Here is a 288358-nt window from a genome sequence, read left to right as displayed (position 1 = left end):
TTTGTTAAGTCTCCTCAGACAAGTGACACTGACACTACTGGGCTAAGAATGGTCCAACAACCAAAAATATCCAGTCAACAGCGTGAGCAGCAATATACCCACCTCGACTGCAATCAGAGATCCCCCAGCAGCGAAAGACAAATTGACTACGCTAAATTGGGAGAAAATGGGAGAAAATGCATAAATAAAATAGAAAAAAAAAAGAAGTGAATAAATGATCTACAGGGGTGGCACGGTGGCTAAGTGGATAGCACTGTCGCCTCACAGCAAGAAGGTCCTGGGTTCGATCCCCAGCTGGGGCGCTCCGGGTCCTTTTCTGTGTGGAGTTTGCATGTTCTCCCCGTGTCTGTGTGGGTTTCCTGCGGTTTCCTCCCACGGTCCAAGGACATGCAAGTGAGGTAAATTGGAGACACTAAATTGTCCACGACTCTGTTCTATATAACCTTGTGAACTGATAAACCTTGTCTGATGGGTGACTGCCGTTCCTGTCATGAATGTAACCAAAGTGTAAAACATGACGTTAAAATCCTAATAAACAAACAAACAAAAGGATCTACAGGTATATTAATTAACAGGAATAGGGTTTAAATGTAGCTTATGTCTTTTTGTTGATAATGACAGAATTCTCATGCTGATGAGTAACAGAGAGGATCACAGAAGTAAAGCTGTGTTCAGTATTATTCAGTCCCACCAAGCCTTCTTAAAGCAGCCATGACCTGGAATGTGTATCACTTAATAAACGTAAGGGTTGGAAATCGCAAACAATGCTTCATTTCGAAAAAAGTGAATCTGTAATGTAATAATTTGTAGGCAGTTGCTAGACACTTGTGAACTGCAGGATATGTATTTAACTTGTGTGGGCCAGCAGACCAAAATAAAAGGCAACCAGGTTTGTAATTTCTTATATCCTCAAGGTCCTACTGTGTGCTGGCATGTTTCCCAGCCTGCAACCACAAAGGATTCAGCTGCTATGGCTCAAAAACTCTCAGTACATCATCTGAAACCAATTTCACTGTCCGAATAAGCTAACATAAATATTGTAATCTTCATTTTGCAGTCCAAAATCCAAACATTAGTGAGTTACTGATGTTAGAATTTAATTTTGAAGGTAAATAGTAAGTAATAAATTAAACACTGAATGATTGTGAACACAGATGGGCAAATGTTTGGCCCACCTTATGAAGTTTTACCTATTTTGCATATTTGTCACACTTAATGAGTTTGAGGGATTTTAACAACCAAATACACTAATCAGTCATAACATTAAAACCACCTCCTTGTTTCTACACTAACTGTCCATTTTATCAGCTCCACTTGCCATATATAAGCAATTTGTAGTCCATCTGTTTCTCTGCATGCTTTGTTAGCCCCCTTTCATGCTGTTCTTCAATGGTCAGGACCCCCACAGGACCCCCACAGGACCACTACAGAGCAGGTATTACTTGGATGGTGGATCATTCTCAGCACTGCAGTGACAATGACATGGTGGTGGTGTGTTAGTGTGTGTTGTGCTGGTATGAGTGGATCAGACACAGCAATGCTGATGGAGTTTTTAAACACCTCACTGTGACTGCGGAACTGAGAATAGTCCACCAACCAAAAATATCCAGCCAACAGCGCAAACAGCAGCAATAGATGAGCGATCGTCTCTGACTTTACATCTACAAGGTAGATCAACTAGGTAGGAGTGTCTGATCCACTCATACCAGCACAACACACACTAACACACCACCACCATGTCAGTGTCACTGCAATGCTGAGAATCATCTAGCACCTAAATAATACCTGCTCTGTGGTGGTCCTGACCATTAAATAACAGAGTAAAATCAAGCTAAAAAGGATGTAATTGTAAAACTGCAAAGTGCTTCTATATGGACAGTGAGTGTAGAAACAAGGAGGTGGTTTTAATGTTATGGCTGATCAGTGTATGACAATAAATATGACATTCTACTGGTGAAATCATCAACACTGACCAATAGGCTGAGACGACAAAAATTATAACAATATTTTTCGAATGCACTTTTATTAATACAACCTTTTACAATATAGACTGAGCTCCAACATTATCACAGAAGTTACACTAGTAACACATATTTTTAGTCTTTTTTTATTAATGGAGATCTTTTATAGACTAGACTTTGTTTAAACCATGTAAATCACTATGTTAATGTTCTGTTGAAAGTTATGAACTGTTTGAAAGTGGCCCAGCTGCTCTATTCCCCCTTTGCCCTTGGCATAAGGAAATTCGAAATGGGTCCATCTTTCATTTTACATTATAGGGCAATAATACATCAATAAATATTAATGACGCTGGGAAATCGTTTGTCAGCCAATCCTGTACAAAACTGCCAGAAGCCAATCATTAGCAGTGATGTAATATCCTCTATCTTCTTATAATCATTTATTCACATAAAAAAAATGATCTGGATGAATAATTTGCACCATTGATAAGATACCTAAACTGGGCTGGTGAAGATATAATACAGCAGTAGAAAATACACCGATCAGCCATAACATTATGACCACCTCCTTGTTTCTACACTCACTGTCCATTTTATCAGCTCCACTTACCACATAAAAACACTTTGTAGTTCTACAATTACTGACTGTAATCCATCTGTTTCTCTACATGCTTTTTTAACCTGCTTTCACCCTGTTTTTCAATGGTCAGGACCCCCACAGTGCCAACACAGAGTAGGTATTATTTAGGTGGTGGATCATTCTCAGCGCTGCAGTGACGATGACATGGAGGTGGTGTGTTAGTGTGTGTTGTGCTGGTGTGAGTAGATCAGACACAGCACCGCTGCTGGAGTTTGTAAATACCGTGTCCACTCCTACCTGGTTGGTCTACCTTGTAGATGTAAAGTCAGAGACGATCGCTCATCTATTGCTGCTGTTTGAGTTGGTCATCTTCTAGACCTTCATCAGTGGTCACAGGACGCTGCCCACGGGGCGCTGTTGGCTGCATATATTTTTGGTTGGTGGACTATTCTCAGTCCAGCAGTGACAGTGAAGAGTTTAAAAACTCCATCAGCATTGCTGTGTCTTAAAATCAGACACAGCAGCGCTGCTGGAGTTTTTAAAAACATTGTCCACTCACTGTCCACTCTATTAGACACTCCTACCTAGTTGTTCCACCTTGTAGACGTAAAGTCAGAGACAATCGCTCATCTATTGCTGCTGTTTGAGTTGGTCATCTTCTAGACCTTCATCAGTGGTCACAGGACGCTGCCCACGGGGTGCTGTTGGCTGGATATTTTTGGTTGGTGGACTATTCTTAGTCCAGCAGTGACAGTGAGGTGTTTAAAAACTACATCAGCGCTGCTGTGTCTTATCCACTCATACCAGCACAACACACACTAACACACCACCACCATGTCAGTGTCACTGCAGTGCTGAGAATGATCCACCACCCAAATAATATCTACTCTGTAGTGGTCCTGGGAGAGTCCTGACCATTGAAGAACAGCATGAAAGGGGGCTAACAAAGTATGCAGAGAAACAGATGGACTACAGTCAGTAATTGTAGAACTACAAAGTGGAGCTGATAAAATGGACAGTGAGTGTAGAAATAAGTCATGTAGTGTGAAAGCCACACCGACTTGAAAGACTCCGAACTACAAGAGATTCAGTTGTGTAGTGTGAACTGTACAGCAACCTGACGACTTGGAGGTCTAGAGTCGTGTAGTGTGAACTTGGCATTAGGCAGCAAGGCAGCTCACTAGGTTTGCAAACAGACCCATAGTCTAACCAGTTTGGTGTCGTGAAACTCCAGTGGCCTTCAATGAGCTCAGACCTCAACTCAACTGAAAATCTTTGGCATAAATTAAATGTCATTAAAAGTCAGCCCTAAGCAACCGCTATGTTATGACATCACACACCTAACTCAGGGTTGAGGTAACAGTCCTGGCTTTCCTTTTACCAAGTTACCAGTTTACCAGGGGTTATTTTCTTTGGTTTCCTACTATAAAGTTGAAATTCCAAGTTACAAGCTGTAGTTGATTGTAACATAGTCATGGACCAAAATAATGGCTTCCCTGCACTACTTTCAGAAAATGTGCCAGTAGCCTGGAGACTGTAAGTAGTGATAACACCCATCACCCATCATGAAATCTGGTTCACTGCATATGAAAGTAAGCTGTTCTAAGCTGTCCCCATCGTTTCCCCTTAGTGAGATAATGTCTCTCCATAGATTTCTTTATTTTATTCATATAAAGTGACCTATCTATCTAAACGTGACTGTCTCTCTGGGATTAATAAAGTAATCCATCTAAAATCAGAAGGGCAGGTTCGCTCATTAAAGCTTCTTCTCCATCCTGAGGAAATCTAATAGAATCAAACATGCACACTGTAGTTCACTGAGACTCTTCTGTGGACTGGGTTTCAAAGCTGTTGACATTTGCATTCGTGTGCTGTACTCATCTATTCTTCAGAGTAATGGAAATTCTCATAGACAATGGCAAGATCAAAAGAAAGGCATGCGGTTGCGGAAAATATATAGCAGCCTAGTGTAGTTAGAATTCAACGATAAGTGATCTATAATGTGATCGCTAACAGGAAAGCGTACATACACTGCAAGTAGCAACAATGGTGGGGAAAAAGAATGAAGAGTGATAACGCCTAGTACAATACACAGTATATAAACAATAGAGGGGAACACTCCTCCAAATTGGTGTTTAAGCCACACCTATTGATAACAAGTAAATATCAATTATATACTTCATATACACCGATTAGGCATAACATTATGACCACCTTCCTAATATTGTGTTGGTCCCCTTTTGCAGCCAAAACAGCCCTGACTGGTCTGCGGCTATGCAGCCCCATATGCAACAAACTGCGATGCACTATGTATTCTGCTCGTCTCCCCACGTGCATCAATGAGCCTTGGTCGCCCATGACCCTGTCGCCGGTTTACCCCTCTTCCTTCCTTGGACCACTTTTGATAGATACTAAACACTGCAGACCGGGAACACCCCACAAGAGGTGTTCTGACCCAGTCGTCTAGCCAAACTCACTCAAATCCTTATGCTTGCCCATTTGTCCTGCTTCTAACACGTCAGCATTGAGGATAACATTTTCACTTACTGCCCAATATATCCCACCCACTAACAGATGCCGTGATGAAGAGATAATCAGTGTTATTCACTTCACCTGTAAGTGGTCATAATGTTATGCCTGATCGGTGTATGCTTTGTGGGATTTTCCTGTTTCTACATGGCTGTCACCCTGTGCACATAAAAGAAAAAACTCTACTGGCCTACCCAGAGCCCTGACCTCAACCCCACTGAAACACTTGAATGAACTGGAATTTCGATTTACAGCACAGCAAAACCAGGAGTACAGCAGACCTGGTAACACTGATTACTAGGCAGTTGGATGCACAAACATTAAACATAAGATACAATGTGGCTGTAGGCATGACATGACCCTCTTTTAATGTGGTTTGAGTGACCGTATCTCTGACACACATTTGACTTACTTGTACTTGTAATTGGCATGGGAAATGTGTAACTGGATTGCCTGAAATACTGTAGGTCTTAAACCAGGTGTAAACCAGGAGGCAAGAAAAAAACAGTTCCATAATTAGCAATAATTATAATAATAATGAACCCAGATTCTGAACTTATCCAGTAGAAGATGGGTCTTATTAAACCAACACAAACCACAAATTAGTGGCTCTCAGCTCTGGACACACAAAGCAAGAAAAACTTTTAATTAGTAACTAAACCAACATGGCCAGTTCAAACCAGTTAAATAAACTGGAATGGTTTTTCTTAACACCTTATTGTAGGTACAGTATATGTACGAGTAATACCACCAGAACAACATCCTTACTGACCTTTTGCCTATCTATATTCCTAAACATTATCATTAACTTAAAAAAATCATTGCATGTGTACTGTGTATACCTACACACATATATTAACCAAAGGCAAGAGTCAAACTTTAATTCCCATGAAATACCAGTAAACTTTCCTTTTTTTGTTTAGTTATTATTATAGTTTCAGTTGAGCTTATTCAAGAATGTCACAGATCTAATCACATACAAATGAATACATTTCAAACAAAAAGGGGGTAAATGTATATAAACAAAGAAGCTGCTCCAATCAGTAATACATATTAAGTTAATATGATGTAGCTATATAAGTATACTGTACATACACTGATCAGCCATAACATTACAACCACCTCTTCTCCTTGTTTCCACACTCACTGTCCATTTTATCAGCTCCACTTACCATATAGAAGCACTTTGTAGTTCTACAATTACTGACTGTAGTCCATCTGTTTCTCTACATATCTTTTTAGCCTGCGTTCACTCTGTTCCTCAATGGTCAGGACCCCCACAGGACCACCACAGAGCAGGTATCATTTAGGTGGTGGATGATTCTCAGCACTGCAGTGACACTGACATGGTGGTGGTGTGTTAGTGTGTGTTGTGCTGGTATGAGTGGATCAGACACAGCAGCGCTGCTGGAGTTTTTAAATACTGTGCCCAGCAGTGACAGTGAGGTGTTTAAAAACTCCAGCAGTGCTACTCTGTGATGGTCCTATGGTGGTCCTGACCATTGAAGAACAGGGTGAAAGCAGGCTAAATAGTATGTAGAGAAACAGATGGACTACAGTCAGTAATTGTAGAACTACAAAGTTATTCTACATGGTAAGTGGAGCAAATAAAATGGACAGTGAGTGTAGAAACAAGGAGGTGGTTTTAATGTTATGGCTGATCGGTGTATATAACTACATATACTATACTATGTACTATATATACTATAATTTCCTTGTTAATTGTATGCATGCAAGTATATACAGTTTGTTGCAAAATAATATTACCACTCAGGAGGAGCAGCCATTAGCTGTTAGCCTACCACTGCAGAGACCTAAGTCAGGAGTTTGAGCCTCTGTGGTGCCACCAGCCTGACCATATTCTTAAGAGACACACAGCTGCTGTGTTTGAGTGATTGGACCGCCGGTTGGTGTGGCAGGTGGCAATAATAGCTTAATGTTGAACATACTACACTAGTAAACACCAGTCACTGGTTTTTGCTCCACCACTTCCAGGTTGCCACTTCTGAACCCTTAAACATGACCCTTTAAGCCCAGTTGCTCAGATTGTAGTGGATCACAATTGTAAGCTGTTTGGGTATTACATTTCTGATATATGTCAAAATGTAAGATGTAGGATGCCAAGGAGCAGGGCTGCAGACCTCTTTGGCCAGTGCGAGTGCTGTGCAGCCAGCATAGAAAATCGAGTAAATTTAAATTGGGGCAATGTAAAAATGGGTAAAAATGTATAATTGCTTTTCCGTTCTATTCTAATGATTCATAGTTATACCAATACTGAAACAAATAGGGGTGTGCTGACTCAGTAGCTCATTTTACACTCTGTTACATGTGAAACGAATTTTAACTGTGATAATGAGAGCGATGTAACCATCTGCTCCACCTGTCCCTGTCCAGCCACTTTAGCCCTTGCTGATACAGAATCTGCACAGTGATTTTAGGGTGTGGATCTTTTAAAGATGTAAAGGGAATTAGAGACTTTTAATATTTAATAAAATGGATTTGCATTAGTGCATAACAGTTGGGTGCTATTAATAATGTTTTGCTAGATTTCTACCTCTGGCACTTTTAGTTATTTAGAACATTGACTTCCCAGGATACCACTTAGGTGTTGTTGATACCATTATATTTTTACATAAACATGGATTTAGTATTAGAAACACGTTCAGGTACAATTTAAGGCAATGAGGTGTGGCAGTTCTTCTTCATGCATACTTAATATTAATCTTGGGTGGAACAGTAGAGCAGCTGGTAGAGTGGTTGCCTCACAACAACCAGACTTGATGGAACTTGAGGACCTGGATTTGCTCGTCATCTCCAGTCACTGTGAGTCGTCTTGTGTGTACGTGCTTCACATCCATGTTTTTTCCCATCCTTAAGTGTTCTCCAGGTATTCTGCTTTCCTTTTCATTCATGTATTTATTTATTCATTCACTGTAGTCACACGATTCATCCTGGTCAGTATTACACTGGGTCCAGTGTCACCTAGAAACAGAGTGGAAGGCAAGACTACTCACTGGATAGGGCATCAAGGAAACTAGGACTGGCTTGATACCACCTTTTCATGTCCGATATCAATACCGATACTGCAAATTGATACCAATCTGATACCGTCATTTCTCCTCTCAAACAACTAAGCAGTAATAATACATGTTTCAATGCACCATGGTCACACTAGCTATCTAAATAACAATGCTCAGACTGTGTAACAAATATTCTAAAATAATAAATACAGAACCTACAACATCACACTTATGCAAAACTGCTGTTTTTATTTTACCTTTTACACACAGAACATTTAGCAGTGTTTTTGGTTTCACTTACGTTTAAGCTGTTGTTTACGTGATCTCGCTTTATGGCGTGTTGTCCAAAGTGGCTACAATTGGGAGATGTGGATGTCAATGGACCAATTAGAATTGATGCAGAGTTGAGATTTTCCGTTAAAGTTCTGTCACATTCTGTCAGATTATTAAACCCTGCTGGATTTTGAAGAGGACATCTGTGGCTAAATGGGAAACGGTGTAGTTTGTTTTATTTCATAACACTAATAATGGGTTAATCGTTGAGGATGTGAGAGATCTCCAGAAAAGATAGGTTTTCTCTTTATCTCAGATGAGTAATTTATCATTTATAAAGTGATTTTTATTGTGTTTAAACAGTGTTTTTAGATGTGGTAGTAGTAGATAATTTTTATTGTGTTTAAACAGTGTTTTTAGATGTGGCAGTAGTAGATTATTTTATTGTGTTTAAACAGTGTTTTTAGATGTGGCAGTAGTAGATGATTTTATTGTGTTTAAACTGCTTTTAGATGTGGCAGTAGTAGATAATTTTTATTGTGTTTAAACTGTTTTTAGATGTGGCAGTAGTAGATAATTTTTATTGTGTTTAAACTGTTTTTAGATGTGGCAGTAGTAGATCATTTTTATTGTGTTTAAACTGTTTTTAGATGTGGCAGTAGTAGATAATTTCTATTGTGTTTAAACTGTTTTTAGATGTGGCAGTAGTAGATACTTTTTATTGTGTTTAAACAGTGTTTTTAGATGTGGCAGTAGTAGATGATTTTATTGTGTTTAAACAGTGTTTTTAGATGTGGCAGTAGTAGATGAATTTTTAAAATGCTTAAAGTTTAAGAAGATCAGTGTGATTTAATTTCTGAATGGCTGTTGCAGATGAGTTGTAAATCAGTGGCACATGTTAATGATGTCATCAAGATGCACCTTGTTACGGCTGTTGTCGAGTGAGCTGGAAATAAATGATTCTCTGTTGGAACGTATCTTTGTGTTATTTGCTTTACACACAAACAATGGCCTTATTTACATTAAGTGTTATTTACATTAAGTGTGCATGTTATTTACATTAAGTGTTATTTACATTAAGTGTAAGTGTTATTTACATTAAGTGTTATTTACGTCGTTATTTACATTAAGTGTAAGTGTTATTTACATTAAGTGTTATTAACATTGTTATTTACATTAAGTGTAAGTGTTATTTACATTAAGTGTTATTTACATTAATTGTAAGTGTTTTTTACATTAAGTGTTATTTACATCAAGTGTAAGTGTTATTTACATTGTTATTTACATTAAGTGTTATTTACATTAAGTGTAAGTGTTATTTACATTGTTATTTACATTAAGTGTTATTTACATTAAGTGTAAGTGTTATTTACATTGTTATTTACATTAAGTGTTATTTACATTAAGTGTAAGTGTTATTTACATTAAGTGTAAGTGTTATTTACATTGTGTTATTTACATTGTTATTTACATTAAGTGTGTTATTTACATTAAGTGTGTTATTAACATTAAGTGTTATTTACATTAAGTGTAAGTGTTATTTACATTGTTATTTACATTAAGTGTTATTTACATTAAGTGTAAGTGTTATTTACATTGTTATTTACATTAAGTGTTATTTACATTAAGTGTAAGTGTTATTTACATTAAGTGTTATTTACATTAAGTGTAAGTGTTATTTACATTAAGTGTTATTTACATTGTGTAAGTGTTATTTACATTAAGTGTAAGTGTTATTTACATTGTGTAAGTGTTATTTACATTAAGTGTAAGTGTTATTTACATTAAGTGTTATTTACATTAAGTGTAAGTGTTATTTACATTAAGTGTAAGTGTTATTTACATTAAGTGTTATTTACATTAAGTGTAAGTGTTATTTACATTAAGTGTAAGTGTTATTTACATTAAGTGTTATTTACATTAAGTGTAAGTGTTATTTACATTAAGTGTAAGTGTTATTTACATTGTTATTTACATTAAGTGTTATTTACATTAAGTGTAAGTGTTATTTACATTGTTATTTACATTAAGTGTTATTTACATTACGTGTAAGTGTTATTTACATTGTTATTTACATTAAGTGTTATTTACATTAAGTGTAAGTGTTATTTACATTAAGTGTAAGTGTTATTTACATTGTGTTATTTACATTGTTATTTACATTAAGTGTGTTATTTACATTAAGTGTTATTTACATTAAGTGTAAGTGTTATTTACATTAAGTGTAAGTGTTATTTACATTGTTATTTACATTAAGTGTAAGTGTTATTTACATTAAGTGTAATTTACATTAAGTGTTATTTACATTAAGTGTAAGTGTTATTTACATTAAGTGGGAGTGTTATTTACATTAAGTGTTTTTTACATTAAGTGTAAGTGTTATTTACATTAAGTGTAAGTGTTATTTACATTAAGTGTAAGTGTTATTTACATTAAGTGTTATTTACATTAAGTGTAAGTGTTATTTACATTAAGTGTAAGTGTTATTTACATTAAGTGTAAGTGTTATTTACATTAAGTGTTATTTACATTAAGTGTAAGTGTTATTTACATTAAGTGTTATTTACATTAAGTGTAAGTGTTATTTACATTAAGTGTAAGTGTTTTTTACATTAAGTGTTATTTACATTAAGTGTAAGTGTTATTTACATTAAGTGTAAGTGTTATTTACATTAAGTGTTATTTACATTAAGTGTAAGTGTTATTTACATTAAGTGTAAGTGTTATTTACATTAAGTGTTATTTACATTAAGTGTAAGTGTTATTTACATTAAGTGTGTTATTTACATTAAGTGTTATTTACATTAAGCAACATTATCTGATCGGATTAAACGTTTTTTTTCCTTCCGATATCTGATCCAGTGATTTGCGCCAATATCGGACTGATACCGATAGAGTATGGGATCGGTGCCAGCCTAAAGAAAACCTATACAGACATGGAAAGAACTTACAAACCTCCACACAGACAGTGACCAGGGCAAAGACTGACCCACTTTCCACTGTTAGTTTTCTCCCCAAAAACATGCTTAAGGTAGATTGGATGATCTAAATTGCTTCTACAAGTAAATACATAGGTGACTATCTGGTGCCGTTAGTGTATTTATGCCTTGCGTTCACGTTTGCAACTACTGATTTCTAATAATTATTCATTCTTTCCTTCATTCAACTAGACTGATACTTCACTGTGATCAGGGCCTGTTCTAACAACACTGGTCATGAGGCAGGAATTAATCTCACTAGTGAGTACTGCTCAATCACCAGGCATCACATTCCACTTATTCACTTACTCGTACAACTGCCCTATACCACGTTAGCCAACCTACTCTTATGCCAAAAATAAATCAGCCAATCCCATTTATTCCAGCTATCTAAATTTCCAAAACTGAATTACTATTTTTCAACATCACACTTATGCAAAACTGCTGTTTTTATTTTACCTTTTACACACAGAACATTTAGCAGTGTTTTTGGTTTCACTTACGTTTAAGCTGTTGTTTACGTGATCTCGCTTTATGGCGTGTTGTCCAAAGTGGCTACAATTGGGAGATGTGGATGTCAATGGACCAATTAGAATTGATGCAGAGTTGAGATTTTCCGTTAAAGTTCTGTCACATTCTGTCAGATTATTAAACCCTGCTGGATTTTGAAGAGGACATCTGTGGCTAAATGGGAAACGGTGTAGTTTGTTTTATTTCATAACACTAATAATGGGTTAATCGTTGAGGATGTGAGAGATCTCCAGAAAAGATAGGTTTTCTCTTTATCTCAGATGAGTAATTTATCATTTATAAAGTGATTTTTATTGTGTTTAAACAGTGTTTTTAGATGTGGTAGTAGTAGATAATTTTTATTGTGTTTAAACAGTGTTTTTAGATGTGGCAGTAGTAGATTATTTTATTGTGTTTAAACAGTGTTTTTAGATGTGGCAGTAGTAGATGATTTTATTGTGTTTAAACTGCTTTTAGATGTGGCAGTAGTAGATAATTTTTATTGTGTTTAAACTGTTTTTAGATGTGGCAGTAGTAGATAATTTTTATTGTGTTTAAACTGTTTTTAGATGTGGCAGTAGTAGATCATTTTTATTGTGTTTAAACTGTTTTTAGATGTGGCAGTAGTAGATAATTTCTATTGTGTTTAAACTGTTTTTAGATGTGGCAGTAGTAGATACTTTTTATTGTGTTTAAACAGTGTTTTTAGATGTGGCAGTAGTAGATGATTTTATTGTGTTTAAACAGTGTTTTTAGATGTGGCAGTAGTAGATGAATTTTTAAAATGCTTAAAGTTTAAGAAGATCAGTGTGATTTAATTTCTGAATGGCTGTTGCAGATGAGTTGTAAATCAGTGGCACATGTTAATGATGTCATCAAGATGCACCTTGTTACGGCTGTTGTCGAGTGAGCTGGAAATAAATGATTCTCTGTTGGAACGTATCTTTGTGTTATTTGCTTTACACACAAACAATGGCCTTATTTACATTAAGTGTTATTTACATTAAGTGTGCATGTTATTTACATTAAGTGTTATTTACATTAAGTGTAAGTGTTATTTACATTAAGTGTTATTTACGTCGTTATTTACATTAAGTGTAAGTGTTATTTACATTAAGTGTTATTAACATTGTTATTTACATTAAGTGTAAGTGTTATTTACATTAAGTGTTATTTACATTAATTGTAAGTGTTTTTTACATTAAGTGTTATTTACATCAAGTGTAAGTGTTATTTACATTGTTATTTACATTAAGTGTTATTTACATTAAGTGTAAGTGTTATTTACATTGTTATTTACATTAAGTGTTATTTACATTAAGTGTAAGTGTTATTTACATTGTTATTTACATTAAGTGTTATTTACATTAAGTGTAAGTGTTATTTACATTAAGTGTAAGTGTTATTTACATTGTGTTATTTACATTGTTATTTACATTAAGTGTGTTATTTACATTAAGTGTGTTATTAACATTAAGTGTTATTTACATTAAGTGTAAGTGTTATTTACATTGTTATTTACATTAAGTGTTATTTACATTAAGTGTAAGTGTTATTTACATTGTTATTTACATTAAGTGTTATTTACATTAAGTGTAAGTGTTATTTACATTAAGTGTTATTTACATTAAGTGTAAGTGTTATTTACATTAAGTGTTATTTACATTGTGTAAGTGTTATTTACATTAAGTGTAAGTGTTATTTACATTGTGTAAGTGTTATTTACATTAAGTGTAAGTGTTATTTACATTAAGTGTTATTTACATTAAGTGTAAGTGTTATTTACATTAAGTGTAAGTGTTATTTACATTAAGTGTTATTTACATTAAGTGTAAGTGTTATTTACATTAAGTGTAAGTGTTATTTACATTAAGTGTTATTTACATTAAGTGTAAGTGTTATTTACATTAAGTGTAAGTGTTATTTACATTGTTATTTACATTAAGTGTTATTTACATTAAGTGTAAGTGTTATTTACATTGTTATTTACATTAAGTGTTATTTACATTACGTGTAAGTGTTATTTACATTGTTATTTACATTAAGTGTTATTTACATTAAGTGTAAGTGTTATTTACATTAAGTGTAAGTGTTATTTACATTGTGTTATTTACATTGTTATTTACATTAAGTGTGTTATTTACATTAAGTGTTATTTACATTAAGTGTAAGTGTTATTTACATTAAGTGTAAGTGTTATTTACATTGTTATTTACATTAAGTGTAAGTGTTATTTACATTAAGTGTAATTTACATTAAGTGTTATTTACATTAAGTGTAAGTGTTATTTACATTAAGTGGGAGTGTTATTTACATTAAGTGTTTTTTACATTAAGTGTAAGTGTTATTTACATTAAGTGTAAGTGTTATTTACATTAAGTGTTATTTACATTAAGTGTAAGTGTTATTTACATTAAGTGTAAGTGTTATTTACATTAAGTGTAAGTGTTATTTACATTAAGTGTTATTTACATTAAGTGTAAGTGTTATTTACATTAAGTGTTATTTACATTAAGTGTAAGTGTTATTTACATTAAGTGTAAGTGTTTTTTACATTAAGTGTTATTTACATTAAGTGTAAGTGTTATTTACATTAAGTGTAAGTGTTATTTACATTAAGTGTTATTTACATTAAGTGTAAGTGTTATTTACATTAAGTGTAAGTGTTATTTACATTAAGTGTTATTTACATTAAGTGTAAGTGTTATTTACATTAAGTGTGTTATTTACATTAAGTGTTATTTACATTAAGCAACATTATCTGATCGGATTAAACGTTTTTTTTCCTTCCGATATCTGATCCAGTGATTTGCGCCAATATCGGACTGATACCGATAGAGTATGGGATCGGTGCCAGCCTAAAGAAAACCTATACAGACATGGAAAGAACTTACAAACCTCCACACAGACAGTGACCAGGGCAAAGACTGACCCACTTTCCACTGTTAGTTTTCTCCCCAAAAACATGCTTAAGGTAGATTGGATGATCTAAATTGCTTCTACAAGTAAATACATAGGTGACTATCTGGTGCCGTTAGTGTATTTATGCCTTGCGTTCACGTTTGCAACTACTGATTTCTAATAATTATTCATTCTTTCCTTCATTCAACTAGACTGATACTTCACTGTGATCAGGGCCTGTTCTAACAACACTGGTCATGAGGCAGGAATTAATCTCACTAGTGAGTACTGCTCAATCACCAGGCATCACATTCCACTTATTCACTTACTCGTACAACTGCCCTATACCACGTTAGCCAACCTACTCTTATGCCAAAAATAAATCAGCCAATCCCATTTATTCCAGCTATCTAAATTTCCAAAACTGAATTACTATTTTTCCTCTGAATAGTTTCTCTCTCAATCTAAAAAGCATTTAAATGCCAAACCTGGAACAGCACAGGGTGCTAGAAGAGAGCTAAATCTGCCTGCAGACCTGCTCAACTTCTCTTTAGGATGTAGTCTGACAAAATGAGATGCATAAATTATGACATTGTGAGACAACGATTAATAGGGTCCTAAATTGTGTTGCTGAATTGCTATTGATCAGAGGTGATGCAGCAAGCCACCACTATTTCCTAGCTGCTGCTAGCATCAAACACTTTTTTTTTTAAATATACTTACTTAATCCAAGTGCAGATGAAGCAAACCAATGCACTCCTAATGGCTAAAATTTTATTCATGCAAAGAGAAACGAAAGTAACTTCAGAATGTAAAAATCATACAAATTGGCCCTATTTGTTGCCCTGCAACAAATTGCCTTGGTGTGCAGGGGGTGAAGCTTAGCAATTTGTTTTGTAAGTTACTGCTGGACCCACTGTGACTCAAACCACAATTAAGTCATTAGTAAAATAGAATAATTAGCAATGGAGGAAGCCTGGAGAAAATGCACATGGACCTGGGGAGTATCATCACAAACTCTTTACAGAAAGTAACTAGAGGCAGTGATCTAACATGGGTTTGTGGAGCTGTGTGGCATCAAAAGTATATTGAGTCTGGTTTTCTTATACTTATAGACTGATCAGGCATAACATTAAAACCACCTCCTTTATACACTCACTGTACATTTTATCAGCTCCACTTACCATATAGGAGAACTTTGTAGTTCTACAATTACTGACTGTAGTCCATTTGTTTCTCTGCATTCTTTGTTAGCCCCCTTTCATGCTGTTCTTTAATGGTCAGGACTCTCCCAGGACCACCACAGAGCAGGTATTATACAGGTGATGAATCATTCTCAGAACTGCAGTGACACTGACATGGTGGTGGTGGTGTTAGTGTGTGTTGTGCTGGTATGAGTGGATAAGATACAGCAGCGCTGCTGGAGTTTTCAAACACCTCACTGTCACTGCTGGACAGAGAATAGTCCACCAGCCAAAAAAATATCCAGCCAACTCAGACAGCAGCAATAGATGAGCGATCGTCTCTGACTTTACATCTACAAGGTGGACCAACTATGTAGGAGTGTCTAATAGAGTGGACAGTGAGTGGACACTGCTGTGTCTGATCCACTCATACCAGCACAACACACACTATCACACCACCACCATGTCAGTGTCACTGCAGTGCTGAGAATGATCCACCACCTAAATAACACCTACTCTGTGGGGGTCTTGATCATTAAAGAACAGAGTGAAAGCATGTTAAAAAGGTATGTAGAGAAACAGATGGACTACAGTCAGTAATTGTAGAACTACAAAGTACTTCTATATGGTCAGTGGAGCTGATAAAATGGCGAGTGACTGTAGAAACAAGGGGTGGTTTTAATGTTATGGCTGATCGGTGTATAAGACACAAGTCATGGTTAATGCCCACAAAAGCAGCCCTGCTGTTAGATTTGGAGTCGTTTTTCTATTACCATTTGTATGACCACTGCTTGCCAAATGAAAATCCTGGCAGGCCGCGTCCAGTGTTGATTATTATGATCTAGTGCATATGAAAAATACAGCATGCACTCTGTCTGTCATCCCTTATTTAGGGGTAAGCTGTTCGAGGAGATCAGTCTACCCTATGAGGGAAGTGTTTCAAGCCTAGATCCAGCCCAGAATGCAATTTTCAATCCAATTCACCAGCTGCTCAATATTCCAATCATGAAATCTGCTGCCTCTTGCTGTATTAGAATGCAGCATGGGACCTTACTTAATCTACAATGGGATTAAGTGCTCTCTTTGCATAGCTAAACAGCAGGAACTCTTGAAGCAGATACTTGTTAAAGACTGCTGGCTTGACAGATCAATAGCGGTATGAAAAGCAACCACTGTGCATTCAGTGAAGGGAAGAGAAAGAGAAAGTTCAGCAGTGATCTCTATAGTCAATGGCTAGGACCATGCTTCTTCTGCTTTGTGCATGCCACCACTTCAGATTTAATCAGCAGGTATCGAATATCGCTTTTGTTGTTGTGCCATAATCATTTGTTCATAATCGCCAGCCGGTAAAAAAAATGTACATTGTGCACAGGGTGCAAGTCCATCGTAGGGCAAAACATAACACATTCACTCTTTTCCTCACACCTTGGGGCAATTTAGCTTGTTTTGAGAGGTAGGATGAAACTGCAGTACCCAGAGGAAACCTAAAGAGATATGGACTCCCAACCATGAGCATTTTAAAACCGTGCACATTAGTATGGAGGTGACCCCCTCATTAGTGCCACTCTTCAGGGAGGGGTTTTCACAAAAAATTCAGAACATGCACATGGGATGCTGGAATAAAAATAACAACAAGCCCGGTTTGAATCTCGGCTCTGCTACCGGTCAGCTGGGCGCCATCTAGCGGGCACAGTTGGCAGCGCCTGCAGCAGACACAATCTTGCCACCGTGTCTGCTGGGTGGGGAAATGATCGGACTAAGTGGGTGGGGTCTTTGAACGTTGTGCAAGGACCCTGGTTAGCGAATAGAGGCACCTGTGCAGAAGCACGGGCATGTAGAAGGGGCCTGCTAGGACTTCGCACTCGTCGGAGGGCACGTGAGCAGCGATATACCCTCCTCGAACGCAATCAGGGATCCACAGCAGCGGAAGACTACGCTAAATCGGGAGAAAATGCATAAACAAATAGAAAAAATACATAATTAAATAACAAAAGGCCTGGCTCACAGTCGGCATTCCAATTCCTTTAAATGTTCTCATTGTGGTTGAGGTCAGGGACTTTCTCCACACCAAACAGTGGAAATCTTAGGGTCACAGTCATGCTGGAACAGAAAAAGGCTTTCCCCAAACTGTTTGCCACAAAGTTGAAAGCACATCATTACAGGCAAAACTATCTGAAAGCAATAATGAGAAGTGGTGTCCACATACTTTCGGCCTTGGCATGATGGTGCAGCAAAAAAGACTGATTACCACACAGCCCCAGGGTGCTGTGAAACTGGATTTGCATTGCCTCTGGTTACTGACTGTGAGGAGATTAACTTGTTCTTACTGTCTCTATGTGAGTTCAGGTTCTCTGCTTTTTATTTTACCTCCCTGTTCTGTACTCGGTGTCCTGTGCTGAATGTGTTTGTCTATTTTATTTGTTCATACTATAATATAATAAATAAATTTATTAATTAATTATTTAATTATTTATTTATTATGAATTATTAATAAATAATTGTTTGAATTACATACTAGCGTTCTTCAAAAAGTTTTATATTAGGAATAAAATAAAATAAAAAACTGTCCATTTTTTCAGCTTCACTTACCATATAGAAGCACAATTACTGACTGTAGTCCAGCTGTTTCTCTGCATGCTTTGTTAGCCGCCTTTCATGCTGTTCTTCAATTGTCAGGACCACTACAGAGCAGGTATTATTTAGGTGGTGGATCATTCTCAGCACTGCAGTGACACTGACATGGTGGTGGTGTGTTAGTGTGTGTTGTGCTGGTATGAGTGGATCCGACACAGCAGCGCTACTGGAGTTTTTAAATACCGTGTCCACTCACTGTCCACTCTAGTAGACACTCCCACCTAGTTGGTCCACCTTGTAGATGTAAAGTCAGAGACGATCGCTCATCTATTGCTGCTGTTTGAGTTGGTCATCTTCTAGACCTTCATCAGTGATCACAGGACGCTGCCCACGGGGCGCTGTTGGCTGGACATTTTGGTTGGTGGACTATTTTCAGTACAGCAGTGACAGTGAGGTGTTTAAAAACTCCATCAGCGCTGCTGTGTCTTATCCACTCATACCAGCACAACACACACTAACACACCACCACCATGTCAGTGTCACTGCAGTGCTGAGAATGATCCATCACCCAAATAATTCCTGCTCCGTGGTGATCCTGACCATTGAAGAACAGAGTGAAAGCAGGCTAAAAAGGTATGTAGAGAAATAGATGGACTACAGTCAGTAATTGTAGAACTACGAAGTGCTTATATATGGTAAGTGGAGCTGATAAAATGGACAGTGAGTGTAGAAACAAAGATTTTAATATGGTTTTAATATTATGGCTGAATATATAGATGGACAGATAGATGTATAGATAGATAGATAGATAGATAGATAGATAGATAGATTAGAGATGTACCGATCGGGGTTTTTGGCACCGATTCCGATAAACCGGAGCAGCGCGCGCGTGTGTGTGTGTGTGTGTGTGTTTGTGCCTTTAGAAGATACGCTTTGTTCACAGTATCGTTATAAGTGATTCATTGATTCACGAGTCGATTCATTTTTCGCGAAGCGTAAGTTTCTCTTCTCAGTTATCTCTCCGTGTTTACTGTTATAAATTAAATGTCGTGGTTTTAAATAAACACCAGCTACTACAGAACATTGTGTGACACTCTTACATTAAAAAGCTTAATTAAAAAGCTTAATTAAACTGCTATTACCACAGATCTGTAACCGACCGTCAGACTCGTTCCGTCTAAGGAGCTAAAAGTTTTCTAAAAGTTCAGCAGATGATCCTGAACTAACGAATTTGGTAATGAATAAACTTTTGCCTCTGATTGGCTCTGTAACGTTTTCTGTTCTCATCTAGTACATCACAAGTAAGAACCGCTTACGATTTACCAAAGTGAACCAGGAGTTTATATAACGTGCTGATAGAATCGACTCAGATGTGACCGGGTTGAATTATCTTTTTAAAGTAAATATTACAATCAGCAAAATTACATCGTATGTATGATGCACAACGTTAACGATGTTATTTTAGGTCATGAAGAGCTTTCACTGTGGTTTCTGTACGATGGTTGATGAAGGTGATGTGATGGTTGGTGCTTCGTAGCTCAAAGTCTGGATCAATCCACTGAGCTGTTAACTTAACATGGTCTTTATATATCACACGATCGGATCGGCTACTTTTAGGAAATATCGGCCGATCACCGATAGCATATTTTGATTAAAAATCGGCCGATACCGATTCATAGCCGATCGATCGTCCCATCTCTAGTATAGATAGATAGATAGATGAGATAGATGAGATAGATAGATAGATAGATAGATAGATAGATAGATAGATAGATAGATAGATAGATAGATAGATAGATAGATAGATAGATAGATAGATAGATAGATAGATAGGAAACACAAATACAAGGATTAAGTCCAATTCAGCCACAGCACTACTAATAAGTCACAAGTGAGTGCCTACAAAGTAACTCAATTTGGCAGGATAAACAGGAGCCCTGCAACTGATTTTAATGACATAGGTGCTGCTCATTTGCACATGGTTGTTTAAGGCAAAAACATTCGGAGTAAAACTGGCCAATGCTAATAGCCCACACCTTAATATGGTCATTAATAATCTCTACCTACTGTATATTTGCATTCATGTCCCACTTTATAAATATGTTTATAAAAATAAATGAATGATTAAAAGCAAGAGCCCTCAATGCATGACCTTTCTGGTATTAAATGTGCATTCTCTTAACTGAACACAACTCTGCTCATTAACATGCCTCTCTGTTGGCTCAGGGCAACTGTGTAATTATCATCTACAGAGAAACCATCACAGCTAATAGAGGTATTACAGTTAGAGTGATTACATCTATTACTATGCACAGTTTGTCAGCTATTCCCCATCTGTATGTTACTGAAATAGAACCACAATGAAACCACAGCTGACCACATATTACTTGGTAACTTCTTCTTTTTTGACACATTTCATATCAAACATCATGATTCTTGTTAAATACATTCACACAGACACAACAACTGTGTTACACAAAATTGCCAGGAGTAATTTAGTTTAATATAAGTCGGCAGTCTGGGGCAACACTGTCAGAACTTTAAATTAGTTCGCTAAACTCCAACATCTTGGGACAGTAGTTGGAGGGGATTTTATTGCTGAACTGCACAGAGCTCCCAGAATGCCTTTCACCTTATGGTGCAAAAGCTAGTTGTTTTTTGTATGTAAAAGTCTAGCTTAAAGAGAAACAAACATGTACATATTTAAACATTTTAATTGATATACAGACATAAAAATGTAGTGGTTGTAGTTTACATTATAGATTGGTAATAAGTGGGTAATGATATGGTGGTATTTTGAGTAACAAGTCATATTTAGCCATAAATTAATGCCAGTTTATTAGTTGTTACTGTTACTATGAATTCAGTAATTGTAGCTATAACAAGTCAGTAATAAATGATAAAATAATAGTTAATAGTAGTAATAGGTAATGATAGTTAAAAGGTGTATTTACCTAAACATAGATGCACAATTAGATGCAAGTTTTTAATCAATAATAAGTAGGTGACTTGCGTATGAGTGAAGGTACAATTGACACAAAGGTGTATACTGGGATTTTAAAGAGACTCATGCTGCCATCAAAATAGTTAATCAGTGAAAACATCACTCAAGAGAATAAAAAAAAAAAATCACATATTCTTTTTTTATTGCATTTTACAAAACGTGCCAACTTTTTTGGAAATGGGATTTGTACTAAGTACAGTAAGTATATTAGCAAGTAAGACTTTGTAAAGGTTTAAACCCTTGTCTTATATTTTAATTATAAATGATTATGAATTATTTTATACCTACAGTAAAATTAATGTTTAAGTTCTGTAGTTATGGAATAAGAAACTTAAGAGTTTACTTTTGTAAGTTAAATAAATAAAGGTTCAAGAGATTTAACTTATTTAATTTATTTTATAGCATTGGATAAGTTTAATAAGAGCAAACCAAAGTACCTATAGGACACCTAAACATGCTGGTGTTTGAATAACATTCAAACAACTAAAATAAATAACAAATAAAAATCGTGGGGTGGCTCAGTGGGTAGAACTGTTGCCTCACAGCAAGAAGGTCCTGGGTTCGATTCCCAGGTGGAGCGGTCCGGGTCTTTTCTGTGTAGAGTTTGCACAGTCTCCTTGTGTATGTGTGGGTTTCTTCCAGGTGCTCCGGTTTCCTCCCGGTGCTCCGGTTTCCTCCCACAGTCTAAAGACATGCAGTCATGTTAATTGGAGATTAAAAAATGCCCAGTGTGTGTTTGCCCTGTGATGGACTGGCAACTTGTCTAGGGTGTTTTCTACCCCTTGCCCAGTGAATTAGACCCATTGTGACTTGAATAGGATAAAGCAATGGTAAAACTGCCAATGAATGAATGAATCAATTGAATAGGATAAAGCAATGGTAAAACTGCCAATGAATGAATGAATCAATATACTTACTTAGTCAAGATTCACTGTTTGTGAAAAGTTTGGCTAGTCAGGCTCCTGTTACTTCACTTGTTTCTTACCCGAAAACCTGCAGAAGGTGGCTGAGCTGCTCTAAGATGCCCCAGAACTGAATAAATGAAGTCATTTGTGACTGTGTGTTACCCTGCAGTGTATTGGGGCCTTTTTAAAAATGAGTTCCTGCCTTGTGCCGAGTGTTTTTCGTGACACTGGACCCACCATGTACCTGGGAGATGGAGGCTGAATGAAATTAAATGAAAACAATTGATCCTTAGTCTGGTAAACAGAGTTTTATGTAACAGACTATGAAAGTCTATATCTGAGCAATTTCACATTATGTAACATTTATCATAGTCTACATTCTAAATCCACAAAGAAAGCTCACTCCATAATGAGCATTTGCACTTTCTCCCATGACTGGGTTTTGTTATCTACTCATTTCCATTTAATTGCTTTTTTTTTGCTTGGATGCAGATGAGAAATCTCAAACTGCATAATTAAGCAAGGAAACATTGTCCCACTCTGGGGGTCTGGGGTTTTGTTCTCCTTAAGTTCATCATTTTCAGACCTAGGTTTATTAGCTTAAATGTAATACTTCAAAGTGAAAAAAAACAATGTTGTTCGTTTTTAAAGCCGTTTACTCTTTTATATCCAATATACAGATAAAAAGGCAACAAAAGATCTTAATGAATGGCGATTGTTTTGTAGATTTCAATCAGCTGTATTGCCTAATATAATTAATCCATTACCACTCTACCATGCTATATTAATAAATGTAGCATGTATAATTGATGAACAAGCCTCATTGATCTTTGTTTTGAATCAAGATATCAACAACCAAATGTTTGTGAGTCTACTGGTGAAGTCTAGGGTAAATAAAGAAAAGAACAGCACTTGGTTGGGTCAGGTAAACTTCTTTTACAATATTCCCCAACAGATAAGTAGGATACACTAGGATGTATCCTACTAGGATAACTGTGTAGCATACACTAAGAGAACAGTCCAGGTGTGAATGCTGGACTGACACAGTGTGATGTTAATGATCGTATCAACATTAGAATGAGAAAAAATGTAATCTGCTATCTTAATTAAAAAAAAACATTTAGTAAGAGGCAGAAGGCAGAAATCACTTGTTGATTAAAGAGATCAGATAAGAATAGCCAGACTTGTCATGGATGGATAAAAATAAGGTCCTTTAAACGTACAACACCAAATCAGAAAAAGTTGGGACAGTATGGAAAATGCAAATTAAATAAGAATGTAGTGTTCCCTACATTTATTTTGACTTTTATTTAATTGCAGGCCTGCAACACATTCCAAAAAAAGTTGGGACGGGGGCAATTTAGGGCTAGTAATGAGGTGAAAAAACTAAATAATGATGTGATTCCAAACAGGTGATGTCAACAGGTGATTGTAATGAACCTCAAAAAAAGATTGGAAGAGATTTGCATATTTCTCCCTCTACAGTGCATAATATCATTAAACAATTTAAGGAACCAGGAAGAATTTCAGTGCATAAAGGCCAAGGGTGCAAGCTTAAGCTGAATGCCTGTAATCTTCGATCCCTCAGACGGCACTGCATCAAGAACCGCCACTCAACAGTAGCTGATATAACCACATGGGTGAGGAATTACTTTGGCAAACCTTTGTCAAGCACTACAATACAGAGTTACATGCACAAATGCCACTTAAAACTTTACTGTGCAAAAAAGCCTTATGTTAACCATGTCCAAAAGCGACGTCTACTTCTCTGGGCTCTGAGGCATCTAGGATAGACCATCAAACAGTGGAAACGTGTATTGTGGTCAGATAAATCAACATTCCAGGTTTTTTTTGTTTTTTTAAATTGATGCTGTGTGCTCCGGACCAAAGATGAAAAGGACCATCCAGACTGTTATCAGCAACAAATCCAAAAGCCAGGGACTGTCATGGTATGGTGCCCTTAGCAAAGGCAATGCGACAACGACAACCCCGTACTGTTGCACATCTTAAGACGTGTTTGCAGGAAGAATGAGACAAAATAAAAGCTGAAACACTAAATCACTTGGTCTCCTCGGTGCCAAAACGTCTTTTAAGTGTGATGAAAAGGAATGGCAACATTACAAGGTGGTAAATGCTTTACTGTCCCAACTTTTTTGGAATGTGTTGCAGACGTGAAATACAGGAATGGATGTTTATTAATAAATGAAATGAAGTCGAGCAGACAAAACATGAAACATCTCAGGTTCATCCTGTCTGCAATCAAATAAAAGTCAAAGTATATGTAAAAAAAAACCTGTGTATTTTTATTATTTGCTTTTTCCATGCCGACCCAACTTTTTCTGATTTGGGGTTGTATTTATTGACCAAAAAGCTCTCATTTAGTTTAATCTGTCCAAAACATTCGTCCATAAGGGCTGTGGTTTGTCAACCAGGTTCAATTTGGCCTGTTTGTGGCTTGTTTGATCCTCCTGGGTCTCCTACAGTAAAGCTAATTTTCATTTAGACACCAACAAATGGTGCAACTTAAACTGTCATACCTTGAGGCTTTGTTATTTCTTTACCATTTGAACAATTTATCCAATATTGGGATATTTTTTTCACAACCACTTTCTGAAATGCTGACTGCACTCCAATGGGTCTTATAGTTCTTAATAATATTGGCAGCTGTGGTCAAAGGGGCATGAAGCTCTGTAGTGGTGGTCTTGTAAGCTTAGAATTAAGCATGCTTGACTTACTACTTATTTTCTTATCACCTCAGACCACTCTCTGCTTTTTCTGCTGTTTGTCATATTCAGTGTGATTCTTACAGTGGCAGCAGGATGAGTAATTCCTTCCTCTTAAACTGGCTGCATGACTGATTATAAGGTTGAAAACACCTGACTAATTAAATCAGAACAGTCTGCTTGAGCTATCACCACACTGCAATTACCTCCTAAAATTTGAAGAGGATACCAATAATTTTGTCTAAGCTGTGTCAGAAATTCTGTCTTTGTTTCTTTGTTTCAGTGCAATACAAATACAACCCCGCCGCCGCTCAGGTGGTGCAGCGGTAAAAGTATGCTAGCGCACCAGAGTTGGGGTTTCGAATACATCGTATCGAATCTCAGCTCTGCCTTCCGACTAGGCTGGGCGGCAGCGTGAACAACGATTGGCTGTTGTTCAGGGTTAAGGGTAAAAAGTCGGATCATAGGTCGACTGGTTGACTGATGGCGCCTGCACAGGGCTGAGGAATAATGCTGATGGGGGTGTGGCCCTCCGTACACAGTGCCTGTCGGTGTATGAACTCGACTCGTGCAGGTAAAAAATGCAGTCTGTACTGACTGTGCGTACCGGAGGGGGCATATGTCAGTTGAGAGGCGTCCTCAGTCAGCGGTGAAGGGTCGAATCAGTATAGAGGATGCAATCAGGGTAATTGAACACGACTAGATTAGGGGAGAAAATTGGGGGGAAAAAGTGGGAAAAATTATTTAAAAACAAATAAATAAATACAACCCCAAATCAGAAAAAGTTTGGACAGTATGGAAAATGCACATACAATAAAAATGCAGTGTTCCTTACATTTACTTTGAATTTTATTTGATTGCAGACAGTTTGAACTAGGGATGCACCGATCCGATATTAAGATCGGATATCGGTGCCGATATTACCAAAATGAGATAGATCGGGTATCGGATAATTAGGCCGATCCATGGGGCCGATACGCTGCCTCAGTAGAGAGGATTCTAATAAGTCAATATTATTCGAACACGCTACTTAGACAGCGCTTCCATCGGGTTTTGCGTTTAGCATCTTGCCATTAAAACCAATGCATTGAGGTAGCACAGCACGCTAACGTCAATATAACACCTCCCTTCAGGTACCGATAACGGTTACATTTCCTGACAAGCCCGAACTTGCAAATAAAAACACTCGGTACAAGTTTATACAGGTTAAAAATCAGTAATATTTTATTTACGTTTGATAATGACTCCATTCGTTTGTCCGAATGTCAGCCATGTTTATTTTTCTGTGAAAGAGAGAAGATTTCGAACAGCCTCCTTCTCGGGAGCGCGCACAGGATGACGTAAAATGCGTCTATGTAGAGAGAGAGCTAGCTTTTCGAACACACCCTTTATGTTGAATTGCACTAGATGTTTGCTTGTTTACATTGTTTGATTACTGATTGTATTGTACCAAGGTATTCGTTTATTCTCAGGTTCTTCTTCCGCTGCTAGATTTTGAATTACTGTTTACACTACATATTTAAAAAATAAGATTGATTACTGTTTGTGTAACTACTTCAGTTTCAGCTGATACATTTAATTTATTTTAAAATATTTTAAGAAGTTTGCCTTTTTTATTTGGAATTGGAATGCTGTGCCAAGGTCCTGCACAATTGTTTATTATTTTATTGACAAATAAATAGCAGTTCAGTACATTTATATCTGTGTTAATTATATTTTGTTTTGCAAACTTAGTAATGTTTTAATCAATCCTGATGCCTTAAGTCTTTCCCACATGATAAAGTATACGGTTTATTAATTCAACAATGGTATCGGCCGATATGCAAAGTATATGTATCGGATCGGTATCGGAACTGAAAAAGCTGGATCGGTGCATCCCTAATTTGAACCCAAAATATTTCAATATATTGGGTTATCTGCAATATATCTGCTCAACTTCATTTCATTTATTAATAAACCTCCATTCCTGCATTTCAGGCCTGCAACACATTCCAAAAAAAGTTGTGACGAGGGCATTTTAGGGCTAGTATTAAGGTTAAAAAACTAAATAATGATGTGATTCCAAACAGGTGATGTCAACAGGTGTTTGTAATCATGGTTTGGTACAAAAGCAGCATCCAGGAACGGTTGAGTCTTTGATGAGCAAAGATGATCAGAGGATCACATTTTGTCAAATGTATGAGAAAATTATTGGAATGTTTAAAAACAATGTACCTCAAAGAAAGATTGGAAGGGATTTGCATATTTCTCCCTCTACAGTGGTGTCGAGTTCTCTGGGCTCAGAGGCATCTAGGATGGACCATCACATAGTAGAAATGTGTATTGTGGTCAGATCTCAGATTTATCCATTTTTAGAAGAAATGGACTCTGTATACTACAGACCAAAGATGAAAAAGACCATCCTAACTGTTATCAGAAACAAGTTTAAACACCAGGGTCTGTCATGGTATGGGGCTGTGTCAGTGCCTCTGGTAAAGGTCAATTACACTTCTGTGATGGCAGCATTAATGCAGAAAAGTACATTGAGATCTTAGAGCAACATGTGCTGCCTTCAAGACGTCATCTTTTCCAGGGACGTCCAGCATTTTTCAACAAACCACATGCTGCACACGTTACAAAGACATGGCTGGTTAAGAAGAGAGTACGGGTACTGGACTGGCCTCTCGCAGTCCTGACCTGTTCTCAATAGAAAATGTGTGGAAAATTTTGAAATGAGAAATGCAACGACGACCCCATACTGTTGCACATCTTAAGACGTGTGTATAGGAAGAATGGGACAAAATAAAACACTAAATCACTTGGTATCCTCGGTGCTAAAACACCTTTTGAATGTTGCGAAAAGGAAGGCAACATTACAAAGCGGTAAATGCTTTACTGTCCCAACTTTTTCTGGAATGTGTTGAAGGCCTGAAGGAATGCAAGAATGGAGGTATATTAATAAACTAAATGAAGTTAAAGAGGAAACAAAAAGACCAAGAGTGTTTTGAACTATATATAAAACCTTTCTCTCTTTTTAGCCATTGACTTAGTGGACAGATTGGAGTGTCCGAGCTCAAAAGGTGAATCTAAACCCTGATGGTGTGGTGAGACAGTGATTGACAGATGGGAATGAAATTCTAAAAGCAGTCTAAAGCCTTTGTTCTCCCACTTCACTCTCAACTCTTCTAAAAGCGAAGGAAACAGATGAGAATCTGTTTCCACTGTCAGAAACTCAGCTGTCATATTGTACGACATGGGTTGAAAATAAAGAGTACGCCTTCTTTTGAAAGGCCTATTGAAGAGGAAATTAACAGTTTTTAACAGGAACTGGCTCAGTATTTACATTCAAAGCACTGCAGTGACACTGACATGGTGATGGTGTGTTAGTGTGTGTTGTGCTGGTATGAGTGGAACCTGCATAGTTGGTCCACCTTGTAGATGTAAAGTCAGAGACGATCACTCATCTATTGCTGCTGTTTGAGTTGATCATCTTCTAGACCTTCATCAGTGGTCACAGGATGCTGCCCACAGGGCGCTGTTTGCTGGATATTTTAGGTTGGTGGACTATTCTCAGTCTAGCAGTGACAGTGAGGTGTTTAAAAACTCATCCACTCATACCAGCACAACACACACTAACACACCACCACCATGTCAGTGTCACTGCAGTGCTGAGAATCATCCACCACCCAAATAGTACCCTAATCTGTAGTGGTCCTGGGAGAGTCCTGACCATTGAAGAACAGCATGAAAGGGGGCCAACAATGCATGCAGAGAAACAGATGGACTACAGTCAGTAATTGTAGAACTACAAAGTGCTTCTATATGGTAAGTGGAGCTGATAAAATGGACAGTGAGTGTAGAAATAAGGGATGGTTTTAATGTTATGGCTGATCGGTGTAATCAAATACTATTTAGAATGTGTAGATATGCTTAGAGCATGATTGCCAGTAGTCATATTCCAATATTCCAAGAATACTGCTACAATGATGTGCTACTAGAAAGTGTCCTACGTGACAAGAAGTGTGTCAGTTGCATTGTATGACATCCAAAACCCAGTTCCAGCTGGTTTAGACTATGTTCTAGCTAAGAAATCTCTGTTAACAATGGAATCTTCCACTGTCCTACATGGTCACTGATGGGACTATAAAGGGTGATTATTTTCTTTCCTTCTTATTGTGTTCTCAGAGTTTCTATGTAAGACTTGTGTGATCCTTCTCTGCAGACAAGAAAAAACTGTTTTCTACTCATAATCCAGTCTCTGAGGTATTTCATAAAGGGTGTTTCCACCCCAGTATTTAGACCCGGTGACTTTTTACGCACTTTAATGTGTTATGGGTTTGATTTGATCCAGGGTTTGAATCCTTGGCGGTGCTGTCAGGCATTTCCATACATAATAGGGAAACTGGGAATGGAAGTATGGAATCAATGAGCCTTCGCCGGCAGTTTGTGGCTTGTTACTTTTGACACCCTTGGGTGGGTTCAATCCATACCTGCCTGGGAGCACCACTTGCTCTTTCTGAGTCTTCTAACCATATTAACATGGTCCTTATTAAAGCCACTCAGGTCTTAATGCCTGATTATGTCATTCAAAACGTGTGGTACAAGTATTTATAATCAACCCAACACTCAAAATATTTCTGACAGTGACATGCATGATTGTTATGAAATAGGCATTGCTTCCTCATGCTTTAGCTCATCAAAGAACTGTTTATCAGAACCATCACAAGGTTCATCATCACAAGTAACTAAGCAACAGTAGGAGTTGTGTAAAGCACATAAACACTTGACTCTCGAGCATAGGCAACATTCCCTAAAATGAATATTACACCTCTGTAGAGTTCTAAACTTATTTTCTATTTACCAAATGGTGGATTTCCCCCAGTCTAGTCGTGTCCAATTACCCTGAATGCGTCCTCTATACTGATTCGACCCTTCACCGCTGACTGAGGACGCCTCTCAGCTGACATGCACCCCCTCCGGTACGCACAGTCAGTACAGACTGCATTTTTCACCTGCACGAGTCGAGTTCATATACTTGACAGGCACTGTGTACGGAGGGCCACACCCCCATCAGCATTATTCCTCAGCCCTGTGCAGGCGCCATCAGTCAGCCAGTAGGGGCCGCAGTAGCACCAGTTATGAGGACCTATGATCCGACTTTCTTACCCCTAAACCCGGAACAACAGTCACTCGTTGTTCATACTGAAGCCCAGCCTAGTCGGAGAGGCAGAGCTGAGGTTCGATACGATGTATTCGAAACCCCAACTCTGGTGAGCTAGCGTACTTTACCGCTGCGCCACCTGAGCTTTGTCACGTGTACTTTTAACATGGCCCACCACAATGCTGGTCAAGAAGAATAACAGACTAGGCACTCTCTTCCCTATGACAGGTGTGAACTTGCTGGTCCAATCATACACCCAGTAGCAGTCAGTTCTCACAAGGAGCCATGGAGTCATGCTGGGCCCTATGTGTACCACAGTTACTCATGCCAGAACCAATAGGGAGCCAGGCTAGTAGCAGTGCTAAAACAAGACCTTGTGAGCTTGAACTTGCCAGGAAGTTGGGCGGTTAGAATTCTACACCTGGGTGCCAAATAATCCCATTTTCTGAATTAAAATAAAATAAAGAACAGGTCAGAGTTGGCCAAATAATCCTTTTGTGGCTGGTGGGCAAGCATGGATTAAAGTAAAGTTCCTTTTTTAAAATAAATAAAATTATCTATGTGATTTTATTCTGCTTGCAAATTAAAAACATTAATGCAAAGTAATCCCACCATGACATTTGCACAGAGCTAAAACAGCACCAGATATTATTGCCATTCCTGGCCAGGGAGTTTGACATTTACAGATACAAAGAATGCACAAGCAGCCCAAAATATTTCAGCTGTTACACTGCCTGCATACAACATACAGTATCACGTTTAACATTCAGTAGCACTACACAGCATGGTAAATACCACCACCTCTTCTAGAGCAATACTCACCTGGATGTACAGGACATGTACACCAATCAACCATAACATTAAAATCACCTCCTTATTTCTACACTCACTGTCCATTTTATCAGCTCCACTTACCATATTGAAGCACTTTGTAGTTCTACAATTACTGACTGTAGTCCACCTGTTTCTCTACATGCATTGTTAGCCCCCTTTCATGCTGTTCTTCAATGGTCAGGACTCTCCCTACTACTGCAGAGTAGGTATTATTTAGGTGGTGGATCATTCTCAGCACTGCAGTGACACTGACATGGTGGTGGTGTGTTAGTGTGTGTTGTGCTGGTATGAGTGAATAAGATACAGCAGCGCTGATGTAGTTTTTAAACACCTCACTGTCACTGCTGGACTGAGAATAGTCCACCAACCACAAATATATCCAGCCAACAGCGCCCCGTGGGCAGCGTCCTGTGAGCACTGATGAAGGTCTAGAAGATGACCAACTCAAACAGCAGCAATAGATGAGCGATCGTCTCTGACTTTACATCTACAAGGTGCACCAACTAGGTAGGAGTGTCTAATAGAGTGGACAGTGAGTGGACACAGTATGTAAAAACTCCAGCAGCATTGCTGGGGTGTGTGTCAGTTCGCTCTCCCTAATCAGGGGCGGGGGTAAGCACCAGTAGAGAGGAAGAATAACGCAATAGGGTAAAAATTGGACGTGCAAAAAATGGGGAGAAAAAGGGAGAAAACATGAAACAATATTTAAGCAATGAGTATTCATAAGTCAACTGTGCTCACATTGAAAAACTTGAAATGTTGGAAGTTTGGCAACCATGAACCTTCTTAGAGTTAGCCATCAAGTTAAACTAGGCACATGAGCAAGCTCTTGCCCTCTTGCCTGTTTTCGGCTTGGCGGCTAAAGTCCTGTGAGCCCGGCCAACCTCCAGTGGAGAAGGAAAAATATTGTTACAGAGAATTTCTGCCAACAACTCTGGGAAAAAGGTAGTGGGACTGGGACCTTAGATTGACTCTGGTAAGCCAAGAATTCTTATATTATTCTTTCGGCTCGCGACTCGCGATAGGTAACTTTAGCTGTCAGTCCAAGGTTAGCATCTGTAAGTTTACCGCAGGTCGCTTCAAGAGCACGTATACGTTCATCGACCAGGTTCACGTTGGCTTCTGGTAAGGAGATTTTTTGGTTATGTTCAGAAACCATGGACTGCATATGGTCTAGTTTGGCTTCCACCGAGGATATCCCAGCTTTGAACTCATCTGAGAGAGCTTTGTGATGTTCGTTGAGGAGATTCGTAAGAGTCGCCATATTGATCTCGTTACCGGACCCCACGACTGGATCGGTTCCAGCACTGTGTTCTTTTTTACCGAGTTTGGTCGATTTGGAAGTCATAATTCGATGTCGAGTGATCACTTAAGGTAAAATAATTGAGTTCGGGACAGAATAGAAAAACTAAGGGTTAAAAAAAGTAAAATTCTAAAAACGGTGCTGGAGCGAGTCATAAGCACGTCTACTCCATTCTCTAGCTTAACCGTGATGTCTCATTCTTAATCCATAAAGTTTAATATGATGTCGTCCCACCCTTTGCAGCTATAACAGCTTCAACTCCTCTGGGAAGGCTTTCCACAAGGTTTAGGAGTGTGTTTATGGGAATTTTTGACCATTCTTCCAGAAACGCGTTCGTGAGGTCAAACACTGATGTTGGACGAGAAGGCCCGGCTCGCAGTCTTCGCTCTAATTCAACCCAAAGGTGTTCTATCAGGTTGAGGTCAGGACTCTGCGCAGGCCAGTCAAGTTCTTCCACACCAAACTGGCTCATCCATGTGTTTATGGACATTGTGCTTTGTGCACTGGTGCGCAGTCATGTTGTAACAGGAAGGGGCCATCCCCAAACTGTTCCCACAAAGTTGGGAGCATGAAATTGTCCAAAATCTCTTGGTATGCTGAAGCATTAAGAGTTCCTTTCACTGGAACTAAGGAGCCGAGCCCAACTCCTGAAGACCAACCCCAGTTCCCCGAGTACCGTTCTCCTGGAAACCGCCAAACCCGTCCATCGGATTTCCAGACGGAGAAGCGTGATTCGTCACTCCAGAGAACACGTCTCCACTGCTCTAGAGTCCAGTGGCGGCGTGCTTTACACCACTGCATCCGACGCTTTGCATTGCGCTTGGTGATGTAAGGCTGCTCGGCCATGAGAGCGACCCATTCTTTCACAAATGTTTGTAGAAGCAGTCTGCATGTCTAGGTGCTTGGTTTTATACACCTGTGGCCATGGAAGTGATTGGAACATCTGCATTTAATTATTTGGATGGGTGAGTGAATACTTTTGGCGATGTAGTGTACAAGACATAAACAGTGAAAGTGCATGTAGGTTTTTACGTTTACTGTAGATATGGTTAAAATAGTAATTCTCTATTATTACCATGACCAATTCCCCACGGTAAACGCCTTTATCTTGGGAGGTCGGCAAAGCTCCCACTGCTGTCATAGCAGTTTATGGAAATGTGCTATCACTCTTGCAGAAACCACTCCACAGTCCCAGAGCAGAAAACGGGTCTCCTCATCATCATTCAACTGCCACCCTGTGTAAATGAGTTGCCCTTGGCAGCTAGCAAAGCAGCCAGAGTTAATATTTCAACTTGTTGACAGACTTGGACTATTAAATGGTGGAATGTAAAAATCGTCCTAGGCAATAAAATACAATTCTAAGCTGCAGTTCACATTCCTAAACTTTTGCCCATGAGGTTGCTGGTTTAACCCTTGAGTTCTGTTGGCACTGACTTTACTGCCTTGTTTTTGAGGGTCCTAGAGACCCCAGTGTTGTGTGGGTAACATAAAATTACATTGAGTTCAGGGAGAAAGAGAGAACCATTTTGTAAAGAGTAATATACACTGATCAGCCATAACATTAAAACCACCTCCTTGTTTCTACACTCACTGTCCATGTGATCTGCTCCACTTACCATATAGAAGCACTTTGTAGTTCTACAATTACTGACTGTAGTCCATCTGTTTCTCTGCATGCATTGTTGGCCCCCTTTCATGCTGTTCTTCAATGATCTCCCAGGACCACTACAGAGCAGGTATTATTATGGTGGTGGGTCATTCTCAGCACTGCAGTGACACTGACATGGTGGTGGTGTGTTAGTGTGTGTTGTGCTGGTATGAGTGGATAAGACACAGCAGCACTGCTGGAGTTTTTAAACACCTCACTGTCACTGCTGGACACTGCTTCCATCTGCCTTATCCGCCTTATCATTATTATTTTTGTGAGAAAAGTGGAGCAGCACTGAATGCTGGGATTGCCTTCGCAGATAGGCTAGATATTCGGATAGAATATCAGTCAGAATAAGGCATCTCGGGAGGCAGCATTTTAAGGGATTTAAGAATTTAGACAGTCTTTTTCTCAGGAGTGTGCGTGGTATGATATAAAATGCTGTCTATGTACAGAGCTCGCTAGGTTTTCGGACAGACCCACATTCTTTTAATTTCCTGAGAGGTAGGTTTTTGGTGGTTTCATCCCATGTGAGACCTTTTAGCTAGCCTACCAGTTTTCTTACGTTGCTGCCAGTAAAAAGAAATCTCACAACATGATGCCTACAATGCCATGCTTTCATTTGTGGGCAACATTCTCAGGATTATTGTTCCTAAGGAATACATGGAAAACTATTGGCAAGAAAGTCAACAGTCAGAGAAGCAACCAAGAGCCCAACAATCACCAAGGCACTGCGATGACCTGAACAGTCAACAAAGCTAAAAATTAAACACCAATCAGCCCTAACATTAAAACCACCTCCTTGTTTCTACACTGACTGTCCATTTTATCAGCTCAACTTACCATATAGAAGCACTTTAAAGTTTTACAATTACTGACTGTAGTCCATCTGTTTTCACTGCATGCTTTGTTAGCCCCCTTTTATGCTGTTCTTCAATGGTCAGGACTCTCCCAGGACCACTACAGAGTAGGTATTATTTGGGTGATGGGTGATTCTCAGCACTGCAGTGACACTGACATTGTGGTGGTGTGTTGTGCTGGTATGAGTGAATAAAACACAGCAATGCTGCTGGAGTGTTTAAACATCTCACTGTCACTACTGGACTGAGAATAGTCCACCAACCAAAAATATCCAACCAACAACAACCCGTGGGCAGCGTCCTGTGACCACTGATGAAGGTCTAGAACAGCGGTGTCAAACTAATTTTCACCGAGGGCCACATCAGCATTATGGTGGCCCTCAAAGGGCCGATTGTAACGTATCCTGCTGTGATTGCAGTCACATTGCTGTTTTTCTTGGAGGCTGAATTCTGCATTTATGTTGTTCTACTTTACCACAGACACAGCCTCATAACACAAGAGACGCACCGGTTTTTCTTCCTGAAGCACAAACTTGTTTTCACTTTCATTAAATTTCCTCCTTCTGCTTAATTTTCTAAATTATCTTCTTGTACATTTTAGGATCATGTGTAAATATGTGTAACATCATCTACTGGCGGGATGTGTCACTTTGCAGGTCACAAAATCAGCATGCATTTTAAAAGATGCAGTTTGTTTAGGATTTTACAGTGTGTTTTTAAGACAATTGTTCTGCCCTCACTAATAGTTTATCCCCCTTTCTCAGCTAGACAGACAGACACAGACAGACAGACAGACAGCTCCCTTCAAAATACAGTCGGTTTATTTGCTTCCCAGCTGTGTGATACACTGTGTGCACCAGAATGAAGTAAAAATACAAACAATAAAAACAATAAAGAACTTAAAACAGTAAAAGCACACAGCTGTAGTCAAGTGTTACATCTGGTACAATATGAGATTTAACCAAACGTAAAATAACGAGTTAAAATTGTGTGTGAAGATACTAATTGCTATAGTAACGGTAACAACAGTATTTAATTACAGTAAATTTGTAACTAAAGCGCTGTGATATACTCACTAAACATTTACTAACAACTGAGAATATAAACGCCACCACTTACAGACAATGCCTGGGTATTATACTGCAATATAATTATTTGTATTTATTTATTATTGTTTACATTACTGACTACGCTACCCCGCGTTCTTTTGCCGTAAAAGTCACATGGCTTCTTAGCCATGACTACGATGTCACGTTGTCTCTTAAAGGCGCAGGAGCGCATTAAATTATAAGCGCATCTCTGTAACGGCTCGAACCATCACAACAATCATACAGTCGTTTAAGCTCTCGCGGGCCGGATCAAATGACGCGGCGGGCCGGATCTGGCCCGCGGGCCGTGAGTTTGACACCCCTGGTCTAGAAGATGACCAACTCAAACAGCAGCAATAGATGAGCGATCGTCTCTGACTTTACATCTACAAGGTGGACCAACTAGGTAGGAGTGTCTAATAGTGTGGACAGTGAGTGGACATGGTATTAAAACACCTCAGCAGCTGTGTTTGATCCACTCATACCAGCACAACACACACTAACACACCACCACCATGTCAGTGTCACTGCAGTGCTGAGAATGATCCATCACCCAAATAATACCTACTCTGTGGTGGTCCTGTGGGTGTCCTGGCCATTGAAGAACAAGGTGAAAGCAGGCTAAAAAAGTATGCAGAGAAATAGATGGACTACAGTCAGTAATTGTAGATTGTAGAATATGGTAAGTGGAGCTGATGAAATGGACAGTGATTGTAGAAAGGTGGTTTTAATGTTATATACATAAAGATATGGGAAAAGCTTGTCAGATGAAATGGCCAGACATGCTGTATGGTACATTTAGGCAGTTAATATTTTGGCTCAATATGTCTGGAAAAAACTTTGTGGACACCCTTTTTAATGATTAGGTTCTGTCAATTCTATATTAATGACCATAGTATTGGAATGGATTTGGAATTGGAATCTATTATTTACAAACAACTTGTTTGTGAACGTTCATCAACATTCAGAATGTATAATAATTAAGAAAACTGCTGTTATGCAGGTTGTCAGAGTCAAGAATGATCTATGCCCCACAGAACCAGCATTGCTTAAGCAAGTGCCTGGAGACACATGATTACTCGCCATAAGCCATGACCAACAAAAGCTGTAAACACACACACCAAAGTGCAAATTCACAAAATAAACACCAAATTGTCTGAGAAGAGCTATTACCCTGATGCTGCCTACATAATAAAAGGAGCTTAAGGCGTCATTAATTTGTAGGAGAGGCAAGCTCCAAGGATAAAAGTGCAGCCCTTTGAGGTTGTGGTGTAATCGATCCGGCTGGATTTCCCACATTACAAATGCTTCGAAAAGAATGGTGCTGGATATTTGATTAGGTGAATGACTAATAAGGGCCTACCAAGTTGGCAATAAAGCAGTGTGATTAGCAAGACTTTGGAAAGTACTGTATGTTCTGTTGGTCGAACTAGGTGCTAAATAAAGTCTTTCAGCAGAGCTTAGCCATTCTGGGCAAACAAATAATAATATCAAGGAAAGCAGAGTTTATTGGACAATGCTGCCCACCCCTTCATTCTACAGCGAAGGTACAGAAACCGTTGCGCTGTGCCAAAAAGCGGCATGTTATTGTTGTGTGTATATATATACAGTATATATATATATATATATATATATATATATATATATATATATATATATATATATATGTATATATATATACATATATATACTGTATATATATGTATATATATATATATATATATATATATATATATATATATATATATATATATATATATATATACAGTGTATCACAAAAGTGAGTACACCCCTCACATTTCTGCAAATATTTCATTATATCTTTTCATGGGACAACACTATAGACATGAAACTTGGATATAACTTAGAGTAGTCAGTGTACAACTTGTATAGCAGTGTAGATTTACTGTCTTCTGAAAATAACTCAACACACAGCCATTAATGTCTAAATGGCTGGCAACATAAGTGAGTACACCCCACAGTGAACATGTCCAAATTGTGCCCAAATGTGTCGTTGTCCCTCCCTGGTGTCATGTGTCAAGGTCCCAGGTGTAAATGGGGAGCAGGGCTGTTAAATTTGGTGTTTTGGGTACAATTCTCTCATACTGGCCACTGGATATACAACATGGCACCTCATGGCAAAGAACTCTCTGAGGATGTGAGAAATAGAATTGTTGCTCTCCACAAAGATGGCCTGGGCTATAAGAAGATTGCTAACACCCTGAAACTGAGCTACAGCATGGTGGCCAAGGTCATACAGCGGTTTTCCAGGACAGGTTCCACTCGGAACAGGCTTCGCCAGGGTCGACCAAAGAAGTTGAGTCCACGTGTTCGGCGTCATATCCAGAGGTTGGCTTTAAAAGATAGACACATGAGTGCTGCCAGCATTACTGCAGAGGTTGAAGACGTGGGAGGTCAGCCTGTCAGTGCTCAGACCATACGCCGCACACTGCATCAACTCGGTCTGCATGGTCGTCATCCCAGAAGGAAGCTGACGCACAAGAAAGCCCGCAAACAGTTTGCTGAAGACAAGCAGTCCAAGAACATGGATTACTGGAATGCCCTGTGGTCTGACGAGACCAAGATAAACTTGTTTGGCTCAGATGGTGTCCAGCATGTGTGGCGGCGCCCTGGTGAGAAGTACCAAGACAACTGTATCTTGCCTACAGTCAAGCATGGTGGTGGTAGCATCATAGTCTTGGGCTGCATGAGTGTTGCTGGCACTGGGGAGCTGCAGTTCATTGAGGGAAACATGAATTCCAACATGTACTGTGACATTCTGAAACAGAGCATGATCCCCTCCCTTCGAAAACTGGGCCTCATGGCAGTTTTCCAACACGATAACGACCCCAAACACAACCTCTAAGATGACAACTGCCTTGCTGAGGAAGCTGAAGGTAAAGGTGATGGACTAAACCCAATTGAGCACCTGTGGCGCATCCTCAAGTGGAAGGTGGAGGAGTTCAAGGTGTCTAACATCCACCAGCTCCGTGATGTCATCATGGAGGAGTGGAAGAGGATTCCAGTAGCAACCTGTGCAGCTCTGGTGAATTCCATGCCCAGGAGGGTTAAGGCAGTGCTGGATAATAATGGTGGTCACACAAAATATTGACACTTTGGGCACAATTTGGACATGTTCACTGTGGGGTGTACTCACTTACGTTGCCAGCCATTTAGACATTAATGGCTGTGTGTTGAGTTATTTTCAGAAGACAGTAAATCTACACTGCTATACAAGCTGTACACTGACTACTCTAAGTTATATCCAAGTTTCATTTCTATAGTGTTGTCCCATGAAAAGATATAATAAAATATTTGCAGAAATGTGAGGGGTGTACTCACTTTTGTGATACACTGTATATATATATACAGTGTATATAGCTGAGTGTAGTGCTGACTGCAGTGCTGAGAATGATTCACCACCCAAATAATACCTGCTCTGTAGTGGGCCTGTGGGGGTCCTGACCATTAAAGAACAGCATGAAAGGGGGCTAACAAAGCATGCAGAGAAACAGATGGACTACAGTCAACAACACAAGGACCTTTCTTGTTTCAGCTTGACTGTGCACAAAGTAAGGTCCATAAAGACATGGTTTCACAAGTTTGGCACTAAGGTCCTGACCTCAACCTCGTTGGTTAAAAACCCTTAAAAAGTTGATTGTAGGCCAGTATCAGGTTGATGAGTCACTGAACATCTTCATGATCATGATTTTGGTGTTAAAATGAAACATCAAAGGAAGGTGTGAGAAAGACTGTAACGTGGCAGCTGCTGAGGTACTTTGGCAGCTGACCCACGTTGAGTCGTGTCATTCTTTGTTGCTATTTTGGCTGGCAAAGTGGGCATAGAAGATTGATGTGTCTGTCTCCCTTGATTGACAATCACCTGCAGCTTGTGAGCATAAAGTCATTTTAGGTTAAATTTTCTCCATTTCACCTTTGTCAGCTCCTTTGTTGGCACAAGTTTTTTTTCGGAAGTAATACTAGGCCACTCTTTACCTGGTCTCGGACTGCTGGTGTTTGATGCCAGCATTCTTAGCTTACTGGGAAACTCACCCCAGTGTCACAGTGTTTTGGGCTTCATAACAGAATCAGGCTGGGAGAGCGGACTGGCCCAATAGTGGCGTGATTTCCCTTTTTTGGAGCAGGGTTTCCCTGTCTGTAAATCCTTGATATGCTAGTTGGGAGTTGGCGCGTCGCTTGTGCATTGCCAGCCTGGCTAATTCTGAAAGATCCATACATTTCCTTTTTTCTAAAAGCTGGCTTGTCATATTGTGACATCCAGTTGTGAGTTCTGCGCTATCCCTGTTCTAGTCACTTTCTCCATTTCAGGCTACAGATGTTTTGTGTCTTCAATTTATAAGTTTGTTTCTGTTATTTTACTTATTTTATTTATTTACCTTTAATCTCCTAATTGTTAGGAGCTTTTAGCCTTAGTATTGTTCTCTCTTTGTTCAAACAATTTGCACTTGGGTTCAATTTCTATTCGTGCAGGTGTGAGGATTTGTCATGGGCTTCAATAGTAGGGCACATCCAGCCCTGTTACAGAGACAAAATGAAGGTATGACTTAAGAGGGCAATTTAAGATAAGCAATGTCATCTAGTGTGAATAAAGTAATAAACATTTAATTAACAAGCGTGTTTTAAAATGTTTGATTTTGGTAAAAAAAAATTACAATTAACATTTAATTTACCTTAAAATATTATTTCACAGTTTTTGTTTGTGTTTTTTTTCTACTAAAATTACTTTCATAGCAAAATATTCAAAATATCACATTATTGGCAGCGGTGCTAGACTTAAAATAGCTTTTTATTAGAGGGAGTACTTTTTCATTTTCATTGAAAAAATAATAATCGCTAGATAAAAAAAATCGTTAAATCAAGAAAAAAATAAAATCGTTACATTAATCGGAACCCCCCCCCCAAAAGCGTTAGATTAATTGCAAAAAAAAAAAAAAAAAAAAAAAAAAAAAAATCCACTAGATTAAGAAAAAAAAAATCGTTGAACTAATCCCTAAAAATAATCGATAAATTAAACAAACAAACAAAAAAAATCCTTACATTAAGCGCTAAAAATAATCACTAGATTAACCGATACAAATAATAATCGTTAGATAATTTTTTTATTGAAAACAGATTAATCAATAAAAAAATTAATCAATAGATTTAAAAAAGTAGATTAAGAAAAAAAATAATTAGATCAAACAATAAAAATAATTGTCCAATCAAGCAAAAAAAATCAGATCAATCAAAAAAAGTAAAAAAAAAAAAAAACAAAAAAAGAGTTAGATTAAGAAAAAAAATCTATAGATTAAGCACTAAAAAATCACTAGATTAAACTATAAAAATAATTGTAAGATCAATCGATAAAAAAACCAGATTATTAAAAAAATTAATAAAAAAAAATCACTAGATTTTAAAAATTAGATTAAGATAAAAAAAATCGGTAGATTAATCAATAAAAATAATCGTTAGATCAATTAAAAAAAAAATCTGATTATTCAAAAAAATAAAATAAAATCAGTAGATAAAAAAACAACAAAAAAGATAGATCAAGCGATAACAATAATCGCTAGATTAATCGAGAAAAAAAACCTTTAAAAACTGTTAGATTAATCAATAAATAAATAATCACTAGATCAAAAAATATTCCTTAGATTAAGCAATAAAAATAACTGGTAGATTAAGCAAAATAAATAAATAAATAAGCTCTGGACAACCCCAGACACATTCAGTTATGTAGAGCTTAAAAAAAACCCTGTGCAAGGAAAAACGTTTAAGCATATAGAGATTTTTTGTATTTTAAATACCTTAGAACACATGTACATCCGTTGCATAACCATCCAGCCAGAACTTAAGTTCAAAGTTATGTGTGCGGCACAAATGCCATGTTTACACTTTAGTTATTACATCCCTGGCATGCACACGCTACTCTACTCTGAGTAGCACAATTCATTTTTAAAACAACCTATAAAGGGTCCAAGCACTTTATGGGAGGACAATATTGTTTTACTGTGTTTAATGACAAGGTAATGCGAGTATATAGCACATCATTGCCAGCATTTTGCCAGTCTGGAAGGTCCTGCCATTTGGGATTTACTCCATTCAAAACATGATTTTTTTTACACAGGACTAAGTGCCCATTTTCTTATCTGCCAAGCCTGCACAGACTCATTTTCGGTAGGATTTTAAAATCTAATGGACATCTGTGGTTTCTTCACGGCCAGTATAAAGAGTCGAAGCCTGCTAATAATTGAGGTTTAAGCACAGGGAGCTAAAAGCATATTGTTTTTCTGGGTTTATTTGCTGGGCTCATGGCACATTTTAGTCCAGTCTAAATTCTAGCATTTTGTAAATCATTGGTTGTAAATCATTGGTCTGGCTAATTATATATATATATATATACAGTGTATCACAAAAGTGAGTACACCCCTCACATTTCTGCAGATATTTAAGTATATCTTTTCATGGGACAACACTGACAAAATGACACTTTGACACAATGAAAAGTAGTCTGTGTGCAGCTTATATAACAGTGTAAATTTATTCTTCCCTCAAAATAACTCAATATACAGCCATTAATGTCTAAACCACCGGCAACAAAAGTGAGTACACCCCTAAGAGACTACACCCCTAAATGTCCAAATTGAGCACTGCTTGTCATTTTCCCTCCAAAATGTCATGTGATTTGTTAGTGTTACTAGGTCTCAGGTGTGCATAGGGAGCAGGTGTGTTCAATTTAGTAGTACAGCTCTCACACTCTCTCATACTGGTCACTGAAAGTTCCAACATGGCACCTCATGGCAAAGAACTCTCTGAGGATCTTAAAAGACGAATTGTTGCGCTACATGAAGATGGCCAAGGCTACAAGAAGATTGCCAACACCCTGAAACTGAGCTGCAGCACAGTGGCCAAGATCATCCAGCGTTTTTAAAGAGCAGGTTCCACTCAGAAAAGACCTCGCGTTGGTCGTCCAAAGAAGCTGAGTGCATGTGCTCAGCGTCACATCCAACTGCTGTCTTTGAAAGATAGGCGCAGGAGTGCTGTCAGCATTGCTGCAGAGATTGAAAAGGTGGGGGGTCAGCCTGTCAGTGCTCAGACCATACGCCGCACACTACATCAAATTGGTCTGCATGGCTGTCACCCCAGAAGGAAGCCTCTTCTGAAGTCTCTACACAAGAAAGCCCGCAAACAGTTTGCTGAAGACATGTCAACAAAGGACATGGATTACTGGAACCATGTCCTATGGTCTGATGAGACCAAGATTAATTTGTTTGGTTCAGATGGTCTCAAGCATGTGTGGCGGCAATCAGGTGAGGAGTACAAAGATAAGTGTGTCATGCCTACAGTCAAGCATGGTGGTGGGAATGCCATGGTCTGGGGCTGCATGAGTGCAGCAGGTGTTGGGGAGTTACATTTCATTGAGGGACACATGAACTCCAATATGTACTGTGAAATACTGAAGCAGAACATGATCCCCTCCCTGGGTGAACTGGGTCGCAGGGCAGTGTTCCAGCATGATAATGACCCCAAACACACCTCTAAGACGACCACTGCTTTATTGAAGAGGCTGAGGGTAAAGGTGATGGACTGGCCAAGCATGTCTCCAGACCTAAACCCAATAGAACATCTTTGGGGCATCCTCAAGCGGAAGGTGGAGGAGCGCAAAGTCTCGAATATCCGCCAGCTCCGTGATGTCGTCATGGAAGAGTGGAAAAGCATTCCAGTGGCAACCTGTGAAGCTCTGGTAAACTCCATGCCCAGGAGAGTTAAGGCAGTTCTGGGAAATAATGGTGGCCACACAAAATATTGACACTTCAGGAACTTTCACTAAGGGGTGTACTCACTTTTGTTGCCGGTGGTTTAGACATTAATGGCTGTATATTGAGTTATTTTGAGGGAAGAATAAATTTACACTGTTATATAAGCTGCACACAGACTACTTTTCATTGTGTCAAAGTGTCATTTTGTCAGTGTTGTCCCATGAAAAGATATACTTAAATATCTGCAGAAATGTGAGGGGTGTACTCACTTTTGTGATACACTGTATACACACATACACACATCGATACACCGATCAACCATAACATTAAAACCACCTCCTTGTTTCTACACTCACTGTCCATTTTATCAGCTCCACTTTCCATATAGAAGCACTTTGTAGTTCTACAATTACTGACTGTAGTCCATCTGTTTCTCTACATGCTTTGTTAGCCCCCTTTTCATGCTGTTCTTCAATTGTCAGGACCCCCACAGGACCACTACAGAGCAGGTGTTATTTAGGTGGTGAATCATTCTCAGCACTGCAGTGACACTGACATGGTGGTGGTGTGTTAGTGTGTGTTGTGCTGGCATGATTGGATAAGACACAGAAATGCTGATGGAGTTTTTAAACACCTCACTGTCACTGCTGGACTGAGAATAGTCCACAGACAAAAAAATATCCAGCCAACAGCACCCCGTGGGCAGCATCCTGTGACCACTGATGAAGGTCTAGATTCTAAAATATGACCAACTCAAACAGCAGCAATAGATGAGCGATCGTCTCTGACTTTACATCTACAAGGTGGACCAACTAGGTAGGAGTGTCTAATAGAGTGGACAGTGAGTGGACACGGTATTTAAAAACTCCAGCAGCACTGCTGTGGCTGATCTACTCATACCAGCACAACACACACTAACACACCACCACCATCTCAGTGTCACTGCAGTGCTGAGAATGATCCACCATCCAAATAATATCTACTCTGTGGTGGTCCTGGGAGAGTCCTGACCATTGAAGAACAGCAGGGAAGCAGGATAACAAAGCATGTAGAGAAATAGATGGACTACAGTCAGTAAATGTAGAACTACAAAGTGCTTCTATATGGTAAGTGGAGCTGATAAAATGGACAGTGAGTGTAGAAAAAGGAGGTGGTTTTAATGTTATGGCTGATCAGTGTATATATTCATTGTTTAGAAATTATTTAGAAATACTGGAAGAACATGTTTAAAAAATCTAAAATATCACAGTGGTCAAACCTCCAATTTCTCAGTTTTATTGGTAGAGGATGTTCTAATGGGTCCAATAAGGAAGAGAAATGCAGGGGGCAAGTAAGGTTTAAAAGGTCTGATGGAAAAGAACAGTTCAATGGACATTTAAAATAAAAGACAGCCCAAATCCAGACCAATGGTCAATTAAATGAGCACAATAAGCAATATAAGGACCCAGTGGTATTGTGAGTGGCATTAGTGTTTATTAGATTAAACGTTCTTGGTTTAAACAAAGAAAAAAAATACTAATTTTGTTTTATTTAACGCATTGACTTTTAAACAATAAAGCATAGCCAAAAAAAATAAATATAATTATAATAAGTTTTTTTATATAGCGCCTTTCACAGTCTCAAGGTCGCTTTACAGAAAAGAGGGAACAAAAATACTGTTCGAAGAGATAAGCCTTCAGTAGGGACTTAAAAGAAGAGATAGAAGAGCAGTCTCGCAGGGATTGAGGCAGGAAGTTCCAGAGCTTTGGAGCAACAGCACTAAAAGATCTGCCGCCCATTGAGGACAGTTTAGTCAGAGGCATAGAGAGAAACCTACAACCGAAGGACCTCAAAGAGCAAAACGTGTAAGGGTGTAAGAGCTCTTGCAGATAAGGCCAAGTTCACACTACACGACTTTCCAAGTCGTCAGGTCGCTGTACAGTTTACACTACACGACTGGATCTCTTGTAATCGGGAGTCTTCAAGTCGGTGTGGCTTTCACACTACACGACTGATCGGCGATAGGGGGTTTCACACTACACGATCTATCACCAACTGGAATCGCAGGCGAGCTTCTCTGCTCTCCCAAACTACATTTTGTCCCAAAAACAAACTCAAAAAGTGACGAAAGGTTTAATGATACCACGGTTACAAATGCACATCAACAAGTAGTAAGCGATTCAAGTTTGTGCGCTGATGTGCAGCGTAAAATCAAAGAGGAAAAATAAATGAATCTGAGTGGATTTGGCTACACGAACAGCATGGATTGTTCTATAGTGAGTTGGAGGTTAATGAATATTTTTTGCAATGCAGCGTGGGTATTATGTTTTGTAGAGAACGACAAGGTCAGAAATACTGTAAAACTTGTGTGTGTGCCTATGTATTCTGATATAAACTATATTATACCCCTGTCCCACCTTTTTACAACTCCTCCCCTGCGTTTCCACTCACACCGTATCTTGCGTTCTCATTGGCTGTTCGACACAGCACTCATTGCCAGTTGGGCGACTCAGATCCAGATATTTGACATGCTAGATATCTCTCTTCGGATCAAGTTGTTGAACAGTTGACGCATAGCGATTGAGAGCCGAGTTTCAAACGCCTGCGCAAAGTTTTAAAAAATCGTGTAATGTGATCTAGGCATAAGCTGAGGCAAGACCATGAAGAGCTTTTAAAGTAAACAGCAGAATTTTGAATTTTATGTGTAATGTGATCAAAAGCAGTGCAGTTCATTTAGAACGGGGGTGATGTGGGCAGATTTTTTGTTCTGGGTGAGAACTCTCGCCGCTGAGTTTTGAATGTATTGCAGCTTATTGATGATTTTAGTTGGAAGACCAGTGTATAAATAATTACAATAATCAATGCGTGAAAAAATGAAGGCATGAACCAGGGTTTTAGCATCAGAAATGAAGAGTATGGGTCGCAGCCGTGTAATGTTGCGGAGATGAAAAAATGCAGATTTGGTTAGGGAGCTGATGTGGCATTCAAAGGAGAAAGGTGTTTCCGTGTGGTACCAAAGCCACTACAACCCTGCTCCGAATTAAACAGTTAATAATGTGAATAGGACAAACAAACAAATAAATAATAATAAAAACTTTAGACTGTAGGACTGTACACACTGATCAGCCATAACATTAAAACCACCTCCTTGTTTCTACACTCACTGTCCATTTTATCAGCTCCACTTACCATATAGAAGCACTTTGTAGTTCTACAATTACTGACTGTAGTACATCTATTTCTCTGCATGCTTTGTTAGCCCCCTTTCATGCTGTTCTTCAATGGTCAGGACCCCCACAGGACCACTACAGAGTAGGTATTATTTGAGTTGTGGGTCATTCTCAGCATTGCAGTGACACTGACATGGTGGTGGTGTGTTAGTGTGGGTTGTGCTGGTATGAGTGGATAAGACACAGCAATGCTGACGGAGTTTTTAAACACCTCAGTGTCACTGCTGGGCTGAGAATAGTCCACCAACCAAAAATATCCAGCCAACAGCACCCCGTGGGCAGCGTCCTATGACTGATCCACTGATGAAAGTCTAGAAGATGACCAAATCAAACAGCACCAACAGATGAGCGATCGCCTCTGACTTTACATCTACAAGGTGGACCAACTAGGTAGGAGTGTTTAATAGAGTGGACAGTGAGTGGACACGGTATTTTAAAACTCCAGCAGCACTGCTGTGTCTAATCCACTCATGCCAGCACAACACACACTAACACACCACCACCATGTCAGTGTCACTGCAGTGATGAGAATGATCCACCACCCAAATAATACCTGCTCTGTTGGGGGTCCTGACCATTGAAGAAGGTTAAAAAGGTATGTAGAGAAACAGATGGACTACAAAGTGCTTTTATATGGTAAGTGGAGCTGATAAAATGTACAGTGAGTGTAGAAACAAGGAGGTGGTTTTAATGTTATGGCTGTTTGGTGTATATTCTTACTATGTTGTTAAGGAATTACAGTAAAAATTAGTAATCTTTGAAAAATGTGGCACCTAAAGTACTTCCTATAACATTCTCTTTTATTTAAAACATTTTAAAAACGTACACCTTTCATTCCTTTATTACTTGGGAAAATATTATCTCGCTATGATTTAAGAATCCTCAAGCATAATGAACAATGTGTGCCCTTCCTTTTTTCTCTTGTCTGGCCTGATCTAAACACACTGACATCCTTGAAGGAATGCTGATTCAAATTGGGGATAATGTGCAGTAGCTCTGTCCATTTTAAATAAAACATAACAGTGAGATTCCCACAATGCCATATTATCATGTGACCAGACTTAAAGCTGTATGAAAAGTATGTGCCTTCTTACTAATTGCCTTTTTAATTTCATGTGTCAGACAGAACGTATTGGTTCATTAAACAAATCATATTACTGCACAAACAGAACACAACACATTAAAAATAAGCAATTATTTACCAACCTTTCTCACCCATGTTAAAAATTAATAACTGCTTTTACAACAGCAGCAATGAATGCATCTATACATTTAATGTAAATATATACTGTATACTGTCAGTCAAAAGAGACACCTTCGTAACCTTGCCCATGACTTTGGCTAATCAGTTTTTAGAATTTTACTGTTGCAGCACCAGATGACGATGAATAATTCAGACTGACGATTGGCTAAAGTCCAGTTTCCCCAGAAATTTGACATGTTGACCGATGGGTTATGAGGTTTGTTTTCTTGGCTGAGCACCAGTTCTCGTACAGTTTATAAGCTTTAAACAGACACAAGTTCTGTCCCTAGTGTTAATATATATATATATATATATATATATATATATACACACAGATCAGTCATAACATTAAAACCACCTCCTTCTTTCTACACACACTGTCCATTTTATCAGCTTCACTTACCATATAGAAGCACTTTGTGGTTCTACAATTACTGACTGTAGTCCATCTGTTTCTCTACATACTTTTTTAACCTGCTTTCACCCTGTTCTTCAATGGTCAGGACCCCCACAGGGCCACTACAGAGCAGGTATTATTTAGGTGGTGGGTCATTCTCAGCACTGCAGTGACAATCACATGGTGGTGGTGTGTTAGTGTGTGTTCTGCTGGTGTGAGTGGATCAGACACAGCAGTGCTGCTGGAGTTTTTAAATACCGTGTCCACTCATTGTCCACTCTATTAGACACTACCATCTAGTTGGTCCACCTTGTAGATGTAAAGTCAGAGACGATCGCTCATCTATTGTTGCTGTTTGAGTTGGTCATCTTCTAGACCTTCATCAGTGGTCACAGGACGCTGCCCAAGGGGCACTGTTGGCTGGATATTTTTGGTTGGTGGACTATTCTCAGTCCAGCAGTGACAGTGAGGTGTTTAAAAACTCCAGCAGTGCTGCTGTGTCTTATCCACTCATACCAGCACAACACACACTAACAAACCACCACCATGTCAGTGTCACTGCAGGGCTGAGAATGATCCACCACCTAAATAATACCTACTCTGTGGTGGTTCTGTGGGGGTCCTGACCATTGAAGAACAGCATGAAAGGAGGCTAACAAAGCATGCAGAGAAACATATGGACTACAGTCAGTAATTGTAGAACTACAAAGTGCTTCTATATGGTAAGTGGAGCCAATAAAATGGACAATGTGTGTAGAAACAAGGAGGTGGTTTTAATGTTATGGATGGTAAGCGGTTCACAGATGTTTTTTTTTTTACTAAATGGGCACAAATTCCCATAGAAACACTCCAACATTTTGTGGAAAACCTTTCTAGAAACCTGTGACCTGTACTATGATTCAGCAAACAGCCACATACTGTATCTAGTCCATCAAAATATATGTTTGCTCTTGGACATTTATCGAAACTGGGAAAGCCTTGTGTAACCATGCCAGGAGGAAATCCTAATAAAATGTTCCAACCCAGAGCAGTTTGCCAGTACTGCTGAGGGCATAAGGGTACAAATGTCACCAGAAAATAATTCTTCAAAAGCACATAGTGTATGGCTAGATTTTGTTCTGTCCTTGGACGTCTAAAACTGACATTTCAATGTCATCTCTTTATGAGTGTGTTAGGTGTGTAGTAAAGAATTGATTGTTCCTGTTTGACTACCTCATGGACAGAGATTATTTATGGCTGGCACACATGCAGTTTGATGTTTTTCTTATGTCTGTGTCCAAGATATATAGACAGAATAAAAAACACATTGTTCTTATTATACACACCATAAATTGCTATTATTATTACAATTGAGCTTATATAGAATTTTAATATTTCATATTTATTTGCGAAGTGGCATAGCAAAATGTCATTATGTGTTGGTAATGACAATTTTTACTTTTTTTAAGAAAAAAACTAGATAGGCTATGGATTTGCTAAAGCTAGTCAACAGCTAGTACAAGATGCACTTTAAATAAATATAAATAATGTGTAAATTTCTTTTTTTTTTTAGTAAAGTACTGCCATACTGATGTAAATAGTAATGACGCTGAATAAATATACTCTATGATCAGGAGGAATATATGATTAAATTACTCACATTTCCAAACATTAAAATGCTAATCTTCTCTCATGGCGGGCATGTGCTTCCTTGCAAGTCTTTGTTTCCATGGTTACAACATAAACAAGTGTTATCTTCAAATGATTCCCTACAGAAACCATACACTGTTGCGGTAATGATGATAATGCTGGGGACAGTAATATATTGCTCAAAAATATGCATAGGTTGTACAAATATGAAAAAAAAAAATTACATTTTGTTTCTTTTTAAGTTAATATAAAACTCATATTGTGATTTTTATAATGAATTGATCACTTTTTAGCATTTTATTAGAGCAGAGAAGTTTTAAAGTCTGGGTTGGGGACAAGGCCAAAGTAGCAAAATATTGATGTTTAAATCATCATAAAAAATGAAAATCATAATTATTTTGGTATGTAAATTTTTTGAGTGATGCAATGAATGATCTTTTTAATACCTAAAATATTTGTTTTGCAATAAAGTATTTTTAACACAAATTTATAACTTAGAGACGTAAAAGTTACCCCAATTGAAGAATCACCCTCCTACAGGGTGGGAAGCCAGATAAGGACTCTCAAGGAACATGACTGATGCGATTACGAACCTTTGCTGGCTAAATGATGGCGCCTGCACAGAGACGGGAAATAAGTCTGTTGATCAGGGTGAGGCTCTCCATACACAAAGCTGAAAGCGTAATGCAATCGGGTAATTGGACGTGCTAAAAGTCGTGAGAAAAAAGGGAGAAAATGCATAAACAAAAAAATTGACTTAAAAAAAAATTAATTTAAGAAACATCACCAAACAATGTTTTCCCAGCCTGTTTGTATTTAATAGGTCAAAGAAACCGAAAAGCAGCATGGTTGAACAAGCTTTTAAACTGTGTCCTTGGGAATTTGTCCCCATTTAGCCAAAACAGCATTTGTGATGTCAAGAACTTACACTAATCAGCCATAACATTAAAACCACCTCCTTGTTTCTACACTCACTGTTTATTTTATCAGCTCCACTTACCATATACAACCCCTGGCAAAAATTATAGAATCACCACTCTTAAAAGATGTTCTGTCAATTGTTTAATTTTGTAGAAAAAAAATAAATCACAGACATGCCACAAAACTATCATTTTTCAAAATGTCAACCTTCTGGCATTAAGAAACAATAAAAAAAAGAAACAAATATAATAGTTGTGGTCAGTCACAATTGCTTTTTTTAGATCAAGTAGAGGAAAAAAATATGGAATCACTCAAATCTGAGGAAAAAATTATGGAATCACTCTGTAATTTGCAGTTTAAAAACAAAACATCTGCAGCAGATTAGATTTGCTAATTATTCTTCAGTTTAAAAAGAGTGCTCACACCTCGGAGAGCTGTTGCACAAAGCAGATTGTCATGAATCATGGTTCCAACACAAGATATGTCAGTTGAAACAAATGAGAGGATTATAAAACTCCTTCAAGAAGATAAATCATTGTGGAATGTCGCAAAAGATGTTGGTTGTTCCCAGTAAGCTGTGTTTAAAATCTGGACCAAGTACAAACAAAATGGGAAGGTTGTAAAAGGGAAGCATACTGGTAGACCAAGTAAGACATCAAAGCATCAAGATAGAAAACTTAAAGCAATATGTCTTGAAAACAGAAAATGCACAACAAAACAAATGAGAAACAAGTGGCCGGAAAGTGGAGTCAATGTCTGTGACTGAACTGTAAGAAATCACCTAAAAGAAATGGGATTTACATACAGAAAAGCCAAACAAAAGCCATCATTAACACCTAAAAAGAAAAGAACAAGGTTAAAGTAGGCTAAAGAAAAGCAATCGTGGAATGTGGGTGACTGGATAAAAGTGATCTTCAGTGATGAATCGCGAATCTGCACTGGGCAAGGTGATGATGCTGGAACTTTTGTTTGGTGTCTGTCCAATGAAATTGATGAAGATAACTGCCTAAAGAAAACATGTTAATTTCCACAGTTGTTGATGATATGGGCCTGCATGTCGGGTAAAGGCACAGGGGAGATGGTCTTCAATAAATGCCAAAGTCCACATTGAAATTTTGGACGCTTTTCTTATTCCATCAGTTGAAAGGATGTTTGGTGATGATGACTTCATTTTTCAAGATGATAATGCATCTTGCCATAGGGCAAAGGACGTGAAAACTTTCCTTCAAGAAAACATATAATGTCAATGGCATGGCCTGCAAATAGTCCGGATCTCAATCCATTTGAAAATCTCTGGTGGAAATTGAAGAAAATGGTCAATGACAAGGTTCCAACCTGCAAAGCTGATCTGGCAACAGCAAGAGACAGTTGAAGGCAGATTGATGAAGAATACTGTTTGTCATTAGTTAACTCCATGCCTCAGAGAGTTTAAACCATTATAAAAGCCAGAGGTGGTGCAACAAAGTAATAATGGTGCAGTGTTTTCTAATGATTCCATAATTTTTTCCTCAGATTTGAGTGATTCCATATTTTTTTCCTCTACTTGATCTAAAAAAAAGCAATTGTGACTGACCACAACTATTATATTTGTTTCTTTTTGTATTGTTTCTTAATGCCAGAGGGTTGACAGTTTGAGAAATGATAGTTTTGTGGCATGTCTGTGATTTCTTTTTTTTCTACAAAATTAAACAATTGAAAGAACATCTTCCAAGAGTGGTGATTCCATAATTTTTGCCAGGGGTTGTAGAAGCACTTTGTAGTTCTACAATTACTGACTGTAGTCCATCTATTTCTCTTCATACTTTTTAGCCTGCTTTCACCCTGTTCTTCAATGGTCAGGACCCCCACAGGACCACCACAGACATGGTGGTGGTGTGTTAGTGTGTGTTGTGCTGGTATGAGTGGATCAGACAAAGCAGCGATGCTGGAGTTTTTAAATACCGTATCCACTCACTGTCCACTCTATTAGACACTCCTAGCTAGTTGATCCACCCAGTAGATGTAAAGTCAGAGACGATCGCTCATCTATTGCTTCTGTTTGAGTTGGTCATCTTCTAGACCTTCATCAGTGGTCACAGGATGCTGCCCACGAGGCGCTGTTTGCTGGATATTTTTGATTGGTGGACTATTCTCAGTCCAGCAGTGACAGTGAGGTGTTAAAAACTCCAGCAGCATTGCTGTGTCTGATCCACTCATACCAGCACAACACACACTAACACAGTGCTAAGAATGACCCACCACCTAAATAATACCTACTCTGTGGTGGTCCAGTGGGGGTCCTGACCATTGAAGAACAGCATGAAAGGGGGCTAACAAAGCATGCAGAGAAACAGATGGACTACAGTCAGTAATTATAGAACTACAAAGTGGTTTTATATGGTAAGTGGAGCTGATAAAATGGACAGTGAGTGTAGAAACAAGGAGGTGGTTTTAATGTTATGGCTGATCGGTGTATATTAGACACAAAGGAAAGTGAAAACCTAAGACACCTGAGCTCAGTAATTAGAATTGGCCTCTTTTTTTGTTACAGTTTGCAGGTCATGCAGATTTGAGTTCAGGCTGAAGTGTTTGTTAGATGGTGGTTTTAAGTGCTTTGTCAATATTGCTACAATAGTATTTTTTTTTTCTCTGAATCTTACAATTGTACTATATTTAACTTTCTACGAATGGCTGTTTTTAAAGCTTTGGCCTTGAATTGAAAACTTTCACTACAAGGTGATTACTAGTTGTTTTTGTTGTCTTGAAATGGCTATTATCTATCATTTTAGGCTTTCATGTTGCCCACTTCATCTCTATTGCCCTTCAGCTCAGATGTTTCTGTGCTATCAATTCTCCTTACGTTTTTCCATTCTATTATCTTTCGATCTCGTTCTGTTCAGAAAGTAGTTGCTCTTGTGTTGTAGCCGTGTTGCCAAAGCAGACATGATCTTTCTTTTATGAAAAGTGTATTTAAGCCTTTAAAAAAGTAAAACCAATTACATTTTTAAAAATGATTCTTTTAATATGGGAATATTGATTAATACAGTTCTCTAAGAGGTGTTTGATGTCCTTTCTGCTCATTTACCTTTAATGATAGCATACCGACCAGCCAATAACAAAGATGCAAGACTGTGGGAGGAAACTGGAGCGTTATAGAAGTAAACTACTGTATGTCGGTTATAGTTATAGCAATGGGGAACGGGCAAAAAAGTCTCTGAATTTCATTACTAATACAACATAACATTTAGTGACCAAACCAATATAATAGAATTCTTGAAATGTGCTAGTAATTACCTTACTACTTGAAATACATAGAAGTTTATTAGTTTACTGTTATATTTCCATTGCACTTTTTTTTTACTTATGGTTTGTTAATGTATTGTCTCTTTATGTCTCTATTGTATGCTAATTCTATTTATATATATATTATACGTTTTTCTATATTATTTTACTAGATATAAAATATGTTGACACCTGCACCAATAGAAATTCCTTGTATACCTGGTACTTGGTAAATAATAGGGCTGGCTCAATACCACTTCTTTATGTCCGATACCAATACCAATACTGCAATTTGAGTATCTGCCGATACCGATACCATCATTTCTCCTCTCAAACAACTAAGCAGTAATAATACATGTCTCAATGCACCATGGTTAAACTACCTATCTAAACAACAATGCTCAGACTGTGAAACAAATAAATAAATAAAGGAATAAATACAGAACCTACAACATCACACTTATGCAAAACTGCTGTTTTTATTTTAACTTTTACACACAGAACATTTAGCAGCATTTTACGTTCAAGCTGTTGTTCACGTGAGACATCTCGTTTTACAGCGTGACGTCCAAAGTGTCTACAATTGGAAGATGTGGATGTCAATTAAACGCAATGGACCAATTAGAATTGATGCAGATGTGAGATTTTCTGTTAAAGTTCTGTCCCGTTTTTAGATTATTAAAAACCAAAGCGTGCTTATTAAAAAACCCTGATGGATTTTCAAGAGGACGTCTGTGGCTAAACGGGAAACGGTGTAGTTTGTTTTATTTCATAACACTAATGGATTAATCGTTGAGGATGTGAGAGATCTCCAAGCTGGGACAAGATGTTCTTTATCTCAGGTGAGCGATTTATCATTTATAAAGCGTTTTTAGATGTGGCAGTAGTAGATGATTTTTTAAAATGATAAAATTTTAAGTAGATCAGTGTGTTTTAATTTCTGAATGGCTGTTGCGGATGAGTTGTAGATCAGTGGCACATGTTAATCATGTCATCAAGTTACGGCAGTTGCCGAGTGAGCTGGCAATAAACGGCGCTCTGTTGGAACGTATCTTCGTGTGCTATTTGCTTTACACACAAACAATGGCCTTATTTACATTGAGTGTTATTTACATTAAGCAACAGTATCGGATCGGATTATATGGTTTTTTTTTTCTTTCCGATATTCGATCCAGTAATGTGGGCTAAAATCGGACCAATACCGATATAGAGTATCGGATCGGTGCCAGCCCTAGTAAATAAATAAAGATTCTGATTCAGCCAAGACCCTAAGTTGTTGTTTTTTTTGTTCTAACTACAACTATAGATCTAACTACAACTGTAATCACATGTGTGTATAATTTAGGTCTGTATTAATTAATCATCAGACAGTTTAAGTTCTTTTTTTAGCTTCTGAATTTGAGAAGCAATACACATGATATTTACTAGAACAGTGTGACCTGAATACACAATTCAGCTAAAAATGCAGTCCAGTCATAAACATTTTGGTCCTAGCGGCAATGACAGGATTTATCGAGTGAAGGTCATGAAGACTTGTTTCCATGGAGACAATCAAGTTTGGAGTGCTTGACTTTCTAAGTTAGTGCAATATCTAGGTGTTAAAGGGTTGAGATTTAGGGTCCTTCAGGATTAGCGGATGGCGTTATCCATTCTTCACTGTGCTTCCTGAGCTTATGTCAGTTTGTGCAGAGCTCCTGATCATAGCACTGCAGTTTTATATTTGTGTTTTTTTGTTTAACAGTCAGACTGTTCTTTATTACTGAATCTACTAACACTACTGACAGAACTCAATACAATAAATGAGAAATCTGACTACTGAGCAAAAAAAAAGCTTTACTCAGCTGACATGGTTAATGTTTGTTGAATATCTAATTTCCCCCATTGGTTCCCCTTTGTTGGTATATCTGCTTGCACTCCTTTCTGGGAGATTTTGAAACATGTTTACTGAGATTAACCTTTATTCTACTGTTTTCCACTTTAAATTTGAGACTTTAAGGTAAGGCACCAGTGTTGGATAACCAAATCTGGCTTGCAGTCAGTGTTTCAGTTCATACCAAATGTCCTGATTGACATTCAGCATACCATTTATTATAGTGCAAAGGGAATTGTCATGCTGAAAGAAAGAAATTGTGACCCACTTTGCAGCAGTAACAGTCTTTCTTTGTCTGCACTGTGTATATTGTATTGTTTGCACCTGTGTTGTTGTTTTTTTTTTTTATATTTCAATATGCACGTACATATCTAGCTGAATGACAATAAAACCCTCTTGAAGTTCAACTCTTCATCGTTCCACAAGATTTTGTTGTGTGTCTGGGAATTTGTGCCTATTCTGTAAAAAGAGCACATGAGGTGAGGCATTGACTTTGTATAAGAAGGCTTGGGTTGCAAGTAACAGTCCTCAGAAAGTTTAAATGGGTTAAGGTTAGTGCTCTGAGCAGGACATTAAAGTTCCTCACCAAACCACTGAATGAAACACCTACTAAATACCTTAGGCCATATAGTATAGACAAAGGCAAATAAGGTGGCCAAAATAACAGAAATAATGTAACAAATGAAAAACATAAAAACATTCACAGCCCGCAGTGGAGAAAGTGAATAGAACAGTGATAGCACAGAACTGAAAGTGTATGTCACAATATGACATGAAGCTCTGGTCATCTTTAACAAGCCAGCTCACAGAAAAAAAGGACAAATAGAAAAATTTAAGAACCAGCCAGACCAACCATGCACAAGTGGCACCCCAACCACACCAAATAACAAAAAGGGCTCACACGGCACCCGTGGGTCAATCAGCTCTCCCAGCGTGGCCTGTCATAATAGTAACAATCCACCTTCTGTTGGAATTTTGCCCCCCTTAGTTTTTAAACAAACATTTATATAATGTAATGTTGGTTCTATTATGGCTGAGCCAGGATTTTGTCACTTTAAAACTTAAATTCTATTGTTATTTTGGCCAATGAGTTGTGTACTTTTTTCTAACTATTCTTCTATTAAGTAATTATGTGAATGATTATCTGTACCTAAGTTTCTAAAGCTATTCCATTTAAATAAGTTTTACCTACTTAAAGTATGACTATAAACATGGTGATACTGGAGATCTATTTTTCCAACCTCTTCCAGAAAGTGCATTTTAATAACTACATGTCAAAAGTTCAATTCTGGAAATTCCAAAAGTCATATTACTTATAACATGCAAATGGATTTCACATGACCCTTTATCTCTTGCGTTTTCTCATATTTGTAACCCATTTCCATCCAGCAAAATTATGTTCCTGCTCACTCACCAAATGAAAAGTTACATTACCTATGTCAAAACCGAGAGGAGACACATTTTATTCTTCAGTACTTTATATAGCTTTGCATTACTGGGATATAAATGATTCAGTGTGATGGTGCTCTTTAGTGCTTATTAAATTGACCCAGCTGGATATAACAGGACCAGAAGCTCTGGCACCATTTTTCTTGGATTAAATTCCCTTTCACCATATTTAATACAGCATGTTCCAAGCACTAGAAGAGAATTCTCCCTCCAAAAAACACTGCAAGTAGATGATATTAATTAAAACAATTTGTTATGGGAAAATGCTCGGCACGTGGCAGCAGTGATGGTGTCAAATATTGTGCAGTAGGGGATATGACAGGGGAAGATGTTTACAGAACGGCATTTAATCAGAACAGGAAAATTAGGTTTAATCAACCCAGTGGAACAAAACTCAAGCAGAATTTAATAAGCAGGAGCAGTTCAGTTAAATTTTATATTAATAATAATTTATGAAAAGCTGCCACGTGCAATTTTTGACATTTTAAAAAAGTGCAGTTGGAATTATTTTATGTTTTTAAAATGTCTAACTGTAGGCATTAAATCCTAGTAGTATAGTACTATTGACATTTTTCTTTTATGAAATATTTTATTTATTTTATTTGGGGGTGGGTAAAATTCATTAAAATATTAACATTTGTTCTACTTGATTTTTCATCCTTATCATTCCAACATTTTATCAGCTCCACTTACCATATAGAAGCACTTTGTAGTTCTACAATTACTGACTGTAGTCCATCTGTTTCTCTACATACTTTTTTTAGCCTGCTTTCACCCTGTTCTTCAATGGTCAGGACCATTCCAGGACAACTACAGAGAAGGTATTATTTGTGTGGTGGACCATTCTCAGCACTGCAGTGACACTGACATGGTGGTGGTGGTGGAGTTTTCCAAAAAACATCCAGCCAACAGCACCCCGTGGGCAGCGTCCTGTGACCACTGATGAAGGTCTAGAAGATGACCAACTTAAACAGCAACAATAGATGAGCGATCGTCTCTGACTTTACATCTACAAGGTGGACCAACTAGGTAGGAGTGTCTAATAGAGTGGACAGCGAGTGGACAGAGTATTTAAAAACTCCAGCAGCACTGCTGTGTGTGATCCACTCATACCAGCACAATACTCACTAACACACCACCACCATGTCATTGTAACTGCAGTGCTTAGAATGACCCACCACCCAAATAATACCTGCTCTGTGGGGGTCCTGACCATTGAAGAACAGGGTGAAAGCAGGTTAAAAAAGTATGTAGAGAAACAGATGGACTACAGTCAGTAATTGGAGAACTACAAAGTGCTTATATATAGTAAGTGGAGCTGATAAAATGGACAGTGAGTGTAGAAACAAGGAGGTGGTTTTAATGTTATGGCTGATCAGTGTATAATGAATTAGTGTTCATCCCAACCTATTAATCTTTATCTGGTTAAAATGATTAATATAATTCTAAATACATTGATGATGTATTTTTTTAATAGTTTAAAATGTTAACAGAGAATTTAAAAATATGCTATTATTTATTTAAAGTTCTATTAATTTGGCATAAGACTGGGTCAGCACAGCAGAGCACAGCACTTCCTGGCTGTTTTTAATGCTGATTACCCCATTATTCACCACAGCTGAAAGTGGATCAATTTGCCTCATAGATCAACTGAAATGTGTTTGATTACCATTAAAAGCAGCCAATATTTGGTTCCTGTTTACATTTACCACATCAAATGCCTAGCTTTCCTCATAACAGGAAAGAAATTGCTTAGCAAATGAGCATTTCTTGAAACAACCTCATCCTACAAAATGTTTGTGGAGCATGATTGGCAGAGGTAGCATTGCTGGCACACAGTGAATGAACTAAAATGTGAAATCTTTGAAACTCGACGCCCTTTTGCACCTTTTGTACCTTTAAACTCGACTTTTACCTTAAACTCGAAGTATGTTCAGCTGTCGCTTTGTTCACATTCATGCTGTACGTTTTACTTCAAATAAATGAGCATAAAAAATGCAGAAGTTAAATAATTGATAAAGCTTTGCTATCATTGCAAAATGTAAGCGCACGATAAACAGCAGCACCGCGACCCAGATCAACCACACAGCAGCATATAATCATAACCGCAACTTACCTGAGACTCTTCTTCAAATCTATATTCGTGTGTAGTTCTTTTAGGGATATAATCCACTTGTTTTTCTTCTTGGTGGCCATCTTGTATGTTTCCGGAATATTTCCAGAATATATAAATCCGTATCAAACTGTGTTTGTCCACCTAACTAATTGAGACCGTCATCATTTATTCTCTCTGCTTTCGCAGTAAAAACCTGAAACTGGTAAGTTTTTAAAAACATTTTTAAAGCATTGCTTTGGATTAGAGGCACAACTAAAACTCCACCCAAAATTTGAATTCAGAAGCTCTGATTGGTTTATAGAGCTGTTTCTCAAGGCCTGAACCAGGACTGAATCAGTGAATCATGGAGCACTGATTCATTGAATTGTTTACGCACGACACCATAATGAAGTAGAGTGAGCAAAACGAATGAATCTTTACAATAGAAAAGATTCCTATGAATAATTCATTTAAAAAGAGTCAATTCTGATTCGTTATTACTCAGTGACTCAGTTTGCTTTTTCACAGAATGATGAGGAGAAATTGGGGAGAGGTGAATTTCATGTGTATGGACAGAGTCTGACAGAGATTTAGAGCCAAAAAGGCACAAATGTATTAAATAATGACACAATAAAGTACAAATAATTCATCTTACATATTTTTTTCTGCAAAATAATCTGGGGTTTTTTTTGTGTTGGAATGCTTTGGAGACCAACATGGACTCTTTTTACTCCAACTTCAATAACTCCAGATCAGAATTACTTGGATGCCAAATTGTTGGTAATGGAATGTAATATTATAATATAATCTTTTATGTATAAAATTCATATAATTAAATATGTATAGTTCCAAGGGACCATGGAACGCATTAACAGGTTTCCCATACATCCTGGAAACTTGATGCATTTTAAACTCAACGCCACTCCCAGAACCAATTGAAGTTGAGTTTCAAGGTATATATATAACCACCTTCTTGTTTCTACACTCACTGTCCATTTTATCAGCTCCACTTACTATATAGAAGCACTTTGTAGCTCTGTAATTACTGACTGTAGTCCCTTTGTTTCTCTACATGCTTTGTTAGCCCCCTTTCATGCTGTTCTTCAATGGTCAGGACTCTCCCAGGACCACTACAGAGTAGGTATTATTTGGGTGGTGGATCATTCTCAGCACCTCAGTGACACTGACATGGTGGTGGTGTGTTAGTGTGTGTTGTGCTGGTATTTTTGGTTGGTGGACTATTCTCAGTCCAGCAGTGACAGTGAGGTGTTTAAAAACTCCAGCAGCATTGCTGTGTCTTATCCACTCACACCACCACCATGTCAGTGTCACTGCAGTGCTGAGAATGACCCACCACCTAAATAATACCTACTCTGTGGTGGTCCTGGGAGAGTCCTGACCACTGAAAAACAGCATGAAAGGGGGCTAACAAAGCATACAGAGGAACAGATGGACTACAGTCAGTAATTGTAGAACAACAAATTGCTTCTATATGGTAAGTGGAGCTGCTAAAATGGACAGTGAGTGTAGAAACAAGGAGGTGGTTTTAATGTTATGGCTAATCAGTGTATATATAAATACATTTACTTTAATTTAAATAATAAATGTGTGTCTTTACATCTGTAAGCATTGTAAATAAGTAGGCAGGGGAAGAAAAAAGATAAATGTTGGTTATTTAGAGTGAATCTCTGATTAGCTGGTTGGCTCAGAATGTGTTTTTCGCAAAAAATACACTGTTGACCTTTATTATAATGGTTTATCTAGTAAAATGAAATTAGCCGTTACAAGCAATCTCATCTCATTAAAAACAAATAATTCATACATGTTGAATACAGAACATTTCTGTCATGGTGTATTTTAAAACACTTGGGTCTATTATGCTAACCCACCAGCACTGAGATCAAGGTTTAAATCTCAGCAGTGTTATTGGCCAGCCATGCATTTACACAGACATGATTGCCAATGTCTGTGTCTCCCTGTACAGGGTATTCCTGCTTTGCACCCACTGTTTCCTGGTGGAAGCAAACATGTTGAGCTCTTATGCAGGAAAAATATTAGTTTTTACTTAGATTATAAGTAAGTAAATAATGTAAATAATTTCCATTCAGAAAGCTATTTTATCATAATTTGATTACTTAAAAAGTCACATTTATTTGGAGATTATGCCTCATGGATGTGGTGGCATGGCTGTGGGTTTGCAGTCTACTGTTTGCAGATCTGCGTGTTGTTGAATGTTCTTAGGAGTCGTGTCCTTCTGCATTGCCTATTTTGGCCAGCAGATGGGGCATGGAGGTGCAGCAGAGTGTGATCTGTCAATCCCTCTTGATTAACCTGTCTCATTGATTCGCTCCAGGTGGAAGTTCCTCTATACATTATTGTTCCCCTCTTTCATTCTCGCCAGCACCTTTATTTCCACACTTGCGTTTCTCTGAACATGTAATGCTGGTTTGCTCAGTTCTGTCTGGTTTTCCGCTGATTTGAAATGTCAACATTCTTTTGGTCTCTGGGAACTCACCCATATTGGTAGAGTGGATTGCCCCACTAATGGTGTGACATCCCTTTTTCAGAGCAGAACCACCTGTAAAATCACTTTATGTATGGTAAGTGCCAGTCGGTAGGGTAGGGATTCTATTCATGCATAGCCAAGACATGAGGACCTCAGAGTTCCCTGTCTGTTCTATTTCCAAGGGCTGGTTTGTCACAGACGGCTGAAGCAGCCTGTCATATTGTGACGTCCAGTTTTCACTTTTGCGCTATCCCTGTTCTATCCACTTTTTCCATTGTGGGCAACAAATTGTGGATGTTTTTTGCGTATTTAATTTGTTACTTCTTTCTTATTAATTTGAATAACTTGTTATTTGCAATAATCCTAGTGGCTTTTTACCCACAGTATTGTTTAAACATTTGAATTATGGGTTCTATTTTTATTTTTGGTGTGTGTCTGAATTCTGGCATCTAGCCTCTGTTACTAGAAGTCTAGAGTAAAAATAAGGGCTAATGTGCCTAAAGTAAATCCTGCAGATTTTGCAGAGACAACTCTGCAACTATCTCTGATGTGTCAACCGTGGCCTGTTATCGTCTGCACGTGTGGCTGTGGAGGCAATTTCTCAGAAAAGTAGATAAAGTGAAGAAGTAAACAATGACACATACACTGCGATAATGAGATAGTATTTACATTATAATGTTGTCTGAAGACACATAGACAGTAGATGCAGTAGATGTGGGGTGTAACTTCATTCTTCCTGGGTATTTAATATTTCAAAATGTTATTGTGCTGGAAGCAAATTTTTGCTGCTCGCCACTGGAACAGCCAGATGAGCAGTCATATTTTCTGGGTTCATGATGTTCTTCTTCAGTTCACAGAGATTTATTAATGATGTCTGGAACACCCTAATACTATGTCTTTATTTAGTATAGAAGATCTCTTTCTCGCTCTCTCGCTCTCTCTCTCTCTCTCTCTCTCTCTCTCTCTCTCTCTCTCTCTCTCTCTCTCTCTCTCTCCACAAGTTCATACAGTTTTTGTTAAATGTAAAGATAAAAAGAACTCCAAAATAAATAACTGCTATTGAAGTGACACTTAAATCTTTGAAGTGAGATGCTTAAATCACAGTATGTAACACTTTCTGTTATTATAATGATCTGTTTTGATAAAATATTTCAGTAATTAGAACAGTGACTGCTTGCAGCCATATTTTGTCAGAATCCTGATTTTGCTAATTGGTGTTGGTGAGTCCCAGAAGCCGAGCATTAACATGCAAAATTCTGAAGTAGAGACTCTGCTTGTGTACTAAACAGTTCAGTACTTTCTAAATAGCATGTTTAGATAAAAATGGTATAGATAGATGGATTGATGGATGGATGGAGGGAGAGAGGGAGGGTGGGTGAGTGGGTATATGGATGGATGGATGGAAGGAAGGGAGGATGGATGGATGGATAGATGGATGGAAGGATGGATGGATGGACGGACGGATAGAGGGAGGAAGGGAGGGAGAGATTAATGGAGGCTGGGTAAATGGGTATATGGATGGATGGATGGAAGGAAGGAAGAAAGGAAGGAGGGATGGATGGACGGATGGATGGATAAATGGATGGATGAAAGGAAGGAAGGAAGGAAGGTAATAGTCGAATATCCCAAATGGACCGCTCGTATATCTTGGAATGAATCACGCGACAAGTTCAAGAATGCACATGGACATCGAGGGATGTGTATAGAAGTGACACCTACTGTGTGGTGGATGTGGTTTATCAGGTCCACAAAGAGTCATTTAAACACAGTCTGTTAAAAAGGTGGTGTCAAACAGGAATGGAGCTTAGACAGAACAATACATTTTGTTTCAAATTGGGAAAAACAGCGATGGAGACGCATCTGCTGACATTTTTTGTTTCCTCGCCTTGAGAAGGTCATGAAGGAATCAAGGTCTGCGGATGTCTCAGAGATTCAGACTTGTGTGACGGCAACTCTGAAGGCAATTCCAAAAAGTTCTCAGAAGCTGTGTTGTGTCTGATGGACATTACTTTGAAGGTCATCAAAGGTACTGTATTTTATGAATGACACAACCTTAGTAAATGTTTTTTGTTTGTCTTCAGAAGTCTGTTACTCTGTGAAATTTTGATGGATTTCAGTATGACTTTGTTTGTTAGTGTCACGATCGGAGTATATTAATTACAATATACAGTATAATAAAGATTTTCCCACCCAGTATTTTATCTTTAATCAAATTCAATAATTACTGTTAATAATGTTCATGTTCAAAAGACATTAATAATCTTAAACGATTTTATCTACAAGAATGTTCAACAAAATAGGTTAATTTAATTATTTAAATAAAACATTGAACTACAGTGGACCCTTGACTTACGAATTTAATTGGTTCCAAAGAGCTGTTAAGTCAAAATGTTCGTTAGTTAAACCTATTTTTACCATAAGAAATAATGTAAACAGAATTAATCAGTGCCAGACCTCCCAAACCACCCCCTTACCTAACCTCTCTAATGTCTTAAATGGTCTTTTTTGTTATAAATACAATATATTTTCCCTTAAATCTTAAATTATAGAATAGACATTCCTGTAATAAACAATAATAAACAATAATACACAGTAGTACTGTACTGTACATAAACACACATCTCAGTACAGTACGTGTGCTGTACCATACACAATAATACGTACATTTCCGTCTTTTTTTATAAAATGTATCTACCAGAAACATGATAACTCTCATATTTCTTTATTCTTTCCTTCTTTATTTCAGTAGTGTTGTATTTTGAAAGAATACTTTACTCATTGATTTCCTTCTTCTCTCTCACTCACTGTCCCCTCTGTCTGATACACAGTGACAGCTACTGGCAGGAGTAATTACTGTATACAACAACAAATGTAATAGATTTTTACATTTTCTCAGCGCTTCCTCTGCACATTCTTTGGGGACCTTTTAATATTGAATTTTACAAAATATAAAGAAAACACCGGAAAAACACTGCTCTCTGCTAACTGTATAAATATATATAGAGAGAGAGACGGTTGAAGTGAACTTGTTCGTGACGTCACGTGTTTTGCGAATTTTTGTTCGTAATCCGAAATTTGTCCGTACGTTAAGTTGAAAAAGATCGTTCATAACCCGAAATGTTCGTATGATAAACCGTTCGTAACTCAAGGGTCTACTGTATCATGCTTTTGTGCTATCTACAGGTCAAATCAAATAGAATTTTAATTAAATGTATTTTAAATTTATGATACTACTGTTTAATTTAGTTAGAGCTACACTCCAACCTATGATGTAACCGAGATGAATCTCTGAATTCTCTTTTGAATCACAGTGGGTGCTCATGATTGAAATCTGAAACAGCTTCACCTCTGTTCACTCTTCACACAAAGAGCTTTGATTCGGCACACACTCCAAACATGCCTTTTTTCCATTTCTGAAGAAACAGACATATAAAAGACGACAGTGCCCAGGCCAGCAGAAATCATTACTGAACACACATTACTGTGTGTCTTTAGGAAAGTCAGTAGATCAATAAGATCAGAATTTAACAGCATATAGAAGCCTCTCAGAACATTCTGATCTGAATCTAAAAATAATTTGAACATCCACAATTAAAAAATGTAAAAAATACAAATATGAACATGGAAATTAGGGGCAGTCATTCATTCATGCATTCATTTATCATCACTTCATCCTATTCAGTGTCGCAGTGTGTAAAATTGGGCAAAATTTAGCAAACACCCAGGACAGGTCGGCAGTCCATTATAGGGCAAACACACACGCAATTTTTTTTTCTATTTTATTTATTCGTTTTTCTCCCATTTTCTCCCCAGTTTAGCGTAGTCAATTTGTCTTCCGCTGCTGGGGGATCCCAGATTGCAGTCGAGGTGGGTATATTGCTGCTCAAGCCTCCTCCGACCCGCACACAGCCCTTAGCGAAACCCTTTTTTTTAATCTGCTAATCAGGGTCCTTACACAGCGTTTGAAGTCTCCACCCACATAGTCCGGTCATCCCGCCCTAGCAGAAACGTGTTTGATGCAGGCACTGCCAAATTATGCCCGCTAGATGCCGCCCAGCCAACCGGTGGCAACGCAGAGTTTCAAACCGAGGAGTTCAGAATCTCGGTGCTGGTGTGCTAGCGGAATTTCTGGCTGTGCCACCTGGGCGCCTACTCATGCAATTTTGTACTAACCTGACTGCATGTCTTTGGACAGTGGAAGGAAGCCAGAGCACCCAGAGGAAACCCACCCAGACACAGTAAGAACAACTCCAAACAACAAAAACACGGATCGCTCCACCTGAAAATCGAATCAGACATTCGTACTGTGAGGCGACAGTGCTACCCACCAAGCTAGCCGCGAGGCAGTCATAACTCTTTTTATTTTGTTTGTCTCACATTCCTTATGTATTTCTTACTGTTTTCCCTCCGTTTCAATTTCTTTCAAGCATTTACTCTCCACACATTTAGTGAAAATCACGGTTTATTGAAAGGACACAGGAAGGTAGAGAAACTGAGACATGTAGCAGTAGATTAAGTCCTCAGTGCATGGCACATCATTCTCAGGGAGACGACTCACTGTGAGTCTGGTTTTTCTCTTGAAATTCTGGCACCGAAAGCTTCCAAGTGATCAGTGGTGAAAAGTTGGCCAGCCAACTCGATTTGCTGAGATTTCACAATATGGAAACAGGAAATCAAATGAACTGCAATATTCCGAAATGAGCCAGATCTTTATATTTAGCTGGTCACATGTTCTTGCTTAAATTTTGAAATATTATTCATTTTGAATACAAGGCAATTTGAATCAGGATCAATGTTTACATTTTTTCTTCACATTCCTGCTTCTTCTATGGACTTTCGGTGCTGTGTGGCGACGAGCTAGAAGCTCCTGTACTGAGTCTTTGTAAATGTCTCGGGTCTTACGGTGCCAGTCCCCAAATGGTTCTAAACTACAAACATCAAAAATCAAAGGAATGCATGTCCACAATATCAGAGAAATCCAACAGATAACAAGGAAAAGAACAGGTATTATTAAAGAAAAGACAAGTACTATTAAAAAAGATTCCAAATAAAACCCTAAGAGTCTATAATGCATGCCATCACACTATGCTGTTGAATTTCAGTTTAAAAAACTTGGACAGGGAATTCCTTTTCTACAATAGCAGTGATACTTACAGTGTGTGTGTGTGTGTGTGTGAAGGGGCTGAAAAACTCATGTAATGTTCTACCACTAGGAAAATTGAGCAAGTCTTTTAGTTGTGTATCACAGCTGTTTTGTGTAGTTCCAGCTGTACTGTGTCATTGTGTCTTAGTTGTGTTTGTCCAGTTGTGTATTTTCTCCTCCCTCTGTCTTCTTGCTGACCACTGCTGATGTCTGGTTGGTGTGTTCCGCAACTACCGGCTGCAAAAAGTGAAAAGCAATAAAATAATTAAAAAAATATATATAAATACTTAGCATTCTTCAGAGGTGTCTATATACGAGAATTCTTCAAAAAAGTTTCTGCACTTTTTAAAACTCTATTTATTAAGAATTTTAAAAACAGATTACATTACTTTTCTACATAGTCACCTTCCGATGCATTTTTCCAGCGTCATACCAGCTTTTTAATGCCATTAGCAAAAACTGTTTTTGGTTGAGCGTATATACACTTCTATATATCTATATATACCTATACAGTATATACACTGATCAGCCATAACATTAAAACCACCTCCTTGTTTCTACACTCACTGTCCATTTTATCAGCTCCAGTTACCATATAGAAGCACTTTGTAGTTCTACAATTACTGACTGTAGTCCTTCTGTTTCTCTACATACTTTTTTAGCCTGATTTCACCCTGTTCTTCAATGGTCAGGACTCTCCCAGGACCCCCACAGAGTAGGTATTATTTAGGTGGTGGATCATTCTCAGCACTGCAGTGACACTGACATGGTGGTGGTGTGTTAGTGTGTGTTGTGCTGGTATGAGTGGATCAGACACAGCAGCGCTGCTGGAGTTTTTAAATACCGTGTCCACTCACTGTCCACTCTATTAGACACTCCCAACTAGTTGGTCCACCTTGTAGATGTAAAGTCAGAGACCTATTGCTGCTGTTGAGTTGGTCATCTTCTAGACCTTCATCAGTGGTCACAGGACGCTGCCCACGGGGCGCTGTTGGCTGGATATTTTTGGTTGGTGGACTATTCTCAGTCCAGCAGTGACAGTGAGGTGTTTAGAAACTCCATCAGTGCTGCCGTGTCTGATCCACTCATACCAGCACAACACACACTAACACACCACCACCATGTCAGTGTCATTGCAGTGCTGAGAATGATCCATCACCCAAATAACACCTACTCTGTGGTGGTCCTGTGAGAGTCCTGACCATTGAAGAACAGCATGAAAGGGAGCTAACAAAGCATGCAGAGAAACAGATGGACTACAGTCAGTAATTGTAGAACTACAAAGTGATTCTATATGGTAAGTGAAGCTGATAAAATGGAAACCTTCAAACTGCATCAATTCCCAATTCCTCTACGTACACTTGCATAAAGTCAGGGATTCTGTAGGATTATAGTCAGGTGTATGATTAACCATTTATACCAAACAGGTGATAATGATCATCATTTTAATATGTAGGTTGAAACAGTAATTAACTGAAACAGAAGCTTTTGTGTGGGAGGCTTAAAACTCTGCTACAAACTCTGCTACTCTGTATATGCACGACAGTAGCATTTAGACAGTATTATGAAATAGGGGCTAAATGATATGTAAGACTTTACGTCTACATGTGAAATGACAACAGTAAGATTGTGGCCCCATTCTGATTTTGATGCAATAATGTTTATGTCGTGAGTAAATCATTTTTATTTTGGCTGGTTTGTGGTGCTCACCTGATCATGACCAGATTTTTCTGATTCCTTGACTGATGTTCTCTCAGTTTGATTTGGAAAACAGTCTGCACCATCCTGGAAAAAAGAATAAATGCTTTACTTTCATCTCTAAATTCTGCTGGGAGAAACTCAACCCTGTTAACAGAAGTTTCTAAAGTAAAATGCGATATAGCAAATGCACTTTAATAATAAAAAAAGTGCATGTCAATACATTTATGTACATACATGTAAGAAATTGTGTGATTATTAAATTGTCTTTTTTATTTCGTATCTAATTAGAAATCCAGAACTGTTCATTTGGATTGAGATTTTTAAGAAGTTTAAGAGGTTAAAAAAAGTAATTCCTTCGTAATCTGCACTGTACGACAACAGTATATAATGTTTTTTAAGTACTTTATCCACTGATCTCCCTTTGCTCTAACCTGGCAACCTCAGCCTGGCACATTACCCACATAACGACAGAGGAGGGCTTCGGGCCAATGCACACCTACCCTGACAAATGTGAAACCGATGCATCATTTACAACAGCCAGCCAGCAACAGATTCTCACAGAGAGACTCAGCACGTATGGAGGACCACGCTACTCCCTCGATGATCTTCTGCTGGCACCTCAACCAGACAGTACCAGTTGCTGGTTTTTTTTCTTCTCATTTTTCTCCCAATTTTCTCTCCTTATCTAGTCATATGCAATTACCCTGATTGCGTTATGCTTTACCTCTACCGATACAACCCTCCACTTCTGACTGAGGAGCTTCGCAACGGACACACGCCCCCTCCGACACATTATTTTTGCTATTACAGGCTTCACTCTTCTGAGAAGTTCACACAAGTTTACACAACATTTCAAAGTGTGTTAAAGTATAGTTTCTCACAATTTGTCAAAAATGCATTTGAGAGGTCAGGTGATGATAGAAGAGAAGACCTGGCTTTCAAAATTGTCCAGCAATAGGTGCCAAATTCACTAGTTTAAAGTGTAAAGTGTTTACATCTAGCGGTGTAGTGATTCTTCATCTCTTTCTATGCTCAGACAAAGAATAAGCCTGTCTTTTTTTTCTTTTTTTTTTCGTACACACCCACACACAGACCCAGTCCTGTCACTATGGTTGATAACCACATGTCAGTATTCAGTGAGATTAATCTCTTCTCGGGCTCCAGTCCTCATCTGTGCTCTTCACTCATTTCTAAGGCTCTTTGTAATCTTTTTATTTTTTGTACTCTGACACCGGTTCAGGGGTCTCATACATACATTTTGCCACCTCCTTGTTTCTACACACACTGTCCATTTTATCAGCTCCACTTACCATATAGAAGCACTTTCTAGTTCTACAATTACTGACTGTAGTCCATCTGTTTCTCTACATGCTTTGTTAACCTCCTTTCATGCTGTTCTTCAATAGTCAGGACTCTCCCAGGACAACCATAGATCAGGTATTATTTGGGTGGTGGATCATTCTCAGCACTGCAGTGATGACAGCAATGCTGATGGAGTTTTTAAACACCTCACTGTCACTGCTGGACTGAGAATAGTCCACCAACCAAAAATATCCAGCCAAAAGCTCCCCTTGGGCAGCATCCTGTGACCACTGATGAAGGTCTAGAAGATGACCAACTCAAACAGCAGCAATAGATGAGTGATCGTCTCTGACTTTACATCTACAAGGTGGACCAACTGGGTAGGAGTGTCTAATAGAGTGGACAGTGAGTGGACATGGTATTTAAAACTCCAGAAGTGCTGCTGTGTCTGATCCACTTATACCAGCACAACACACACTAACACACTAACACCATGTCAGTGTCACTGCAGTGCTGAGAATGATCCACCACCTAAATAATACCTGCTCTGTGGGGGTCCTGACCATTAAAGAACAGGGTGAAAGCAGGTTAAAAAAGTATGTAAAGAAACAGATGGACTACAGTCAGTAATTGTAGAACTACAAAGTGCTTTTATATGGTAAGTGGAGATGATAAAATGGACAGTGAGTGTAGAAACAAGGAGGTGGTTTTAATGTTATGGCTGATCAGTGTATAAAAAAAACTGCATGATTATAGATCAGGAATGACAAGGGAGATTTGTGTTGATTTGGGCACCTGGTTTATTATTGGTGCAACATACAGGAAAGTTGGGACAGGGGCATTTTAGAGCTAGTAATGAGAAAAACTAGCTCTAATGATGTGATTTCAAACGTGATGAAATTAGATAATTGAAATCATGATTTGGTACAAAAGCAGTATCCACAAAAGGCTGAGTCTTTAAGGAGCAAAGATGGTCAGAGGATCTATAATCTGTAATTTAAAAAAAAATCTCAAACCCTTGAGATCTCAGCCCTGGTGGGATAGCGTGTTTTAAAAATGCATGACCTGAGTCTTTATTTCACATTAAATTATACGTATTCCTATAAATCGAAAGGTAAATATTTCTAAAAAAAACAAAAAACATGTTTGATACACAGACAAAATTCTAAAATTTTAAGATGTAAAATCAATAATCTCATACATTTGTATTTTCACTATTTAGCACCAGCTCCAGTATTGCATTTGGCAGCTACTGTATAAAAAACAGACTGATATAAAATAAACTACAGTAAAACATCGTGGTAACAGTTTAGCACCTGCTTTAAAAAGAAATGACATTTAGAGCCAAATTACAAATGTCAAAGGCTGTGCAAAGATTTACTGAGCGTATTAGCTGTGTAACAGGGTCAGCCAGTGGCCACGAGAGTATAATAGTGGTAAATATTTACCTTTACCAACTGGCAGGCCTTGACTCCAACACCGTCTCTCCTCATTACCTCTGTGTTTGGCTGCAATTTACTTGTCGTGATTCTGGGAGCTTTTGGAATGTCCTTAAAAAAGGAGAAAAATAGAAAATAGAAAAAATGCTTATAACTATTTATTGACAGTAATACACATTCTGTTTTTCCAACAAGATTATTGTGGGTTTTTCAGGAGATATGACAATTTGCTGAGCCAAAAATATACGAGTCATCTTCAAAAAGTTTCCACACTTTTATATTTTGGTTGGAAACGGTGAGGGTGGGAGGAGGAGTAGTAATTGGTCGTGTCTAAGAGACTGAGAGAGAGCTTATAGTTCGGATTTAGTGCCATATTATTTCCTTTTTGGACGCTCAAAGAAGCTTTAAGGGAAAGAAGAGTTTCATGTGATGATGTGAAAGCAGCGGTGCATCAATGCATCACACAGAAAAAATGCATCACAAGGTGACTATGTGCAACCCCAGATCAGAAAAAGTTGGGACAGCATGGGAAATACAAATAATAAAAAAACACACATTTCACATTTAGTTTGACTTCTATTTGATTACAGACAGGATGAACCTGATATATTTCATGTTTTGTCTGCTTAACTTCATTTCATTTATTAATAAACATCCATTCCTGCATTTCAGTCCTGCAACACATTCCAAAAAAAGTTGGGACAGTAAAGCATTTACCACTTTGTAATGTTGACATTCCTTTTCACCACACTTAAAAGACGTTTTGGCACCGAGGAGACCAAGTGATTTAGTGTTTCAGCTTTTATTTTGTCCTATTCTTCCTGCAAACACGTCTTACGATGTGCAACAGTACGCCCTTGGCCTTTACACACTGAAATTCCTCCTGATTCCTTAAATTGTTTAATGATATTATGCACTGTAGAGGGATAAATATGCAAATCCATTCTAATCTTTCTTTGAGGTATATTGTTTATAAACATTTAAATTATTTTCTCACGCAAACTGGAGATCCTCTGATCATCTTTGCTTATCAAAGACTCAGCCTTTCCTGGATGCTGCTTTTAAACCAAACCATGATTACAATCACCTGTTGACATCACCTGTTTAGAATCACATCATTTTTTAGTTTTTTCACCTCATTACTAGCCCTAAATTCCCCTGTCCTAACTTTTTTTGGAATGTGTTGCAGACCTGAAATGCAGGAATGGAGGTATATTAACAAATGAAATGAAGTTGAGCAGATAAAACATGAAATATCTCAGGTTCAAACTGTCTGCAATCAAATAAAAGTAAATGTTAGAAACACTGTGTTTTTTATTTTATTTGCATTTTCCATACTGTCCCATTTTTTTCTGATTTGGGGTTGTAGTAAAGTAATGTCATTTATTTTTGAAATACTAAATAAATAAAGTTTAAAAAGTGCTTAAACTTTTTGAACATAAATACATTGTACAGCACACAAGATGTTTGGTCATACGTCCCATAGCTCTTTTAATTTTGATAAGCTGCTTGTGATAGTGTTAAGCTTCTGGGACATGTGGGACAGACTTGACTTTTTAAGTCTATCTTATATAAAAGGGTTAAGGTCAGAATTTTTGGAAGGTTGTTTGAAAAGCTTTACTTTACTAGCCTATTACAGTCATTTCAGAATGCAGCATTACATTTCAGAGCTCAGGACCATATATGTAAATCAGGCTTTCTTCTAGATTTTGGAATATCACAGCAAGGATTCACTTCTGTCTTAAACCATTGGTGTAGTTTGGTGTACCAAAGGTGCTCAGCTGGTTTTAGTTTTGGGCTTGTGTTAGTTAGCAAGATTACTGTAATATGTACTTTAGATCAGGGGTGTCAAACTCATTTTCACTAAGGGCCACATCAGCATTATGGTGGCCCTCAAAGGGCCGATTGTAACGTATCCTGCTGTGATTGCAGTCTGCCTTTTAAGTCTTGGAAATTTGTTGTTTTTCTTGGAGGCTAAATTCTGTGTTTGGTGTCAAAATGTCAAATTTATTCTGTATATTTCTAATGTATATCTACATTTCTATTGTACTCCTTTACCACAGACACGGCCTCATAACACAAGAGACATACTGATTTTACTTTCCCATCTTATATTAAATTACCTTCCTTCTGCTTCAGTTTTCTCTTCTTGTACATTTTGGGATTATTTGTAAATATTTCTCAACACCATCTAGTGGCAGGATGCGATCAATTTGCAGGTCATAAAATCGGCATGCATTGTGGGAGATGCAGTTTATGTACGATTTTACAGTGTATTTTAAGACAATTATTCTGCCCTCGCTAAGAGTTTTTCCCCCTTTCTCAGCTAGACAGACAGAAAGACAGACAGCTCCCTCCAAAAGTACAGTTATGTCGCTTTTATTTGCTTTCCAACTGTACACTGTGTGCATCAGAATGGAGTAAAACTACAAAATACAAACCATAAAAAACTTAATACAGTACATGCACATAGCTGTAGTTAAGTTTACATCTAGTACAATATGAAATTTAACCCAACGTAAAATAGCGCTAACGAGTTATTACGAGTTAACGAGTAATTATGGAATTACGGTAAATTTGTAACTTGAAGCGCTGTAACATACTCGCTGAACATTTACAAACAACTGAGAATATAAATGTCTAAGACTAACAGACGATGCTTCTGTACTGGATTGCAAGAGAATTAACTTCTATTTATTATTTTTTACACTACTGACTATGCTACCCCGCTTTCTTTTGCTGCTAAAACATAAAAGTGACATGGCTTCTTAGCGAAGGTCAAAGTTAGTTGCCATGACTACGATGTCAACGGCTGCCACTTAAAGGCGCAGGTGTTCCATTAAATTATAAGTGCGTCTCTGTAACTACTTCAACCATCACAACAATCATACGTCTTTTAAGCTTTTGCGTGCCACATAAAATGACGTGTGTATTTCACACCCCTGCTCTAGATCAATCAACATACACATACAGTTGTTGTTTACATAGACTATAAATTTAAGCTGCACTTTTATCGAAACATTTTTGCAAAGCTTGTGAATGACATCAATCAAAGTTTCCGTCATATCATTTCTAAAGCTGAATGTGACACCAATATCTAATATTTACATAAAAATCAGAACTGCATTATCTGACTGGCAAGACGAATCAAGGCATCATCTGTTTTCTGTAATTAAATAAATAAATAAAATAAAACCAATTAATTTTTAAGCTACAAATAAACCTCTTCATTCTCAGCATGTCATTTTAAAGAGATAAATCCTGTCTGTTATACTGTCTGATGTTGCACTGATGCGTAGATTAATGGTAGATTAATGTAGCTCTGCTATTTTCTGAATCTTCATCTCTGCTTTGTGTGAATGGAATAAAGCATTACCCTCATTTTCTGTCATTTTAATCACTCTGCCATTCTGACTTCAGCTTATTCTGAACTTTTATGCATCAGTAATTGCTTGCCTAATTATAGCATCCATTAAACCAGATTTCCCAAATGTCCAAAAATCTGTTTGAATTTCATTTCATGGATGTGTATTTACTGAAAAGCAGGGATTATCTTACCTTTACGTGAGGCTCCCTGAAGGTGACTCGTGAGTTATTGATGAAGGGCGAGTATCTCATCAAGTGGGTGGGTGTGGCTGGCAGTCTGTGTAAATCTACCGCGGGGCTGTGTAGGACAGATGAGAAGCAGATATGGACAGTGTCCTTCAATGCCCTCAGCTGGGACTCCTAAATCAAATTGAAATGGGAAGAATGGATGAGGTACACTGATAATTAACAGGACTAAAAGTCTAATAAATATAACAGTGCTCTTTGTGTTTCCCCTTATTTATTTATCTCTCCATCCATTCACCTCTAAGCAGTAAAATCACTAAGCTACAAAGATAATAGAATTCTCCTCTTGTAGGTTTAATATTGTACTCAGCTAAAAGATAGCTGCTGGGCTGTCTGGGGACAAGCTGACCGCAAAGTACATTTTGGCTTAAGTAAAAAAAAAAAGGATGATTTCATCAGGTTCTATTTCACCTTGTCAAGAGCTGCTTTCTCTAGTTCCTCCTTGGCAACTCTCAGCTTGTTCTCCAGGTCCATGAGCTGCTGACCCTAGAAAAGTAGACAGGTAATTTTAGTGAGACTTCAGTAAACAGTATACATTGTATTGCACAACTGACTATGAGCTTGTTGAATCCCAAATTACAAAACCATAGCATTGCCTTCACACTGAACACATTTGGGATAAATTGGAACATTGATTGAAGGCCAGGACTTCTCTTCAAATGCCTTGGAAATGCCCTTTTGACTGACTGTGGCTTAGGTTAGGTGGTAGGGTCTTTCGTAATAATGCCAAAGGTTTTGGAACAGGATACCCAGCAAGCACATGGTCACAAATTTTTTTTCTTATCCAATCGCTTGTAATCTCATAGATGGACTACTGCAACTCCCTCCTGACAGGTGCTCCCATGTCCATTATTAAACCCTTGCAACTCATTCAAAATGCAGCTGCTTGCCTGGTTTTCAACCAACCCAGATACCGCCACATCACCCCACTGCTGCGTTCTCTTCACTGGCTTCCTGTAGCTGCCCGCATTCAGTTTAAAACAATGATGCTCGCCTATAAAGCCACAGATAGACCAGCCTCAAGCTACCTTAGCAAACTCATAAAAAGCCTGATTTGTACCATGCAACCTCCGAGCCACTAGTCTGGCTCACCTTGATTTTCTACGCAGAACTCATGAAGACATGAATCAAGACTCTTCTTTGTTATAGCACCCAAGTGGTGGGACAAAATTTCCCCTGTCTGTTTGAACATCTAGGTCTCTCACTGTCTTTAAAAGATGATTAGAAGCCACCTCATTACTCAGCACTTAAGCTGAGAACTAACATGTACTTACTAACATTCTTATTTATTTCTATAAAACAGGGTTTCAGCAGATTTGTATCCTTGGACTGTTGTCTGCTTAAGTTAGAGTAGGGAAATATTTACTGTGAAAGCACTTAGATTGTTTTAGACCGACTGTGTCACAAACCTTACCCTCAAACCTTAATCTCACCATCTGTGGAGAACTAATGTAGCACTTTACAGTGGTACCTTGAAACTCAACGTCAATTGGTTCTGGGAGTGGAGTGGAGTTTAAAAGGCATTGAGTTTTAAGGTATTTTTTCCCATAAGGATATATGGGAAACCTGTTAATGCGTTCCATTGTCCTGTGGAACTGCATATATTTTAGGCTTATGTAAAATAATGGGGTTTGTTTTTGACACTTATACACTGAAAATAACACAAATATAATATAAAAACACTGAAATACAATTAAAAACAGTGAAAAATCTATAAAATAAAATACAATACAATAAAACCTGCTTTACTTCTTTATTGTTTCCTTATGCTTCTTAATTAGTGAAAAGAACTTATGGGCAGTAATAATTAAGACATTCTTTTAATACATTAATTCACAATAAGCTTCTTATTTTTTTTAACGATAAGTGTTTTAGACTCTCGGAAAAGCTGATTCTCACAATTTCTCAGAACCTCGAGCTGTAACGTTTAAAAGTGAAACAGTGAGGAAAATCCAGATAAACACAGATACATGTGGAGCTTTCAGAATGAATTTGACGGTTATTCCACACAAATGCAGATTCGTCTTGTATTCGCACTTTGATGACGTTTTACAGCACCGCTCAAGCCAAGTGCTGAACAAAGCAGAGTTGAGTTTAAGGGTACAAATTTTGTGACGAAGGGTGTTGAGTTTTCAAGATTTTGAGTTTAGGGGACATTGAGTTACAAGGTACCACTGTGTTTATTATAGTTTTAGTACAAATTCAGAAAAATGTCAAGAAGTACAAATTACACGCACTCTTCTCATTGTTGTAAACCTAAAGGGTATGCTACAGTAAGAAGAAACCACTTTTTAGTCTCAGCATGGCATTTTACAGAAGGAGATAGGATTTCCCATGATGCACCTAAAAGCCTATCTCTGATAGAATCTCACATGACATTGATGCACAAAATCATGTGGCGCTGCCCTTCTGAATCTACATCACTGCTGTGCATAAATAAATACGTATAGCATTACACTAATTATGCTAATACTCTTGACATTCTGACTGCAGCTGATTCTAAACTTTCAGTAGTTGCTAATTATACAAACCCCAAAATGCATTAAATAATTATAATATGCAATAAAAAGGATCTATGATTTGATAATTCTCTTAAATCTTTATTCAACTGACCATCCATTCCACAATGAGCAAGTGAATAGGTAACTTGTGAGGGAATCATGATTGGGTATAAAAGGAGGATCCAAGCAATAATTGTTGTGATTTTATAACAGTACAGTGGTACCTTGAATATATTTTAGGCTTATGTAAGATAATGGGGTTGTTTTTGACACTTATGCACTGAAAATAACACAAATCTAATATAAAAACACATAATATATACAGTATATAACAATAACAATGGATATAACAATGCACCACAAGACAGTTAAAAATCGGTGCACATGTGCCACGATTCAAATTGGTTATTCATTTAAGATGAATTGATATTCACTTTAAACAGCAGAGGGCACTGGTGCTATTCACCTCACCTGGTTGACGGCACTTCACAAAGTTGCCAGGTAGGGGATTTTCCAGCCACATTTATTTATGTGAGGATACTTAGATTTGTTTTAAAATTTAATTTAAGTTTTTTTACACAATAAGCATTATTTGGCATAGTTTGTACCTACCTTAGAAATAAAAGGGCATTAATTATTTAGATTAATAAAATTATAAGCACAAACACAGTATTTTATTTATTTATTTTTTAAAGAAAAATAATAAAAGGAAACTTTGTCATAATTTGTCTTTAATTTCATTTTGTATAAAAAAAATCTGGAAAAAATCGTATCGTAAACCCAGTATCGTGAATCGCATCGCATTGTGGGTAGAGTGTACAGTTACATCCCTAAAAAACACAGAAATATAAAGCTGATTCTTACAATTTCTCAGAACCCTGAGCTGTAACACAAGTTTAAAAGTGAAACAGTGAGGAAAATCCAGCTAAACACAGATACATGTGGAGCTTTCAGAGTGAATCTGACGGTCATTCCACACAAATGTAGATTTGTCTCATATTAACACTTCGATGACGTATTACTGCACCGCTCAAGCCGAGCGCTGAACAAAGAGACTGTTCATTTTTTATTTAAAATGAAATAGATACAATTTTAAAAAACTAACTGAACACGTTGAGTTTAAGGATAAAAATTTCTCAACAAAGGGCGTTGAGTTTCAAAGATTTTGAGTTTAATGGAATGTTGAGTGTGCATGACCTCCAGCAGCAGTTCATGAGAAACCATCAGGCTACTGTGATAAATATAGTTAGCCACATAGGCTCTGAGGTACTTATCATTGTCACTAAACACAATCCGCCGCTGCATCAAGGAAAGCAAACTGAAACTGTGTTACGCAAGAAGAAAGTCATACATCAATTCTACACAGAAATGCCACTGAGCTCTCTGAGGAAATGTCTGCTTTGGTCAGATGAGTTCATGTTTCAGCTTGTTATCGAGGAAAACAGACATCGAGTTCTCCATGCTAAAGATAAAAAGAACCGTCCAGACTGTCGGTCAGTGAAAATATTAGAAGTATACACTGATCAGCCATAACATTAAAACCACCTCCTTGTTTCTACACTCACTGTCCATTTTATCAGCTCCACTTACCATACAGAATCACTTTGTAGTTCTACAATTACTGACTGTAGTCCATCTGTCTTTGTTAGCCCCCTTTCATGCTGTTCTTCAATGGTCAGGACTCTCCCAGGACCACTACAGAGTAGGTATTATTTAGGTGGTGGATCATTCTCAGCACTGTAGTGACCCTGACATTGCGGTAGTGTGTTAGTGTGTGTTGTGCTGGTATGAGTGGATACAGCAGTGCTGCTGGAGTTTTTAAACACCTCACTGTCACTGCTGGACTGAGAATAGTCCACCAACCAAAAATATCCAGCCAACAGTGTCCTGTGACCACTGATGAAGGTCTAGAAGATGACCAACTCAAACAGCAGCAATAGATAAGCGATCGTCTCTGACTTTACATCTACAAGGTGGACCAACTAGGTAGGAGTGTCTAAAAGAGTGGACAGTGAGTGGACACAGTATTTAAAAACTCCAGCTGCTGTGTCTGATCCACTCATACCAGTGTCAGTGTCACTGCAGTGCTGAGAATCATCCACCACCTAAATAATACCTACTCTGTGGGGGTCCTGACCACTAAAGAACAGCATTAAAGGGGGCTAACAAAGCATGCAAAGAAACAGATGGTCAGTAATTGTAGAACAACAAAGTGCTTCTATATGGTAAGTGGAGCTGATAAAATAGACAGTGAGTGTAGAAACAAGGAGGTGGTTTTAATGTTGTGGCTGATCAGTGTATTTTGTCAGTGATATAAAGGTTATATGTAGAGAATTAAGTTAAAGATGCTAGTATTTACTAAAGTTTATACAAGGTTCAAACTTTTACTGAAATTATGTTTAATAAATTGCTTTATTTGCTGCTTTTAATTGTCTGCAACTAGTCGTTAGGGAGTAAACACTACAAATATAAAAGGCTTAATGACAAATAAGGGGCTTGATCTTTGCTCAAATAATTGTCATATCTTCAGACAAAAACATATTGTTTTTTAGCATTGGCTGTATTAGTGAATCAAGGGCAAAATCACCTATTCTGTTTCACACCTTTTAGAAGACACATATAATTATTTTCCACCAGTAAAGTGCTGGTGCTGGTTCCTGTGAACTAGCAAAAACAGGCCAGTGGTTCCACTAGTTTAAGAGCCCAATGATTACGTACGTGGATGTAAAAGTTCCAATATCCGGAAACAGAAGATGGAAGACACTGTATTAACAACATGGTGGCATGTGCTCTTCTTTTACAAATGTAGCTTCTTTCTTTAAGGATAAGTCAAACTGTCCAAAATCAACCTTTTCAGCATTCATGTGCAGCACACTTATTATGCACCTTGATGTATCCTTGTGAGGACCATCCTGCAACTAATGGGTTTGTTTCCACCTCTGACCACTGATGATTTATTACTGCTGTTTTTTCTGCGATTCTCTTGCTTTTAGTTGTAAATGGCTGAAAGGTGGGAATACAACCCCCCAGTACAGCTCCCCTCTCCCTTCCCCAGCCATTTCAGCCACTTGCATCACAGGTTCGCTGGTTCCAGACCAGCATGAATATGGGGCCAGAAGAGCACCATTTTTTCTGGCTGAAAACCTGTGATTTTGCAGTGGAAAAGCACCAAACCATTCAGGATATAGGCACCACCATGAGCACCAATGCCAATGGAAAAGTGTTAACAGTAACTGATAGCGGCAAGATTCTGAACACCCCGGGTTCGAATCTCAGCTATGTTACTGGTCGGCTGCATGCCATCTAGCTGGCACAATTGGAAGTGATTGCAGCTGTAACCTGTGATTTTGCAGTGGAAAAGCACCAAACCATTCAGGATTTAGGCACCAGCACCAATGCCAATGGAAAAGTGTTATTAGTAACTGATAGCAAGCGAGATTCTGAACACCCCTAGTTCAAATCTCAGCTGTGTTACTGGTCGGCTGCATGCCATCTAGCTGGCACAATTGGCAGCGATTGCAGCTGAAAACCTGTGATTTTGCAGTGGAAAAGCACCAAACCATTTAGGATGTAGGCACTAGCACCAGCACCAGCACCAATGCCAATGTAAAAGTGTTATTAGTAACTGATAGCAGCGAGTTTCTAAACACCCCGGGTTCAAATCTCAGCTATGTTACCGGTCGGCATCATGCCATCTAGCTGGCACAACTGGCAGCGATTGCAGCTGAAAACCTGTGATTTTGCAGTGGAAAAGCACCAAACCATTCAGGATTTAGGCACCAATGCCAATGTAAAAGTGTTATTAGTAACTGATAGCAGCGAGATTCTGAACACCCCGGGTTCGAATCTCAGCTATGCTACTGGTCGGCTGCATGCCATCTAGCTGGGACAATTGGCAGTAATTGCAGCAGACACAAATTGGCCACCGTGTCTGCTGGGTGGGGAAATGACCGGACCAACTGGGTCAAACGCTGTGCAAAGACCCTGGTTAGCAGACCGAGGTGCCTGTGCAGAAGCACGAGCGTAAAGAAGGGGTCTGCTAGGACTGCGCACGCGATGGAGGGCACACGAGCAGCAATATACCCTCCTTGAACGCAATCAGGGATCCATACCAGCGGAAGACAAATTGATTATGCTAAATCTGGAGAAAAGGGGAAAAATGCATTTAAAAATAGTACCCGATAACACAGCTAAGATTCAAACAAGGATCTCTGAGGTGGTGGGTTAGCGTAATAGACTGCTGCACCACCTGAGCTCAATCAAAAATAGCCACACACAATTCAGTTGCTGTAAATACTTGTTCAATGATTAACCATTAATTTACACAAAAAGGGTTAGAATAATGTAAAACATTATAAAGTCTTTGAGCAAAGTTGATGTCCTAATATTAACCCCTCAAAAACACCATCAATGAGTCAAATGAGTTAATAATCACCAAATATGGTTCATTTGCATTGTTTATATGTTGTGACTCATATTAATTGACATCAGTCTGCTAAAAAATGAATTAAAAGAATTAAAAAATAATTAATATAATGTATCCCAACACAATAGCAATGAATAAAGCAAAACAGCGCTCAGACAGACCAACTTTAATAGCTTAATCAGTAATACATTACCACAATTACAAGAGAATATAAAACTTCACTAATTGCTAATCAGAAGCATAATTTTACAAGAACGATGTCGTTAAACAGTAATTATTAGTTCGTACATCATGTTCCACCTGACATTTAACAACTGTGACGCCTGTGTCAGTGCTATTAAACTAATCTAATTTATTAAGGGTTGTATCTCAGTCGCATTTTAAAATGCTGAGATGCTTGTGAAAGAACGCTGCAGTGATTCACTACTTTGAGTTAAGTATGTGACCTTGCACCACATGGGTAAAAAAAATATATAAAAAATAAATAATTGACTGTACAGTGACTTATCATGGTTGCAGTACAAAAATAAGACAATTAATGAAATTCAAAAAGGGTTTTTAGTGAGTGTCCAGATTACAGGTGTGTCAGTCGTAAAATGAATGTATTAAATAAACAAACTAAATAAATAAAAAGAAAATGAGTTTCACTGGGAACAGCCTTAAAACATGGCAGAGTATTGTAAACTGGACAAACAGCATTAATGGAACAGTGGTGGTCAGAGCTCACAGAATGTGTAACAGAACACAAAATTGAATTAGCCTATAGACTATAACCATACACCGATCAAACATAACATTAAAACCACCTCCTTGTTTCTACACTCACTGTCCATTTTATCAGCTCCACTTACCATATAGAAGCACTTTGTAGTTCTACAATTACTGACTGTAGTCCATCTGTTTCTCTGCATGCTTTGTTAGCCCTCTTTAATGCTGTTCTTCAATGGTCAGGACTCTCCCAGGACCACTACAGAGTAGGTATTGTTTGGGTGGTGGATCATTCTCAGCACTGCAGTGACACTGACATGGTGGTGTTGTGTTAGTGTGTATTGTGCTGGTATGAGTGGATAAGACACAGCAATACTGATGGAGTTTTTAAACACCTCACTGTCACTGCTGAACTGAGAATAGTCCACCAAACAAAAAATATATCCAGCCAACAGTGCCCCGTGGGCAGAGTCCTGTGACCACTGATGCAGATCTCAATGTAGGCAAGCCGTAGCCTAGTGGTTAAGGTACTGGACTAGTAATGGTTCAAGCCCCACTACTGCCAGATTGTTGCTGTTGGGCCCTTGAGCTAGGCCCTTAACCCTCAGTTGCTCAGACTGTATATTGTAACTGCAATGTAAGTCGCTTTGGATAAAAGCGTCTGCTAAGTGCCGAAAATGTAAATTAAATGAATTAATGCTGTAGTGGAGGTTTTACTTCTTGAAAAGTCTTTGATATTAATATATTGTTGCAGGTATCCATTATATTGTCCTCCCCCTATATTTTTATTACTCAAAACTGAATTGTAAAATACCTCAGACTGGCTCCCAAGTGTCTTCTTAACAGAACTCACTAGAGTCCTTAACTGGAAATCCCTGGAGAGTTGGCGTACGTTGTCAGAACATAAAGAGATGGTGAAAACCTGTTCTACCCTCTATTACGCCATGAAATTGGAGCTCTCTGGCCAAAAATATTGTGTATTCAGTGTTGACAAGGAGCCAGTGGGAATACTGTGACAGAGGCATTATGTGTTGACAGAGAATTTGCTGAACGAAATGATTCCCAAAGCTAAAATAGCACAGATTCTTTATGTGGTTCACAAGGGTGGTGAAATTATGGAAGGGCTGTTTAACAATGTTTCCAGCTACATTACCCTAATCAAGCAGATCATTTACTGTAGCACTCACCTCATATCCTTTTTATTACCTAGCCTTAATGCTCCTTTTCAATTCAGTTGGATATTAGTGAGGGCACAGGGCACGGCTCGAGATCTAATTAACTATTTTAACATTCCATCTGAGAAAAGGTAAAATAGTTCTTCCTCCAAACTTAGTTTATCAGTGTATTAAGTTCCAAGAAAACTAAATCCTGGTAGGGGAGGTTTCATAAAGTATAATAAACATTTACTGTGTTGTTAATGACTTTACATTTATTGAAATACTATTAGGTAGTTGGTCAAAGAGACAACAAAGGAATATTAAATATTTAAGCTTGTTGCTGTATTATTGGCTTACAGTTATAAATAAGGTGGCTAGCAAAGAATGGTGTTTGTTAGTTATGTTAATGGCATTTTAATTAAGTAACATTAATTTAAAAGTTACTGGCCATGTTATTAAACATAGAATGCCTTTATATGTCATATATACACCAATCAGCCATAACATTAAAACCACCTCCTTGTTTTTACACTCACTGTCCATTTTATCAGCTCACTTACCACATAGAAGCACTTTGTAGTTCTACAATTACTGACTGTAGTCCATCTGTTTCTCTACATACTTTTAAAGCCTGCTTTCGCCCTGTTCTTCAATGGTCAGGACTCCCACAGGACCACTACAGAGTAGATATTATTTGGGTGGTGGGTCATTCTCAGCACTGCAGTGACACTGACATGGTGGTGGTGTGTTAGTGTGTGTTGTGCTGGTATGAGTGGATAAGACACAGCAATGCATATGGAGTTTTTAAACACCTCACTGTCACTGCTTGGACTGAGAACAGTCCACCAACCAAAAATATTCAGCCAACGCCTCCTCCGACCCGTGCGCAGTCCTAGCGAACCCCTTCTTTACGACTGTGCTTCTGCACAGATGCCTCTATCTGCTAACCAGGGTCCTTGCACAGCGTTTGAAGACCCCACCCACTTTAGTCCGGTCATTTCCCCAACCAAGCAGAAATGTTGATGTTGCTAGATGTTGCCCAGCCAACTGGTAGCAGAGCAGACAATATCTAGCAGAATGCTAGTGGAATATCCCGCTGCACCAACTGGGCGACTCGGTAACTGTATTTTTTTTTTACTGTTTCATTTTTACTAATAAAAAAACATTTAAGGAAAAAAAAAACAATTAGTGATTATTAGACTAGTTAAAATAAAATTCTATTCGACACGTGCAACCAACTGCATGCTAATAAACCAGCTAAGTCTAAAATGTAACTATTTTGCTAGCAATTGTACGTAGTTAATAATTGGCTACGTACCTTCAAACCTACAATTATTCTTCATGTAGAATTTTAGCATTTCTCAACCAGATTGACCTAGAAGTCTTAGGAAAAATATGGTTTAACATCATGTCGTGTGCTTAAAACACATGTGCATCTATTGGTTTTAATTGTTTTACTGCAGTAAAAAACTACACAGTCACAGTCCACCAACACTGGTCTACTTGTGAGCCAAAATCCATCAGAGGTGAAGTAAACAGTAAACAGTAAACCGTGCAGCAGCCCTTATTAACTGGTCTTACACAAACCAGAACTCACGAGATCAGAGACTCAATTACGAGCACAGTTAATGTCAAATGAACTTTCAAGGTCACTGGAAAAACATGTGCAAGCTGCTCAGGTACAAGGATGAAGTGTTATTTTTGGCACTTACCTTGAAAATTAAATCCTTTTTGCCGTACCTCAGCTCTTTCAGCTGCGCCTGGATTCTTTTAGACTGTTAAAGATAAGAAATATGAGCATGTAGTTATAAAGAGTAAGCATGGGTTTTAATTTACAGAGCAAGTGAAAAGATAAACCTTCAGCAAATATATACACCGATCAGCCATAACATTAAAACCACCTCCTTGTTTCTACACTCACTGTCCATTTTATCAGCTCCACTTACCATATAGAAGCACTTTGTAGTTCTACAATTACTGACTGTAGTCCATCTATTTCTCTGCATGCTTTGTTAGCCCCCTTTTATGCTGTTCTTCAATGGTTAGGACCCCCACAGAGCAGGTATTATTTAGGTGGTGGATCATTCTCAGCACTGCAGTGACACTGACATGGTGGTGGTGTGTTGGTGTGTGTTGTGCTGGTATGAGTGGATCAGACACAGCAGTGCTGCTGGAGTTTTTAAATACTGTGTCCACTCACTGTCCACTCTATTAGACACTCCTACCTAGTTGGTCCACCTTGTAGATGTAAAGTCAGAGACGATTACTCATGTATTGTTGCTGTTTGAGTTGGTCATCTTCCAGACCTTCATCAGTGGTCACAGCACACTGCCCACAGGACGCTGTTGGCTGGATGTTTTTGGTTGGTGGACTATTCAGCAGTAACAGTGAGGTGTTTAAAAACTCCATCAGCGCTGCTGTGTCTTATCCACTCATACCAGCACAACACACATTAACACACCACCACCATGTCAGTGTCACTGCAGTGCTGACAATGACCCACCACCCAAATAATACCTACTCATCTCATATTTGCACTCTGAACATGTCAAATTTAAGGAAAATGTCGAGTTTAAGGGTACAAATGTCTCCACGAAGGGTGTCAGGTTTCAAATATTTTGAGTTTAGGGGACGTCGAGTTACAAGGTGAAACCTAAAACCTTTTTTCACAAAACATCTGTAGCACCTTTATTTAGTATTTTGTAGAAGCCCCTTTGCAGCACTAACATCTGTGTTATTGGATATATCTCTACAAGCATTGCACACCTGAATTTGGGCAGTTTATCTCATTCTTCATGGCAGATCTTTTTAAATGGTAAGTATCTTTAAAGTACCACCTTAAAGTCTCTCCACAGATGTTTAATGGGGTTTATGTCTGGGTTTTAGCTGGTTTGATTTTCATTTAATCAGGTCAGAACATTTTTTTTTCCTCATAAGTCTTTTCCATGCTATTTAGCAAACTCCAAGTAGACAGTCATAATGCTCTTTACTTAAAAGTGGCTTTTATCTTGCTACTCTGCTATAAATGCTTGAATTACTGAGTGCTCCGGGAAGGTTCAAGTTGTGCCTTGCATCATGCAATACAAAATGATGGAGCACACTGTGGCCCTGGTAACACTTATAATAAAATATATAAATATATAAAATTGTATATAGTGTGTTATATCCTGATCTATGACTTGCCACAAGAGCTGGAGAGTTGGGTTCAAGTAGATCTTTCCACTTGATTACAGGATTCAGTTCCATTCAGCCTCAACAGCATTTGTAAGGTCAAGTCATATTTATACATTTAGTTTGGCTAACCCAAACACAACACAATCAAGCTTCTCCCATGGCCATTTCAATCCCCTGATCGAGACTGCCCAAAGTTCTAGGTCCTGTCTTGTTCTTTATGGGGTTAATTTGGGCCATGAAAACTGTTGAGTGAGATGAGGGGAGTGAACAAGACAGGACCTAGAGCTTTGGGAGAGAATCTGTAAAGAATGATATAGACGAAAACTGCTGTGCTGATTTATTGGCGAAGAGAGATCTACAAAGTATTAAATGCAGGGGTGTCAATAAATGTTGGTATTGATTATTTATTGATATGAGGTTTAAATACCACTGTATTAACTCTTACCTCTTCAGCATGTATATCACAAAGTTTATTCCCAGAGAGGAGTTTATTCTTTAAGCTTTTATTCTGTAAAGAAAATAAATGACAGATTATTAAAAAGGTCCTTTATATCAGTGCTTAAGGTTCTCATGCAGGATGTTTATACTTTAGAAGCTCTACCTCCTGCTGTAGGTCTTTGATGATTTTGGTCTTTTTCTCCATCTCCATCTTTAAAAACTTGATCTGTATCAAAACAAAATATGATTAATCAGCAGTGTCAAGATTTTATGTATTGTGAATTATCACAGGGCGGCACGGTGGCTCGGTGGGTAGCGCTGTCACCTCACAGCAAGAAGGTCCTGGGTTCGATCCCCAGGCGGGCCGGTCCGGGTCCTTTCTGTGCGGAGTTTGCATGTTCTCCGCGTGTCTGCGTGGGTTTCCTCCGGGAGCTCCAGTTTCCTCCCACAGTCCAAAAACATGCAAGTGAGGTTAACTGAAGACACTGAATTGCCCTATAGGTAAATGGGTGTGTGTATGTGTGTGTGTGTGTGTATGTGTGTCTGCCCTGTGATGGACTGGCACCCCGTCCAGGGTGTTACTGTGTGCCTTGTGCCCATTGAAAAGCTGGGATAGGCTGCAGCACCCCCCACGACCCTAACTGGATAAGCGGTTAAGAAAGTGAGTGAGTGAATTATCACAATACATAAAAAGCATAATCATGAATAGATGTTTTTAATTGTTGTTGTTTGTGTTTGTTGTCAAATAGTAGTAAAGATTTAATCATCATCTTAAGATGCTCATGAAAACACAAAAACATCTTAACCCCAAAGACAAAACTGGAGTTGGGCCCTTACAGACCTTTTATATTGTTCATTGGTGTGTAATACTGTTGTAAAACAGGTAAGACTTGAAGCTTCAAGATCTGTTATCAAATGTATCTAAATTATGTTACGTTTTTACAATAATGTAATCAGTATGCTGATGTACTCTTGTACTCTTGGTTTGAACTCTGTTACCTTGATGCATATTACTAGAAAGAGTAGCATAAATACCCAAATTAATATCCATTCTATTTTTCAAAAGCCAAAGGTTACAAGAGCGCTTATAGCTCTAGAGATAAGCTACAAAACCAATCAAATACCAATGATCCTTATTAAAGATTCACTGTGAATATGGCAGCTTTCCCCCTGTGTTTCGGCAGGTCACTGACGAGAGATTATATAACTTCTATTTATAACAGGATCTGCTTTTCCTTTCTGTGAATAAAAAAAGCATTTCTATACAACAATTTAAAAAAATAGTATAATTAAATAAAACACATTTGATCAGCATAAAAACAGACAGACAGAGAGGTATTTTTCATGACAAAGATAAAAATTCCAGACTATTTTTTCACAGTCTTTCAGTCTGAGATGAGCTTGGGCCCAGATAACGTGGCATTTCTGCATTAACTTATGCATGTATGGCTTTCTCTTTGTATAACAGTGTTTCAGATAACAGTTCTGTAAGCAGAGGTGGACGGTGTTAAGTAATGATGATTTTCCAAAGCACAACTGTTTCTCATGCAATGCAGTCTGAGGACTTGAGGGTCATACACTTTTAACAGTCATTTCTGCTTTGCCCTACAGATTGTGATTTCTCCAGATTCACTGAATCTTTGCACAATATTCTGTAGAGTAGATGGTAAAAGACCTGAATAATTTGCAATTTTGATCCATCTTTAGAAATGAAACGAGGATCCACTAAAGGATCAGTCCTTATTTATTGTCGCCACATGTTACCAATTCACCTGCTTATTCGCAATGATTCAAAATTATGTAACTTAAATATCCTATACACATTTTGCCAATATTATATTAACAACTGACAACCAATTTGTCTGCCAAAACTTTTACAATGGAGTTGTTGCAGTGCTACAGGCTATGGTAGCAAAAACATTTTCAAATGTTTAGGCAGTAACTTGTCAATATCTTACTGTATTGTAAGTTAATATAGGCATATACACCGATCAGCCATAACATTAAAACCACCTCCTTGTTTCTACACCCCCTGTCCATTTTATCAGCTCCACTTACCATATGGAAGCACTTTGTAGTTCTATAATTACTGACTGTAGTCCATCTGTTTCTCTACATACTTTGTTAGCCCCCTTCCATGCTCTATCTCAATGGTCAGGACTCTACCAGGACCACTACAGAGCAGGTATTATTTGGGTGGTGGGTCATTCTCAGCACTGCAGTGACACTGACATGGTGGTGGTGTGTTAGTGTGTGTTGTGCTGGTATGAGTGGATCAGACACAGCAGCGCTGATGGAGTATTTAAACACCTCACTGTCACTGCTGGACTGAGAATAGTCCACCAATCAAAAATATCCAGCCAACAGTGCCCCGTGGGCAGTGTCCTGTGACCACTGATGAAGGTCTAAGATGACCAACTCAAACAGCATCTACAAGGTGGACCAATTAGGTAGGAGTGTCTAATAGAGTGGACAGTGAGTGGACACGGTGTTTAAAAACTCCAGCAGCGCTGCTGTTTCTGATCCACTAACACACCACCACCATGTCATTGTCACTGCAGTGCTGAGAATAATCCACCACCTAAATAATACCTGCTCTGTGGTGGTCCTGTGGGGGTTCTGACCATTAAAGAACAGGGTGAAAGAAGGCAAAAAGTTAAGTAGAGAAACAGATGGACTACAGTCAGTAATTGTAGAACTACAAAGTGCTTCTATATGGTAAGTGGAGCTGATAAAATGGACAGTGAGTGTAGAAACGAGGTGGTTTTAATGTTATGGCTGAAAACCATTACATAGTGACAAAATAAGCAGTTAAATTTACTTGGCTGTTATGTGCAATATGTGCAATAAACGTGTGGTAGATTACTTAACTAAAATCTAGTTGGCAATATTGTCTTTTTGCTGTTTACATCATAATTTGCTGATTCTGAGCTTGTGTATTTATGTATTTATTTATTTATTTATTTACTGCACGTGCGGTTATATATTACTTTAGAATGCGTGCAGCTTTATGTCTTCATGGCATTATTCTTGTTATTTTAGCACTAGTACATTAAGCAGTAGTAAATTGCATGACTAAAATCCAAATGGCTTCATTCAATTTTTTGAATTCACATATCAGCCTTTTTCTTATTTAGTATATCAAAGAATGCTGTTTACGTTATCACATTCTGAACTGCTAAAATGTGATAATGGTTGGAATATTACTGTGCCAGCACATTCGCTCTTATTTCAAGTAGCGGAACTTTGCATTAAAATGCCAAACATGATTACAGTCTGCTTCTATATAATGTACATAATGAACTGTTTCTGGAGAAAAGAAGATTCAAGTGGCCTGATGGAATCAGAAACCTCCTTTAGAAATGAAAACATTTTCAGTATGATAGACTATTTAGAATTTCTCATCATGAGATCATGTTGTGTTTTTTTGTTGACAATGAAATACTTCATCTCCATCTGTTTAAACATACACCAATTAGCCATAACATTAAAACCACCTCCTTGTTTCTACACACTTTGTCCATTTTATCAGCTCCACTTACCATATAGACTTTAGTCCATCTGTTTCTCTGCATGCTTTGTTAGCCCCCTCATGCTGTTCTTCAATGGTCAGGACTGTCCCAGGACCACTACAGAGCAGGTATTATTATGGTGGTGGGCCATTCTCAGCACTGCAGTGACACTGACATGGTGGTGGTGTGTTAGTGTGTGTTGTGCTGGTATGAGTGGATAAGACACAGCAGCACTGCTGGAGTTTTTAAACACTTCACTGTCACTGCTGGAATAAGACTAGTCCACCAACCAAAAATATCCAGCCAACAGCACCATGTCGGCAGCGTCCTATGACCTCTGATTAACCAACTAGGTAGGAGTGTCTAATAAAATGGACAGTGAGTGGACATGATCCACTCATACCAGCACAACACACACTAACACACCACCACCATGTCATTGTCACTGCAGTGCTGAGAATCATCCACCACCTAAATATATCTGCTCTGTGGTGGTCCTGTGGGGGTCCTGACCATTAAAGAACAGGGTGAAAGCAGGTTAAAAAGGTATGTAGAGAAATAGATGGACTACAGTCAGTAATTGTTGAACTACAAAGTGCTTCTATATGGTAAGTGGAGCTGATAAAATAAACAGTAAGTGTAGAAACAAGAAGGTGGTTTTAATGTTATGGCTGATCAGTTCATAGAAACACACATAGGCACACAAACAGTAAAACACAGAAGATTAAAGGGAAAATTTTGATAAATGTCCCTGTACATCACACATTCCCTCTTATGCCTTTCATAATTAACACTCCATACACATAAAACCAGGAGCTGAAAATAGCCCAGACAGGGTCTAATTCCTCATAATTAGTTTTGTGAAGATGAGCCTGAAACTGCATGTATAGGTTTAATAATCACACCTTGTCTTTTCCTTAGTAGCTTGTGGACAGTAAAATGTAGTGAACTCATCCAAGTTTCATTTCTATCTAGATAAGATTGTTTGTTTATTAGAATCACATCATGTTTTACCCTTTGGTTACATTCATGACAGGACAAGTAGCTACTGGTAAAACATGATTCATCAGTATTCATCAAGTTCAATGTCAAACTAAGTCACAGACAATTTTGTATCTCCAGTTCACCTTACTGACATGTCTTTGGATTGTTGGAGGGTAATCAGAGCTGCCGGAGGAAACAGACACGGGAAGAACATGCAACTCTAAACAGAAATAACTTGGAGCTGCCCACCTGGGAATCAAACCCAGGATATTTTTGCAGTGAGGTGACAGTGCTACCCAACAAGCCACAGTATCACCCTCTAGACAATTAAACTGTTGGATCAGATGAATCAGATTAATTACAAATGAATCAGATAAATTATTATTTTTTAAAATATATTTTCTCCCCTTTTTCTCCTGACTTTTAGCACGTCCAATTGCCCGATTGCGTCATGCTTCCTCTCCACCAATGCCGATTCCCGCTCTGATCGAGGAGAACGAAGCTAACCCACTCCCTCTCCGACACGTGGGCAGCAACCGTATGCATTTTGTCACCTACACTTTGACGAGTGCAGTGCAGCTCAGCACTGTGTACGGAGAGACACACCCTGAGAGCACTCTTTTCCCATCTCTGTGCAGGCGCCATCAATCAGCCAGCAGAGGTCGTAATTGCATTAGCTATGAGAGAGACCCTATCCGGCTTAATCCCACCCCTATCTGAACAACAGGCCAATTGTAGTTCATGTGGCCGCTCAGCCCAGCGGGCAGGCAAAGCTAAGAGTCGATACAATGTATTCGAGATCCCAGCGGCTAATAATTTATGTTTAATATTTATTTTAAACTAAGCATTTGAACTAATGGTGCAGCAGCAAATCTGCCTGGCTATGGGAGAAACCTCAACATTTTGTCCGGAGGCCTTAGCAAATTAATCTGTGCAACAAAGATAACAAAGACAAACATGTTGCAAAAGACCCAATAAAGGCTGGAACAAATGTGTTAGTGGCAACCATAAATTGATCACTTAACAACCAAGGTCTTTATGGCCGGATTTATGTAGCATGCTACCTCTGACCAAGAGGCACAGGAAGGGCACACTGGAATATGTCAGTAGGAACTTGGAAAAGCATGCAGTTCTTTAGAGTGATAAATCTAAACTGGAACTGTTTGGCCATATGGATCTGCAGTTTGTCTGGCACAAGAAAGATGAGGCTTATGATCAGAAGAATACTATCAATGATAATAAAAGTACACTTCCAAGTCAACTAAAGTTTGCTTAAGAAATCAGTGCTGGAATATCCTGGAGTGGCTTTTCAGTCTTTAGATCAAATGATAAATCAAATTAAATCATATAGTAAATCTATGCAGCAGCACGAAAGCCATCAAACGTCAATGAGCTGGAGGCTTTTGCAAAAGAAGAATAAATGAAGATTCTACATGAGAGGTGATAGCAAAGCTTGTTAGCATTCAGCAAAATCACTTATTAGAGGTTATCAAGGCAAAAGGATGTTCCATCAAATACTGAGACTGGGTGTTTTACATTTAAACTCAACTTTTTAGTCAATAGTAGTCATTTATCCTAAAAGTCTACATGGTTTATTAAAGTTGGGAGAAACTACACCTTTGTTGCAACAAATAATTAAGAATTTATTTTTAGTGTTTATGCTAACATACTGGTGCAAAAAAATCTTAATGTTAAATCATAAGTCAAAACCACAAAAAATTGAACACTTAATTTTTTATTTTTACCTTTTATATTAGAGGAAAACACTAGGTTTTTGAGCTGTAGAAAAAGATATTGGGATCAGCAGTACACTTTAAGTTAAGACAAAGGGAATGTTTGAATGTTGAAGAAGAATTTGAATTAACTGTGCAAATAAAAGTCCACAAGTCTAAGCCATTATTATTATTATCATTATTATTATTTTAAATTTAAATAACAATTGACAGTTGGACATATTCTGTCATTAATACAAGGTAAGGTATACTAGAGTATGTATATATACAGTGTATCACAAAAGTGAGTACACCCCTCACATTTCTGCAGATATTTAAGTATATCTTTTCATGGGACAACACTGACAAAATGACACTTTGACACAATGAAAAGTAGTCTGTGTGCAGCTTATATAACAGTGTAAATTTATTCTTCCCTCAAAATAACTCAATATACAGCCATTAATGTCTAAACCACCGGCAACAAAAGTGAGTACACCCCTAAGAGACTACACCCCTAAATGTCCAAATTGAGCACTGCTTGTCATTTTCCCTCCAAAATGTCATGTGATTTGTTAGTGTTACTAGGTCTCAGGTGTGCATAGGGAGCAGGTGTGTTCAATTTAGTAGTACAGCTCTCACACTCTCTCATACTGGTCACTGAAAGTTCCAACATGGCACCTCATGGCAAAGAACTCTCTGAGGATCTTAAAAGACGAATTGTTGCGCTACATGAAGATGGCCAAGACTACAAGAAGATTGCCAACACCCTGAAACTGAGCTGCAGCACAGTGGCCAAGATCATCCAGCGTTTTAAAAGAGCAGGATCCACTCAGAACAGACCTCGCGTTGGTTGTCCAAAGAAGCTGAGTGCACATGCTCAGCGTCACATCCAACTGCTGTCTTTGAAAGATAGGCGCAGGAGTGCTGTCAGCATTGCTGCAGAGATTGAAAAGGTGGGGGGTCAGCCTGTCAGTGCTCAGACCATACGCCGCACACTACATCAAATTGGTCTGCATGGCTGTCACCCCAGAAGGAAGCCTCTTCTGAAGTCTCTACACAAGAAAGCCCGCAAACAGTTTGCTGAAGACATGTCAACAAAGGACATGGATTACTGGAACCATGTCCTATGGTCTGATGAGACCAAGATTAATTTGTTTGGTTCAGATGGTCTCAAGCATGTGTGGCGGCAATCAGGTGAGGAGTACAAAGATAAGTGTGTCATGCCTACAGTCAAGCATGGTGGTGGGAATGCCATGGTCTGGGGCTGCATGAGTGCAGCAGGTGTTGGGGAGTTACATTTCATTGAGGGACACATGAACTCCAATATGTACTGTGAAATACTGAAGCAGAGCATGATCCCCTCCCTCCGGAAACTGGGTCGCAGGGCAGTGTTCCAGCATGATAATGACCCCAAACACACCTCTAAGATGACCACTGCTTTATTGAAGAGGCTGAGGGTAAAGGTGATGGACTGGCCAAGCATGTCTCCAGACCTAAACCCAATAGAACATCTTTGGGGCATCCTCAAGCGGAAGGTGGAGGAGCGCAAAGTCTCGAATATCCGCCAGCTCCGTGATGTCGTCATGGAGGAGTGGAAAAGCATTCCAGTGGCAACCTGTGAAGCTCTGGTAAACTCCATGCCCAGGAGAGTTAAGGCAGTTCTGGGAAATAATGGTGGCCACACAAAATATTGACACTTCAGGAACTTTCACTAAGGGGTGTACTCACTTTTGTTGCCGGTGGTTTAGACATTAATGGCTGTATATTGAGTTATTTTGAGGGAAGAATAAATTTACACTGTTATATAAGCTGCACACAGACTACTTTTCATTGTGTCAAAGTGTCATTTTGTCAGTGTTGTCCCATGAAAAGATATACTTAAATATCTGCAGAAATGTGAGGGGTGTACTCACTTTTGTGATACACTGTATATATATATATATATATATATATATATATATACAGTGTATCACAAAAGTGAGTACACCCCTCACATTTCTGCAAATATTTTATTATATCTTTTCATGGGACAACACTATAGACATGAAACTTGGATATAACTTAGAGTAGTCAGTGTACAACTTGTATAGCAGTGTAGATTTACTGTCTTCTGAAAATAACTCAACACACAGCCATTAATGTCTAAATAGCTGGCAACATAAGTGAGTACACCCCACAGTGAACATGTCCAAATTGTGCCCAAAGTGTCAATATTTTGTGTGACCACCATTATTATCCAGCACTGCCTTAACCCTCCTGGGCATGGAATTCACCAGAGCTGCACAGGTTGCTACTGGAATCCTCTTCCACTCCTCCATGATGACATCATGAGCTGGTGGATGTTAGACACCTTGAACTCCTCCACCTTCCACTTGAGGATGCGCCACAGGTGCTCAATTGGGTTTAGTCCATCACCTTTACCTTCAGCTTCCTCAGCAAGGCAGTTGTCATCTTGGAGGTTGTGTTTGGGGTCGTTATCCTGTTGGAAAACTGCCATGAGGCCCAGTTTTCGAAGGGAGGGGATCATGCTCTGTTTCAGAATGTCACAGTACATGTTGGAATTCATGGTTCCCTCAATGAACTGCAGCTCCCCAGTGCCAGCAACACTCATGCAGCCCAAGACCATGATGCTACCACCACCATGCTTGACTGTAGGCAAGATACAGTTGTCTTGGTACTTCTCACCAGGGCGCCGCCACACATGCTGGACACCATCTGAGCCAAACAAGTTTATCTTGGTCTCGTCAGACCACAGGGCATTCCAGTAATCCATGTTCTTGGACTGCTTGTCATCAGCAAACTGTTTGCGGGCTTTCTTGTGCGTCAGCTTCCTTCTGGGATGACGACCATGCAGACCGAGTTGATGCAGTGTGCGGCGTATGGTCTGAGCACTGACAGGCTGACCTCCCACGTCTTCAACCTCTGCAGCAATGCTGGCAGCACTCATGTGTCTATTTTTTAAAGCCAACCTCTGGATATGACGCCGAACACGTGGACTCAACTTCTTTGGTCGACCCTGGCGAAGACTGTTCCGAGTGGAACCTGTCCTGGAAAACCGCTGTATGACCTTGGCCACCATGCTGTAGCTCAGTTTCAGGGTGTTAGCAATCTTCTTATAGCCCAGGCCATCTTTGTGGAGAGCAACAATTCTATTTCTCACATCCTCAGAGAGTTCTTTGCCATGAGGTGCCATGTTGAATATCCAGTGGCCAGTATGAGAGAATTGTACCCAAAACACCAAATTTAACAGCCCTGCTCCCCATTTACACCTGGGACCTTGACACATGACACCAGGGAGGGACAACGACACATTTGGGCACAATTTGGACATGTTCACTGTGGGGTGTACTCACTTATGTTGCCAGCTATTTAGACATTAATGGCTGTGTGTTGAGTTATTTTCAGAAGACAGTAAATCTACACTGCTATACAAGCTGTACACTGACTACTCTAAGTTATATCCAAGTTTCATGTCTATAGTGTTGTCCCATGAAAAGATATAATGAAATATTTGCAGAAATGTGAGGGGTGTACTCACTTTTGTGATACACTGTATATACACCGATCAGCCATAAACTCAAAACCACCTCCTTGTTTCTACACTCACTGTCCATTTCATCAGCTCCACTTACCATATAGAAGCACTTCGTAGTTCTACAATTACTGACTGTAGTCCATCTGTTTCTAAACATGCTTTGTTAGCCCCCTTTCATGCTGTTCTTCAATGGTCAGGACCCCCACAACACAAACTAACACACCATCACCATGTCAGTGTCACTGAAGTGCTGAGAATGATCCACCACCCAAATAATACCTGCTCTGTGATGGTTCTGTGGGGGGTCCTAACCATTATAGAACAGCATGAATGCAGGTTAAAAAGGTTTGTATAGAAACAGATGGACTACAGTCAGTAATTGTAGAACTACAAAGTGCTTCTATATGGTAAGTGGAGCTGATAAAATGGACAGTGTGTAGAAACAAGGAGGTGGTTTTAATGTTATGGCTGATCAATGTATATATGTACATATACATATACAATTAATTTGCCCTCACCCTAATCGTTGTCACCTGTACCTTGTGTGACTTGATCTAGCCTGACCTTGAGATCCATTCTAACTTATCTCTAGTGTTACATTGATGTCCATGTGCCTTGTTCTATCCTGACTATGAGATCCTACTCGAACTGCTCTACACTCAGTAGAACCTTAGTCCTAGTCTTCGTGTTCAGATTCAGCATTCCTTGTTTAGTAGAGTTTAGGGTTCATGTTAGTTTATCACCTGTACCTTGTAATGTAATCAGTGCCTTGGGTATACGTTACCCATGTTACCCTGTTCAAGTTAAGGGTTGTTGTAGCAAAATAAGCAGGCTAGCTCAGTTTAGCCTTAAACCCTCCTTATTGTATATACATTTAGCATTTTTAGTACAGTTTAGGGTTCATGTTAGTTTAGGAATTGATTATGAACACTCAAGTCTTAGCATTAATTAGTTAGAATTGGGACAGTGTTAGCCTAGTGGGTAGAGCTTTGGGCTACAGTTGGAAGATTGTCAGTTCAAATCCAGGCTCTGCTATGCAGCCACTGTTGGGCCCTTGGGCAAGGCACCTAACCCTGTCTGCTCCAGGGGTGTCGTACAATGGCTGACCGTGTTTTGAACCCAGCTTCCAAACAAGCTGGGATATGTGGAAAAAGAATTTCATTGTACTGCAGATGTGTATGTATATAGGACAAATACATGCCTTCTTCTTCTATTCTTAGTGTTTAGCTTAGCATTAGCCTGTAGCCTTGACATCTGTGTTGATAGTGTAGCTCTCCCTTGTGTTATCTTTGTTCTGTTCCTGCATTGTCCATGCTTCATGTTTTGTATCTTTGAATTTCAAATAAATGTGTCTCCATTTCTGATGGACAGACTATCTTAACATATATATTACTAGAGAGGTCTCACCGTGGCTTGCTGTTTCTCTGCTTTTTCAGCCGACTCGTCCAGTTGCTTCTGAAGAGCCACCTGGAGTGATCTCATCTCTTCCCTGATATTAAAAAGAATAAGAAAAATGAAACATAGTGAGAATGTAAGTCTGTATTCAAGAACGTTGAGATTATATATATTGAGTTTAAAGTCTTACTAAGTTCATTTTTTCCTTTCTTAACCCATTACTCTGTAACTGTGTGTTGTTGAAAAACAAAGTACATTATTCAGAGATGACGGAATTGGCAAAAGTGTTTATGGCTAATCTGGAATAGATGTGCTGTATCCCCAAACACATAGAAACCTACTAAACCTACTAAAAAGTGTGCTTAGTTTGTATGTTATTTGTGATTGTTTGTTGACTACTTAGTATGCATTATGTGGATTTCCTGCCTTTTAAAATATGTAATTAAATAGTTGTTTTCAGAAACAGTACCAGTGATCATTAACCTTACATATTCAGCCACCGAAGCAAGCTGCACAATCCTCTTATAAATACCTTAGAGTCTAATATTAATATAGCATCAAAATTCCAAATGATTAAGCTGTTTCATAAAAGTTGGATTAAAAATATAAACATGTGCAAAAATAAAAGTATCCATGCGCATAATTATGGACATAATCCTTTATAATTATGCAATTGAATTGGTTTTATATTAAGCCATTTTTTCCCCAAATCTAGTCATTTCCAACTCTCTGATTCAGTGGCGTAACTAGGAGCTCATGGGCCCCAGTGCAAAAAAAAAAAAATGGGCCCCCTCGACAAATTTTATATACTGTAGCTGATCAGAATGTATGAAAGGAACTCACTCAGAAATTCATGCGGCGTGCCTTGCGCTAAGCAAAATCATCTACAGTATAACAGACTTCAAGTCCAAATTCCTGGCTCTGGTATTTTCAATGCACAGTTTTAAAAAAAATATATATTTTACTTAACAAAAATATTGTAATATAAGTGCGGTGGGGGGTTGAGTTCATGTTGTAGAGGGCCCCCCTGCCAACCCCCCCGCCCCACTTCCACTGCTTTATACTGGCAGAGGCAAAGTCTCACAGAAAGTCTTTCAGCATATGGAAAGACATGCTATGCTGCTTCCTGCCAGCAGTGGCCGCAACTGCAGCAGTAAGAAGAAATTTGTGGTATCGGGTATTCTTTGCACAAAATTAAATTTTTTCACATTGTTCTTTAATAACCCTGCTGCTATTCAAGCCCTTCACTATTAATTATATATGAAAATATATTGTACTGTACATTCTTTTTTTTTACTTGACATGCACACGTGTTTTGGTCCCATCCCTCCTCACTTTCTTAGGTAAGAAAGCACTGTTTTTATAAGCACTGTGTATTGCATTGTCTGCACTTGTGTTGTGTTGCACCCTGGTCCTGGAGGAATGTTATTTTATTTTGAGATGTTTGTTTATTAGGATTTTAACATCATGTTTTACACTTTGGTTACATTCATGACAGGAACGGTAGTTACTCATTACACAAGGATCATCAGTTTACAAGGTTATATCAAGTACAGTCATGGACAAATTAGTATCTCCAATTCACCTCACTTGCATGTCTTTGGACTGTGGGAGGAAACCGGCGCACCCAGAGGAAACCCACGCAGACACGGTGAGAACATGCAAACTCCACACAGAAAGGTCCCGGACCGCCTCACTTGAGGATCGAACCCAGGAACTTCTTGCTGTGAGGTGGCAGTGCTACCCACTTAGCTACCGTGCCGCAATATTTCGAGATGTACGAAATGTCTAGCTGAAATGACAGTAAAGCCTCTTGAACTTGGTTTGGGTACACCCTGGTGCTCTCTCAGACCAACAATAATTGCTTATGTTTATTGTTAAATTATTATTTTAAAAAGTCAATTAAATATATTTCTGTATAGAAGAAAAATAGAAATACTTTTTTTGCTATTTCATTAGTTTTCCGCTGCTGGGTACTCTGATCGTGTACGAGAAGGGTATATTTGCCTGATACACACTTCTTATTTGCCCATTCTTCAATGGGGCCAGTCTCACGCATGAAGAGTCAGACACTCACAGCAAGAAGGTCCTGGGTTAGATTCCCAGGTCCTTTCTGTGTGGAGTTTGCATGTTCTCCCCGTGTCTGCATGGGTTTTCTCCGGGTGCCCCGGTTTCCTCCCACAGTCCAAAGACATGCAAGTGAGGCGAATTGGAGATACTAAATTGTCCATGACTGTGTTTGACATTGAACTAGAACTGATGAATCTTGTGTAACCAGTAACTCCCTGTCCTGTCATGAATGTAACCAAAGTGTGTAAAACATGATGTTAAAATCCTAATAAATTAATAAACTTTTAGCGTCTCTCCACCTCTGTACAGGCGCCTCAGGCTAATAATTAGGGTCCTTACACAGTGTTGAACTCCACCCTTTTTTTTAGTCCAGTCTTTTCCCACACAGCAGACATTTGGCCAATTTTGTCTGCTGCAGGCACTGCCAATTATGCCCGCCAGGGGGCGCAGAGCTCAGAGCGTTCAGAATCTCAGAGCTGGTGTGCTAGTGGAATATCCCGCTGCTCCACCTGGGCCCCCTCTTGAATACATTGAATACAAACTTACATACATAAGTTTGATTAACTGAGTTGTACATGTACCATGGTCCTACCTACAGGTCTAGTAAAACAATGACATCACCCACTGTACTCTGGTTCCTTTCCACATAATGGAAACATTCAGAGGATGATATGGGCACTCTAAATTGACCTGTTTAACACGGTAAATAAGTAAATGTCTGTCCTGCCCCTAGCCTTTCTGTTTGGCTCCAGACCCAACACAATGCTGATCTGAATAAAGCACTTGCAAGCAGTTAAAAATGAATGAATAAATAAAGAGATCCTCAATGTAAGAAAACACTAAGTACAAGTCAAATAAAACCCACAAGTTTTTTTTTTTTTTTCTTTTCTGGTGTGACTGTGAGTCTGGCACATGCTGAAGGAACTAATTGCTTTGTATTTGTTTCACATTCAGGCCGGTGAGACTCAAGTTCACAACAACCTTTATATTCAAACCGGACATTACTGGTTTCCCACAGACCCTTAGGAACAGCAACGGAATCTGAATTTTCTTCCTTACCCTTGGCGAGAAGTGTTTTGGTGTTTGTGAATGTGGTTTTCTGTTTGTCCCATCTATGTAAGGGCAGGCATTTTGTTCCAGCTTGGGGCCCAGTATAATATCCTCAATTGAATCTGTTTGTCTGATCCAAGTGTTTACAGCTAACAACCATTCAGGGAAAACTATTTCCCAAACATGCCAGGAGCAATTTACTTTGGCATGGTACACCAGCAAGGACACAACAGTATCACTATTTAGCTTATGAGCTTTGAAGGACACAATGATTATCATGCACTAGCGTTTTCAGCACAGTTTCCCTCTGGAAAGCCCTATGGTAAATGCCTAAGGTTTTGGAAGGGGACAAGCTAATGTTCATGTGTCCTCAAACTTTTAGCCACATATTCTACATAAGCATAGATGAATGGATCCAAATTGCTTCGTTAGGAACATAAAACTCTACACATCTCAAACCTATAGTGCACAACCATAGGGAAAATATAGATAATAAATATATAAAAACATATACAGGTATATTGATCAGCCATAACATTAAAACCACATCCTTGTTTCTACACTCGCTGTTAATTTTATCAGCTCCACTTATATAGAAGCACTTTGGAGTTCTACAATTACTGACTGTAGTCCATCTACTTCTCTACATACCTTTTTAGCCTGCTTTCACCCTGTTCTTTAATGGTCAGAACCACCACAGGACCACCACAGAGCAGGTATTATTTACAGTAGGTGGTGGATGATTCTCAGCACTGCAGTGACACTGACATGGTGGGGGTGTTTTAGTGTGTGTTGTGCTGGTATGAGTGGATCAGACAGCAGCGCTGTGATCTTACATGGCTCTATTTGGCACTGCGTAACTTCATGAATATGTTTCTTTGTAATCAGCTATAAGGTTGGCACTGGAGCACAACTGATATGAGTGCTGCACAGCAATATGAGTCCTAGGGAGCTAGGATCAATCCTCACGTCCAGTCTGTGTGGAGTTTCACCATTTAAAAAAATGTACCTCCCAATACTATGCAGAATATGAATTTGCAACTTTCTAATGCCCCTTAAATGTCTGCATAAATGGGTTTGTCGTTTTTGATGAATTGCTTCTCTTTTTAGAGGGTTTCCCCTGCACCCGTTGTTTTTGGTTTTGCATTTCTGACCAGGGTAAAGTGGTTAATGAATACAATAATACATTAATTGATTCGTTGTTTGTTTTACCACTGTTTTAACCTATTCAGGGTCGTAGTGGGTCAAATTCACACCTAACAGGTTGATGGTCTGTCACACTTAGGGTGATTTTAGTAGCTCCAGTTAACCTGACTGGACATGGACCACTCCAGCTGGAAATTAAATCAGTGTGTTCCAAGTTCACACTACACGACTTTCGGAGTTGCCGGGTCGCTGTACTCATCGACATAGCACTCGCTTGCACTTGCAACCTGCTCACAACGCCTTTCACACTACAGCAGGGGTGTCAAACTCATTTTCACCGAGGGCCACATCAGCATTATGGTGGCCCTCAAAGGGCCGATTGTAACGTATCCTGCTGTGATTGCAGTCACATTGCTGTTTTTCTTGGAGGCTGAATTCTGCATTTATATTGTTCTACTTTACCACAGACACAGCCTCATAACACAAGAGACGCACCGGTTTTTCTTCCTGAAGCACAAACTTGTTTTCACTTTCATTAAATTTCCTCCTTATGCTTAATTTTCTTAATTATCTTTTTGTACATTTTAGGATCATGTGTAAATATGTGTAACATCATCTAGTTAAAATTGTGTGTAAAGATACTAATTGCTATAGTAACGTAACAACAGTATTTAATTACGGTAAATTTGTAACTAAAGCGCTGTGATATACTCACTAAACATTTACTAACAACTGAGAATATAAACGCCACTACTTACAGACAATGCTTGGGTATTATATTGCAATATAATTATTTGTATTTATTTATTATTGTTTACATTACTGACTACGCTACCCCGCGTTCTTTTGCCATAAAAGTCACATGGTTTCTTAGCGAAGGTTAAAGTTAGTTGCCATGATTACGATGTCGCGTGGTCTCTTAAAGGCGCATTAAATTAAATTATTAAATTATAAGCGCGTCTCTGTAACGACTCGAACCATCACAACAATCATACAGTCGTTTAAGCTCTCGCGGGCCGGATCAAATGACGCGGCGGGCCAGATCTGGCCCGCGGGCCGTGAGTTTGACACCCCTGCACTACAGGATTTTGAGTCGGCGACTGGTCCAGATATTTAACATGCTAGATATTTTTCTTCAGTTGTGAACAATCAAGTCCTTGAACAGTTCACACACAGTGATCGAGAGCCGAGTTTCGATCATCAAGCAAACACAGAGTTGCCTCCAAGCTGCCACATCTAGCGGCGACCAGTCAGCAAGCGAAAATCAGGGTAAAAAATTGTGTAGTGTGAACTAGGCATTAAATGTCTGCATAGAGGGGTGTGTCTTTTAGTCTTTGATGAATTGCTTCTCTTCTTGGAGTGTTTTTCGGATGGTAACCGACACATTGCGATTCTGACCAGGATGTCGTGGTTAATGAAAATAAATGAACCCCTTCATTCATTTATTGTTTGTTTTACCACTGCTTTAACTTATTCAGGGTCGCAGTGGGTTTGATTGACATGTTGCCAGTCTATCACAGGGGAAACACACACACACATTCACACCTAGGGTGATTTTAGTAGCTCCAATTAACCCGACTGGACCTGGACTGTCCAGCTGGAAAATAAACCCAGGACCTTCTTGCCATGAGGTGACAGTGCTACCCTACGAACCCATTCGCACTTCTGTTTTCTGGTGCTGTTGCGTTCTAGCAGTACTAGCAGTAATTCAGAAGGTCTAACACAGTTTACCTATAAAGTGTGATCTACTTTATTACTGCATATTTCTATTGCCTGAGTTTTTACGCTTAAGGACAAGTTCCTTGTAAATGTTCTATAATAAAGAAAAAACCCTGGAGATAATTTTCAATATTTAAGTTGGATATGCAGGTGTGTTTTGAAACTGGTAAGCCATTTTCTTTGCATAACTGCTCAGATGTTTATCCCTAAAGGTAAAAATAATTACTAGTGTCCTTCAGTAACACAGCAGCTTATGATTTAATGTAAATGAATGTTGTGAATAAAATAAATGCATATGATCATTTTGTGATTTTCTCACATTTATTTCAAACAATTTAAATCAATTTGCTCTTTTAAAAAATGAATACATGAATCAAGCCAACTATGTATGAGAGGCCGTGTAGGCCATAATTCTGAGATTAATTGTCTCACACACACCATCATTCTCTCACACACACTATCATACTCTCTCACACACACCATCATACTCTCTCACACACACCATCATACTCTCTCACACACACCATCATACTCTCTCACACACACCATCATACTCTCTCACACACACCATCATACTCTCTCACACACACCATCATACTCTCTTACACACACTGTCATACTCTCTCACACACACCATCATACTCTCTCACACACACCATCATACTCTCTCATACTCATCATTGTAGTATATGTGAAAGAGCATAGTAATCCATGTATGAGAGTATGATAGTGTGTGAGAGAGAGTATGATGGTGTGTGTAAGAGAGTATGATAGTGTGTGAGAGAGAGTATGATGGTGTGTGTGAGAGAGTATGATAGTGTGTGTGAGAGAGTATGATGGTGTGTGTGTGAGAGAGTAAGATGGTGTGTGAGAGAGAGTATGACAGTGTGTGTAAGAGAGTATGATGGTGTGTGTGAGAGAGAATGATGGTATGTGTGAGAGTATGATGGTGTGTGTGAGAGAGAATGATGGTATGTGTGAGAGAGAATGATGGTATGTGTGAGAGAGTATGATAGTGTGTGTGAGAGAATTCAACTCAGAATTATGGCCTACACGGCCTCTCATAACTATGTCCGCATAGAGGCATTGTACTGACATTTCCCCAAATACTGACATTTTACCAGGACATGCCAAGAGAATTCAGATAAAGCATGAGGCTTTTGGCCTTTCCACTTCTGACCTATTTCTCATTGTCTATTCACTGTTTACCTGCAATGGAATTAGATTTTTTTTTGCCATTATGTAGCTGCCAATACGTGGAATTTAATTTTCTCTGTAAATAGCTGGTGACAGGAACGTACAGCATCTATTTTGTTGCCATAATGCTAGAAAGATGAATATATTTTAGAGCTCAAAGTTCTTTAGCACAGACCAGGCACTGATTCACTGTGATGTATAGCAGAACAGCACATTCTCCAGCTTTAAACTGCTGCCATAGTCAAAATCTAAATGCTGAGCAATGCAAAAGAAGCAGGAACACACAGTCCTAACAAAATGATGAAGCATTTCTTAGTGAGGGTGCATACGCATATGTTTTTGTATTTATTTTTCTTTAAAAAAACACTTGTTTTATTTTTAATCTTTACAATTATGCAATTAAATGTCATGGTTTCATATGAAGTCATTTTTTCCCAATCTAGTCATTTTCTCTCTGATTACATCTGCCTCCACTGCTTTATACTGGCAAAGGCAAAGTCTCACAGAAAGGGGCGGCACAGTGGGTAGCAGTGTTGCCTCACAGCAAGAAGGTCCTGGGTTTGATCCCCAGGTGTGCATGTTCTCCCCGTGTCTTTATGGGTGTCCTCCGAGAGCCCCGGTTTCCTCCCACAGTCCAAAGACATGCAAGTGAGGTGAATTGGAGATGACAGTGTTTGACATTAAACTTGTGAACTGATGAATCTTGTGTAACGTGTAACTACCGTTATTGTCATGAATGTAACTGAAGTGTGTAAAACATGGCATTAAAATCCTAATAAATAAATAAATCTCATAGAAAGTCAGTGTATGAAGAGACATGCTATGATGCTTCCAGCCAGCAGGGGCCGCAATTGCAGCAGTAAGAGGAAGAAGACGAGTGGCTTTATTTGTCATATATACATACACAGGTCTACGGTACAGTGCAATTCTTTTTCCATATATCCCAATTTGGCATCTGGGGTCAGAGCGCAGGACATTGCACAGCACCCCTGGAGCCCAGAGGGTTGAGGGCCTTGCTCAAGGGCCCAGCGGTGGCTGCATGGCAGAGCTGGGATTCAAGCTCTCAACCTTTCAATTGGTATCCCAAACCTTTACCCACTAGGCTACCACTGTCCCAGGGGTTCAAATGATAAACCCCTATTAATCTCCCCTCCTCAGGCACTTACAGTTTTGCCTGTTGCATGCCCAGGCAGATCAATAGCACAGCTGAGAATCAAACTCTGGTCTAGTGCGTTAGGCTTCCACAAATCAGCATTACTACATGCAGTAGTTTATAGTGAGCTGGTGTGGTGTAATGGAAAGAGCCATGCTGCTGGTAACAGCAGGGCCGAGTTTCAGGAGTTTGAATACCAAGCTGGGCTCACAGATACAGCCGACTCATGAAATTAGGTGAACCTAGCCCTTGGTGTTGGTCCCTGAATAAATACGAGGGTTGCCTCAGTAAGGGTATCTGAAGTCAAAACTAATAGGAGCTGCCAAAAGATATCATTCATATGCAGCAGTTCCCATTCCAAGAAATGTGAGTGAAAGCCTTAGATGGAGGGGTGGATAGGGGTTCACTTAAATGAGTGTTAATGCAGCTTGTCAGAGGACAAATATGTCCAATTATATAGCATTTAAAACTACAGAAAGAGCGGGATGTCTTGCTTAAGGTACCGATCTTATTAGACATGGTGTTTCTAGGCAGCATGATTATACTGTATGTAAATGTCCTTAAGCTGATTGTCTGCACAGGAGAAAAGCAGCAGCAGTCATGGATGCAAATGCAAAAATGCATTAATGCTATTAAAATAATCTTAAATAATGTAAAACGAATCGTCATTAATACAATGCTAAGCCTTATTACTGTGCTAAGTAAGAAATAAAGTGTCCTGCTATAAGGAAATGACAGGGGCAGGCGCAAAGAACACCATGACATAAAGCAGGTTTGATTGAATTTTTTTAACTCTGTGGCCCATTATCACTCTCTGCAAGCAATAATAGTTTATGTAAACAATAATGTTAGTCCGTCATAATAAAGGGTAAAGAAATAAATGAGAAAAATAAATAAACATGCATTTGCCATAATGTTGACACCACAAAGTTTAGGCATTACATTACATTTATTTATTATTGTTATCTATATATGTAGTTGTTATTTAATCTGTTTATTATTTTAAATTTATTAATTTTGTCATTTTGTTTATCAATTTATCAGTTTACGTATTTTATGTTATTCATGTATTAATTAATGAATTAATATATTTGTTATTTTATGTATTGTTATTTATTTATTAGTTGATCTGTTTATTATTTTAAAGGTATTTATTTATTTATTTTTTTATGTGTTATCTATTAATTAATTTATTCATTTATTTATTAGTTGATTTGTTTATTATTTTAATTTTATTTATTTATTATTGTATGTGTTGTTATCTATTTATTTATTAATGTATTTATTTATTAGTTAATCTGTTTATTATTTTAAATTTATTTATTTATTATTTTGTGTTGTTATCTATTTATTAATTTATTTATTTATTAGTTGATCTGTTTATTATTTAAAATTTATTTATTTATTATTTCTGTGTTGTTATCTATTTATTAAGTATTTATTTATTATTGTTATCTATTTATGTATTTGTTTTTTAATCTGTTTATTATTGTAAATTTATTAATTTATCATTTTATGTATTGTTATCTATTTATTTATTTATTTATTTGTTATTTTATGTATTGTTATTTATTTATTTATTAGTTGATCTGTTTATTATTTTAAATGTATTTATTTATTTATTTATTATTGTATGTGTTATCTATTTATTAATTCATTTATTTATTTGTTATTTTATGTATTGTTATTTATTTATTTATTTATTTATTTATTTATTTATTTATTCATTCATTTATTTATTTATTTGTTGATCTATGTATTATTTTAAATTAATTTATTTATTTATGTTTGCAATTTTTCTCCTTTACTCTAGTCAGTACCAATGCCCTACTGAAATTCTGCCACCTCCTCCACACCCACACTGGCAGAGGAGAACTACAGTGTTCAGTCACTTCTTTACACCAGCCAGCTGTAAATTCTCACAAAGAGCCATACAATGTACAGGAAGTCATACTATGCCCTTTACAAGCTGGTGCCTTAGTCAGACAGCAAAGGTTATATTTTTTGCAGCAGCAATCATAAGAAACCCTGCCTGATCCTCAGACACTCTGTTGAGCACACCACTGAGATTAGCACCGCTGAGATTAGACCTTGCAAGCTCCAACTCTCCGCAGTGGTGAGAGATAGCATATTAGATTTTTCCCCAGGTTTTGTGCCTACCAGCCAGAACAAGACACCTGCTAAAACCCATGATATTAGATCCACACTCATGTACTGCCCAGCTAACCAAATTAAAGATGAAATGAATATCACTGTTGTTTATGCTAATAATAATAATGATATAAAGTATTCAGCTATAATCCTGTTAGAAGCAATCAATGCACATTTGTCAGTTAATCAGAAACTTGGATTTCCCATGGCTGTGGAATACCAATAAAAACTCTTGTCTAATTATACAGCTTGGTGACCAATTAAAGGAAAAAAACAACCAATAAAATGTCAATCCAAGGCATTGGTCCACCACAAGATGCTACAAGAGGTTTAATTATGTCTCTTTGGCATAAAGTCTCTGAAACTGTGAAACACCAATGAAACACTTTTCTTCCAAAAGAACCGGGTCTTAATTGGTGCTTTTGATTATGGTATATGTAAAGGGTGAGATCTGGTGACTATCTGGTCAACATAACTTTTCATCCCATCAAACCATAGTCACCCTGCTAATTTCACCTTTTGAGTCTGAGCAAAGTAACTGACCCATGAATTATGCAGTTGTAGCCTAGCGGTTAAGGTACTGGACTAGTAATCAGAAGATCGCTGGTTCAAGCCCCACTACTGCCAGATTGCTGCTGTTGGGCCCTTGAGCAAGGCCCTTAAACCTCAATTGCTCAGACTGTATACTGTCCCACTACTGTAAGCCGCTTTGGATAAAGGCGTCTGCTAAATGGCGAAAATGTAATGTAAATATATAGTGTGTGTATATATATATATAATATATATATATATAATTTTATTTATTTACTTTTTTTTGGCACTTTTTTTTCCTCCCAATCTAGTCGTATCCAATTACCTGATTACCTGACGCTTCCTCTCTACTGATGCAGATCCCAACTGCTGATTGAGGAGAGACGGTACTAACACGCTCCTCCGACACGTGTGCAGTAGCCGACTGCATCTTTTCACCTGCACGTGTCGAGTTCATATGCGGATCAGCTTTGTGTACGGAGAGCCACACCCTGATCAAACGCATTTTCCCCTACTCTGTGCAGGCACCATCAACCAGCCAGCAGAGGTCGTACTTGCATCAGTTATGAAGGCCCCTCCGGCTCCCAACCTGTATGAACAACAAGCTAATCGTTGTTCATGCAGCCGCCCAGTCCAGCGGGATGGCAGAGCTGAGTTTCGAACTGATGAGTTTGAAATCCCAGCTCTGATGTGCTAGCGTGTTTTACCATTGCACCAACTGAGCAACAGAGATTATTTTTTTTGTTTATTATTTATGATTAAAATGGTTAAAGCATTTGTCAACCAATCAGCTTGCATGGTACTACCTATTATATAACATGGCATGTAGCTTACCTTTGCTTGTGGCTGAGCTCCAGAATCCTCTGTACATCTTTTTTGGGTACTGAGTCACCATTCTTCATTGACTGAAAGGAAAAGAAATACAGCAGTTAAAGACGTTTAATGACGGTGAACATTTATCTGCTGTCTATTCATCTGTTCTGTTTGAGGGATGCAGTTGATATTTGCATTTGACGCATTGACAATTACATTGTACTTTATAGCATAGGCATTATAACTGACAAACACAATTGTATTTTTAGTGTGTTTATTGTACACATCGATTATTTAAATGCTGTTTCAAAGGTCTGATAAGAATAAACGTATTTAATAAGGACATTCATAAATTCATTGAAATCACCTGGTCAGAGCCATATTGAGTCTGACGTTACCTGAAAACACCAGCACTAGCAAGAATACACCATGTACAGAGTACCATTCCATAACAAGACAAAACATACACACCCATTCACTCACTCATGTTCACCTGGAGCAAATAGAAGTAGCACACCAGAGCTGACATTTCAAACTTGTCGGTGCGAAACTCAGCTCTGCCATCCGGCTGGGCTGGGCGGCTACATGAACGATGATTGGCTGTTGTTCATACAGGGTGGGAGCCGGATGGGACCTCATAACTGATGCAATTACGATCTTTGCTGGCTGATTGATGGCGCCTATACAGTCGAGGGATAATGCGTTGATCAGGGTGTGGCTCTCCGTACACAAAGCTGATCCGCATTTTTGGATAGTTGTTTTTCAGAGGTCACAGATCTCACCATAGTAAATTTTTTAAAAACTGTTCATACATTTTGAGTGAGTCTTGAGTTTAGAAAGTCTTTAGATATTTTGGCTTTATGTTTGTGGTTGTTGTCTTGTTACAGTATTATTTTCTCCAGTTTTAGTTTTAAAGAGATGAGCTATTTTTTAATGTCTCGGGGCATTGCCTTCCTCTAATGATGTGAAATTCCCCAGTACCATTAGAAGAAAAGCAGATGTATATCAAGACGCTCCCAATTTGATTCCTTACTGTGAGCATGGTGTTCTCAGGATGAAATGCAAAAATCTTCTTTCTTCAAACTTGCCAGGCTGAATTTTTATCTAAATGTTTTATTTTTGTTCTTCTGAACATTGTTCTGATTTGTCTAAATATCCATGTGCATATTTCAGATGAACATCTCTGTGCTTCTGGTTGTTCTGGCTGTTCTTTTGAAACTGTTGTTCCTGCTGTTTCCAGGTCATTATGTATCGTTGAGGGACTGCTGGCTTTTTTTATTTTATTATCAGATTATTATTATCAGTCCGAGAGCAGATTTTGTGTGGTGCACCCGTCTGTGTTTCATGAAATTTCCATTTATAGAACGTCAAATTAGATGTACTGATAAATATTAACTTTTTGAATATTTCTTATGTTGTGGATTTGATTTTAAGTACAGCTTAAGCTGAACGCCCGTGATCTTCGATCCCTCAGACGGAACTGCATCAAGAACCACCACTCAGCAATAGATATAACCACATGGGTGAGGAATTACTTTGGCAAACCTTTTTTAAGCTCTACAATACAGAGTTACATGCACAAATGCCACTTTAAACTTTATTGTGCATGAAAGAAGCCTTATGTTAACCATGTCCAGAAGTGGTGTCGACTTTTCTGGGCTTGGAGGCATCTAGGATGGACCATCACACAGTGGAAACGTGTATTGTGGTCAGATGAATCAGCATTCCAGGTCTTTTTTTTTGGAAAAAATGGATGACCAAAGACGAAAAAAGACCATCCAGACTGTTATCAGCAACAAGTCCAAAAGCCAGAGTCTGTCATGGTATGGGGCTGTGTCAGTGCCCTTAGCAAAGGTCATTTACACTTCTGTGATGGCAGCATTAATGCAGAAAAGTACATTGAGATCTTCAAGACGACATCTTTTCCAGGGACGTCCAGCATTTTTCAACAAGACAATGCAAAACCACATGCTGCACACATTACAAAGGCATGGCTGTGGAAGAAGAGGGTACAGGTACTGGACTGGCCTACCTGCAGTTCTGACCTGTCCCTAATACAGAATGTGTGGAGAATTTTGAAATGAAAATGCGATGACGACCCCGTACTGTTGCACATCTTAAGACGTGTTTGCAGGAAGAATGGGACAAAATTAAAGCTGAAACACTAAATCACTCGGTATCCTCGGTGCCAAAACGTCTTTTAAGTGTGGTGAAAAGGAATGGCAACATTACAAAGTGGTAAATGCTTTACTGTCCCCTGTTTTTTGGAATGTGTTGCAGGCCTGAAATGCAGGAATGGATGTTTATTAATAAATAAAATGAAGCTGAGCAGATAAAACATGAAATATCTCAGGCTCATCCTGTCTGCAATCAAATAAAAGTCAAAGTAAGAAACTCTGTGTTTTTTTATTATTTGCATTTTCCATGCTGTCCCAACTTTTTCTGATTTGGGGTTGTATACAAATATCACTGTGTTTGGTTGTATTCATCCATACTTTAATTCTTAGGGCAGTTGTAGCCTAGTGGTTAAGGTAATGGATTGGTAATTGAAAAGGTTGCTGGTTCAAGCCCCACCACTGCCAGGTTTCCACTGTTGGGTCCTTGAGCAAGGCCTTTAACCCTCAATTGCTTAGACAATATACTGTCACAGTACTGTAAGTCACTTTGGATAAAAAATAGTGGTCTGCTAAATGCCGAAAAAGTAAATCTTAACAGTCTCTCCTGTGCCTGTCACTAAGATACACCCTGATAGCACAGGGATGGTATTAGCTGGGTGTTGTGGAGTGCCTGTTTAACAGGCTGTCATTTCACTTTTACTGAACTGTGGCTTTTGTCTTGTCACTTTACTAAAGGCCTGAACATCTTGTCTGTCCCATCTGAGCACAGTTTGTTGTATCAGTTTTGTTGGGTCTGAAGACTTTTGTGAATAATAAAATCCTGTTGTTAATTTTTTATTCATTTTTGAAAGCTTTAAAATTTCCACTTAATCATAATGAGTGAATACGAGTAGATTGATGGGCAAAAGTTGCACTTATATCCATCCAAAATCAGTATTTCTTTATTTCATTGTACATGGCTTCTTTCTTTATAAAACAACGAGGCATAACATTATGACCACTGACAAGTGAAGTAAATGATTATCTTACACTGATTTTCTCTTCATCACAGCACCTGTTAGTGGGTGGGATATATTAGGCAGCAAGTGAACATTTTACCCTCAAAGTTGATGTGTTAGAAGCAGGAAAAATGTGGGGCAATCCCGGTCTGCAGTGGTCAGTATCTATCAAAAGTGGTCCAAGGCAAGGACGGATTAAGGATAGTCTGGGCCCCTGCCAGGCTTTTCATCAATTCATCTGCCAGGCTCATGTTCAGATCTGAAGGATATGCTGCAGCGAGTGAGTTAGCCTTTAAAGTGAGCTCACTGTTGGACATATTGTCAGGCATGAAAAGAACATCAAATAGCTCAGTTAAGTGTGTGTATGCATTCAAACTGCTTGAAATTGCTTGTCTTAAATTTAAATAATTGCAAAATTGCTAAATTAATTTGTGTCTCTGCGCTTAAGAGAAATTGAACATAATAATTTTGAAACAATACAAATTCAGAAACATTAAGTAAGGGCCTGAATCGCATATTTGCAACAAAACGTCTGTTATGAAATATGGTAGCTTGCCTAGCAATTTGTAGGTCCCTAGAAAGTCAAGGAGCCATGGTAAACGACTTCTATGGAAGTCAAGGGCCCCATAGCAGGGGCCCTCGTGATCAAGGGCCCTCTAATGGTATGCCCTGCTCTTCTCTAGGGCCCCCTGGTAGGAGCTCTCATAACCAGGGCCCTCTAAAAATATGCCCCCCTCTTTCCTAGGACCCCTAATAGCCAGAAGTCGAAGTCAGAGCAGTGCCACAACGCCTCATCCATTTTCATAAGGGGCCCAAAAGCATGGCTAGGGCCCCCAAAAGCATGGCTAGGGCCCAAAAGCATGGCTAGGGGCCCCAAAAGCATGGCTAGGGCCCCCAAGAGGCCCTGGGGTCGAAGTCCCTAATAGTCAGAGGATCCTTAAAATGGAGGGCCCTCGGAAATAAAAATATATTGTATCATAAATGTTGAAAGGCATCGCAAAATGTTTTGGGCCAGGGCCCCCCCGGGGCCCCCTGACCTTAAGGGCCCCTGGGCGCTGGCCCCACTGGCCCGGTCAGTAATCCAGCCATGGTCCAAGGAAGGAACAGTGGTAAACCGGCGACAGGGTCATGGGCGGCCAAGGCTCATTGATACACGTGGGGAGCAAAGGCTGGCCCGTGTGGTCCGATCCAACAGACGAGCTACTGTAGCTCAGATTGCTGAGGTGCCAGAATACACAGTGCATCACAGTTGCAGGGCTGTTTTAGCAGCAAAAGGGGGACCAACACAATATTAGGAAGGCGGTCATAATGTTATGCATGATCGGTGTAAGTATAAAGTCAAATGACATTGTGTATGATAATTTGAGGTGTATATATGCAAATACAAAAGTGGAAAACAAAAGGGGGGAAATCTCCTGAGTAATAACCAATAACCTGTCTTAATAGGTAACACCTGGGACTCATTACTGTTCCCTATCTAAGACTTACTTCTTCAGTATGACTAAGCAATTTGTTCATTACCATCGTCTGTTTGTTATAATTGACCTGGCCTTTTTTCTCTTGAATGAATTCTAATAAATTCATTTAAAAAAAACATTTTTTTTTTGTGAAATTATGATGGTGATTATTATAATTTTTATTATTATTATTATTATTATTATTATTATTATTATATATACTAAGACGTGAAGTAAGCTCAGTAAATTGTTGGACAAATCTGTGGTGCAGTTGGTAGGAAATTGAGGCCTATAAGGACTGATAATTACAATCACTTTGAACAAGCTTGCTGGGAAATACTGCTGTGATTGCTGCTAAGAAAAAGATTTTCGTCAGCTATGACACTTTATACAGACTCTCTTCCAACTAGACTTTATTAAACATGTAGGGTATTTAATGTACAGTAGTTTAAAATATTTTATATAGACTAAAGGAAGGATGTAGATTTGTGAGATAGCACAGCACAGTATGTGACTTTTATATTACACATTTTGTGCAAATTGAGGGGAAAGCTGTAAACGCCACTGAGAAGCCACAGGCATGATTACTAGTAATAAATGCAAGCTAACAAACAGTAGTTTAACAGCATATATACCATGGAAGTCCTGGTATCTGAACAGTATACTTTTAAATGCTGTATTTTTTGTAAAAAAATATAAAAGAATAATGGTCAAACATTTTTGGGCATATGTCATCTGTGTGCTAATAGGAAAGTTTATTTGCTGCTGACCCTGTCACTGCTTCAGTAAAAATATAAAAAATGGCCGCTCAGGTGGCGCAGCGGTAAAATACGCTAGCGCACCAGAACTGAGATTTCGAATACATCATATGAATAACGATTGGCTGTTGTTCAGGGGTGGGATGGGCCAGACCAGGGTTCCTCATAACTGGTACAATTACGACCTCTCCTGGCTGATTGATGGCGCCTGCGCAGAGTTGAGGAATAATGCTGATCAAGGTGTGGCTCTCCATGCACAAGGCTGATCCGCATGTGAACTCACCTCATGCAGGTGAAAAGAGGCAGTCGGTACTGCACAGCCTTCGCTCCCCATGTGCATCAATGAGCCTTGGCCACCCATGACCCTGTCGCCGGTTTACCACTGTTCCTTCCTTGGACCACTTTTGATAGATACTGACCACTGCAGACCGAGAACACCCCACAAGAGCTGCAGTTTTGGAGATGCTCTGACCCAGTCGTCTAGCCATCACAATTTGGCCCTTGTCAAACTCGCTCAAATCCTTACGCTTGCCCATTTTTCCTGCTTCTAACACATCAACTTTTAGGATAAAATGTTCACTTGCTGCATAACAGGTGCCGCGATGAAGAGATAATCAGTGTTATTCACTTCACCTGTCAATGGTCATGATGTTATGCCTGGTAGGTGTATATATAAAGATGTCAGTAACCAAAGTGAATTTAGGGAAGATTTGAGTAGACCTAAAAATAAAACAGTAATCTCTAGCTAAGGTCAGAGAAAAAACCCAAATGGTTATCTTACGATAAGCATAAGTATAAGTCCTAAATAAAATTCAGAAAGTGCAAAAAAGAAACTGTTTTGCAGATCTGGCAACAAAAAAGCAATCACAGCAATATCATTATATCATATCACAATATCATAACATCTATTGGAACAGCAGCTTGAAACAGCATATCAACCACTTAGCATTACCCTCATAACCACCTGAAACATCATAGCAAACCACCTAGAACTCTGTCACAGCCAGATTGAACACAAGTTTACACAATATTTTGAGTTAAGCAGTTTCACCAAAATCCAGTTTACAAAATAAATAAATAAATAAACTAAGGCAACATTTTGTCAGTCCTTTCATCAGCCAAACTTGTCAGTCACATGATATCTGTGCCATTGTTGAGCTTGAGCGATCCTGGCATACTGTCATCCTGAAAGATGACCTGGCAGGAATCCATAATATAGATCCTCCACATGACTGCAGTACAGCTCAGAAACAAGGTCTCATCAGACAAAGTTTAATGATGATGAGCTAAACAAAAGAAAAATCTCCTCATAAACAGGATGAACAAGGCAGCTACTCCCAAAAGGTCACATGCACATTATCAATTTGACTGTTAGTGTTGATTGTGGTTTTAAAGCAGATCCAGGACTAAGGGGAACAACATCTCAGACTCATAAAACAGTCTGGCAGGAGTCCCAGAAAAATCCCACACAAGGCTTTTCAAATTCAAGCTTCCCGAGAGAGACTGTGGCTCAGAGAATAGCTTAGGCATCATGTTCTACCACAAATACTGCTGAAGTGCATCTCCAAGACCTTCAATCTCATTGTTTCTATTCAAATGTCTGGCAAATGTGTGACATTTTTCTAAAAAGATTGCAGTGACACAGCAACACGGGCCCTAATGACCTTGGTTCCATTCTTAGTTCTACTCATTGTCTCTGAGAATTTATGCATACTCTCCCAGTGTGCATGTGGGCTTTTCTTTAGGTTCTCTGGTTTCCTCACATGCTGAAGATGTATTGGCTGTTCATAACTGCGGGTAGCACGGTGGCTCGGCGGGTAGCACTGTCGCCTCACAGCAAGAAGGTCCTGGGTTCGATCCCCAGACAAGGCGGTCCGGGTCCTTTCTGTGCGGCTTTTGCACGTTCTCCCCGTGTCTGTGTGGGTTTCCTCCGGGAGCTCCGGTTTCCTCCCACAGTCCAAAAACATGCAGTAAGGTTAACTGGAGACAATTGGAGACACTGAATTGCCCTATAGGTGTATGTGTGTGTGTGTGTGTGTGTGTGTGTGTGTGTGTGTGTGTCTGCCCTGCGGTGGACTGGCGCCCCGTCCAGGGTGTTGCTGTGTGCCTTGGGCCCACTAAGATGGGCTCTGCCCCCCCACCCTAATTGAATAAGCGGTTAAGAAAGTGAGTAAGTATTAACTTCTTTAGCAGTTTGAGCTACAGTAGCTTGTCTGTTGGATCGGACCACACGGGCCAGCCTTCGCTTCCCATGTGAATCAATGAGCCTTGGCCGCCCATTACCCTGTCGTCGGTTTACCACTGTTCCTTCTTTGGACCACTTTTGATAGATACTGACCACTGCAGACAGGGAACACCCCACAAGAGCTGCAGTTTTGGAGATGCTCTGACCCAGTCCTCTAGCATCACAATTTGGCCCTTGTCAAACTCGCTCAAATCCTTCTGCTTGCCCATTTTTCCTGCTTCTAACACATCAACTTTGAGGATAAAATGTTCACTTGCTGCCTAATATATCCCACCCACTAACAGGTGCCATAATGAAAAGATTATCAGTGTTATTCACTTCACTCTGGCACCCCCCCCCCCCCCCGCCCTCCACCCTAATTGGATAAGCGGTTAAGAAAGTGAGTAAGTGAGTGTTCATAATTGCCCCTAGGTGTGAAAAAATGTACAGTATGTGTGTGAGTGCATGTGAGTGCATTGTGTTTCTGGGTATAGCCAGACCTACTGCTACCCTAACCAGGATAAAGTGGTGTGAATGAGTTATGACTTCCACTAGATTTGATTTCACACAATGAAGACTCAAAGTCAAGAAAAGGTCACTGAGTTAGTAATGAGCATAACTGGCTGGATAAGGTTATCCAGGCTATCAGCTGGAGAACATTTGGGATGACTAAATGAAACACCTCAGTCTCAGTGATGCAGTGAAAAAATCTGCAGCAAGTGAACCTTGCTATTATCACACAGATGACATATGCCCAAACATGTATGATCTTTTATATTTTACAAAAATTACATGATTTAAAATTGTGTTATGACCTCCGAATCTCAGCTTGGCTCGGGTTGGCTGTGTGTCCCCTAGCAGATAAAACTGACAGTGCCTGGAGCAGACAAAATTGGCCACTAAGTCTGCTGGGTGGGAAAGACCAGACTAATAAGAGGGTGGGGTCTTTGGTGCTGTGTAAAGATCCAGGTTAGTAGCCCGAGGCGCCTGTATAGAAGTGGACTCTTTGTGCGCTAGACTGGCCTTTTACACTAATCCACCAAAATATGGGCAAATAAGAAGAGTTTGTGGACTGTGTACATGTCAAAGGGAGTGTGTATCAGGCAATTATACCCTTCTCGGATGCGACTGGGGTCCCCAACAGCAGAAGACTAATTGGCTATGCTACATTGAGAGAAAAAGGGAGAAAATCACCAATCGTAATCACCATAACATTATGACCACCTTCCTAATATTGTGTTGGTCCTCATTTGCTGCCAAAACAGCCCTGACCCGTCGAGGCATGGACTCCACTAGACCCCTGAAGGTGTGCTGTGGTATCTGGCACCAAGATGTTAGCAGCAGATCCTTTAACTCCTGTAAGTTGTGAGGTGGGGCCTCCATGGATCGGACTTGTTTGTTCAGCACATCTCGCAGATGCACGATTGGATTGAGATCTGGGGAATTTGGAGGCCAAGTCAACACCTCAAACTCGTTGTTGTGCTCCTCAAACCATTCCTGAACCATTTTTGCTTTGTGGCAGGGCGCATTATCCTGCTGAAAGAGGCCACAGCCATCAGAGAATACTGTTTCCAGTTCCGATGCTCACATGCCCATTGTTGGCGCTTTCGGCAGTGGACAGGGGTCAGCATGGGCACCCTGACTGGTCTGCGGCTATGCAGCCCCATACACAACAAACTGTGATGCACTGTGTATTCTGACACCTTTCTATCAGAACCAGCATTAACGTCTTCAGCAATTTGAGCTACAGTAGCTCATCTGTTGGATCGGACCACAAGGGCCAGCCTTCACTCCCCACGTGCATCAATGAGCCTTGGCCACCCATGACCCTGTCGCCGGTTTACCACTGTTCCTTCCTTGGACCACTTTTGATAGATACTGACCACTGCAGACCGGGAACACCCCACAAGAGCTGCAGTTTTGGAGATGCTCTGACCCAGTCGTCTAGCCATCACAATTTGGCCCTTGTCAAACTTAGTCAAATCCTTATGCTTGCTCATATATATACATACTTCAAGTTGCCATGGTATGTATGCTGTTAAACTATGTTAGCTTGCATTATTTACAAGTAATCATGCCTGTGATTTCAGTAACTGATCCTCGATTTATTATCGTATTTTCAGTAAATGTATCTCAGTGCTTTTACATTTATGGGGCTGGACAGACTCAGTTATCCAAGTAATTGCAATAAAACAAACATCTGCTGTTTTGGCTGCATCTCAAACTGCAAACTACTGCTCTGAAATAGCATCCAATTAGCGTACAACCAAGGGTGCTCTTCATTTTCTGATACGTTTTGGGCTTTGGTAAGTGTTATAAGCAGTTAGAGGGCTCACTCGCTATTCTAACTAGAAGCTCACTTGCACTGGTCACAGGTAGATACAAGTCATATTTTAGTATCTAAATTCACGGTGACTTATTTAGCATAATAGTAGCAAAACAGAGCAAATTATTTCATAATACCAGTTACACAGTGTTGGCACATAGCTCACAGGCTGGCAGCTTGCAGACTGGATAATGAACCAGCTCATAAGTGGAAGGTAACTTATCACAAATTTATATTCTGGCCCACGGAAAATAGTGAATTTTAAACAGGGGCATCTTTTAGCTTAATGTCACTCTTCAATTTAAAAAGTTTGCGTATCAGTGACTCATCCTGCCACATGGTGGAAAACTGGAGGATTTTAAATTATGATCATCTGTGTGGCAACTAATGTCAGCTTATCCGTGCCATTTGTCTTTATTGTCAACTGTTTAGAATATATGTATACACTGATCGGCCATAACATTAAAACCACACTCACTGTCCATTTTATCAGCTCCACTTACCATATAGAAGCACTTTGTAGTTCTACAATTACTGACTGTAGTCCATCTGTTTCTCTGCATGCTTTGTTAGCCCCCTTTCATGCTGTTCTTCAATGGTCAGGACCCCCACAGGACCACTACAGAGTAGGTAAAATTTGGGTGGTGGACCATTCTCAGCACTGCAGTGACAATGACAAGGTGGTGGTGTGTTAGTGTGTGTTGTGCTGGTATGAGTGGATAAGACACAGCAGCGCTGGTGGAGTTTTTAAATACCTCACTGTCACTGCTGGACTGAGAATAGTCCACCAAACAAAAACATCCAGCCAACAGTGCCCCGTGGACAGCGTTCTGTGACCACTGATGAAGGTCTCGAAGATGACCAACTCAAACAGCAGCAATAGATAAGCGATCGTCTTTGACTGTACATTTACAAGGTGGACCAACTAGGTAAGAGTGTGTAATAGAGTCGGCAGTGAGTGGACACAGTATTTAAAAACTCCAGCAGCGCTGCTGTGTCTGATCCACTCATACCAGCACAACACACGCTAACACACCACCACCATGTCACTGCAGTGCTGAGAATGATCCACCACCCAAATAATACCTGCTCTGTGGTGGTCCTGGGAGAGTCCTGACAATTGAAGAACAGCATAAGAGGGGCTTACAAAGCATGCAGAGAAACAGATGGACTACAGTCAGTAATTGTAGAACTACAAAGTGCTTCTATATGGTAAGCGGAGCTGGTAAAATGGACAGTGAGTGTAGAAACAGAGAGGTAGTTTTAATATTATGGCCGATCAGTGAATATAGTATTTGCTGTGTTTGCCAGCCAATAGTAGTTGAATAGTTTGTTAGTTAAATCAGACCTTGCAACAACATGGAATTCGGAACTTTTGCCTGAACTGTAAATTAATTCTTACCTGTAGGTTGCCCTTTATGCTGTCCAGCTCCTTCGATGTTTTTGACAACTGACGCAAAACTCCTGTTCTTTCCGTGAATGCCTCCTTCAGTTTCTTTTCCAGTGCTTCATAGCTACAACATGATAAAAAAGAAAAAGGAATTTTTATTATTGGATGTCTGTGGCCTACTATGACATTTTATAGCATTGGCAATGCTGCCACAAGTGAGAGAACATGAGTTGTGATTTTAAGTTGTATTACAGTAAAATGTCTTGTAAGAGGAGTAAGAAAATAAACCCTCATTTTTATCAACTGTTTTGTTATGGCTAAGGCAGCAGTGCGTCTAAGTGTGGGCAGAAATACCCTGGACAGGGTGCCAGTTTGTCACTTTTATATTTGTAACACTGTATGACCTTGTGAGTAAAATGTCATGTCATTATTACTAATAGCATGTGATAGTGTAATGTAGACACAAATTTATAAACCATTTTGATGGCTAAAACTTTGTCACCTTTATATATGTAACACTGTGTGACCTTGTGAGTAAAATGTCATGTGATTATTACTAATAGCATGTGATGAGTTTAATGTAGACACAAATTTATAATTTATAAACCATTTTGATGGTTAAAACTCTTTAAAAACAATGTAAAATAAACAGATACTGTATAGTATCGGTAAAAATAACTTGTCCTAATTTGACTATTAAAATTATTGTTCTTGTTTTGGTCCAGTATTGATAATGTTCAATACAAATTTTAATCTAGTCTTGTGCTTAATTATCAGAAGTCTTGGTCTTGTATTTGACATTTGAGGTTTTGGTTTTGTCCTAGTTTTGAATAATAAAATTATTGTCCTTGTGTTGGTCCAGTCTTGTGTTGGTCCAATCATGATCAATAAAAGTCTTAATCTAGTCTTGTGCTTAAGTATTAGAAGTCTAGGTCTTGTATTTGACATTAAAAGTTTTGGTTTTGTCCTGGATTAAAATGATTGTTCTTGTCTTGATCCAGTCCTGGTCATAATCAATAAAAGTCTTCATCTAGTCGTGTACTTGATTATCAGAAGTCTTGTTCTTGTATTTAATATTAGAGGTTTTGGTTTTGTCCTTGTTTTGTTTGTTTGTTTGTTTGTTTGTTTGTTTATTAGGATTTTAACGTCATGTTTTACACTTTGGTTATATTCATGACAGGAACGGTAGTTACTCATTACACAAGGTTCATCGGTTCACAAGGTTATATCGACCACAGTCATGGACAATTTAGTATCGCCAATTCACCTCACTTGCATGTCTTTGGACTGTGGGAGGAAACCGGAGCACCCGGAGGAAACCCACGCAGACACAGGGAGAGCATGCAAAGTCCACACAGAAAGGACCCGAACTGCCCCACCTGGGGATCGAAGTCCTGTCCAGTCCTGGCCAATAAAAGTCTTAATCTAGTCTTGTGCTTGATAATTGAATAATTGTATTTGACATTAAACGTTTTGGTTTTGTCCTGGTTTTGAGTATAAAAAATATTGCTTTTGTCCTGGTCCATTCTTGGTCATGATCAATCAAAGTCTCAATCTAGTTGTGTCCTTGATTATCAGAAGTCTTGTTCTTGTATTTGACATTAAAGTTTTGGTTTTGTTCTGGTTTTGAATAAAACAATGATTGTCTTTGTCTTGGTCCAGTCTTGGTCATGATCAATACAAGTCTTAATCTAGTCTTGTTCTTGATTATTACAAGTCCTGGTTTTGAATATTAAAAATATTGTCCTTGTGTTGGTCCAGTATTGGTGGTGTTCAATAAAAATTTTAATCTAGTCTTGTGCTTTATTATTACAAGTTTTGGTTTTGAATATTAAAAATATTGTCCTTGTGTTGGTCCAGTATTGGTGATGTTCAATAAAAATTTTAATCTAGTCTTGTGCTTTATTATTACAAGTTTTGGTTTTGTCTTTGACATTAAAAGTTTTGGTTTTGTTCTGGTTTAAATATTAAAGGTATTTTTCTTGTCTTGTTCCAGTCCTGGTGGTCATAAGTAATAAAAGTCTTAATCTAGTCTTGTGCTTGATTATTAGAAGTCTTGTTCTTGTATTTGTTTTTAGTTAGTGAATTAGTTAATTTAGTGTCTCCAATTCACCTCACTTGCATGTCTTTGGACTGTGGGAGGAAACCGGAGCCCCGGAGGAAACCCACGCAGACACGAGGAGAACATGCAAACTCCACACAGAAAGGACCCGGACCGCCCCACCTGGGGATCGAACCCAGGACCTTCTTGCTTCTGGTTTTGAATATTAAAATTATTGTCCTTGTTTGGTCCAGTACTGGACATGATCAATAAAAGTCTCAATCTAGTCTTGCACTTGATAATTAAAAGTCTTGGTCTGGTATTTGACATTAGAGGTTTTGGTTTTGTCCTAGTTTTAAATTTTAAAATGATTGTCTTTGTCCTAGTCCAGTCTTGGTCATGATTAATACAAGTCTTAATCTAGTCTTGTGCTTGATTTTTTAAAAGTCTTGGTATTGTCTTTGACATTAAAGTTTTTGTTTTGGTTGTTCTTGTTTTGGTTCAGTCTTGGTCATAATCAATATAAATCTTAATCTAGTCTTGTGCTTGATATTAGAATTCTTAGTCTTGCTCTCAACCATAATAATTGTGGTCTTGTCTTGGTCAGAATCAATAAAAGTCTTAATCTAGTCGTGTGCTTAAATATTAGAATTATTCTCTTGCACTTTGGTGGACTAGGTCGGAATTTACTATAACATATTTCTTATAATGCCACCATCCAAGCACATAACAGTCCATTTGTTACAGAAATATGCAAAACTGAATAAAGCATACTATATTTATCCAGCTCACAGACTCCCTGCTGCACTAAACCAGCTAAGATGATAAAGGATGCATCCAGAAAGCACCAGAACCAGAGCGGAATCACACTTCGTCTACTAAACATCGTCATTATCCGGTGAAGTCATCCTTGTCCATAACAGAGTCATGAAAAGCCATTAAAACAAATTAAACTATTCTAAACAGCTTTCATACTGCGTTAGGAATGGGCGATTGAACGTGCTGTGTGCTTTAGGTTAAGGCTTAAATTGGTCATTAGCGCTGCTGCTTTGCAGTTGTGCTGTTTTATGTCATGATCACAGCAAGTCAGGACAAGTTCATGGAAAAAGGAGTTCTAATGAGGGTCGGAGTGTCACAGGGACAGACTTTGATCGTCGTGTTGTTTCCCGGTGTCACATAATTCTGATTCTGGTTTCACACGAGTGTTTTTTGTAGTTGGGAGGCCACTGTGATAAACGACATTGATACTGACTGTGATAGGCAGGACAAACTGTTTCATTGCACCTGCTTTATAAAGCCTTGACTGATAAGACTAATAGTCCAAACAAAGTAGCTGCCACAGAGCATCCCCTGAGGAATACGTGAAACTAATCCTTGGTTAAAAGATGGCATGCTAGGACGTGTGTCGTAAAACAGTGCTGAGTTTGTATTTAAGATTAACTTGAAGCTGCAAAGCATCAGAAACGTCATATTTTAAAACATTAGCATTAATATGGAGCTGCCCATCCTCTTTTGATTCCTTTTATTCCTTTTATTCACAAGATGTTTTGTGTGGTCCGGCACTGATGTTGGTGACAATTAGTTTTCCAGTTCATAGCAGTGGGTTTGAAGTCAAAAAGCCATGACCTTTATTACCAATACCTTACAGACACTGCTTTGTAAACAAGGCCAAAGTCATGCACCTAAGCTAAGCTCAAATATCAGATTCAAACTATTATTCAGTGATTATACTTTAATGAGAGACTAAGAAATATGCATTTATGTCTTGGTCCAGTCTTGGTCATAATCAATACAAGTCCTAATCTAGTCTTGTGCATGATTTTTTGAAGTCTTGGTCTTGTCTTTAATATTAAACGTTTTGGTTTTGTCCTTGTTTTGAATATTAAAATGACTTGTCTTGGTCCAGTCTTGGTCATAATCAATACAAGTCTTAATCTAGGTCTTGCTCTCAACCAGGTGGCACGGTGACTCGGTGGGTAGCACTGTCGCCTCATAGCAAGAAGGTCCTGGGTTCGATCCCCAGGCGGGGCGGTCTGGGTCCTTTCTGTGTAGAGTTTGCATGTTCTCCCCGTGTCTGTGTGGGTTTCCTTCGGAAGCTCTGGTTTCCTCCCACAGTCCAAAAACATGCAGTCAGGTTAATTGGAGACACTGAATTGCCCTATAGGTATGGGTGTGTGTATGTGTGTGTGTGTGTGTGTCTGCCCTGCAATGGACTGGCACCCCGTCCAGGGTGTTACTGTGTACCTTGCCTATTCTCAGTCCAGCAGTGACAGTGAGGTGTTTAAAAACTCCATCAGCATTTCTGTGTCTTATCCACTCATACCAGCACAACACACACCAACACACCACCACCATGTCAGTGTCACTGCACTGCTGAGAATGACCCACCACCCAAATAATACCTGCTCTGTAGTGGTCCTGACCATTGAAGAACAGGGTGAAAGCAGGCTAAAAAGGTATGTAGAGAAACATATGGACTACAGTCAGTAATTGTTGAACTTCAAAGTGCTTCTACATGGTAAGCGGAGCTGATAAAACGGACAGTGAGTGTAGAAACAAGGAGGCTGATCGGTGTGTATATATATAATAGTTTGGATCTATTATCTAAATGAGACACTAGGAAAGTGTATTTATCATTAAGAGTAGGTTGCATAGCTGATAATAGAGGAAATTCTTATTTTAGCTATATGTTAAATTCAGTCTCTGCCTCCCCACATTCTATTTTCTCATTTTACTTATAAATCTTTGTGCAGTCAGTGGTTTGAAAAAAAAAAGAAATGGGGTACACGCAGGACTTTTGCAAATAAACAGTCACCCCAGGAGAGAGGGATTTGAGTCTGCTTTTGGCTCTCGCTGTTGTTTGTGTTGACCAGCGATGCATGCGGTCTTGTTTACAGCGTGCATTGCTACTTCAGGACTGATGGATTTTTCAGCAGGGAATTGGCTGCTTGCTAACAATGAGTCATTCCCCTCATGGCCAATATGATGAGCGATTGATTCTCGTAGTGCCAATGAAAACAAAACGTTGCTCGATTTACACTTATAAACAACATTTAATACCAAGAAAACGCCCAGTTTCCTTTAATCCATTACATCGATTTACCATGTCAGGTTGGATTTCATTAATTAATTGATTTATATATTTCCACTAACTGCTTAATCCTGATCAGGGTCACTGTCACACTGCAGGGTACCACAATATTTAATTATTTATTTAAATAAAGGATTGTTTTAGAGTGGTCAATCCACTAGCTGGCATGTTTTTAAAAGGTGGCAGGGAACAGAATTGAGGAACTGTGGGGATGATGAGAGCATATGAGGTTTGAAACCAGGTCCCCATAGCATGTGAGGTTTGAAACCAGGTCCCCAGAGCCCTGGAGCTGTGCTACACATACACCGTTTTGCAAAAATCCATCCAGGTTAGGTTTGTTTGGTATTGCATTATTAATACAGTGATACCTTGTAACTCAACATCCCTTAAACTCAAAATCTTTGAAACTCGACGCCCTTCGTCAAGAAATTTGTACCCTTAAACTCGACGTGTGTGCGACTGCTGCTTTGTTCAGCGCTTGGCTTGAGCGGTGCACTAAAATGTCATCAAAGTGCAAATATGAGATGAAGCTGCATTTGTGTGGAATAAATGTCATATCCACTAAGCGTTCACATGTATCTGTGTTTAGATACATGGATTTTCCTCCTGTTTCACTTTTAAACTTGTGTTATAGCTCGGGATGCTGAGAAATGGTGAGAATCAGCTTTTCAGAGAGAGTCCAAAATGCTTATCGTTAAAAAAAAAGCTTAATGTGAGTTATGTGACTTACAAATATGCAGTTTCCCGGGACCATGGAAAGCATTAACAGGTTTCCCATACATCCTTATGGGGAAAAAAAACTCAACGTCTTTTAAACTTGATGCCTCTCCAACAACCAACTGACGTCAAGTTTCACGATACCATTGTAATGTATAATGAATGTTATTATTGTATGATAATATATATTGTATGAATTGAAACTCAGTCTAAAGCTTCAGATAGTAAAACAACTTCCATAATATCAGCAACTTCTCATTAATGCAATCACACAATGGTATGTAGCCTCAAATAAAAGCTAGACTTTTCTTTAAAGCTATTTTTTCACCATTGTTCTCCCAATCTAGTCATATTTAATTACCTGATTGCATTTTGCTTCCTCTATACTGCTGCTGACCTCCACTTTTGACCAAGGAGACCTGTGACTAAGACATGCCCCCTCCGACACGTGTAGTAACCAACTGCATCTTTTCACCTACAAGAGATGAGTTCATATGGGGCTTAGACTCACGCACATAGAGTCACGCACTGATCTCCATCATCCTCCGTCTCTAATGCAGGCTATCCATCAGTCAGCAGAGGTCCTAATTGTATAGTTATGAGCAATCCATTCCGGTATCCAACCCAACGGACAAGCCAATCGTTGTCCCCTTAGGCGCCCAGCTTGCTGGTAGCAACTTTGGTGTGCTGGTGTGTTTTACTGCTGTACTACCTCAACGCCTTAAAAGCTATTTTATTCTATTTGGCCATACAGACTTCAAAATTAACACAGTCTATACAAAATCCAACAAAGCTTATTCTGCCTTCTAAAAATCATAGAATGGACCATAGATATTCAAATTGGGTTGCAGGTTGCCTAGATACTTTGGCATATGTAAAAATAGATAACTGATGCATTCTCGTAATGCTTCTTCCTGCAGGAGTTCTCTACTGAACAAGGGAAACAGCTGTTGAATATGTAGCCTCAGTTTGCACATTAAAGAATCATACTGAAAGGCCTGGTTTATTGGATAGCACGCCAACCTAACAGCAGTCACCTTGAACATGCCCACACTAGTGCCAAAGGTTTTTTTTTTTTTTTTACAATAGTGCATTAACATTTCCACTGGGTGGCTTTAAAATCACCATAAAGAAACTGCTTTTAATAAAGAAGGCTTTAGATTGGACTATTGAACTCATTTACTCATTAATTGTCTGTTTTCTCACTGTTTTATACTGGTCAGAGTCAAGGTGGGTCTAATTCTTTAGAAACACCCCAGACAGGTCACCAGTCCATCACAGGGCATACACACACATTCTCATATACACTCACACTTAAGTTCCATTGTTATGCAATGGGCGGTGATCGGTCGTTATGCAATTCGTCTGCATATAAGGTTGGGGTTATTCACCACCAGTTCAGACTAAAGAAGTCACTTAAATTACACTATGTTTAGGTAAGTGTTTGATGCCTGCCGGAAGTGTCATGCTTAGGATGTATTCCCACCTTAAGCCTAGAGTTCTGAGGATAGGTTCTGTACTCACTTCATTTAAATGTATGCAAATAGACTGAACGTGGCATGTATATATAGTCCAGGATGAACTTTTTGCATTTTTACAAGCTAAACTGGGTTAGAATGGTATAAATTCAAAATAAACTGGATTGCTTCAAATCGAGCTTGACTATAAAAGCCCACTGAGGATTATAGCCTTATGCAATCCGGTAGCAACAAATGACCTAAAGTGAATAGTGAGACAAGAGGGCATGGTGTGAACACCTAGGGTGTCTGAACATGGTACTGCTTTACAAAAGACTTAAAGCTTTGAAGGCAAGGAGTGTTTTCATAGATTGTCTGTTTTTACCACCACTTTATTCTGTTCAGGGTCATGATGGGTTCAGGTCACAGGGAAAAAGGTGGGGAAGAGCCAGTCCATCACCAGTCCATCACAGGGCAAACTCATAGCACACACACACACACACAGGGGAATTTTATTAGCTCTAATTAACCTGACTGCATGTTTTTGGACTGTTGGATAAAACCAGAGCTCGCAGAGGAAACCCACACACAGTGACTTCAGACTCGACTCGACTCGTTTCAAATGACTCGGATTCGACTCATGACTCGCAAAGTCAGCATCTGTTAACATTAGTTACGTGTGACAATTTGGTATCGATCCGATACCAAGTAAATACAGGGCCAGTATCAAATTGCAAAATCTGAATGAATTTTCATGACATTTAAGTGTATTATTTTAGTACATACATTTTTGTAAGTAGCAGCTCTCAGTAGGGTTGTAAATAAATTCAGATGCTTAAAGTGGTCCGATTTCTTGTTTCTGGTGCTTTACTTTCTCACAACATTATCATCATGACGTATCACCACCAAGCGGCTAACGGATAGTTATGTTTGCTGGGTGAATACATTTGTAAATTTTTAATAGTGATCGAATACATGTCCCTGTTAATTTAAAATATGCTATTCTGTTTACATTTATAAGCACAAAGTCAAAAGGAGCTCTCATTCACCAAAAAACAGAATAAGAGCCTCACTATGCATGATCCGATTCATGTGCGTAAGGTGCGTCCGTACTTTAGGTACGTATAGTTTACACTATTATTTCACTAAAATTACCCCTATTTCTGTATCTGCAAAGCAAAGTATTCAAAAACTTACAATCTTTCAATACCTACCAATGTACCGATGTCTGTTAGGATTATAACAGCGTGACGGTAACACAGCAAAACACAGCAGAGCAGGAGGGGAGGAGCAAAGTTGTGCATGTAAGATGTGAGAGGAGCGGAGTCTGTACAGACATGGTCTTTACTTTCTGACAAAACGGGAGAAACATGCTAAATTTAGCGGAAAAAAAGTAAAACTAAAGTATCGATCCCATCACACTAGTTTCGATCCGATACCAGTACCTACATTGGTATCGATAATATCGATATTTGGATCGATCCGCCCACCACTACTGCTCACTAATAACGCTCCGGCCGTCTTAACCCGCATATATGGTACTACCTTTGCATAAGCCCCTAAATTACAATAAATATAGTATAATTGTACTCAAATAAGCAAAGCTTGCACTTAAATACATGCAAAGAACATCACTCTATATACTCAGCATGCCTGCTGGGAAAGATATTGTTAAAAACCCATGCTGTCCTTTTATACGTTTTGTAAATATTAACCGCAGCAAATTTGACATAATCTGCTTACAGAATTTAAAGTGCGTTACACGCATGATAAGCGGCAGTAACCACCGGCTTTGCTTGTGCTGATCTATTCAAAATGCACCACTGTAGCTGAGAATCAGTGAGATTTAAGGCTACAAAGCTTTGTAAGGCACATTTACTTGCTGTGAAGTAGTCAATCAGTTAAAGAAGTATGTTGGCTAGACCGCTGAACAAACAAATGCAGCATGGCATGTCATGAACTCTACACAGGCTAATAGTTTAAGCAGTGACTTGCACTTTTGGGGGACAGTAGTAGCCCAGTAGGTAGAGCTTTGGGCTATCACCTGAAAGGTTGAGAGTATGAATCCCAGCTCTGTCATGCAGCCACTGTTGGGTCCTTGAGCAAGACCCCTGACCTTTCCTGCTCCAGGGGTGCTGTACAATGGCTGACCCTGCGCGCTGACCCCAGCTTCCAAAACAAGCTGGTATGTGTATATATAACAAACAAAAGCATTCCCCATTCCCTTTTACAAATTGTTAATTTGCATATTTTTATATGTATATATTTATTAGGTAAAATATCAGTGTCTATATATTTTAGGTAAGTTGTACTTCTCCTCTGACCTCTGTTACAACAGAGGTGCTCATTTCAGTAACAGTTAACCACAGAACCTGTCTCAAAAGGTTCTGTTCCCCCTCTGATTAAACAACCCCAACACCCCAACCATTAACTTGCTCCTGCTTGTAAATATGAGGGTTCTTCAAAAAGTTTCCGCACTTTTAAAAACTCTATTTATTAAGAATTTCAAGAACAAATGACATCACTTTTCTACATAGTCACCTTCTGATGCATTTTTCTCAGCATCGTACCAACTTTTTAATGCCATCAGCAATCAGTTTTTGGTTAAGTGTGTAGCCACCGATGCACCGCTGCTTTCACAAATTCATCACATGAAAATCTTCTTCCCCTTAAAGCTTCTTTGAGCGTCCAAAAAGGTGGAAATCCGATGGCGCTAAATCTGGACTATAAGCTCTCTCTCAGTCTCTCAGACATGATCAATTACTGCTCCTCCCACCCTCACCATTTCCAGTGAAAACATAAAAGTGCAGAAACCTTTTTGAACATCTCTCGTAATTCTCTTTGGTCCCAGCAACTAAGCTTAAACATAGGCTCACATTCTCGCATACATATGTTATGTCCTCTATATCAGCAGTCCCCAACCTTTTTTGCAGCACGGACCGGTTTCATATAAGATATAATTTCATGGACTGGCAAGGGTGAGAGGATTTAAAATAGAATAACTTTAGAATGGAAAATCAGTGTGAATCCTAAGCTTTTTTCGACGCAACGAGACGCTGTTACCACCTAGTGGTGATTGGAATTAGTAAAACCCGAAGAGTATTGGAAATTTGCTCTTGTAGTGATCTCTAATTATTTATTCTTTTGGTGCGGTTCGGTAATAAATGACCCACAAACCATGGACCACTGCTCTATATAAACTCCATCCTTCCTGTAATAAACTGGAAGCCTACTCTGAGTGTATGTGTTACTAAGTTTCTTCCCTTGCACACTCAGGTTTTGCAGGGCTCTTTCTCTCAGACTCATAGTACCAAATGACACTGGAGTAGAAGATCTATCTGATGTTCTAACAGTACCTATTATACCTTTTTGTCCCCAAAGAGCTTGAAGTTCTATTTTATTGATAACACAATTCACTTAATATTGCACTGCAACGACATGTATTTGGCCCTTTAGCACACTGTCATGTTTTGTTAAATGTACTGTCTCTGTCATACATAAAGTCAAAGCTTTACTAGAATAGAATAGAATGCCTTTATTTGTAATATAAACATAAACATGTGTACAGTACAATGAAATTCTTTCTTCGCATATCCCAGCTTGTTTGGAAGCACTGGGTCAGCTATTGTACGGCACCCCTGGAGCAGAGAGTGTTAAGGGCCTCACTCAAGGGCCCAACAGTGGCTGCATGTTGGAGCTGGGATTCAAACTCTCAATCTTTCAGTTCATAGCCTGAAGCTCTGCCCACTAGGCTACCACTGCCCCTATTATATTGATGATGAGCTGAGGTAATTTGTTGAATTAACTTTAAAGTACTTATTATAAGTGATAAAGTAGATAAAAACAGTTTACTCATCTCTTATTTGAATAAACTCATTGAAAAACTATGACCACTAACTCTTGGAAGCAAGGAGTGTTTTCATATATTGTTTGTTTTTACCACCACTTTATTCTATTCAGGGTCACGGTGGGTCCAGCTCACAGGGAAAAAGGTAGGAAACACCTTGGACAGGTCACCAGTCCATCGCTGGGCAAACACACACACACACACACACACACACACACACACACACACACACACACACACATCTAGGCCAGTTTTAGTAGCTCCAATTAATCTGACTGCATGTTTTTGGACTGTTGGATGAAACCAGAGCACCCAGAGGAAACCCCAGAGCAAACTCCACCTAGAATTCAAACCCAGGACCTTCTAGCTGTGAAGCGACAGTGCTACCCACTGATCCACCGTGCCGCTCTGGAGTGTTTTCCCTACATTTAATTCTAGGTTTCTAAGTGCAGCCTTAAAAACCAGACCATCCTAATCATTTTATGGCCAACTATTAGGATTCTTAAATGAAGCATTTTAAATTAATGATACATTAAATGTCCTGAAATAGATGCCCTTAGGAATACTGTTATATCCCTAATTCAGTCTCGTTAGTTGTTTTAGCTGCTTGTGGTTGCTTAAAATCGCTGGTATCCCTAAAATTGGGCAATGCTTTGGTGCATAAAGCACTCAAGTTGCCCTGAAAGGTGTTGATTAGCAAGCTTGGAAAGCTGCCACAATACCCATAATACACACACACACACACACACACACAGATATATATTACCATGTGATGCCTATATTGATTGACACCTCACAGATAAGACATAAGAAAGGAAAGTGATCTGGCAGAGCCTGAGAGAACAAAAATGACTTTTACTTGTCTGTGTGTGAATAGGTGAAAAACAAATCGCCAAGGAATGTTTCACAGCACCTAAGCTCCAAAGGCAATTTTCCAAAACACTGGGACACTTTTGTGTCAATTCAGGCATTCATGACACCCAGGACCTGGCAATTGTTTTTCATGCTAATCTATCCGGTCTATATTTCTTTTCTTATTCACACAAAAGTGAATAAAAAAGAAAGAAAAAAAATCTGAACAAATAAACTGTGATTTTTAATCAAATGAAGAGCACAAAAATAATAAAAATAATAAACAATTCATACCCAAGTATAATTCATGTCTTAAACTCTTCATGAAAATTTATTTGTTTTATTGTTTTACTTACTTCTACTGAGAACTTAATTCTGATCAGGGTCAGGGTGGTGCAGTGTCATTAAGAAACACAAGGCACCCTGGACATGGCACCAATCAATGGCAACCACCACACATATACAGAACTAAATGTGACCCATGTGTATCACCCAGTACACATTTTGGGCCACCGTACAGCCACCTTCAAGAAGCAAACTTATATAATGTAAGTCTTTCGCACAGCTTAAATCAAGGGCAAAAACTGAACAGCACTAAATGAAAGGTGACAATTAGCTCTTGAGACATGAGCAGTACAACAGAACATCTTCAACAGTAAATTAAAATCTGAGGATAAATGGAAGTTTAATTCCTCTCCAGTTATCAAGTTTCAGGTAATCATAACCAATCTTGACTGTGGACGTCCCCTTTTGGTAGCCAACAAAGCAAAAAAAATACACTAGATCCTGTATGGATTATTCTCGCTGATTTTTCCTGATATAAATCTAAGCATGATCAAGTCAACAAAATCATCAAATTAGTCAGGGAGTCTAATGTGACCAATAAGCATCATTCCAGCTTGCAAACCATCCAGTTCTTCAAAACACTAAGACTCCAGCAGCTGTTAAAGATGGCAAAGGCAGAAAAGGTCTGGCAGTTGGTGGCAGAGGAGTAATAACAATGATATACCTGACACCTGTGGCAAAGGTGGGCATTCAAATCCTTGCATCACTTACTTAATGAATTTACCAATTCCACATGGGGAAAGAGAATGTGGAATTTTTTTTTCTAGAAAAATAGCCATCAAAAGGCATAGACACAGTAATTGTTTGTTTGTTTATTAGGACTTTAACGTCATGTTTTACACTTTGGTTACATTCATGACAGGAACGGTCCTCACAAGGTTCATCAGTTCACAAGTTTAATGTTAAAAACACAGTCATGGACAATTTAGTGTGTCCAATTCACCTAACTTGTATGTCTTTGGACTGTGGGAGGAAACCAGAGCACCCGGAGTAAACCCATGCAGACACGGGGAGAACATGCAAACTCCACACAGAAAGGACCCAGAACGCCCCACCTGGGGATTGAACCCAGGACCTTCTTGACGCCCTAGACATAGTAATTAACTGAATAACTTAAAATGCAGGGGTTATTTAAACAAGTATGACATTGTAAGACATCAATCTGTCACTATATAAATTGACCAAACATGTTAAATGTGGTCAGTCAACCGTGAAAACCGTGAAACAGAACTCTAGGACCCTCTGTATGCTTTGGAAGCTGATTAAGAAATCAGATAATTATTCAAAGAAAGTGTCCACAAAATTGCTGCCATCGTCAGGGTCCTCTTAGGCTTAGAGATGGGGTTTTAAAGTGCATTTGTTCATTGGTTCATCTAGGCTGGATTAAATTGAGAGCATACAGTAGGTGGGAATAAATTTGTCATGGGTATGCTTTCAGGAAAGTGTTACTGCGCTGAGTTATTTCTGGTTCGCTTTGCAACACTGACCAGTGATCTCTAGACGGCAGCTAAAAAAAAAATAGGTGTATAAAAGTTTTAGCGAAAAGAATGTAGAACAAGATGGCATACTGGGCAAGATATTGGAGGAGTTGCTTCATTGCTTCAATCCAACTTGTTTGATGGTCCAACCTTTTTTCATATATTGATAGTGAGGTGCTGGAAGGTAAAACAGAATCGCTGATGTTTCCTGGTGTTATTGTGCCAAGACATGACTGTTATTTGGTAAGAAGAGGAATCGTGTATGCAGTTGTTGTGGAAATTGTGGTTGGCTGAAGTTCGTTGTGTAGGCTGACAAGGCAGGATGAATGAATTTATTTAAGTAAGAACAACAGAGAAAAGCAAACAAAGTCTATTTGAATAATTTCACTGAGTAAACTCAAACATTAAGGAGCGGAACATAAACAAGGAAAACAAGGAAACTAATCTAATAAAGAAACAGACATCCAACACTTAAACATCAAACAATGCAAGACAAAGGGGAAACAAAGGGTATTCATACAAACATTAATAAGGAAACATATGATGCAAGTGATGATAGACAAATGACAAATCACATCACATCAAGAGCTGGTGATTGGACATAAACAAAAAACTTAGAAATCAATGTGAATCATCCCCTCAAGAACCATACCACCAAGGGTAGAGACCAATACAGTAGAAAACCACTGACACTACTCCATATTGCAGCAGAGATGTTCACAAGTCACAAAATACGAGTCCGAGTCAAGTCACGAGTCTTTAGGCTAGAGACCAAGTCAGGTCACAAGTCTTTAGATTAGAGTCCAAGTCAAGTCACGAGTCAATGTAATATACACAAAACATATATTGGAAATGTAGCGTAGAAATAAACAAATAATATGTAAGTTCAAAACAACAACAGATTAGCAACTGTATTTTGCCATTTTACTTAGTGCTTTAACTTTCCTAGTCATTGTGCAAATGAATGGGATTTCCGTAACAAGAAGGTACCAGTTAAAAGCTTAAACTGATACGTTTCGTTTTCATTTCAAAACAAAAGCGCATGATAAAAATCACGGCACAGTGGCCAAATTCCAAAACACAGCAAAAAAAAATCATAACCACTGCTTACCTTAGCTTATGTTCTTCCAGATGCTATTCAATTTATAACCGCATGTCCCATTAGGAATATAATCTGTTATTATGTAAATGTGCTTATAATTAAAAACCTCCAAACTTTTCCCGGTTGTAACTCGTTAGAAAGTCAATCAAGTGTTTTATTGACAATCATCTGTGTGACGCAAACTGAATAAATGCAAATAACAGCATTTTTTACTAAAAATTTATGTCTGATTGGTTCAGAAAGCGGCCTTTCAACTTTAGTGCCAATTCTTTTAGTAGCATTCCATTCACCCCAGTTGTTCCTGTGATGTGCACTACATAGGGTATTCCACCATTTTAAGTGAGATTTCAATCCAAAGATAACGAAACTGTTTAAATGAAGTGAATATATAATTGTCACACGTAACTAATGTTAACACATGCTGACGCTAGGGACTCTTGTTTACGAATAATTTTTTTGCGAGTCATGAGTCGAGTCCAAGTCATTTGAAACGAGTCCGAGTCGAGTCTGAAGTCCCTGTGTCTGGGACTCGAGTCCCCATCTCTGTATTGCAGACCTCTGGAAAGCTCGTCACACAGCTTAATATGAATCTTTAGTAGGGGTGTCGACAGATGCTAACAAGCAGATGCTAAATAATAACAAAATGGATGAACTGCAGCTGGTGTAAAGATGATGACTCAGTATCTGTTCTAAAAGACTGGAATGCATTGATGTTTGAATTGATAATTCACTCCTATATGAGGCCTAGTGTTGAGAATTCCTGCTTTATTTCATGAATCATGAAGATTTTTAACTGTAGATGAAATAGACTCTGTCTTGCTAATATATTGTAAGGAAGATAACAGATTTAAAGTCAACATCAATGGATATGAGAGTGTTGAACTTTGCTGTTGTTCGTCCTCCACCAGTAATGCCAGGAAAGTGAGCAACTAAATAAATGTAATCATTTAAAGTCAAACTAAAGACAAGAGGTGCATACAATAGGTACCCAAAAAACAGCCAGATATAAAGCCAAAGGTATAGTATATAAGCATAGGCAGTATATACAGAGTGAATATGTGGCCAAGCACACTGATCAGCCATAACATTAAAACCACCTTCTTGTTTCTACACATATTGTCCATTTTATCAGTTTCACTTACCATAAAGAAGCACTTTGTAGTTCTACAATTACTGACTGTAATCCATCTGTTTCTCTGCATGCTTTGTTTCATGCTGTTCTTCAATGGTCAGTACTCTCCCAGGACCACTACAGAGTAGGTATTATTTGGGTGGTGGATCATCCTCAGCTCTGCAGTAACACTAACATGGTGGTGGTGTGTTAGTGTGTGTTGTGCTGGTATGAGTGGATATAACACAGCAGCTCTCACGGTCACTGCTGGACTGAGAATAGTCCACCACCTAAATAATACCTGCTCTGTGGTGGTCATGACCATTGAAGAACAGGGTGAAAGCAGGCTAAAAAGGTATGCAGAGAAACAGATGGACTACAGTCAGTAATTGTAGAACTACAAAGTGCTTCTATATGGTAAGTGGTGCTGATAAAATGGACAGTGAGTGTAGAAAATTTTGTGGCTGACAGAATAATTTACTGTAATTTTTCAAAAGCTATAATTTCCATCAAATTGCAAATAAGTTTGTATACACAATATGGCCAAACTGATCCTATTGCCATTTGTAGCTTAGTGTTTAAGGTACTGGACTAGTGATCATAAGATCGCTAATTCAAGCCTCACATCTACCAAGTTGCCACTGTTAGGTGTATTGGTGCACTGGTGAGCCTGATCAGGAAGAAGCTTACCAGTAAGGGGGTTGGACCCAATCACAGGAGAAGTGGAAGTTAAGTGCTTGGAAGAACAAAAGTAAAACTATAAAGCGGATGAGAGGGTAACCCCAGAAACCTCTCACCGTTATAAACAAAATGTACTAAGGGTAATTAGAAGAGAGCGCTAGGTGAAACCAGGACCATGACCAGACTCCCAACACACAACCGTGGCCCCAATGCTTCTCTTTTACTCTAAACTAAGAAAAGAGGGAAAAAAATGCAGGGGAGTCGATTATGGTATTGACTGTGAATCAATTTGGTAAACGACTCTTAACTCAGAATCGCCTCAGCAGCGGAATCGCTGGGGTAGGGGAAAAAATGGCTTCCGGAATGTGGAAGCAAACGCGCAAGGCGTATGTATATTTTGAGCGCTACGAAGCCGCTTACTTCTGTACAAAGTTAGTCCTTTACACTATTATTTCCATAAAATAGCCCCTATTTCTGTATCTGCAAAGCAAAGTATTCAAAAACTTACAATCTTCCAATACCTACCAATGTACTTATGTCTGTTAGGATTTTAACAAAATAACAATGTCACGGTACCACAACAAAACACAGCAGAGCAGGAGGGGAGGAGCAAAGTTGTGCATGTAAGATGTAAGAGGAGCGGGTCTGTACAGACATGGTCTTTACTGTCAGACGAAACGGGAGAAACGTGCTAAATGTTGCAGAGAAAAAGTAAAAGTAAAGTATTGATCCCATCACACTAGTATCGATCCGATACCAATACCAACATTGGTATCGATAATGTCGATATTTGGGTCGATCTGCCCACCACTAGTTGGCTTGCGCTTCCGACTGCACGTGGAAATGGCCGCAGGTAATCGACCCGTTACAATTGGGCACTTGAGCAAGGCCCTTAAAGTCGCTATAAATTAAAGCATTTGCTAAATGCCATTTATGTCAATGTAAAATACATTATGTCTGGACCTTTAAAGTAAATATATTTATATTAAATAACTACTGGTTTGTTTGACTTTATTGTAATCATGCTTGCATATGTGTGTTAATCTACCAGATCCTCAAATTAATTTGTTTTGTTACTCCAGTCAGCAACATGTGCCTATATAATTTGAGTTTTGTTGCATTCATTCCACCCTCTATTGTACAGGCCTGGCTTAAATCCATGCAGTAAATTATAACTAGACAGGGAAAGAATAAAAGATGCTAATTTATTTTATTTTTAAAGTTGATACTGTATGAGTCATTATTTTTCTTGTTTCTGTCTTTAAGCATGAAATGTCTGTTTTATTATTACATCCTTATAATACAACAAAGACCAACAACATTAAGACAATAGAGCATATGTCATGTAGACAACCAATACAAATAATAGTTACTTTAACTGAGACTTACAGCCTAGCACTAAAATGGTAGGGACAGAAACTCAATGTTCAATTAGTGAATAAGAAATAAATTAATGATAAAAATAATACAATTAGAATTACTGCAACTGGAAAAAAGCATGGCTTCCAAAAATAATGTGACATGAATCAATATATTTAATTCTTGTTTATAATATTTATGTATGCCCATTCACCTATAGGGCAATTCAGTGTCTAATTAACCTGACTGCATGTTTTTGGACTGTGGGAGAAAACCGGAGCTCCTGGAGGAAACCCACGCAGACACCTGGGGATCAAACCTAGGACCTTCTTGCTGTGTGGCGACAGTGCTACCCACTTAGCCACCGTGCCGCCCCTGCAATTAAACAGCTACCATTATTCTGGAAAAGTGTTGCTATAGACACCAAACTCGTCAAACCATGTCTTCATAGATTTTACTTGTGATTATGGTTGCCACAACCATGAAAGCATTTCATTTATTTTTATTTGAAATAAAAAATAGAGATTGTTTGACAGAACAAAATAAAAGGTTCTGCACATGGAGCATCTGAATCCCCGAACTATTACCTCACTGTTAACAGTCAAGCAAGCTTTACATTATCATGAGCTTAGAGCCTGTAACTGAGGAAGCCTCAGTTCCTCATGACTGGGGGCTGTTGTTGGGTCCTTGAGCAAGGCCCTTAGTCGCTTTGGATAAAGGCGTTCGCTAAATGCCATAAATAATTGGACTATAATAATTGGACTCTAATAATTGCAATTGGACTATAATAATTGTTGGGGACATTGTAGCCTAGTGGTTAAGGTACTGGACTAGTAAGCCCCACCACTGCCAGGTTGTCACTGTTGGGTCCTTGAGCAAGGCCTTTAACCCTCAATGTCTTAGTGCTTAAGTTGCTTTGGATAAAGGCGTCTGCTAAATGCCGTAAATGTAAATCTAAATGAAGCCCTTGGTCCAACACTAAAGCGTGTTAAACTGGCATTGCACTAGAGACTAGTAGTTTGCTTTTCAGATGAGTAAAGCTATACAAGAGAACAGAGATACCTGGAAGAATCACACAAGAGAGGAAGCACAATACAAATGTCATCAGGTCATCCGCTTATATTCTGAACTTTTGCTCATATGCTTAAGGTAGAATATGTTTCAACAAAGTTTCTGAGCACATTGTTTAAACTATGGAATAAAGTTCCTTATGATTCACAGCAGCATGAAAATATAGTATATATAGTATATATAGACTATATACTGTATATTGCTTGGATGTCTTTCAGGCAGAATATTCTTAAGCTAAACAGTATGTTCATTTCACACATCAGTACAGTACTGAGACAGGAAAGTGGCATTTTACTTTGATTTATTTTAGCACTGTAGTCTGTGCTTTAAAGCATAAAATCTTTTAATGATTCTGTTGAAAACTGGCAATCAGCTGTAATCAGTGCAGTGTGTGAGTGCACATTTTCAGAGAAGATCTGAGGCAGTCGAGGGAAGCTGTCAGCAAAGGAAAGGGGTAAATAGTTAGTGATCAGTTAAGGGAAAAACAAAATGATGCTATTTGAAAATGTCTCCTACTGGGTAATGGAGGTTTAAATGTAGCCCATCTGGGACTTACTTTTTTTCTTTGTCTGCTCCCGTATTTAGGCACAGCGAATGACATTTAAACACTAAGCCATCACCTGCCATACTTATTACACAAGAACAAGGGAACAAAATCTTCACTACACGTTCTGATAGAATAGATAAATGTTTTTTGTATGTTTGTTTGTGTTGTTTTTTCTTTGTTTTAAAGGGTTCATTTGGAAATAGAATTCCTAGAAATACAAATTATTTGCATTTAATTGAAGCAGCTTGTTTGTTTATATTTTTACTTATTTCTTACTTATTTTAATTTGCATTATGTGTGAAAATTCCATATGCTTTATGTTATTATTATTATTATTATTATTATTATTATTATTATTACAATGGATTCAGAAAGTATTCAGACCCCTTGACTTTTGACCTCTCTGGTCCTGGAAATAAAAAAGCTTTAGTAATGTAGTAATGTGTAGCAACAATAGATGAGCGATCGTCTCTGACTTTACATCTACAAAGTGGACCAACTAGGTAGGAGTGTTTAATAGAGTGGACACGGTATTTAAAAACTCCAGCAGCGCTGCTGTGTCTGATCCACTCATACCAGCACAACACACACTAACACAACACCACCATGTCAGTGTCACTGCAGTGCTGAGAATGATCCACCACCTAAATAATACCTGCTCTGTGGTGGTCCTGTGGGGGGTCCTGACCATTGAAGAACAAGGTGAAAGCAGGCTAAAAAGGTATGTAGAGAAGTAGATGGACTACAGTCAGTAATTGTAGAACTATAAAGTGCTCCTATATGGTAAGTGGAGCTGATGAAGTGGACAGTGAGTGTAGAAACAAGGAGGTGGTTTTAATGTTATGGCTGAGCAGTGTATATAAGACATAAGGTGGTGAGTCACAATTAGGCATTTGAAGCGTTTTCTTCAGATAAGCTTTACTGAAGCAAAAAGAAGATCTAGCCACAGTAGGAGTGAGGCAGGTGAGAGGACAAAGAATACATTTTTCCACAGATCTTTTTTTCCCAGACACCCAATTACAAGCTGTCAAAGAAAGAACCAACAACCACTTAGAGACCCACAAAGCAGATGCCAGAGTTCGCTCACATGTTTAATCCCCTCAGGTAGGCCAGAGGTGCCAGTGTGAGAAGAACCTGCTGTCAAATTGACATCAGCTGAAGCCAGTGTTAGGACCTTGGCAGTTAGGCGAGAGACCGATGGACATTTCCATCCCAGCGGAGGGAATTGCATCTGTCACTTCACGTATGATATGGTAGCTATTGGTCTGCCCTTTGAATGATGGAAAATTGCTATTAACTTGCAATTGGGGAATATCTGGTACCAAACCATCTAGCAGTCTAACAGCTCGTCTGGAGATGCTGGTGTGTACGAATCTTTATTTTATCTATATTATATCTATACAACTTGCTGTGCTATTTGTTATAGCTTCATATAGCTTCACATTCATATAATATACATAGTACATGTAGCATCTGTAGTGCCTGGGTAAAACAGCATTGACAGAATAGTACAGCTTTTGCTCTATACACATCCATACATACACAAGAAAGCAATCGAGTGTGGGTGCTGCACAGCAACATAAGCCGTGAGTTTGATCACTCACCTCCAATTACTGTCCTCATGCTCACAGTGAGTCCTACAGCGCTCATATTTACTGGGCACAAGGTGGAAACGCACCCAGGACAAAGCATGAATCCACTGCAGTGCAATAATTTCACTCACACATAGAAAGCGATTTAGTCAACACAGTCTGCATGGTTTGGAAAGCAGAAGGAAATTTAAATACCCGAAGAGTATGCTGTGCAAATACGCATTTTTATTATATCTTATTATTATTATGTTGGTAGTAGTAATGGTAAATTGTAGACCAGATGTGACAAACTCAAGGCATGCGGGCCAAAAGCGAAAGCTTAAAAGATGTATGATTGTTGTGATGGTTCGAGTAGTTACAGAGACATACAGTAGACCCTTGAGTTACGAACGGTTTACCATACGAACATTTTGGGTTGCAAACGATCTGTTTTAACTTAATGCACAAACAAATTTCGGATTACAAACCGAAATTTACGAAACACGTGACGTCACGAACAGGTTGACTCTGAGCGTCTCTCTCTCTATATATATACATATAAAGCGAACATTTGGAGAGCGAATGGTGTTTTTTCGGTGTTGTCTTTATATTTTGTAAAATTCTATTTTTAAATGGCCTCAAATAAGGTGCAGGAAAAGCTTAGTGGTGAGAAAATGAACAAGTCTATTACATTTGTTGTTGTATAATTACTCCTGCCAGTAGCTGTCACTGTGTATCAGACATAGGGGACAGTGAGCGAGAGAGAAGAAGGAAATTACTGAGTAAAGTATTCTTTATTTCGTGCAATTACACCTACAAAATACAACACTATTGAAATGAAGAAGGAAATAATAGAGAAATATGAGAGTTATTGTTGTTTCTGGTAGATACATTTTATAAAAAAAAGATGGAAATTTATTATGATGTTTGGTACAGACAGCACACGTACTGTACTGAGATGTGTGTTTATGTACAGTACAGTACTAGTACTGTGTATTATTGTTTATTATTATTTATTACAGGAATGTCTATTCTATAATTTAAAATTTAGGGAAAATATACTTGTATTTATAACAAAAAATACCATTTAAGACATTATAAAGGTTAGGTAAGGGGGTGGTTTGGGAGGTCTGGCATGGATTAATTCTATTTACATTATTTCTTATGGGAAAAATAGGTTAAACTTCTGAACATTTTGACTTAAGAACAGCCCTTTGGAACCAATTAAATACGTAAGTCAAGGGTCTACTGTACTTATAATTTAATGGGACACCTGCGCCTCTAAGCGACAACCGCTGACATTGTAGTCATGGCAACTAACTTTGACTTCACTAAGAAGCCATGCCACTTTTACGTTTTAGCAGCAAAAGAACGCGAGGTACAGTCAGTAGCGTAAACAATAATAAATAGAAGTTAATTCTCTTGCAATCCAAAACAGAAGCATCGTCCGATAGTAGTAGACATTTATATTCTCAGTTGTTTGTAAATGTTTAGCGAGTATGTTACAGTCTTTCAGTTATGAATTTACCGTAATTCCTTAATTAAATATGGTTGTTACCGTTACTATATCAATTAGTATTTTTACACAAAATGCTAACTCATTAGCGCTATTTTATGTTTGGTAAAATTTCATATTATTCTAGATGTAAACTTAACTACAGCTATGTGCATGTACTGTATTCTTCTTCTTCAGCCTTTGTCCCTTCGGTTGCGGGGTCGGCTCGTCTGGATCGCAGTCGCCATTTTTCTCGGTCATGAGCTTGGTCTGGGTGGAGTCGTGCAGCGGCGAGGTCAATGTGCAGCGTGTCTGTCCAGCGCTGCTTTGGGCGGCCTTTCGAGCGCTTTCCGGGCACTTCAAGGCTGTAGCCGATGTGTGCAAGTGAGACGGCATCTGAACGGAGTACGTGGCCATACCATCGGAGGCGTGCTTCACGCATCTTCTCTGTGATGTGAACGACGCCGTAACGCCGGCGAATGTCGTCGTTTCGGACGTGGTCGAAGCGTGTGTTGCCGCTAATCCAGCGCAGCATCTTCGTCTCCATGACGGCGAGGCGGCGCTCGATCTCCTTGGTGGTGGGCCAGCACTCTGAGCCGTAGAGAGCGACTGGGCGGATGACTGCGCGGTAGATCTTCGACTTCAGGCGATCCTTCATGCGGTGGTCACAGAGCACCCCGGTAGTAGAGCGCCACTTCAGCCAAGCAGCATTGACCCGCGCGTTGGCTTTATGCTTCAGGCTACCATCAGCCGAGATCGACGAGCCAAGATATTTGAAGTGCTCTGTGCGGGTCAGATCAACACCGCTGACATTGATTGTGCCGTATACGTTCACATCTGTTGTCAGGTACTCTGTCTTTTTAAGGTTCAGTCGGAGCCCGTTTTGTGCGAGGCGATCGTGCCAGGTCTGGACAAGCAGCTGCAGGTCGGCCTTGTCGTGAGCGGTGAGGAGCACATCATCTGCATAGAGCAGAGTATAGGGCGCCGTTCGTTGGTGGTCACGAGTGATGGTGTCCATGACGAGTATGAACAGCAAGGGTGAGAGGGCAGAGCCTTGGTGCACGCCAACAGAGATGCGCAATGGCTTCGACGTTCCGGCAGCGCTTCGAACTCGAGTCTTTGGGTCGCGGTAGAGGAGCTGGACCCAGGTGACGAGTTCTTCAGACACTTGGTGCTGGCGGAGCGCATGCCAGATCAGTTCGTGTGGGACCCGGTCGAAAGCCTTCTTGAGGTCAAGGAATGCAACGTGGAGCGGCCTCTGCTTCTCGCGGTGCTTCTCAATGAGCAGTCGGGCAGCATGGATTACTGTACTGTATTAAGTTTTTTTATTGTTTGTATTTTGTAGTTTTACTCCATTCTGATGCACACAGTGTACAGTTGGGAAGCAAATAAAACCAACGTAACTGTATTTTGGAGGGAGTTGTCTGTCTGTCTGTCTGTCTGTCTGTCTGTCTAGCTGAGAAAGAGGGAAAAACATAAAATACACTGTAAAATTGTACATAAACTGCATCTTCCACAATGCATGCCGGTTTTTGTGACCCGCAAAGTGATCACATCCCTCCACTAGATGATGCTGAGAAATATTTACAAATAATCCCAAAGTGTACAAGAAGAGAAAGTTGAAGCAGAAGGAAGGGAAGTCAATGAAAGATGTGAAAGTGAATACAAGTTTGTGCTTTAAGAAGAAAAACCGTTACGTCTCTTGTGTTATGAGGCCGTGTCTGTGGTAAAGGAGTACAATAGAAATATACAGTATAAATTTGGCATTTTGACACCAAACACAGAATTTAGCCTCCAAGAAAAACAACAAATTGTCCAAGGCAATCACAGCAGGATACATTACAATCAGCCCTTTGATGCTGATATGGCCCTAGGTGAAAATGAGTTTGACACCCCTGTTGTGTTGTAGACATTTGTCTGGTAGACAGGGAGGAATATGCTAAAACAGCAGTGTGTGGACAAGTCCTTGGAAGATAAAACATTTTTCAGTCCCTCAGCACGTATGCTAACCTCAAGGGCACTTCATTGGCATAATTATGTTTGATATGCTCAAACACACATCATTAAGATACAATAAGAAAAGCAGATCAATACAAATCAGTGCAGAAACATCAAAAACTCACAAGAAAAAAACTGAAGTGTGTTTGAAAGTAGCTGACCATTTATTTAAATTCATATTGTTATTCAAATCTTACATATGTAAATTCTACACCTAGGAGATAAAAAGGTTCTGTTATGCCTGAAGGGCAAGAAAGAACGTTGTACTGTTTTTATAATTAAAAATCTTTGAAGCGCTTGGATGCTCGGATCGGATGCATCGTCGCTGAGATACCGGTTCCAATTGCAGCGATGCCATTGGCTTTCCACACAGACACGACTGCCTATGTCTTCGAAAGGACAGACAAAGCCCTGAGATAAATTGGCAGCCTGTCTGGGAAATTCCTTATGCCCAGTGTTTCCCAGTGGAACCAGACCAAAAAGAAAAAACGAAAAAAAACACAGTGACCCTGAACAGGATAAAGCAGTTAATTCTTCTTATTATTATTATTAATCTTATTATTCTTATCATTAATATTTTTATTATTATGGTTATTAATTTTTATTATTATTATTATTATTGTTATTATTATTATGATTATGAATTATTATTACTATTAGTAGTAATTATAATATTATCAATATTATTATTATTATTATGGTTATTAATTATTATTATTATTCTTACTATTATGATTACTAATTATTATTATTATTATTAGTAATTATAATATTAATATAATTATTTTATTATTATTATTATCATTATCATTATTATTATAAGACATACGACACTAGTCATTTCTCACAGATATGCAAGACTCACCACCACGTTACAAACTGCATCTAGAAGCAATATCAGTACATAAGCTGTTCTTCAGGAGCTTAATGGATTAGGATTTCATAGCCCAGTAGAGCCTGAAATCACCCTTTGTAATCCGTGTTGTCTGCTGAAATGGTAAAAAGCACACCACTACAAGACTTTGTAGCGATGTGAAGATAACATGGAGTGACGAGTCACTACTTTCCATTTGGCAGTTTGACAGGTGAATCTCACTCACTCACTCACTCACTCACTCTCTTAATCGCTTATCCAATTAGGGTCACGGGGGGGCTGGAGCCAGCTTTTCAATGGGTGCAAGGCACACAGTAACACCCTGGATGGGGCACCAGTCCATCGCAGGGCAGACACACACATACACACAACCATTCACCTATAGGGCAATTCAGTGTCTCCAATTGACCTGACCATGTTTTTGGACTGTGGGAGGAAACCGGAGCTCCTGGTGGAAATCAACACAGACACAGGGAGAACATGCAAACTCTGCACAGAAAAGACCCGGACCATCCCACCTGGGGTACGAACCCAGGACCGTCTTGCTGTGAGGCGACAGTGCTACCCACCGTGCCGCCACAGATGAATCTTTGTTTGGAATTTGCAGTGATACTGCTATAGTTGGTTATCGTAGTTTGGTAGTGCAGGAATGTCATTAACTTATAAAGAGTCCTGTTCTCAAGGGTCAACACAAGTGGTGTAAAGCACACCGCTGCAGAACTCTAAAGCCGTAAAAGAACACACATAAATAGCAATTTACTATGAGACATCTATGAACAAATCCATGTTTGCTGGATGCCATTCATTCATTAATTTAATGTTTTACCGCTTTATCTGATTTAGGTGAATTCGATTCAGGTGAATATAGTTCACTGCCCGAAATTCAGGTATCACTCTGGACAGGGCGAAAACTAAGGTCAATTTTATAGTATCTCTAATTAACTCCACAAAGTTGAATCAGTTCATCTGGACACAAGATTTGTCAAAGAGGCCATCTATGTGAAGAGGGAACGACCATCTCTGAACCGGGGAGGGGGCCTGAGAGTACATCTCTCACCATCTTACAACGCCGTAATAGGAGCTATACCCCAATCATATGTGAAAGGCACACATGGCCATTGTAATTAATGGTCATTGTGATTTGCATATAGACCTGATCACCGGTTCCATTGTTGTGCAATGGGCGGTGATCTGTCGTTATGCAAATCGGCTGCATATAAGGTTGGGGTATCCACCACCAGCTCAGACTGAAGAAGTCATTCGGATTGAGTGGTGAAACGTATCTCTACAACTACTTGTGTCCAGATGAACTGATTCAACTTTGTGGATTAGTGTACCTGAATTATTGCGCATGCATCAACAGACATCTCTAATTAACCTAACTGCATATCTTTGAACTGTGGGAGGAAACCAAAGAACCTGGAGGAAACCCACGCAGACATGAAAAGAACATTCAAATATCCTGAATAATAGGGAAGGCCCTTTGCTGTTTCAGCATGACAATGCCCTCAGGCAGAAAGCAAAGCTTCTAAAGAAATAATTTGGAAAGTTGGTGAGAAATAACTTGTCTGACCTTCACAGAGACCTGAACCTGAGTCCCATTTATCAATTCTGTGGAAAATTAAATGCTGACAACAAGCCAGAACTTCCTGTAGACATTTTCTCCTGAAAAGCCTGCCCTGAGGATCTGCTATAACTGCGAAGCTGGAACAACTCCATACTATTGCTCATTGTGGTGTATAGTCTGTGTCCCTGATGTAAAACATATTCACTAAACTACAAACATCAGTTTAAAAAAGTTAAGACAGCATGTGAAGGACTACTACAAACCAAAAACAGTGATTTGTACATTGTCTTAATTAAAAATAGTATAAAAGCAGGGTTGCATGGTGGCTCAATGGGTAGCACTGTCACCTCACAAAAAGAAGGTCATGAGTTCAATTCCCAGGTGGAGCGGTCTGGGTCCTTTCTGTTTGGAGTTTGCATGTTCTCCTTGTGTCTGTGTGGGTTTCCTCCAGGAGCTCCGGTTTCCTCCCACAAACCAAAGAGATGCAGTCAGGTTAACAGCAGATACTAAAAATTGCCTTTAGATGTGTGTTAAGGTCTGCCCTGTGATGCTGGAGCCTATCCCAGCTCTCAGTGGGCACAAGGAGACCAATGAGAGCAATGAAGGACTTATATCTGTGCGCCTTGTGCCCATTGAGAGCTGGGATAGACTCCAGCAACCCTAGCGACCCTGATTAAGATAAGCGGCTTATAAAGTGAGTATAAAAGCAGGATTTTTATGTATTAATTAAGTCTTAAATTGACTTTGTCCTAACATTTTTGGAAAGTGTTATGGTCATTAATGTTCCTGAACGCATGTACACTGATGAGACAAAATTTTGTGACCCAGAAATGCAATAGCAATGCCTATTTTGTTATAACTGTAATAACTGTGCATGTCATGTTCAGGGACTTATTAAATGTTGGGCTGATGCTAGATATGCAGCAGATATAATCAGCATAAAGACCTAGGTGACTTTAATAAGGGCCGAATCATTATGGCTAGACAAGTATTTTACAAAAAGCAAGAGGTGCTTAGTTGCCAGAGGAAGGACAAAGCACAAACCGCTGACAGGATGTTGGGTGGCAAAGTCTCAGTAAATCCAAATGACAACAAAGGCTTAGTGGGTAGCACTGTCGCCTCACAGCAAGAAGGTCATGAATTCAATTTCCAGGTGGAGCGGTCTGGGTCTTTTTTGTTTGGAGTTTGCATGTTCTCCTTGTGTCTGTGTGGGTTCCTTCTATGAGCTCTGGTTTCCTCCCATAGTCCAAAGACATGCAAACAGTTTAACTGAAAATACTAAAAATTGCCCTTCGACGTGTGTTAAGGTGTGAATGTGTTTGTGGGTATGTCTGCCCTGCAATTGACTGGCCCCCTGTCCAGGGTGTTTGTGTGCCTTGTGCCCATTGAGAGCTGGGATAGGCTTCATCAGCTGCTTAGAAAGTAAGTGATTATAAAAGCAGGATTTTTATGTATTAAATAAGTTTCATCATGTTTTGAAGTCTTAAATTTACTTTGTCCTTTTTTGGAAAGTGTTACAGTCATTAATGAACCTGAACGTGTACACTGATGAGACAAAACTTTGTGACCCAGAAATGCAATAGCAATGCATATTTTGTAATAACTGTGCATGTCATGCTCAGGGACTTATTAAATGTTGTGCTGATGGGGCAAAAACACAGTTGTCTAGCCAAATCATTATGGCTAGACAACTGTGTTAAAGTATTTAAAAAAAGCAAGAGGTGCTCACAGCTAGCCGTGATAATTACACATTATCAGTTGCCAGAAAAAGGACAAACCACAAACCACTGACAAGATGTTGGGCAGCAAAGACTCAATGAGTTTAAAAAAATAATGAAGGACTTACGGTATATCTGGTGCAGACCACTTGAAGGTCTACTGTGGCTCAAATTGCAGAGAATTTTAATATTTATTTATTTATTAGGATTTTAACGTCATGTTTTACACTTTGGTTACATTCATGACAGGAACGGTAGTTACTCATTACACAACATTCATCAGTTCACAAGTTTAATGTCAAACACAGTCATGGACAATTTAGTATCTCCAATTCACCTCACTTGCACATCTTTGGACTGTGGGAGGAAACAGGAGCTACTGGAGGAAACCCATGCAGACACTGGGAGAATTTTAATAATACCAGTGATTAGATGAATATGTCACAACACACATTGTTTCGAACCCTTCTGAGTAAAGGCCTGAGTAGCTGCAAGTAAGTCAAAGTGTCCATGTGATCTCCTATTACCTATTATTATCAAAACACCAACAATGGGCATGCAAGGGTTGAAACTGGACATTAGGGCAATAGAAAAATTTTACCTGGTAATCATAAAGTTTTGGCTCATTTAAATATGAATAAAAATTATACATGACATAAAATAAATGTTTTACAACTCAAAATTTTACATTTCACCCATCCTGGCCTCCCTCCATTGGCTAACAATAAAACACAGTGTAGAATTTAAGGTTCTTTTATTTGTATTTAAGGCTCTCTGTAGTGAAGCCCCATCCTACTGTACATATCTAATCTTATCTGCCCCCTATTCTACCTCTAGAAATCTTCGAACCAGTTGCTTTTAACTGTCCCACACACTCGGATGAGGTCCAGAGGTGACCGGGCTTTCTCTGTGGCTGCAGCTTGCCACTTTTTATCAAGGCGTCCTCTACAATTGATCGTTTTAAATCCGAATTGAAGACCTATTTGTTTTTACAGGCTTTTGGGTTTAAGCTTGGCTTTTTCTGTGCCAACTGTTTTATTTACATAAATTTTTATTTTGCTATATGTCTTTTACTTTATTTTATGTCATTGATGTGTTTTATTATTGTTCTGATTTTATTGTACAGCACCTTGGACAACACTTAAGGTCCTTGAAGGCGCTTTATAAATAAATATAAATATATAAATATAAATCTCCAATCCTTTTCCTACAATTTTCTGATTTGGGGTTGTATTATCACACTTTTTTTTGCATATTTGACTCTAGATCACGGTTTCTATTGGCAACAATCTCCCACGTTACCATTTTTATGCTTTTTAATACTGCAGTTTTGTTTCCTCAAAGGTAATTAAAGTGATCATTTTAAAATTGTCGAGTTAGTGGCTTAAGTTGCATTTAAAAAAGGATGATCTTTTTTTTGCATGCACATTAAGAACTCTTAAAGCTTTGGGTATAATTATCCTTCACTTACACTTTAACCCTGTAGTGGATTTAAATTGTAGGGGATATTGCTAACTGACAAGTGACAAATTACATGAAAAAAAAACCCCACAGTAATTCCATCAGCCACCATGAGCAACAATAATAAAAAAAAAAATTTAATAGATACATAAAATAAAAAATATTCTAATTACTCACTGAACACTGTTTTTGTATTATACTATATAGTATTATAAGTAGGGCCCTACTAAATTCACCAGGAAATGTGCTTAATTTCACGGACCTCGTTTTTCAAAAATCACAGACTACACAGGTTTTTAAAGAAAAGTGCCACATTTTACATCAGTCATTAAATAACACTCATAAATTAAATTAAATTATAGAATCAATGGAAGCTACAATACACAGCACAGCCTACCTTAATTGACGAATGTCCATGTTTTGACACACCATCCTCTGCATCTACAGAACTGGTTGAGAGTTTTCCAGACTCAGTTACCCGAGCTGTGTTTTTAGCTGCTTTAGACTTCGACATCTTGAACATTTTGTCTAACCGATTTCTAGTGTAACCGAGCATCCGTAGAGTTTGCCACGTTTATAAAAAAAGAAATAAACTTTACACAAACTATCGCAGTAAGTCATCCGGGTACTTTTCGCATACTACGTATTCGGACACACTACCCGCTCTCGCGTACTGCTTTCGCGTAATGTTTAGTATGGAAGTATGAGATTTCGGATGCAGCCTTCAGTCAGAACACTACAAGACGAATAGTCTGTTACACTAAAGACCTCTGCATACTTCCTGCGAAACTAAGTTTGCGAGCGTTGGACAAAGCCGAACGCACCTTCGCGAGCTTACAAGCTGGGATACTTTCAGCGGTTTCATTTTGCATGTTGCGTTTGCTTTCACAAATTTTTCAATTTTTGACAGCAAAAATTGGAATCTCTACTGAGAGTCTCTCTGATTGCTCTGCATGAGTTTTTAACAATCTGAGTGTCTTTATAATCTCTCAGCAAGGAATCATAAAGGTGACGATACCACCATACTGCTCCTCAAAATCGTCCATGTTTGTTTTCATGGCACGCCTCTTTTTTTACCGAGAAATCACAGGCATTGTCGTGGAGTGTCGGCGGCGGCGGAGTTTACCCAGCTTCCATGTGCGCGACATAGCGAGAGAAGCCTCTGCGTGACGTCCGTGGTTGTTTGCTTTTTCCGCAATTACCGAAGCCAGGCAAATGTCATCTCCGCATGAAGTATGCTGAGGCCCTTATGTATTTACCGTATTATTGCTAGGATCGCCTCATATTGTAAATTGCACCTCATATTTCATACGCTACCTGAATGTCTAAAAACACATACCTTACATTTTGACTTTTACAGCAAATTGCATATTACATGGGAAACTGCTCATTTAGCGGGAGATGGCTCATTGCACGGTCCATAATGTGATTTTCACAGCTGTGAATTAGATAGGACCTTAATTATAAGCTAAATCTACCATACAGAGTAACTTTGTGGGTATTCAGTTACTGACTGTGGCCCTGCTGTTGCTCTGTACACTTTGTCACCACCTGTGCCTAATTTAATCAATAAAAAGGGACCCCCATAGGGCCCCTACTGACCAGATGTTATTTAGATGCTGGATTATTCTCAGCACTGCAATTACACAATGATAATGTGTGTTGTATCATTATGTCAGATGCAGTAGCCAATGCAGGAAGTGTAACAGTGCTCCAACCTGTATCACCCAACCTGTATCACTCACCTTGCTACTTACACTACTGTTTATCTACACTGATCAGCCATAACATTAAAACCACCTCCTTGTTTCTACACACACTGTCCATTTTATCAGCTCCACTTACCATATACAGTAGAAGCACTTTGTAGTTCTACCATTATTGACTGTAATCCATCTGTTTCTCTACATACCTTTTAAACCCTGTTCTTCAATGGTCAGGACCCCCACAGGACCACCACAGAGCAGGTATTATTTAGGTGGTGGATCATTCTCAGCACTGCAGTGACACTGACATGGTGGTGGTGTGTTAGTGTGTGTTGTGCTGGTATGAGTGGATCAGACACAGCAGCGCTGATGGAGTTTTAAAATACCGTGTCCACTCACTGTCCACTCTATTAGACACTCTCACCCAGTTGGTCCACCCTGTAGATGTAAAGTCGGAGACGATCGCTCATCTATTGCTGCTGTTTGCGTTTGTCATCTTCTAGACCTTCATCAGTGGTCACAGGACGCTGCCCACGGGGCGCTGTTGGCTGGAATTTTTTTGGTTGGTGGACTATTCTCAGTCCAGCAGTGACAGTGAGGTGTTTAAAAACTCCATCAGCTTTGCTGTGTCGGATTCAGTCATACCAGCACAACACACACTAACACACCACCACCATCTCAGTGTCACTGCCGTGCTGAGAATGATCCACCACCTAAATAATACCTGCTCTGTGGGGGTCCTGACCATTGAAGAACAGGGTGAAAGCAGGCTTAAAGGGTATGTAGAGAAACAGATGGAATACAGTCAGTAATTGTAGAACTACAAAGTGTTTCTATATGATAAGTGGAGATGATAAAATGGACAGTGAGTGTAGAAACAAGGAGGTGGTTTTAATGTTATGGCTGATCAGTGTATATTCAAACTTAGACCTGCTTGGAAAGTACTTTTATCATTTGAATGGCTGCAAAGCAAATGAACTTAAGCAGCTAGGTTATGGATGATTTTTCCCTGCAGGCCTGCTGACTTAGAATCAATTGAACTCACCCTGCCACCCTAACAGTTAGATTTGCTTTGTATCTCTAAAAGTGATTGCTGCAGGTTTCTTTAATTACACTCATCCCTGCTAGTGCTTCTGTTGATCAGACAGCTCGACATCCATGAGGATTGGTCGCTCAATGTCATTTCCTATTAATCTTTTTTGGCCATTGGCTTCATTCTACAAAAATGTTGCATGTCCATGTTGTAACCTCTAAGCATCTCAAATACTGGTACCCTTGAGAAACATGAAGAAAGCAGGCTGTAATAATCATTACTGCTCATACTTTTGATATTCTATTCAAACCATGCTTTACAGTAGGGACAAGGCACTTCTCTTCATGGCTGTCTTTGTGTACGCCCTTGAGTTTGTTGGTCCTTGGCAAACTCTCCAAAACAACTCCTTGTTATGCAGGGTGTTGTCTGATTGAAGTTTGGGAGGCATTCTGTTGCCAAATGTTTGCAAATCCCCATCTGTAATTCTTTGGGATTCTTTGGCCACTTGAAATATCCTCTTTACTGTGTGTGCAGTCAATATAGACACGCAGTTGATTAAATATTATTTCCCTGTTAGTAGAAATAGGCATTTTGAATTAATTATTTGAATTAATTGATTTCATGTAGCCATTTCCTGATTTATGCAGCTTAATAAGCTTTTTGTATTCTCTGGTGTTTCTCAGTGAGTAGAAGAATAAGGCCCATGTCTGACCTCAGAATTATATTTATTCCTATTTACTATAAAATTCTAAATGATATGATGACACCTAAATAGATACACCGCCATAACATTAAAACCACCTCCTTGTTTCTACACTTACTGTCCATTTTATCAGCTCCACTTTACCATATAGAAGCACTTTGAAGTTCTACAATTACTGACTGTAGTCCATCGGTTTCTCTGCATGCTTTGTTAGCCCCCTTTCATGCTGTTCTTCAATAGTTAGGACCCCCACAGAGTAGGTATTATGTGGGTGGTGGATCATTCTCAGCACTGCAGTGACACTGACATGGTGGTTTGTTAGTGTGTGTTGTGCTGGTATGAGTGGATAAGACACAGCAATGTTGCTGGAGTTTTTAAACACCTCACTGTCACTGCTGGTTTGAGAATAGTCCACCAACCAAAAATATCCAGCCAACATCGCCTCGTGGGAAGTGTCCTGTGACCACTGATGAAGGTCTAGAAGAGGACCAACTCCAGCAGCGCTGCTGTGTCTGATCCACTCATACTAAAACAACACACACTAACACACCACCACCATGTCATTTTCACTGCAGAGCTGAGAATGATCCACCACTTAAATAATTCCTAACTATGTCTCGGGTAAATATAAAATGATTTTATCCTAAAAATGAGTTTAATAGGATATATAATATAATAGCATTTCATTAAAGAGACCACAGAACAATTCTGTGATAACACTACCTGCAAACATTAGACATTTTAGATTTTTTGGCAAGCACAGAAGTGTTATTATTATTATTATTATTATGATTAATGTATATACAGTGCTCAGCATAAATGAGTACACCCCAACAGATTTGTCAGAAAACCTTTAGTTTCTTTACAGAATCAACATTTTCTATGGGGTACTATACTACAGAATACTCCTACAAATGTGGGCCATTGATTGCAAACAAGATTTGTTCATTTGTACACACAAAAAAGTTATTTTCTCAACAAATTCATTCAAGACCATGTTGCAAAAATGAGTACACCCCAATGAAAGTCTTAGGAGTTTAGACTACAAAATTCTAATTAACACGAATTTAACCACATGTGAGTTTAATTATTCATTAAACAGGTGTCCAGCAGACAGTTGACAGTTAAAAGGGCATTACTTAACAAAGAAAACCCCATCCCATTTCATGCTGTCAGCAGTGGCACGACATGGAAGAGAAATGTCACAAGACCTGAGAAAGAAAATTGTTTCTTTACACAAGAAAGGTGAAGGCTACAAGAAGATCGGCAAAGCTTTACTGATCAGTCAGAATACTGTAGCAAAAGTGATACAAAAATTTAACAAAGATGGAACTGCAACCATCTTACAGAGACGTCCAGGCCATCCATGGATGTTAACACCCAAACAGGAGCGTCTTCTGATGAGAAGGGTTGAAGAAAATCGCCATGCAAGTTCACTGTAGTTAGCTAAAGAGGTAAAAAGCCAAACTGGGGTGACTTTTTCCCGTGACACAGTACAGCGTACACTGCAGAAGAATGGCATGCATGGGTACCATCCACGAAGGAAGCCTCTCCTGAAGCCCATGCACAAAAAAGCCCGCCTAGAATTTGCCAGGGCCCATGCTGAAAAAGATGAAGACTACTGGGACTCTATACTCTGGAGTGATGAGACCAAGATAAATGTTTTTGGAACTGATGGCTTCCAAACTTTATGGCGTCACAAAGGTGAGGAGTACAAAGAAGAATGCATGGTGCCTACAGTGAAACATGGTGGTGGCAGTGTCCTTATGTGGGGCTGCATGAGTGCTGCTGGTGTTGGGGAGCTGCATTTCATCGATGGTATCATGAATTCACAGATGTGCTGCTCTATATTGCAGGACAAGATGCTACCATCAATTTGAGCCCTTGGTTGTCATGCACCTTTCCAACATGACAATGCTCCAAAACACACATCTAAGGCCACTGTTGCATTTCTGAAGAAGAACAGGGTGTAAGTGATTCAGTATGTCTCCTGATCTGAACCCAATCGAACACCTATGGGGAATTCTGAAGACACAGGTTGAGCATCACTCTCCATCCAGCATCCAGGCTCTAAAAGAGGTCGTTCTTGAAGAATGGAAAAAGATAGACGTTGCAATTTGTCGCCAACTTGTTCATTCCATGCCTAGAAGACTTAATGCTGTCCATAAAAATCATAGTGGTCATACAAAATACTAGATGTAGTACTTTTTGATGTAGGGTGTATTCATTTTTGCATCAACTCGTTTGAGTAAAATTGAATATTTTGTAATCTAAGTTATATTATTAACCTTACTTTTATGTTATGGGTTAAAGAAATGTTCTATGAAACTCAGTCTTGTGAAAAATTTAGAAAATTGTTCCTGTGTTCAGTGAGATATTGATTAAAATCTTACTTTTCAAAGGGGGTGTACTCATTTATGCTGAGCACTGTATATTAATGTATACATATTTAATTAACCATGTCTTTACTATCACACAACAGTTACCAAACTGGGAGGGTACACAGGCACCACATTAGCGTACCTAATGCCTAGTTCAGACTACACAATTGCTGCCCTGATTTTCGCTTGCTGACTGGTCGCAGCTAGATGTGGCAGCTCGGAGTCAACTCGGCGTTCGCTCGGCGATCAAAACTTGCCTCTTGATCGCTATGTGTGAACTGTTCAACGACTTGATCCGAGCGGCTCGCCGATCACTCAAGTATTACAGTATCTGTAGCCTTATCGTCCACTCCAAACCATAATACCAATGCTACATTGCAAAAAAAAATATTTATTTACCTCCAACTCACTACAGAGCAGACAATCCCTGCTGGTCACGTAGCCCAACCCACTCTGATCCTTTTTTTTTTTTTTGCTTTGCTTTTACGCTGCACATCAGAGCACAAACTTTGATCGCTCGCTTCTTGTTGACGTGCATTTTTGGACATGGTATCATTAAACCCCTCATCACTTTTTGCGTTTGTTTACAAGTGTGAAATACACAGCGACTTAAAAGACTCCCGAGTGCAACAGATCCAGTTGTGTAGTGTGAAGTGTACGGCGACCCGGCAGTGTGAACTTGGCATTAACCGTACCTTGCTGTCCCTGACAATACCCATAAGTAAAAATGCTGGCCAGCACTGCCTGATTGATGGGAGATAGAAAGGCCATCTGTCCCTCCCATACAGCAGAATGGATAAGATCTCTGCTCCAAGCAGTGGGTGGCTAGTAGCATGATCAGGGTTTGATCTGATTTATTGGCGTCATCTGAGTGATATAGTGAGCAAAAAGTTGTCTACTCTACTCACTTCTCTTAGGTGTTGATAATAATAATAATGCATTCACTTCTATCATCTTAAAAATATATCCAATATCAAGGTTCTGGTGTCCCAACAAGATCTTAAAAAGCTCATTCATGCTTTTATTTCCAGTAGGGTAGATTATTGTAATGGTCTCTTAACTATACTTCCCAAAAAGTCCAGAATAGAGTACAGAATAGAGTTTAAAGTGCTGCTACTAGTATATAAATCACTGAATGGTTTCGGCCCAGAATATACACTATATTGCCAAAAGTATTCGCTTGTCTGTCTTCACAACCATATAAACTTGAGTGACGTCCCATTCTTAATCCATAGGGTTTAACATGTCGCCCCACTCTTTGCAGCTATAACAGCTTCAACTCTCCTGGGAAGGCTTTCCACAAGGTTTAGGAGTTTGTTTATGGAAATTTTTGACCATTCTTCCAAAAGCGCATTTGTGAGGTCAGACACTGATGTTGGACGAGAAGGCCCGGCTCGCAGTCTCCGCTCTAATTCATCCCAAAGGTGTTCTATCGGGATGAGGTCAGGACTCTGTGCAGGCCATTCCAGTTTTTCCACACCAAACTCGCTCATCCACGTCTTTATGGACCTTGCTTTGGTGTGCAGACATGTTGGAACAGGAAGGGGCCATCCCCAAACTGTTCCCACAAAGTTGGGAGCATGAAATTGTCCAAAATCTCTTGGTTTGCTGAAGAATTAACAGTTCTTTTCACTGGAACTAAGGAGCCAAGCCCAACTCCTGAAAAACAATCCCACACCATAATCCCCCTCCACCAAACTTTACACTTGGCACAATGCAGTCAGACAAGTACCGTTCTCCTGGCAACCGCCGAACCCAGACTTGTCCATCGGATTGCCAGACGGAAAAGCATGATTCGTCACTCCAGAAAACACGTCTCCTCTGCTCTAGAGTCCGACGCTTTGCATTGCGCTTGGTGATGTAAGGCTTGGATGCAGCTGCTCGGCCATGGAAACCCATTCCATGAAGCTCTCTACGCACTGTTCTTGAGCTAATCTGAAGGCCACATGAAGTTTGGAGGTCTGTAGCTATTGACTCTGTAGAAAGTTGGCGACCTCTGCGCACTATACCCCGCTCTGTCATTTTACGGGGCTACCACTTTGGGGCTGAGTTGCTGTCATTCCCAATCGCTTACACTTTGTTATAATACCACTGACAGTTGACTGTGGAATATTTAGTAGTGAAGAAAGTTCACGACTGGACTTGCACAGGTGGCGTCCTATCACGGTACCACGCTGGAATTCACTGAGCTCCTGAGAGTGACTCATTCTTTCACTAATGTTTGTCTTAATTTTTTAAAGCACTTCATTTGTCTCTGGAATGTTTTAATGTTTTTAATTTTTTCTTATGTAAGACACTTTGAATTGCCATTGGGTATGAAAGGTGCTATACAAATGAACTTGCCTTGCCTATTCTTTTTCTTGCATCAGTGTATATGCATTGTTTATAGGTTTTCATTTAGAATATTAAATTCTAGGAAATGATTATTATAATTAACCTCCATTGTTATTTTATTCCCACTAAGTTCATTCCCACTATGTTTATGCACACTACTCAATATCTGTAAAGAGTATTGTCTTTTAAACAATGTTGGAAATTAAAATAATTTTAATTTAAAAAGATACCAATTGCCAGGTATCTAGAAAGATTTTGCACGCTTATTTCTACTAATGCTGGTCTTTTTTGTTTAACTAGTGAGATAATGACACTATATTCCATATTTTAAAATGAATTACATTGGTCTTGCTGTGAAATCTAAATTAAAGGCCTGTTCTTCGCTTCATCGCCTGGAACTCTGATCTCTGGTTTGAGCCATGACAACACCACTAGCTATACAGTGCCCAGGAGCTAGAACCTAACTGAAGCTAATCTTTGAGTGAGTGCTATGGCATTGCTGTATTCCCTGTCAGCTTGTGCAATTGCAGGTGGGTCTGAGAGGCTACAACTGAATGCCTTAATGTACCCTGGAGGCAGCACATACAAGCATTACCTTCCCAGATTGGTGGCTGTGATGTAACAGAAGGGATTTTGAAATACTGTGACAAAAATTTGAAAGAATGTTGGTAAAATAGGTATATACACTGATCAGCCATAACATTAAAACTACCTCCTTGTTTCTACACTCACTGTCCATTTTATCAGCTCCACTTATCATATAGAAGCACTTTGTAGTTCTACAATTAGTGACTGTGGTCCATCTGTTTCTCTACATACTTTTTTAACCTCCTTTCATGCTGTTCTTCAATGGTCAGGACCCCCACAGGACCACCACAGAGCAGGTATTATTTAGGTGGTGGATCATTCTCAGCACTGCAGTGACACTGACATGGTGGTGGTGTGTTAGTGTGTGTTGTGCTGGTATGAGTGGATCAGACGCAGCAGTGCTGCTGGAGTTTTTATATACAGGGTGAAAGCAGGTTAAAAAAGTATGTAGAGGGGGCCGCTCAGGTGGCACAGCGATAAAAACACACGCTGGAACCAGAGCTGGGATCTCGAATACAGCTTATCAAATCTCAGCTCTGCCTGCCGGCTGAGTGGCCACATGAACAACGATTGGCCTGTTGTTCAGATGGGCGAGACTAAGCCGGATGGGGTCTCTCTCTCTCTCATGACTGATGCAATTACAACCTCTGCTGGCTGATTGATGGCGCCTGCACAGAGATGAGAAAAGAGTGCTCTTAGGGTGTGTCTCTCCATACACAACGCTGAGCTGCACTGCACTCGTCAAAGTGTGGGTGATAAGATGCATACGGCATGCTGCCCACATGTCGGAGGGGGCGTGGGTTAGCTTCGTCCTCCTCAATCAGAGCAGAGATCGGCATTGGTGGAGAGGAAGTATGTAGTAACACAGATGGACTACAGTCAGTAATTGTAGAATTACAAAGTGCTTCTATATGGTAAATGGAGCTGAGAAAATGGACAGTGAGTGTAAAAACAAGGAGGTGGTCATAATGTTATGGCTGATTTGTATAAAACGCAATTGATTGGTTAGTGAAACACTTCCACCATGTAAATTAAGTAGTAGGCAGGTTTCCAGAACATAAAATCATAACAAAAATCATAACAAATGTGTTTTTTTACTGCAACAACAGTTGTTTTTCACAGACCAGTTGAGCTTTGTGCTTTTTTTATTTTGCATTTTGCATCCCATCATTTTGCTAAACAAGAGAAAGCAAGACTAAATGAGATTTGAATTTTACCCATTTTGCAGTAGCGTCTCTGGTTTGATTGTTTGTTTAGAACACTTAATGCCTTACACCATTCAACACTGTGCCAACATTTTAAATGTATAGCCTCAGGATTTTGATAAACTAGTAAAGCACTTCTGTGCTTAATGATCCGAGAACAATATGTTATCAGAAGCGCCCTGACAATTTAACTTCTGCGGATCTTGTCCAATCGATCATGAATTTTTGATTTACCCTGCAGGTCATAAGATTGATTTTAACTTGTCTGATGCACTAAAGTGCACAGCTGGCTATACTGTGTAATGGGGTTCTGAAAAGGGACACAAGCTAGATTTTCCACTGCTCAATTCTTAGTCTTAGCAAGCAGAACTTCATATTTCGAGCAGCACTCCATTGCTTAAGTAAATTTTTTTTCCCAAAATGTGTTCAGCAGGGTTGAGGTCACGGCACCCTGGAGGTTATGTGAGTTCCCTTACATCCAACTTGCCAAACCATGAATGTATGGATCTTACTGTGTGTACAGGGGTACATTTATGTTGGCACAGGAAAGGACCTCTGCCGAACTGATGTTACAGACTTGTAATCATGTACAACCCCATATAAGAAAAAAGTTGGGACAGTTTGGAAAATGCAAATAAAATAAAAATGCAGTGTTCCTTACATTTTACTTTGACTTTTATTTGATTGCAGACAGTTTGAACCCAAGATATTTCATGTTTTGTCTGATGAACTTCATTTCATTTGGTAATATACCTCCATTCCTGCATTTCAGGCCTGCAACACATTCCAAAAAAAGTTCGGACAGGGGCAATTTCAGGGTAGTAATGAGGTTAATAAACTAAATAATGATGTGATTCCAAACAGGTGATGTCAACAGGTGATTGTAATCATGGTTTGGTACAAAAACAGCATCTTTGATGAGCAAAGATGGACAGAGGATCTCCAGTTTGTGTGACAAAATTATTGAAATGTTTAAAAACAATGTACCTCACAGAAAGATTGGAAGGGATTTGCATATTCCTCCCTCTACAGTGCATAATATCATTAAACCATTCAAGGAATCAGGAGGAATTTCAGTGCGTAAAAGCCAAAGGCGCAAGCTTAAGCTGAACACCCATGATCTTCAATCTTTCAGACAACACTGCATCAAGAACCGCCACTCAACAATAGCTGATATAACCACATGGGTGAGGGATTACTTTGGCAAACCTTTGTCAAGCACTACAATACAGAGTTACATGCACAAATGCCACTTAAAACTTTACTGTGCAAAAAAAAGAAACCTTATGTTAACCATGTCCAGAAGCGGCTTCGACTTCTCTGGGCTCGGAGGCATCTAGGATGGACCATTCCACAGTGGAAACGTGTATTGTGGTCAGGTGAATCAACATTTCAGGTCTTTTTTGCCATGGCTGTGGAAGAAGAGGGTACGGGTACTGGACTGGCCTGCCTGCAGTCCTGACCGGTCCTCAATAGAGAATGTGTGGAGACTTTTGAAACAGAAAATGTGACAACAATGATGTTTATTAATAAATGAAATGAAGTTGAGCAGACAAAACATGAAATATCTCAGGTTCATCCTGTCTGCAATCAAATAAAAGTCAAAGTAAATGTAAGAAACTCTGTGTTTTTATTATTTTCCATGCTGTCCCAACTTTTTCTGATTTGGGGTTGTAATATAATTATAGTATTGATTTTTATACATCTTAGCCAAATACTTTATTATTAATATATTGATATATTATTATTATTACTATTACTATTATTGAGTTACAAATTCTTATATAAGAACTGATTTTTTTCTGATTAAAATGACTCTAATTGGAAATGTATCATGTTACTACCCACCTCTGAGTGCTTTACAGTGCCAATTTCTGACCACAGAGTATTTTAGTTGGTAAAACATTCTTAACACAGCAGTGACAATGAGGTGGTTGAAATCCCTGAAGTACCTTACACACTCCTACAAGCATCACCCACAACTAACACTAACAAACACAGAGAATGTTTTTTTTTTTCTTTTCTTGGAACTGTCGTAGTATTGTGCTTTCTGCTTTTTATCACATCACAAAAGTTTGGTTTATTTCCTCAGTAGATAGAGCCCCCAGTCCTCTTTCCCCCCTATTTCCCCTTCTTTTAAGTGTGCCCTGTGGAAATGTCACACTCTCTGTGCACATGTTCCCTCATTCAACGGAACACAAAGTGCCTCAGAAGAAGTTGTCACTATCAATCCAGGAATCTTTTGCACACATTGTTGTCCTGTTTCCTCTGTAGATTTAGCACAGTTTCATCACCATCTTTCTGTGTACGTGGCTTTAAAAGAGTCCCCTGAGGTGCCAGGTCAAGCTTTAAAAAAAATCCTATCTCAATGAAACATTATATAGAGTACAAACTGGTGCAGCCTTTCTCAGTGATGTGGAGAAATGGTAGTTCTTTTTTGCAGTACTGCTTTAAATCTGACACTCTGCTGGTTTACGGGTATAAACTGTCCATTTCAGGTCTCACCACAATATCTTTATTAGGTTCAGTTCGAATCAGACCTTGACTAGGTTACCTCAAAACATTAATGTTTCGCCGCTCCGGTGGCGCAGCGGTAAAAACACACGCTGGAACCAGAGCTGGGATCTCGAATACATCGTATCGAATCTCAGGTCTGCCTGCCGGCTAAGCCTGAGCGGCCACATAAACAACAATTGGCCTGTTGTTCAGATGGGCGGGACTAAGCCGGATGGGGTCTTTCTCTCATGACTGGTGCAATTACGACCTCTGCTGGCTGATTGATGGCGCCTGCACAGAGATGAGAAAAGAGTGCTCTCAGGGTGTGTCTCTCTGTACACAATGCTGAGCTGCACTGCACTCGTCAAAGTGTACGTGATAAGATGCATACAACATGCTGCCCACGTGTTGGAGGGGGTTTCCTTTCACCTATTAATATGTAACCTTGCGTAAATTTTTTGACTTATTGGATGTGTTCGAAAAGCTAGTGAGCTATCTTGCTGTCTTACTGCCTACATAGGCAGCTGCCTAAGTAGAAAGGATTCTAATAAGTCATCGACTTATAAGTCAGGTTATTCGAACGCACTACTTAGACAGCGATTCCATCAGTTTTCGCTTACTACGTTAACACAGTTAGCCTCATGCCATTCAAACCAATGGGATGAGGTGACACAATGTGCTAGCATGTCAACTAACATCTCCCTCTGTGTACCAAAAATGGTTAAACTCGCTGACAAGCACGAATTTGCAAATAAATGACACTTGTGCAAGTTTATTTGAATTAAAAATCAATAATAATTTATTTACATTTGAAAATAATTCCATTCGTTTCTCCGCACCGCTGCCATATTTTTTATTTTTCTGTGAGAAAAACTGTGCCGCACTGAATCCTGGGATTGCCTTCACCGCTAAGGCAGCATCGGATGCTCCCTCGTTATTCTTTCAAAATACCATTCTGATTTAAGGTGCCTTACTAGGGAGCATTTTAAGACATCTAAGAATTCGAACAGCCTCCTTCTCAGGAGCGTGTGTAGGATGACGTAAAATGCTGTGTATGTACAGAGCTCACTAGGTTTTCGGACACACCCATTGTCTTGCGGCAGGGTAGCACAATGAGTAGGTCCTGTGTTCGTCCAGGTGGAACAGTCTGGGTTATTTCTGTGTGGAGTTTGCAAGTTCTCCTCGTGGGTTTCCACTGGGTGCTCTGGTTTCCTCCCACAGTCCAAAGACATGCAGTCAGGTTTACTGGAGATAGTAAATTGCCCTAGGTGGGTGTGTGTTTCATCCAGTGAATTGCACCCACAATGACACTGAATTAGATAAAGCAAGTGGTGAAACATACAATTAATTAAGTCAGTAATTTAAGAACTACAAAGTGCTTCTATATGGTAAGTGGAGCTGATAAAATAGACAGTGAGAGGAGAAACAAGGAGGTGGTTTTAATGTTATGGCTGATTGGTGTACGTCTGTGGGAATTTGTGCCTATGTGGTCAAAATAGTATTTGTATGGCTGGGCACTGATCAACAAAGCCTCAATTGATGTTCCAGTCCATTGCTGTTCAGTGGGGTTGAGGTCAGGGGGCTGTGCAGAACATTGGATTTTTTTTAAAACATTATGCTTTGTACACAGAATAGAGTCTTCTCCTATAATGCTTAAGAAGATTAGGGAATACAGTACAGAGCAAAAAATCTGAGATCATGTCTTAATATAGAATTATTGATCACTAGGTCTGTCCAAAAACCTTGAGAGCTCTCCACATAGACATAAAGACATATTTCGACAAGGAGGAACTCCAGGGGCCGGCACAGAGCTTTTAACCCCATTGAACACCTTTGGGATGAACTGGAACATTGACTGATGTCAGACACTGATGTTGAACAAATAGGTCTGACTTGCCGAAATGATCTTTAGATTGAATCTTCTGATTGAATAGTCACACTCCAAAATATTATGAAAAGCCTACATAGAGGAGTGTATGCAGTTACAGTCGTAGTGAGAACCAATGACCCAACACATTCACGGCAAAGCAGAAAAACACCAGATCATATTGTTGCTAAGCAATTAACGACGAATTCACAAAGACACAAATGATGGTGCTGGCGGCACTGCATAATGCCCTGCTGCCTCAGCCCAAGCTTTACAATTAGAGCCCTTTATGCAAACGCTGGCACAGCGGCCAGGACTACATGTCATGTCATGTCGCTATGCCATCAATGCTTTGTGATGGTTGGCTGCACAGATGGGTCAACTTTCTCCAATGCGCTCTGTCTCATGTCGCTTGTATCAGATTAGCCCATGATAATTCAAACCATGTCGCCAAGCCAGTTATCATCCTCAGTTGATGGTTGTTCTATTAGCGGTATGTTCTGCAATCTGACATGAAATCTTAGACACTCTGAGGTCAAGTCTAGTCTGTTTATACCTTGTTATGACACGCTGTTTCTCAGTTATATATACACACACCAGTCAGCCGGAACATGGGGACCAACCCTCATGTTTTGGGGGGTAATGTCTATTAGGTAATGCCTATTTTATAACAAACATGAATGACATGGCTAGGTAAATAGTAAATTGTGGATCTAGAAAGGTTAAGGGCATTGCTCAATGGCCCACAGTGGCTCAAACCCACAACCTTCCGTTTAATAGCCCAAATCTCTACCCACTAGGCTACCACTGTCTCTATACACTGATCAGCCATAACATTAAAACCACCTCTTTGTTTCTACACTCACTGTCCATTTTATCAGCTCCACTTAACATATAGAAGCACTTTGTAGTTCTACAATTACTGACTGTAGTTCATCTGTTTCTTTGCATGCTTTGTTAGCCCCCTTTAAAGCTGTTCTTCAATGATCAGGACTCTCCCAGGACCACTACAGAGTAGGTATTATTTGGGTGGTAGTCCACCAACCTGTGACCACAGACGAAGGTCTAGAAGATGATCAACTCAAACAGCAGCAATAGATGAGCGATCGTCTCTGACTTTACCTCTACAAGGTGGACCAACTAGGTAGGAGTGTCTAATAGAGTGGACAGATAGTGGACATGGTATTTAAAAACTCCACTCATACCAGCACAACACACACTAACACACCACCACCATGTCATTGTCACTGCAGTGCTGAGAATGATCCAACACCTAAATAATACCTGCTCTGTGGTGGTCCTGTGGGGGTCCTAACCATTAAAGAACAGGGTGAAAGCAGGCTAACAAAGCATGCAGAGAAACAGATGGACTACAGTCAGTAATTGTAGAACTACAAAGTGCTTCTATATGGTAAGTGGAGCTAAGTGGACAGTGAGTGTAGAAACAAGGAGGTGGTTTTAATGTTATGGCTGATCAGTGTATATAGTAGGACCTCACTTTGTGCACAGGCTCACATTAATGCTGAAACAGAATGGGGCCTTAAGCAGACAGCTGGCACCAAGTTGGACGCAAGTCATTTATTTTCTATTCCTAATAAAAATCAATTATCAAGGGGTGTCCACCTCCTTTTGGCTATATAGTTTACATTTTAATGTTTTCTTTTCTTGACTTTTTGACTGTAGGGTGATAAATGTAGGTTCTGGTGAGTTTCAGGCTTTTGAACCTTGCCAATGAAATCCTGAAACTGCAAATAATACTAAAGAGATCAACACAATAATAATAAAATAATAGTTTATGGTCTCTCAGGTGGCACAGTGGTAAAAAACACGCTAACACACCAGAATACATCGTATCAAATCTCAGCTCTGCCATCCGGCTGGGCTGGGCGGCTATATGAGCAATGTTTGGCTGTTGTTCATACAGGGAGGGAGCCGGATAGGGACCTCATAACTGATGCAACTAAGCGTCTGCACAGAGTAGAGGAATAATGCTGATCAGGGTGTGGCTCTCTGTACACAAAGCTGATCCACATATAAACTCGCCTCGTGCAGGTGAAAAGATGCAGTCGGCTACTGCACATGTGTCGGAGGGGGCATGTGTCAGTTCACTCTCCTCAATCAGGGCGGGGGTCAGCACCAGTAGAGAGAAAGCATAACGCAATTGGGTAAAATATGGACGTGCTAAAAATCGAGAGAAAAAGGGAGAAAATGCATTAAAAAATAATAATAGTTTATTTTCATCACGGTCAGTAAAAAATATCTCAAATGCAGCTGTGCAGAACACCTGCCACTATGCTGTGATTTGTTTGATAAACGTCCTCTTCTTTTCATATTTGAGTTTGCATTTGTCATTCTCTGTCACTTCATGTAATAATCTAACCGCGTGATAATAACCGTCCTCCCTGTCTCAGGCTGTCACTACCAAAAGTATGACACAGAATATGCTATTATAATTATTCTCCAGGCTTCATCACCCCTCCTTCAGTGCTAAATCCATTCCACAACAATACACCATGATTACATCCCATGTGACGGTTCAATATCACAATGAGCTGTGGTGTCTAGTTATGCTGGCAGGTATTACCACCTGTGCTCATTCGAAATGTTCATATAAAATACCAGACGCTGTTAGAACCATGGTTTACATGTGTTAATACTATGAAAATATAATTGTATTTTATTATTTGTACTTTTCATCAACAGTTTAAGGAAGGTCCTTTCCTGCTTTTGCATAAAATGTGACCCCTGTGCACAAAACATTGTCCATAAAAACATGGCTTAACATGTTTGGAGTGAAGGAGCTCCAGTAGCCTGCACAAAGCCCCGATCTCAACCCTAATAACCTCTATTGGGATGAATTGGAATGTTAATTGTGAGCCATGCCATTATGATTCACATCACCCTTACATATGCTTTACAGTCTTTTTTTTTATTAAATGGGCATTAAAGAAAAAAAAATAATGGTGTTTCAGTGGCCAGCACAAACCCTGACCTCAACCCTATTGGGATGAATTGGAAGTTTGATTCTAAAGCATTTGTAAGGGTTAGGCTCGAATGTAATGGCATGGCTCACAAAGTCTTTTTTGACTGAATGGGCATACATTCCCATAGAAACATTTCAAAAATCTTGTGAAAAGCCTTCTCGAAGGAGAAGCAAAGCAGCGAAGATGAATGAAATCTGCATTAAAATGATGTTCAACAAGATAATAGTCAGGTGTTCTGACCAAATGCACTTAATAATAACAAGACACATAACAGGGGTACACAAGACAAGACCAGACACAAACACACAAACTATACTAGATGCTAATGCTAAATTCTAACAGTACTCTAAACACGAACAATGCTAAATCTAAACGAAATGCTATGCTAGCCACTAAGCTAACACTAAATATGAACTAACTAACACAAAACATGAACTAGACAAGAGCATAAACTAGACAAGGGCATGAACTAGACAAGGGCATTCCAAACCAAACCAAAAGAACATGAGCTAGGAAGCAAACCGACATAACAAACGCAAGACTCCTATGAGTGACCCACAGCTGCTTCCTTAAATCATTTTAGCATTCAACCTAAAACAAGGTGCAGCTGTGGCTGCACAACAGGAGACCAATCACAAAAGGGGCATTGGCTTTAGTCTAAGAGCAAACACTCCTCTAACATGTGCTCCCAGAGAGAGGGGCGTGGCACATAAGAGCACTCCAGGAGCACCCAAAAAAGAACAGCATGTGTGGTCAGAACTTAGGGTTATTAAGAGTATCAAAATATTCAAGATAATATTTAACAAAATATTCAATATGTTTATATATGACAACATTTTCAGTTCAAATAATACTTCTTCATGGACAAAGTCTTAATGGACAAAAGTATTCGGACACCTCTAATGATTATTTTTGAGCAAATAATGTAAACTGGCACTGACTGCAAGGTCTGCACTGGTACTATACATCTAGACCTTCAAGGATTTGGTTTTCAGAACACAACAAACTGAACTTGAGCAATGTCAAGCACTTCTAGAGTGGTGTAAAGCAAATACTAATAAGACCCTTGTCCTAGGGATGTAACGATTCACCACAATACAGTTAATAACCGATTCAAAAATTCCACGATTCAAATCTATTTGACATGTAAAATGAATTGATTTTCACTTTAAACAGCAGAGGGCACTGGTGCTATACACCTCGCCTTGTTGACGTCACTGGCGCTATATGCCTGGTTGCCAAATTCGGGGGTTTTCAGCCAAATTGGGCTTAATTCAAAATAGTTTTGCATAGTTTGTACCTACCTCAGAAATAAAAGGGCATTCATTATTTAGATCAATAAAAGATAAGCACAAATACAGTATTTTATTTTCTTTTTTTAAGAGAAATAATAAAAGGAAACTTTGTCATAATTTGTCTTCAATTTCAGTTTAAAAAAATTGGGAAAAAATTGTATCGTGAACCCAGTATCGTGAATTGTATCACATCGTGGGTAGAGTGTATCGTTACATCCCTAGCTTGTCCTATTGTCTGTTTCACCACTGCTTTATCCTATTTAGGGTTGTGGGCAAAATGCCGGAAACACCCTGGACAGGTTGCCAGTCCATCCCAGGGTCTGAAACGACCAACAAGTCCTCATTTGGCTCGGATTAAATAAATTTAATGAACGGTATTGTTTTGTATAGTAAGACTATAAAGGAAGATACATTGCCTTGGTCGTCATCAATTGTTTTGTGTGTTGATTTGATTTCCCATTTATAAAGCGATAAAACAAAACCAGAACTCCGCCCCTCCTAATCAAGCCTTCCTGATGATCGCATTCGTCAACATAAACGCAGCTTGTTATGCTGATTTATAAATTGATTGGACTATTTTTTGTGCACATCTATTGTTCACACTGTACATAACCCTGTGATGGAGAGTCCTGTGTTGCTAAACACGTTTTTTTTAAATGCATTGATTAACTAAAATGTGAGTTAAATGCTCAGCCTGACACATGTTCAGGCAGGATTGCTGCTAATTACTGTAATTAATGCAAACTATGAACAGTGAATACATTCTGAGGAGTTAAAAAAAGATGGGTGAGAACATGGAAACATTTCTGGGCTCTGTTTTTCAGGCCATGATGAAGAATTGAGCAAATGGGCGTCATTCATGCCTAATTAAAATCAATTCATGAAACAAACAGCTCCCAGTTGTAGTGGATTCAGCGTGTTGATTGCATAGCACTATTCAAACTTGTTTTTTATGGTGTGACTAAATAGTTGAACCTACTAATTGTAAAGGGTGTAAACATACTTTTGAGTATCCAGGATTAGCACATTTTCCCCCCATTTTTCCTCCCAACCTAGTCATAATTAATTACCTGATTGCATTTCACTACCTTTCTACTGATGCTGACCTTCACTCCTGATTGAGGAGAGCCGTGACTAAAACACGCCCCCCTCCGACATGTGTGCAGTAGCCGGCTGCACCTTTTCACCTGCACAAAGCGAGTTCATATGGGGCTCAGTCTCACGTTGGAGAGTCACGCACTGATCCTCATTATCCCTAGCCTCTAATGCAGACGCAATTGACCAGCCAGCAGAGGTCATAATTGGATCATTTATAAGGAATCCCCTCCAGCACCCACCCTACAAACGAGCCAATCATTGTTCATGTAGGCGCCCAGCCTGCCGGTAGCAGAGATGAGATTCAAACTCACGAGTTTAAAATATCAGCTATAGTCTGCTAGCATATTTTACCCAGACAAGCATTTTACACATTTAAATCCAGCCCTCCACTCTGACTAAGGAGAGCCGTGACTAACACACGCCCTCTCTGACGCGTGTTTGCATGAGACGAGTTCATATGGGGCTCAGTCTCACACATGGAGAGTCACACATTAATCCTCATTATCCCTCGCCTCTAATGCAGACACCACTGATCAGCCAGCAGAGGTCGCAATTGCATCAGTTAAGAGGAATCTCCTTCGGCACCCACCCTACGAACGAGCCAATCATTGTTCGTGTAGGCGCCCAGCCTGCCGGTAGCAGAGCTAAGATTTGAATTACGAGATCGAGATGTCAGCTCTGGTGTGCTAGCGTATTTTCCCACTGCTCCACCTGAGCGCCCAGACAAGCATTTTACACATTTACATTTTCAGCATTTAGTAGACGCTTTTTGTCCAAAACGAACTACAGTACTGTGACAGTAAATTGTCTAAGCAATTAAAGGTTAAGGGCCTTGCTCAAGGGCCATACAGTGTTAACCTGGCAGTGGTGGGGCTTGAACCAGCGACCTTTCGATTACTAGTCCAGTACCTTAACTGATTGGCTACACATTTTAAACCCAGATTCACTTCACTGACAGTCACCAGAAATCTGAATAAGAAATCTGTGCATCATCTCAAGGTCTATCATTATGGTAAAGAATGTCTATGAAACACATAAGACCTCAAGGCTGCTGTAATCCACTGCTCCTCATCTAACCTGCAGTACTCCTGCCGTGATTGAACACTAGAGACTAGCGCTGAGCTTTATGGTTCTTCATATTTCTCCACACCTGCATTATTGCAGATTTTTTTTTATGTGGTACCCGCTGTGCCACATTCGATCTTAAGACAGGGTAATGGTAGCTCAGTGGTACTGGACTAGTAATTAGAAAGGTGCCGGTTCAAGTCCCAGCACTCTCTATAAGCAAAACCATTAACCCTCAATTGCTTAGATTGTATTCAATCATAACTGTACTGTGTATTTTGAATAAATGCATCTGCTGAATGCAGTAAATGTAGGAGGTTTGAGGTTTAGTTTAATAACTAATTAGCAACTTATTACGTAAGTAAAGGTATGTAAACCCTTGCTTTTAATAACTGGAAAACCCCTTTTAACAGACATAATGTTTTCTGTACTTGCTGATTTTAAAAGAAAACCCTCAACACTGCTTCCCATCACCATATCCAACAGCACTGTGTCTACTGTGGAGACCTTCAGGTTCTTGGGAACTATAATTTCCAATGACCTAAAATGGGAGTACAACACCAACTCCATCCTCAAAAAGGCCCAGCAAAGGATGTTCTTTCTCCGTCAACTGAGGAAACGCAGTCTGCCACAGGAGCTGTTGAAGCAATTCTACACCGCAGTCATTGAATCTGTCCTGTGCACATCCATCACAGTGTGGTTTGGTTCAGCCACAAAACAGGACAGAAAAGTACAACGCAAAAACACTAAACGTCTCTCCATTATTACTGGTTATAAGTGCTATGTGCTGCCCAAATTCATCGCTAGTACAACAAACCACGTTACGCTTTATTTTTCACGTTAAGCATTGTTCGTACTGTCTGGGTCGATTTTACCACGTCATATCACACACTTCATCTAATTTGAGGCGCTTTGAAAATATCAGCGGCAAACTGGCTCAAAATTTAATCAGATGAACTTTAAAAGATGGAAATGCAGCATCAAGCTCCATAGAAAACAACAGCACAGCAGCAGTTTGCCAGCTTCTCATGTAAAAGCATCCACACCACTACACCAGGGGTGGGCAATTAAAATTTCCAAGGTTTCTTTTATTGCCTAAATTTTACAGTTCTGATAAATTTTACAGTTCTGATTTAATTAACTTTCTTGAAAACAAATGTAAACAAAATGTGCACTAACTTTGCTATTGCTATTTGGATATCACAAAGCTGATCTTAACTGCTCCAGTCCTGGATGTGTAAAACTTAATAAAAAGTCAGTGTTGGTTTGCAGTTTAGTTAGTGAAGCTTCAGATGTGATAATCGGTCAAGTTCTTGTATTTCTCTGTGTTTAGTACTGTAATGGCGATATAAACCCTAGATTTAAATTGTAATCCTTAAACAGTTTTACACCTGACTTTTGAAGTTTATGTCTTGTTAAAAACTCTATCGTCTCTGTTCTGCTCAGTTCTGTTCGCAGACACATTACGGTGAAGCTGGATACATTCGTCTCACACACACATAAATCAAAACTGGGGGAAATGTAAAGAAATAGCGCTCACACATGTTATCCTGTTATATGGCATGTGTGATGTACATTTATTTACGTCTGATTTTTAATTGCCACAGACCTCATACGGGTCGGCTGACCTCAGCCGAACAATGCCCAGGTCTGCTCTACACCCTAAAATGCCCACAGGTGATGTCACGGTTCGCGCTGAAAAACCAAGTATTCTGTGGTGCCAAATTAGAATGCAAGTTCGCTGCCTGGAACCTCTTTTTTTCAGTGGAAACACACGGAACCGGTTCAAAATCAAGTTCGCGAACCAGAACGGGCTTCGTTCCGTGTCATTGGGAAAGGGGTAATAGAGGCCTTCCTCAGCCCCCTGGTTGACAATTACTGGCTAGTTAGAAAAAAACGTAGCATTTATTAGCATAAGAATGGTTTCTCAAGGTACTACAGTATGTACCCTATATATTAGGTTATGTCATGTACTGTATTGTATTACTGGAATTAGTTTTATTAACACTCGTATTCTGGCATGTATTTTTATGTGTTCAGCCAGTCCTGCAAAACTAATTACATTTCACAGAAGCGCACTAGGCTAATAAAGTGATTATAATTCAAATGACATCCATATAACATTTTTTTTTATTTTCTGAGGTAGAATTACGATCATTTTTAAGGGTGCATGGCTACTAGCAAACATCTGTAAAGCTGTGTAGGCTGGGAATGACAGTCTTTAAGGTAGTATATATTGGCAGCATTTTTTTTACACAGAACGTTTTTGTGGTTCATGTTTTGATTAGTTATCTAGGCGTCGAACTAGAACCTTGAAAGGCTGAAGCTGCCCTGCCGACAAGCAGTGAGAGAGTAATTAACTCAGCTTTCCAATTATAGAGGCACAATCTGAGGGGTTGCAGAGCTGTTAGCTCTACAAAAGCATGATAAGATGACAGGATACATTTCAATGGGTGCCAGTCGCACTTATATAATGATGTGAAAAGAAAGCAACGGATGGCAAAATGCTAATAGATAGAATGTAAAACTGTAAAGCATTAATTTGCTCTTTAAAGTATTTGCAGAATTTGAGCATTCCCTGCTTAAATTGCATTTGTATTTTTAAAAAGCTGAGAAAAACTCAATAAACTTATAAAAACATAATATAAAACCCACAAACCATGATGTTTCCTTCACCCATGCTTTACAGCTGGAATTAAATTATTGTTGTTACAGTGGTACCTTGTAACTCAATCTCCCCTAAACTCAAAATCTTTGAAACTCAACGTCCTTTGTTGAGAAATTTGTATCCTTAAACTCAACATTTCCCTTAAACTTGACGTGTGTGTGACCGCCCCTTTGCTCAGTGCTTGGCTTGAGCAGTGCGGTAAACCGTCAAGTGCGAATATGAGACGAATCTGCATTTGTGTCAAGAACCTCCACAATTAAGAAGCATAAGGAAACAATAAAGAAGTAAAGGTAAAGAGCAGGTTTTATTGTATTTAACTGTTTTCAATTGTATTTCAGTGTTTTTTATATTATATTTGTGTTATTTTACATTAACCTAAAATATATGGAACGCATTAACAGGTTTCCCATACATCCTTATGGAAAAAACATCACCCTATTGAAATACAGTGGTACCCTAAAACTCGACATCAATTGGTTCGAAGTGCCTTATAAGAGAGGCATCAGGTGTAGCCTCACGCCTGTGATAATACAGAATAGACCCATTTGCAGGAGACTTACCCAAATGAACAAAACAAAACCATAAGCTACAGTCTGAAGGACAGAAAAGACAGGTGACCTCATCATTGGAGCAAACACTCTGCACTCCATGATACATAACAAGCAACAAGGATAACACAATTTAAGACTAGAGAAGAAACCAAACAGCGCTTGGGTGCCATTCTGCCAGCTTCCTATACTATTGGTGAATACAACCTAAGTACTCATCATACAAACCAGACAGGCAAACCAGTAGTGGAAACCAGCCCAAAAGCTTGATGTCTGTGGTAGCCAACAAAAACCAGAACGCTGCTACCATTCGCCGATTGAGTTTATTACACACAGAAACAAAAGTTCGAAGAAGATCTGTACTCCTCTAGGATGAGGAAGAAGGCAGGGAAGGTTATGGCTGATGCTTCACACCCTGGTCAGCTGAGACCAAGAGTGAGAGCCTTAAAGACTTGGACCAACGGACACCCTCCACAGCTTCTTTCCCCAGGCCATCACCATATATACACCAACAAGGACTATTCCCACATCCCTCCGCTTTAACAGAATGAACATGGGTTTTATCATACACGCTGCACATCACACATGCCTCCCACATTTTTCCCTTATGCAGTCAATGCACATACGTACATATGCACCTTATTTACTTAATAATCAGCATCGCACAATTTTTTACTTGAAGTTTGTGTACTGTACATCTTCACTGCACACTTGTCTGATGCTGTACTGTTTATTCTATGTTTATATACAGTACAGTGTTCCTTTTTCTATTATTTAATTAGATGTATATACATTGATCAGCCATAACATTAAAACCACCTCCTTGTTTCTACACTCACTGTCCATTTTATCAGCTCCACTTACCATATAACAGCACTTTGTAGTTCTACAATTACTGACTGTAGTCCATCTGTTTCTCTACATACTTTTTCAGCCTGCTTTTATGCTGTTCTTCAATGGTCAGGACCCCCACAGAGCAGGTATTATTTAGGTGGTGGATGATTCTCAGCACTGCAGTGACAATGACATGGTGGTGGTGTGTTAGTGTGTGTTGTGCTGGTATGAGTGGATCAGACACAGCAGCGCTGCTGGAGTTTTTAAATACCATGTCCACTCCCTGTCCACTCTATTAGACACTCCTACCTAATTGGTCCACCTTGTAGACGTAAAGTCAGAGACGGTCGCACATCTATTGCTGCTGTTTGAGTTGGTCATCTTCTAGACCTTCATCAGTGGTCAAAGGACGCTACCCACGGGGCGCTGTTGGTTGGATATTTTTGGTTGGTGGACTACTCTCAGTCCAGCAGTGACAGTGAGGTGTTTAAAAACTCCATCAGGATTGCTGTGTCTGATCCACTCATAACAGCACAACACACACTAACACACCACCATGTCAGTGTCACTGCAGTGCTGAGAATGACCCACCACCTAAATAATACCTGCTCTGTAGTGGTCCTGGGAGAGTCCTGACCATTGAAGAACAGCATGAAAGGGGGCTAACAAAGCATGCAGAGAAACAGATGGACTACAGTCAGTGATTGTAGAACTACAAAGTGTTTCTATACGGTAGGTGGAGCTGATAAAATGGACAGTGAGTGTAGAAACAAGGAGGTGATTTTAATGTTATGGCTGATCAGTGTATAACACGAATACAAAACATTATGCACTTCTGTCAAAAGCTGGATTTGATTTTCAGGGTGTGATATATCATCACTGCAGGTTGCTGAATTGAAGTGACAGTTCTTCCCTTACTTGATCAATATTTTGTCAGGCCTTTAAAGAAAGTGTAGCGAATTTTGGAACATCTCCAGCAAATCCCAATACAACAGAGTTCATGTGATCGATAATGCTAATCGATAATCTCTGCACTTGAATATGAGTGATAAAACAAGTGTAATAAATGAATAGCAAAACTGATACTGTGGTAATAAAAATATAATAGATGCAGACAAAGTAAAGTTTATTTTTCTTAGCTTATTATATGATAATTATATGCGAGGTTTGACACTATAATAGTAATAGATTAGGCTTCGGTGTATTTGAATAGCTCAGATAATTATGGCCGTGGGGAGAAAAGCACCTGCTCTCTTTCTGTCATTCAAATAAGCACTTATCCTCAATTAAATTGGCACTACAATAGACATTTTTGGCAGCTGTCTCTCCAGATTTCTATCAATGAGAAGCTGTCTTTTAGTTTAAAATATGGCCATTTGGACGTGGGTGTGGCTGTCTAATTAGCTGCACAATGGTATGTTATGTCTACCAAAGTTTGTGGACACCTGACACAAAAGACTGACCCAGAGTTGGTCGTTCAAACCCTTTCATTCATTTACAGTATTCATTTACTGTCAGTTTTACTATCACATCATCCTGGTCAGAATCGCAGTGGGTCTGGGTCATTGGGTGTAAGGCAGAAAACCCCCCGGACAGGTCACCAATCCATCAAAGTGCACACACACAAACACCCTTACACTTAGAGCAATTTCTAATAGCTCCAATTAGCTTGACTGCATGTCTTTGGACTTGTGGGAGGAAACCAAAACCGCAGTGGGTCTGGGTCATTGGTTGTAAGGCAGGAAACACCCCGACCAGGTCATCTTTCCATCACAGGGCAAACACAAACACGTACACACACACACACACACACTTACCCTTAGGGCAATTTCTAATAGCTCCAATTAGCCTGACTGCATTTCTTTGGACTTCTGGGAGGAAACCAGAAAGAACCCTGGTTGCCCGGTCAGGGAATCAAACCGATGCCCTTCTTGCTATGAGGTGACAGCGCTACCCACTGCACCACTATCCCTCTCATTCAAATCCTGTTGACCCAGGACTCAGGACCATTAAGATATACACCGACTAGGCATAACATTATGACCACAGACAGGTGAAGTGAATAACACTGATTATCTCTTCATCACGGCACCTGTTAGTGGGTGGGATATATTAGGCAGCAAGTGAACATTTTATTTCAAAGTTGATGTGTTAGAAGCAGGAAAAATGGTTTGACAAGGGCCAAACTGTGATGGCTAGACGACTGGGTGAAAGCATCTTTAAAACTGCATGTCTGCAGTGGTCAGTATCTATCAAAAGTGGTCCAAGGAAGGAGCAGTGGTAAACCTGCGACAGGGTCATGGGCAGCCAAGGCTCATTGATGCACGTGGGGAGCGAAGGCTGGCCCGTGTGGTCCGATCCAACAGACGAGCTACTGTAGCTCAAATTGCTGAAGAAGTTAATGCTGGTTCTGATAGAAAGGTGTCAGAATACACAGTGCATCACAGTTTGTTGTGTTTGGGGCTGCATAGCCGCAGACCAGTCAGGGTGCCCATGCCGACCCCTGTCCCCCGCCGAAAGCGCCAACAATGGGCACGTGAGCATCAAAACTGGAGCATGGAGCAATGGAAAAAGGTGGCCTGGTCTGATGAATCACGTTTTCTTTTACATCCAAATTCCCCAGATCTCAATCCAATCCAGCATCTGTGGGATGTGCTGGACAAACAAGTCCGATCCATGGAGACCCCACCTCACAACTTACAGGAGTTAAAGGATCTGCTGCTAACATCTTGGTGCCAGATACCACAGCACACCTTGTGGGGTCGAGTGGAGTCCATGCCTCGACAGGTCAGGGCTGTTTTGGCAGCAAAAGGCCAACACAATATTAGGAATGTGGTTATAATGTTATGCCTAATATGTGTATAGAAACATCAGTTGTGAGAGAGCCCTTTTCATCCAACATCAGTGCCTGCCTCATAAATAGATTTTTTAAGCAAATGGACACTGGAATATCGCAGAAAGCCACAAAAGTGTGAAGGCTATTATGGCTACATTAATTTAACGTCTGTCTGGACGCCTGGTCAGGTTGATATCACAGCTGAATGTATTATTATTATTATATTGTTATATTAATAGAGTTAAAAGAGAAAAAAAGGGGAAAAAACTGTCAAATTAGCTCCCTTGCCAATCAGTATTGCTGGGCTGCAGCATCAATATTTTTTGCGTAGTAACAAGCCCCTTGTGGTGGACGTATACCTCTGCTAAAAGAAATTACCCATCATAAAAAATAACATTTTTAAAAATGCACTGATTTCTTTGCTTGATTCGTTTCTTCACACGTTATATAACAGCAGTAGAACACTCAAGGTCAAGAGTCATTGCCTTAGACTCGTCTCTACTGCTGGATTACAGCCGTGATAACACTTGTTCATACTCTAATGCTTAAATAACACACAAGTATAATTCTGCATAATCTACATCAGGGTTTGTAGACCTGTATGAGTTCAGCTTTCTGTATGTATGTATTAGCTCCATCTTGGATCAGCTTAACATTTTAGGGAATTTTCAAGCCATCCTGTCAACATCCTTTTTGTTTAATCAAGCTTCGCTTTCTTGACATGAACTCATCTTCTTGTTTTGTTTGTCTCTACAACAGAGCATCTTCTACACTAATGAAGTCGCCACTCAGGCTTTGTGTCAGTGTGTATAAAGGGTCATTACAGCCTTCAGTCAGCTTATGTGAACTCAGTGCACTTGGGAGCTTTTATATAGTTTAATGAGCTTTACTAACATGACTGTTTAATCTTTAATAAACTGTTTTTAAACATTTACTTCCCCATATTGTGGTTAACTTATTAAAGACATACACCGATCAGCCATAACATTAAAACCACCTCCTTGTTTTTTACACTCACTGTCCATTTTATCAGCTCCACTTACCATATAGAAGCACTTTGTAGTTCTACAATTACTGCAGTGGTCAGTATCTATCAAAAGTGGTCCAAGGAAGGATCAGTGCTAAACCGGCGACAGGGTCATGGGCGGCCAAGGCTCATTGATGCACGTGGGGAGTGAAGGCTGGCCCGTGTGGTCCGATCCAATAGACGAGCTACTATAGTTCAAACTGCTGAAGAAGTTAATGCTGGTTCTGATAGAAAGGTGTCAAAATACACAGTGCATCGCAGTTTGTTGAGTATGGCAGCAAAAGGGGGACCAACACAATATTAGGAAGGTGGTCATAATGTTATGTCTGATCGGTGTATATGTATTTGTTTAACTTATCAATAAAATGGAATAATTCCATTATAATGGAAGTGATCTTTTCCTGGATATTTATGTCACCTTGTAGATGACACTGTGATGGACTGGCAACCTGACCGGGGTGTTTCCTGCCCTTCGCCTAGTGAATCAGACCCACCGCAAGTCTGAACAGGACAAGGCAGTGGTAAAACAGAAAACGAATAAATGAATGTTGAGCGCCACTTTCACACCAGATGTTTGGAAAGAATAGTGTTCTGTCACTTCTGTATTTGTCAACTTGTTTGATGCTGTTGTGTCCTAACAGACTGACTAAGATAATGAATCTTAAATGAATGTACATAAATTAACAAACAAACAAGCAGATAAATAGCTTTCTGAATAAATGAAATAATAAATGTCCGTGTGTGTGTGTGTTTATTCTATAATGTTTACAGTATCTAGGTCAGGCATAACGAAAATTCTCATGATAATAAAGCTGTGTAAATTTAGCTGTTTAATGCATTTCTTCCTGTCACAAAGACAAACTTGCTTCTTCTTGCTTCATATATATAATTGGTTTTTTTTTCATGATCTTGATCCATGGCGACTTGATGGATGAACGATCTGTAGGAATATCGAGTCCATGCAAGTCTAGATAGGTCCGCCAGGGTCTTCTCTGCCATTATTGTGATTGTGTCGAGCCATTGAGTTGCTGGTCTTCCTCTTCGCCTTGTTCCTTCTATTCTTCCGACCATGATGTCCTTCTCCAGTGATCGCTCTCTTCGTATGATGTGTCCAAAGTAGGCAAGTCGTAGCTTAGTGATCCTTGATTCGAGTGACATGTCTGGCTTGATTTGTTCCAAAATTGATTTGTTCGTTCTTCTGACCGTCCATGGTATTGATAACATCCTTCTCCAGCACCACATTTTGAAAGCGTTCATTCTTCTTCTGTCTTGTTTCTTTATCGTCCAGGTTTCACATCTGTACGTTACCGCAGAGAAGACCAAACTATGTACGAGGCGTATATATATATATTCCTGCATTTCAGGCCTGCAACACATTCCAAAAAAAGTTGGATTGGCAGTGGTTGCACTAGTGGGTTTATATTTGGGCTATCAATCAGACTCTGTTGAGCCCTGTACAATGGCTGACCCTGCATTCCAACCCCAGGTTTCAATCAAGCTGGGATACGCGGAAAAGGAATATCGTTGTACTGTACTCGTGTACATGTATATATGACAAATAAAGACATTCTTCTTCATTACATTGTGGTAAATGATTTACAATTCCTTCTCACACAACTTAAAAGAGGTTTTGGAACAGAGGATTCTGAGCGATGAAGTGTTTCAGGTGTTATTTTGTTTGTGTCAGTAAGTGTGTCAGTAAGTGAGTTAGCATTGACATGCATATTTTTTTAAGTATGAGAAGTCTCTTATAAGAGAATATATCTTTTAATATGAAAGACATATACCGATCTGGCACAACATTATGACCACCTTCCTAATATTGTGTTGGTCCCCCTTTTGCGGCCAAAACAGCCCTGACCCTTCAAGGCATGGACTCCACTAGACCCCTGAAGGTGTTAGCAGCAGTTCCTTTAACTCCTGTAACTCCTGCGAGGTGGGACCTCCATGGATCAGACTTGTTTGTCCAGTACATCCCACTGATGCTCAAATGGATTGAGATCTGGGGAATTTGGAGGCCAAGTAAACACCTCAAACTCATTCTTGTGCTCCTCAAACCATTCATGACCCATTTTTGCTTTGTGGTTGGGCGCATTATCCTGCTGAGAGAGGCCACAGCCATCAGGGAATACCGCTTCCATGAAAGGGTGTACATGGTCTGCAACAATGCGAAGGGAGGTGGTACGTGTCAAAGTAACACACACATGGATGGCAGGAGCCAAGGTTTTTTCCAGCAGAACATTGCCCAAAGCATCACACTGCCTCTGCCGGCTTGCCCTCTTCCCATAGTGCATCCTGGTGCCATGTGTTCCCCAGGTAAGCGACGCACACGCAACCGGCCATCCACGTGATGTAAAAGAAAACGTGATTCATTAGATCAGACCACCTTCTTCCATTGCTCCGTGGTCCAGTTCCGATGCTCACGTGCCCATTGTTGGTGCTTTCGGTGGTGAACGGGGGTCGGCATGGGCACCCTGACTGGTCTGCCGCTATGCAGCCCCATACACAACAAACTGCGATGCACTGTGTATTCTGACACCTTTCTATCAGAACCAGCATCAACTTCAGCAATTTGAGCTACAATAGCTCGTCTGTTGGATCGGACCACACGGGCCAGCCTTCACTCCCCACGTGCAAAAATGAGCCTTGGCTGCCCATGACCCTGTCGCCGGTTTACCACTGTTCCCTCTTTGGACCACTTTTAATAAATACTGACCACTGCAGACCGGGAACACCCCACAAGAGCTGCAGTTTTGAAGATGCTCTGACCCAGTCGTCTAGCCATCACAATTTGGCCCTTGTCAAACTCACTCAAATCGTTACACTTGTCCATTTTTCCTGCTTCTAACACATCAACTTTAAGGATAAAATGTTCAATTGCTGCCTAATATATCCCACCCACTAACAGGTGCCGTGATGAAGAGATAATCAGTTTTATTCACTTCACCTGTCAGTGCTCATAATGTTATGCCTGATCGGTGTACATTCGGTGGCTTTAGGAATGTCCTTGAGGATCACTCTTCCATTTCTGACATCTCCATGGTTCTCATCCAGACGTGAACCACCAATACTGCTGTTCTGACATATTATTAAGAGTGAAAATGTAGGCTAAGCGATTCTGTTCTGTCACACAAAATGTTCTTAGCCTATCATGCAGATTCTTTCTCTACAACATCAGGAGGATTCAACCAGTTCTGTCTCTGAATGCTGCTCAGAATCTTGTCCAGCCTCTTGTCACGTCAAGGCTGAACAATTGCAACTTCCTCCTGGCAGATCTTTCACTGCCCACCATCAGACTGCCGCAACCTATTTCAAATGCAGCCACACACCTAGTTTTTAATGTACCCAAGTGCTTCAACATTACCACACTACTCTCTCCACTTACTTCAGGTGGTTGTCTAGCTCCTCTTGATTTACCTCTCAGGACTCGATGACTGGCATTAGGGCTCTTCTCTGTACTAGCGTCCAGATGGTGGAATGAAGCTCTTCTGTCTAATTGAACAGCTAAGTATCAGCTAAAGACACACCTCTTCACTAAATATTTAAAAGGAAACTAACTTCATATCTAAAATGTCTCATAGTACTTCTGAAAAGGGGCTGGATAGCAAGGAATTATTTTGTTTGTACATACAACAGCAAATTACGACTTTTCTTGTGGGTCTTTTTAATTACGGACAGCCAAGAACCTCCTACTGTACATAAAACCATTAACATCCCAAGCTTGTAAAGTTTCTTAGAAGCATTTCTGATGAAGCACAAGCCAGACAGAAATTATTTCACTAGTTAAACCAACATATTATTTAAAGAAATCACAGAAAAAACTCTTGTCCATTCTGAAGAAAATCCTCAATCGGCATTTTCTGGGCACTTTTCAGTCCTGTGGCATTGGACATGGATACTGCAGATGGGCTAGACTCTCAGCTGACCCTGTGCTTGATGTTTTGACTCCACATGCAAGCAAAATCATGACCTCATATTTGAACGTGCCCTAACATTATCTTGGATCAAAGCACTCAATTCACTGAGGGCAGGCAACCCTACTTCCCTCTGTAACAGCTGTCTATCAGCCTCCACTCATCTGGAGAGAATTCCACAAGATTTTTATAGAACTCAATAATTAGGAGGGGTGTCCATATTATTTTTGGACATTTGGGATCTACGGAGCTAAAATAATTAAATAAATAACAATAAGGATAATGCAGTGTGGATGGAATGCCTTTATTTGTCATATATACTGTACATACACTGTATTCTTTATTTACATAGAGCACAGAGGCAGCCATGGTACGACACCACTGGCACCAAGAGGGTTAAGGGCCTTGCACAAGGGTCAACAATGGCTGCAAGGCAGAGCCAGGATTTAACCCTCAAGCTTTTGAATGGTAACCCACAACTCTACCACTGTACCAAATTTACACCATGCTAATACCATACACCGATCAGGCATAACATTAAGACCACCTTCCTAATATTGTGTTGGTCCTGCTTTGCTGCCCTATACACAACAATCTCTGATGCACTGTGTATTCTGTCATCTTTCTATCAGAACCAGCATCAACTTCTTCAGCAATCTGAGCTACAGTAGCTCGTCTGTTGGATCAGACCACACGGGCCAGCATTCGCTCCCCACGTGCATCAATGAGCCTTGGCTGCCCATGACCATGTTGCTGGTTTACCTCTGTTCCTTCCTTGGACCACTTTTGATAGATCACCCCACAGAAGCTGCAGTTTTGGAAATGCTCTGATCCAGTCGTCTAGCCATCACAATTTGGCCCTTGTCAAACTCGCTCAAATCCTTACGCTTGTCCATTTTTCACACTTCTAACACATCAAATTTGAGGATAAAATGTTCACTTGCTGCCTAATATATCCCACCCACTAACAGGTGCTGTGATGAAGAGATAATCAGTGTTATTCCCTTCACCTGTCAATGGTCATATTGTTATGCCTGGTCGGTGTACAGTACAATGAAATGCTTCATTCACACAGAGCACAGGAGCAGCCATTGTACGGCACCACTGGCACCAGGGCCTTGCTCAAGGGCCCAACAGTGACTGCATGGCAGAGCCAGGATTCAAACCCGCAACTTTTTGATTGGTAACCCACAACTCTACCACTGTCCCAAATGTACAATATATAAAGACTTACTTTAAACCTTTAACTGTAATCAGCAGCACAACGGTGTAATCAATTTAAAGAAATGTTACACATTGCTACGTGTCTCTGAGCTCCCACCTAATGTTCAGAATTCCTTGGCAAGCTGACAGCGACCTGTAAGGATGCACAGATGGTGAGGTAGCAGGATGGATAATCTGCTCGTTAAAAGGTGGCAGTACAAGTAAAAAGCAGAAACCGGCATGAAGCAAATCCATAACCGCGATGTCAGATTCTCATAAATACTGAAACAGCCATCAGTCTAATGTTTAAGATTTTAACATCATTAATTATAGCAAAACCAATTAAAATACACAAATATGCATTTGTTTTTTAACTACATGGTAGTGATATGTTAATGTGCTCACATCTGTCACAAGTAGATTAGTGGGACTGCAGGAGTTTTTTATCTTTTTATTTGTTTATTTATTTATTTATGTATTTACTTTTATTAACAAGTGGATCACATTAGCCCATCTGTAACAGTGGCATTACTGTACTATAAACTTGTAGTAAATATATATTGTCATATAATAGATAGCATTTTCTCCCCTTTTCTCCTGACTTCTAGTGTATCCAGTTACCCAATTGCATTACGCTTCCTCTCTACTGATGCCGATCCCGCCCTGATTGAGAAGAACGAGACTGACACACGCCCCCTCCGGCACGTGTGTTGTAGCCGACTGCATCTTGCACGAGGCGAGTTCATATGCAAACCAGCTTAGTGTACGGAAAGCCACACCCTGATCAACGCATTATTCCTCTACTCTGTGCAGGCACCATCAATCAGCCAGCAGAGGTCGTAATTGCATCAGTTATGAGGTCCCTATCCCCAACAATTCATATATCCACCCAGCCCAGCCAGATGACAGAGCTCAGTTTCGAATCGACGAGTACAAAATGTCAGCTCTGGTGAGCTAGCGTGTTTTGCCGCTGTGCCACCTGAGCGCCGTTTAGCTGGTTATTAAACTGCTGGTGCATGAAACTACTTGTGTGCATTTTAAACATGTATTTAATCCTCATAACATCTACTACAAAATGATTGTTATTAAGTATTATTATAATAAGAATTATTATTATAAATAATAGTAGTACTAGTTGTGTGTGTTTGCCTTTGTGCATGTGTGTGTAAAATATGTATGATAATTTGCATAAAATTGCATAACCATTTATTTTTGGTTCAGTGTTGATTGCAAAGGGAAAAGTCTTCCTTGATTCCATGGTTTGGCTAAATCTAATAAATCAGTCCTAAAAGCAATAATATCTTAAAGCCATACATCAAATTAAATGCATATCACTATTTTATTAAACAAGATTGTCAGTTCTCGACAGTCTTTAATGCCATTTAAAAAGACTGACTTCTTGAAATATCAAAATGTACTTAAGCTGTTTTAATATTGACAGAATGTGTAAATGGCTCAGAACTTGCTGTCTTTTAGAATATGTGAACAAAGTGTACAAAGACAAAAAACATTGACTTGACGGGAATTGAGCTTAACTGACTGAAAAGAAGTCTATCTTGATATTTGAAATCGTTGTCAGGCGCTCGGGTGGCGCAGCAGAAGAAAAACACGCTAGCTTGCCAGTGCTAAGATGAGCTCTCTAGTTAGAATCTCAGGTCTCCTATCAGCCAGCAGGGTGCCTACACAGATACATGATTGGCTGTATGTCTGTAGGGGGAGGGACAATCACTGAAACAGGGTTCCTTGTCACTGGCTGATCATGGATAACAGTGCATGGTTAACTCCTGGTCAACTATTAGAAACCATTATGAAATTATCCATGTTTATTATTCATGGGCAGTTGTAGCCTTCTGGTTAAGGTACTGGACTAGTAATCGAAAGGTTGCTGGTTCAAGCCCCACCACTACCAGAATGCCACTGTTGGGCCCTTGAGCAAGGCCCTTAACCCTCAACTGCTTAGACAATATACTGTCACATTACTGTTCACATCACTTAAAGCATATGATCTGTGTTGTAGAAAAAAACAAATCTAACCTGTCAATTAATTAAATGTCTTATAGTAATCAGGACATTTGATCGCCATCTATAAAATGACATATCACCAAGGCACTCAGGTGGTACAGTGGTCTGTGATGCTAGCCCACCACTGCTGAGATCTGAGTTTGACTAGCTGCATCTAAGGGAGAATAGTCATAGCCCTGTGATGGGTTGTTGCCCTGTCCATGATATTCCTCCCTTGTACCCAGTATTTCACCAACCTTGACCAGGATAAAGTGGTTGATGAAAATTTAATGAAAATCATATTACCAACAGCTCCCCCTTGAGGAAAAACTTTAACCTGCTATTCATAAGTTACAATGTGAGGAAGCAAACTGTAACCTCCAGGCTTGTTAATACTCCTCCCGAATACAAAATGATGCCATAATTTAAATTGTAGGACGTTTACCTTTTACATCTGTTTGAAAGACACACCTTTTGAAGGACAATGTCTGCTTAATTACTTGCCTTGCTGATTCATTTTGTGAGATCAAGGTGTGATTATTGCTACATTCCTGTTTAATGTGTATAATAATCGTTTTGCTCTGTTTCAGTTCATTTGTTGAAGAGATTCAGATGTATAAACCAATCAGGGCTTCCGAATTCAGATTTTATGCGGATTTTAATCTCTCTCTTCATTGGTTGTTTTATAAGTGACAGTTTAGTGAACGAATTACCAGTTTTAGTTTTTTTACCGCAAAAGCTGAGAGAATAAATTATATGAAATGGTTTTCATTAGTTAGGTGAATAAACACAGTTAAATATGGATTTTTATATTCTGGAATTATTCTGGAAACATACAAGATGGCCTTCAAGAAGAAAAAAAGTGGATTATAAACCTAATGGAACAACACACGTATATAGGATATATGTTCTCAGTTTGAAGAAGAGAAGCTCAGGTAAGCAGCGGTTATGATTTTATGCTGCTGTGTGGTTGATCTGGGTCGCCACTTCTCAAAAGAATATCGAGATGATTTTTTTTAGTCATATCGCACAGCCCTAAGTAAACATGTAACAAAATATCAGAAAGTCCTGTCTTAACCATCACATTAGCATAAAACCATGACCGAATGTACAGTACAATGTATGGCCAAAAGTATGTTTGATGGTAAGCTTGCTGGCATTTCTTTCCAAAACCACAATCATCAAGTTGTCCCATTTGTGTATACAACAGCTTTACTTTCCACAAGATGTTGGATTGTGTCTGTTAAGCACTGATGTTGAACAAGAAGGCTCACAATTAAGCTTAGTTCGGTTGAGGTCAGTTCCTGTGCCGACTATTGGCGTACAACCATGACTTGACAGACTTGGGATCAGACACACAAAATCAGAAGCATATTCAACCTTCAAATGTAACTTTATTTTCCTACTTTCTTACATTGCAAGATACTCCTGTGATGCTACTCGCACAAACTGCTCTCCTGCTTCCCCAGCCAAACACTTCACCACACATCAGAGCTGATTGCAGCTTTCAGTGATTTCTGATTTCTTTCGGTGCCTGTGGGTGACATGGTGTTTCATTCTCTGCCCTCTTTGTGATATGAAGCACCTGAGGAGCCCCCTGTCGAGTAAGGACCTGGCAGCCATCGAATTTTCCACAACCCTGCCAAGCAACACATATGTCTGCCTGTTTATTCTCCTGCCAAACCTCAGAGTGATGGCCTAGGTAACAACATGATGCCTAAGATGCCCTTTCCAAATTTACTCTAAAATAAATCCCTTTGAAGAACAGTGTAAAATAAAAAGCTGAAAAGTTTTACCCAAACAGTCTAATAATCCAGTAATGAGACAGCGCTACTGGACCTAGGGCCACTTATCCGTTTGATTAACTATTTTGGACTAGTCTGAGTCTAGTAGCCAAGTCTCACTTGTACCATTCCATTCCAATCTGCCATACCCAGTGGTACAGGCCAACACAAGTGCACTCTCCTGACAAATTTACTCTAAGCATATGAAGACATATTGGGGTTTCTTCTCATCTTTTTTCATAATAACAGCGCTTTTTAATAGGGGCAGCCAAACTAGCCTTATGTATACAGGCACAAAGAAGTCATTAGCTGCTTTATAAATACTTTAATTAATAAATAAACAAATTTTAGAGCTTTCTAAACCACCAGTTAATGATCTGAGTTGTACATCTACTTTTATCCCACCAAATTTTTTGAGAACCCACAATAAAAGAACTAAAATTTGTGAATATTTCCATCATTTAGTCACTGAAAAGTAACAGTTAGACAAATAACTGTTCATTTAAAACAAATATTCCTGTGGATATACACGATCAGCCATAACATTAAAACCACCTCCTTGTTTCTACACACATTGTCCATTTTATAAGCTCCACTTACGATATAGAAGCACTGTGTAGTTCTACAATTACTGACTGTAGTCCATCTGTTTCTCTGCATGCTTTGTTATCCCCCTTTCATGCTGTTCTTCAATGGTCAAAACTCTCCCAGGACCACTACAGATCAGGTATTATTTGGGTAGTGAGTCATTCTTAGCACTGCAGTGACACTGACATGGTGTGGTGTGTTAGTGTGTGTTGTGCTGGTATGAGTAGATAAGACACAGCAGCACTGCTGGAGTATTTAAACACCTCACGGTCCCTGCTGGACTGAGAATAGTCCACCAACCAAAAACATATCCAGCCAACAGCGCCCTGTGGGCAGCGTCCTGTGACCACTGATGAAGGTCTAGAAGATGACCAACTCAAACAGCAGCAATAGATGAGCGATCGTCTCTGACTTTACATCTACAAGGTGGACCAACTAGGTAGGAGTGTCTAATAGAGTGGACAGTGAGTGGACACAGTATGCAGCGCTCCAGCAGCGCTGCTGTGTCTGATCCACTCATACCAGCACAACACACACTAACACACCACCACCATGTCATTGTCACTGCACTGCTGAGAATCATCCACCACCCAAATAATACCTACTCTGTGGTGGTCCTGACCATTAAAGAACAGGGTGAAAGCAGGCTAAAACGGTATGTAGAGAAACAGATGTACTACAGTCAGTAATTGTAGAACTTTAAAGTGCTTCTATATGGTAGGTGGAGCTGATAAAATGAACAGTGAGTGTAGAAACAAGGAGGTGGTCATTATGTTATGGCTGATCGGTGTATGCTGAACACAGAAATAACCCCAAAAACATGCAAAGTTCCAGACTGTGTCCACTTCCTTTTTACTGTTTACAATAGAGAATGAAACAGAACAAGTGCACTTAATGTTAATAGAATGACATATGAGATACGTCCACAGCCTTAAGCTTAATTCAGTAAAGACATTTAAATAACACAATTGTATTCTCAATACACTGTGATTTGTATTTCATTTTCATACCATTTTAATTCATCAACCGCCTTACCGCTGGTTCCACTGGGAAATGCTGGGCGCAAAACAGGAATACCCTGGACATGGCAACAATCCATCACAGGTGATAAGTATTATACTGTACAAGTGAATTATGATTTTTTTTACACCAGTCAGGGAAATAAAATAAACATATATTCTCTATATGGACAAATGAATCATAAGAGCTTCCACTCTTCCAATCTCAAGGGACTGTTTCAAACAAAGTTGAAAGCGTTGTTTTTTACACCTATTATCAATGGGTGTAGCTTAAACACCTAAACCCAGTGATCATATAGTGTCTTCATGCCTGATCCATTAGGGAGTAGGACTTGTTGTGACAGAGCTGCTATATAAAGAGAATAGTGTAAATCCCATTATTGTAATAGATAGGCCTAATAATAATGCTTTACCTCCTCGTAAACCACATTAACAATGATTGTTCTCCGCTTTGCTTAACTGCCTGTCCAAGGTATTTCCACGCACGACAAAACTCTTTAAACAGCTTTATTCTCTTCTCTGCCATCAAATAGAGCTGACAAATAAAAAGAGAACCTGTACTTAAAACCTTATTATAACGTTCCGACCGGCCTTGTACCTTCCAGTCGCTTCACAGCATTTCCACAGACAAACTCAAAAGCTTTTCTAAAAAAGTGCAGACTGTTACAGTCACAAAGGGGGGCTTATTTAAAAAAAAAAAAAAAAGGCAATAATTTTAAAATGGAATAACCAACAATTTATGATCAGGTGTTCACACACTTGGGCAATATGTAAATTGTGTATGACATAAGTTACTGTCATTTAATTAAATAAAAAGTAAATAGCATGTGAATTATCATCATCATAATATGTATATACACCGATCAGCCATAACATTAAAACCACCTCCTTGTTTCTACACTCACTGTCCATTTTATCAGCCCCACTTACCATATAACAGCACTTTGTAGTTCTACAATTACTGACTGTAGTCCATCTGTTTCTCTGCATGCTTTGTTAGCCCCCTTTCATGCTGTTCTTCAGTGGTTAGGACCCCCACAGAGCAGGTATTATTTGAGTGGTGGATCATTCTCAGCAGTGTGTTAGTGTGTGTTGTGCTGGTATAAGTGGATAAGACACAGCAGTGCTGCTGGAGTTTTTAAACACCTCACGGTCACTGCTGGACTGAGAATAGTCCACCAACCAAAAATATATCCGACCAACAGCGCCCCGTGGGCAGTGTCTTGTGACCACTGATGAAGGTCTAGAAGATGACCAACTCAAACAGCAGCAATAGATGAACATCTACAAGGTGAACCAACTAGGTAGGAGTGTCTAATAGAGTGGACAGTGAGTGGACACGGTATTTAAAAACTCCAGCAGCGCTGCTGTGTCTGATCCACTCATAACAGCACAACACACACTAACACACCACCACCATGTCATTGTCACTGCAGTGCTGAGAATTATCCACCACCTAAATAATACCGACTCTGTAGTGGTCCTGTGGGGGTCCTGACCATTGAAGAACAGGGTAAAAACAGTCTAAAAAGGTATGTAAAGAAACAGATGGACTACAGTCAGTAATTGTAGAACTACAAAGTGCTTCTGTATGGTAAGTGGAGCAAATAAAATGGACAATGTGTGTAAAAACAAGAAGGTGGTTTTAATGTTATGGCTGATCGGTGTATTATTACATATATTATCATATCAGTTAACTCTTTTATATTAAGCTGTGATGGTAGTAAACAGCGACATAAAGATGAAGTCAAAAATGTACAAGCACTTGTAAGAAACATACATTTCTGCTTTTTTGTGACTGAATGATTAGGACATGTGTAAACACACACAAGTAGTTTAAAAAGTAATTAAAAGGGACAAAATTAAATGGAACAGTGGTCTCATGACATGCTCAGGTAAGTAAACTGAACTGTTTACTTTTGCTGAGCAGAAAGTCTAAATGGTCAAAAGTAATCCAAGAACCACCTGTAACTGGCAGCAGGCTGTAAGAACATGGTGATGGAAAGCTCGCTTGATTGTAAACAGTGTCATTCATGTTTTAGCAGCATCATTTTTCCAGACTATTTTCCTTTAAGCATAAAACAGAAGTTTGGCGGTTTTTCAATAATAATAATAATACAGAATAACAATAATAATATTCAATAATAATTTGCTACAAGTAATTATGTGTTCCAGTTAATTAGCTACAGAAAATACAGTTAGTGCCTGGCTGTTGTTGTGGTAAAAATTACACTAACACACTACCGCTGGGATCCAGGGTTTGAATCCCCAGCGGTGCTATGAGCCAATCAGGTGTCTACATACAGACATGATTGGCATCCTCTCTGGTTTGTGTTACTGCATTGTGCTTTCTGATTCCAGAAAAAACAGACATAATGTGACCCACCAGAATAAAGTGGTGGAAAAACATGAAAATATACACTGATCAGCCATAACATTAAAACCACCTCCTTGTTTCTACACTCACTGTCCATTTCATCAGCCCCACTTACCATAGAGGAGCACTTTGTAGTTCTATCATTACTGACTGTAGTCCAGCTGTTTCTCTGCATGCTTTGTTAGCCTGCTTTCATGCTGTTCTTCAATGGTCAGGACCCCCACAGGACCACTACAGAACAGGTATTATTTGGGTGGTGGGTAATTCTCAGCACTGCAATGACACTGACATGGTGGTGGTGTGTTAGTGTGTGTTGTGCTGGTATAAGTGGATAAGACACAGCAATGCTGATGGAGTTTTTAAACACCTCACTGTTACTGCTGGACTGAGAATAGTCCACCAATTAAAAATATATCCAGCCAACAGCGCCCCGTGGGCAGCGTCCTGTGACCACTGATGAAGGTCTAGAAGATGACCAACTCAAACAGCAGCAATAGACGAGCGATCGTCTCTCACTTTACATCTACAAGATGCACCAACTAGGCAGGAGTGTGTAATAGAGTGGACAGTGAGTGGACACAGTATTTAAAAACTCCAGCAATGCTGCTGTGTCTGATCCACTCATACCAGCACAACACACTAACACACCACCATCATGTTCATTGTCACTGCAGTGCTGAGAATGATCCATCACCCAAATAATACCTGCTCTGTGGTGGTCCTGTGGGGGTCCTGACTATTGAAGAACAGCGTGAAAGCAGGCTAAAAAGGTATGTAGATAAACAGATGGACTACAGTCAGTAATTGTAGAACTACAAAGTGCTCCTATATGGTAAGTGGAGCTTGATAACGTGGACAGTGAGTGTAGAAACAAGGAGGTGGTTTTAATGTTATGGCTGATCAGTGTATTATATAATATATTTTATATATTAAAATTATGACTATGCTGGCCTTTAAAAACTTGCAGATAATTGATAGATGTATGAAACTAGGAGGTTTAGCTTTAAATACATACTAAATTACTGTGTTTAATACATCTACTTATCCAAAATGTATAATCACAATGTATTATAACCTGGTCTAAATATTAATATTCTACATAACTACACATTAATAGCAACAAGCTTTCACAGCTGTAGTAACCACAGTCAGTCTTAATAAATAAGCTGGATTAACATAATGTTTTAATAAAAAAGACAAAGTGTTCTGCACTTGTGCAGTCGGGAGAGGATTTCAAATTTGCAACAAAGTGAGGCTTCACCACATTTGGCTTCACATGATAGTTAAATGATGTTTTTGTCTTACACAGGTTATCATTCAATTTCAATCAGGAAACATGCTCATCTCATCCAAACACATTTTCAAGGACAGTTTAATTTTAATAGAGAGGTGCAGTGACTTCTGGAAAGTAATACAGCAGCGGGTTATGGTTCTTTGCTTCACGGTAGCCTTTCTAAATTCTAATTTTAGTTTTAAAGCTTTAAATTTGAACATTTTGCTTTCATTTTAATTGCTTTCTTTCTCAGTTCCTCATTGCCTGTCAAGAGCAAAAGTTCTGGCTTTAATGTGATGGAGATTTCTTTATTCTTTACTCAAGAGAGGACTTTCAAAATCAGCTGGTTTACAGTGACCAATGTTATTGAGGCTGTGGGATTATATTAAACTATTTACTTTTAATTTCTACCTATTTCTTTGGGTCATGTAGGTGCTTTTAATTATATATATATATATATATACAGTATATACTATTATATATAGTTTCTACACTCACTGTCTATTTTATCAGCTCCACTTACCATATAGAAGCACTTTGAAGTTCTGCAATTACTGACTGTAGTCCATCTGTTTCTCTACATACTTTTTTAGCCTGCTTTCACCCTGTTCTTCAATGGTCAGGACCCCCACAGGAACACTACAGAACAGGTATTATTTGGGTGGTGGATTATTCTCAGCACTGCAGTGATACTGACATGGTGGTGGTGTGTTAGTGTGAGTTGTGCTGGTATGAGTGGATATGACACAGCAATGCACTGTCACTGCTGGACTGAGAATTGTCCACCAACCAAAAATAACCAGCCAACAACGCCCTGTGGGCAGCGTCCTGTGACCACTGATGAAGGTCTAGAAGATGACCAACTCAAACTCAAAAAAATAGATGAGTGATCGTCTCTGAGTATACATCTACAAGGTGGACCAACTAGGTAGGAGTGTCTAATAGAGTGGACAGTGAGTGGACCCAGTATTTAAAAACTCCAGCAATGCTGCTGTGTCTGATCCACTCATACCAAAACAACACACACTTACATACCACCACCATGTCACTGTCACTGCAGTACCTAAATAGTACCTCCTCTTTGGGGGTCCTGATTATTGAAGAACAGGGTGAAAGCAGTCTAAAAAAGTATGTAGAGAAATAGATGGACTACAGTCAATAATTGTAAAACTTGCAAAGTGCTCTTATATGGTAAGTGGAGCTGATAAAATGGACAGCATGTGTAGAAACAAGGAGGTGGTTTAAATTTTATGGCTGATCAGTGTATAGCCAGATCGGTGTATAAAGTCAGACCCCTTCTTAGTAGTGGATTTGGTTATTTCATTTATGTCAGTTGCAAGTCAACCCATTCCATCTAAATAGACAAGCACTGGAGATAAACTGAATAATATTAAAAAGCTCAATGATTTTTTAAAATGTTCACACACTCACAGGAAGCCACCCATCAACTTCATGCATCACTGCATCACTGCTAGAGCTGCCCCATCAACTGTCAGCACTCTTCTTATGAAGTGAAACAACAAGCAAAAACAATGTCAAAACAAGTGTAACCCCTGAGTACTGAGTGGTGAGAATAAAAGAAGGGGACTTGCCACCAGACTGATTTTGGACCCAAACGCAGATTCTGGACAGAGAACTAAATCAGGTAAAATCAAGACATAGAGGGGTATACATTCACATTTACATTTTCGGCATTTAACAGACACTCTAATGCAGAGCGACTTACAGAAGACTTTCCATAATAAACATTACCTTACTCTAGATTAAGTAGACGTATAAAAGAAGTATAGAGAGGGGGAGAGACTAACTATTGCTAATGGAGGAGAGCTCTAGGTGAAACTGTGACCAGTCAACCAGCTATTCTGTCCACCAGCTAACATAGTAAGGAGGAACAAGAGAAAAAACAGTACAGTCAATGTATTTTATTACAAAAAAGGGCTTTCAAGAATGCATAAGTGGGTGTCAATGCTTACAACCAACTAAGTTTGGATAATGACTCAGCACTGCACTGATATCCCAGCTTTCTTAAATAGCTCCAGAATCAGGTGAGGTGCAGTAGTGCTTATTATAGTAGCGCCCAGCCTCTGGATTTTGTAATCTGTTTAGGACTACAACAGTTTGTTTTACTCTTCCTGCTGTGAGATGGAATGGATAAAGTTAATCGACTTGCAAAGCAAAGCTGTAAAGTTTGGTAAAATAGCAACAATGGAAAGTTGCTGTTTTAAATGGTTTGGGCTGGGCTTCTAAGTTCAAGGAGGGGAAATATTAAACTACAATACTACATTAGCTACAAAGCTGCATACTTTTAATCATGTGGCAATGGGTTGGAAAATTACCTTATTTGATTTCAACATAACAGTGCACCTAAACAAACAGAAGTCCAGAAATACGTGATCTGGCAACTTTGAAAAAATGTAGAAAACCTTAACTGGCCTGACTGTGAGTCATATATTACTGTCCAATATCAGTGCCTGACTTAACTTCTACTCAAAATAGAATAGAATGCTTTTATTTGTCATTTATACTTGTACAGGTGTACAGTACAATAAAATTCCTTCTTGCCTTCTGCATATCCCAGCTTGTTTGGAAGTCGGGTCAGAGCACAGGGTCAGCCATTGGAGCAGACAGGGTTAAGGGCCTTGCTCAAGGGCCCTACAGTGGCTGAATGACAGAGCTGGGATTCAGACTCTCAACATTTCAATTGATAGCCCAAAGCTCTACCCACTAAGCTACCACTGTCCCAAATATAAGCTTTTCCAGAACATTAGAAACGTTCAGATATGCACTCACTAATGTGATGTTCATGTGTCTACATACTTTTGGTTATGCAGTAATTCAGAGAAGCAGATTTGTTGTCGCACATATCACAAAGACGTGTCAACGATGCTTTGTTTTATCTGCCAAGAACATTCCTGCAATTTTGGCATTTTCCATGACTACAGTACATGAAAGCATTTATTTTCTTTTCTTTCTTGAGTTGTCACTTGTCAGTCTAAAGGCCACAGTTGATTATGTGGGTGGTATGTGCCATCTTTCTGCATTTAGAAACATCTAACACACAAAGAACTGGCGCTATAACCGTGCATTATATAAGGTAAAATGATTGTCATTGCTTAAGCCTACAGAACGTGCATGAAGAATGTATGTGTTGAATAATAATAGAAACTAATAATAAACAACTTACACAGGTTAACTGTCAAACCATTTCTCACATTTTTCTCCCTGGGTTACACTAATTGTTTTCATGCACAATAATTATCCAATCATTATCAATTTTTTTTATTTACATGCTCAGGTAGGTGGTATACTTTGATATTTTAAACTAGCATTTAACTCTATTCGGAAACTCCGAGTTTTGAGTTCGTGGTTACCAAAGTCTAGTAATCCAAAGATCACACAGGTAGGAATTAGAAAACTTTACTGTGCAACATAGAAGCCTTATGTTAACCCTGTCTAGAAGCAGTGTCGACTTCTCATGGCTTGGAGGCATCTAAGATGGACCATCACACAGTATTTTGGTATTGTGGTCAGACGAATCAGTATTCAAGATCTTTTTTTTTAAAGAAATGGACATGTGCGGTAAACAAAACCTAAAAAGGACCATCCAGACTTTTATTAGGAACAAGTCCAAAAGCCAGGGTCTGTCATGGTATGGGGTTGTGTCAGTGTTCTTTGTCAGCAAGGTAATGCACACATTACAAAGGTATGGCTGCTGAACAAGAGAATACATGTACTGGACAGGCCTGCCTGCAGTCCAATGTGTGGAGACCACACAGGTACCAGTTAAAAGCTTAAACTGACCTTTTGTTTTCATTGCAAATTATGGCACAGTGGCCAAAATCCCAAACACAGCAAAAAATCCATAATGGAAAATCCATTAGGAATATAATCCATTATTTTGTAAATGTGCTTATAATTAAAAACCTGAACCTAGAAAGCCATTTAAGTGTTTCATTGACAATCATCTGTGTGACGCTGAAAACTAAATACATGCAAATAACAGCATTTCTTACTAAAAATTAAAATTTTGAAGGTCTGATTGGTTCAGAAAGAGGTTCTTACAATCATTAGCGCCAATTCTGTAGGAGCGTTCCATTCACATTATCTGTTACGGTGAAGTGCACTACGTAGGGTATTCCACCATTTTAATTAGGGAGTGACGCTTCATCACTACCCTGGAAGCTGGCTGAAACATTTACCCATTGGTGCGTTGCGGGTTAAGAAGGCCAGAGCGTTATTAGAGAGCAGAAAATGACACGATCAGAATGATAACGGATCATATATATATATATATATACAGTATATATATATATATATATATATATATATATATATATATATAAAATTGTCACACGTAACTAATGTTGCTGACTTTTGTTGTCCACAAGTCATTTTTTGCGAGTCACGAGTCGAGTCTGAAACGAGTCATTTGAAACGAGTTCAAGTCGAGTCTGAAGTCAATGTGTGTGCAACTTATGTGCGACCCCATCTCTGGTATAGACTAGTATATAATTACAGGGTCATGAAAGGTGACTAAAAGTGGCTAAATTAATGGGTAATGAATGACAATAAATGAAGATATATACAATATACAATGTATACATTATTGTTGTGCTGGTGTAAATAGTGCATTAGTGCCATGTGCAAATTTGCAAATACTGATCATTGATACAATGATACACTTGTAAAAAGTACAGAGTTCAGTTCAATCCGGAGTGCGGTGATACTTTTAAAGTATCATCCTTCTTATATGTCATGGCAGACGAGTGTTTTACCAGTTCTTGGATTATATTTAGGACAAATTGTACCATAGCGTAAGAAGACATTTTCTGTTGTTTGGGTTTTCTTCATGACCTTGGCAAATATATTATAAGTACAGCCCTATTTATATGGACACAAAGTCAGTTGTCAAGAAGTAAGCTGTCAACTGTAACAACCAATAAGGAATTGAAGGTCATGCACACAAATAAATCACAATATAAAACTTATTACACTGCCTGTCCTGTCATATTTTTAAAACATTTAATATATTTATGACAGAAATCAAATCTGTGGAAGGTTTTTTTTTTGTTTTTTTGACAAAGAAGTTCATGTTCCAGTCTTTCAGTTACAGAAAAAAAGAATTGATGCATTAATTAAAATCCTAGGAATGTCATGACATACTATAGATCTCTCACTTTTTACTCCAAAAGTCCAAGCATGATTTATCCGTTCACATTTATATGCAAAGCATACTCGATCCACATGTGAAAATGCCCTTGTAAGCAATGACAGTGTAAACGATGCTTGTTTTTATCATTCAGGGCCAAGATAAAACCGGCAAGGTCGTGGCACCACATCGGTTCTGCTTTTCACCTTTACATCAACAATCAAAAGGTCTCTACCCATTCATCACTAACTCATGTTGTGAGCTAATCAGATTTACTCAGATCTCGAAATAGAGGGCACTGAAATGAGCGGGCAGGGAAAAAAAGGAAAGCATTAGGTGATAATAATGAGTGTGCTTGTTCAGTCTAATAACAACCAAGTTCGTAGCAGAGCTCCCTGCACAGCTGGATATTTAGCAAGTGATACTAGCTTAACAATAATTAAAATGCATATTTTAACAGGAGGCAGTTCTTCAGTCATACAGTTTATTTATTTATACTTCTCAGGTATCTGCCTCAGACTAATTGTCATGATAAGTCAAGACCCTTGCTTGAAAACCCAAACAAGTTGTCCATTTACATTCTGGCATGTGCTTGGGCGACGTCGGGAAATCTTGAGAAAACCCAGTGAATACATAACTCCAAAAGTCTTGGGTTTTTGAATATTTTACATACAGAAGTGATTATTAAGAAGTTTGAAGAAATCTCTGTGCTTAAAGTGAAAGACAGAAAATCAATATTGAATGCTTATAACATGGAACTTCTTGGATAGCACTGCATAAAACAAAATACATTTCTGTAATACATAGTGTATGCGAATGGACTTGGGAATACGTTGTCAGTCAGCACAGTTCATCATTGCATCAACTTTGCAAAGCAGAGGACAAATATCCACAACATCCATATATATATATATATATATATATATATATACACTGACCAGCCATAACATTAAAACCACCCCCTTGTTTCTACACTCACTGTCCATTTTATCAGCTCCACTTACCATATAGGAGCACTTTGTAGTTCTACATTTACTGACTGTAATCCATCTGTTTCTCTGCATGCTTTTTTAGCCCTCTTTTATGCTGTTCGTCAATGGTCAGGACCACCATAGGACCACTACAGAGCAGGTATTATTTGGGTGGTGGGTCATTCTCAGCACTGCAGTGACACTGACATGGTGGTGGTGTGTTAGTGTGGTTCTGTGGTTAGTGTAGTGTATAAGTGGATAAGACACAGCAGCACTGATGGAGTTTTTAAACACCTCACTGCCGGACTGAGAATAGTCCACCAACCAAAAATAACCAGCCAACAGCGCCCCGTGGGCAGCATCCTGTGACCACTAATGAAGGTGTAGAAGATGACCAACTCAAACAGCAGCAATAGATGAGCGATCATCTCTGACTTTACATCTACAAGGTGGACCAACTAGGTAGGAGTGTCTAATAGAGTGGACAGTGAGTGGACACGGTATTTAAAAACTCCAGCAGCACTGCTGTGTCTGATCCACTCATACCAGCACAACACACACTAACACACCACCACCATGTCAGTGTCACTGCAGTGCTGAGAATGATCCACCACCCAAATAATACCTGCTCTGTGGTGGTCCTGTGCGGGTCCTGACCATTAAAGTACGGGGTAATAGCAGGCTAACAAGATCGATATGGCAAGTGGAGCTGATAAAATGGACAGTGAGTGTAGAAACAAGGAGGTGGTGATTATATACACACCCACAGAATTCTTCGGCGCTTCTAGTGTTCCACGATGGTAAATTAGCAGTTAAAAATTTATTCCAGTGTTTCAGACTATTTATTATTATTTACAACTGTTCTCATTGTCTGACTGTAAAGCAGGAGCCGCATGTTGCCGACCCTTGAGGTAGAACAAAGCAAAGTGAAAACCAGTGCTATGGCTTTTGGAAAAAATGAGTGTTGTGTTATCTAGGCCAAAGAGGAAAAGAAGGAACCAATGCACGTTTATGTCAGCACCTGTCATGGTACGTTAGTGCTGATGGCATCAGTGACTTGAATGTGTAACTTTTGTGAAGACAGCATTCATGGCAAGGGTGCATATACAGTGCCTTGCAAAAGTATTCAGCCCCCTTGAACTTTTCAACCTTTTGCCACATTTCAGGCTTCAAACATAACGATATGAAATTGTAATTTTTTGTGAAGAATCAACAACAAGTGGGACACAATCGTGAAGTAGAACGAAATTTATTGGATATTTTAAACTTTTTTTTAAAATAAAAAACTAAAAAGTGGGGCGTGCAATATTATTCAGCCCCTTTACTTTCAGTGCAGCAAACTCACTCCAGAAGTTCAGTGAGGATCTCTGAATGATCTAATGTTGACCTAAATGACTGATGGTGATAAATAGAATCCACCTGTGTGTAATCAAGTCTCCGTATAAATGCACCTGCTCTGTGACAGTCTCAAAGTTCTGTTTAAAGCGCAGAGAGCATCATGAAGACCAAGGAACACACCAGGCAGGTCCGAGATACTGTTGTGGAGAAGTTTAAAGCCGGATTTGGATACAAAAAGATTTCCCAAGCTTTAAACATCTCAAGGAGCACTGTGCAAGCGATCATATTGAAATGGAAGGAGTATCAGACCACTGCAAATCTACCAAGACCTGGCCGTCCCTCTAAACTTTCAGCTCAAACAAGGAGAAGACTGATCAGAGATGCAGCCAAGAGGCCCATGATCACTCTGAATGAACTGCAGAGATCTACAGCTGAGGTGGGAGACTCTGTCCATAGGACACAATCAGTCGTACACTGCACAAATCTGGCCTTTATGGAAGAGTGGCAAGAAGAAAGCCATTTCTCAAAGATATCTATAAAAAGTCACCTGGGAGACACACCAAGCATGTGGAAGAAGGTGCTCTGGTCAGATGAAACCAAAATCGAACTTTTTGGCCACAATGCAAAACGTTATGTTTGGCGTAAAAGCAACACAGCTCATCACCCTGAACACACCATCCCCACTGTCAAACATGGTGGTGGCAGCATCATGGTTTGGGCCTGCTTTTCTTCAGCAGGGACAGGGAAGATGGTTAAAATTGATGGGAAGATGGATGGAGCCAAATACAGGACCATTCTGGAAGAAAACCTGTTGCAGTCTGCAAAATACCTGAGACTGGGATGGAGATTTATCTTCCAACAAGACAATGATCCAAAACATAAAGCAAAATCTACAATGGAATGGTTCACAAATAAACGTATCCAGGTGTTAGAATGGCCAAGTCAAAGTCCAGACCTGAATCCCATCGAGAATCTGTGGAAAGAGCTGAAAACTGCTGTTCACAAACGCTCTCCATCCAACCTCACTGAGCTCGAGCTGTTTTGCAAGGAAGAATGGGCAAAAATTTCTGTCTCTCGATGTGCAAAACTGATAGAGACATACCCCAAGCGACTTGCAGCTGTAATCGCAGCAAAAGGTGGCGCTACAAAGTATTAACGCAAGGGGGCTGAATAATATTGCACGCCCCACTTTTCAGTTTTTTATTTCTAAAAAAAGTTTAAAATATCCAATAAATTTCATTCCACTTCACGATTGTGTCCCACTTGTTGTTGATTCTTCACAAAAAATTACAATTTCATATCGTTATGTTTGAAGCCTGAAATGTGGCAAAAGGTTGAAAAGTTCAAGGGGGCTGAATACTTTTGCAAGGCACTGTACATATGCTCCCAACTGGACGTCTAGTTTCAGTAAGACAATGGCAACCAACCCCCTATGTGGGTTAGGTCTTCAAACGCTGTGTAAGGACCCTGATTAGCAGATAGAGGTGCCTGTGCAGAATGCAAATGTGAAAAAGGGTTCCGCAAAGGGCTGCACGCGGGTCGGAGGAGGCGTAAGCAGCAATATACCCAGCTCTACTGCAATCAGGGATCCCCCAGCAGCGGAAGACAAATTGACTACGCTAAATTGGGAGAAAATTGGAGAAAATGCACAAATAACTTATTTATAAGCGTAATATAAAAGTTGTTTGTATGAATGTACAGTATGTATGTATTTAAAATGTACAAAGAAAACAATACAAGATATTGATTATCACCAACATGTTAACAATCTTTTTTTTGTTGTTTACTTTGTTTTCCACTGTGTACTTATTGTTTTAACTAGCAATAAGTTTCAATAATGTTTCTATGGTACAGGCTCTCAAGCGTCTATAGTGCTGAACCAAAGGAGAACAATCCAATAAATAATTATTACAGACTGCACTGAATAATAAAGAACTCCAATTGTTTACATTATTTTTTTTTTCTTTTATTATTTCTTACTTTTAGTTCAAATTAATTTTGGGTATGTATGATAAGTGTAAATCCTATTCATTCAAATTATTCTCCAGGCCACCCAGGGAGGATGGAGGTCCCTGCTGAGTCTGGTTCCTCTCAAGGTTTCTTCCTGTAATGGGATTTAAGGGATTTTTTTCTCAGCCACTGTGCTCGGCTTGCTCAACAGGAGGTTTTTGGTCTGTCAGTTCTGGATTCTGTAAGGTTGCTCTGAGACAATGTCTGTTGTAAAAAGTGCTATACAAATACATTTAACTTGACTTAAAATAAGATCATCACCAACAGATTAAACCTGACAGAGTATAAATGAACAGAAGGGTACAGCTGAAGATCTGGCTGCTAAGCCCCAAGTGGAGGAGATTTTTTTACCTACAGTCTGGCGGAACATACTTTTATGTTTTTTGTACTGTCTTGAAAAACATATGATATGAAGAGAAGAGCCATATTATCACATTGTCAGTGTTTTAGAGTTTCAAATATAAGAGTGCAGCCTGAATATAATATACACAATTTTAATGTTAGTTAGAGATAACATCAAGCATCATCTGAAAATGGAACTTGTGAATACAAGATCTATTATGCTGAAAGCAAAACCATTACAGCTTTTATGCAGTGTTGGACAGAAAAAAGTTTGAAGATAAGCTGGACTTAAGTCCACCACCCTTCAGGATATAGTTATAATCAAAACTCCTACCTGAGGGGACAGAAAGTGTTGTCATTTATTGCAATTTTCTAGGCATCACACAGATGTCCAGGTATGATTTTTAATTATGTGAAGCTTTTGTTATTGATATCAAGGTTCCAGATACCAGTAGTAAAAACCCTGTAGCCTTAAAGACTCATTATTATTATTATTACACACCGATCAGGCATAACATTATGACCACCTTCCTAATATTGTGTTGGTCCCCCTTTTGCTGCCAAAACAGCCCTGACCCGTCGAGGCACCCTGAAGGTGTGCTGTGGTATCTGGCACCAAGATGTTAGCAGCAGATCCTTTAACTCCTGTAAGTTGTGAGGTGGGGCCTCCATGGATCGGACTTGTTTGTCCAGCACATCCCACAGATGCTCGATTGGATTGCCCTCTTCCCATAGTGCATCCTGGTGCCATGTGTTCCCCAGGTAAGTGACGCACACGTGATTCATCAGACCAGGCCACCTTCTTCCATTGCTCCGTGGTCCAGTTCCGATGCTCACGTGCTCATTGTTGGCGCTTTCGGAGGTGGACAGGGGTCAGCATGGGCACCCTGACTGGTCTGCGGCTATGCAGCCCCATACCAGTGGCGATTTCTCTAAGACTGCAAGGGAAGCTCAGCTTCCCCTTAAATGTCAAAAATTAAATGGTCAAATATGTACAGTTGTGTTAACATTTCATTGACTACAAATGCGTTAGAACACGTTCATCTTGAAGACGAGTTCGTTCAGAATCAGCTACTTATCACAAATCGACTCGATTTTGTTAACTTAACTCATACATTCCCGGAGCGTCAATGCATTTACCCGCAGACGCTGAGCGTCTCTTTGCTTCTATGGGGCTGCATGGGCGGGACTTCGAAACTCGCTGGTCATTCGATAAATGCCTCGATTTTGTCTGGACGCTGAGCTTCTGCAAGATGATTGGAGGATCAGTCGAAAGGCTGAATCCCGTTTTGATTGACAGCTGTCGCTGGGAGCTTCAGTACCATCGCGGATTTTGCGAGTGAAGTCGGAAGACAAACTGCAACCCATTTCATGCCATTTTCTTGAAAACTAACAAAGGGGAGAATTTATACATTAATATATAAATAAATTGACAAATTTTATGATGTAAGCCGACAATGAGCTTCCCCTCTTTGAAAGACCAGCAGCCGCCACTGCCCCATACGCACCAAACTGTGATGCACTGTGTATTCTGACACCTTTCTATCAGAACCAGCATTAACTTCTTCAGCAATTTGACCACTTTTGATAAATACTGACCACTGCAGACCGGGAACACCTCACAAGGGCTGCAGTTTTGGAGATGCTCTCACCCAGTCGTCTAGCCATCACAATTTGGCCCTTGTCAAACTCACTCAAATCCTTACGCTTGTCCGTTTTTCCTGCTTCTAACACATCAAATGTTCACTTGCTGCCTAATATACCCCACCCACTACCAGGTGCCGTGATGAGATAATCAGTGTTATTCAAATCGAAAATTAATTCCCCATTGTGCATCCGTCCGTCCGTCCGTCCGTCCGTCCGTCCATCCATCCATCCACCCACCTACCTATCTGTTGTAGAGACCACAGTATCATATACTGATTTCTTAAGTTTCAAGATTATGTATCTGCAGTATATTTTATATTCTGCCCTAAAAATTTTGTATTTATACTATACTTTGTTTAAAACATTTTAAATATAGTAGTTTTATGTCAAATTTAAAGCAAAAAAACAAACTACAATGTAGAAAATGGGAAATTTATTAAGTATTAAGTAATTAATTAAGTAATATATTAAGTAATTAGTATCCCCTGTAACTGAAGCTTAGCTTTGATCTCATGCAACAGTTTACACTCCCAAATTATGCAATGTCTTATAAGTCAGCACATTTGCTATACTGTACATTATATGTGCAGCTCAGTTGTTTGAATAAAAAAAAACCTATAAATAATCTTTTAAAGGACAAAAATATAGCTTACACCTTACAATACATTTCTCAGGTCTATTCTTATGGTAGAAACTGTCCTTAATATTTTTCTTTCCAGATGTTCTTTCCATGATCACATCTATCTATCTTTTAAAAACCATATTAAAAGGCATTAAATATTCTTATAGAACAGTTTAGTCTATCATAGTCATTAGCAAAATAAATAACTACAGCTACAATACAGAGGTCTCCTAATCACACAAAAATGAACGTCATTAAGTACAGGGTTTTAAAATTTTTAAGATCGCATGTGTCTGTCTCTATATATCCATCAGTAACATGCAGTCTAATCTAATCACTGCACGTAACTCAATAAGAACATTATTACAAAGACAACGGCTATAAATCACTGACAGTTTGTGCATGTCCAAGCGAAATATCACGTTTGATTTATGTGACGTTGTCACAGTGTTTCATGGCATGATATAGACTTCACAGCACATAATGCCTATCATGTATTCTTTGTTTTCCAGCTCATAAAATTTTTATGATTGTCCATCCAAATGGCTCAGGCAAAGGCAAACTCCTGTGAGATAAAAAACAACCCCCCCGATACACACTCACACCTGCACAGCAAACACACCAATACTAGAAGTAGAGACTAGAGGACTTCAGATATCACACAGGTCAATAGTGAGTAAATATTTTACACAACATGAGTCTATAGCCACCCAGAGACATTCCAGTATGGTATGAAAGCAAATAAAGGAAAACAATAAGAGTTTATTGTATAGTGAGACTTCCTTACTGAAACCCTGAGACAATAAGAAAACGCCCATATGAACAGGTGAACCTCAGCCAGGATGCTTGTCATCTCCGCCAAGCATGTAATGTGCTACGCACCAGCAGAAACGACTTGGCTAAGAGATGACATCAAGTCAAGTCTACATTTTCTAGATGGATGATGAAGTAGAGTCATTTTTAAATAAAAATAAAAAAAGAACACAGAATTGATGAGCTGTCAAAACAACTACAGTGAAAGATGTTATTTTAAGGAGCAGTACTCATTTATAGAGGATGGATTTGTACATACAGAAGCTGGGATTTTATCATATTGTTTATATGCAAATATTTTTGGTGTTTCTTCAGTTTAGTAAAAATGTAGTAAAGATTGGGACAGTGGTAGCCTAGTGGGTAGAGCTTTGGGCCATCAACCAGAAGACTGGCGGTCCAAATCCAGGCTCTGCTATGCAGCCACTGTTGGGTTCTTGAGCAAGACCCTTAACCCTGTCTGCTCCAGGAGCGCCATACGATGGCTGAACCTGCACTCTTACCCCAGCTTCCAAACAAGCTGGGATATGCGAAGAAAGAATTTCATTGTACTGTACAACTGTATATTTATATATGACAAATGAAGTATTTCTTCTTCTTCTTAATAAAAATAAACTTAAAATAGATTTAATGCCTTCAAACTAATTCAAATAAAGTAAAATAGTTTAGTACTAATTGGGTTTAATTTTTCCTTCATCTGTATAACCAGAATTAATTTTGCCTTTCATATTATATAACAGCAGCTGATCTTGAAGAATGAAGGCTAACTAAAACTAATAAAAATTTTGGCTGAACGGCACACTACCATACAGCTTGCAAATTCCAAAGGGTTGCTAGCATTGCTCTAAAAAAATACCAGGATAAGGAAAGTAACATCTTTATTTATAACATTATTAGGAACTCTACTTGTAATCTAAGGCTGATCGGGTTTATAGTATATAATTGTACTTCATTGGAAAGTTACCTATATGTAAAACGTTACACATGTTCTTATTTATATATTAAAAAGAATACTATTAATAATGACATTAATAATAAATGTAATAAAATTATGAAAATAATAATAATTACTAAATTATGAAATTATAAAAAACAATTATAAAAATATTCTTTAATTTTGATCTTCAAGATCAAAAAAGTATCTGTCCGTCTGTCCATCCATCCATCTACCTGTCTGTCTACCTGTCTGTCTGTCTACCTGTCTGTCTACCTGTCCGTCTACCTGTCCGTCTGTGTCTGTCTGTCTATCTAAAACATGTATACTACACAGTACCTCAGCACTAATACTAAATATATAACTCAAATAAGTACTTACTCACCCACTTTCTTAACCGCTGGTGGTGGGGCTTGAACCAGCATCCTTCTGATTACTAGTCCAGTAACTTGACCACTAGGCTAACAGGTTGAGACCATCATAATCATCACCAATCATCTTACACATATGATGTTTTGTGAATAAATGGTTTCTGCCATTCAAGTGTTAACATCATTTTTATATTTTACTTTCAGTAAAGTTGAAAGTAACCAATCATTAACATTAACATCATTTGTATGCATGTAAACATGACCAAACGTTTTTACTACAAACATGTTTTAAAATTCATGCCCTTAATAGTGTTTTTATTGAGCAAATGTGGTAGAAACGGCCATTTTTGTGTGGGTGGAAGGCCAAAAGTCAAATATTTAAGTATGAATGTGGACAAGACCATGAGCCTCAGGATATTTTTTTCTGATCATAAAAGTAAAAAGATCAGTGTTATAGCTGATTTGCAATTACAATCACACACAACACCACTCATTATCCTGTAGTTATTTCTACTGGGCATTTCATGAAATGTTTAGTTCATAAAACTTTCACATTATAATAAAAAAAATCACAAAATGTATCTTAGCACTAATTACACTGCTCTCCTCATGTACCATGGTACAACAAATCAAGAATGGTGTTCACTTTGTGCATTCTGAGTTCAGTAAAGGTTACAGTTTCTGAACTCACTCGCCTGCCAATCAATCAAACGGCATGGATTCATATGTAAAATAAACATGTGACATATTTAAACCAACGTTCTGGAAAACTCTTAGAGATAGGAACAGCCTCTGGAAGATCTGGTGTTCTGCTCCCATGCATGTAAATCACATTCCCGTCACGTTTGATCAGGATGTTGGCACTGCTCTGAGCATCCTATGCATACCAAACCAGTACGCTCAAATAGTCAAATAATAATATATCATTTACTATGCTATCATGCGTGGCTTAATCTTTACTTTCAATATCCTGCACTACAAGTCAAATGTTTGGGCGCACTTAAAGTGAATTGAATTTCCATTTAGGGATGGAAGGAGCATCAACAGTGCTCGGTGCATGTGGGAACTCATGACTGCGGAAAAGCATTCCCGGTGATTATGAAGCTGATTAAGTACATTTGTTTAAGTTTGTAGCACTGTTATACATTTTTAAATCATTTAAAAGACTAAAAAGAGTAATACATTACTAATCGATTACTTTGTTGTATCTGCAGAATTCTGCACAACATTCTAAACATATAACACTTAATGTAAATAACACTTAATGTAAATAAGGCCATTGTTTGTGTGTAAAGCAAATAACACAAAGATACGTTCCAACAGAGTGCCGTTTATTGCCAGCTGACTCGGCAACTGCCGTAACAAGGTGCATCTTGACATCATTAACATGTGCCACTGATCTACAACTCATCTGCAACAGCCATTCAGAAATTAAAACACACTGATCTACTTAAACTTTTAGCATTAAAAAAAAATCATCTACTACTGCCACATCTAAAAACACTGTTTAAACACAATAAAAATCGCTTTATAAATGATAAATCGCTCACCTGAGATAAAGAAAACCTATCTTGTCCCGGCTTGGAGATCTCTCACATCCTCAATGATTAATCCATTAGTGTTATGAAATAAAACAAACTACACCGTTTCCCGTTTAGCCACAGATGTCCTCTTCAAAATCCAGCAGGGTTTAATCATCAAAAAACGTGACAGAACTTTAACGGAAAATCTCAACTCTGCGTCAATTCTAATTGGTCCATCTTGTTTGATTGACATCCACATTGTACCGCTGGGCTAGGACAAGACAGGAGGGGCAAACACACGCATAGATGGGTAATTAACTAAATGTTTAATGATAACAAAAGACGACAGGTTGCACAAGACAAGAAACAGTAACAAATGCCCTAAGCTAAATGCTAAGCTAAATGCTAAAGCTAATCCAAACATACAGTGAACTAACCTAACCTAAACCTTAAGCTAACCATGCTAGAACTAAACATACACGTACTAAGCTAAATGCTAAATTAGATGTTAATGCTAATCACTAATCTAAACTAAACACACAGGCTAAACAACAAGGCTAAACAGGAACTAACAAGACTAAAGCAGGACTAAACAGGATTAAACAGAACTAAACAGAGCTAAACAGAAGTCAACAGGACTAAAGCTAACAGACAAAGGTTAAACAGGCTGAACAGGACTAAACAGAGTTAAACAGGACAAAACTGAACTAAAAGACAAGGCAAAACCAGATCAAAATACAAGCAGAGTTCAGAAGCAAAAGTCATATCAAAAACCAAACCGACAGAGTTACAGGTAAATTCAAAAGTCAATCAAAATCCAAACAGTGTTCAAGGCAAAATAGTCTCTAACTGGCAGACCCGCAGCGGTCCTCTTAAATAACTGTGGGTAATTAGTCAGAGACCAATCACAGTGAGGGGGGTGTGGCCAGTGCATTAGAGTCCCAGGAGCACAGGAGCACACATAGGCTGACACACATCTTCCAATTGTAGCCACTTTGGACTACACGCCGTAAAGCGAGATGTGTCACGTGAACAACAGCTCGAACGTAAGTGAAACCAAAAATACTGCTAAATGTTCTGTGCGTAAAAGGTAAAATAAAAACAGCAGTTTTGCATAAGTGTGATGTTGTAGGTTTTGTATTTATTCCTCTAGAATATTTGTTTCACAGTCTGAGCATTGTTATTTAGATAGCTAGTGTAACCATGGTGCATTGAGACATGTATTATTACTGCTTAGTTGTTTGAGAGGAGAAATGACGGTATCGGATTGGTATCGGTATCGGCAGATACTCAATTTGCAGTATCTGTATTGGACATAAAAAAGTGGTATCGAGCCAGCCCTACTATTAATCTAAAAGACAGTTACAACTTCGTGACTTTGTGTATCTTAAAACTAGGACACTAATTTAAGACAGTAAAAGTAACTGTCTTACTCTAGATCTACATTAAAAGTCACACATTTATAAGAATTTGTAATATTTCTCCCAACATGACTATAAGTTGTTGCTGAGGAAAGTTGTAGCTCAGCGGTTAAGGTACTGGACCAGTAATCTAAAGGTTGCCGGTTCAAGCCTGACCACCACCAAGTTGTCACTGTTGAGCCCCTGAACAAGGCCCTTAGCCCTCTATTGCTTGCATTGTATCAGTCATAACTGCTAAATGCTGCAAATGTAAAAATATTAGGGCAGTTGTAGCCTAGCGGTTAAGGTACTGGACCAGTAAGCAGAAGGTCGCTGGTTCAAACCACACCACTATCAGGTTGCAACTGTTGGGCCCTTGAACAAAGCCCTTAAGTCACTTTGGATAAAAGCGTCTGCTAAATGCCGAAAATGTAAATGTAAGTTACTTTAGGAAAAGGTGGATTGGTTCTAAGTCGGTCCAGGTGTCAGAGAAGACAGTGTAAATATTGTTAGCTTAGCTTGCTGATAACTGACTATTTATAGTGTTTGACAATGTAATTCAATGGTGCATAAACTAACGTCCAGCTGATATGGATGCCTTACTGATTCCACTTAAAAGCTGACCCTAGTGTAACAGAGGACTTCTCAACATGCACTCATACAGTGATGGATTATAAATGAATAGGATTGCATGAAAAGCCTTTTTACCAGTGCAGAGTATGTGCCAGTTCAGTCCTACACACACTCTCACTGGTTGCTGCATGAACAAAATGAATGTATGTTCATTATTTTAACAAAGATCAAGCATTTAAAAGTACAATTTAAGAGAAAGATTGATCGTAAACCTAAGATTTAGTAACTTTTCAGCATTTTTATGTTTACTTTATAGCCTTCATTGTCTCATCCACACTAAGCGATAATATGGGCTCTAAATTCATAATGTAATGTATTTATTTATTTACTTATTTACTTAGTTACTTGGTTGGTTGGTTGGTTATATAATTATATAAAAGTGAATGTTGGGTCAGTAAAATGCCACAATTGTTATGTCTTTTTTATTGGTGATACAGTAAAATGTGTGGGGCTGCTTTAAAGAACAAATATTACCCCCCCCCCCCCCCCCCCCCCCCCTTACTGTGCAAAAAATAAGCCTTATGGTAACCATGTTTAGAAGTATCGTCAACTTCCCTGGGCTCAAAGGCATCTAGGATGGACCATCACAAAGTGGAAACATGTATTGTGTATTCCAGTTCATTTTTGGAAAAAATGGATGCATATGTTCCGGACCAAAGACGAAAAGGACCATCCAGACTGTTATTAGCAACAAGTCTAAAAGCCAGGGTCTGTCATGGTATGGGGCTGAGTCAGGTAATTTACACTTCTGTGATGGCAGCATTAATACAGGAAAGTACATTGAGATCTTAGAGCAACACATGCTGCCTTCAAGACATCATCTTTTCTAAAGACGTCCATGCATTTTTCAACAAGACAATGCAACACCAACTGCTGCACACATTACAAAGACATGTCTGCGGAAGAAGAGGGTACGGGTACTCGACTGGTCTGCCTGCAGTCCTGACCTGCCCCCACACACACACACACACAACAGTACAGAAAGCACAGACAAATCATCATAGTGCCCTGCAGCCATACACACACACACACAAACTCTCTCTCTCTCTCCCTCCCTCCCGCTCTCAGAAGAGGGTACGGGTACTTGACTGGTCTGCCTGCAGTCCTGACCTGTCCCCAATAGAGAATGTGTGGAGAATTTTGAAACGAAAAATGCGACAACGACGACCCCGTACTGTTGCACATCTTAAGACGTGTTTGCAGGAAGAACGGGACAAAATAAAAGCTGAAACACTAAATCACTTGGTATCCTCAGTGTGGTGAAAAGGAATGGCAACATTACAAAGTGGTAAATGCTTTACTGTCCCAACTTTTGGAATGTGTTGCAGGACTTAAATGTTGGAATAGATGTTTATTACATTTACATTTTCAGCATTTAGCTGACGCTTTTATCCAAAGCGACTTACAGTACAGTGACAGTGCATTGTCTAAGCAATTGAGGGTTAAGGGCCTTGCTCAATGGCCCAACAGTGGCAACCTGGCAGTGGTGGGGCTTGAACCAGCAACCTTTGGCTTACTAGTCCAGAACCTTAACCACTAGGCCACAACTGTTTATTAATACATGAAATGAAATTGAGCTGTCAAAGTAAATGTAAGAAACTCTGTGTTTTTTATTATTTGCATTTTCCATGCTGTCCCAACTTTTTTCTGATTTGGGGTTGTGTTTTTTTCTCTCAGGTTATTCCTCATTTCAGTGTTGTACCAATGTCAGACCTCTCAGCTGTGACTGATAATGTGCAATAATGATCCACTATAAAGTCCTTTACAGTAATGGCTCATGTGCAGGACAAGCAAGAGAGCGAGTGAATGTTAGAGCATCAGACACTCACTCATTTGAGTAAAACACATTGTGTGCATGGTCTTGCAGATAGAATCAGAATAAATATTAAAATCTAATTAAGCATACAAATATTATTTAGGTAACCATGTGTGTATGATTGAGTGTGTGTGTGTTTGTGTGTGTGTGTGCGTGTGTGCATACATGAATGTGTGTGATTGAACTCTCCAGAAACTGAACTCTCCCACATTGGCATTCAGCTCGGTGCACTGGTGCTGTCATCCTGTCAACGGCATCACTCGAATCAGCTCAACCAAATGCATTCTCTCTCTCTCTCTCTCTCTCTCTCTCTCTCTCTCTCTCTCTCTCTCTCTCTCTCTCTCTCTCACACACACACACACACACACACACACACACACACACACACACACACACACACACACACACACACACTCACACACTCACACACACACCGGCTCTCTCACCACAGAGAGACATACAGAGTAGCCTAGACAGCACAACCTAATAGTAACAGCCACTTGCATCACGCAGGCACACACACACACACACAACAGTACAGAAAGCACAGACAAATCCTCATAGTGCACTTCAGCCATACACACACACACACACACACACACACACAACAGTACAGAAAGCACAGACAAATCCTCATAGTGCACTTCAGCCACACACACTCACACACACAACAGTACAGAAAGCACAGGCAAATCTTCATAGTGAACTTCAGCCATACACACACTCTCTCCCTCTCCCATTCTTACACACACACACACAACAGTACAGAAAGCACAGGCAAATCCTCATAGTGCACTTCAGCCATACACACACACTCTCTCTCTCCCGCTCTCAGACACACACACACACACACACACACACACAACAGTACAGAAAGCACAGGCAAATCCTCATAGTGCACTGCAGCCATACACACACACACACACACTATCCCTCCCGCTCTCAGACACACACACACACACACTCTTTCTCCCACTCTCAGACACACACACACACACACATGCACACACAACAGTACAAAAAGCACAGGCAAATCATCATAGTGCACTTCAGCCATACACACACACACACTCTGTCTCTCCTTCCCTCCCATTGTCAGACACACACATACACACACACACAACAGTAGAGAAAGCACAGGCAAATCCTTATAGTGCACTTCTGCCATACACACACTCTCTCTCTTCCGCTCTCAGACACACACACACAACAGTACAGAAAGCACAGGCAAATCACACACCATGACAGAAAGCACAAGCAAATCGTAACAACAGACTTCAGCTACTGAATGTAAGCCAGTCATGTGTATGGAATGTCACCTTGTCCAGGGTGTATTTCTGTCCTACAATAAGTGTTTCCTGGAACAGCTGGACCCACTATTTCCTGAGGTAAACTGAATGAATAAGTAATCTGAAGTAAACATGAATAAATAAATTAATTCATTTCCAGTGTTATATGGATTTCGCTGTGAAATTTAATTGTGTTTAGCGATTTCATCTGCGTAGCGTTCAAGTGCCTCACATTTACTGGTTAATTGGTTCTAGCAATCCTATGGATTGCATTTAGTCAAAATGTCCAAGTCAAAGTCTAAAGCAGCTACAAACACTACTCTGGTAACTGAATTGACTGCCGTGAAATGTGGCACTTCTCTTTAAAAATCTGTAAATCTGTGATTTTTGAAAAATGAGGTCCGTAAAATTACACACATTTTTCCATGAACTTAGTAGGGCCATAGATATAATGTACTCTCAAAACAGCATATGTCACCGCTGCAAAAAGACACGCTGCAACCAGGGCTGGATTCTGAGTACCTCGTATCGAATCCAGCTCTGCCTCACCGGTTCGAGGCTGAGTGGCTGTATGAGCAACGATTGGCCGGTTGCTCAGTTGGGGGGGTGGGACAAAAAAACGGATGTGGGTCTCTCTCTGTCAGAATGTGATTACGACCTCTGCCGGCTGATTAGAGGCGCCTGCACAGAGATGAGGAAGAGTGCCATTAGGGAAAGTCTCTCCGCATGCAACGCTAGGTGGCGCCAAACTCATCAATGTGTGGGTGGCAAAAATGCATCCGGCTGCTGCCCATGTTTCGGAGGGGATATGGGTTAGCTTCGATTTCCTCGGTCAGGGCAGGGTTCGGCATAGACAGAGAGGAAGCACGATGCAAATTGAACAAAAAAACAACAACAGCATGCCATGTATTGTAACAGGGTTTTCTATACAGTACTTGTAATTACACTCAATCATAGACTGCAAATCAGAGAAAAAAATCAATACATTAAAATGTCAAAAAGTAAATTAGTAATATTAGTAAATTAGTAATATATTGGCAGTGGTAATAAAGTAATCTAATCTAGTAAAACTTACAACTATATCAGTCAGTACTGACATACTGAGTGCATTATATACAGTAATAACCTTCCATCTACAGTAGTATTTAAATTATCCAAAAGTACTATGATTAACCATTAAGAAATTTATTCATTCATTAAGTCATTGTCTATTTTACCACCACTTTATCCTGGTCAGTGTTGCAGTAAGGTTCTGATTGATTAGGCAAAAGGTTGGAAGCACCCTGAAAAGGTCACCGGTCCATCACAGAACAGATACACACACTCACACTTAGGGCAATACTTAGTAGCTACAGTTTACCTGACTTCATGTCTTTGGACTGTGGGAGGAAACCAAAGCACCGAAAGGAAACCAGCAAAGAACAGGGAGAACATGCAAACTCCACACAGAAAGAACCCTGTCTGCCTAGCCAGGAAATCAAACCCAGGTCCATGGCAACAGTGGTTTATGGGTTAAGGGCCTTGCTCAGGGGCCCAACAGTGGCAACTTAGCAGTGGTGGGGCTTGAACCTTCTGATTACTAGTCCAGTACCTTAACCACTGAGCTACCACTGCCCACTTTTCAATGGGTGCAAGGCACACAGTAACACCCTGGACAGGGCGCCAGTCTATCGCAGGGCAGACAGACACACACACACACACACATACACACACACACATACACACACACACCCATTAACCTATAGGGCAAGTCAGTGTCTCCAATTAACTTGACTGCATGTTTTTGGACTGTGGGAGGAAACCGGAGCTCCTGAAGGAAACCCACACAGACACGGGGAGAACATGCAAACTCCACACAGAAAGCACCCGGACCGCCCCACCTGGGGATCGAACCCAGGACCTTCTTGCTGTGAGGCAACAGTGCTACCCACTGAGCCACCGTGCCGCCCTTAGTTTATTTATTAATATGTAAATTAGTTATGGATTAAATAAGTAATCACATGTTTGCTAGAAACCTAATAACGGTAATGCAATATTGACTGCTCAAATTTCATTTGTCAGTTTGATTTTTGTACTTTGCAGCTGTTTTGTACACCTACAGCACATTTGCCACCAATCTAGCCTGCTAACCATTACCCCAAACTTGAAAACATCTTTTGTTGAAAGAAATAACTTCAAATGTATTATAAATGTATTTCTTCTTCTATTAATCTGGCAAAGAACTCTGTTTACTGTATCCATATTAGTGACAGAAATAGGTGTAGACATTTATATATTCAAGTCTTTTACCAGTGTCCACTGTAATACACCCAACATTAGAGAGATGGATCTTTAAAATAGATTTTGTTTTCTCAGGTATATTAAAATATATTGTTTTTCTTTATTGTTTTAAGTTATTGCTGCATCTAAAGTTTATTGTTTTGCACAAAGAATAGCCAGACGGCAGGAAAGCTGACCCAGAGGACTACAAATGAAATATCTCAACAGTTTAGCTATCTGGAATAATATTGGATTTTATTTTATTTTCAATATTTTATTATTGCAGTTTTTTACAAGTAGAAGAATACCAGAAGCCAGAAGTATATGGACACTTCATTACCACTGCTTAATTCTAGTCAGGGTCAGAGTGATTTACTGGATGAAAACACCCTGGACAGGTCCCCAGTGTGAAATTTTTAGTACTTTTAGTTGGTCTGCCTGCATGTATTTAGACTTGTGTGAGGAAATCGGAGCACCCGGAGGAAACCCATCCGAACGCTGGGAAAACATGCAAACTCCACACAGAAAGAATAGGCCAGGGAATCAGACAGTGCTACCTACTGCGCCACTGTGCTGCCCTATAATAAATTATACGCTTCTAATTTTGTGGCGGGCGGCACGGTGTCTCAGTGGGTAGCACTGTCACCTCACAGCAAGAAGGTCCTGGGTTCGATTCCCAGGTAGAGCGGTCCGGGTCCTTTCTGTGTGGAGTTTGCATGTTCTCCCTGTGTCTGCGTGGGTTTCCTTCAGGAGCTCCGGTTTCCTTCCACAGTCCAAAAACAGTGAAGTGAATTTGAGACACTGAATTGCCCTGTAGGTGAATGGGTGTATGTGTGTCTGCCCTGCGATGGACTGGCGCCCTGTCCAGGGTGTTACTGTGTGCCTTGCGCGCATTGAAAAGCTGGGATAGGCCCCCCGCGACCCTGACTGGATAAGTGGTTGAGAAAGTGAGTGAGTGAGTAATTTTGTGGCAATCTTTACTTCAAGACATGATTAGCAAAGTTGGGGAAGGTCTTACATGGCTGTTGTGTCTTGTCAGATTACACCTCGAATACTGCCAGGATTCAAGAATATATATATATATAAATAATTGTTTTGGTTTTATTTTTGTTTATTTCTTTCACTTTTTGGTGTGTAAATGCATAAAAAACAAGATAAAATTGCAAAAATTTTATATTAATATGGTCAAATTCAGAAATCATTATCAATGATGAGTTCATATGACACGCAGGCAGTCAGGGACATTATGAGTAATCCATGCTCAAAAACCAATAGACATACACAGGTCAACACTGGATGATCAATAAACCACAGAAAAGAACACAGCAGATCTTACAATGCTAGAGATATTAATACTTGTCAAAACATTACTGGAACACTAACTTATAATCAAATTAATCAAGGGTGAAGCATTGAACTAAGGAACTACAGGATGACTACAGCTTTAAAAACAGTGGATTGCATGGCAGCAATGATTAAAGGGATTCCAAAGCATATGTTACTGGGAGTCTTTCGAGAGATGTAAATTCTTTACGAGCAAGAATATGCTTTTGTCAGTGAAGTCTGAGGGTGTTTTTTTTTTACTTATCCATGAAGACTCTTTTGATGTACAACCTTACATCCACGAACAGCCACTGACTTTTGCAGCTTACTCAGAGGGAAGGTAAATGTAGAGGCATGGCTTTTGGATCCATAAAATTACATTAAGATTGTTTTGATTTATTTTATAAGCAGTCAGCTATGCTAAGAGACTCCTCAAAGTCATGGACTTCAGTATTCAAAAACAACTGATCCACACATTTTTAATGCAGGTATGAACTATAAAATACAGTGAGTTGACTGTATGAGATTTTAATTATTATTTACAACGATCAGCCATGATATTAAAACCACCTTCTGTCCATTTTATCAGCTCCACGTACCATAAAGAAGCATTTTGTAGTTCTACAATTACTGACTGTAGTCCATCTGTTTCTCTACATACTTTTTTAACCTCCTTTTACTTTGTTCTTCAATGGTCAGGACCCCCACAGAGTATGTATTATTTGGGTGGTGGATCATTCTAAGCACTGCAGTGACACTGACATGGTGGTGGTGTGTTAGTGTGTCTTGTGCTGGTATGAGCGCTGCTGGAGTTTTTAAACACTGCACTGTCACTGCTGGACTGAGATTAGTCCACCAACCAAAAATATATCCAGCCAACAGCGCCCCATGGGCAGCGTCCTGTGACCACTGATGAAGGTCTAGAAGATGACCAACTCAAACAGCAGCAATAGATGAGCGATCGTCTCTAACTTTACATCTACAAGGTGGACCAACTAAGTAGAAGTGTCTAATAGAGTGGACAGTAAGTGGACACGGTATTTAAAAACTCCAGCAGCACTGCTGTGTCTGATCCACGCACACCAGCACAAAACACACTAACACACCACCACCATGTCATTGTCACTGCAGTGCTGAGAATGATCCACCACCCAAATAATACCTACTCTGTGGTGGTCCTGTGGGGGTCCTGACCATTGAAAAACAGGGTCAAAGCAGGCTGAAAAAAAACATGCAGAGAAACAGATGGACTACAGTCAGTAATTGTAAAACTATTATCCTAGTCAGTCGCAGTGGGTCTGATTTACTGGGCGAAAGGTACAGGTTGCCAGGTCGCAACTTTAGTAGCTCCAATTGGCCTGACTGCATGTCTTTGGACTTGTTGGTGGAAACCAGAGCATCTGGAGGAAACCCATTCAGACACATGGAGAACATGCACAAACAGCCACTGACTTTTGCAGCTTACAGCTTAGATGTTAAGCTTGTTTTGATTTATTTTGTAAGTAGTTTACTGTACTGAGACCCCTCAAAGACATGGACTTCATATCCTTGTGCAGTATTCAAAAACAACTGATCCACAAATTCCTAATGGAGGTGTGGACTATAATAGTTAACATGTGGTATAAAGTTTGAGGTAGTCCTTCAGTTGTTGTTTCCAATGTTCATGCATCACAAAGGCATTCAGTGAGGTTAGGATCAGGAATATTGGTCTGCAGGCCTCTGGAGTTCATCAAAGTCCATCCAAATACACCTTTATGGACATCACTTTGTGCACATGGGGCCATAAACTTAAAGTTTTTACCCACTAATTATCAGTTAATGTGGCTGAAACTTCTGATCTCGATAATTAGGAGGGGTGTCTACATACTGTACTCTCAGTACTCCTGGATCACCATCATCTACTTTTTAAACTCAGAGCTCAAAGTGTATTCTACCTTACCTCTCTTTTAATAAAAAGTGTCTGCCAAGTGTAAACGTTGAACATAAACAGTAATATAAACTGACTTGACTGGACTTGTGAGTGGCAGAACAGAAGCAACAAGCATGAAACCTCACCCCCTGTGATTTTCAGCTAAAATCAGGCCTTCACTGGCTTTGACGTAGTGATTCATATTTTTCTGCTTAGTCTTGGAGCGTATATGACAAGTCTGGGCTTCTTTTACAAACCAAGGATTTTCAGCTAGGTGGATTTGCCGCTCTGTTTGGCTCAATTTTCTTTGTTCAATCCAGCATCTAGGATAAACAAAAGAAGCTGCTTAGGAGCAAACAAGACCAGCGTGATGGAAATACATTTTATGAGTCCTCAGGTTGACTAAGGGGGGAAAAACAGCCTTAAAATTGGTGGGATATTGGCTCTGATGATAAATCTGCTGTGGTATTACTGGTCTAGGCTTTTTTCTTTATTATTTATTTACCGATTTTTCACAGAAGAGCGATTGGTGATAAAATTCTCTCTTTACGCCGACACACATCCACCCATACTCTCATCCCAGTGCCACACATACAAAAATGGCTCTATTAGACCTGGCATAAAAAGATATCATAACGTTTTATCAATCAATAATCAATAAACCTGCCGCTCAGGTGGCGCAGCGGTAAAAACACACGCTAGCGCACCAGAGCTGGGATCTTGAATAGATCGTATCAAGTCTCAGCTCTGCCATCTATTCTGGGCTGAGCGGCCACATGAACAATGATTGGCTGAATAATAATAATAATGGCTATTATACTGTACACTGATCAACCATATTATTAAAACCACCTCCTTGTTTCTACACTCACTGTCCATTTTATCAGCTCCACTTACCATATAGAAGCACTTTGTAGTTCTACAATTACTGACTGTAGTCCATCTGTTTCTCTACATGCTTTGGTAGCCCCCTTTCATGCTGTTCTTCAATGGTCAGGACCACCACAGAGCAGGTATTATTTAGGTGGTGGATCATTCTCAGCACTGCAGTGACAATGACATGGTGGTGGTGTGTTAGTGTGTGTTGTGCTGGTATGAGTGGATCAGACACAGCAGCGCTTCTGGAGTTTTTAAATACATTGTCCACTCACTGTCCACTCTATTAGACACTCCTACTTAGTTGGTGATCCAGTGGTCACAGGATGCTGCCCACGAGGCGCTGTTGGCTGGATATTTTTGGTTGGTGGACTATTCTCAGTCCAGCAGTGACAGTGAGGTGTTGATGATAAATCTGCTGTAGTATTACTGGTCTATGCATTCTATTTATTATTTATTTACTGATTTTATTTCTACAGAAGAGCGATTGATGATACAATTCTTACACACAACCACCCAAACTAGCGAGTTATCATAAAAATAAAAGTATGAGGGCAAAGCACTCCTAGATATGACTCTAATACGAGCTGCTCACCTGTCAGCAAAGACTAAGGCTGACTGAACATACTCAGAGAGATCAGATAAAAAATATCAGCCTTCATGCAGGAGCTAGGCGCCGACAGGCTGATAACAGATTCATGTACATGAATGGCAGAGGGAGCAGCTATGACATTTCTGAAATAAAATGAGAAAAAGGAGGTACATCTTATGCTCGAGATATGAAATGTATAATGATAGGAACAGCACAAGCATGATACAAGGTCAGTCACTAAAATCTGTTTATTTGTCAGCCTACTGTACAGCCTAGAGATATAAGATAGCCTGTGTTGCCTGACAGCTTTCTTTCAAAGTGCATTTGCATTTGCTTGGATGTTGTACATAAACCCAAGGGTAAATGTATAAATGAGACACGGTGCGGTCTGCCATCACAGTCACCTTGGTTCTGACGATACCATTCGATCATCTCAAGCTGTATTGCATGACATGAATTGTGCCTGGTACAGCCAACTAACTGCACTCTGCTAAAGGAACAGAGATGATAAAATGCTATTGAAATGCTGTTGATAAATGTCAAAACAGTCAAAAATGATGGTGCATCATCTTGTACTACATAATAAAATGACTGTTCAGTAAAAATAATACATACACTGATTAGCCATAACATTAAAACCATCTCCTTGTTTCTACACTCACTGTCCATTTTATCAGCTCCACTTACCATATAGAAGCACTTTGTAGTTCTACAATTTTTGACTGTAGTCCATCTGTTTCTCTGCATGTTTTGTTAGCCCCCTTTCATGCTGTTCCTCAATGGTCAGGACCCTTATAGGACCACCACAGAGCAAGTATTATTTAGGTGGTGAATCATTCTCAGCACTGCAGTAACAATGACATGGTGGTGGTGTGTTAGTGTGTGTTGTACTGGTATGAGTGGATCAGACACAGCAGCACTGCTGGAGTTTTTAAATACCGTGTCCACTCACTATCCACTCTATTATACACTCCTACCTAGTTGGTTCACCTTGTAGATGTAAAGTCAGAGACAATCACTCATCTATTGCTGCTGTTTGATTTGGTCACAGGGTGCTGTTGGCTGGATATTTTTGGTTGGTGGATTATTCTCAGTCCAGCAGTGACAGTGAGGTGTTTTAAAAACTCCATCAGCATTGCTGTGTCTGATCCACGTATACCAGTACAACACACACTAACACATCACCGCCATGTCAGTGTCACTGCAGTGCTGAGAATGACCTACCACCATAATAATACCTGCTCTTTGGTGGTCCTGTGGGGGTCCTGACCATTGAAGAACAGCATAAAAGGGGGCTAACTAAACATGCAGAGACTACAGGCAGTAATTGTAGAACAACAAAGTGCTTCTATATGGTAAGTGGAGCTGATAAAATGGACATTGAGTGTAGAAACAAGGAGGTGGTTTTAATGTTATGGCTGATCAGTGTATGTCTGTATTTAGAGGGGCCCGGAAAATGTACACACACTTTAAGAAGTGATTATTTATGCCCTTTTTTAAAATCCAAATTAAATAATGGTGGCAATATGTACTAGTAAATTGTTTCTACGGATGTCAGTAGTCACACGATTGCTGAAGCCACCATGGGGCCATCAGGAGAGTCAAATAAAATGGCAAACAATGCATTTTGAAGTGGTATTGGAAATTTGACAATGTGTGTGAAGTACAAGGACAATCACACGCATTTGTGAAGAGATTGGTACCATGTATGATCCGGGAGGCATCACACAGCAACAAGTCCTGTTTGGAACCCTAGAGGATGTGGTATACAGTAGAAAACCAGCTACAGTGGCTGGACTATTGAAAGAAATCTAAATGTCGTACAGAGCAATCCCAGTGGACACTGTATCTAATGGTGTTTGTGCAGTAGTTCGCCAAAATCAGAAGAGTCTGGATGTTAATGGAGACCACTTTGAGCACCTAATGTGATTGCAGCTTATGACTTGACTTAAAGACTACACTTAGATGTGTATATAAATCTAATAATAAAGCTTTTATGCAGATGTTTGTCATGTTGAATTGTGTATATACATTTAGAATGTGCCCAAAGTTTAAAGTGAGGTTCATCACTTGAGACATGATACCACTGCTCCAAAGTGGCACTACGCTTTACACATTTCTGACCAACACTTGGTATTTCGCATGTGATCTTACAAATGTGTCCTATTGTTCCGCAATGGAAACTAGAACTGTAAGGTTCCTGTTGAAGATATATTTGGCTGATCTGGCTTACAAAAGCATTTTAAAACTTGATGCTTTTGAAGCTTTATATATACTTCAGCACTCAGTGATTCCATTCCACTAATCCATTCACACTACTTTGAGGCTGAGCTGTTGCTGCACCTAAATGTTTTATCAGAGAAGCTCTAGCAGAGTAGAAATTGGACAACTGACTGCTATGTTAAAAGTCACTGAGCTCTTTAGTATGTACTACACTCATTAGCCATAACATTAAAACCACCTCCTTATTTCTACACTCACTGTCCATTTTATCAGCTCCACTTACCATATAGAAGCACTTTGTAGTTCTACAATTACTGACTGAAGTCCATCTGTTTCTCTACATGCTTTGTTAGCCCCCTTTCATGCTGTTCTTCAATAGTCAAGACTCTCCCAGGACCACTACAGAGTAGGTATTATTTGGGTGGTGGATCATTCTCAGCACTGCAGTGACAATGACATGGTGGTGGTGTGTTAGTGTGTGTTGTGCTGGTATGCATGGATAAGACACAGCAACGCTCATGGAGTTTTTAAACACCTCACTGTCACTGCTGGACTGAGAATAGTCCACCAACCAAAAATATATCCAGCCAACAGCGTCCTGTGGGCAGCGTCCTTTGACCACTGATAAAAGTCTAGAAGATGACCAACTCAAACAGCAGTAATAGATGAGCGATTGTCTCTAGGTATCGACTAGGTAGGAATGTCTAATAGAGTGGACAGTGAGTGGACACGGTATTTAAAAACTCCAGCAGCACTGCTGTGTCTGATTCACTCATACCAGCACAACTCACACTAACACACCACCACCACGGCATTGTCACTGCGGTGCTGAGAATGATCCACCACCTAAATAATACCTGCTCTGTGGTGGTCCTGGGAGAGTCCTGACCATTGAAGGACAGCATGAAAGGGGGCTAACAAAGCATGCAGAAAAACAGATGGACTACAGTCAGTAATTGTAGAACTACAAAGTGCTTCTATATGGTAAGTGGAGCTGATAACATGGACAGTGAGTGTAGAAACAAGGAGATGGTTTTAATGTTATGGCTGATCGATGTATGGCGCATTCAAGTTAACTTTTAAAGGTTCACTACATACTTTTGGAAATGTAATATATGACTAGTATATGTTGTTTCGAGTAGCCTACTTCCCTTTACTTAATATTTATTTTTGTCTGTTTTTGTAGTGAAGCCTGAATATGTTTTTAATGATAAATGACAACATAATGATGCTATGAAACCTTATCCTGAAGTATGTTTTTTTCTGACCCACACTATTTTTTAATTTAACCAAAAACGAACGGATTGGACTCACATAAAACCAGTATTACACAAGTGCAATATGCTTAAAAGAGTTAGCATGCTTTGAGTCATATCTTTGCACGTTTCTTTTGTTCAGGCTGGACTCACTGCGAGCCTTTAATCTCTGTAATCACTGGTAAGTTACGCCTCTCCATACATTCCCCTCTATTCCAGTAGGGGACCAATTACAGGCCATTAGGAGGACAGAAAGACAGGCTGACCAAGTTCTCTGACATAAGAGAAACCTTATGATTTACTGTAGATTTAGATAGATTTTCAGGGATATTGAAAAGAAGTGCATCATTTGCCGAGGTTCCATAATATCTCTGCTCTTTATTAAACTGATAAAAAGAACAAATGGGTACAAAATTGGTACCTGCTTCTCTTATGATGTTAGTCATCTAATGATCCCAGATGACATGTGAAAGCTTTGGCAAATCAATGCAGACAGGTGCGGTGACAAAGCAGTTTCAATATCAATAATCCCACCTTTAAAAGAATTGTGTGTATACTAGGGATGTCGCGATACACTCTACCCACGATGCGATGCGATTCACGATACTGGGTTCACAATACGATTTTTTCCCGATTTTTAAAAAAACTGAAATTAAAGACAAATTATGACAGTTTCCTTTTATTATTTCTCTTAAAAAAATAAAATAAAATACTGTATTTGTGCTTATCTTTTATTTATCTAAATAATGAATGCCCTTTTAGTTCTGAGGTAGATACAAACTATGCAAAACTATTTTGAATTAAGCCCAATTTGGCTGAAAACCCCTAAATTTGGCAACCAGGCATATAGCGCCAGTGATGTCATCAAGGCGAGGTGTATAGCGCCAGTGCCCTCTGTTGTTTAATGTGAATATCGATTCATTTTACATGTCGAATCGATTTGAATCGTGGAATTTTTGAATCGGTTATTAACCTTATTGTGGTGAATCGTTACATCCCTAGTATATACATAATGTAAATTATTATTTTGCTAATGCAATTATTTCATAGTTATCATTAAATTACAATTATGAGGCGCTCAGGTGTCGCAGCGGTAAAACACGCTAGCACACCAGAGCTGGGATTTCGAATACATAGTATCGTAACTCGGCTCTGCCATCCTACATGAACAACGATTGGCTGTTGTTCACAGGGTGGGAAAAGCCGGACTGAATTCCTCATAACTGTTGCAATTACGACCTCGGCTGGCTCGCCTCATGCAGGTGAAAACATGCAGTCGGTACTGTCGGAGGGGGCATGTGTCAGTTGCGAAGCTCCTCAGTCATCAGTGGAGGGTTGTATCGGTAGAGGGAAAGCATAACGCAATCAGGGTAATTGGATACGACTAGATTAGGGGGGGAAATTGGAGAGAAAAAATTACAATTATAAATATTTTATAATTATTGATCATTATTGATATTATATTTTATAGTTATTAATCCAAAGTTTGAATCCTCAGCTGTGCTATCAGCTAGTCACTGGGCCCATTGAGAAACAAATTTGCATTTATTCACTTTATTTCTTTACATATCAATTAAGGATTAAGTATTAAATCACTGCAACCCCCCATTTTCTCCCAGTGACAAATATGCACTGATCCGAAAGTCCAGTATTTGACAAGAGTCAAAGTGCTGAAAGCTTCATTCTGACCCAAAAGCTTTAGGAAAATAAAAATAATAGATCCAAGGATTGACACGTTTACAGTGCAAGCTTGTTTGGTAATTAGTGGGCTTTCAGAAAATTGGTGATGCCTTATTAAAAATGAATGCACATAAATAATAAATGATGCTTTTAAGTTAGCCCTTTGATCTGTGATAATTGGTTGTCAATCGAATGCTGTGCAGTATCCGTGGGTGTGTGTTAATCTCAGTAGAAACCAAAACTTTCTTAATTATAGGATTAAAGATAAAATTTGACCATGAGGTTGCATTTTACTGGTCCCGTATAGCCAAGTGCTATAAGATGTTCGTACCAGCGTTGTACAAAATGAATACAAAAAAAAACAATATGAGCTTTGATGTATTATTTATGTTGTTAGTGCATTTTTTATTTAACAGTACATGGCAGAAGTGCTGCGATGGATTGAGGACCTGTGCTGGGTATTCCTGCCAGTGTTTCCTGCCAGTTTTACTTGCCTCAAACCTGACCAGGATAGTGCTTGATAAAAATACAAAAAAATCAAGGCAATAACAAAAAAGCGGAAACTACAATTCTGAGTAATTTGTAAGTATTTATCCTTATTGCTTTGGTTGCTGTTAAGCCTGTAATAATTTATTCCTTTCTAAATAATTTATCCATCCATTTACTTTTCATATGACAAATTCTTTCTAAAGATTGTCAAGAGCTGTCAAGTTTCTCTAGGCTGATGTGTATTTTGCACAGTTTTGTATTTAATTAATATCAAAACATGCTTTACTCAAGTTTTCTTGATACACATGCTGAAAAAATTATGTCCATGTTATCAGCTCCACTTACCATATAGAAGCCCTTTGTAGTTCTACAATTATTGACTGTAGTCCATCTGTATCTCTACATACAGTGGGGGAAATAAGTATTTGATCCCCTGCTGATTTTGTAAGTTTACCCCCTTACAAAGACTTGAACAGTCTATAATTTTTATGGAAGGTTTATTTTAACAGAGAGATACAGAATATCAACAAAAAATCCAGAAATTTTTTTTAAATAAAAGTTATAAATTAATTTGTATTTAATTAAGGGAAATAAGTATTTGATCCCCTACCAACCAGCAAGAATTCTGACCCCCACAGACCGGTTATGTGCCCATGAGGCACACAAATTAGTCCTGTCCCTGTATAAAAGACTCCTGTCACAGAATCAGTTTCTTCCGTTCAAATCTCTCGACCACCATGGGCAAGACCAAAGAGCTATCAAAGGACGTCAGGGACAAGATTGTAGACCTGCACAAGGCTGGAATGGGCTACAAGACCATCAGCAAGAAGCTTGGTGAGAAAGAGACCACTGTTGGTGCGATAATTCGAAAATGGAAGAAATACAAGATCACAGTCAATCACTTTCACTCTGGAGCTCCATGCAGGATCTCACCTGGTGGGGTAAGAATGATTCTGAGAAAGGTGAGGTCAGTCCAGAATTACACGGGAGGAGCTTGTCAATGATCTCAAGGGAGCTGGGAGCACAGTCACCAAGAAAACCATTAGTAACACACTTCGCCGTAATGGATTGAGATCCTGCAGTGCCCGCAAAGTCCCTTTGCTCAAGAAGGCTCATGTACAGGCCCGTCTGAAGTTTGCCAATGAACACCTGAATGATTCAGAGAAAGCTTGGGAGAATGTGATATGGTCAGATGAGACCAAAATTGAGCTCTTTGGCATCAACTCCACTCGCCGTGTTTGGAGGCAAAGAAATGCCCGGTGGGGATGGTGTTCTTGGGGTCATATCCAGCATTTCTCTGCTCCCAGCTCCCTTGAGATCATTGACAAGCTCCTCCCATGTAATTCTGGGCTGACCTCACCTTTCTCAGAATCATTCTTACCCCACCAGGTGAGATCTTGCATGGAGCTCCAGAGTGAGGGCGATTGACTGTGATCTTGTATTTCTTCCATTTTCGAATTATCGCAGTTATTATTATTAACAGTGGTCTCTTTCTCACCAAGCTTCTTGCTGATGGTCTTGTTCAAGTCTTTGTAAGGGGGTAAACTTACAAAATCAGCAGGGGATCAAATACTTATTTCCCCCACTGTATCTTTTTAACCTGCTTTCACCCTGTTCTTCAATTATCAGGACCCCCACAGGACCAGGTATTATTTGGGTAGTGGATCATTCTCAGCACTGCAGTGACACTGACATGGTGGTGGTGTGTTAGTGTGTGTTGTGCTGGTATGAGTGGATCAGACACAGCAGCGCTGCTGAAGTTTTTAAATACAGTGTCCACTTACTGTCCACTCTATTAGACACTCCTACCTAGTTGGTCCACCTTGTAGACTATCACTCATCTATTGCTACTGTTTGAGTTGGTCATCTTCTAGACCTTCATCAGTGGTCACAGGGTGCTGCCCACTGGGCACTGTTGGCTGGATATTTTTGGTTGGTGCTCTATTCTCAGTCCAGCAGTGACAGTAAGGTGTTCAAAAACTCCATGAGCATTGCTGTGTCTTATTTACTCATACCAGCACAACACGCACTAACACACCACCACCATGTCAGTGTCACTGCATTGCTGAGAATGATCCACCACCCAAATAATACCTACTCTGTAGTGGTCCTGGTAGAGTCCTGACCATTGAAGAACAGCATGAAAGAGGGCTAACAAAGCATGCAGAGAAATAGATGGACTACTGTTAGAAATTGTAGAACTACAAAGTGCTTCTATATGGTAAGTGGAGCTGATAAAATGGACAGTGAGTGTAGAAACAAGGAGGTGGTTTTAATGTTATGGCTGATTGGTGTATATTGATATATTGATTTATTAGAATTTATTAGAATATGAATATAAATAGTAAAAATGTTTAGAAACGTAACATTGAGGGTTGGTAAGAGGAATAGCAATATTACACAAATCAGTAGAAAAAAATGCATTTATTAATATAACACTTTTTATTAGTTTATTACCTCTCCTAAGTTTGCTAACTGGATTACTGCGCCTAGGAACTGAACCCAGGACCTTCTGGCTTGAAGCCGAGAGTGCTACCCACCAAGCAACCCTCCTCCTGAGTAAAGAATAACACCCAACAACATTGATGTCACTGTCATTAACTGTTAGTATCATATTACTGAAAAACAAGCTCTCTTCTATTCTCTCATGCCTGATCAAGCCTTATGAAATGATTGATGGCGGAATAAAAAAACACATTACTGGAGCAGAAAACTGCAATCCCTGCATCCTCTTAAACTCCCCAATGCAAACACTCACACACAACCCCACACCATGCCTCTGGCCTTGTCCTGTCAAACGTCAGCCTGCGACGACAGTCACTGACACAATGTCATTTTCTATCTCAAACGAGAACCCAGATTGCTTTTTCATCTGAGACGTTTCACAACGTAATCGTATAATCAAATCTTTATTTCGTTTCATGGCTCGATATTCTGCTGAAATTGATAACCTGGTAAATTACATATTACATTACATTTAGTCTGGTGTATCCAGATGACTGCCGAACAATCTGCTTCTTTAAATTGTCAGATTGGTCAAGCTTCGCTCATAAAATAAATAAATAAAAGTCAAGAAAGAAATGAAGAAATCTATTTCATCTATTTCAACAAAGAAATTCAAGTGGGTTGTTAAAAGCAGCACTTTCCAACAAGTACAGAGTGGAAACGTGACCAAACTGATAAAGTCAGTCTGACATCTAAAAAGTACTAAATGGCCAAAAGTATTTGGAACCCTAAACTAAAGTCTGTTAGACATCTGATTCTGTTGGAAGAGAAGAGCTGTCTCACAACGGACATTTAAAATAGTCTCAATGGTGCTTGATAAGATTAGGGCTTTTTAAAGGCTACTAAAGCTCCTTCATACCAAACACATAAAATCATGTCATTATGGTCCTTGCTTTGTACAATGGGCTATAGAAGAAGAAGAGCCTATTAAAGACTGTTGTGACAAGTTTGGAAGCATATCATTTATTTAAGATACTTAAATTTATATACAGGTTAGCAATAACAGTAGTAGAAACACCTAAACTCTGTATTTGGAGGACTGTCCACATGCATTTGCTTCTATACAGTAGTATACAGTATATAAAGCAGTGTAAGGTACATATTAGTGTATATACACCGATGAGGTATAACATAATGACCACTTTCCTAATATTGTGTTGGTCCCCCTTTTGCTGCCAAAACAGCCCTGACCCGTCAAGGCATGGACTCCACTAGACCCCTGAAGGTGTGCTGTGTTATCTATCTATTTAACTCCTGTAAGTAAGCGAGGTGGGGCCTCCATAGATCTGCCTTGTTTGTCCAACACATCCCACAACACCTCAAACTCGTTGTTGTGCTCCTCAAACCATTCCTGAACCATTTTTGCTTTGTGGCAGGGAGCATTATCCTGCTGAAAGAGGCCACAGCCATCAGGATATACCATTTCCATGAAAGAGGGTACATGGTCTGCAACAATGCTTAGGTAGGTGGTACATGTCAAAGCAACATCTACATGGATGGCAGGACCCAAGGTTTCCCACCAAACATTGCCCAAGGCATCACACTGCCTCTGCCGGCTTGCCTTCTTCCCATAGTGCATCCTGGTGGCATGTGTTCCCCAGGTAAGCGATGCACACACATCCGGCCATCCACGTGATGTAAAAGAAAACATGATTCATCAGACCAGGCCACCTTCTTCCATTGCTCCATGGTCCAGTTCCGATGCTCATGTGCCCATTGTTGGCGTTTTCGGCGGTGGACAGGGGTCAGCATGGTCACCCTGACTGGTCTGCGGCTATGCAGCCCCATACGCAACAAACTGTGATGCACTGTGTATTCAGACCCCTTTCTAACAGAACCAGCATTAACTTCTTCAGAAATTTGAGCTACAATAGCTTGTCTGTTGGATCGGACCACACAGGCTAGCCTTCGCTCCCCACGTGCATCAATGAGCCTTTGCCACCCACGATCCTGATGCCGGTTTACCACTGTTCCTTCCTTGGACCACTTTTGATAGATACTGACAGGTGCCGTGATGAAGAGATAATCAGTGTTACTCACTTCACCTGTCAGTGGTCATAATGGTATGTCTGGTCGGTTTAAGTGTCTTAAGAAAAAATATCATCCTGCTGAAATGGAAATTGTAGAATCTCTACATTACACAGACCTTCATGACAGTGTTATGAGGGGGAAATTGATCACCTCTTTAGTTTTATGGAATCAAAATCTTTCATTCAGCCGGCTCATTAGCTTCCTAAATACTGCACATAAAGTAAAAGATATAAAACTGCGTACACAAAATGTCCTACTTTTTATTGGCTCTGTAGGTCCAGCTGTAAGTCTAGCACATCCCAGAAACATTGTGTGTAAGGCAGGAACATACATGTTTAAGATGTAGGTTCTTAGTCAAATAGGTCATGGTAGTCTTGAGGTTCTTTTAGGTTCTTGAATACGTTTCACCTAATTTGAAAGCTGATGGAGAGTCCCAGGTATTTAACCTCTAGTGGGGTTGTCAGCTTTGAGGTAATCCTGAGAGTCGTTAGGGTCACATGTGTCAATGTGTAAATGGGGGTTAAACCGCCAAGGAAGGGATCTCAAGACTTCTTTATAGGCTGATAATTGATGTCGTAACCCACCACCTCTTCAATAATTGGATATGATTGGCCACCTTTATTTCTCTTTTAAACCGTCTGTCTTATCTGTCCAAAATATGAAAATCTTTATCCTCAATGAAGCGTTCCTTCTCCTTTAAGTGTGGATGTACAGTGTAGAAGTATCACCCCTCCTATGTGGTTTAACGGATCACATGGGTCAAGGTCTGAATGGGGGTTAAACCGCCAAGGAAGGGATCTCAAGACTGCTTTATAGGTGGCTGATAATTGGTGTCATAACCCACCACCTCTTCAATGATGGTTGATATAATTGGACATAGATGAGCACCTTTACTCCTCTTTCAAACCATCTGTCTTCTCTGTCCAAAATATTAAAAAATGATCCTCAATAAAGCGTTCCTTCTCCTTTAAGTGTGGATGTACAGTGCAGACCGCCCTTCCCAAGTGGTTTAACCCCCATTTACACCTTGATCCGTGTGACTCTAACAGATCACATGGGTCAAGGTCTGAATGGGGGTTAAACCACATAGGAAGGGATCTCAACTCTACTACTTAATAGGTGGCTGAAAATTGGTGTCATAACCCACCACTTCTTAAATGATAGTCAATATAACTGAAAATAGATGGCCTACTTAACATTTACATTTTCAGCATTTAGCAGACGCCTTTTTCCAAAGCGACTTACAGTACACAGTCTAAGCAATTGAGGGTTAAGGGCCTTGCTCAAGGACCCAAAAGTGGCAACCAGGCAGTGGTGGTTTGAACCGGCAACCTTCAGATTACTAGTCCTGTACCTAAACCACTAGGCTACAGCTGCTACTTTACTTTATTTCAAACCATCTGTCTTATCTGTCCAAAATATGAAAATTTTTATCCTCAATGAAGTGTTTTTTTTTTAAGTGTGAATGAATGGTACTGATGCATCATCCTTCCTAAGTTGTTTAATCCCCATTTACACTTTGACCCATGTGACTCTAACGATTTGAATGATGGCAGGGTGGTGGTAGCCTAGTGGCTAGGGCTTTGGGCTATCAACTGAAAGGTTGAGAGTTTGAATACCAGCTCTGCCATACAGCCACTGTTGGGCCCTTGAGCAAGGTCCTCTGCTCCAGAGGCGCCGTACAATGGCTGACCCTGCGCTCTGACCCCAGCTTCCAAACAAGCTGGGATATGTGAAGAAAGAATTTCGTTGTACTGTACACCTGTATATGTATAAATGACAAATAAAGGCATTCTATGAGTCATTCCTAGCCTCTTGAGATCCCGATGACTCACATGTTGTTAAATTGGGTCAACGACTCTCAGGACCACCCCCTAGAGGTTAATACCTGGGACTCTCCACTCTCCATCAGCTTGTAGAACTGAGGAAGCTTCTTGGATTAGAGGTGAAAAGAAGTCCAGTTGCCCTCGACTCAAGCATTCAAGGTTACATGTACAAGTCGCTGGTCCATCACAGAGCACCACACCTTTATTTGTTTACTCATTTACACCTAGATACAATAAGAAGTAGCCAGATTATGCTCTTTATCTTTATGGATGGTGAGAAAATCTCCATGGACTAGCAGACAACATGCAATACCTCTCACAGACAGTAACTAAGGGCAGGAATTAGACTCAGGTTTCCATGACCCATAATGCTGTGCAGCACACATCAGCTGTGCCATCATGCCGGGATGCTCTCTATAATATTAGTGTAATTTATCATTTTTTTCTTCTCCAGGATGATCCTGGTCCTGTAATAAACATTGAATGTAAACTTACAGATTCAGCTCTTCATAATTCATCTGGCTATGCTTGTATAAGCATTATAAAGGCTTTATGCAGGTACACTTGCTGTGCATACTTTAACGTACATATTGTGTTTTATTTATTGAAATAACAGCACAGTTCTTGGGATAATTTTACTGCTCTACCTTTCTAAAAAATACCAGGATTCAAACAATGTTTTATTTGGACACGTTTAATTGGCACATATTGGATTTTTTTTATATTAGACAGACATACAGTAATTTACTGGAAAATATCACCTGTGGTTCTTGATTGCATAGACCAGAGGTGCCCATACTTTTGTGGCTTGAGATCTACTATTTCAGTCGACAGGTCATCACGATCTACTTTTTAAAAAATGCGCTTCAGTTGCTTGTATTGATATTCAGCATTACAGGGCAAGCAACTGAAAAATCACACTAACCTTATTCTGATGATTCGCACTGAATGGTGTCAGGCAGGTTTATGTAGTCTGGACAATAGCTGCTGATGCCAAATCTCAAGCAGGTTTCCAAGTGCTCATCAGTAAGAGTGGACCGATATTTAGACTTAATTATTTTCATGTGTGAAAAGGCTGATTCACACAAGTAGTTTGGTCCAAAAATGCTGTTTGGATATTTTTCCTCGCCAGCAAGTTCCAAAATTGTCCAGCAGAGACCCTTGACTTTATATGAATGTCAGATTTCTATATGTAACATGAGATCTGAATACTCTCCATCAGCTTCCGTATGAACGAAACTGGCGTCTTTGCAGTGTTCTTGCCTGAATCTAACCGTTTTTGGTTTCTTTGTGCTTTGTTGTGCACTCATCTTCACAAACAGTGTAGGTTACAAATGGAAAAATGCAAAATGGCGCTTACTGGCTATTGATGAATGAAAACTTTTTTAGATTAGCAGTGCTTTAGGCAGGCTGAGGCGTAGCTATGGTAACAAACCGGAAATTAAAGAAATAGTGGCCACATTTCATGTCAATCACGTTGACCTGTTTGAATGAGGCGCGATCTACCAGCGTGCACTGTGCGATCGACTGGTGAATCGCGATCGATGTATAGGGCACCCCTCGCATAGACTGTCAAAACAGTATGTTGCATATATGTTTTGTATACACCGTATATGTTTTGTATGTTGCATATATGTTTTGTATCAGCCAGAACATTAAAACCCCCTCCTTGTTTCTACACTCACTGTCCATATAGAAGCACTTTCATGCTGTTCTTCAATGGTCAGGACTCGCCCAGGACCACCACAGAGCAGGTATTATTTGGGTGGTGGATCATTCTCAGCACTGCAGTGACACTGACATGGTGATAGTGTGTTAGTGTGTGTTGTGCTGGTATGAGTGGATCAAACACAGCAGCGCTGATGGAGTTTTTTAATCCAGCCAACAGCGCCCCATGGGCAGCGTTCTGTGACCACTGATGAAGGTCTAGAAGATGACCAACTCAAACAGCAGCAATAGATGAGCGATTGTCTCTGACTTTACATCTACAAGGTGGACCAACTAGGTTAGGAGTGTCTAATAGAGTGGACAGTGAGTGGACACGGTAGGGCTGGGCGATATGGATCAAAAATAATATCTCGATATATTTTAGCTGAATGGCGATATACGATATATTTTTTCATCCCATAAGGTAATAACAACAAGACACTTCTGAGACAAAGCTACATGTTCCAAACACTAAATACCAAAAATGTTTACAGGCACTTTTATTAATATTTATGCTGGGGAAGCTTCACACAGGAACTATTTTTCCTTAAAAAAAAAAAAAAAAAACAGCTATTCTAAGAAAAAGAATGTTGTTTTCTAACGTCTCGCCTGTTGTGTAATGTGAATTACAAATATATTGTCTGGTCCTTTAAGAATGTTAAGTGTACTATAGGGTGCAGGGAGCGAGTGTGTAGGGAAGGTATCAGAATTTATCTGATCACGACCACGTACAACATCCAGTACAGAAGTCACTCCCCACAATGTTTGATTTTTACAGAAAGAGCAAATACATGCACATCACATATACAAACACACAAGTCAGAACAACAGAGGACGCACCGTTACGTTATTATTACTTTCTCAACACGTGCATACACTGTTTATATATAAAGTAAACACGTGCATGTCAGCGCGTGCATGCGCTTGTGTTTGTTTATTTCCCTGTTCCAATATTGGTTTTTAAAACGAATAACGACTCGTTTTCTTGTTTTTCAACTTTGGGATTTGAAGTGAAAAACGAATGACCAAAGGTACACGGAGCTGGAACCTTTTGTCTAAACTTGTTTTCGGCATTCTCTACAGAATACATTATTCCGCTGCTCATCTGACACTTTGAATCCGAATCATCTCCAAATAATTGAGCCATTATTATTGTTTTTACTAAGCAGCTCCTCCACTGTCTCCATGCTATCATGGGAGTTTTACTTACAGAAATGTGTTATGAGGGCAGAAAGGATCGGCGGTGGGGAGGGGCGAGTTGTGTTCAGTGAGGGAGAGAGGCGGGGCAGGTGAACATGTCCAGAGACAAACTGGGAGAACAGAAAGACGAACTGTCGGATCTAACTGGAACGTAACATCTATATCGATATACGCGATATTGTCTTTTCTTATATCGCGTATGAAAATATATCAATATTTTATAAAATCTCGATATATCGCCCAGCCCTAGGACGCGTTATTTAAAAACTCCAGCTGCGCTGCTGTGTCTGATCCACTCATACCAGCACAACACACACTAACACACCACCACCATGTCAGTGTCACTGCAGTGCTGAGAATCATCCACCACCTAAATAATACCTACTCTGTGGGGGTCCTGACCACTAAAGAACAGGGTGAACGCAGGCTAAAAAGCATGCAGAGAAATAGATTAACTACAGTCAGTAATTGTAGAACTACAAAGTGCTTGTATATGGTAAGTGGAGCTGATAAAATAGACAGTGAGTGTAGAAACAAGGAGGTGGTTTTAATGTTATGGCTGATCGGTGTATGTTGTATATATAAGCTATGTAAAACTAGCCATTATTTGTTCTTAAATCTACTAATCTTGCACATGTTGCAAAACCTGGTTAATTATAAAAACACTGATGTGATGGTTAAGAAAAGAGATTATTCATTACACAGAGAATGTCCTCCGCTACTAGAACATTTTACAGGTTGAAAAATAGAACTGAAGTCAAGAATCATCAGGCAGAAAGTGCATCAATGATGAGGTTAATCAGCTCCACATTTGTCACAAATTGAGGCTTTTCAACCAGAATGTCAAGTGCCATTTTCACTCAAAGACAACAGAGTGCATTTACGTCAGTAGTTATACAGGTGTGACGCTGGGCAGGCTAAAGATGCATGACACTGGTGATCTTTTATTAGGGCAAATCCAAGAATCATATTCTGGCTTCACGGCATGTCGGTGAAACAGGGTAAAAACAAAATGAGGCACGGGAATAGAAACAGCAAGATAGGAAGAAACAGGTACGGAAATTAACACGGTAATGCTCAGCAATGGGTAACAGAATCAAAATGGGATTTATACAAACACTAATTAGGTGCTAATGGGGAACAGGTGTTGACAAAGAAATCACAAGAAGGAACAAATCAGAAAAGAGAAAGCGGTGACAGTGTGTGAAACAGACATGAAAAACAAAACGTAAACACACGTGGAGTGTTGGCATTCCCATTACAACAGGTTTCCATGGCATTTGCAAAAAATAAAAATACAAAATTGTTTTTGTCATCAACAGGCAATAATTAATTTTACAAGCTATTAAATATTTTTAGGAGAGTGTGAGGTCTGTCTGTGACCTGTATGTGAAGATGACGTAATGCCAAGTTCACACTACACGACTTTCTGATTTGCCGGGTCGCTGTACAGTTCACACTACACACGACTGAATCTCTTGCACTCGGGAGTCTTTTCAGTCGGTGTGTATTTCACACTACACGACTGATCGGTGATAGGGGGTTTCACACTACACGATCTATCACAAACTGGAATCGCAGGCGAGCTTCTCTGCTCTCCCAAATATCGTTTTGTCACGAAAACAAACACGAGAAGTGACGAAGGGTTTAATGATACCACGTCCAAACATGCACGTCAACAAGTAGCGAGCGATCAAAGTTTGTGCACGTAAAAACAAAGAGAAAAAATTAATGAATTTTAGTGGATTTTGCTTGGATTGCTCTATAGTGAGTTGGAGGTTAATAAATATTTTTGCAATGCAACGTTGGTGTTTTGTAGAGAACGATAAGGTCAGAAATACTGTAAAACTTGTGTGTGTGCCGGTGTATTATGATATAAACTGTATTAACCCCCTGTACAGCCACACTTCTCCCCTGCGTTTCTCCTCACACTGTATCCTGCGTTCTCATTGGCTGTGCGACATAGCACTCATTGCCAGTTGTGCGACTCAGATTGAGATATCTGAAATGTTAGAAATCTCGATCCGGTCGCCGAGCGCTCGGCGAGCCAGTCGGATAGAGTTGTTGGGTAGTTCACACTTAGCGATTGAGAGCCGAGTTTCGATCGCCGAGCAAACGCCGAGTTGCTCCCGAGCCGGCAAATCAAGCGCCGACCAGTCGCCGAGCAAAAATCTGGGCAAAAGTCATGTAGTGTGAACTAGGCATTAGATGACAGGCGGTATGGCCAAAAAATTGGACCACAGTATTTTTTTGAATTCTGACGGTATGACTGGGATTTTATATAAGTCTTATGCTTTTTTAAGAGTACATAAAATATAAAGCATTTTCATTTCATCATGTATATATAATGGAGGTTTTAAGAACTATACGTTTTGCTTAGCCCCACAAAATGACTCAGTTGCAGAATGTAAACAATTTTTATTGTGCAAACTGCAACATAGTAAAAACAGAACGTTGATGCCAAAAACCATAACATTTTTATGTAAGCATTATACAATTCCCTTAGTTCTCCCAGTGTAATCGATATACTGTCATGAGGTATTGCTCTATTGTACAACATGACCACAGATCTGTTGTTGGAAAGTGGGCAATTGTACACAACTATGCTTCCAGCTTGCCTTGGTGTTGTTGGTATAACGTTGAAAAACCACTATTTTTCGATCCGATAAAAACAAATCCGCTTTTTAACCTTTTTTCTTAACTGTCTATAGAGAAATCATTCCCTTGCATAGATGGATTGTTACTGTGTTAGTAATGTCGTGATAGTGGCATGCAATGTTCATCTACAACCTTTTAAAATTTACACTTTTCTGTCATTTATGTTTATTATAATAAAATAGACATTTATCATTTTTAAAATATATTTATATATTTTTTTTAAACTAACATGACCACGGTGGTATACAGTGTCCAGTATGGGAATCCCTTCCCCAAATTGTTTCATTTTTATTTGCAGATAAAGCGAATATATGCACGTCAAATATACAAATACAAAAAGTCAGAACAACAGGGGATGGTGTGTCTTTCTTCTCAAAACTCCTGCCCGACTTTCCCGGTCTTTATAGAACAAATACACGTATGTAAGTGCGTGCACGTTTATTTCCGGTAGAAGTGATAGAAAATGTTGAATTCGGAAAATTAAAATACGATCCCTTTTTCAATTTCTACTTGTTTATTATTTGATTTTCAATCTTGAAACAAAAAACGTGGACCTAAATGCTGCCCACATTTTGCCTACATTTGAAGTCCACAGCAACTGTATAAACTATGCCACGGTATGACGGTATATGGAAAATCCATATCGTACGAATAATTGATGCCGGTATACCAAACGTACCGTCATACCACCCAGCACTAGTTCTGTGGTAACAAAATAAGCTACAACAAGTCAAGTTTTTAGCTAAATGGCTACAATTAATGATGAAAATATCGTATAAAATAGCCAGGCACTGACACTGACGCTGGCAGGTCCCTTCAGTCAGAGTTTTGTAGCTGTTTTCCTAATCCTTTCCCCACTTTCTCTCAATAAAGCTGTTTGACGGGGAGCTCTAAACATCCAAAGCTAAAAAGCAAAACGAATCTTCTTTCAGGAATCTCCCCGTGCCTCACTTCCATTCAGTGATCCCAGCATTTTTGGGGTAAATTCATTTCATGTTCATGCATTTACATTGAAATCCTATTAGATACTTTTTATACACAGCAGCAGGCATAGCCCGATCCCACACTCAAATGTATATTGATCAGGCTTTATGGCTTGTGCTGTAAATATGACATTGCATGGCTCTCATTCATGCAGCAAGTTGACATTAGAAGCGTGAGCTGGGTGAAGAATTAGACTGTTCGGAATAGGCTGCATTTCAGACATGCATTTCTCATGACAAAACGTTCATTGCAAGCATGAGTGAAGTGCCGGTTCTCTGGCACACTGAAAGCTTAATTAATTAGAAGGACCGGTGGAAATATTGACATTTTCCCGAGAAAATGGAACTGCATTAGCAGATGCTCGCCTGTTATTGTCATCACAAATCTCCAGGCCCTTTAATTAATTTTGTTTTTGTCGCATCAACCCAGGGTTCTCTTTGTTGTTAATTTACTATGGGGCTGCAGTGACCAGCAGTGTTGCCATGGTTCTCTAATTACAGTTTGCCCTCCACATTTTAATCATCGCTGTTGTAGACCTATGGGTGGGGAACAACATCTACCTTCCTTTAACGAGAATGCAAAAGTATAATGGTAAACCAAAAGGTGATACCTGGCTTTAAATTAAAAAATGTCATATGACACTGTAATATCACTGTCACAATTCATCTTTAAGTATTTATAGGAACACTATGCCACAGTTAAAGCAAATTTTGGAAGATTACCAAAACTTATCTAACTATCATGCTTTTTTGCATGTAGAAAAATGTTAAGTATGTCAAGTTGACCAAGCTGACTAGAGGATAAGGACCACAGAAGGCAGGAGCTTCAGTCACATAGACTACTGACTTGTGTGCCAAATTCCTGACACTACACCAAAAGACAAGCATTCAGCAGTAATTATCCACAGGCCTGGCATAATTTTTGTTTGTTTATTAGGATTTAATGCCATGTTCTACTATTTGGTTACATTCATGACAGGACAGGTAGTTACAGGTTACACAAGATTTATCATTTCAAGTTCAATGTCAAACACAGACAAGGGCGATTTTGTATCTTCAGTTCACCTAACTTACGTGTCTTTGGACTGTTAGAGAAAACCAGAGCTCCTGGAAGAAAGCAACACAGACTTAGATCATACCACCTGTAAATCAAACCCAGGACCTTTTCGTTGTAAGGTTACAGTGCTACCCACTGAGCCACAGTGCCACCCACACAGGCAATAAGAGTGGTGGTTTGGAAATCAGGAAATCAAGTAAGGAAAATCATTCACAGATACCAGATGTCAAACCAATTGAGCACCGGTGGAAAACACACAGCACTCTTCATCATCATCATCATCATCAAAACACTACTTGTTTTATCCCTTGATTCAGCAACACAAGCTTGCAGAAAGAAAAACAAGAATGGGGGCTGCTAACAACCTTGTGGTTTATTTTTAAGGACCGGCTTGTTCATAAACACGATCCAAATACAGGCAATGGTTTAATAACACAAAGCAGTGCAAAAGTGCACAAATGCAAATCCAGATCAACTCAGTGGTCATCCGTCCATCCATCCATTTATGTATCCATCCATCCATTCAGCCATCCATCCATACCTTATCCATCCATCCATTCAGCCATCCATCCATGTATTCATCTATCCAACCATCTCTTATCCATTCATCCTATATTCATCCATGTATTCATCTATCCATATATGTATTTCTCTATATATAATAATAATAATAATACATTTTATTTATATAGCGCTTTTCAAGATACTCAAAGACGCTTTACATAAGACAAATAATCAAAACAAATACGTACATACACCATACAAATCATAGTACAAAATCAAAATAGTACATCAACATCAAGAATAATTAAGATAAAAACAAAGAGAGCAGCATAAGACAGTTCATTAAAAATTAGCTAAATTATGAGAGAGAACAACAACATATTCAGTCATTCATCCATCTGCCCATGTCCATACCTTATCCATCCATCCATTCAGCCATCCATCCATCCATCCATCTATCCATGTATTAATCCATCCAGTTATTCATCCATCCATTCATTCCTTATCCATCCATGTATTCATCTATCCATATATTCATCTATCCATCCAATTATGTATCCATCCATTCATCCAATCAAGTATCCATCCATGTACCCATAAATGTATCAATCTATTTATGTATCCATCTATTTATCCATACATCAATCCATCCATCCATCCATCCATCTATTCATCCATGTACTCATCTATCCATGTATTCATCCATCCATTCAGTCATCCATCCATCCGTCCATGTATCCATCCATCCACCAATTCAAGTATGTATCCATCCACCCATACATGTATCCATCTATCCATGTACCCATCTCTTCATGTATCTATTCATCCATCCATCTATCAGTTATATCCATTTATCCATTTATCCAATCATGTATCCTTCCATGTACCAATAAATGTATCCACCTCTCCATCTATCCATTCACCCATGTATCTATCCATCAATTATATCCACCCATTCATCCATCTATCCATAACAATCAGCGGATGCTTTTTTCAAAACGACTTACAACAGTAACCAAGCACACTTAAAGGGTTAAGGAAATGGCTTAACAGTAGCAACCTGGCAGTAATGAAGCTTGAACTAGCAGCCTTCTGATTACAAGTCCATTCATGAGCTACCACATAGTTAAGAATTTGGGTAAGATTGCCCTCTAGTGGCCTGGTGGTGCTTGGCCGGACATGAAATGGACATATTATTTATTAGTATATCATAAAAAATTCATGTAAAAACTCGAAAACTAAATTAATGGCCTTTTTTATTTACTTCCTAAAATGTAACCATAACAGGATCTAATATTCTTCAGTGCAGTGAATGCTCATTAATCACTTTACTGCTTATATGGCTGTAATGAATCTACAAAGATGCTTGATAGATACAAATACTATAAAATGCCTAATGAAAAGCTAAATCTCCAACTTGAAAGTTTCCATTTTAAAGTTGTAAATCAAAATGTTAAATACGGTGAGAGAAAATGAGAAAAATGATGTTGGCCCTGGTTTACTCACTGTCCGCCATTCTAGATGTTCTGAGTGAGATTAGGCATGGTGCCTCTGTATCTGCCGCTGGCTTACTTCCATCCTGTATTTGCCTGCAGCTTTTACACGGTCCAACATCCTGAACTGAGATATAACCGCAGCACTTTCACACCTCAATCTATCTGTGATATAAAGGTAGAAGATGTCCGTTTTAAAAGAGCTAGAACAGCGAAGACATTTTGAGAAATGGGAAAGGATCTAATTGTAGTTGGAAACATACACTATATGGCAAAAAGTATATAGACGCTCCTTCTAATTACTAGGTCCAGGTGTTTTGGCCACACTCATTTGCTAACAGGTGTATAATATTAATTATATAAAATAAATAAATATAAAAACCTTGTGGCAACAGTTTGGGAAGGGCTCTTTTTCTGCATTTAGTGAATGCTTTTTATCCAAAGCAACTTATATTTGTGGACGTCTAAGCAACAGTTCAAACAACTGAGGTGTAAGGGCCTTGCTTAAGGACTCAACTATGGCAGAGTTGGGGCTTGAACCAGCAACCTACCGATTATTAGACCACTGTGCCCTAAGTCTACAGTTTGACCAGTTTGGTGTGAACTCATGTGGCCTGCACAGAGACCTGGTTTTAACATAGTATATACACCGATCAAGCATAACATTATGACCACCATAACACACAATATTAGGAAATATTGTGTCGGTCCCCCTTTTGCTGCCAAAACAGCCCTGACCCGTCGAGGCACGGACTCCACTAGACCCCTGAAGGTGTGCTGTGGTATCTGGCACCAGGATGTTAGCAGCAGATCCTTTAACTCCTGTAAATTGTGAGGTGGGGCCTCCATGGATCAGGCTTGTTTGTCCAGCACATCCCACAGATGCTCCATTGGATTAAGATCTGGGGAATTTGGAGGCCAAGTCAACACCTCAAACTCGTTGTTGTGCTCCTCAAACCATTCCTGAACCATTTAAACCATCATGCTGAAAGAGGCCACAGCTATCAGGGAATACCGTTTCCATGAAAGGGGTTACATGGTCTGTAACAATGCTTAGGTAGGTGGTACGTTTCAAAGTAACATCCACATAGATGGCAGGACCCATGTTTTCCCAGCAGAACATTGCCCAAAGCATCACACTGCCTCTGCCGACTTGGCTTCTTCCCATAGTGCATCCTGGTGCCATGTTCCCCCATGAGTTGCCAAGTAATTGTAAAGCCCTCTCCTTTTTGGCAGTTTGACATTCATGACTTTGACAACTCTTTCAGTCTGTACCATGTCCTTTGGTCAGACTGTAAACAAGAACATGACATTTGGAGAGTAAATTGCAGACCTGTCATGTATCTTAATCCAACATTTCAGCAGCCTGACAGACTGATTGACACAAAGGCTTCTGCTACAGATTTCAGAATGTAGTCAGGAATGTCACATATTCCCAGGATCATATGTACAAACATTTGTCTGCAAGTACAAAGTTTAGGGAACAGTGGTCTATTAGCAAAGGTCAGGAAAAAAGTGTCACCTTATGTTTGGCTGGATGATCTGATGTACCATCAAATTATATATAATCCATGAATTATATGGATCCACTGGTGTCACTGTCTTTGATATTCTACAAAAATAAGCCCCCCCTTACCCAAACTGGCACATTTAATATGCTTGATTACTTGGACAAAGCCTCCTGGTAGAAAGTGTTATGGTCAAAGGAAACAAAGAGGGTACAATATTTTAATTCAACAACACTGTACCTACTATCAAGAATGATGGTGATGGCTGCAAGTGTAAAAGCTGCATTATGGAAAGTGGGTTGAATAATAAAAAGAAAAATTCCTTGCTCATATACAAAATCTTGAATGCAGCTAGGTGTTCCAGTCCAAGCCAAAAAAAAGAAACACAAACAAATTTGATTAAATCCAACAGTTCTGGAAGGTAGTGTGGTCCAAGATCCTGCTAATGTTTATTAAGTAGCTGATCAAGATAAAACGAGCTAAGCAAATAACCAAATATTAGGTTTGCTGTATGTAACATTTGGACCCAGATTATTGTCATATTCTGTCATATAGAATGTAAATGTAAATAATCTAAGACTCAGATTTATGTTGAATTTAGTTTAAACACACTATTTGGCCAAAATAACATTGATTCCTGACAATAAGCTTGTTGGACTTTAAAAGCTTCTTCTGTAAGTCTTTCCACATAATTTTGGAGTCTGCCTTTGGAAATCAAAAAGCATTTGTGAGGTCAGGAAAAGCACTGATGTTACCCCAGCTTGCAACTAATGTATTAATTATTCTTAAACATTTGCTATTTAGTAGGAAGCAAATAATATTGTGCCACCTGTGAGACATAGAGAAACATGATGTTTTATTTAGAAAATAGCCCTTTTTTTTAGGGAAAAAAGCTATTGTGTGAATTACAAGGGCATGGAAAAGGGGGGCAAATATGATATATGTCAGATCCCACTTAATGAAGTAAAAATGAACACACACACCAACAAGGCATAACATTATGACCACTAACAGGTAAAGTAAATAACACTGATTATCTCTTCATCACGGCACCTGTTAGTGGGTGGGATATATTAGGTAGCAAGTGAAAATTTTATCCTCAAAGCTGATGTGCTAGAAGCAGGAAAAATGGGCAAGTGTAAGGATTTGAGCGAGTTTGACAAGAGCCAAATTGTGATGGCTAGACGACTGGGTCAGAGCATCTGAAACTGCAGCTCTTGTGGGGCGTTTCCGGTCTGCAGTGTTCCAAGGAAGTGGTCCAAGGAAGGAAAAGTGGTAAACCGGCGACATCGTCATGGGCGGCCAAGGCTCATTGATGCACGTGGGGAGCGAAGGCTGGCCCGTGTGGTCTGATCCAACAGATGAGCTACTGCAGCTCAAATTGCTGAAGAAGTTAATGCTAGTTGTGATATAAAGGTGTCAGAATACACAGTGCATTACAGTTTTAGCGTATGGGGGCTACATAGCTGCACACCAGGCAGTTAGAAAGGTGGTCATAGTGTTATGCCTCATCGGTTAATAAAAATGTTAACTTGTGAACACAAGTTACAAGCTATTTGCTACATAAATCAAACACATCTACACAAACACTCCAAAAACAATTCAATCATTAATCCCATTTAAACCCTTATTACTGTTTCGACCATGGGTGAACTGCATCATGGGAATACGGGAGGAACCCAAGACAGCTGCTCGCCACAATATATTGATTGTATTTTATTTTATACACTTATTAGCAATGGGTGTGGTTAGAGCATGTTCAGTGTATAGGTGCCACGCCCCTCTCTCCAGGAGCACTCTCAGTCCTAAGCCAATGCCCCGTTTGTGATTGGTCCCCTGCTAATCACCCACAGGCACATAAGAGGACAATTATGGGTCCACCGAAGGGGACTATTCTGGTTTGACTTTACTCGGTCTGATTTAGACTTTGCTCTGTTTGCCCTGTCTGCTGCCCTTGCCCGTTTGTCTTTGCCTTTGATTTGGTTTGTTATGCTCTTGGTTGTTTATGTTCTGGTTAGTTTGTGCTCTTGTTAGTGTGTTAAGTTGTTAGTCTTGTTCATGTTCTTTGGTAGCTTAGCATAGGGTTTAGTATAGTTTAGTCACATTTATGTGTTTAGATTAGTTTAGAAGTTAACTTAGAATTTAGTTTGGCCTTAGCTTTGTTCATGTGTGTTTAGTTTAGGTTAGCATTTAGCATAGGTAATTTGTTAGTGTGTCTTGTCTTGTGTACTTCTGTCTTGTGTTTGGTTATTATTAAACATTTGTGTTAAAGAACATCTCCTCCCCTCTTGTCCTGTCCTAGCCCTAAATCGTTACATAAGTGTACATATACGTGGGGAGACAGTGCATACATTATCTGTTTCTAAAACTCTTAAAACCCAAGAATGGAGATGTCATTAATAAAAGACAGTGATGTCTTATCTACATGCACTATGGAACTCCACTGTGCTGTGTGCCTGGTACAGCTGTTTAACAGAATGTGATTCCAGGTCTAGATATAGATCACTTTAGCTGCTTCTACTTCCCTACAGTAGAAAGTTGTAATTAGGGAGGGACCTGCTTTATTAGAAACATGCTGATTTCTAATTTTCCACAATGGCCTGCAAAACATCACAGCATCTCAGAGTTTCATGCTGTTTCTTCAAGCCTTTTGCTTTTCGAGTTTATACTGCGCAAACCTTCTCAAGGAAAAAATGCAGACTAAGGTTTTTATTTTGCTAAGGTTGTTAATGAGACGTGGGATTATGTTACTATGAGTGGAGGGGGAGGCATTCAAAAGGGCATTTTCCAGGGGTACTTTTTATATTGTAGCACCAAACCTAAATGAGTTTAGAAGATATAGCTAAGTGTAAGAGCAGTTTTCAGGACTTACAATCTGTTTCAGGTAACAATCTGTGGGTCATCAATTACAGTGATTTATTTATAACACGAAACGTGTCTATTACGCTAGCCCACCACCACTGAGATCTGGGTTCAAACCTTAGTGGTGCTATCAGCTGGCTGGGTGTCTACACAGGAAAGGTGGGGGTGTATCGTCACCCTGTCCAGAGTATTCTGGCATTGTGCCCAGATTTCCCATATATTGTAGAAAGGTCGAATGACTGAAAGACAAATATTGACTAATTATTAGTAGTCCTGTGATCCCTAACATGACCCATAGACCCAGGTCCTACTGCAGTTTAAAATATACTGAATACAATGCCTAGGTTTTATTTCTAAATATTAAAAAATGCATTTCATGACAAAACATACAGTATCAGAACTTGCTTAGCACTGACCCCATGTTTCTGGACTGATTTGTGCATTAGCATATGAACTAGTAAAGTAGTACTTTCTGGAAATACTATTTAGGCCATGGAAGAGACATACTAACTGGGTAATATGTGACTTTTCAGAGCAATCATGGCCAAAATATGGCTAATTTTAATTCTCGGTTAATGGAAAAACATTTTATACTGGTTTTATGACATTTTATGCCATTTGACATGGAATAGAATGCCTTAATTTGGCATATATACACTGATCAGCAATAACATTAAAACCACCTCCTTGTTTCTACACTCACTGTTCATTTTCTCAGCTCCACTTGCCATATAGAAGCACTTTGAAGTTCTACAATTACTGACTGTAGTCCATCTGTTTCTCTACATATTTTTTAGCCTGCCTCCACCCTGTTCTTCAATGGTCCGGACCCCCACATGACCACCACAGAGCAGGTATTATTTGGGTGGTGGATCATTCTCAGCACTGCAGTGACAATGACATGGTGGTGGTGTGTTAGTGTGTATTGTGCTGGTATGAGTGGATCAGACACAGCAACACTGCTGGAGTTATTAAATACCGTGTCCATTTACTGTCCACTCTATTAGACACTCCTACCTAGTTGGTCCACCATGTAGATGTAAGGTCAGAGACGATCACTCATCTATTGCTGCTGTTTGAGTTGGTCATCTTCTAGAGACAGAAATCAGTAAAAGCTGCACAGTTCTTCCAAGACAAAAGTTAGTAAACGTACCTAAGGGAACCCATTTACACCATTTCCTTCCATTAGTGGCCAATTGCCATTCATAAGTATATTTTAGGAACAATAGGGTCCCATGAGGTCCAATGAGGTTGACAGCTAAGACCAGAATGCTACCCTTCCCACTTTGGATTATGCTATTATTTAGACTCAAACTTACAATCTAAAAATATTAAAAGGCAGTCAATTAGATTTTTTTGTTCATGTTGATAACTTGGCTATTATATTATTACTATAAAGGCTGCATGAAGATGTCCTCATCTTATCATTTCAAGATGTGATAGGATAGAATGGTGTTGGCTTTTTTGGTCACAATATCTTTCAGTCAAGAAAAAGTAATAAAGAAAGTAATATTCTTCCTAACACATATGGCCAGTAGGGTCCAGTAAACAATGAAAATGTTGTAGCTCTATCTGAATAGGCATGGTGTGTAAGCTAATTCCACAAAGAAGCTTTAGAAGCGAGTTACAGCTAGGTTTTAATTAGGTTGGAAGCACTCAAAAGTCTCATATTTGGCTCTTGGCTGCTTAAACGAATGCACACACTCCTACTGCAGTCGAATACAAAATAATCCTAATCAACTGAATGAACTGTTTCTATAAAACAATGTCTCAATGTCAATATATTTGGAAGGCAAAGCATGTTCTATGACATACACCGACTAGGCATAACATTATGACCACTGACAGGTGCAGTGAATAACACTGATTATCTCTTCATCACGGCACCTGTTAGTGGGTGGGATATATTAGGCAGCAGTTGAACATTTTATCCTCAAAGCTGATGTGTTAGGAGCAGGAAAATGAGCAAGCGTCTCTCAAAACTGCAGCTCTTGTGGGGTGTTCCCGGTCTGCAGTGGTCAGTATCTATCAAAAGTGGTCCAAGAAAGGAACAGTGGTAAACTATAAACATATAAATATAAATATATAAAAAAGAACTTAGTGTGTTTTCTAAAAATATGAGAGTATCTGGGTCAAGAATATTCAAACAGCAACTAAATAGTTAATTTGTGATATATGAAGTTCTGTTAAATGTAATTCTGTTAAGTTTAATTCCTTGTTTCTTATTAGCGATGATGATTTATTACACCCTTAAAAATGTACATGGAACAGTGGTTTCTTGGCAAGGTCAGGAATAAAAATGCTTTGAGGGAAATTTGTCAAAATAGTCAGATGCAATCCAAAATTTCAGAACCAGGTCTGTTATGATAAAGAACCTGTTGGACCAAGGGTAAAATGCCCTTATTTTTCTTTTTCTGTGTTTATAAGATCAGCTGTAGGTTCAGTATTTATGATGGCATCCTCTTTGCCCATGGCAAAGTAAATCTTGCTTGACTGTTAATATTCTTGCCCACACTACATGGCCCAGAGTATGTAGAATCGTTTCACAGAATATTCAAAAACAATGGGCAATAATTACTTTTTACTTTACAGCCATATCTTTACAGCCATATCAGCCTCCACTCATCTGGAAATATTTTAAAACACAATTTAGAAACAAGGCAATTCACCAATTGACCAAAGGTGTTTAAAGGTTGAGGTCAGGGCTGTATGAGTTCCAACACACCAAGCCTGTCAATCCAGGTGTTCATGAACCCTGCTTCATGCACAGCGACAGTCATTCTAAAACAGATGGCACAAATTTTAGGTACATATTTCATGTAATACTATTAATTTAATACACATGTTAGCAAAGGGTGACTAAAACAACAGAACTCAATAATTTAGCTCAGTTAGCCACATCAACATGCAGTATTGTAAATATTTCTGTTGTACTGTCTGAACTTTCTAAATTTTTCCATCTATATAGCTTAAGATTTTTTTTGACAAGCAATCCAGTGTTTGCTGGAGGAGCCTGCCAAGTTTTCTCTACATGAAAGCTGGAGTCATCACAGGCAGAGCTGGATCCCACGGGAGCCGCTGCAGGCGTGCAAGTGGAAATGAAAAGGACCGATAGGTGAAACAGCAAACTGAAGTAAAGGTTGTACAATGCCAAGCCTGAGCCTGAAATATTTGAATAGGCCTAAAGAAGTCTCGAGCTAAATAAATGTGCATTATTCTGTAAGTAGGTCACAAAGCTGCTACCTTATCAAGATGCACAGCTAGACAAAAGTTTTCTGGTCGTACATTAGCACATTAGCACCTTTGACTTTAAGTAGGTCAGCGATAATATATGTACACATGCATAGTGCAATGCTTTTTAGACCGGAGAAAAATCATGGACTTTTTGACATGAACATTCATTTTCCGACAATATGGATCGTTCGGGCTTCGTGGTGGAGCACGGGGTCACTGATTGTAATTCAAGTACAGGAGCTTATTACTACCAAGGGCTTTTAGCACACAGCATTTTATTAAAGCAAAAGCATGCTTTATTTATCAGTCCCCTGTAAGAATTGGGTTTGCACTAGAAATTTCTGTACATGCAGGGAATGTATTCTTCAGTATTCTTCAGAAGCCACATCAAATGTGTATCAATACTCTGGAATCGCTAATATATTATTGTTATTGGATCACTGTTTAGTCAATTAGGACTCATTATTGGGTAATAAAGGATCATTTTATGAAATGTATAGCCAGTAACATACATGTATTACTGATGAGGGAATTAGGACTTCTTATTAGACCTTACAACTGATACCAAAAATGTATATATACCTCAAGGGAAACTTAATTTTGGAGAGAAAATGAATGGTTACAGAAATGATTAAAATGTATTATTTGGATTACTGGATTTACTGGTGTAGGACATTCTAAAGTGCCATTTAACTTTGTGGCTTGGCCTTTGTGCTCCTACTTAGTAATTATTGACTATGGTTGGTGACTTTTCTGTGTTCATTTTACTCCATCACTTAAAGTACAATGAAACAGTGGTCACATGCTGCAAAAAGCCCAATCTGCCACCTTAGCCTAAGGAAAAATTAGGGTTTAGAAAAATCATCCAAGAACCACTAAAACACAGATCTGCTATTAATTAGAAGCTGCTGTAACATAGATGACACTGTCCACAGTAAAGCAAGACTAACATCATCAAGGGTACAGACCAGTAAGTCCTTTTTGTAAAAAGCAGAATTTATGGTCAGTTGAAGGGTCTGAAGCAACAAAGCATTCCCACATTCCCACATCGTGACACTAACAACACCATGTTGACTTTTAATAACATGTTCTTACAAAGGAAAGCTTCACTAGATAAAACAACAAAAAGGATAACATCAATAAAAAGTAAGAATCAACTGTTTAGGGAAGGAATGTTCTTGTTCCAGCACGACTATGTCCCTGTGCTCAAAGTGAGGTCTAAAAATACTAAGGTCTAACACATTTTGTACGGATGAACCCCAGTGGCCTGCACAGAGCACTGACACTAACCAAATTAAACACCTTTGGGATTAATTTTCAGCCAACTATATATGCTGTTTTGACAAAAAGAGGCAAAATTAAAAGACCCACTTCAAATCCTTTCAAAAGCCTTTCTAGAAGAGTAGAGGCTGTTTTAGCCACAGAATGGAATCTCATATCAAAGCACATCAAGTGTCCACATAATTTTGGCCATATAATTTATCTCTAAATGGCCTCAGATCCTAACACAATTAACACATTTTAAATAAAATTTTTATTATTCATGTATCTTAAATATTATTATAAGATAAACTGTTGAGGCTTGGTGGTATTCATGAAGTCTGGTTGCATGTTAATACAATAGCCCAAAAACTTGTCTTAATACAGTCCTAATCAGGCTGTATTTACTAAAATATTTGAGCCAGAAAAAAAGAAAAAGTGCAAGTCGTTATTCTTGACTTTGTTTAAAAAGAACTATGTGGTCTGTAACCACTGGTCCATTAAATTAATCATAACTGGATCATATTTAATGTCATATACACTGATCAGCCATAACATTAAAACCACCTCCTTGCTTCTACACTCACTGTCCATTTTATCAGCTCCACTTACCATATACGTAGAAGCACTTTGTAGTTCTACAATAACTGACTGTAATCCATGTTTCTCTGCATGCTTTGTTAGCCCCCTTTCATGCTGTTCTTCAATGGTCAGGACTCTCCCAGGACCACTACAGAGTAGGTATTATTTGGGTGATGGATCATTGTCAGCACTTCAGTGACACTGAAGTGGTGGTGGTGGTGTGTTAGTGTGTGTTGTGCTGGTATGAGTGGATTTTTAAAAACCTCACTGTCACTGCTGGACTGAGAATAGTCCACCAAACAAAAACATCCAGCCAACAGCGTGCTGTGCGCAGCGTCCTGTGACCACTGATGAAGGTCTAGAACAGTGTTTCTCAACCTTTTTTCAGTCATGGCACCCTTTAAAAGTATTCAAAATCTCAAGTCACCCCAGTCTAAAATGTATTAAAAAACTTACACTCTGCATTACTCAGACTGCTAACACACAAAAACACTAAAGGGATGAGACGTACTGTGGTTGCATTGCATTAAGTTTCAGAAAAATCCTCACTTGTGCAGAGATGTACCTGTGTTCGTTTCTGCTTTAAAACATATGCGCCATGAACCAATCAGATTTAACATCATTAAACAAGTTTATAGTTTATTTCTCAATTGTTTGTCATTATACCACTAGCACTGCTCATTGTCTGCATGGTTTGCTCGGTTACGGCTCTCAAACTCAAACTCAAAAGAAGCTTTATTGGCATGACAAATAAGGACATTCGTGTTGCCAAAGCATGTTACAGAGAAATAATAAAAATAACAATAAAAAAAAACAAATATATACAAAACAGTTACATGTGCAAAAATAATAAAATATTAATAAAAACAGTGCAAAATAATAACAATAAAAATTATAATATTTACATTAATGAGATAATGAGCTCTCTCTGTGTGTGTGTGTGTGTGTGTGTGTCGCTTGCTCTCTTCGCGATACTGAAAGTGATTTAAATTTTGACAATAAACAGCTCTTATTATGACTGATTAATTCCCTCTACTGATGAAAGCGGAATGGATGAATTACAGCCAATAAGAACTACAAATATATATACAGTGGAACCTTGACTTACGAGTGACCCAACTTACGAATTTTCCGAGATACGAGCTGTCACTTGGTCGATTTTTTGCTTTGTGATACGAGCCGAGATCTGAGTTACGAGCTCAGCTGAGTTCAGTTCACCTGGTTATCTTGCCGTACAAGCAAGTAAAAAAGAGGAAAATGTGACGAAAAAGCCAAAAGTCGGTGAAGAATAAGATTAAGTGAAGTAAAAAAATTATATAGCGCGTTATAGCTATAGAGTTACAGCGCGGGTTGTTTACTGAATGGTAGCAACTGGAGTAATGATGCTCGTGGCTTGGTCTCGCGAGAAGTAAACAATGGTCGCATGCAGTGTCGTGACTGATTTTGACCCGTACAAGTTCTAGCACCCGAGTCGTATTCCAAATAAAGGTTGTATACCAAGCTAAATTTTTCACATCCAAACAGGACGTATACCAAGTTGGACTTATACCAAAGCAGACGTATACCGAGGTGCCACTGTATATTGTAGCATTAAGTGTGTAGCGAGTAAGTTAAGTGATAGAGCACGAAATGAAACACTCCCCCAACTTCCTCCGCCAATCTCCACCTCCGCCAGCATCTTCGTCTGATTTTTAAGGTAAATACACTTAATAAAACCAGTTTATTTCTTTACATTCTCTCTTATTATGTATTATTATTTTTTTATACATTATTTGTTATTTATAAAGTATATTTTCCTTATTTAAAAACACGTAACAAAAAAAATCGGTGTGGTTTTTGGGGGGCTGGAACGGATTAATAGCGGTTCAATTCATTTTAATGGGAAAATTTGATTTGATATACGAGCAAATTGAGTTATGAGCTTGGTCACAGAACGAATTAAACTCGTAAGTCAAGGTTCCACTGTATATATATATAGCGGCTCCCAGAGGCACGACTCGGTTTCTTTTGTTCATTTTAAAGAGCCGTTCAATAGAATCGGATCGTTCGCGAACGAGCCATCACTATAGGCAACGCACGCAACCCGCGTTGACGTTGTAGCATGGGGAAAGGGGCGTGTGAGACAAATGAGGCGGCTAATGTTTGAGGCGGCTAATGGTCTACATTTTCATGATAAGTTGACTTTTTTGTGAATTTATTTCATAGTATCAGTAATGTCAGAATATTTTTGACGGCACCCCTGACGAAGCCAGACGGCACCCCAGGGTGCCGCGGCACCCTGGTTGAGAAAGACTGGTCTAGAAGATGACCAACTCAAACAGCAGCAATAGATGAGCGATCTGACTTTCCATCTACAGCACTGCAGTCAGTGTCACTGCAGTGCTGAGAATGACCCCCCACCCAAATATTACTTACTCTGTGGTGGTCCTGTGGGGTCCTGATTATTGAAGAACAGGGTGAAAGCAGGTTTAAAAAAGTATGTAGAGAAACAGATGGACTACAGTCAGTAATTATGAAATGGACAGTGAGTGTAGAAACAAGAAGGTGGTTTTAATGTTATGGCTGATCGGTGTATAAACCAACAGTTAGAAGTACAGTACAGAACAACCGTAACCTCTAAAAATAACCGCAGGGCAGACGATACTGCAATTACATGACATTTCATGTTTGTATATAAAAATGTTTCTGATTTTTATGCATGATTGTAACCAGGGTTTGTATCATTAAATTGGGTCAGTGATTGCATTTCTACTCCAGTAGTCAATTACTACAGAGGCAATGCATGCCTCATTTATCAACCTTGTATAAGGAGTTGCTTTCTGTTAGCAATCTCATTCTAACTAACAAGGACACAATATTGTTCCAGAGTATCCAAATATTTTATATTGTTAGCTAAATTCGTCACTGCTGCCAGGTTTAGTGTCATGTTTTCGGTAAGGGTGATGAGTCAGTAATTGTTTTTTAGCACAGTAGCCAATTTGCTCAGACCCTCTCTATTTAGCCATATTTTATTAAGATAAATAAAAAAATATATACTGTTTTGTTCATTTTAAAGAGCCGTTCAATAGAATCGGATCGTTCGCGAACGAGCCATCACTATAGGCAACGCACGCAACCCGCGTTGACGTTGTAGCATGGGGAAAGGGGCGTGTGAGACAAATTTTAATGTTTGAGGCGGCTAATGGTTGACTTTTTTGTGAATTTATTTCATAGTATCAGTAACGTCAGAATATTTTTGACGGCACCCCTGACGAAGCCAGACGGCACCCCAGGGTGCCGCGGCACCCTGGTTGAGAAAGACTGGTCTAGAAGATGACCAACTCAAACAGCAGCAATAGATGAGCGATCTGACTTTCCATCTACAGCACTGCAGTCAGTGTCACTGCAGTGCTGAGAATGACCCCCCACCCAAATATTACTTACTCTGTGGTGGTCCTGTGGGGTCCTGATTATTGAAGAACAGGGTGAAAGCAGGTTTAAAAAAGTATGTAGAGAAACAGATGGACTACAGTCAGTAATTATGAAATGGACAGTGAGTGTAGAAACAAGAAGGTGGTTTTAATGTTATGGCTGATCGGTGTATAAACCAACAGTTAGAAGTACAGTACAGAACAACCGTAACCTCTAAAAATAACCGCAGGGCAGACGATACTGCAATTACATGACATTTCATGTTTGTATATAAAAATGTTTCTGATTTTTATGCATGATTGTAACCAGGGTTTGTATCATTAAATTGGGTCAGTGATTGCATTTCTACTCCAGTAGTCAATTACTACAGAGGCAATGCATGCCTCATTTATCAACCTTGTATAAGGAGTTGCTTTCTGTTAGCAATCTCATTCTAACTAACAAGGACACAATATTGTTCCAGAGTATCCAAATATTTTATATTGTTAGCTAAATTCGTCACTGCTGCCAGGTTTAGTGTCATGTTTTCGGTAAGGGTGATGAGTCAGTAATTGTTTTTTAGCACAGTAGCCAATTTGCTCAGACCCTCTCTATTTAGCCATATTTTATTAAGCATAATTCATTCCTGAATTTAAATCATATGAAAAGCCGCTTTCTGACAGAAACTGCATAGGGTAAAAAATGCAACATAAAAATGCTTTAGTTAAATGTAAACATGGCACTTGGGTGGTGCAACAACCTACTACACTAGTCAACCACTGCTGAGCAATGCTATCAGACAGCCCTGTGTCTACACAGACATGACTGGCTATGTCTGAGGGGAGAGAATGGCCAAAGCCTTGTAATGGCCAGCACCCTGTGATGGATTTGCTCCCTGTTCAAGGTACTTCTGGGAATTTTCCTAGTAAAACTGAACCCACCGTGACCCATCTCAGGGTGAAACAGCTGAAGAAACTGAAATTAAATGAAAACATAATAAGCTTTACACCGATCAACCATAACATTAAAACCACCTCCTTGTTTCTACACTCACTGTCCATTTTATCAGCTCCACTTACCATATAGAAGCACTTTGTAGTTCTACAATTACTGACTGTAGTCCATCTGTTTCTCTACATACTTTGTTAGACCCCTTTCATGCTGTTCTTCAATGGTCAGCACTCTCCCAGGACCATGACAGTAAGTATTATTTGGGTGGTGGATCATTGTCAGCACTTCAGTGACACTGACGTGGTGGTGGTGGTGTGTTAGTGTGTGTTGTGCTGGTATGAGTGGATTTTTAAATACCTCACTGTCACTGCTGGACTGAGAATAGTCCACCAACCAAAAATACCCAGCCAACAGTGCCCCATGGGCAGTGTCCTGTGACCACTGATAAAGGTCTAGAAAATGACCAACTCAAACAGCAGCAATAGATGAGCGATCGTCTCTGACTTTACATCTACAAGGTGGACCAACTAGGTAGTAGTGTCTAATAGAGTGGACACGGTATTTAAAAACTCCAGCAGCGCTGCTGTGTCTGATCCACTCATACCAGCACAACACACACTAACACACCACCACCATGTCAGTGTCACTGCAGTGCTGAAAATTGATCCACCACCCAAATAACACCTACTCTGTGGTGGTCCCGTGGGGTCCTGACCATTGAAGAACAGCATGAAAGGGGGGGTAACAAAGCATGCAGAGAAACAGATGGACTACAGTCAGTAATTGTAGGACTACAAAGTGCTTCTATATGGTAAGTGGAGCTGATAAAATGGACAGTGAGTGTAGAAACCAGGAGGTGGTTTTAATGTTATGGCTGATTGGTGTATATTGGGTATATTGGCTATGTTAAAAGCCTCCAAAAGCCTCTACAACCTATGGTGTGTTTATGGTTCTGACATCAATATTATTCTGACATCTTTGTGTCAGTGCAAGGTTGCATTTAAATACAGAAGCTCAAAATCACAATATCCCTTAGCATGGGTTGGTGTTGGATGTCCTGCGAATGACCAGTGTTAAGCATGGGGTGTATTTCTGCCCTTTTTACTTTTTATGGATAAATGAATTAAATTAAATGTCGTGGTCTCATTCTCACTGACCAGTCCACATCATTACTCTCATTTTGGTCATGAAAAATCCGTTTGTGCTTTAAACACAGCTCCATAAAGATACAATCTTAATTAAATCGCATTTAACGTAACGTATTATAATACCAATGGTTAAAAGCTGCAAACAGACTCTAAAGACAAAGGGCTTTATATAATATATAGTTCAAGGGCTTTCATTCATTTTCTTACTTAAACCTTTTTCTCCCAGCATGCATCACTGGTGTCAGGTTTTGTGTGCTGCGCTTCAAGAACAAAAGCCCTTATCCACCGACTCTTACCATTAATCAGTTGTGTAGAAAGTAGTGCTCTGTTAGTAATCCAATTAACATAACCAATGCCAGTTCAATGCCCAGCGCATGACACCCATGCTGACCGAGGAGGTCCGCAAGCTAACAAATGCCTCTGCTAAAGCACATTCAGTACCGGACCCCCTTTTTACAAAAAGCCTTTACTCATACAGAGGTACACGTCAAGCTCAGTAGGAGCTGATGTTGCTCCAGCATAAATTACACTCCCTATCTGGTTTTGCTCCCTTCAACATGTTAAATTGTATCTGCCCAGCCAGGAAGGTGAAACCACTATGACTTAAATCCCTGTATCTTTTATTTGTTTTGAAAATAAATATTTGTCAGACAATATGCACCACTGATAAGAGTTTATACTGTTGCATGTATTGAAGAATGAATGAATGCCTTTATTTTTCATATATACATACACACATGTACGGTACAATGAAATGAAGCTGAGGTCAGAGTGCCATTGTAGGGGTCAGCAATTGTACGGCACCCCGGAGCAGACAGGGTTAAGGAGCTTGCTCAAGGACCCAACAGTGGCAGCATAACACAGCCTGGATTGGAACCGACAATCTTCCCATTGATAGTCCAAAGCTCTAGTCACTAGGCTATAATGTCCCCAAAGGACTTCACAGAGATATATAAAAAGAGTGAATTTCCGCAAGTAATTTCATGTATTATCCCTGATATACTGTTTTAAAAAACAAAAATTATGATCCACAGAGGGAGGCATGGTGGTGCAGTGGGAAGCGCTGTTGCCTAACAGTAAGAAGGGCCTGGGTTTGATTCCCTGGCCCTGCATCCAGGCTCCTTTTTGTGTAGAGTTTGCATGTTCAGCTAGGACCTTAATTGAGCATTATTTTATAGGACAATTTCCTTGCTCATCTTTGTACTAACAACTGGATGTCATTATGCCTATTTTAATACCTCGCTACACACTTTCAGATCTTTTGACACTGGACTTCGGGCAGTCCAACTTTTTGCAACCACTCTACCATCCCCTCCTTTAAAGCTCAAGTTCAAATCTTTCTCTTCACTGCTCTCCAATCTCCTTTCAAGTATAATTTTTTTGTTTTCCTCTCCCTCATTGTTGTCTTACTATTGGTATTGCACAGCATTTTACTAAGGTAAATACACGTCTTATTCATCAGCCAAGTAAAAAGAGTGAATTTCCGCTAGTAATTTCATGTATTATCCCTGGTATACTGTTTTAAAATACAAAAATTATGGTCTACTGAAGAAAGCATGTTGGTACAGTGGGTAGTCCAACAGTAAGAAAAGTCTGTGTTTGAATCCCTGGCCCTGGTTTCCTCCCACAAACCCTAAAAATATTAAAATTGCTCTAAAAGTGTGTGTGTCTGCCCTTTGATGGATGGATTCACTCAATATTCAACTTTCAATGTGTGTTTTACTGACAATGTTCGTGAAAAAAGTAATTAATTAATAACATTTCCTGACATAGATTTTCTGCCATTATGCACCACTGGAGTCAGGTTGTGTGTTACAACATGGGGTCACTGACCACACTTCAGCAATGAAGCCATTTACTAATTTTTTCACCTTAGATCAATTGCTAAGATCAAATGAATTTTGTCACCACAAGACCTGGAAAAGGTAATTCATGCACTTATTTCATGTCGCCTAGACTACTGTAACAGTTTGTATATGGGTATAAGTAAGTCTTCATTAGCTCGGTTACAGCTAGTCCAAAATACAGCAGCACGTCTGCTCACAGGTACAAAGAAGTTTGACCACATTTCCCCGGTCCTGGCATCTCTCCATTGGCTTCCTGTAAGCTACAGGATCCAATTTAAAGTTATTCTGTTTGTTTTTAAGTCCTTATATGGATTGGCGCCATCTTACATAAGAGACTTGCTCCATTTCTATTGTTCTCCTAGATCTCTTAGGTCATCCGATCAATTGCTCTTGGCTGTGCCACGGTCACGGTCAAAGCTCAAAGGTGATCGAGCCTTTGCAGTTGCTGCTCCAAGGTTGTGGAACAGTCTACCTTTGGACATTAGGGCCGCTTCCTCCATTTCTGTTTTTAAATATAGACTAAAAATGCACTTCTACCAACTAGCGTTTCCTGGATGAGTGTCATGGTCTGCGTTTCTGTTGTTCTACTGTTTTATACTTTGTGTTGCTTTTTATATGTGTGTTTTATGTTTCAACATGTACAGCACTTTGGTTGTAAATGTGCTTTATAAATAAATTACTTACTTACTTACTTACTAACAAACCACTCCAGCAAGTAGTATTTTACTGAGATAAAGGTCTCATTCATCAACCTTGCAGTTATCGTACTCTTCTATGAAAAATGTTCTTACTAATTAGTACACAATAGGACTAGTACACACAAAACCCAAGCTTAATCAAATTTTCTGTGTTTGGGGATGAAGAGACATTTACAATACACAGCCATTCAACATGTTTCTGAATGTTTCTTATAATATGCTTTATTGCTCTCAAATTTTGTTAGGAATAAGATTAATGATAGAAACATTAATAATCCGACAAGCTCCTTCATTTAACAGTTACTGTTAAGATTTTCTGCTTGGAATCACATTCTTACTAACCAATGCATGTTAAAACTCCCAACTTAATTTCTCAAAACAATGAGTATGATCCATTGAGACACTTTAAACTACTAGTTGTCTTTAATTATTAGATACATGTATGTATTTGTTTGCATCCATATTCATTACACCAACTGTAAACAGATACAAACCACCTCTAAAAGCTACACTTAAGATTAAAGAAAGAAAAATAGCCTGCCATCAGTCTGGTTGAGCACTGTACAAACACAACAAGCCATGCTGGAGTAAGGAAATGCTATAACAGTGACTACTACTGTCTGTTTAAGATACCCACAATGGCCATGAGGCAGAAGTGGATATAAAAATTTGTGCAAAGAAACAAGTCCACTGACAGAAGTAATACCTGACCTTTCAGGCACACACTCTCACATTCACTTCCACCTAAGGGAGATTTGGACCAGCCAATTTACCTATATTTTGGAAGGTGAAAGAGAACCACACTAGCCAGAGGAAACTTACATTGACACAAGAAGAATATGTGCTCTGTTCCTAAACCAAGAGGATTGTGACTTGGAATCACATTTTCACTAACCATCACCAGATTGTACCTTACAGTTCAATAAATATGATCCCAACAATCTGGTCCAACAAGAGCCGTATTTTGTTATCACATAGTTCATCTGGCTTAATGATTGGTCAAAACATACAGGGGGATTTTCAAATGTTATTTATGATGTACAATGTTATTAGGGTTTAACTGTTATTTATTTATTTGAATTTTGGTAGTTATTTTGCCTTCAGGTGGAACTGTGTTTAGTTTATTGTTGTATAGCTTTGATTTACTACTTTATTTTTATATGGCTTTACAGTTTTGTGACCCCAGTCGAATACTTTTTGTTGTACTTGCTGTTCCATTGTAGGTTAACATATCATAAAAACATTAAATATTGTATTTAGTAGTGGGAGTTTTAGTATTTACTAAATTTAGCATACTGGACAAATTTAAACATAAGATATTAAATGTTCATTTTAGGTAAACTTGATAAGACTGTAATTATTGTTGTTGGATTGCTTTTTCTTAGTTTTATTACATGTACTGTATATAGGTTTATTGACTCATAATAATAAAAGTTTTAACTATGTAAATTATTCTGATTATTATTACAGTGTTATTATATTTAAAGTAAGTTATAATTTAAATATTAATATTAATAATAAAAATTATTACTCTTTTTCATTCCTTTCATAGAGTTCTAACATGAGTTAAGGTGAATTAAACTGAATTGAACTTATTATGCTGTATTACAGAAATTAGAACTGACATTGTTTATCACTAAGCAGAACTACTGTATCTGATTCATTGTTGTGTTAGCTCTTATTGATTTGATGCTCCTTGTCTTTGTCCTGTTCTGATTCTAGGATAAGAACCAAGCTGCAAACTGTCAACCACTGTATCTGGACCAAAGGTAACTGTTTCTATTAAAAAATAGACATGATCTGACCCCTCCCTAGACTAACTCAGTAGAGAGAATTCATTAGTAGGAGTCTATTTCTCATCAGAGGTGGGATTGGATTTATCCCAAAGCAAGATGCGGCGTATCCCAAAAAATGATGTTAAACTCTTCATGGCTTGTCTAATTAGGAAGCTCTTCTTGATAAATCATTCTCCACAGAGGGGGTGGGAGGGCGGCAGAGGGGTACAGAGAGAAAGCTCAGGCATGCAGAATAAAAAGTGGCAGGATTTTATCAATGCTTTCATTAATCATTGCTCTATAAAAAGCTTTCTGCTAAAAGACTCCTTTCTTACCATTTCCTCTAAACCACACATACGCATACGGACTGGCACCGCAACCCAGACGGACAAGCCGGTGCCCCCAGCAGAGACAAGACCCAAACTTGCAAACACAAAGCTGTTCCAAAAGCCCAGAAAAATGTCTTTCTTCTGTTTAGCAAACATCAGTCTTAATAAAGAAATAAGAAAGGAAGAAAAAAAAAGTTAAGCCGCTGAGCCTCTATCATCTATCTGCCCCTTGCCAGCTCTCAGCATCTTTATGCCACAGATGAATATCATCAGCATGCGTTAAACCAGTGTGAACCCCAAAAACAGAGCGAATGCAGGGAAAGCAAATAAGGCTTAGCTTTAATCCTCCACTCACCTGGTGTTCAGGCATAAATCGGGCAGGAAGAGCAGGACACAAACGGCTCGGAGGAATTTCATCGCTCGCTTTGCTCTTAGCTCTCGGCGCTCTCTATGTCTCTTTCTCTTTTTCCAGCTCGCCTCTTTCCCTCCCTCTCCTTCTCTCTCCCTCTTCTCCTCTCGTGCTTGGTTTCATTTGGCGCAAGCGCCGTGCAGCTGTGAGCACTAATGTGTGTGTGTGTGTGTGTGTGTGTGTGTGTGTGTGTGTGTGTGTGTCAGACAGAGGCTCTTTGGCTTTAAATAACAATGACATGAGACAGACACATTTCTTAATAGCCAGGAACAGGTAGATCTGTGAGAAAGACGGTGCAGCATGATCTGAGGTGGAGAAATGATGTCACTGGCAGTGCAGACAACAGGGGCTCTGATCACACCCCAAGCTTTTTAGATGCACAGAACCTCACTGGCCTGGCTTGTGCCATACTCGACTATTTATTTACAAATAACAAGCTGAAGCTACTCCAAGTGTTAATAGGAGGGTTGTGGTCAGGTGGTCAGACAAAAACTGGTCAGATTTCTAACAAAGGTTCCCATCTGGGAAAACTCTTTAAGGTTCTCTAATTAATGCTAAAATAGTGACTGGCTGAGCACTGGTATTCCAGTGGTGGTGGAATACAAAGATTACAGTGTGTTCCTCCATAAGTCAAAGCTCTACGTTGGATTCCAAATCTGGTGGGTAAAAAAAATCAGAGGCAACTATAGATAATATTAGTGGCAGTGGTAGCCTAGTGGGTACTAGAGCTTTGGGCTATCAATCGAAAGGTTGAGAGTTCGAATCTCAGCCACTGTTGGGCCCTTGAGCAAGGCCCTAAACCCACCTTGCTCCAGGGGCGCCATACGATGGCTGACCCTGTGCTCTGACCCCGGCTTCCCAACAAGCTGGGATATGTAATCATATCATATGTATATATGACAAATAAAGGCATTGAATTTGTATTAGTTTTTTTTACATGACTATTTGTCAGACAGTATGCACCACTGATAAGGGTTCATATCGTTGCATTACGTAAATCAGCTGGGGTTTTATTGAGCATTATGTTTACCAACTATATATATGGATCTTTGCTAGCATATATTTTCACTAACCGGACATCATTAATCCCATTTTGATGCATTAACACACACTCTCAGATCTTCTGCCACTAGACTTCTGGCAATCCAACATACAAGATTCCCAAACTTTGGAACTCCCTCTAATCTCTTTGCGACCACTCTATCATCTCTTCCTTTTCTTTTGCTGGTTCCTAATCTTCTTCCTTCAAGTCTTGTTGTTTTCCCTCCCTCACTGTTGTTTTGCTATTGTTATTTTAAAAAAATGCAAGTCTTATTTATTGGGGTACAGTAGTGACTGTCTGGTCGAGCACTGGCACCAGTGGTAGTGGAATACAAATATTATAGTGTGTTCATTCATATGTGTCAAAGCTCTGAGTCGGATTCAAAATCTGGTTGGTAAAAAAAGATCAGTGGCAATATAATATAATATTAGTAGGCTAACCAGACATAATTAATCTCATTTTGATGCCTTAATACACACTCTTGGATCTTCTGGCACTGGACTTCTGAAAGTCCAATGTCCAAGACTCCCAAGCTTTGGAACTCCCCCTCAGTTTCTTCCTTTTCTCTTTGCTGCTCACTAATCTTCTTCCTTCAAGTCTTGTTGTTTTCCCTCCCTCAGTGTTGTTTTGCTATTGTTATTAAAAAGCATTTTACAATACTACAGTAGTCTATTCGAGTGGAATTCAAATTCAAAAATTATAATGTGTTCCTCCATACATGTCAAAGCTCTGAGTCAGATTCAATACCTGGTAGGTAAAAAAAATCAGTGGCAACAAGAGATAATATTAGATTTTTACTGTATTTGTTTCCAGCCATGCAAGCTAACATCCATGATTATAACAGCTGCTTGTTGTTTACACAGAACACTCAAGTGATTATCTGTGTTCCAATACATATTCCATGTGCTACAAGGGAAATACACAACATTCATAATGCACTTATTAAATAAGCTATTCAGTACAGTAGTATGTAATGTGGGACATGACTTGCTAAAATTGGTGTTGTTATTTGAAGCTCTATTTTTAGATGGCATGGACTGGATTATGAAATTCAAACTGAGTTTAGATCTGTTGTAATAATACTTATAGCTTTCACACACTTTTAGACCAAAATTCCATATATCACTCCAAAGATAAGATCTTGTTTAAAATGCCTGGGCAGCAAGACTGGGTCAGGTTCAACTGGCAAGCCCTGGTGGGCAGGAGGCGTAACATCAGGTGATTAAATGATAAGAGTTCCAATTGAATTCAAAGGGCATACGTCTGTATAGGGGAATTTTCCCAATTCTCTAAAAATTTGTTGGGTTTATCAAATCAAATAATTGGCCTTTACTCCTTTTTATTAGGAACAACAAACTATTTAGCTTAAATACACATCCCAGTGTTTATATCATTACAACACTGGCTGCCAATTCTTTTAGCCAATACCCACCCGACTGCAGGATCTCATAGTGATCAACAAACACATCCACAGCACTTTATTTTCACTGATTTTACTTTTTAGTATTTACTTTTAATATTCAGCAACCAAGCAGCTTATGCCTTGCAAAACATGTTTAATTAACTGCATGGAATGTGTTTTTCACATTAGCAAGACACGACCCCACACTTTACTGACATGCTATCTGTGAAAATCAATGGCTTTAAAAGGCAGACATTGTTTACACCACACACAGAAGTGAAATCCTGGCTGAATCTCAAATCACTTTCTACAGTAAATGATACATAATGTGTACCAATACCATAGGTTGTGCAGTATGTACACATTCAATAAAGTAAGATCAGATGTGATTTGTAATACAGCCCATTTAAATCACTGCTGTTTGTTCAAGTTTTGCCCACACAAGACACAGAGTATAACTTTAATAATTAGTTTTGTCTTGCCTCAATAACATATCATGTTCCTGCACTACAATTTATAACATTTAATCTAATCAACAATGCTGTCTAGCCCACCGAGACTAGGACTAAACCAAAGATGATGGTTATACATTGTACAGCAGGTTTTTTAGCCAACCTGCTAAATTACGTGTCAAACTTAAGGCCCGCTGGCCAAATCCGGCCGGCCACATCATTTTATGTGGCCCGCAAGAGCTTGAAAGATGTTTGATTGTCCTAAAATACACTGTAAAATCATACATAAACTGCATCTCCAGCAATGCATGCCGATTTTGTGACCCACAAAGTGACTGCATCCCGCCACTAGATGGCAGTGTTTCCACAATAGCGTTTAACTGAAATGGCTTTCCAACAAGTGATGTTGAGAAATATTAACAAATAATCCCAAAATGTACAAGAACAGAAAATTGAAGCAGAAGGAAAGTAATGAAATATGGGAAAGTGAATACAAGTTTGTGCTTTAAGAAGAAAAATCAGTACGTCTCTTGTGTTATGAGGCCGTGTCTGTGGTAAAGGAGTACAATAGAAATGTAGATATACATTATAAATATACAGTATAAATTTGGCATTTTGACACCAAACACAGAATTTAGCCTCCAAGAAAAACAACAAATTGTCCAAGACTTAAAAGGCAGACTGCAATCACAGCAGGATACGTTACAATCGGCCATTTGAGGGCCACCATAATGCTGATGTGGTCCTCGGTGAAAAATGAGTTTGACATCCCTGTGCTTAATGCTTATTTGTAACACATCCAAATAAAATTCATTCAAGTCATGAATACTCTAGACAGGGTAACAATCCTGAACACGGCTTCAGCAACCTTAGCATAATGGTCTAGCATAATGGACAGCTAGACTACCCAAACTTTCTAACCTAGCTTACCATAAAACCACTTATACACATAAACATGAGCTTGCTGGAACCCATTCAAACCCATGGATATTAATATGGAGAAGCTCACTTACTCACTCACTTTCTTAACCACTTATCCAATTAGGGTTGCGGGGGGGCTATCCCAGCTTTTCAATGGGCACAAGGCACGCAGTAACACCCTGGACGGGGCGCCAGTCCATGTCTCCAATAAACCTGACTGCATGTTTTTGGACTGTGGGACTAAACCGGAGCTCCCAGAGGAAGCCCACTCAGACATGGGGAGAACATGCAAACTCTGCACAGAAAGGACCCGGACCGCCCCACCTGGGGATCGAACCCAGGACCTTTTTGCTGTGAGGCGACAGTGCTACCCACCGAGCCACTGTGTGCCTATGGAGAAACTCTCTATCCTCTTTTTTATTTTGGTGTGTGTGTGTGTGTGTGAGAGAGAAAGAGGATTTGTACCCATTGAGTCAAAAGAGGTTTGTTAGGTCAGGCACTGACTTTGCACGTAAATACGATTGACCCTGCAATCATAATTTCAATTTATTCCAAAGGTGTTTAATGGGGTTAGATTAAGGGCTCTGTGCAGACTAATAGAGCTCCTCTACTTGTGAAGGAAGTCCAATAATAAGGAAACTTGTTCATATATTAGCCATAAATATTTTGGTGTTGAGTTTAATGAAAGTTTTGCCAGGTTTTCATTGTTGGGCCCTTAGGCAAGATTCTCAATCGGTTGGATTGTGTTTGGTCTTAATTGTTTGTCACTTTAACCAAAAGGAACAGCGACACTCCAAAAAGTTGAAAAAATGAAGACGTTTATATTACAAAACATTTAGAACTTACTTGTAACTCAATAATTTAATCTTTCACTCACTCACGTTTATCAGACTAGAGATTTACTCCAAGAGACACCATTAGCTTTAACACAGCTGTTGTTTTTGTGCATCATTTGTGAAATGCCCACAGGCACAAACAATTGGTGCTATAGAACAGTGGTGCTTTGTTTTAATGACCCTGTGACTCCTTGTTCTCTGGTATAGACATGAATTTTCTGGAAATCCAGTCCACAGTGATGGCGGAGTGTGTCCTCCGAGAGGCCAGGCTGATTATCCGAGTACAGGGTCATTCAGCAGAGTACTAATAAGAATCAATCACGCCGGCAATTACAACTGGACGCTGGCGTTCATCAGCTTGACATTTTATTTTCAGTCGCCCATTAGAGGAGTTGATCAGTGCATCTATTCATGTTACGTGATTAAACGGCTAAACAGATGATGATAAATTTAAGTATCATCTCAGTTCGTCTTGTCCGTAATGTCTTGTTTCATACTTTAATAGGACAGTTATCGATGCGTGCTGTCTTCTGATTTTTGTTTGGTTGTAGATAAAGAACAGTACTAAACTCATAGTACTTGAAACTCATAAGTGATCTAATCAAATCTATTTTACATTTATGCCTTTATTTTTCTTTAGGAAATGGTGGTCTTTCAGTCAATATCCAACCGCTTTATCTTGGTCAGGGTCATGGTAAGTCCGGTTCCATCTGCAGGCACTGGGGTGAAGGCATGAACACACTCTGGAAAGGGTGACAATCCAGTGCAGGACTTTAGCAACCCTAACATGGACCACTAGACTGCTAGAACACCATTTTTCTAACCTAGCTCACCCTAAAACCACTTATATACCTGAACATGACCTTGACACCCAATTATTCACTTATTTATACACAGTGCCAACTTAAAACAGTCAATCAACATTTCTCTCTCTCTCTCTCTCTCTCTCTCTCTCTCTCTCTCTCTATATATATATATATATATATATATATATACTGTATATACAGTATATATATATATACAGTGTATCACAAAAGTGAGTACAACCCTCACATTTCTGCAGATATTTAAATATATCTTTTCATGGGACAACACTGACAAAATGACACTTTGACACAATGAAAAGTAGTCTGTGTGCAGCTTATATAACAGTGTAAATTTATTCTTCCCTCAAAATAACTCAATATACAGCCATTAATGTCTAAACCACCGGCAACAAAAGTGAGTACACCCCTAAGAGACTACACCCCTAAATGTCCAAATTGAGCACTGCTTGTCATTTTCCCTCCAAAATGTCATGTGACTCGTTAGTGTTACTAGGTCTCAGGTGTGCATAGAGAGCAGGTGTGTTCAATTTAGTAGTACAGCTCTCACACTCTCTCATACTGGTCACTGAAAGTTCCAACATGGCACCTCATGGCAAAGAACTCTCTGAGGATCTTAAAAGACGAATTGTTGCGCTACATGAAGATGGCCAAGGCTACAAGAAGATTGCCAACACCCTGAAACTGAGCTGCAGCACAGTGGCCAAGATCATCCAGCATTTTAAAAGAGCAGGGTCCACTCAGAACAGACCTCGCGTTGGTCGTTCAAAGAAGCTGAGTGCACGTGCTCAGCGTCACATCCAACTGCTGTCTTTGAAAGATAGGCGCAGGAGTGCTGTCAGCATTGCTGCAGAGATTGAAAAGGTGGGGGGTCAGCCTGTCAGTGCTCAGACCATACGCCGCACACTACATCAAATTGGTCTGCATGGCTGTCACCCCAGAAGGAAGCCTCTTCTGAAGTCTCTACACAAGAAAGCCCGCAAACAGTTTGCTGAAGACATGTCAACAAAGGACATGGATTACTGGAACCATGTCCTATGGTCTGATGAGACCAAGATTAATTTGTTTGGTTCAGATGGTCTCAAGCATGTGTGGCGGCAATCAGGTGAGGAGTACAAAGATAAGTGTGTCATGCCTACAGTCAAGCATGGTTGTGGGAATGCCATGGTCTGGGGCTGCATGAGTGCAGCAGGTGTTGGGGAGTTACATTTCATTGAGGGACACATGAACTCCAATATGTACTGTGAAATACTGAAGCAGAGCATGATCCCCTCCCTCCGGAAACTGGGTCGCAGGGCAGTGTTCCAGCATGATAATGACCCCAAACACACCTCTAAGACGACCACTGCTTTATTGAAGAGGCTGAGGGTAAAGGTGATGGACTGGCCAAGCATGTCTCCAGACCTAAACCCAATAGAACATCTTTGGGGCATCCTCAAGCGGAAGGTGGAGGAGCGCAAAGTCTCGAATATCCGCCAGCTCCGTGATGTCGTCATGGAGGAGTGGAAAAGCATTCCAGTGGCAACCTGTGAAGCTCTGGTAAACTCCATGCCCAGAAGAGTTAAGGCAGTTCTGGGAAATAATGGTGGCCACACAAAATATTGACACTTCAGGAACTTTCACTAAGGGGTGTACTCACTTTTGTTGCTGGTGGTTTAGACATTAATGGCTGTATATTGAGTTATTTTGAGGGAAGAATAAATTTACACTGTTATATAAGCTGCACACAGACTACTTTTCATTGTGTCAAAGTGTCATTTTGTCAGTGTTGTCCCATGAAAAGATATACTTAAATATCTGCAGAAATGTGAGGGGTGTACTCACTTTTGTGATACACTGTATATATATATATATATATATTGATCAGCCATAACATTAAAACCACCTCCTTGTTTCTAGACTCACTGTCCATTTTATCAGCTCCACTTACCTTATAGAAACACTTTGTAGTTCTACAGTTACTGACTAGTCCATCTACGTATTTCTCTACATATTTTTTTTAGCCTTCTGTCATGCTGTTCTTCAATGGTCAGGACCACCACCGAGCAGGTATTATTTAGGTGGTGGATCATTCTCAGCACTGCAGTGACAATGACATGCTGCTGGTGTGTTAGTGTGTGACATCAGCACTGCTGTGTCTTATCCGCTCATACCAGCACAACACACACTAACACACCACCACCATGTCAGTGTCACTGCAGTGCTGACAATTACCCACCACCCAAATAATACCTGCTCTGTAGTGGTCCTGGGAGAGTCCTGATAATTGAAGAACAGCATGAAAGGACAGTGAGTAGAAACAAGGAGGTGGTTTCAATGTTATGGCTGATTGGTGTATATATATATATATATCCAGGGTTAATTTCTTAGAGGTGCTATTGGCCCGTTGCACACTGGCATGGACATGATTGCCTAATGTCCAAGCCTCCTCGGCCAAAACCATTGGGAGGTGCAGTTGTCAATCAGCTCTCAGTGCCGTTCCCAATCCTGGATAAAAATATGATGGTTGCAGGAAGGGTATCTGGCATAAAAAAGTGCGTCCAGCAGCATCCAGGACCACGTCAATGTAAAGCTGGTTTGTCTATGAACAGAGAAACAAAGAAGGTTCCAGCAGTAGCCTGTCACAATCACTGTTAAAGAAATCCATGATGATGCCATGAGACAAATTTAAAAGACATAATAAAACTTTCAATACCACTAAGGTAATATTCTAAGCTGTTATGTGTACATTTGAACCTGTAAAAGAACAGTTGGAGAAATGATTTGAAGTGATGCACAGTAGATTCAGGAAGCATTCAGACCCCCTGAGTTGATTTTGAATACATATAATTACCATTATTACTCACCAATCTACACTCAATTGCCCAGAGTGACAAAGTGAAGAGTGAATTTAAAAAAAAGTATTCAGACTTTTTCAAATTGTGGCCAAGTGCATCTTGTTTGTTTGTTTGTCTGTGTTTAGTTACCCCTGAGATGTATCTAGAACCCCATTGCAGTCTACATGTTGCAGCTGATTTAGGCACACACACACCAGGCTCACAAATGACTAGATTATGAGGACAAAAACCAGAGAACCAAATTCATGAAGTATTAAATAACGTGTGTTAATAAATTAAAACCATATAGTTGTATTTTTGTTGCTTTATACAAGCTGGTGTGTTTAAATAGTAGTGATGCTATAACCTTGGAAGATGTTATTAACAAAACAACTTTACACATTCCAAAGATACCAATGAAAAATACTAACTGAATCACATACAGAGTTCCCTAATATAAGATAAAATATGTTATTATAATAAACTTATTACAGTTAGGTACAGCTACATAATAAAATAGCAATTACCTGCAATGCTTGCCTGATGCAACTTTCATTATAATCTACCCTGGACGGGGCGCCAGTCTATCGCAGGGCAGACACACATACACACACACACACACATTCACCTATGGGGCAATTCATCGTCTCCAATTAACCTGACTGCATGTTTTTGGACTGTGGGAGGAAACCCATGCAAACACGGGGAGAACATGCAAACTCTGCACAGAAAGGACCCAGACCACCCCGCCTGGGGATCGAACCCAGGACCTTGTTGCTGTGAGGCAATAGTGATACCCACCAAGCCACCGTGCCGCCCGAATCACGTACAGAGTTCCCTAATATGAGATAAACAAAATATGTTATTATATTAAACTTATTACAGTTAGGTACAGCTACATAATAAAATAGCAATTACCAGCAATGCTTGCCTGATGCAACTTTCATTATAATGTACTTGATTTAAAATCTACTGAGAGAACAACTTTGCCCCACACATTATTATTACCTATCCGAGACATCTGTTTAGGGACTGATTTAAAGTTGGAGGTTTAAATTATGAACATGGCTTATTAATCTGGTAATTACATTTTTGCCAGATTTAATTTTTTTAACTGTAATAACTGTAGCCACTCTCACTCACTCACTTTCTTAACCGCTTATCCAATTAGGGTCATGGGGAAGGGGGGGGGGATGCTGAAGCCTATCCCAGCCTTTCAATGGGCACAAGGCACACAGTAACACCCTGGATGGGCACCAGTCCATCGCAGGGTAGACACACATACACACACCCATTCACCTATGGGACAATTCAGCGTCTCCAATTAACCTGACTGCATGTTTTTGGACTGTGGGAAGAAACCCATGCAGACACGGGGAGAACATGCAAACTCTGCACAGAAAAGACCCAGACCACCCCGCCTGGGGCTCAAACCCAGGACCTTGTTGCTGTGAGGCGATAGTGCTACCCACCGAGCCACCGTGCCGCCCGAATCACGTACAGAGTTCCCTAATGTGTTATTACACGTATTAAACTTTATATATATTATATTTCACTGTATGTCACCACTGTAGGATTTCACTTATTAAGAGACCGTAGTATGTAAGCAAGTACCTTTTTATTAAAAACAACATTTCTGTTCCTCTTAGTGATTCCAACATGGATGAATAAAAGAAAATGGTTCATTTTCCATCAGGAGCTCCTGTTTCCTCCCACAGTACAAAGACGCCTAAGTTAGGTGAATCAGAAATACTAAATCACCCTAGACGGTGTTTGGAATTGAACTTAGACTGATAAATTATGTGTAACCTGTAACTACCTGTCCGGTCATTAATGTAACTCAAATGTAAAACATGACATTAAAATCCTAGCTGACAGTCTGGCAGTGCCTGCAGCAGACCAAATCGGCCACCAGACTGCTGTGTGGGAAAAGACTGGACTAATAAGTGGATGGGGTCTTCAATGCTGTGTAAGGACCCTGGTTAGCAGCCCAAGATGCCTGTACAGTGAAGGAGGAGCATGATGATAGGTTGGTAACTCTCCACGCGTGATATCTGGCCTCACGTGCAAATGCACCAAAGTATGGGTGTATAAGAAGAGGTCTAGGGACTTTGCACGCATCTAAGGAAGCGTGGGGCGGGTGAATATACCCTTCTCTAAGGCAATCTGGATCCCCAGCAGTGGAAGACTAATTGTCTACTCTAAAACCAGGAGACAAAAGGAGAAAATGCATAAATTAAAATGGAAAAAAATCCTACTTGTTTATTTGGTATAATTATTAAGGTGTTACAGCCACACACATTGCTAAAAAATGGGAAAAAATTTAATATATTGAACAAATCTAATGCTTTCTAATGTCTTGCGGGAATTTCATTAGAGTCAGGGCTCTGATAGATGTAAATAGGAGACACACTCCATATTAATGTTTGTGTTTTTGGAATGGGATGTCTGTCATGCTAGGGTGTCCATATCATTTTAGCCCTAAAAAGTATTCTATTTAAATTTTAATATGAATTAAATGACCTTTTTATTTACCTACATTTGTATTTACTTTCTTTGTATGAAGTGCAAAAATGTCATGGTCATGGTAGGGTGTCATGTGATGTTGAATTGGAACATGCCCGAGCTCAAAATGCTCTTCTAACTGAATTGGCTAAAATGCCCTTTTATTTGTTTACTTTTTTATTTACAGTGGTACTTTGAAACTCAAAGTCAATTGGTTCATGAAGTGGTGTTGAGTTTTAAAGACATTGAGTTTTGAAGTATTTTTTTCCCATAAGGATGTATGGGAAGCCTGTTAATGCGTTCCAGGGTCCCTAGGAATATTTTTAATATATTTTATAGTTTAATGTTATATAAAACCCTATAAAGTATCAGAAAAACAGCTAATTTATTGAAGTTGGAGTAAAAAGAGGTCATGATGGTCTCCAAAGGTCTCCAAAGCTTTCAAACACAAAAAAACATGATATTATAGGATAAATATGTAAGATGAATTATTTGTACTTTATTGTGTCATTATTCAATACATTTCTGCCTGTTTGGCTCTAAAGCTCTGTCAGACTCTGTCCACATGAAATTTACCCTCCCCCATTTCTTCACATCAGTCTGTAAAGAAGCAAACTGAATCAGTGAGTCAAAATGATTCATTGGAATCGAATCATGGAGCTGTGCTCTTATGTATGGTAAAGATTCATTTGTTTTGCTCACTCTATTTCATTATGGTGTCGTGTGTTAACAACTCCAGGAATCAGTGATAAGCAGCTGTATAAACCAATCAGAGCTTCTGAATTCAGATTTCAGTTTCAGTTCTGTCTCAAATTCGGCAATATATGCTAATTTTGGGGGGACTCCTCCAATTTGTGGCATGTAGGTGAGCTGGCAATAAAAAGCTGTCTCTCAGCGAAAGCTGAGAGAATAAATTATCTATCTAAAACAGTTTTGCTTAATAGGTGGACAAGCACAGTTGGATATTGATTTATATATTCTGGAAATATTCTGGAAACATACAAGATGGCCACCAAGAAGAAAAACAAGTGGATTATATCTCTAATGGAACAACACACGGATATAGAATTGGTCTCTATTTGAAGAAGAGAAGCTCAGGTAAGCAGGGGTTAAGATTTTATGCTGCCGTGTGGTTGATCTGGGTTGTGGTGCTGCTGTTTAGCATGCGCTTTAATTTTGCAATGATAGCAAAGCATTATAATTTATTGATATATTATATTTTTATGCTTATTTATTTGAAGTAAGACAGCATAAATGTGATTGTGAGATTCTGCTGGTTTGTTTGATATAAATATTGTCAATATTATTACTTTGATGATGTTTTACCGCACCGCTCAAGCCGAGTGCTGAACAAAGCAACAGTCGCACACGTGATGAGTTTAAGGGAACAAATTTTCCGACAAAGGGTGTAGATTTTCAAAGATTATGAGTTTAAGGGAAGTTGAGTTACAAGGTACCACTGTACGTCATAAGTATTAAGTGCAAAATTGTCCAAAATTGATGTTTTTTTTTATTCATTACATTAAAAGTAGATAATTGGCCGCTCAGGTGGCGCAGCAGTAAAAATACACGCTGGAACCAGAGCTGGGATCTCGAATACATCGTATCGAATCTCAGCTCTGCCTGCCAGCTAAGGCTGAGCGGCCACATGAACAACGATTGGCCTCTGCTGGCTGATTGATGGCGCCTGCACAGATATGAGAAAAGAGTGCTCTAAGGGTGTATCTCTGCACTCGTCAAAGTGTGGGTGATAAGATGCATACGGCATGCTGCCCACGTGTCGGAGGGGGCGTGGGTTAGCTTCGTTCTCCTCAATCAGAGCAGGAATCGGCATTGGTGGAGAGGAAGCATGACACAGTCGGGCAATTGGACTCGCTAAAAAGGGAAAAAAAAGGGGAGAAAATGCATAAAGAAAAAAAAAGATTTTTCTTAGAAATGATCTTACATGTAATTATTAAATTTTCAAAGAATCAAATCAAAGAAGATTGATGTACATACCAATAGTGCATGTAGCATTCTAATTTAAATCTAATTTAAATGAGTTTAGTGTCATAATACATTAAATATCAAAACCAAACCAAAAAGTGAATTGAACTATATCTAAACTAGTTCAAAAGATCTAGTTCAAAACAGTTGTGTGTCTTTTCAGACAGACGTTGCCACTGATTACACCATGACGTCTGTTCTCAGAACAATTTCCCTTCTGTCACTCACTGCTTTTGTATTGTTGAAAATATTGCAAGGTTCTTATTATAGTCACATCCTTTATTTTTCCCTCAGGAGGTAAAGCAAGCCTTGTGCGAATAAATTACAAGATGCCTAAAAATCTGAAAAAAGGACATTTTTTTCTTCTGAGCACTTATCCCATTTCCCTCCTGTCTCTCAACAAATGCTCTTGTCTACAAAGGGATACATGATCTTGGATGATGGTCGTGGTGGTGGGGAGAATGGGGGGTCAGGTATGCATGATGTGTGAAAAGAAGTTTTAGCATTAAAAGCATTATAAATATGCCGCTGTGGCACAGCAGTAAAACATGCTAGCACACCAGAGCTGGGATTTCGAATACATCGTATCGAATCTCAGCTCTGCCATCCGGCTGGGCTGGGCGGCTATATGAACAACGTTTGGCTGTTGTTCATCCAGGTAAGGAAGCCATAAATAGATAGGGACCTCATAAATGATGCAATTACGACCTCTGCTGGCTGATTGATGGCGTCTGCACAGTGTAGAGAAATAATGCTGATCAGGGTGTGGCTCTCCATGCACAATGCTGATTGGCATGAGAAGAAAAGATGCAGTCATCTACTGCACACGTGTCGGAGGGGGTGTGTGTCCCCGTTCCTCAATCAGAGCCGGAGGTCAGCACCAGTATAGAGGAAGCATAGTGCAATCAGGTAAAAATTGGACGTTTCATCTTGCTGCTAGTGGAGACCTGAGTCCATCAATTCTCTGATCCTCGGCTGGATTTTTGGTGTGTCATTCTCATTTTTTAGGAAGCGATGCCGGGTTGAGTACGATCAGTGATAAGGGCTGTTCTGGCACCGAGCGAGAGCTGCGAACACTCTCTGTAGTCTGCACTAATCTATCTCAATCAACCCTCAACCCAGCCAGAGCACAGACCGCCACACTCAGCATGTAGGAGCTTTCAGTGGAGCAGACTGGAGTGCGGTGGTATTGTAAACACTTATAAAGCAACTATTACAGCGTCTAATTAATATCTGAAGTAATTGACTATGCTGCTGAAAGCATGTGGACACTTGACCGTGAGCTTGCACTTGGTAGTGCATAGTTGCAGTGATATTTTGCTTATACACCGATCAGCCATAACATTAAAACCACCTACTTGTTTCTACACTCACTGTCCATTTCATCAGTTCATCTGCATGCTTTGTTAGCCCCCTTTCATGCTGTTCTTCAATGATCAGGACTCTCCCAGGACCACTACAGAGCAGGTATTATTTAGGTGGTGGATCATTCTTAGCACTGCAGTGACACTGACATGGTGGTGGTGTGTTAGTGTGTGTTGTACTGGTATGAGTGGATCAGACACAGCAGCACTGCTGGAGTTTTTAAATACCGTGTCCACTCACTGTCCACTCTATTAGACACTCCTATCTAGTTGGTCCTATCTAGAGACGATCACTCATCTATCATACAGCTTTACAGTCTCCAATTTTTCTCCACGCACTGATTAAGGAGAGTGAGACTAACACACGCCCCCTCCGACACGCCTGCACTAGGCGAGTTCATATGCGAATTAGCTTTGTGTACGGAGAGCCACACCCTGATCAACGCATTAGTTCTCGACTCTGTGCAGGCGCCATCAATCAGCCAGCAGAGGTCATAATTGCCACAGTTATGAGGAGTTCACTGTCCAGCTCCCACCCTGTAAGAACAACAGCCAATCGTTGTTCATGTAGGCGCCTAGTCGGAGGCAGAGCTGAGTTTTGAACCGACGAGTTTGAAATGTCAGCTCTGGTGTGCTAGCGTGTTTTACCGCTGTGCCACCTAAGTGCCAGGAAGATTTTTTTTAAATTAAATTTGGAAGTGGGTGAGTAGAAATCTGTGCCAATTCAGTTAGAAGAGCATTCTGAGTTCAGGCATGTTGGACGAAAGGTTTTAATTCTTCAACCACATTAAATCATTTGGTTCACACTGACATGCTAAAGTAACCCACTGATGTTTGCTGGCACAATGAGGTCATACACCTTTTAACACTGGTTGTGAGTCGATGCTAATTTTAAAATGTACGGACGTGAGAAAAGGGCTGAAGAAACGTCGCTCGTCAGCACTAATAGCTCAGGCAGTGTTAAGCGTTGTGCTAAAATGCTACAGATGGCTTTGTTTAGACAAACTGCATCAATAAAAACACAACAAATTATGGTGAAGTCACATAATCAAGCACTGATTTATTCAGAGTTGTTTGGTTGTTGCCACAGGCACTCCATTTGCTAATCAGCTTTGCTTCATTATCACTTCCAGAAGACAAGGCCTTGCATCTAAGACATTTGTGCATCACCTGTTAGAGTATATAAATGAATGAATGAAAACAACCTTGCACTGCAGCATTTTAGTTGACTGTAATCAGTGTTACCCACATTTAAGTACACCTATATACACCGACCAGGCATAAGCAAGTGAACATTTCATCCTCAAAGTTGATGTGTTAGAAGCAGGAAAAATGGGCAAGTGTAAGGATTTAATTGAGTTTGACAAGATCCAAATTGTAGCATCTCCAAAACTCCAGCTCTTGTGGGGTGTTCCCGGTCTGCAGTGGTCAGTATCTATCAAAAGTGGTCCAAGGAAAGAGCAGTGGTAAACCGGTGACAGGGTCATGGGCAGCCAAGGCTCATTGATGCACGTGGGGAGTGAAGGCTGGCCCGTGTGGTCCGATCCAACAGACGAGCTACTGTAGCTTAAATTGCTGAAAAAGTTAATGCTGGTTCTGATAGAAAGGTGTCAGAATACACAGTGCATCAGAGTTTGTTGCGTATGGGGCTGCATAGCCGCAGACCAGTCAGGGTGCCCATATTGACCCCTGTCTACCGCCGAAAGCGCCAACAATGGGCGCGTGAGCATCGGAACTGGACCACGGAGCAATGGAAAAAGGTGGCCTGGTCTGATTAATCTTTTTTTTTTTTACATCACGTGGATGGCCGGGTGCGTGTGCGTCGCTTACCTGGGGAACACATGGCACCAGGATGCACTATGGGAAGAAGGCAAGCTGGCGGAGGCAGTGTGATGCTTTGGGCAATGTTCTGCTGGGAAACTTTGGGTCCTGCCATCCATGTGGGTGTTACTTTGACACGTACCACCTACCTAAGCATTGTTGCAGACCATGTACACCCTTTCATGGAAACGGTATTCCCTGATGACTGTGGCCTCTTTCAGCAGGATAATGCGTCCTGCCACAAAGCAAAAATGGTTCAGGAATGGTTTGAGGAGCACAACAACGAGTTTGAGGTGTTGACATGGCCTCCAAATTTCCCAGATCTCAATCCAATTGAGCATCTGTGGGATGTGCTGGACAAACAAGTCTGATCCATGGAGGCCCCACCTCACAACTTACTGGAGTTAAAGGATCTACTGCTAACATCTTGGGGCCAGATACCACAGCACACCTTCAGGGGTCTAGTGGAGTCCATGCCTCGACGGGTCAGGGCTGTTTTGGCAGCAAAAAGGGGGACCAACATCATATTACGAACGTGGTCATAATGTTATTATGTGTCTATGGGAATTTATAGCTAGTTAGTCAAAAAAGCATTTGTAATATCAGGCACTGATGTTGAACTAGAAGACCACAATGTACTGTACATTTGTGACCCAGTATATTTTTAGAAAACTCACTTTGTGAAAGGACTTCCCATGTGATTATTCTAGCCATTTGATTAAAAAAATGCTTTTCCTGCACAAGGCACAAAAAATGATTGTGCTATTTTTCAGCATCTCATGGTGTTGTGAGTAGCAGTGAGAGAACATAATAAACCCAGAGGGTGTAAGTGGAAGAACACTTACACTGCAGATTTGGGCGCTAAAGCACTTATATCCAACCTTGTTCTGACCGCTGTGCGGTCTGGGGTCTTTTCCTCCATCAAAATTCGTCTGATGTTTGCAGGCTTAGCAGACGGCAAAGGATGACGTTTGAAACCAGATGTGTCTCAGGGGGATAAAAACGCTGTGTAAGTGAAGGACACAATTTTGAAATAACCTTCAGACAATTACAATACAACACGACTAAAATATTAAATACAGAAAAATACTTTTGTAGTCAAACTGATACAAATGTAGGTGAAGAAAAAATTGGGAATAAATATTTAAATTTTTTTAGAACTTCATAAGAGGGCGGCACAATGGCTTGGTGGGTAGCACTGTCGCCTCACAGCAGTAAGGTCCTGGGTTTGATCCCCAGGCGGGGCAGTCCAGGTCCTTTCTGTGCAGAGTTTGCATGTTCTCCCCGCATCTGCGTGGGTTTCCTCCGGGAGCTCCAGTTTCCTCCCACAGTCCAAAAACATGCAGTCAGGTTAATTGGAGACACTGAATTGCCCTATAGGTGAATGGGTGTGTGCGTGTGTGTGTGTGTATGTGTGTCTGCCCTGCAATGGACTGGCGCCCCGTCCAGGGTGTTACTGTGTGCCTTGCGCCTATTGAAAAGCTGGGATAGACTCCAGCAACGCTCAGCCCTAAAAAAGTGGCTTCAGATAAGTGGGTAGCACTGTCACCTCACAGCCAAAAGGTCCTGGGTTTGATCCCCAGGTTGGGCGGTCCGGGTCCTTTCTGTGTGGATGTTCTCCCCATGTCCGTGTGGGTTCCCTGCAAGTGCTCCGGTTTCCTCCCACAGTCCAAAGACATGCAGGTGAGGTGAATTGGAGATACAAAATTGTCCATGACTGTGTTCGATATAACCTTGTGAACTGATGAATCTTGTGTAATAAGAAACTACCGTTCCCGTCTTGAATGTAACCAAAGTGTGAAGCATGACGTTAAAATCCTAATAAACAAACAAACAAAAAAGTGGCTTGTAATCTGTTGTAGGAGGTAAACAGTATAGGTATTGTGCGATCAGAAAAGCACACTAGAGGACTTTTGTACAGACAAAACTGGGACATTATAAAGATGGAAAAATAAGAACACTTTTTCAAGCTCCTATAGTTTCTGAAAAAATGAAAACGCTACCAACAGGAGAAAGTCGGATGTCATTTGGCATTTATTTGAAGGTCAATCTTGAATAAACGAGTAAATAAATTTGACAGCTTTTTATTCCAAAGTGTTCCGTGTTCTTACAAAATTAATTACACACTACAAGTGCCAATTACAGAGTCATTACTCCTCTAACTGCACATTTCAGACTTTTATTGCTCACATTTGATTTCAAATTTTATTGCTCGCTACTGGGCTGAAATATCACATTCATCTTTGTCCAGTACCAAGATTAATAATTTACAAAGTAAAAGCAAGTCAGTCATCCATGCACGAGCAATGTGACTTCTATTATTCCTACCACCGCCGCTGCAGGCAATGTTGCTCCTGTTTATTGATCATTTTCGCACCTCCGTACCTCCGCCACCCAAAGAGCCTCTCAAGCTGCAGGTAAATTCAATGGTATTCGATCCAGTAATTTAAGCTGTAGAGTAGAACAATTTTACAATAATGCCCACTTAATATTTTAAAACGTGCCTGACCTTGATCTCCAGTTTTAGATTGCTTGGATCTGCCACAAGCTCCAGGGTACAGGTCAAACCAGTGGTACTGCTCTTTTTGTAGCATGAGCTTTCTTCCTCTATGATTAGTTATCTACCCTACCTCAGCCTCAGGGGATGTCTGTCTGACAGAGCCATTCATTCTTGCAGCAAAAAACAAAATGTGGACAGTTTTGCCAGGTGTGGGACTGTACATGTTCACCATGCTGGGTTTGCCTTTTTTAATATTATACTGTAAAACTGTAAGATATAACATCATATAATGAGATATACAACCCCAAATCAGAAAAAGTTGGGACAGCATGGAAAATGCTAATAAAATAAAAATGCAGTGTTTCTTACATTTACTTTGACTTTTATTTGATTGCCGACAGGATGAACCTGAGATATTTCATGTTTTATCTGCTCAACTTCATTTCATTTGTTAATATACTGTACCTCCATTCCTGCATTTCAGGCCTGCAACACATTCCAAAAAAAGTTGGGACGGGGGCAATTTATGGCTAGTAATGAGGTGAAAAAACTAAAAAATGATGTGATTCCAATCAGGTGATGTCACCAAGTGATTGTAATCATGGTCTGGTACAAAAGCAGCATCAAGGAAAGGCTGTGTCTTTGATGAGCAGAGATGATCAGAGGATCTCCAGTTTGTCAACAAATGTCTGAGAAAATTATTGAAATATTTAAAAACAATGTACCTCAAAAAAAGATTGGAAGGGATTTGCATATTTCTCCCTCTACAGTGCATAATATCATTAAACGATTCAAGGAATCGGGAGGAATTTCAGTGCGTAAAGGCCAAGGGCGCAAGCTTAAGCTGATCTTCGATCCCTCAGATGGCACCACATCAAGAACCGCCACTCAACAATAGCTGATATAACCACATCGGTGAGGGATTACTTGGCAAACTTTGTCAAGCACTACAATACGAATTACATGCACAAACGCCACTTAAAACTTTACTGTGCAAAAAAGAAGCCTTATGTTAACCATGTCCAGAAGCGGCGTCGACTTCTCTGGACTCGGAGGCATCTAGGATGGACCATCACACAGTGGAAACATGTATTGTGGTCGGATGAATCAGCATTCCAGTGTGCTCCAGACCAAAGATGAAAAGGACCACCCAGACTGTTAGTCCAAAAGCCAGGATTTATTATGATATGGGGCTGTGTCAGTGCCCCTGGCAAAGGTAATTTGCACTTCTGTGATGGCAGCATGAATGCAAAAAGCACATTGAGATCTTAGAGCAACATGTGCTGCCTTCAAGACGTCATCTTTTCCAGGGACGTCCATGCATTTTTCAACAGAACAATGCAAAACCACATGCTGCACACATTACAAAGTCATGGCTGTGAAAAGAGAAGAGGGTACGGGTACTGGACTGGCTGGCTTGCAGTTCTGACCTGTCCCCAATAGAGAATGTGTGGAGAATTTTGAAACGGAAAATGTGACAAACAACTCAGTATTGTTGCACACCTTAAAATGTGCCAAAATGTATTTTAGGTGAATTAAAAAGAAATGGCAACATGCAGGAATATATGTAAATTAACAAATAAAATGTTCATACTGTCTGTAATAAAATAAAAGTCAAAGTAAACATAAGAAACACTGTATTATTTTAATTTGCACTTTCCATACTGTCTCAGCTTTTTTGATTTGGGGTTGTATTTTACTAATGCAACTTGTGGCTGGTAAAGCAACTTTGACTTGCTGAACTGACTTCACAAGACATCTGCAAGAGTCTTGTTGTATCAGGTACGAGAACATTATCAGTGGGTCCTAAACTTCAGTATGTCGCAGGATGAATTCCTCCAATACTATAACGAGGTCTGTGGTAGCTGGTGAACGTGCCCCGGGTTCCCAGCGAAACAGACGTTACAGAGCTCAGCAAACAAAGGGCTCTTATACCAGACCTCCCAATTAGTGCTGATCACCCACAGCTGTGGGGCTGGCTATTTAAGCCAGCTCTACACAGCAGTGGGTGTCGCACCTTTGTTTGTTTTGTGGTCTCTTGTGGCAGCTCGTCCACACTGTTGTTTAGCCATGTTTAGCCAAGTAATCGGTAGTCACGCCAGCATCCCCGGTTCGAATCCACACTCTACCGTTGCTTAACCTTTCTCATTTGTTTTTCTCTTGTTTCAGATCGGTGTTTGTCAGCTTCCGTCGGAGTTTCCGATTGGGTTTTGTTTTGTTTTATGTTAGCTGTTTACCTTTTCTGTTGTCCTTATTAATTAAATAAAATATCTTTTTATATAATTTTACTTCTGCATTTGTGTCCCTTTCTTCCCACGTGACAGAAAGGTGCGACCATACCATGGACGCAGCAGAAGTTCCACCCCTTACGGACGTGCTACGTCATCAAGGGGTAGCGTTAGGCAGGCACGAGGTGGCCCTAAACGAGTTGGCGCAGCGGGTAGCTGCGCTCACCCTGCAGCCGCCAATTCTTAGGTCCGGTCCTGAACCCCCTGCCCACTCTCCTACCCACTCCGGAGGGTGTGGAAACCGCGACACCCCTATTTCGCCTCCCGAAAGGTATTCGGGAGAGGCTAAGAGGTGCCGTGGCTTCCTCCTCCAGTGTGCCCTTGCGTTCGAGCTGCAACCCTCTCGCTACCCCACGGAGCGATCGAAGGTTGCATACATAATATCCCTTTTGACTGGCCGAGCTTTAGAATGGGCTACTGCCCTCTGGGAGCAAAATGCTCCGGAATGCTCTTCGGAAAGCTCCTTTAAGGAAGCTATAAAGGAGACCTTTTTTCACCCTTCGGGTGGCCGTGAGGTAGGCCCTCGTCTACTCGAGCTTACCCAAGGTGCTCGGTCAGTAGCCGATTATGTAATCGAGTTTCGAACGCTCGCGGCTGAGTGCGGTTGGGACGAGGGGGCCCTTACTGCCATATTCCATCGTGGTTTGTCTGGTAAAGTGAAGGACGAGCTGGCCACCAGGGACCCTCCTACCACTCTTAAGGACTTCTATGTCCTGGCCAACGCCATAGACACCCGCCTTCGCCAGCGAGCCCGGGAACGGGGCACCTGTTCCCCGTTCACCCGCTCGCAGGTCTCTCCCAATTCTCCTCCGCCTGTCCTGGATCCTGAACCCATGCAGTTGGGGTCAGCTCGCGCTGGTGCCCCAACGGCTTCGGGCCCGCCTGCCCGACCCCGGCAGCCATTAAACTAGTAGGCCGCTCTCGAGCTAGGGACTCGGGAGTGAGCCGAACTACCATCCCTGTCCAAGGACTATTTCTGCAGGCCCGGTTGCTTTGGGGCCTGGGAGACACAGACCTTCGGGTCTGTGTGGATTCAGGCGCGGTGGAGAGTTTCATAGACATCAACCTGGTACACAGGCTGGGGATTGAGGTCCAACCGCTAACAACTCCAGTGTCGGTCCATGCTGTGGATGGCCGACCTGTAGCGGGCAGCCCGATAACCCACCAGACGCGACCTCTCACGTTGCGCCTGGAAAACCACGAGGAACGGATCACCTTTCTTGTGACTCACGTTCCTCACCTCCAGGTGGTTTTGGGGTATTCGTGGCTGCAAAGACACAACCCCCAGATCGACTGGGCCACCGGATCGATCTTTATCTGGGGAACGCAGTGTCGGGACTCGTGCTTACTGCAAGGCGGCGCGAGCCCCGAGCCGTCCGAACCCAAGATGGCGATCCCGGATTTGGCAGCTGTTCCTCCTGTGTACCATGATTTACGGGAGGTTTTTAGCAAGTCCCGGGCGCAGGACTTGCCCCCCCACAGACCGTTCGATTGCGCCATCAACCTTTTGCCCGGCACTACTCCTCCTAGGGGGCGCCTTTTTTCGCTCTCCGGCCTAGAAAAGGTTGCTATGGAGGAGTATGTGCGTGAGGCGCTCAAACAGGGGTTCATCCGTCCTTCCTCCTCCCCAGCTGGGGCAGGGTTCTTTTTTGTGAACAAGAAGGACGGCACCCTGCGCCCCTGTATCGATTATCGCGGTCTGAATGCCGTTACGATCAAGGATCGGTACCCGCTGCCGCTGATGGCCACGGCTTTCGAAGCCCTTCAGCGAGCCTCGGTTTTTTCAAAGCTCGATCTTCGCAGCGCGTACAATTTGATCCGGATCAGGCAGGGGGATGAGTGGAAGACTGCGTTCATTACGCCCACTGGCCACTATGAGTACTCGGTGATGCCATTTGGGTTAATGAATGCCCCCGCAGTCTTCCAGAGATTTATCAATGAGGTCTTGCGGGAGACTCTTGGTAAATTCGTCTATGTTTACTTAGACGATATTCTTATCTTTAGTCAGTCCATCGACGAGCATATAGGGCATGTCCGACGAGTTCTCCAGCTCTTGCTCGACAACCATCTGTTTGTCAAGCTGGAGAAGTCAGTCTTTCACTCCCCCACGGTCTCGTTTCTGGGGTTTGTAGTGTCCGAGGGCACCCTGCGCATGGACTCGGCTAAAGTATCTGCGGTGGAGAAGTGGCCAACTCCAAGTTCTTTACGCCAACTGCAAAGGTTTTTGGGCTTTGCAAACTTTTTTCGGCGTTTCATTAAGAACTTTAGCTCAGTCGCCGCCCCGTTAACGGACCTCACAGGCAAAGGCCCGTTCCAATGGACGGTGCAGGCCCAGCAAGCTTTCGACAAGCTAAAAACACTCTTGACAACTGCTCCCGTCTTGCAGTTGCCCGACCCAGAGGAACCCTTCGTTGTCGAAGTGGATGCTTCCGAGGTCGGGGCTGGGGCAGTTTTGTCCCAAAGAGTGGGGCCGGGGAAGAAGCTACATCCATGTGCCTTCTTCTCGCACCGCCTGACTCCAGCCGAGCGGAACTACCCGGTCGGAGACAGGGAACTCTTGGCCATTAAGTTGGCGTTAGAGGAGTGGCGACACTGGCTCGAGGGGGCCAAACATCCTTTTCTTGTCTGGACGGATCACAAAAATCTGTCATTCATCCAGCAAGTCAAGAGGATGAACTCCCGTCAGGCCCGGTGGTCCTTATTTTTTGGAAGGTTCAATTTTACACTGTCTTATAGACCGGGGTCCGAAAACGTCAAACCGGACGCTCTGTCTAG

At 39.6% G+C, this 288358-nt stretch overlaps 1 protein-coding gene across 2 annotated transcripts; it reads right to left on the bottom strand.

The window, feature by feature from the left end:
* Window positions 1–66799: 66799 nt before the first annotated feature.
* Window positions 66800–264853, bottom strand: luzp2 (leucine zipper protein 2). 2 transcript variants are annotated; one of them, XM_063004499.1, is made up of 12 exons: window positions 264773–264853; window positions 122210–122321; window positions 110949–111019; window positions 99110–99191; window positions 88120–88182; window positions 87964–88026; window positions 86057–86119; window positions 75964–76038; window positions 75499–75666; window positions 71950–72051; window positions 69209–69283; window positions 66800–67735 (listed from the first exon to the last, which is right to left on the bottom strand). In XM_063004499.1, the coding sequence occupies exons 1-12, from the start codon at window positions 264832–264834 to the stop codon at window positions 67643–67645; spliced, it is 1029 nt and encodes a 342-aa protein (XP_062860569.1). In that variant the 5' UTR covers window positions 264835–264853; the 3' UTR covers window positions 66800–67642. The 2 variants fall into 2 exon arrangements, with proteins under 2 accessions (XP_062860569.1, XP_062860570.1); XM_063004500.1 differs by lacking the exon at window positions 69209–69283.
* Between the last annotated feature and the right edge of the window lie 23505 nt (window positions 264854–288358).

Source organism: Trichomycterus rosablanca, chromosome 11 (genome assembly GCF_030014385.1).
Source record: "Trichomycterus rosablanca isolate fTriRos1 chromosome 11, fTriRos1.hap1, whole genome shotgun sequence".
NCBI lineage: Eukaryota > Metazoa > Chordata > Actinopteri > Siluriformes > Trichomycteridae > Trichomycterus > Trichomycterus rosablanca.
The sequence above is the reverse complement of the archived record's forward strand: the minus strand, read 5'-3'. Positions and strand labels throughout refer to the sequence as shown.

What these genes read in the sequence shown, in the direction of transcription:
- luzp2 (XM_063004499.1), bottom strand. Translation starts at nt 264,834, where the DNA reads ATGAAATTCCTCCGAGCCGTTTGTGTCCTGCTCTTCCTGCCCGATTTA. An exon ending in GAGCTCAGCCACAAGCAAAG is followed by an intron (nt 99,192 to 110,948) that starts GTAAGCTACATG and finishes TTTTAATATCAG; the next exon opens with GGAAGAGATGAGATCACTCC. An exon ending in GTGATATACATGCTGAAGAG is followed by an intron (nt 86,120 to 87,963) that starts GTAAGAGTTAAT and finishes TATCTTTAACAG; the next exon opens with TCTAAAAGAATCCAGGCGCA.